General features: G+C 44.0%; 1 protein-coding gene, 1 non-coding gene and 1 pseudogene across 2 annotated transcripts; 1 reads left to right on the plus strand and 2 right to left on the minus strand.

Annotated features, from left to right (window-relative positions):
* Window positions 1–1,568: 1,568 nt before the first annotated feature.
* On the minus strand, window positions 1,569–154,912 carry LOC124553344 (U4/U6 small nuclear ribonucleoprotein Prp31-like). The gene is made up of 5 exons (XM_047127219.1): window positions 154,736–154,912; window positions 114,567–114,924; window positions 94,918–95,150; window positions 30,730–31,101; window positions 1,569–1,784 (listed from the first exon to the last, which is right to left on the minus strand). The coding sequence occupies exons 1-5, from the start codon at window positions 154,910–154,912 to the stop codon at window positions 1,569–1,571; spliced, it is 1,356 nt and encodes a 451-aa protein (XP_046983175.1).
* Window positions 14,468–14,584, minus strand: LOC124554355 (annotated as a pseudogene).
* Window positions 131,719–131,792, plus strand: Trnak-uuu. Its single transcript has one exon. It is a non-coding gene; the product is annotated as a tRNA-Lys (tRNA).
* Window positions 154,913–288,358: the final 133,446 nt, after the last annotated feature.

Consider the following 288,358-nt stretch of genomic DNA (forward strand, 5'->3'; position numbering starts at 1 on the left):
TGTTACCCATGGTTTCTTCGCAGCTACCTTCTTTGTACCTATGTTTTCCTTCCCAACTTCTGTGATGGCCCTTTTTAGAGATGTCCATTCCTCTTCAACTGTACTGCCTACTGCGCTATTCCTTATTGCTGTATCTATAGCGTTAGAGAACTTCAAACGTATCTCGTCATTCTATAGCATAGGTCTAGTAAATTCTTTGGTGAGTTATGTCTGGCTCTGCGATTTTCAGCAGGGGGAGTTATGGCAGGGGGAGAATATGGCGCCATCTATCTGCAAATCATTTGCGCATGCGCCTGCGCATTCTTCGCGCGCGTGTTCTAGAAATGGGGCGTCGACGTGCAGATACCGTCAGTCGCACCTAGCCACCAGCCAAGGTGAACCACCTGACGATGTTGGACAGGTGCTCCGAGGAAATATTGTGGAAATTGCACAACGTGATCCGGCGGCAAGTCCGTGAAGACTATTTACAACATATCTGTCGGGAAAGCTTGAAGAGTCACATGACTATGTAGATGATGGTTCAAGTGGCTCTAAGCACTATGGGACTTACCACCTGAGGTCATCAGTCCCCTAGACTTAGAACTACTTAAACCTGACTTAGCCGGCCAGAGTAGCCAAGCGGTACTAGGCGCTACAGTCTGGAACCACGTGACCGCTACGGTCGCAGGTTCGAATCCTGCCTCGGACATGGATGTGTGTGATGTCCTTAGGTTAGGTTTGAGTAGTTCTAAGTTCTAGGGGACTGATGACCTCAGAAGTTTAGTCCCATAGTGCTCAGAGCCACTTGAACCATTTTTGAAACCTGACTCTGAGCACTATGGGACTCAACTTCTGAGGTAATTAGTCCCCTAGAACTTAGAACTAGTCAAACCTAACTAATCTAAGGACATCACACTCATCCATGGCCGAGGCAGGATTCGGACCTGCGACCGTAGCAGTCTCGCAGTTCCAGAATGCAGCCCCTAGAACCACACGGCCACTTCGGTCAGCCCGAAATGACCCTCGTACAACTGAAACATGTTGGTATTGCTGCTTCTGAAGAGCTTATATCCCTCCAAACCGAAAATTGTGTAGGAGGCTAAAATGACAATATACACCATCAAAATTGGAGGCGGCATTGAAGATCTCAACAAGTGTCGACATGAGGTCGGAGCTGATGGATGTCCTGGAGACCTCAGCAGGTGCCAACAGAAGTCGCTGAGGTTGGATATTGTGTTGTGGGCCTCAGCAGGTACCAATGTCAGTCAAGGTTGGAAGCTGTGCTGGGAACCTCATCTGGCAGCGGCAAGGCCCATCAGATTCTGATATGGTGCTGTAGATCGCAGCAGGATTTGTGAAGTTGTGGACTGTGTTTGTAACATCGACAGTCGTCAATGTTTAAGGCTGTAATGGGCTTCTCAGCAAGCGCCAACAACAGTTTGGGTCGGCAACCTCTGCAGCCAGCGACTCGGTCCATCGAATGTGGGTGTGGTGATGAAAATCTCAGCAGATGCCGACAGAATTCGCTCACGTGGCAGGTGGTACTGGCGACCTCACGAGCGTCGAGGGTGGGGTTCTGTACCGCCACCTCAGCAGGCGCCGACATCAGCGAAGTACCTGCCGCGGCCCCTTGGGAGGGCCTCTGCGGCGGCCGCCGCAGGGTGCACGATCTCGAGCCCCTCGACCGTCGAGAAGGCAACGCTGGACGCAGTGCCTGGCGTGGGTGTGGCCAGCACGTCGCCGGCGCCCAGGCAGCGTTCCCGCTCCACGGCCAGCCGGCGCTGCAGCGCTCTGGAGATGCGAACCTGCGCGCGACAGAATGCATCATTACACTGGGTGGTATACAAAAGATTCGCTGTGTATGCAGGGTTGCCACAAGTTCTGGAAGTCAGGGGATATCAGGGAGTTTCAAAGGTGCCAGGAAAATCAGGGAAATTCGAAAAAAACCTGGAAAATTCTCGTTTTTGTCTGCGTAGACGAAATGGTTTGTTTACTGAGATGTCATACATCGTCACTGGCTAGGTGCAGCTGAGTATGTGCGCCACTTCCCTACTCCTCCATACTACATCTGCATCTACGAGGTGCGGCTAGAAAAAAACCGGACTGGTGCTGGAAAAACATTTATTTACAATTATTTACAATTTCATGTTATCTCCTTCAATGTACTCTCCTCCTCGGTCTCTACACCGTTCCATACTAATTTTCCACTGTTCATAGCAATGCTGCAGATCATTTTCGGTAAGTCCATACATTACTTCCGTCGCTTTTTCTTTTACTGCTTCAACAGTCTCAAATCTAGTTCCTTTCAAAGCTGACTTGACTTTAGGGAAAAGAAAAAAGTCACAGGGGGCCAAATCAGGTGAGTAGGGTGGATGATCTAAGATGGGAATGTTGTGTTTTGCCAAAAACGTCTTCACTGACAACGCACTGTGAGCTGGGGCATTGTCTTGGCGAAGGATCCATGACTTTTTTCTCCACAAATCGTTCCGTTTTCTCCGTACTCGCTCACGTAGGGTAGCCAGGACGCTAATGTAGTAATGCTGATTCACTGTTTGTCCCTCTGGTACCCAATCAATGTGCACAATCCCTTTGATGTCAAAAAAAAAACAATCATCATTGCCTTGAATTTCGATTTTGACATTCGTGCTTTTTTTTGTCGTGGAGAACCAGGAGTTTTCCAATGCATCGATTGGCGTTTAGTTTCGGGATCGTAAGTAAAAAACCACGATTCATCGCAAGTAATAACATTTTGTACGAAGGTGGGATCACTTTCAATGTTTTCCAGGATGTCAGAACAAATCATTCTTCGGCGTTCCTTCCGTTCAATTGTGAGACACTTTGGAACCATTTTTGAACACACTTTGTTCATGTTGAAACTTTCATGAAGAATCTGCCTAACACTTTCCTTGTCAACTCCTGTTAACTCAGACACTGCTCTGATTGTTAAACGGCGAGCTTGTCGAACAAGTTTACCGAATTTTTCAATGTTTGAATCAGTTTTTGCTGACAATGGTCTGCCAGTGCGAGTGTCATCACTGGTGTCTTCGCGGCCATCTTTAAATCGTTTAAACCACTCAAACACTTGTGTTCGCGATAAACAATCATCGCCGTACACTTGTAACATTACAAACGTTTCGCTTTTAGATTTTCCTAGTTTGAAACAAAATTTGATGTTAACACTCTGTTCTTTCTGTACACTCAACATTTTCCGACGCACAGACAAAACGTCAACTACTTAAAACAGACGCCACGGGCAGACTGAGTGCAGGAGGCAGATGAAACTCGAGCAGTAGGCGGAGCGAGAGTCACGTGACAGGCCACGCGACTTTCAGCCTTATTGCATTCGTTTTATTGTTTCACTAGTATTAGTCCGGTTTTTTTCTAGCCACACCTCGTACATGGATACTCTGCAAATCACATTTAAGTGCCTGGCAGAGGGTTCATCGAACCACCTTCATATTTCTCTATTATTCTAATCTTGTACAGTGCGTGGAAAGATTGAACAGCTATATCTTTCCGTATGAGCTCTGATTTCCCTTACTTTATTGTGGTGATCGTTTCTCTCTATGCTTTATTACACTGAGCAATAGCAAACGTTTTACTGTGTTTGCAAGGTTGCCACAAGTTCTGGAAGTCAGGGAATTTCAAAGGTGCCAGGGAACTCAGGGAAACTTGAAAAAAAAACCTGGTAAATATCGTTTTTGTCTGCGTAGATGAAATGGTTTGTTTACTGAGATGTCATGCATCGTCACTGGCTAGGCGCAGCTGAGTATGTGCGCCACTTCCCTACTCGTCCATACTACATCTGCATCTACACGGCTACTGTGCCAGTCACATTTAAGTGGCTGGCAGAGGGTTCATCGAACCACCTTAACAATTCTCTATTACTCTAATCTTGCACAGTACGCGGAAAGATCGAACACCTATATCTTCCCGTATGAGCTCTGATTTCCCTTATTTTATTGTGGTGATCGTTTCTCCCTATGCTTCATTACACTGAGCGATAACAAACGTTTCACTGTGTTTGCAGGTTTGCCACAAGTTCTGGAACTCAGGGAATATCAGGGAATTTCAAAGGTGCCAGGGAAATCAGGGAAATTCGAAAAAAACTGGAAAAATCTCGTTTTTGTCTGCCTAGATAACATGATTTGGTTACTGAGATGTCATGCATCGTCGCTGGCTAGGCGCAGCTGAGTATGGGTGCCACTTCCCTACTCGTCCATACTACATCTACATCTCAAACGTTTTTTATTCCAGCCTCTGATCACAATATCAATTCCTTAGACGATGACCAGTTTCAGTCCGTAATGAACATCCTCAGATCTTTTTTACACCATTTCCTAAAGTGATAAGCCCATAATGGCATCGTCAAAACATATAAATATAATAAGCACAGCATCGTCACATGGATATAAAATATGGTGTAGAATAGGCCACATCATCCACATGTCCATTATGGCCTTATCACTTTAGGACATGGTGTAAAAAAGATCTGAGGATGGGCATTACGGACTGAAACCGGTCATCGTCCAAAGAACTGATATTGTGATCAGAGACTGGAATAAAACACATTTGACAGTACTGGCTCACTGTTTGTGTATGCGATTATGTCGCAGTTGGTGAGACATCTACATCTACATGGATACTCTGGAAACAACATTTAAGTGCCTGGCAGAGGGTTCACCGAACCACCGTCACAGTTCTCTATTATTCCAATCTCGTATAGCGCGCGTAAAGAACGAACACCTATATCTTTCCGTACGAGCTCTAATTTCCCTTATTTTATCGTGGTGATCGTTTCTGCCTATATAGGTCGGTTTCAACAAAATAATTTCACATTCGGAGGAGAAAGCTGGTGATTGGAATTTTGTGAGACGATTCTGTCAAACGAAAAACGCCTTTGTTTTAATGGCCACCGCAAATCCTGTATCATTTCAGTGGCCGTCTCTCCCTTATTTCGCGACAATACAAAACGTGCTGCCCTTCTTTGGACTTTTCCGATGTACTCCGTCAGTCCTATCTGGTAAGGATCCCACACCGCTCAGCAGTATTGTAAAAGAGGACAGACACGTGTAGTGTAGACAGTCTCCTTAGAAGATATGTTACATGTTCTAAGTGTCATACTGTAATGGTACTTGAATTACGTAAGCATTGCAGCACCTCACCTCAACCTCTCGATACCAGCACTATTCTACTGTGTTTCTGTAAAGCAGATTTCATTAATGTAGAAGTACTTTGATACATGGATATGTTTATATTGCAATGATATTATTCTTGTGTGAATTCTTATTAGACTTGGTCGTCATGTAGAAAAGGCGCAAATTGTAGTCAGTTTATAAAATGTGAACTTTAACAGTGAGGAAGATATTTTCAAGTATGTTTTGTGTAGTGACGTTTTGGAATGACTTGCGTGATATTGTAACAAAAGCAATAAAAAAGAAGTGTAACTTAAATTCGGAGTGCTGATTACTTTTTTACATCACCATTGTCCTAACTTTCAAAGGTTTAATCTTCAAGAATGATTTGTGAAACACATCTATAAAACTTCTGAATATCGCAGAATAACACCTAGGCCTCTTTGCATCCAAGCTTGGAATCATCACTACCTAGATTTTCGCCGACTGAGCCATGAGTTCACAACGAGACCAGCGTGGGAAACACGAAAAGATGAGTGCGTAGTTTATCGATTATTTCAGGAAATGACTTTATTAACTGTGCTCTACTGACACCTGCCACATAATATAACTTTGTTGTTGCCCGAAAATTCAATATTTAGCAGCGTGAGCAACACTACAAATCATAATTAATTTTTGACCTTTGTTGTGGTAGGATTGTTAGAATACCAATAAAACGCGGTCTTTGGTTAGCCTTCCCCACAACATTTTCTGTGTGTTCCTTCCAATTTAAGTTGTTTGTAATTCTAGTTCCCAGGTATTTAGTTGAATTTACAACCTTTAGATTTGACTGATTTATCGTGTAACCGAAGTTTAATGGATTCCTTTCAGCACTCATGTCGATAACCTCACAGTTTTCGTTATTTAGGGTCAACTGACAATTTCCGCACCATTCAGATATCTTTTCTATATGGTTTTGCAGTTTGTTTTGATCTTCTGATCACTTTATCAGTCGATAGACGACAGCATCATCTGCAAATAACCGAAGACGGCTGCTCAGATTGTCTCCCAAATCGTTTATATAGATAAGGAACAGCAAAGGTCTCATAACACTACGTTGGGGAACGCAAGAAATCACTTCTGTTTTACTCGCTGACTTTTCGTCAATTACTATGAATTGTAACCTCTCTTGTCAGGAAATCACAAATCCAGTCACATAACTGAGACGATATGCCACAAGCACGCAATTTCACTGCGAGCCGCTTGTGTGGTACAGTGTCAAAAGCCTTCCGGAAATTCAGAAGTACGCAATCGATCTGAAATCCCTTGTCAATAGCACTCAACACTTCATATGAATAAAGAGCTACTTGTGTTTCACAGGACGGATATTTTCTAAACCCATGTTGACTGTGTGTCAATAGACCGTTTTCTTCGAGGTAATTCATGATGTTCGAACACAATATACACTCCTGGAAATTGAAATAAGAACACAGTGAATTCATTGTCCCAGGAAGGGGAAACTATATTGACACATTCCTGGGGTCAGATACATCACATGATCACACTGACAGAACCACAGGCACATAGACACAGGCAACAGAGCATGCACAATGTCGGCACTAGTACAGTGTATATCCACCTTTCGCAGCAATGCAGGCTGCTATTCTCCCATGGAGACGATCGTAGAGATGCTGGATGTAGTCCTGTGGAACGGCTTGCCATGCCATTTCCACCTGGCGCCTCAGTTGGACCAGCGTTCGCGCTGGACGTGCAGACCGCGTGAGACGACGCTTCATCCAGTCCCAAACATGCTCAATGGGGGACAGATCCGGAGATCTTGCTGGCCAGGGTAGTTGACTTACACCTTCTAGAGCACGCTGGGTGGCACGGGATACATGCTGACGTGGATTGTCCAGTTGGAACAGCAAGCTCCCTTGCCGGTCTAGGAATGGTAGAACGATGGGTTCGATGACGGTTTGGATGTACCGTGCACTATTCAGTGTCCCCTCGACGATCACCAGTGGTGTACGGCCAGTGTAGGAGATCGCTCCCCACACCATGATGCCGGGTGTTGGCCCTGTGTGCCTCGGTCGTATGCAGTCCTGATTGTGGCGCTCACCTGCACGGCGCCAAACACGCATACAACCATCATTGGCACCAAGGCAGAAGCGACTCTCATCGCTGAAGACGACACGTCTCCATTCGTCCCTCCATTCACGCCTGTCGCGACACCACTGGAGGCGGGCTGCACGATGTTGGGGCGTGAGCGGAAGACGGCCTAACGGTGTGCGGGACCGTAGCCCAGCTTCATGGAGACGGTTGCGAATGGTCCTCGCCGATACCCCAGGAGCAACAGCGTCCCTAATTTGCTGGAAAGTGGCGGTGCGGTCCCCTACGGCACTGCGTAGGATCCTACGGTCTTGGCCTGCATCCGTGCGTCGCTGCGGTCCGGTCCCAGGTCGACGGGCACGTGCACCTTCCGCCGACCACTGGCGACAACATCGATGTACTGTGGAGACCTCACGCCCCACGTGTTGAGCAATTCGGTGGTACGTCCACCCGGCCTCCCGCATGCCCACTATACGCCCTCGCTCAAAGTCCGTCAACTGCACATACGGTTCACGTCCACGCTGCCGCGGCATGCTACCAGTGTTAAAGACTGCGATGGAGCTCCGTATGCGACGGCAAACTGGCTGACACTGACGGCGGCGGTGCACAAATGCTGCGCAGCTAGCGCCATTCGACGGCCAACACCGCGGTTCCTGGTGTGTCCGCTGTGCCGTGCGTGTGATCATTGCTTGTACAGCCCTCTCGCAGTGTCCGGAGCAAGTATGGTGGGTCTGACACACCGGTGTCAATGTGTTCTTTTTTCCATTTCCAGGAGTGTATGTTCCAAAATCCTGCTGCATATCGACGTTAATGATACAGATCTGCAATTTAGTGGATTACTCCTACTGCCTTTCTTGAATATTGGTGTTAGCTGTGCAACTTTCCAGTCTTTGGGTACGGATCTTTCGTCGAGCGAACGGTTGTATATGATTGTTAAGTATGGAGCTAATGCATCGGCATACTCTGAAAGGAACCTAAGTGGTATACTGTCTGGACCAGAAGACTTGCTTGTATTAAGTGGTTTAAGTTGCTTCACTACTCCGAGGGTATTTACTTCGACGTTACTCATGTTGGCAGCTATTCTTGATTCGAATTCTGGAATATTTACTTCGTCTTCTTTTGTGAAGGCATTTCGGAAGGCTGTGTTTAGTAACTTTGGTTTGGCAGCACTGTCTTCGATAGTATCTCCATTGCTATCGCGCAGAGAAGGCATTACTACTGCTTCTCCCCTTCCTACCATTTCCCTCGGATTGCAGTCACTGCTGCCACCACTTCTTGCCGCTGGCCTAGCAGCTGCCGACGAGAGCCAGGGAGGCAACAGGTGTGATTCGTTTGGATCTGATGCTCAGATATTGTTCAGTCAGTGGCCGAAGATGGCGGTCACGTGTGCTTGAGTTGTGCCTGAGTGACTGTGTGAATGGGTGTATGCTCTTGTTTTGTGACAAAGGCTATGGCCGAAAATTTGGTTGGGAGACTATCAGTTGTAGAATTTTGGAACACGTATTATGTTCGAGTATAATAACTTTTCTGGAGACTAGAAATCTACTCTGTAGGAATCAGCACGGGTTTCGAAAAAGACGATCGTGTGAAACCCAGCTCGCGCTATTCGTCCACGAGACTCAGAGGGCCGTAGACACGGGTCCCCAGGTAGATGCCGTGTTTGTTGACTTCCGCAAGGCGTTCGATACAGTTCCCCACAGTCGTTTAGTGAACAAAGTAAGAGCATATGGACTATCAGACCAATTGTGTGATTGGATTGAAGAGTTCCTAGATAACAGAACGCAGCATGTCATTCTCAATAGAGAGAAGTCTTCCGAAGTGAGAGTGATTTCAGGTGTGCCGCAGGGGAGTGTCATAGGACCATTCCTATTCACAGTATACATAAATGACCTTGTGGATGGCATCGGAAGTTCACTGAGGCTTTTTGCGGATGATACTGTGGTATATCGAGAGGTTGTAACAATGGAAAACTGTACTGAAATGCAGGAGGATCTGCAGCGAATTGACGCATGGTGCAGGGAATGGCAATTGAATCTCAATGTAGACAAGTGTAATGTGCTGCGAATACATAGAAAGGCAGATCCCTTATCATTTAGCTACAAAATAGCAGGTCAGCAACTGGAAGCAGTTAATTCCATAAATTATCTGGAAGTACGCATTAGGAGCCCGCATCTCGTGGTCGTGCGGTAGCGTTCTCGCTTCCCACGCCCGGGTTCCCGGGTTCGATTCCCGGCGGGGTCAGGGATTTTCTCTGCCTCGTGATGGCTGGGTGTTGTGTGCTGTCCTTAGGTTAGTTAGGTTTAAGTAGTTCTAAGTTCTAGGGGACTTATGACCACAGCAGTTGAGTCCCATAGTGCTCAGAGCCAGTCCAGTACGCATTAGGAGTGATTTAAAATTGAATGACCATATAAAGTTGATGGTCGGTAAAGCAGATGCCAGACTAAGGAAATGCAATCCGAAAACAGAGGAACTAGGTTACAGTACGCTTGTTCGCCCGCTGCTTGAATACTGCTCAGCAGTGTGGGATCCGTACCAGGTAGGGTTGATAGAAGAGATAGATAAGATCCAACGGAGAGCAGCGCGCTTCGTTACAGGATCATTTAGTAATCGCGAAAGCGTTACGGAGATGATAGATAAACTCCAGTGGAAAACTCTGCAGGAGAGACGCTCAGTAGCTCGGTACGGGCTTTTGTTAAAGTTTCGAGAACGTACCTACACCGAAGAGTCAAGCAGTATATCGCTCCCTCCTACGTATATCTCGCGAAGAGACCGTGAGGATAAAATCAGAGAGATGAGAGCCCACACAGAAGCATACCGACAATCCTTCTGTCCACGAACAATACGAGACTGGAGTAGAAGGGAGAACCGATAGAGGTACTCAAGGTACCCTCCGCCACACACCGTCAGGTGGCTTGCGGAGTATGCATGTAGATGTTGATGTGCAGGGTGTGATTGTCTTTTCTGCGCGCTTGTCTGCGGCTCAGCGGTCATCTTGACGGTGTGTTGCTACTTATCCTCATTAGTAGTGATTCTCAGAGTATTTGCGCCAGTTATCTGTTGCATGGAATGATGAAAGCGGTCTCATTTCACCAACATGATGTCTGTGACACGTGAATAGCTGGCTACACGACTGGACTTCCCCGATGAGCCAAAACTGCAGGTCTTTTCTGTGGGTGTCGCTAACGGATTGGTTCCGCCGATCTGAAGCCCATCGTTCCCCACTAATGGCCAAGCCCTGCCCATAGGATCTAGTCTCACCGACCTGCCTACAGGACGGGTCTGTCTGTGTCTGGCATAATGCGGCGGATTTTCGTGGTTTTTTCACGGGCCTAGGACTGAGGCGCTCCTCGGCCGACCAGAGGCCCATGGTCGATGGAATTCAGAAATTGCGATTGTCTCACCGCAAGTATATTTTACAGTGCAGCGTTTTACAGGTAATTTAGTTATTCTAGTACATTTTCGCACTTCGAAAATATTTTATACATTAGCAAGCGTGGACGATACGACGAAGAAAATTGTGAGTCGCTGGCGGTTTGTACGCTATGTACTCATATATTTGTAAAAAGAAAAATCACTCAATACTTGTAAAATAATAGGCATAACACATTGACTAATAACCAACAATAACGAACATAGTAGAACCAACATTTTATCGGTGATCACCTATAGTGTTGGTTTACACAACTTTTCCTTGCCTTATACCCTTCTTCCAAGAGGCCTACTTTTTTCTCAGGTTAGTTCTGAAATCAGTGAAGGTATTTTAAATCTGTCTTCCGACTCCAAGGAAATGTGTATTTTTGTCAGAAATGTGTTTAGTTTCATTGACATACACTACTGGCCATTAAAATTACTACACCACGAAGATGACGTGCTACAGACGCGAAATTTTACCGACAGGGAGAAGATGCTGTGATATGCAAATGATTAGCTTTTCAGAGCATTCACACAAGGTTGGCGCCTGTGGCGACCCCTACAACGTGCTGACATGAGGAAAGATTCCAACCGATTTCTCATACACAAACAGCAGTTGACCGGCGTTGCCTGGTGAAACGTTGTTGTGATGCCTCGTGTCAGGAGGAGAAATGCGTACCATCACGTTTCCGACTTTGATAAAGGTCGGATTTTAGCCTATCGCGATTAGGTTTATCTTATCGCTACATTGCTGATCGCGTTGCTCGAGATCCAATGACTGTTAGTAGAATATGGAATCGGTGGGTTCAGGAGGGTAATACGGAACGCCGTGCTGGATTCCAACGGCCTCGTATCACTAGCAGTCGAGATGACAGGCATCTTATCCGCACGGCTGTAACGGATCGTGCAGCCACGTCTCGATCCCTGAGTCAACAGATGGGGACGTTTGCAAGACAACAACCATCTGCACGAACAGTTCGACGACGTTTGCAGCAGAATGGACTATCAGCTCGGAGACTGTGGCTGCGGTTGCCCTTGACGCTGCATCACAGACAGAAGCGCCTGCGATGGTGTACTTGACGACGAACCTTGTTGCACGAAAGGCAAAACGTCATTTTTCGGATGAATTCAGGTTCTGTTTACAGAATCATGATCGTCGCATCCGTGTTTGGCGACATCGCGGTAAACGCGCATTGGAAGCGTGTATTCGTCATCGCCATACTGGCGTATCACCCGGCGTGACGGTATAGGGTGCCATTGGTTACACGTCTCGGTCACCTCTTGTTCGCATTGACGCATGGACGTTACATTTCAGATGTGTTACGACCCGTGGCTCTACCCTTCATTCGATCCCTGCGAAACACTACATTTCAGCAGGATAATGCACGACCGCATGTTGCAGGTCCTGTATGGGTCTTTCTGGATACAGTAAATGTTCGTCTGCTGCCCTGGCTAGCACATTCTCCAGATCTCTCATCAAATGAAAACGTCTGATCAATGGTGGGCGAGCAACTGGCTCGTTACAATACGTCAGTCACTACTCTTGATGAACTGTGGTATCGTGTTGAAGCTGCATGGACAGCTGTACCTGTCACGCCATCCAAGCTCTGTTTGACTCAATGCCCAGGCGTATCAAGGCCGTTTTTACGGCCAGAGGTGGTTGTTCTGGGTACTGATTTCTCAGGAGCTATGCACCGAAATTGCGTGAAAATGTAATCACATGTCAGTTCTAGTATAATATATTTGTCCAATGAATACTCGTTTATCATCTGCATTTCTTCTTGGTGTAGCAATTTTAATGGCCAGTAGTGTGTAAGGTGCGCTCAAAAAGAAACGAGCTTGAGGCATAATTATAGAAACCAGTACCTGTATGTCAGAAGTATTGACCCTGGCTGTTGAGACACTTGTCCCACTGTGACACAAGGCGGTGTATGGTTGTCTCATAAAATTCCCGGGGCTGCGATGTTAACCAGTTCCGCACCTGAAGTGAATCGTTTGTCCTCAGAGCCTTTTTAAGGGGACCGAAAATGGCGTAATCACAGGGAGAGACTGTATGGAGGGTGGCCAAGAACCTCCCATTTGAATTTCTGCTGGAGTGCCGCGACTGTGTCGGCCCTATGACGTTTTGGATTGTCGTGGAGCAGAATAACCGCACAGGTGAGATTACCTGGTTGTTTTGATTTGATAGCTTGGCGAAGGGTGGTCAAGGTTTGCGAGTAACGCCGGGTAGGAAGTGAATCAAAAGGGGGCCATCTTGGTCAAAGAAGAACGTCAGCGTAACCTTTCCTGCACTCGTGTGGATGGTCTTGGCTTCCACTGGAGAGGTTGTCGTTTTGATTCTGGTTCGAAGTGATGACACAATGACTCATCTCCAGCCACCAGTCGTACCAAGAACGCATTCGCTTCGCAAGCATAGCGCTGCAGATGGGCACGACAGTGGGCCATTCGACATGCTTTCTGTTGTGGTTGAAGGCTATGGGGCACCTATTGGGCGCACACTTTCCACATGTGCAGTCGATCTTTCACGATGGTGTGGACACTTGCGACACTCAATCCGACCACGGCGGCTGTGGCTTTCATTGTCACTCGGCGGTCCTGGGTAATGAGTGCATCCACCAGCTGGACGATGTCATTGGTAAAACAGTGTGGTACTCCAGACCGTGCATCATCGGCCAACGACACCCGTCCTTCCCTGAAGCGCTTGTTCCACGCCTTGACCCTTGCAAGGGACATGCAGTGTTCGCCGTACACTTGTGATGGATGTCTGGTCCTCCTACTCCTTCCGCTGTCAGGAAACGAACAACACCCCTTTGCTCTTCTGTTGACGCCTCCGTGCCACTGTTTGTAGTGCACTGGCAGCATTGGACGATTGATGCATGCTGCTGCTGGCTCCGTATAGTAACGTGACTTGCACGTGTGCCCTCTAGCGACGGTCTGTGAACTTCCAACCTCTGGTCGGGACCACACCTCGTTACACACGCCACGATATTACCCTCCTGTCACCAGTTTGCGCATTCCAGACTCCGGGTCGTTTCTTTTTGGACGCCCCTTACAAAATAACAACCGTGGTCTTAATTTAACACATATACCATTTTCCTTGCTTTCTCCATCTAAAAACAGTTCATTACAAAAGATGTTGATGTTAGTCCTAAACATTTTTGCTCGCATGGGTGAGAATTAAGGAACTCCTTAAATTTTTCTCAATTTATATCTGTACTTACCCTCGAGATCTCAAGATTTGTCACGGAAAAATGCTAAAACTTGTCCAGAAATCAACGAAATATCAGGGTACTTTAGTTGGGGAATCTTCTGGCAGCCTTGATTCGGGTATCTTCCAGCTTCAAACAATGCCAGACAAAAAAGTGAAGTGCATGGAAGCAAAGAAGGAAATGAAATGAAACATCACGGGTTGAGAGGGCATGTGATGTTATTTTAGTGGTTACGATTGGGCTCAAATTTTCAAAGAACTTGTCAGTATGCGTCTAGTTATCAGTATGATGCTGCACCCCCTCTGACCTGGATGCACGCACCGATTCGGTTGCGAACGGCCTCTGTTCTGAGGTATGTCGGCTAACAACTGTTGTAATTGGTCCTTAATATTCTGGATATTGGCACTCGGACGAACTGGACATCCAAGACTTGAAAAAAAGAAAGCACTCCGTCTTCAGGCCACGAGTGGCCTACCGGGACCATCCGACCGCCGTGTCATCCTCAGTGGAGGATGAGGATAGGAGGGGCGTGGGGTCAGCACACTGCTCTCCCAGTTGTTATGATGGTATTCTTGACCGAAGCCGCTACTATTCGGTCAAGTAGCTCGTCAATTGGCATTATGAGGCTGAGTGCACCCTGAAAATTGGCAACAGCGCCTGGCAGCTGGATGGTCACCCATCCAAGTGCCGACCAAGCCCGACAGCGCTTAACTTCGGCGATCTCACGGGAACCGGTGTATCCACTGCGGCAAGGCCGTTGCCCAAGACTTGGAAAAAGGGTTTAATATTTTTTTCTGTAATACGTGAAAAACACTGACTTTTATGTGAATTCCATTGAGTGAGAAGGGCAAAGATAATAAGCACGATTTATCATCTGTGTAGATAATGATTAAAGAAGACGACATGTACTCTGTTAATTTGCTTTAGTCTGATAAAAGAGAAGTCATTGTACATTTTTGAGCAGTACCGCTGACCTGGCAAGACGCACTCTTCCTACATTCTGTATTAAATAATTGTTAATTTATCTTAATCAGTTTCAGAATACGAAATGTTATTTGTTACTATTGAAGCCATCTTTTATTTATAAGAGAATTGTGCCCTTTCCTGCAGTTATTTGAAGTCTTATCAGTTACCATCTTACTCTATTGTCGTCTGCTATTACAGTCACTACGGCAACGGCCTTGCAGCAGTGGATACACCGGTTCCTGTGATATCACCGAAGTTAAGCGCTGTCGGGCGTGGTCAGCCCTTCCATGGGTGACCATCCAGGCCGCCATGCGCTGTTGCCATTTTTCGGGGTGCACTCAGCCTCGTGATGACAATTGAGGAGCTACTCGACCGAAAAGTAGCGGCTTCAGTCAAGGATACCATCATAACGACCGGGAGAGCGGTGTGCTGACCCCATGCCCCTCCTATCTGCAGCCTCCTTGAGGATGACACGGCGGTCGGATGGTCCCGGTAGGCCACTCGTGGCCTGAAGGCGGAGTGCTTTTGATTACAGTCAGTACAACCGTTTTTAGTAATTACCGCTCTTATAGCCCGGGTATTACTGGGATAACTGATTGAAATTATGCATTTATGGAAATATTAGGGTGTCTCCGTCATTATTTTCATTTTCTGATGCAAATTTTGCCGTACTGGGCCACAAATATCGAGTACGTTATTTTTCACGTAGCTGCCATTACAGAGAAAGCTATAACTAAATATGCTTCACGCAATTAGAATTAACAAACCAGTTTGCTACTAATAAATATACATCCATACGAACCCTAACTTTTCAATTCCTGGGACCAAAAGAAATCATGTTGAAAAGTTGTTGTGGCTTTTGTGTGCAATAACGTATCTGCATGTTAACGTACCTCCAATAAAAGGAAATCATTATAATCAGTTGTTTAGGCCACCGAAGCGTTGGGTGTAATAACTCTGTGTATTTTTACATTTTAAGAGACTGTCAAAAAATCTGTGTCACAAATAATTAACAATTATCTGTTTAAAAGACAATTTCATGCAACACATTACAATTACACTACACACAGTTCATTCATTCACATTAACACACACCGACAAATACATATACACTCCTGGAAATGGAAAAAAGAACACATTGACACCGGTGTGTCAGACCCACCATACTTGCTCCGGACACTGCGAGAGGGCTGTACAAGCAATGATCACACGCACGGCACAGCGGACACACCAGGAACCGCGGTGTTGGCCGTCGAATAGCGCTAGCTGCGCAGCATTTGTGCACCGCCGCCGTCAGTGTCAGCCAGTTTGCCGTGGCATACGGAGCTCCATCGCAGTCTTTAACACTGGTAGCATGCCGCGACAGCGTGGACGTGAACCGTATGTGCAGTTGACGGACTTTGAGCGAGGGCGTATAGTGGGCATGCGGGAGGCCGGGTGGACGTACCGCCGAATTGCTCAACACGTGGGGCGTGAGGTCTCCACAGTACATCGATGTTGTCGCCAGTGGTCGGCGGAAGGTGCACGTGCCCGTCGACCTGGGACCGGACCGCAGCGACGCACGGATGCACGCCAAGACCGTAGGATCCTACGCAGTGCCGTAGGGGACCGCACCGCCACTTCCCAGCATATTAGGGACACTGTTGCTCCTGGGGTATCGGCGAGGACCATTCGCAACCGTCTCCATGAAGCTGGGCTACGGTCCCGCACACCGTTAGGCCGTCTTCCGCTCACGCCCCAACATCGTGCAGCCCGCCTTCAGTGGTGTCGCGACAGGCGTGAATGGAGGGACGAATGGAGACGTGTCGTCTTCAGCGATGAGAGTCGCTTCTGCCTTGGTGCCAATGATGGTCGTATGCGTGTTTGGCGCCGTGCAGGTGAGCGCCACAATCAGGACTGCATACGACCGAGGCACACAGGGCCAACACCCGGCATCATGGTGTGGGGAGCGATCTCCTACACTGGCCGTACACCACTGGTGATCGTCGAGGGGACACTGAATAGTGCACGGTACATCCAAACCGTCATCGAACCCATCGTTTTACCATTCCTAGAACGGCAAGGGAACTTGCTGTTCCAACAGGACAATGCACGTCCGCATGTATCCCTTGCGACCCAACGTGCTCTAGAAGGTGTAAGTCAACTACCCTGGCCAGCAAGATCTCCGGATCTGTCCCCCATTGAGCATGTTTGGGACTGGATGAAGCGTCGTCTCACGCGGTCTGCACGTCCAGCACGAACGCTGGTCCAACTGAGGCGCCAGGTGGAAATGGCATGGCAAGCCGTTCCACAGGACTACATCCAGCATCTCTACGATCGTCTCCATGGGAGAATAGCAGCCTGCATTGCTGCGAAAGGTGGATATACACTGTACTAGTGCCGACATTGTGCATGCTCTGTTGCCTGTGTCTATGTGCCTGTGGTTCTGTTAGTGTGATCATGTGATGTATCTGACCCCAGGAATGTGTCAATAAAGTTTCCCCTTCCTGGGACAATGAATTCACGGTGTTCTTATTTCAATTTCCAGGAGTGTTTATTTTAAAAAAAGTTTTGCATCCCCCTCAGTTCCGAGAGTTCCGGAACCTGTACAGAAAATTGGGATATAGATCAAGTTAAACATCATTTCCGCCCATTTTATTGCTCATGAAAACCACACATTGCATGTTGTACCACCATAAAGCGAGACCTTCAGAGGTGGTGGTCCAGATTACTGTACTCACTGGTACCTCTAATACCCAGTAGCACGTCCTCTTGTATTGATGCATGCCTGTATTCGTCGTGCCATACTATCCACAATATCAAGGCACTGTTGGTCCATATTGTCCCACTTCTCGACGGCGATTCGGCGTAGATCCCTCAGAGTGGTTAGTGGGCCACGTCGTCCATAAACAGCCCTTTTCAATCTATCACAGCCATGTTCGATAGGCTTCATATCTTGAGAACACACTGGCCACTCTAGTCGAGCGATGTCGTTATCCTGAAGGAAGTCATTCACAAGATACACGATGGGGGCACGAATTGCCGACCGTCAAGACGAATGTCTCACCAATATGCTGTCGATATGGTTGCACTATCGGTTGGAGCATGGCATTCACGTATCGTACAGCCATTACGGCGCCTTCCTTCATCACCAGTGGCTTACCTCAGCCGCACATAATGCCACCCAAAACAGCAGCGAACCTCCACCTAGCTGCACTCGCTGGCCAGTGTGTCTACGGCGTTCAGCTTGACCAGATTGCCTCCGAACACGTCTCCGATGATTGTCTCTAAGACGGGATATGCGACACTCATCGGTGAAGAGAACGTGATGCCAATCCTGAGCAGTCCATTCGGCATGTTGTTGGGCCCATCTGTGTCGCGCTGCAGGGTGTCTTGGTTGCAAAGATGGACATCGCCAAGGACGTCGGGAGTGAAGTTGCGCATCATGTGGCCTATTGCGCACAGTTTGAGTCGTAACACGACGTCCTGTGGCTGCACGAAAAGCATTATTCAGCATGGTGGCGTTGCTGTCAGGGTTCCTCCGAGCCATAATCCGATAAGTAGCGGTCACCCACCGCAGTAGTAGCCCTTGGATGGCCTCAGCGAGGCATGCCATTGACAGTTCCTGTCTCTCTGTATCTCCTCCATGTCCGAACAACAGCGCTTTGGTTCAATCCGAGACGCCTGGACACATACCTTGTTGAGAGCCCTTCCTGGCACAAAATAACTATGCGGACGCGATCTAACTGCAATATTGACCGTCTAGGCACGGTTGAAGTACAGACGAGTCGTGTACCTCCTTCCTGGTGGAAAGACTGGAACTGATCGGCTGTCGGACCCCCTCCGTGTAATAGGCGCTGCTCATGCATGGTTGTTGACCTCTTAGGGCGGGTTTAGTGACATCTCTGAACGGTCAAAGGTCCTGTGTCTGTGATACAATATTAATAGTCGATGTCTATTTTCAGGACTTCTGGGAACTGGGGTGATGCAAAACATTTTTTGAGATGTGTATACAGGGTGGTCCATTGATCGTGACCAGGCAAAATATTTCACGAAAGAAGCGTCAAAGGAAAAAACTACAAGAACGAAACTTGCCTAGCTTGAAGGGGGAAACCAGATGGCGCTATGGTTGGCCCGCTAGATGGCGCTGCCATAGGTCAAACGGATATCAACTGCGTTTTTTTTTTTTAAATAGGAAACCCCATTTTTTATTACATATTCGTGTAGTACGTAAAGAAATATGAGTGTTTTAGTTGGACCATTTTATTCGCTTTGTGATAGATGGCACTGTAATAGTCACAAACATATGGCTTACAATTTTAGACGAACAGTTGGTAACAGGTAGGTTTTTTAAATTAAAATACAGAACGTAGGTACGTTTGAACATTTTATTTCGGTTGTTCCAATGTTATACATATACCTTTGTGTAATTATGATTTCTGAGAACGCTTGCTGTTACAGCGTGATTACCTGTAAATACCACAGTAATATTAATGCAATAAATGCTCAAAATGATGTCCGTCAACCTCAATGCATTTGGCAATACGTGTAACGACATTCCTCTCAACAGCGATTAGTTCGCCTTCCGTAATGTTCGCACATGTATTGACAATGCGCTGACGCATGTTGTCAGGTGTTGTCGGTGGATCACGATGGCAAATATCCTTCAACTTTCCCCACAGAAAGGAATCCGAGGACGTCAGAACCGGTGAACGTGCGGGCCATGGTATGGTGCTTCGACGACTAATCCACCTGTCATGAAATATTCAGTACCGCTTCAACCGCATGCGAGCTATGTGCCGGACATCCATCATGTTGGAAGTACATCGCCATTCTGTCATGCAGTGAAACATCTTGTAGCAACATCAGTAGAGCATTACGTAGGAAATCAGCATACATTGCACCATTTACATGGCATCGATAAAATGCGGGCCAATTATCCTTCCTCCCATAATGCCGCACCATACATTAACCCGTCAAGGTCACTGATGTTCCACTTGTCGCAGCCATCGTGCGTTTTACGTTGCCCAATAGTGCATATTATGCCGGTATACGTTACCGCTGTTGGTGAATGACGCTTCGTTGCTAAATAGAACGCGTGCAAAAAATCTGTCATCGTCCCGTAATTTCTCTTGTGCCCAGTGGCAGAACTGTACACGACGTTCAGAGTCGTCGCCATCCAATTCGTGGTGCACAGAAATATGGTGCGTGTGCCATGGATGTTGATGTAGCATTGTCAACACCGACGTTTTTGAGATTCCCGATTCTCGCGCAATTTGTCTGCTACTGATGTGCGGATTAGTCGCAACAGCATCATCATACGTTACAGGTCGTGGTTGACGTTTCACATGTGGATGAACGCTTCCTGTTTTCTTAAATAACATAACTATCCGGCGAACGGTCCGGACACTTGGATGATGTCGTCCAGGATACCGAGCAGCATACATAGCACACGCCCATTGGGCATTTTGATCACAACAGCCATACATCAACGCGATATCGGCCTTTCCCGCAATTGGTAAACGGTCCATTTTAACACGGGTAATGTATCAGGAAGCAAATACCGTCCGCACTGGCGGAATGTTACGTGATACCAGGTACTAATACGTTTGTGACTATTACAGCGTCATCTATCACAAAGTGAAAAAAGAGGTCAAACTAAAACATTCATATTTCTTTACGTACTACACGAATATGTAATTAAAAAATGGGGGTTCCTATTTTAAAAAACGCAGTTGATATCCGTTTGACATATGGCAGCGCCATCCAGCGGGCCAACCATAGCGCCATCTGGTTTCCCCCTTCAAGTTAGATGAGTTTCGTTCTTTGTAGTTTTTTCGTTTGACGCTTATTTCGTGAGATATTTGGCCCGGTCACGAACAATGGACCACCCTGGAAATTGAAATAAGAACACCGTGAATTCATTGTCCCAGGAAGGGGAAACTTTATTGACACATTCCTGGGGTCAGATACATGATCACACTGACAGAACCACAGGCACATAGACACAGGCAACAGAGCATGCACAATGTCGGCACTAGTACAGTGTATGTCCACCTTTCGCAGCAATGCAGGCTGCTATTCTCCCATGGAGACGATCGTAGAGATGCTGGATGTAGTCCTGTGGAACGGCTTGCCATGCCATTTCCACCTGGCGCCTCAGTTGGACCAGCGTTCGTGCTGGACGTGCAGGCCGCGTGAGACGACGCTTCATCCAGTCCCAAACATGCTCAATGGGGGACAGATCCGGAGATCTTGCTGGCCAGGGTAGTTGACTTACACCTTCTAGAGCACGTTGGGTGGCACGGGATACATGCGGACGTGGATTGTCCAGTTGGAACAGCAAGTTCCCTTGCCGGTCTAGGAATGGTAGAACGATGGGTTTGATGACGGTTTGGATGTACCGTGCACTATTCAGTGCCCCCTCGACGATCACCAGTGGTGTACGGCCAGTGTAGGAGATCGCTCCCCACACCATGATGCCGGGTGTTGGCCCTGTGTGCCTCGGTCGTATGCAGTCCTGATTGTGGCGCTCACCTGCACGGCGCCAAACACGCATACGACCATCATTGGCACCAAGGCAGAAGCGGCTCTCATCGCTGAAGACGACACGTCTCCATTCGTCCCTCCATTCACGCCTGTCGCGACACCACTGGAGGCGGGCTGCACGATGTTGGGGCGTGAGCGGAAGACGGCCTGACGGTGTGCGGGACCGTAGCCCAGCTTCATGGAGACGGTTGCGAATGGTCCTCGCCGATACCCCAGGAGCAACAGTGTCCCTAATTTGCTGGGAAGTGGCGGTGCGGTCCCCTACGGCACTGCGTAGGATCCTACGTTCTTGGCGTGCAGCCGTGCGTTGCTGCGGTCCGGTCCCAGGTCGACGGGCACGTGCACCTTCCGCCGACCACTGGCGACAACATCGATGTACTGTGGAGACCTCACGCCCCACGTGTTGAGCAATTCGGCGGTACGTCCACCCGGCCTCCCGCATGCCCACTATACGCCCTCGCTCAAAGTCCGTGAACTGCACATACGGTTCACGTCCACGCTGTCGCGGCATGCTACCAGTGTTAAAGACTGCGATGGAGCTCCGTATGCCACGGCAAACTGGCTGACACTGACGGCGGCGGTGCACAAATGCTGCGCAGCTAGCGCCATTCGACGGCCAACACCGCGGTTCCTGGTGTGTCCGCTGTGCCGTGCGTGTGATCATTGCTTGTACAGCCCTGTGTGTGTGTATTTTATATATATACATCCGTGTATACATGCATCTAACCATGTACACAAATATGCATAGTCACTGTATTGTATGGACCAATGTGCATATATATATATATATATATATATATATATATATATATATATATATATATATATATAGGTATCCCAAAATAATGTATACACTCTTTGAACCTGAACATCTCTTTAACTAAAGGAGATGTACTATATTTCTGATGTTCGTGGTGTAGCTTAAGGCCCAAATAAAGGTGGTTAATGTTGAAAATGACATCCTTCAGCCGGAATGCACTGTCAATGACAGAGCGACATGCCAACTGTATTGTTCCTAATGGAATAGCATCACAAACTTGTTTAATTTGCTCTTTAAGGTCATGTAGTGTTTGTGGTCTTGCAGTGTAAATGGCCTTCTTGAGAGTAGGGTTGGGGGTTGTGTGGGGTAGGAGACCAGACAGCGAGGTCATCGGTCTCATCGGATTAGGGAAGGATGGGGAAGGAAGTCGGCCGTGCCCTTTTGAAAGGAACCATCCCGGCATTTGCCTGGAGCGATTTGGGGAAATCACGGAAAACCTAAATCAGGATGGCCGGACGCGGGATTGAACCGTCGTCCTTCTTCTTGAGAGTACCCCACAGGTAGTAGAGGAGTTAGATCAGGAGTTCTAGTAGAAAAGTCCACACTCCCCCTTCGTTGTATCCATCTGGCAGGGAATGTGCGATTGAGAAGTGCTCTCACATCAGTGTGAAAGTGAGGTGATGCCCCAACCTGTTGAAAGTTGTTTGTTGTTGTTGTGGTCTTCAGTCCTGAGACTGGTTTGATGCAGCTCTCCATGCTACTCTGTCGTGTGCAAGCTTCTTCATCTCCCAGTACCTACTGCAACCTACATCCTTCTGAATCTGCTTAGTGTATTCATCTCTCGGTCTCCCTCTACGATTTTTACCCTCCACGCTGCCCTCCAATGCTAAATTGGTGATCCCTTGATGCCTCAAAACATGTCCTACCAACCGATCCCTTCTTCTAGTCAAGTTGTGCCACAAACTTCTCTTCTCCCCAATCCTATTCAATACCTTCTCATTAGTTACGTGATCTACCCACCGTATCTTCAGCATTCTTCCGTAGCACCACATTTCGAAAGCTTCTATTCTCTTCTTGTCCATACTAGTTATCGTCCATGTTTCACTTCCATACATGGCTACACTCCATACAAATACTTTCAGAAACGACTTCCTGACACTTAAATCTATACTCGATGTTAACAAATTTCTCTTCTTCAGAAACGATTTCCTTGCCATTGTCAGTCTACATTTAATATCCTCTCTACTTAGTTTACAGAAACGTCGTTAAGACAAGGAGTTGTCATACGCAACATTTCTAAGTAATAGTCACCTGTCACAGTGTTTTGAAACACTTACAGCCCAATTAACCATCTGGAATGTAGGCCACAGTAGACTAATACTCCTGGTAGATTAGCATCGTTTTCCTCGATTATATATGGTTTCTCACTCGCCCAGTACAGGTAATCGTGCTGGTTAATTGTTCCATTAAATGTAAAGGTCGCTTCATGCGACTAAAGAATTAAATCTTGGAAATGTTGCTCTTCTTCACACCTGTTAATAAACCACTCACAGAATTCACCTCACCTGTCAGGATCATCCCCATTAAGAGCATGGACAAATCTTCTTATGTAAGGCTTAAATTTCTGAGTCTGATAAATTCTAGGGACACTGCTTTCGGAGATGCCAACCTCATAAGACCATTGCCTCACAGATTTCTTTGGGTATTGTGTGTACGCCTGGATCACTGGATCAACACTTTCATTGTCTCTTTCTTCTGTTACGTCCCCTTTTCATATCCTGCACTGTTCCTTCGGCATGAAACTTATCTTGGATTCTTGTAATTGTTACGCTTGGTGGCGTTAGTGTTCCAAATTCAAGCCTCCAATGTTGCGATACGTCACTTACGTTCTCCATTTTCCAATAACTCTTTTGCACTCATTTCCATTGATCCATTGATAATGCAATGTTTGTTTACAACGCTGAAACAAGAAAAAGTGTAGTTATGCTTTTCACTGCCTTCTGAATTAGTAGATAGTGTCGGAAGTTCCATGCGGCTTTTCGCGGATGATGCTGTAGTATACAGAGAAGTTGCAGCATTAGAAAATTGTAGCGAAATGCAGGAAGATCTGCAGCGGATAGGCACTTGGTGCAGGGAGTGGCAACTGACCCTTAACATAGACAAATGTAATGTATTGCGAATACATAGAAAGAAGGATCCTTTATTGTATGATTATATGATAGCGGAACAAACACTGGTAGCAGTTACTTCTGTAAAATATCTGGGAGTGTGCGTGCGGAACGATTTGAAGTGGAATGATCATATAAAATTAATTGTTGGTAAGGCGGGTACCAGGTTGAGATTCATTGGGAGAGTGCTTAGAAAATGTAGTCCATCAACAAAGGAGGTGGCTTACAAAACACTCGTTCGACCTATACTTGAGTATGGCTCATCAGTGTGAGATCCGTACCAGATCGGTCTGACGGAGGAGATAGAGAAGATCCAAAGAAGAGCGGCGCGTTTCGTCACAGGGTTATTTGGTAACCGTGATAGCGTTACTGAGATGTTTAATAATCTCAAGTGGCAGACTCTGCAAGAGAGGCGCTCTGCATCGCGGTGTAGCTTGCTCGCCAGGTTTCGAGAGGGGGCGTTTCTGGATGAGGTATCGAATATATTGCTTCCCCCTACTTATACCTCCCGAGGAGATCACGTATGTAAGATTAGAGAGATTAGAGCGCGCACGGAGGCTTTCAGACAGTCGTTCTTCCCGCGAACCATACGCGACTGGAACAGGAAAGGGAGGTAATGACAGTGGCACGTAAAGTGCCCTCCGCCACACACCGTTGGGTGGCTTGCGGAGTATCAATGTAGATGTAGATGTAGAATTATTACCAGCAATAACTGTATTTCTGTCTCCTTTAATTAAAGAGATGTTCAGTTTCAAGAAGTGTATACATTATTTTGGGACACCCTGTATATCCAAGCTTGGTTTTCAAGATACTTCGACGCATCTTTGTAATTAAATTTCTGATAATAGCTTCTTCTTTCATTGCAAATGTCAGAATAAGCACATTTGCAAGACGAATTCGTGAGCCTATATAAAATACAACGGATATCTTCTGTAATCGACATTCTTTGCATCCCATTACTGAATGGAACAGGAAAGGGGAGAAATACCCTTTGCCGCACATCATAAGTGGCTCGCGGACTGAAAATGTACAGGGTGGTTTTATTTAAATGTCTGCTTTTGCGGAATGAAATATTCACTCTACAGCGGAGCGTGCAATGATATGGAACTTCCTGGCAGATTATTTACCATATGGGTATCCAACTTTATTGGAAATATTATGAGATCGTGCGCTGCAGGAATTGCGATATTAGTAGTTTTACTGTCGTGACTTATTGTTCGGCGCCGGTAATGGTACGGCTACATAGGAATGAAACACAAGCATCAGTGTGCATTTACAGTTGCAGACGGTAAACATGGTTTTGGACTAGGTGAGCACAGATTTACTGAGAACGCTGTTTCATCAAGACAACAGTAACGGTGCTGCTGCTGTTCTGGAGTATCGACGCGTTAAGTGATTATGGAGAGGTCCTCTTTCCTCACTGGGATTGACGAACGTGGCTGGGAAGTTCGAATTAACTGGTGACTTGGGAATTGCTGCTGGAAGACGACGGGAAATTTCACCTCAAACTGTTGAAGAAGTTACTCTTGCCATGGTTGTGAACACTGGACCCAATGTGCTATCTCCAAGGAGTGAATGAGCTGTATCATAACAGTTTAACACTTCATGGTCTACCACTCGAAAACTACTGAAAACAGTTGTGAAACGTTGTGGTTCAAGACTGTCATGCCTGCCAGTTGTCGTCAAAATGAGCAACGTTTATAATCTGGAACGCAAATATGGTATGCAATGTTAGCGTCTGATGTGGAAACTGAAATGTATTACTTTCAGTGGTTTATTTTTTATTTCTCTTCTGCATGTCCTTACAAATGTTTTCTTAAAATGTACACTACTGGCAATTAAAATTGCTACACCACGAAGATGACGTGCTAAAGATGCGAAATTTTACCGACAGGGAGAAGATGCTGTCATATGCAAATAACTGGCTTTTCAGAGCATTCACACAAGGTTGGCGCCGGTGGCGACACCTACAACGTGCTGACACGAGGGAAGTTTCCAACCGATTTCTCATACACAAACAGCAGTTGACCGGCGTTGCCTGGTGAAACGTCGTTGTGATGCCTCGTGTAAGGCGGACTAATGCGTACCATCACGTTTCCGACTTTGATAAAGGTCGGAGTGTAGCCTATCACGATTGCGGTTTATCGTGTCGCGGCATTGCTGCTCGCGTTGGTCGAGATCCAATGACTGTTTGCAGAACATGGAATCGGTGGGTTCAGGAGAGTAATACGGAACGCAGTGCTGGATCCCAACGGCCTCGCATGACTAGCAGTCGAGATGACAGGCAGCTTATCCGCGCGGCTGTAACGGATCGTGCAGCCACGTCTCGATCCCTGAGTCAACAGATGGGGACGTTTGCAAGACAAGAACCATCGACACGAACAGTTCGACGACGTTTGCAGCAGCACGGACTATCAGCTCGGAGACCGTGGCTGCGGTTACCCTTGACGCTGCATCACAGACAGGAGCGCCTGCGATGGTGTACTCAGCGACGAGCCTGGGTGCACGAATGGCAAAACGTCATGTTTTCGGACGAATCCAGGTTCTGTTTAGAGCATCACGATGGTCGCATCCGCGTTTGGCGACATCGCGGTGAACGCACATTGGAAGCGTGTATTCCTCATCGCCATACTGGTGTATCACCCGGCGTGATGGTATGGGGTGCCATTGGTTACACGTCTCGGTCACCTCTTGTTCGCATTGACGGCACTTTGAACAGTGGACGTTACATTTCAGATGTGTTACGACCTGTGGCTCTACCCACCATTCGATCCCTGCGAAACCCTACATTTCAGCAGGATAATGCACGAGCGCATGTTGCAGGTCCTGTACGGGCCTTCTTGGATACAGAAAATTTCGACTGCTGCCCTGGTCGGCACATTCTCCAGATGTCTCACCAATTGAAAACGTCTGGTTAATGGTGGCAGAGCAGCTGGCTCGTCACAATACGCCGGTCACTACTGTTGATGAACTGTGGTATCGTGTTGAAGTTGCATGGGCAGCTGTACCTGTACACACCATCCAAGCTCTGTCTGACTCAATGCCCAGGCGTATCAAGGCCATTATTACGGCCAGAGGTGGTTGTTCTGGGTACTGATTTCTCAGGATCTATTTAGCCAAATTACGTGAAAATGTAATCACATGTGAGTTCTAGTATAATATATGTGACCAATGAATACCCGGTTATCATCTGCATTTCTTCTTGGTGTAGCAATTTTAATGGCCAGTAGTGTAGTTGTCCCACGATCACGCGTTTTATCATGAGGGCCCTCTTAAGCAGGGAAAGTTTAATTATAGTCATCCGGTGGGTATAAATGAAATACAATCTAAGTCAAAAACAAGGTAGACGATGAACGAATTATGCGAACGAGAGAGAAATCGGTATATGTGATATGTAAATGTTCAGACAAACAAAGTATAATTTCAAAAAAGTTGGATAATTATTTAATTCAAGAGAAAGAGCTTCACGAATTGAGCAAGTTAATAGTGTATTGTCCCATCTATGGCCCTAATCGTAGTAGTTATTTGGATTGGCATTCATTGATAGCGTTGTTGCATGTCCTCCTGAGGGCTATCGTGCACAGATTTTGTCCACCTGTAGCGTTAGATCGTCAAAATCACGAGCTCCTTGGAAGGCCGTGCCCACAATGCTGCAATGTAAGCCCAGGATGGGTGTATGAAATACCACCAAAATACCACTGTGCTGTAAGGGCGCCGCGGATGACAACCAAAGGGGTCCCGCTACCAAACCAAATGGCACCCCTAACCATCACTCCCGTTTTTAGGGCTCCATGGCACACGACAGACCACGGTCTGGAGCGTCTCCAGAAACGGTTCGGCCTGGAATGCCATTGACTAGAGTAGAACTGCCTCGAGTGATGAATCTCGGCTCGAAGTGTGGCCCGATGAACAGAGAAGACATTTCTGGAGACGCCCTGGACAACAGTGGTATACCAAATTGACTTCCCTGCTACTCGGCCTGAGAACCAGACCGAGCGATGTGGCGCAGTGGTTAGCACACTGGATTCGCATTCGGGAGGACGACGGTTCAGTCCCGCAGCCGGCCATCCTGATTTAGGTTTTCCGTAATTTCCCAAAATCGCTTCAGGCAGATGCCAGGATGGATCATTCGAAAGGGCACGGCCGAATTCGTTCCCCATCCTTCCCCAATCCGATGAGACCGATGACCTCGCAGTTTGGCATCTTTCCCCAAATAACCCATCCCAACCCGCGATGCCATTTCTTTTCATAGCAGCACCTCTGTGATTGTAATGCGTGGCACCGTTACAGGGTAGTGGTACATCGACAGTAATCAGTGCCCTGTTTTGTTGTCATTACTGGTATGTCATCCTGGGCAACATAATGAGACTCTGTTGATTGTCTTCATGCTTCACAAACCCAACCTTGGCCAGCGAGGTCAGTGTATCTCTCTCCAGTTGAGACAGTTTGAAGCATAATAGGCACACGCCGCACGGGGTTAGCCGAGCGGTCTAGGGCGCTCCAGACAATCAGCAGAGTCTCATTGTGTTGACCAGGATGGCATACCAGTAATAGCAACAAAACAGGGCACTGAATACTGTCGACGTACCACTGCCCTGTAACGGTGCCACGCATTACAATCACAGAGGTGCTGCTATGAAAAGAACTGTGCGGCTGGTCCCGGCGGAGGTTCGAGTCCCCCCTCGGGCATGGGTGTGTGTGTTTGTCCTTAGGATAATTTAGGTTAAGTCGTGTGTAAGCTTAGGGACTGATGACGTTAGCAGTTAAGTCCCATAAGATTTCACACATTTGAACATAATAGGCACAGCCATCCAAGCATCAGTATTTTGACGATATAACGCGCCAGTTGGACGGAATTTGGCACAGTCACCTTCAGGGGGACATCCAACAACTCCATCAATCAATGCCAAGCTGAGTAACTGTTTGCATAAAGACCAGAGGTGGGCCAATAATTTACTAACTTGCTCAGTTTGTGAAGCTTTTTCTCTGCAATAAATCATCCGATTTTTCTGAAGTTGTAATTATTTGTTTCCCTGTAAATGTACGAGGGCGGTTCAGAAAGTAACCTCCGATTGGTCACAGTGCAGGTTGTGGGGGGAGTAGCGACGCCATCTGTGCGTTCACGCACTCAACAGGTCAGTCGGCATCAAGCCGTGGTCGAGTGAACGTCGTACCTGCGCTAGTTTAGTTTTTGTGGCAGTTTGAAATGTGTGCTGCAATAGAAAACCCCGCCAAATGTGAAGTGCGTGCTGTCATAAGGTTTTTTACAGCCAAAGGATATTCTGCAGCAGCTATTCATCGTGAGCTTTGTGCCGTGTACGGACCGAGAGTTATGAGTGAAGGAGTTGTCCGTGAATGGGTACCTTTATTTAAAAGTGGACGAGAAAACGTTCATGATGAAGAGAGGAGTGGTAGACCATCATTGGTGACTGACGAACTCGTTCAGACAGTTGATGCAAAAGTTCGTGAAAATCGACGTTTCTCAATGTTGGAGTTATCTACTGGTTTTCCACAGATTTCTAAGACTCTCTTGTACGAGATAGTGACAGCAAGATTGGGTTACCGTAAGTTCTGTGCACGATGGGTGCCCAAAATTCTTGCCGACCACCACAAAACTCAAAGAATGGCCTCTGCATTAGACTTTCTGTCACGTTATGAGGACGAAGGAGAACCATTGTTAGACAGAACCGTTACCGGTGACGAAACCTGGATTAAGTACGTGAACCCTGAGACAAAAGAACAATCAAAGATGTGGGCACATTCAAATTCGCCTACCAAACGAAGAAAAGCCTCGCAAGATTTTTCTGCCAGAAAACTGATGGCAACGGTGTTTTGGGATGCCAAAGGGGTGTTGTTGGTTGAATTCATGGAACGTGGTACGACCATTAATCAAGACGTGTACTGTGAAACAATAAAAAAGTTACGACGGGCTATACAGAACAAACGCCGTGGTATGCTGACTTCCGGTATCGTTTTTTTGCACGATAACGCCCGTCCTCACTCTGCTCGCAGAACAACGGCCCTTCTTGAGTCCTTCAAGTGGGACGTTATCAACCATCCACCTTACAGCCCAGACCTGGCGCCAAGTGATTATCACCTCTTCATGCATTTGAAGAAATGGCTCGGGTCACAGCGGTTTGATGACGACGAAGAGCTCAAAGATGCGGTCACAGGCTGGCTCCAGGCACAAGCGGGTGATTTTTATGCAGAAGGAATTTCAAAGCTTGTGAAGAGATACGATAAGTGCCTCAATCGCTATGGAGACTATGTAGAAAAATAGTGCAAAGATGTAGTTGTAAGATGTATATATTTAAATATTTTTATTTAACTTGGTGTATTTTTTTAAATCAACCGGAGGTTACTTTCTGAACGGCCCTCGTACATAACATGTATCGACCCTGATTCGGACAGTTTCTTCCTTTTTTGTCTGACAGTGTATACTGGTTGACAGAATGTGAAACGGGTGACGCCGGTCGCTGGCTGACCTTGGTCCTGTCGTCGGGGGGCGGCGCCCTGACGCCGCCGGGCCCCGCCGCGCCGCCGCCCACGCCGCCGCCCCCGCCGCCGTCGCCGGCCCAGCCCCAGCAGCCGTCGGCCTCCGGAGGGGCGCCGGTCCACGCGTCGGCCAGCCGCACCCTGTTGCGCAGGCGGGCCAGCGCGGTCAGCTGCCCCCTCTGGCGCCGCTGCCGGCGCGCGCGCCGCCCCCCGCGCCGCCGCCCCGCGCCGCCGCCCACGTACACGCCGGTGCCGCCGCCCACGCTGCCGCCCAGCAGGCCCACGCCCGGCGGCGGCCGCGCCAGCGCGCGCGTCTCCTTGGGCGGCGGCGGAGCCTGCAGCTGCCTCAGCCGGCGCTCCACCTGCCGACGCGATACACTAAAGTGCGCGTCATATATCTTGGCGGCCGAGTTTAGGTTCGTTCTGCGCATCTGACGTCACAAAACACACAAAACACAGTCAGCCAATGAACAGAGAACGGCGCTGCCAGATCTCGACTGCAGTGCAGAGCACGGACGAGTGTCTTCAGTTTTAGAAACGTTCAGTCATAAAGAAAGTAATAGAACAAAAGCAATGTCTTGATAGCAGACTTTCTTTTATAGAAAGTTTGGAAAAAGCATTCTTTATACCAATTGCTTCATATTCTATTAATTAATTAAACCAAACAAGCAATAAGACTCCTAATTCAGGCGATAGCAAGGAAAGGTGTTTGTTTCAATCTCACGAACTGCTTTTTCGCAGTAAAGAACAGCGGTAATTGTTTATTTCCTATCGTACTTCGACGAAGCGTGAGTAATTCATAGTCATACCAACAGTGTTTATAAGTAGTTGCGTGAGCTCTTAGAGTCCTTATGGAAATACAATATTCGATGAGCTGAGGTAGCGGAACGGATAGAGCGTCGTGGCGCAGCGGTAAGCGCTCGGGTTCGTAATTCGAAGGTCGCCGGATCGAATCTCGAGCCGGCACGGTAGCTCAGCGTGTTCGGTCAGAGAGCCGGTTGGCCTCTGTAATAAAAAACTGAGTGGAACGATCAACCACCGAACTTGAACAGGCTGTCTTGCGACGTCCGCAACGACCAAACACAACGATCAAAAAAAAAAAAAAAGGAGTTGGGCTGCCAAGTGAAAGGTTATGAGTTCAAACCTTGTGCGGTGCTTAATATTTTCTTTATTTAAAAACAATATTGGAGTGCCTTACTTCACAAATTTTATTCGTTTGAATGAAATTTCTAGTGCTTTGCCTCTTCATTAACTTTTTCGCTGCTGCAGACACGTGCTCCCCGCATTCCGCGCTGTGCGCGATTTTGTCATCACTGCACTTCTCGCCTGTGCAGACACATGGTGTTCCCACTGCTTTGACACACTTATCATTCGATTTCACAAAAACCGTTTGGCCAAAAAAATTGATTTTTACACGTCTTCTTGACTGATACCTTCCCCCCATAAATGACTTCATTTTGTTTTGATGTGCAGCATTAAATGTAGTAAACCATTGCACGAAATTTTGAAGAGATTGCAGAGGTAAAAGTCCATAGCGTATACTTTCCGTATGGTCGATTTTAGTTGCTACAATGTTGAGAATGAAATGTGGACAAGATACCTATATGTTTCATTTAATTCAAGTACCACACACACATGATGCATGTAGTATCAGTGAGTGTGCTATAATTATGTAGAATGGGGAAGATGCACAATCCATCTGAGTTTGACTGAAGGCAGATTGTGATGGCTCAGAGGCTCGGCATGAGCACGATTTGTTGGGTGTTGAACGATTGGTGTGGTGACTGTCTTCAACACGTGGTGAAACCAAGGTGAAACTATGTCCAGATGTCATGGAGTTGGGCGGCCACACCTCATTACAGATATCAGACGTTACAGACTGGGCACACTGGTAAAATAGCACAGGCAGTGAACTGTGGTAGAGCTAACATTAGACATTGACGATAGGCAGGATACGAGTGTATCTAAACACACAGTGCACAGAACACTACTAACAATGGGCCTGTGCAACTGACAACCTGTGCGTGTGCCAGTGTTAACACCACGACATTGCCAACTACGACTGAAATGGGCATGTGGCCATCAGTGCTGGACATTGGCGCAGTAGCAGAGTCGTGCACAGTCTGATGAATCCCGATACCTTCTTCATCACACTGACAAATATGTTGTCTTCCAGGGGAACAGGTCCTTGACACCTTTACTACAGGACAGAGACAAACCGGTGGCACCTCCATTATGCTCTGGGGAACATTGAAATGGGCATCCTTGGTTATCATGGTGCCTTGCACGAGGCGCTGTGGACCCAGAGATGCCCATGTCAATGTTCCCTTCAGTGCTGGACATTGGCGCAGTAGCAGAGTCGTGCACAGTCTGATGAATCCCAATACCTTCTTCATCACACTGACAAATATGTTGTCTTCCAGGGGAACAATTCCTTGACACCTTTACTACAGGACAGAGACAAACTGGTGGCACCTCCATTATGCTCTGGGGAACATTGACATGGGCATCCTTGGTTATCATGGTGCCTTGCACGAGGCGCTGTGGACCCAGAGATGCCCATGTCAATGTTCCCTTCAGTGCTGGACATTGGCGCAGTAGCAGAGTCGTGCACAGTCTGATGAATCCCGATACCTTCTTCATCACGCCGACAAATATGTTGTCTTCAACCGGAACAGGTCCTTGACACCTTTACTACAGGACAGATTTGGCACCTCCATTATAATCTGGGGAATATTGACATGGGCATCCTTGGTTATCATGGTGCCTTGCACGAGGCGCTGTGGACCCAGAGATGCCCATGTCAATGTTCCCTTCAGTGCTGGACATTGGCGCAGTAGCAGAGTGGTGCACAGTCTGATGAATCCCGATACCTTCTTCATCACACTGACAAATATGTTGTCTTCCAGGGGAACAGGTCCTTGACACCTTTACTACAGGACAGAGACAAACTGGCGGCACCTCCATTATGCTCTGGGAAACATTGACATGGGTGTCTGTGAGTCCAGAGGAGCTCGTGCAAGGCACCATGATAACCAAGGATGCCCATGTCAATATTCCCCAGATTATAATAGAGGTGCCACCGGTTTGTCTCTGTCCTGTAGTAAAGGTGTCAAGGACCTGTTCCCCTGGAAGACAACATATTTGTCAGCGTGATGAAGAAGGTATCGGGATTCATCAGACTGTACACCACTCTGCTACTGCGCCAATGTCCACCACTGAAGGGAACATTGACACGGGCATCTCTGGGTCCACAGCGCCTCGTGCAAGGCACCATGATAACCAAGGATGCCCATGTCAATGTTCCCCAGAGCATAATGGAGGTGCCACCGGTTTGTCTCTGTCCTGTAGTAAAGGTGTCAAGGACCTGTTCCCCTGGAAGACAACATATTTGTCAGTGTGATGAAGAAGGTATCGGGATTCATCAGACTGTGCACGACTCTGCTCCTGCACCAATGTCCAGCACTAAAGGGAACATTGACATGGGCATCTCTGGGTCCACAGCGCCTCGTGCAAGGCACCATGATAACCAAGGATGCCCATGTCAATGTTCCCCAGAGCATAATGGAGGTGCCACCGGTTTGTCTCTGTCCTGTAGTAAAGGTGTCAAGGACCTGTTCCCCTGGAAGACAACATATTTGTCAGTGTGATGAAGAAGGTATCGGGATTCATCAGACTGTGCACGACTCTGCTACTGCGCCAATGTCCAGCACTGAAGGGAACATTGACATGGGCATCTCTGGATCCACAGCGCCTCGTGCAAGGCACCATGATAACCAAGGATGCCCATGTCAATGTTCCCCAGAGCATAATGGAGGTGCCACCGGTTTGTCTCTGTCCTGTAGTAAAGGTGTCAAGGACCTGTTCCCCTGGAAGACAACATATTTGTCAGTGTGATGAAGAAGGTATTGGGATTCATCAGACTGTGCACGACTCTGCTACTGCGCCAATGTCCAGCACTGAAGGGAACATTGACATGGGCATCTCTGGGTCCACAGCGCCTCATGCAAGGCACCATGATAACCAAGGATGCCCATGTCAATGTTCCCCAGAGCATAATGGAGGTGCCACCGGTTTGTCTCTGTCCTGTAGTAAAGGTGTCAAGGACCTGTTCCCCTGGAAGACAACATATTTGTCAGTGTGATGAAGAAGGTATCGGGATTCATCAGACTGTGCATGACTCTGCTACTGCGCCAATGTTCAGCACTGAAGGGAACATTGACATGGGCATCTCTGGGTCGAGAGGGGCTCGTGCAAGGCACCATGATAACCAAGGATGCCCATGTCAATGTTCCCTAGAGCATAATGGAGGTGCCACCGGTTTGTCTCTGTCCTGTAGTAAAGGTGTCAAGGACCTGTTCCCCTGGAAGACAACATATTTGTCAGTGTGATGAAGAAGGTATCGGGATTCATCAGACTGTGCACGACTCTGCTACTGCGCCAATGTCCAGCACTGAAGGGAACATTGACATGGGCATCTCTGGGTCCAGAGGGGCTCGTGCAAGGCACCATGATAAACAAGGATGCCCATCTCAATGTTCCCTAGAGCATAATGGAGGTGCCACCAGTTTGTCTCTGTAATGTAGTAAAGGTGTCAAGCACCTCTTCCCCTGGAAGACAACATATTTGTCAGCGTGATGAAGAAGCTATCGGGATTCATCAAACTGTGCATGACTCTGCTACTGCTCCAATGTCCAGCACTGAAGGGAACATTGACATGGGCATCTCTGGGTCCACAGCGCCTCGTGCAAGGCACCATGATAACCAAGGATGCCCATCTCAATGTTCCCCAGAGCATAATGGAGGTGCAACCGGTTAGTCTCTGTCCTGTAGTAAAGGTGTCAAGAACCTGTCCCCTTTGAAGACAACATATTGGTCAGCGTGATGAAGAAGGTATGAGGATTCATCAGACTGTGCACCACTCTGCTACTGCGCCAATGTCCAGCACTGAAGGGAACATTGACATGGGCATCTCTGGGTCCACAGCGCCTCCTGCAAGGCACCATGATAACCAAGGATGCCCATGTCAATGTTCCCCAGAGCATAATGGAGGTGCCACCGGTTTGTCTCTGTCCTGTAGTAAAGGTGTCAAGGACCTGTTCCCCTGGAAGACAACATATTTGTCAGTGTGATGAAGAAGGTATCGGGATTCATCAGACTGTGCACGACTCTGCTACTGCGCCAATGTCCAGCACTGAAGGGAACATTGACATGGGCATCTCTGGGTCCACAGCGCCTCGTGCAAGGCACCATGATAACCAAGGATGCCCATGTCAATGTTCCCCAGAGCATAATGGAGGTGCCACCGGTTTGTCTCTGTCCTGTAGTAAAGGTGTCAAGGACCTGTTCCCCTGGAAGACAACATATTTGTCAGTGTGATGAAGAAGGTATCGGGATTCATCAGACTGTGCACGACTCTGCAACTGCGCCAATGTCCATCACTGAAGGGAACATTGACATGGGCATCTCTGGGTCCAGAGGGGCTCGTGCAAGGCACCATGATAACCAAGGATGCCCATGTCAATGTTCCCCAGAGCATAATGCAGGTGCCACCGGTTTGTCTCTGTGCTGTACTAAAGGTGTCAAGGACCTGTTCCCCTGGAAGACAACATATTTGTCAGCGTGATGAAGAAGGTATCGGGATTCATCAGACTGTGCACCACTCTGCTACTGCGCCAATGTCCAGCACTGAAGGGAACATTGACATGGGCATCTCTGGGTCGAGAGGGGCTCGTGCAAGGCACCATGATAACCAAGGATGCCCATGTCAATGTTCCCCAGATTATAATGGAGGTGCCACCGGTTTGTCTCTGTCCTGTAGTAAAGGTGTCAAGGACCTGTTCCCTTTGAAGACAACATATTGGTCAGCGTGATGAAGAATGTATGAGGATTCATCAGACTGTGCACGACTCTGTTACTGCGCCGATGTCCAGCACTGAAGGAAACATTGACATAGGCATCTCTGGGTCCAGAGGGGCTCGTGCAAGGCACCATGATAAACAAGGATGCCCATCTCAATGTTCCCTAGAGCATAATGGAGGTGCCACCAGTTTGTCTCTGTAATGTAGTAAAGGTGTCAAGCACCTCTTCCCCTGGAAGACAACATATTTGTCAGTGTGATGAAGAAGCTATCGGGATTCATCAGACTGTGCACCACTCTGCTACTGTGCCAATGTCCAGCACTGATGACCACATGCCCATTTCAGTCGTCGTTGGCAATGTCGTGGTGTGGCTTCCCGGCAGTTGTTCTTCCCGCGAACCGTACGCGACTGGAACAGGAAAGGGAGGTAATGACAGTGGCACGTAAAGTGCCCTCCGCCACACACGGTTCGGTGGCTTGTGGAGTATAAATGTAGATGTAGATTGTAACATTATGTGATTGCCTTATCATTTTAAATCATTCACTAATCGAGCAGTCGCTCGGCAACAGCTACAGCTAGCAAATAATGTTGCGAGAATGTAAAAGGTGAACGACCTGTGACGTAACTTGTTTATTGTCGAAGTGCCGTCAGAGATGCAGTGAGTTATTGACTTTGAAAACCGCGTCGCGAAAAATGGACAGAAGAAGATCACTTTTACACATTTTTTTTGATGTACGAAATATTCTCGATGAACAGTTACTCTTCTTCTCTTGTTTCTTGTAACTTGTGTCGGACGCGGATGTCTTGCCGCCGCATTATTATCGTTAAAAATAATAATATTTTAGTGTAAAGTAAAAGTGCAATACTAAAAGTGCAATACTGCATAGCAGTAGATTTATTGTGCGACGTGTATGTGAAAACGTCAAAGGAATTATTTTTATTACGAGAAGAGAAGTGCCAGTCAAAACGGCATCCATGTTAAATCCTTCATTGCAGTGTAAGTTCGTCTATTAATTGCCATAAATTCAGAGTTAAATGGAACTGGTGTATGGACTATTCATTTACTATAGAATCTATGTCTCACTTCTTCATGAAATTATTTAATTTTCTTTGTGTTTCTGCCACATAGAGAGTTCACAGTCACGAATTCTTTCGTCGAAATCGGACGGAAGTTGTATGCGGCGAAATATTTTCTCCGCGCCATATTCTACTGGTAAATGCATGATAAACTACGGTCCCTTAGAAAATTCATGTTGAGCTATCCAAAAATAATTATATTTTGATTAGGCATTTACTCTCCTCTGCAATGCAACTTCCGACTGATCAGACGATCCAACAAGAAACAGCCGCACACGGTCGGCGTTCGCAAATATATTTCCACCGCTGATTGTAGCTATATGTTACAGCACAAAAGTAAACATATTATTATAATTAGCGACTACGAACGGGGACATTTATAACTGTATGTTTAGGTATACACATTACGTAAACATATCGTTATAAGATGCTTCAGACCACATACACCCCTCCACGACGAACATGTTTCCCGATGGTAGTGACATTTTTCAGCGAGATAATGCGCCATGTCACAAGCCCAGGAATGTGATTGGCTGGTTCGAGGAACACAGTAACGACTTCCAAGTGATGTGCTGCCCCCCCCCTTCCCCTAGTTACCAGATCTGAACCCGATCGAACAAATGTAGGATGTGATCGAACGCGGCGTCTGAGCTCATTGCCCGTCCTCCTCCCCAGAATTTACGAGAATTAGATAACTTGCGTGTGCAGGCGTGGTGCCAACTCCCTCCAATCACCTACCGAGGCCTCATTGCTTCCATTCCACAAAGTGTCGTTGCTGTTATCCATGCCAAAGGTGGACACTCCGACTATTAGGTAGGTGGTCACAATGTTCTCGTTGACCAGTATAAAACATCAGTGGAAATGGTGGAACAAAAGGAGAAGTTTGTACAGGGTGTTTCAAAAATGACCGGTATATTTGAAACGGCAATAAAAACTAAACGAGCAGCGATAGAAATACACCGTTAGTTGCAATATGCTTGGGACAACAGTACATTTTCAGGCAGACAAAGTTTCGAAATTACAGTAGTTACAATTTTCAACAACAGATGGCGCTGCGGTCTGGGAAACTCTATAGTACGATATTTTCCACATATCCACCATGCGTAGCAATAATATGGCGTAGTCTCTGAATGAAATTACCCGAAACCTTTGACAACGTGTCTGGCGGAATGGCTTCACATGCAGATGAGATGTACTGCTTCAGCTGTTCAATTGTTTCTGGATTCTGGCGGTACACCTGGTCTTTCAAGTGTCCCCACAGAAAGAAGTCACAGGGGTTCACGTCTGGCGAATAGGGAGGCCAATCCACGCCGCCTCCTGTATGTTTCGGATAGCCCAAAGCAATCACACGATCATCGAAATATTCATTCAGGAAATTAAAGACGTCGGCCGTGCGATGTGGCCGGGCACCATCTTGCATAAACCACGAGGTGTTCGCGGTGTCGTCTAAGGCAGTTTGTACCGCCACAAATTCACGAAGAATGTCCAGATAGCGTGATGCAGTAATCGTTTTGGATCTGAAAAATGGGCCAATGATTCCTTTGGAAGAAATGGCGGCCCAGACCAGTACTTTTTGAGGATGCAGGGACGATGGGACTGCAACATGGGGCTTTTCGGTTCCCCATATGCGCCAGTTCTGTTTATTGACGAAGCCGTCCAGGTAAAAATAAGCTTCGTCAGTAAACCAAATGCTGCCCACATGCATATCGCCGTCATCAATCCCGTGCACTATATCGTTAGCGAATGTCTCTCGTGCAGCAATGGTAGCGGCGCTGAGGGGTTGCAGCGTTTGAATGTTGTACGGATAGAGGTATAAACTCTGGCGCACGAGACGATACGTGGACGTTGGCGTCATTTGGACCACAGCTGCAACACGGCGAACGGAAACCCGAGGCCGCTGTCGGATCACCTGCTGCACTAGCTGCGCGTTGCCCTCTGTGGTTGCCGTACGCGGTCGCCCTACCTTTCCGGCACGTTCATCCGTCACGTTCCCAGTCCGTTGAAATTTTTCAAACAGATCCTTTATTGTATCGCTTTTCGGTCCTTTGATTACATTAAACCTCCATTGAAAACTTCGTCTTGTTGCAACAACACTGTGTTCTAGGCGGTGGAATTCCAACACCAGAAAAATCCTCTGTTCTAAGGAATAAACCATGTTGTCTACAGCACAATTGCACGTTGTGAACAGCACACGCTTACAGCAGAAAGACGACGTACAGAATGCCGCACCCACAGACTGCGTTGTCTTCTATATCTTTCACATCACTTGCAGCGCCATCTGTTGTTGAAAATTGTAACTACTGTAATTTCGAAAGTTTGTCCACCTGAAAATGTACTGTTGTCCCAAGCATATAGCAACAAACGGTGTATTTCTATCGCTGCTCGTTTAGTTTTTATTGCCGTTTCAAATATACCAGTCATTTTCGAAACACCCTGTATGATCGAATCCGAGTGACACTGAAATGGCTTTGCATATTACCATTATACGCCGTCCGGGGAAACAAAACCGATATGCAGTAAGACTGTTATTGACCAGTTTCGAACACTATATTTGGCTTGCCTCAAAATAGCTGCCTGTGTTAAAAATTTGATGACTGATAAGGATTGTTCAATTGACAAATATACGTTCAGGCGCAAAAGGATGGCTGTACCTCTTTGATGGGCTCTCATGTACAGCCACATTTTCTCAAGCAAATTATGGACTGCCTTCCTGTTCAGTCAGTACCTTCCTACAAAGCTGCTCTTGGGCATTTCAAAAGGGTTCGTCTCGTCTCGTAGATTACGTTGGCAAATACCATGACATAGGATTTCCTTTAGCTTCTTGCCCACCTTTGTTGCATTCACCATAACAGTGCCGTATCCACTTCCGTGATTCTCGGCTGAAATGAATGCATAATAACATTTATGAACTCCCTTTCCTCTTGGAAGCATTCCTGTGATTCTTCAGTAAAACATAATCTCTATACTCAAAACTAAAAAGCCACTTAATATTTATGAAATGACAAATTGTTTTCACAATCAAAGCACACCAAACCGAATGAACTGCCTCACCAATACCTCACCAGCTCTCGGTAAATAGATGACAAATCGTCACGCAGCTCCAACCATAACAGTCCTCAGCAGTGTACAGAATAGCAACTTCGGCCACTGAACCGAAAATTACGTCACTAGCGAGTCTAACCTACCGAACCAAACGGTATGGAAGATATAGAATAGGGCTAGAGGCCGTCACCTTTCACAGTCCCTTCATCTAATTCTTATGCCACTAACGCTCCCACTTTCACCAATTCCTCAAAGAATCAAAATCCCATGTCAAAAAAACACCTACTTTTTCACACATCTTGGTGTTTATGATGTCAGATCTCCTGATAATGTGTCATACAGTGATACAATTTTGCACTGATATTCAGTTGTGGACAATGGCGGCTGTTCTGTATGTGAACACCCTAACTTTTATTTTGTAAATAATGGATTTCAGCTATCAGTCGTCCTTTGGAATATTTATTTATTTATTTTTCTTTATTGATGTTCAATCCCCCCCGAAGGGGGCGGGCTGGCAGCAGCTTAGTACGCTGCTCTACTGCCTACAGACTTTGTTTCTAAAAAACGGAAGAAGAAAAGAAATAAGAAAAACAGGCGATAAAACGGTGACTTAAAGTGTAAAACGGCGGAAAAATGCGTAAAGTTAAAACAGAAGCAAAAGGGATTGGCAATGTTTATAAAAGACACAGGAATCAGATAAGTAACATAGTGCACAAACAATTAAAAAAACATGGCGACAGTCTGGTTTCTGTTCGCAAGAGATAAAAAGTACACCCAGCGACAGTATGATGGCCGTTCGCAACACTTCCCAAAAAACGCAACACAGAGCACTCACTGTAAAAAACTGCACGAAAATGGTGGCACAAAGATGACACTCTCGAGCAAAGGCAGATGGGGGGGGGGGACCTGGAATAGGGGGAAGAACAAGGAGGGAGGAAGGAAACAACAAAAAGGGGGGGGGACCAAGGAGGGAGAGGACTCATAAAGGGGGAGAGGGGCACAGCAGACGCGAGAGGGAATGAGAGGAGGCAGAGGAGGGAAATGCAAATGGGGGAGAGAAGGGGGGCAGAGAGAGGGGAGGTGGGGAAAAAAGAGGATGGAAGGGGGTCAGAGAGAGCCTGGGAAAAGGACAGAGGAAAGGAAGGGGAGTGAGGATCAGAGTTGATAGGAGGGATAAATGGCGGGAGAGAGGGCATCATCCGGGAGGGGGAGTTGATGGAAGCCACCTTGGGAAAGGAGATGAAGGGTGTAGAGATGGAGGGTAGGGGGGACACAACGGTGAAGACGAGGCAGGGTGTGGAATATTTATTGGCAGATCTAGATTTCGGCTAGCTACTAGCCATTCTCAATGCTGAGAATACAACAGGTACATAGTTAGATGATGTTATAAAAAAGTTGTAATTAATGGCTTAAGTCATATGGTTTGTATATTAAATACCACTATCCTTTTTCTGGTCAATGCATGTAATGACTGTTGGTCTGGCTTTGTACACAGTTCATGGAATACTAATTTTTGCGGAAGGTGGTCTGTGTGGAGAACACATCAGTTGGTTATATGGCGCCATCTATGCGAACTACATATAACCCTCAGTGGTAGTAAACCACTTCAAATTTAATTACATGAAATGGAACATAAGTAAAATTCTTACATTGTCGTCCGACGTATTTCATCTTTATCGTCAAGTAATAAAATTTCATGTTCACTCCTTGTGAGTCCGTTATTACTATTAAAACATTTGAATTACCTCAGGTGGGTAAAACTTTTTTAATTTTTTAAAAAACATTTTTAAAAATTATAAAAACACTGGAGGACACGTGCTGTATACATCTATTGGTTGATATGGCTTAGATAAGCCGGCCGGAGTGGCCGTGCGGTTCTAGGCGCTACAGTCTGGAGCCGAGCGACCGCTACGGTCGCAGGTTCGAATCCTGCTTCGGGCATGGATGTGTGTGATGTCCTTAGGTTAGTTAGATTTAATTAGTTCTAAGTTCTAGGCGACTGATGGCCTCAGAGGTTAAGTCGCATAGTGCTCAGAGCCATTTGAACCATTTGAGCCATGGCTTAGATATATTTATTAAAACCTAATAAGTATATTGTTCGTCATATTTACTGAATAGTTCATAGATGGCGTCAAACATCAGTCAAATGCATGGTTATTGCAATTTGGATATTCCGCTATAGACATAGAGGGTGTTAACCTCTTTCTTCCTTAAAGCCAATTTTCGTTGTAAATGTAAAACAACCAATATATGGAATTGCTGTTAATAATACTGTTTATGCATCTGATCTAACATATCATGGAAGAAGTTATATTGGTTCAGAATTAAACTCATCATACTCATATAGTATACTGCAAATGGTTGCTACATATTGGTAAGATGGTAGGTGTTACCTCCCCACCTCTCTGATGTTTTTTCCATCCCAGATGATCCCCACTTTGATTATTCCCTCTTCCCTGATGTCATGAACCGTATGAATACCTCTGTTCCTCCCCTTGCTCCTAGCTTCCAGTACTTGGGCCACACACCACCATCTGAACTTAACACTCCCATCACTACACAGGACATCAGCCTCACACTCCGCACTAAACACAACACTGCTCCCGGCCACGACTGCGTTACCTACCGCCACCTCAAACACTGCCCTCCCTCCTTCCTTTCAATCCTTGCCACCCTCTACAGTGTCATCCTTGCCACTGGCTTCTATCCCGACCTGTGGAAAACCTCCCGTATCCTGATGTTCTCCAAACCCAACAAGCCTCCATCTGATGCCTCTTCCTATCGTCCTATCTGTCTCATATCGGTGTTCAGCAAGCTCTTGGAATCCATCCTTTCCCGGCGCATCCATCACCACCTCCATCAAAACCACCTCCTCCCCAACATCCAATGTGGCTTTCGACCTTCCTTCTCTGCTGATGACCAACTCCTCTGCCTCACTCATCTCCTCTCCATCCAGCTTAACTCCCGTCGCTCCGCCATTTTTGTCTCCCTTGACTTTGAAAAGGCTTACGACCATGTCTGGCATCCCGGTCTCCTGTTTAAACTCCAAACCTACGCCCTTCCTATCAACTACATCCGTCTGGTGGCCTCCTTCCTCTCCCACCGCCCCTCCTATGTTACCATCCATAATGCCAATTCCCACACCTTCTACCCCTCTGCAGGTGTGCCCCAGGGCTCTGTCCTCTCCCCTCTACCTCCTGTACATGGCAGATATGCCCCAACCCCCCCCCCCCTCCAGTACACCTCTTGCAATATGCTGATGACACCGCATTCCTCGCCCTCGCTCCTACCCTCCACCAGTCCCAACGCCTTCTCCAGAATCACCTTGACCTTTTTGCTGCATGGTGTAACCAGTGGCTCCTGAAACTCAACCCTTCCAAGACCCAGGCCATCATCGTAGGTCGTACCACTCGCTCCTTCCGGCTCCTGGATTTCTCCCTTACTGTCTGCGCCCATCCTGTCTGCCTCACCCCCACCCTCACCTACCTTGGCCTCAACATTGACCGTCACCTCACCTGGATCCCTAATCTCCGCTCCATCCAATCCAAAGCCCACAACCGCCTCCGACTCCTCAAACTCCTCTCTGGCCGGACATGGGGGTGGCACCCCTCTACCATCCTCCACACCTACAAATCCTTAATCCGTCCCATCCTCTGTTATGCCAGTCCTGCCTGGATATCTGCCCCCCCGAAATTCTATAAGTCCCTCCAGATCCTTGAGCGTCATGCACTCTGTCTCGCCTTCTGTATACGCTTCCCGTCCCCCACGCGGATCCTCTATGATCTCATTCCTTTCCCCCATCTGCTCCTATTCTTCGAACATATCCGCATCCTCTACACCTCCCACCGTCTTGAACCCCCTCACCCCCTGGTTGCTCCTCTCCTCTCCCATCTCCGCCCCCTGCCACGTCTTCACCGTTGTGTCCCCCCTACTCTCCATCTCTACACCCTACATCTCCTTTCCCAAGGTGGATTCCATCAACTCCCCCTCCCGGATGATGCCCTCTCTCCCTCCATTTATCCTTCCTATCAACTCTGATCCTCACCCCCCTCCTTTCCTCCGTCCTTTCCCTGGGCTCCCTCGTCCTCCCCCCCCCTTCCATCCTGTGTTTTCTCCCCACCTACCCTCTCCCTATCTCCTTTCTCCCCTCCCCCCCCCCCGAGTCCTTTTGTCTTCCCCTCCTCTGCCTTCCCCACTCCCTGGCACGTCTGCTCAGCACCCTCCCTCCTATGTATCCTCATCTTCCATGGGCTCCTTTCCCCCCTCCCCCTTCACTTATCCTCTCCTTCCCCCCCCCCCTTTTTCCTGTCACCTGACCAGTTTTCCCCACCTGCTCTCGGGTGTGGTACGTCATATTTGTGCCAATTTTTTCGTGCAATGTTTAAGTGAGTGTTTAGTGTTGTGCGTCTTTCCACAGTGTTGCGAACAGAAATCATGCTGTCGCTGGGTGTGCTTTTTATATCTCTTGCGGACAGAACCCAGACTGTCGCTGTGTTTTTTAATTGTCTGTCTATTATTTTTCTGCTTCCTGTGTATTGTATTAGCATCATCCACCCTGTGTTTTATGTTTTAAGCTCCAGAATTTTCTGCCATTTTACCTTTCAGTCACCGATTTTATTGCCAACTGTTATTATTTTTTTATTATCTTCATCTTTTTACAACAAATTCTGTAGGCTGAAGAGCGGCGTCATAAGCTGCTGCCAGCCCGCCCCCTTTAGGGGGAATCGAAACTCTATAAAGGAAAAAAAAAGGTGTTACCTCGTTCCCCCTGAGTCAAATCCTACACCAGTTCCCAGCAACAAGTTCTCGAACAACTTCTAGAACCAGGTATTTTTCATAACAACATGATCATTAATAAGGTTGCTGTTGGTATTTTTGTAATGGCAGAAGATTTCGATTTTTTCCAGGGGGTCGAGGAACCTGCCCTTCTCACACTTACGTAGCAACTTCACATTGGATGTCAACGTCGGCACCTTATGTTTTGTCGTAAGCAAATGTGCAGCCATACTCAATTTTTCCATTGTATCTTTTATTCCCAATGCGATGTGTCTCCCAAACTTCACTTGATTTCCAGCCTCCTTTCTGTTTGGCCAACATAACAGGCCTTACAGTCTGGGCAATCAATTTTATAAACTCCAGATGCATGAAATATGTTTTTTACGTTTACAGAGTGTTGAAAAATACATCCTAAGTTATTTTTGGTACCAAAAGACACTGTCATATCGTATTTTCTAAGGATAGTTGCAATCCTAGTGCTCATTTTTCCGTAGTAAGGTAAGCTGACAAACTTAGTATGTTCTTTAGAAGCCGTATTATTATTGTAAATTGTCATGCTATTTTTGTATTTATTAGCTATGTTCTTATATATAGCATCTACAAAGTCCCGTGGATAGTTATTTACTTTTGTACGGTGCCTTATTATTACCATTTCCTTACAGTGTTAGTTTTTTGACAGCGGAATTTTAAACAACCGATTGATAGCAAAATTGAAAAACGCCTTTTTATGTTGCACTGGTTGATTTGAAGTAAAATCCACAATGCCATCGATACAAGTCTCTTTACGAAATATACCAAATGTGTTCCTACCAAAGTTTTACCCACATGACGTAATTTAAATGTTTTAATAACAATAACGGACTCACAATGGGTGAACATGGAAATTTTATTACTTGACGAGAAAGATGAAATACGTTGGACGACAATGTAAGAATTTTACTTATGTTCCATTTCATGTAATTAAATCTGAAGTGGTTTACTTCCACTGAGGTTTATATGCAGTTCACATAGATGGCGCCATATAACCAACCGATGTGTTCTCCACACAGCCCGCCTTCCGCAAAAATTAGTATTGTGTACAAAGCCAGACTAACAGGCATTACATGCATTGACCAAAAATGGATAGTGGTATGTAATATACAAGCCATATGAATTAAGCCATTAATTGCAACTTTTTTATGACATCATCTAACTATGTACCTGTTGTATTCTCAGCATTGAGAATGGCTAGTAGCTAGCCGAAATCTAGATCTGCCAATAAATATTCCAAAGAACGACTGATAGCTGTAATATATTATTTGCAAATCAAAATAACCGTCGCTACGTGCAACAGCCTCAGAATGGAGGGTAACCTGACCCTAACTTTTGACACCTTGCATAGTTTTTGGATGTATTTCTTTGAATGCTGTTAAACGTAACACAGATACAATAATCTGAAATACAGGGTGAACATTAATAAAGTCGAAAAACTGCAGGGAGAGGTTCCTGACTCAAAGTGGAGGAAAACAGGCCCTATGAACATGTGTCTGCAAATGGACACTGTGCGTGCAATGACAACAAACCATCGTGGAACACAGAGCTGCATTACACGCATGTCACAACAGATGTTCAAAGTGGCGTCCAGGGTTTGCAATGCACACATCCACATGGGGAATCATGGATAGCTACACTCTTTCGCTCATTCCAGTTCTTTCCGAATACAGTCACAGGCGTCGTGAACATGTTGGTGAAGGGTCTGCACATCAGGAACTGGTTCAGCATACACAACGCGTTTCAGATGCACGAGACGTAAAAATGCATGGGGTTTAAGTCCAATGATCTAGCAGGCCATGCTACAGGGCACCTGCTTCCTACCCAACATGTGGAGAAGATGTTGTTGAGGCGTCGGCGAAAAGTAATGCAGAAGCAGGGTGGTGCTCCATCATGCAAAAACCACTTAACCTGTCGTATTACCAAACGCACATTCTCAAGCAGCCAAGGCAGAGTATGCCGTAGAAAGTCCAGGTACATTCCTCTGTTGAGGCGTTGCGGAATAATAATTGGTCCAAGTATGTGGTCGCCAAGAATCCCTGCCCACACAGTGATGCTGAACTGATGCTGATAAGACACCTCAACCATTACTCGTGGACTTTGTAGCCTAAAGATAACGATTATACAGACTGATGACACCAACTCTGGTAAGGGTTGCTTCGACGGTAAAGAGGACTGACGACAGAAATCCTATAATTGTGATGATCTGGCGCAAAAACCGTCGACAAAATCCTTCCCATAGAGATAAATCCGCTGCCAATAATCCTTACGCTCGTTACAGATGATAGAGACAGTAGCGTTTGTCATCCAGGATACATGTAATTGTACTTTGGCTTACACCATCTTGGCAGGCCACTTGCCTAGAGCTTGTACTAGGGTTTTTGTTGAACCTGGTCCTCCAAATCTGTTGCACGCACAGTCCCTGCACTTTCCTCTTTCTGAAAGGGCCCACGATGACAAGCGCCCAAATAGGGCTTGACATGTTAAGTGGTATGTAGTTACTGTCTGTGAGGGTACTGTACTTGCTTTGGTATGGCCATGCTGCCTCTCGACCGTTTCCATCTGCTTGGCTATACACAAATACCATCTCGGCTTGTTCCCGACATGAATACCAGACCAATCTGCTGCTAACAATATGATGCGCGTATTACACAGCTCACAATACACAAGGTACACACGGCACTTGGTCAGAGGAACATTCATTTGTCAGTGCCATCTACCGTCACCATGATTCATTTACAGATACACGCTCATAGGGAGTTTTCTTTTCCATTTCCAGTACCCATTTCCGTATCTGCACTTTGTTGGTTTTATTGATGTTCGATCTGTAAAAACTAAAAAACTAAACTCCTCCAGAACAGGCCATGAAGGCCCACCGGTACCGACCGGCCGCCGTATCATCCTGAGCCCACAGGTGTCACACCGCTCTCCCAGCCGTATGTCAGTTTCTGAGACCGGAGCCACTACTTCTCAGCCAAGTAGCTCCTCAGGTTGCCTCAAAAGGGCTGAGTGCACCTCGCTTGCCAACAGCGCTCAGCAGACAACATGGTCACCCATCCTTAACTTCGGTGATCTGACCGGTGTAACTACTGCGGGAAGGCCGCTGGCGTTCGATCTGTATACTGCATTTAAATCTACTCCGTTATGCCATACTGCTACTCCTCCAGACCACGAAACTTGGCGATTGGGCCATGAGCACATTGTCAGTTGTGCACATTAAAAAAGGAGGTTTTGTGCATGTGCAACTGGCGTGACATAATTGCCTTATGGGTCAAATACATACAGATTTGACAAACATCGTGTACGGTTCATGGTGTGCACACCTACCCCTTACCAATGAACTAAATGTTTGTGCCAGTGCCGCTAGATGGTAGAACACTGGAGCAGATTTTTATCACCGTTCGCTTGAGACGAATCCTGCTAGATGGTAATATACTCTTCACATACGCCAATTCAGTCACCATACGGGGTGTTCGGTAATTCCCGTTATAGGCTTTTAGGAGATGTACAGGGGAATGAGTACACAGTATTTTGAAGAGGAACCCATGTCCATGCTATAGCCTTTTGAATGCTACGTACACTATGTGACCAAAAGTATCCGGACACCTGGCTGAAAATAACTTACAAGTTCGTGGCGCCCTCCATCGGCAATACTGGAATTCGATATGGTGTTGGCCCACCCTTAGCCGTGATGACAGCTTCCTCTCGCAGGCATATGTTCAATCGGGTGCTGGAAGGTTACTTGGGGAATGGCAGCCCATTCTTCACCGAGTACTGCACTGAGGAGAGGTATCGATGTCGGTCGGTGAGGCCTGGAAAGAAGTCGGCGGTCCAAAACATGCCAAAGGTGTTCTATAGGATTCAGCTCAGGACTCTGTACAGGCCAGCCCATTTCAGGGATGTTAATGTCGTGTAACCACTCCGCCACACGCCGTGCTCGATCGTGTTGAAAAATGCAATCGCCATCCCCAAATTGCTCTTCAACAGTAGGAAGCAAGAAGGTGCTTAAAACATCGATGTAGGCCTGTGATGCGATACTGCCACGCAAAACAACCAGGGGTGCCAGCCCCCTCCATGAAAAACACGACCACACCATAACACCACCGCCTCCGAATGTTACTGTTGGCACTACGCACGCTGGCAGATGTTCACCGGCCGTTCGCCATACCCACACCCTGCTAGCTGATCGCCACATCATGTACAGTGATTCGTCACTCCACTCAACGTTTTTCCAGCGACACCAAGCGAGGTGTCGTTTGGCAGTTACTGGCGTGATGTGTGGTTTATGAGCAGCCGCTCGAAAATGAAATCCAAGTTTTGTCACCTCCCGCCTAACTGTCATGGTACTTGCAGTGGATCCTGATGCAGTTCGGAACTCCTGTGTTATGGTCTGGATACATGTCTGCCTATTACACATTACGATCCTCTTCAACTGTCGGCCGTCTCTGCCAGTCAACAGACGAGGTCGGCCTGTACGCTTTTGTGCTTCACGTTTCCACTTCATTATCACGTCAGAACACTGTTGTTTATACGACTTGTGTTTAAAAATGTGTATAATGAGAAAGCATATTAAATCTACATCTACGTTATTTCCCTGCTATTCACAAAAAAGTGCCTGTCAGAGGGTTCACTAAACCACGTTCAAGTAGTCTCTCTACCGTTCCACTCTCGAACGGAGCGCGGGAAAACCGAGCGCTTATATTTTTCTGTGCGAGCCCTGATTTATTTTGTTACGATGATCATTTATCCCTATGTAGGTGAGTGCCAACAGGTTGTTTTCGCAATCGGACGACAAAACTGCTGATTGAAATTTCATGAGAAGATGCCGTCGCAACGAAAAACGCCTTTCTTTTAATGACTGCCACTCCAATTCATGTATCATATCTGTGGCACTATCTCTCCTATTTCGCGATAATACTAAACGAGCTGCCCTTCTTTGTACTTTTCCGATGTCATCTGTCAGTCCCACCTGATGCGGATCCCACACTGCACAGCATTACTCCAGAATAGGGCGGACAAGCGTGGTGTAAGCTGTCTCTTTAGTAGACCTGTTGCACCTTCTAAGTGTTCTGCCAATGAATCGCAGTCTTTGGTTTGCTCTGCCCACAACATTATCTATGTGATTGTTCCAATTTGTGTTATTTGTAACTGTAATCCCTAAGTATTTAGTTGAATTTACAGCCTTCATATTTGCGTGACTTGGCACGTAATCGAAATTTGGCGGGTTTCTTTTAGTACTCATGTGAATAACTATACACTTTTCTTTATTCAGGATCAACATTTCGCACCATACAGATATCTTATCTAAATCATTTTGCAATTCGTTTTGGTCATCTGATGAGTTTACAAGACGGTAAATGACAGCATCATCGCCGGCCGCGGTGGCTGAGCGTTTCTAGGCGCTTCAGTCTGGAACCGCGCGGCTGCTACGGTCGCAGGTTCGAATCCTGCCTCGGGCATGGATGTGTGTGACGTCCTTAGGTTAGTTAGGTTTAAGTAGTTCTAAGTTTAGGGGACTGATGACCTTAGCTGTTAAGTCCCATAGTACTTAGAGCCATTTGAACCATTTGACGCCACTTCGGCGACTTGCTCGTCGATGGGGATGAAATGATGATGATTAGGACAACACAACACCCTGATCCTGACCCAGCCGCGAATCGAACCCAGGATTGACATTCTGTCGCGCTGACCACTCAGTTACCGGGGGCGAATATATGCTGAGCCATTTAAGATGTAACACCCCTTTTACTTCGTGATCGGTTACACATATGGATTCAAAACGCGGATTTCTGCAAACGTTAGAGCGTCAAGGGCCCTTATGCTCTTGCTTCGTTAATTTTTCTATCGTTGGTATCAACTGAGATATTGAAATAATTACGTTTTGTTAATGGAACCGTACGCTTTTTGTAACTGCACTCGATAGCTCTTGAGAAAAATTTGGAAATTTGTGGTAGATTCCTATGAGACAAACTGTCTTCAGTCCCTAAGCTTACACACTACTTAATCTAACTTAAACTAACTTACGCTAAGGACAAAAAACACACCCATGCCCGAGGAAGATCTGGAACCTCCGACAGGGGAAGCCTCGCGAACCATGGCAAGGCGTCCTAGACCGCTCGGCTACCCCGCGCGGCGATAGCTCATGAGAAAACCATTACAGTGATATAGCGTTCATTAAAGTTTACGTTGAAACCTGTCATAAAAAATTCGAGAGAATGTGAAAACATGGTGGCCGGAAACGGCATTAGCGGTACAAACACTGCCAAGCAGGCGTCCCGAACCAGGCTGCATAGTTGATCACCGAAAGTCAGGCCTGCGCTGTGAGAATAAAGCTTTGTGTCCCCTTGAACCAACTTATGACCTAGACGTAGTTTCACCCACGAATGTTTCATATGGAAATACGACACAGACTAGAATCTAGCGTGTTACAAAGGGCTTAAGAAAACTATTTCACATTTGTGATTTACGTGAGCTGCAGCAGAGAAATCAGTTGTTCATTCTCCAAAAATAAAGAGGTCTTATACGCTGCAAAAAGCAACTACTGTATTAAATATCTAAATGCTAGAAGGAAGATTTGACCTATCTTTTCCTGTACGTGGCTGTGTGCTTCACTGAGGTAAAACACATGCTGTGGGACAACTGTGTCTGCCTACACTGCTCAAAATTACATCATATGGGACACATTCATTGAACTAAACATTTTATTACAAATACTTTGGTGACAACCTGTAAACCGCAAAGGAACATTCCTTCTTAACGAAACGTCGTTTCGTGCTGAACGTAGATGCATGATGACAGTGTTATTAGCTACGTGCGATACACACTGTCGACTTATTCGATATTTCAATACAATTTCGTACACAGATAAGTGAAATAAACAATTTACTGTCAAATGATTTACAAACCATCCAAATCACATAATTTAAATTTTATATTCCAAAAAAATAACTTTACCCTTTATTTAGTGTATGTGTTCAGACTGTTGACCATGGACTGAAATGCACGTTTTCAATCGCCGTTCGAAACATCGATGAACATATGTATTTACAGTGGATGATACAGGAGGCCTTCAATGGCGATTCGATGACACATATCGTCTGTCGTAGTCGGAGTTCGTTATAGACTGCATCTCTGAGTGCTCTCCAAAGAAAGAAATCGAGAGGAGGTGGTTCAAATGGCTCTGAGCACTATGGCACTTCACTTCTGAGGTCATCAGTCCCCTAGAACGTAGAACTACTTAAACCTAACTAACCTAAGGACATCACACACATCCATGCCCGAGGTAGGATTCGAACCTGAGACCGTAGCGGTCCCGCGGTTCCAGACTGTAGCGCCTAGAACCGCTCGGCCACTCAGGCCGGCAAATCAAGAGGAGGCAAATCAGCGGAACTCGCAGGCCATTTGACAACAGAAGTTCGTTCTACCCAAATTCCAGAGATGCTCTTATTCAGTATTTGCGTTGCAACACGGAGCGCGTGGCAGCCACGTACACTGTTGAATACCCAGTGGTGCCTCTTCTACACTCGTGCTCATAAATTAAGGATAATGCTGATACATGGTGAAGCAACGCTCTACTGGGCGATTTGCGGGTTTAAATCACCTCTCGGTATGACCATGCGGTGCATCTGACCTGCGGTCGTCGCACGGTGGCGCTGGCAGCAGTCGACATACGCAGAGGTGTGTTGGTGCATGTCAGAGTACGGTGCAGCGAGTAAGTGTGCAGACGTTTTCAGACGTGCTAATGGTGACGGTGGGTTGAAAATGGCTCAAAGACCACATATTGATGACGTTATGAGGGGTAGAACACTAGGGCAACTGGAGGCGGTCAAACACAGCAGGTCGTAGCACGGGCCCTCCATATGCCACAAAGTTTGACCTCAAGATTATGGAAACGAATCCAGCAGACAGGAAACGTGTCCAGGCGCTACAGTACTGGACGTCCGCAATGTACAACACCACAAGAAGACCGGTATCTCACCATCAGTGCCCGCAGACGACCACGGAGTACTGCAGGTAGCCTCGCTAGGGACCTTACCTCAGCCACTGGAACAGTTGTCTCCAGACACACAGCCTACAGACGACTGAAGAGACACGGTTTATTCGCCCGGAGACCTGCAAGGTGCAGTCCACTGACCCCTGGTCACAGGAGAGCCTGTAAAGCCTGGTGTCAAGAACACAGTACATGGTCACTGGAACAGTGGTCCCAGGTTATGTTCATGGACGAGTCCAGGTATAGTCTGAACAGTGATTCTCGCCGGGTTTTCATCTGGCGTGAAACAGGAACCAGATACCAACACCTTAATGTCCTTGAAAGGGACCTGTATGGAGGTCGTGGTTTGATGGTGTGGGGTGGGATGATGATTGGTGCACGTGACCCCTGCATGTCTTTGACAGAGGAACTGTAACAGGTCAGGTGTATCGGGACGTCCATTTGCACCAGTATGTCCGCCTTTTCAGGGATGCAGTGGGTCCCACGTTGCTCCTGATGGATGATAACGCACGGCCCTACCTAGCTGCCATCGTGGAGGAGTACCTTCAAACAGAAGATATCAGGCAAATGGAGTGGCCTGTCTGTGCTCCAGACCTAAACCCCATCGAGCACGTCTGGGATGCTCTCGGTCGATGCATCACTGCACGTCTTCAAATCCCTACGACACTTCAGGTTCTCCGACAGGTACTGGCGCAACGTGGCTATACCCCAGCAGCTGCTCGACCACCTGATCCAGAGTATGCCTACCTGTTGTGTGGCCTGTGTAGATGTGCGTGGTGATCATATCCCATATTCATGTCGGGGTACATCCGAAGGAAACAGTGAAGTTTTGTAGCACATGTGTTTCGGGGCAGTTTTCTCAACTTATCACCAATACCGTGGACTTACAGATCTGTGTCGTGTGTGTTCCCTATGTGCCTATGCTATTAGCGCAATAAAATGGCTCTGAGCACTACGGGACTTAACATCTGTGGTCATCAGTCCCCTAGAACTTAGAACTACTTAAACCTAACTAACCTAAGGACATCACACACATCCACGCCCGAGGCAGGATTCGAACCTGCGACCGTAGCGGTCGCGCGGTTCCGGACTGAGCGCCTAGAACCGCTAGACCACCGCGGCCGGCACTATTAGCGCAAGTTTTGTGTAGTGCCACGTTGTGTGGTACCAGATTCTGCAATTATCCTTAATTTATGGGCTTGAGTGTACAAGAACCGGCGTAACGTTCGCCAGAAAGTGTGCGTACGAATGTTCATCCAAAACGCCTGAGACGAAGTAAGGTCCCACAATGTAATTTCCTTTGATGTTGCTGCATACATTTACGCTCTACGACCGTTGATGTTGCCCCTGACGAAGCCATAGTGCATTTTCGTGCTGCCCGGTAGCGCATTTTCTGCAAATTTACATTAGCGTGGTTAGTAAACGTTGCTTCATCGGAAAAGAGCACTCGTTGGAGAGACGTAGGCTCGTCTCTCACTTGCTGAAGGGCAAACCGACAACATTCTGGAAGACGCTCGACATCACGGTCGTCGAGTGCCTGAAGCGGCGACAGGTGATGGGGATGGAAATTCTGTCGATGCAGGATGCGAATGACACTCGTCTCGCTGATTCCACATTCTGTGGCAGTATGTATCGTACCGTTGTGCGGACTCATTAGCGTCGTAGCCAGACCAGCTTCTCCCTGTTCTCTGTCAGTTGCAGTCTTCTTTCTTGTCCTCTTTTTGACGTTCAAGCCACCTGTCCGCACTAGCGTCTCAATAATTCGTGCAATTGCCCGGAGCGTCGAACGTTTGCGATCTGAATAGATCGCCCTATGCCGATGTACTATTTTTACGGCATTACTTTTCCATTTACCATATAAAAAGGAGTATATCCAATTTCTCCTCTTTGGTGTCCGTGTTTGCACGCAACGAATGTTGAAGCAGAAATGAGCGGCCTGCAGTGTAGAAAAGTAAAGAGTTGGTGGGGGTTGGTGGGGGTAAAGGTTGGTGGGGGTTGAAGGGACCAGATTGGAAAGGTCATTGGTCCCTAAGTAAAGAGGCAAATGTGTTGACATTCTGACGCAGCGCAGCAGGACAGCTCTGCTTGGTGCTATTTACACCACTAATGCCGATTGCGGCCACTGTGATCTCAAATTTTACGACATTTCTCGATTTTTTTGTTACGACAAGTTTCAACGTCACATTAACAAGCGGAGAACTGTAATTGTCTTCTCAAGAGCTATCGAATGTAGTCATAACAGATGTACTTTACCATTTAAAATAACGTACTTGCTTCAGAATCTCCGATGATACCAACGCTAAAAACGTTAACCATATATATATATATATATATATATATATATATATATATATATATATAGTTAACGTTTTTAGCGTTATGCAGGGTGATTCTCGAATATATTCAAATATTTTAATATGATATTCTACAAGTGAAACTAAAGAAAAAAGTTCATATAAACATAGGTCCGCAAATGTTTAGTTACGGAGTTATGGCTAGTAAAAGATTTTACCTGAAATTGAACAACTTCGCTAATATGAAGCAATCACAAAACTGCACGAGGTTAAAGTCAAGCGCCGGCCGTTGTGGTCGAGCGGTTCTAGGTGCTTCAGTCCGGGACCGCGCGGCTGCTACGATCGCAGGTTCGAATCCTGCCTCGGGCATGGATGTGTGTGATGTCCTTAGGTTAGTTCGGTTTACGTAGTTCTACGTTCTAGGGGACTGATGACCTCAGATGTTAAGTCCCATAGTGCTGAGAGCCATTTGAACCATTTTTAAAGTCAAGCATGATTTCTATTCATTTTGTTGCTATTGATCTGGTGAATCTAATAAAACACGTCCCAGACGTGTATCTACAGTAGTTTTCGTCGAAAGAAGCAAAGAGGTAATTTTTAGTTCATTAACAACTTGGCCCAATTTGTTTTTTAAATTCCAGACAATTGCACAAAGTTTTCAACAGAAGTTGTAGAGAATTTAATTTTCGAAAAATGATGGTTATAACGTTAACTGAAACTGTATGAATGCGCCGGATAATCTGCTTTTATAAATACCTTAGCAGTTCGTCCCCGGTAGATGAGTGGTCAGCGCGACGGAATGTCGTACCAACGGCCTTGGGTTCGATTCCCGGCTGGGTCGTAGATTTTCTCCGCTCAGGGACTGGGCGTTGTGTATTCCTAATCATCATCATCTCATCCCCATCGACACGCAGGTCGCCGAAGTGGCGTCAAATCGAAAGACCTGCACCACGCGACCGGTCTACCCGACGGGAGGCCCTGGCCACACGGCTTTTACATTTGCAATACCATAGCACACGTGAATTCAAGTCAAACCGGGAAAAAGAAAGCTTAGTGTTAAGAAAGTTGTACAGTGTACATACAGTTTCACAATACATTCACAACAAATGTTCAAAAATGTCTCCATCGAGATCAATGCATTTAGCTGCACGTGTGTGAACAGATTTTGTTGCTCCTTTCAGTTTCACAGGGTTGTTCTTAATTTCGTCTATTGGTTTCATAATGCGAACAAGTAATGCCTGACGTGTATTGACTTTCTCCTCATAAACTACGTCTTTCATCCATCCCCATATACAAAAATCCATTGGTGTTATAAAGGGCGGTCTGCGTGGCCACAGACGTGTAGCACCACGACCAACCCATTTCTGGGGAAAAAGTTCATTTATATGTGTATTAACAGCGTTGGTGAAATGTGGAGGCGCGCCGTCATGTTGAAAATACATTTGCAGTCGCGTAGCAAGTGTAACATCTTAGAGCAAGCGGTGCATTTCTTCTTGAAGGAATTGTAAGTACTTCTCGCCAGCTAGGCGTCTTGGAAAAATGAACGGCCCAATAAAGTGTGTGTTGATTATACCACACCACACATTTACGCTAAATCGCTGCTGGAAATTGCGTTGCACTGTTGCATGTGGGTTTGCATCAGACCATACGTGCTCGTTATATAAATTATTTCTGACCTCGGGGAAGATCAGTTTGGATTCCGTAGAAATACTGGAACACGTGAGGCAATACTGACCTTACGACTTATCTTAGAAGAAAGATTAAGGAAAGGCAAACCTACGTTTCTAGCATTTGTAGACTTAGAGAAAGCTTTTGACAATGTTGACTGGAATACTCTCTTTCAAATTCTAAAGGTGGCAGGGGTAAAATACAGGGAGCGAAAAGCTATTTACAACTTGTACAGAAACCAGATGGCAGTTATAAGAGTCGAGGGACATGAAAGGGAAGCAGTGGTTGGGAAGGGAGTAAGACAGGGTTGTAGCCTCTCCCCGATGTTATTCAATCTCTATATTGAGCAAGCAGTAGAGGAAACAAAAGAAAAATTTGGAGTAGGTATTAAAGTCCATGGAGAAGAAATAAAAACTTTGAGGTTCGCCGATGACATTGTAATTCTGTCAGAGACAGCAAAGGACTTGGAAGAGCAGTTGAACGGAATGGATGGTGTCGTGAAGGGAGGATATAAGATGAACATCAACAAAAGCAAAACGAGGATAATGGAATGTAGTCGAGTTAAGTCGGGTGATGCTGAGGGTATTACATTAGGAAATGAGACACTTACAGTAGTAAAGGAGTTTTGCTATTTGGGGAGCAAAATAACTGATGATGGACGAAGTAGAGAGGATATAAAATGTAGACTGGCAATGGCAAGGAAAGCGTTTCTGAAGAAGAGAAATTTGTTAACATCGAGTATAGATTTAAGTGTCAGGAAGTTATTTCTGAAAGTATTTGTATGGAGTGTAGCCATGTATGGAAGTGAAACATGGACGGTAAATAGTTTGGACAAGAAGAGAATAGAAGCTTTTGAAATGTGGTGCTACAGAAGAATGCTGAAGATTAGGTGGGTAGATCACATAACTAATGAGGAAGTATTGAATAGGATTGGGGAGAAGAGAAGTTTGTGGCACAACTTGACCAGAAGAAGGGATCGGTTGGTAGGACATGTTCTGAGGCATCAAGGGATCACCAATTTAGTATTTGAGGGCAGCGTGGAGGGTAAAAATCATAGGGGGAGACCAAGAGATGAATACACTAAGCAGATTCAGAAGGATGTAGGTTGCAGTAGGTACTGGGAGATGAAGAAGCTTGCACAGGATAGAGTAGCATGGAGAGCTGCATCAAACCAGTCTCAGGACTGAAGACCACAACAACAACAACAACATACCACTTCGAGTAAACTGTGCCTCATCAGTAAATAAAATGTATTTGTGTAACCGCTGATTACTATTTAACCAGATGCACAACTCCAAGCGAAGGGCAGGATCTCCCGGATGTAAATGATGCACTTTTTGTTTATGTAAGGATATAAATTATCGTAGTTTAGTGTACGCCATACCTTAGACTGAAATGCCTAATCGCGGAGAGAGAAGTCGTGTACTGGTACCCAGGCTCCATTGAACAGCATCCGTAATATCCTCATCATCGTTTTCACGTATCGAGCACTCGTACTGATCATGAACGCTAGGTAGAGAACCTGTCTCCCGTAATATTCGAAATACTGCACTAATGCTTCGTGCATTTGGAATCCTCCGAGATGGCTAAAGTACGCGATATTCGTTAACTGCAGCCGTAGCATTATCATCACATTTGCCATAAATTAACACCATATCGGCATATTCCTCTATCGCAAATTTCATAAATAATTTACAAACTACAACAGTTACTTTGTGGTTTCAGTTAAATACACTGTTGCTATTATGTTCTTCCACTGAACAATACAGAAAACCAACTCGTTTCAGGTTAGCAAACGACTGAAACAACTCACTAACGGTTGTCAACAATGACAAACGTTTCTACATTTTTAATGGAAAATAAACAAATTTCCTTGCATAATAATTTTTGTTTTTCTGGATGTTCTGGAAAACTACTGCAGACACACACACACACACACACACACACATATATATATATATATATATATATATATATATATATATATATATATATATATATACACACCGCGATTCGGTGTGCATAACGGTTCACGAAGTGAAAGGGGAGTTACGTCTTACGTGACTCACCCTTTACAAATAAGTATATAAAACACGAGCGTATTAGCATGCAACGTTGTCTCAAAATTGCAAAGCAATCGGTGAAGAATTTTGCGAGATTTAATATTTTGAATAAACGAACATGAGAATACAGCCAAAAGCTTGTCCCGTTTATATACTTCATGGTTATAATTAAACTTTCGATATATAACACGTTATAGCACGGAAACTAACTACCATACGAGGATGAAACTTGGTGGCGTTAATGTCGAGGACACGAGGAAGAGAAATAATGCAGAGTTAATTCAATTGAAACACTTTTAATGTGCAGCTACATGACATTATACCATATACATATCGGTCCCGTTACTGCTACAAAAGGGGCTCAATATGGCGCCCATCAGTATCCAGAAGTGTCTGAATGTTCAGGGTTGCATTCTGCACAGCAGAACGACGCATGCTCGTAGATATGCTGGCTCTCTCCCTTGATATGCTGCGCTTCAGATCAGCACATTTGTGAACGTTCCCCTTGTCAACCCTGTCCTTCAGGTAGCCCCACAAGCAGAAATCACAGGGAGTGAGATCAGGTAAGCATGTCGGTCAAGCATTTGGAAACGATCGGCTAAAAATTCGATAGTTTCCAACTGAATTTCGGAGAAGCAGGTGAACATCACGAGCGATGTGCGGTGGGGCCCCATCTTGCATGAAAATTGTCGAGTTCAATGCGTCTTTCTTCTATAGGGAGGTTATGACATCTACATCTACATCCATACTCCGCAAGCCACCTGACGGTGTGTGGCGGAGGGTTACTTGAGTACCTCTATCGGTTCTCCCTTCTATTCCAGTCTCGTATTGGTCGTGGAAAGAAGGATTGTCGGTATGCCTCTGTGTGGGCTCTAATCTCTCTGATTTTATTCTCGTGGCCTCTTCGCGAGATATACGTAGGAGGGAGCGATATACTGCTTGACTCCTAGGTGAAGGTATGTTCTCGAAACTTCAACAAAAGCCCGTACCGAGCTACTGAGTGTCTCTCCTGCAGAGTCTTCACTGGAGTTTATCTGTCATCTCCGTAAACCTTTCGCGATTACTAAATCATCCTGTAACGAAGCGCGCTGTCCTCCGTTGGGTCTTCTCTATCTCTTCTATCAACCCTATCTGGTACGGATCCCACACTGCTGAGCAGTATTCAAGCAGCGGGCGAACAAGCGTACTGTAACCTAGTTCCTTTGTTTTCGGATTGCATTTCCTTAGGATTCTTCCAATGAATCTCAATCAGGCATCTGCTTTACCGACGATTTATTTTATATGGTCATTCCATTTTAAATCACTCCTAATGCGTACTCCCAGATAATTTATGGAATTAACAGCTTTCAGTTGCTGACCTGCTGTATTGTAGCTAAATGGTATGGTATCTTTCTTTCTATGTATTCGCAGCACATTACACTTGTCTACATTGAGATTCAATTGCCATTCCCTGCATCATGCGTCAATCATTGCAGATCCTCCTGCATTTCCGTACAATTTTCCATTGTTACAACCTCTCAATATACCACAGCATCATCTGTAAAAAGCCTCAGTGAACTTCCGATGTCATCCACAAGGTCATTTATGTATACTGTGAATAGCAACGGCCCTACGACACTACCCTGCGGCACACCTGAAATCACTCTTACTTCGGAAGACTTCTCTCCATTGAGAATGACATGCTGCGTTCTGTTATCTAGGAACGCTTCAATCCAATCACAGAATTGGTCTCATACTGCATATGCTCTTACTTTGTTCATTAAACGACTGTGGGGAACTGTATCGAACGCTTTGCGGAAGTCAAGAAACACGGCATCTACCTGGGAACCCGTGTCTATGGCCCTCTGAGTCTCGTGGACGAACAGCGCGAGCTGGGTTTCACACGACCGTCTTTTTCGAAACCCATGCTGATTCCTACAGAGTAGATTTCTAATCTCCAGAAAAGTCATTATACTCGAACATAATATGTGTTCCAAAATTCTACAACTGATCGACGTTAGAGATATAGGTCTATAGCTCTGCACATCTGTTCGACGTCCCTTCTTGAAAACGGGGATGACCTGTGCCCTCTTCCAATCCTTTGGAACGCTACGCTCTTCTAGAGACCTACGGTACACCGCTGCAAGAAGGGGGGCAAGTTCCTTCGCGTACTCTGTGTAAAATCGAAGCATATCGCAGTAACTCTGGCCAGTCACACTGCATTCTTTGGTCCTTGAGCACCAACCTGTTCAGAAAAGAATGGGCCAATGGTAAACGCAGCCGTGAAACCAAACCGCAAGATATGTTCACCACACTCAGCAATTCTGTGTGTTCAACCCACCCGTCAGAGTAAAATGAGCTTCGTCCCTCCACAGGATGGTCCAGGGTCAGCCGTCGTCAACTTCAATCCTTGCGAGAAGGTGGAGTGGGAAGTCAACACGTCGTTGTGCGCCCTGTAGTGCAAGCTGCTGCAAGATACTGATCTTTCACGATACCATTTGAGAATGGTTCCAACACCTTTTGTATGTGGACCGCGGGATGTTCAACTGTCGTGACGCAGCACGCGCACTGCCTGACGATTGGGAATTGCGCACACCGTTGTCTGCCACAGCAACAGCGATTTCATCAACCACCTGTGGTGCAAACACTCGTCGGCCTCTTCCCGGAGCGATGCCCAGTTCTCCAGTTGATTCAAACTTCTTCATCATGCTCCGCACAGCAGGTGGAGAAAAGAAAACCCTTTCGTAGTCCTTTCAGCCGGCGACATTCTCGACCTGTAGTTGCGGCATTGCTGTTGTTTTGAGCCGGCCGCTGTGGCCGAGCGGCTCTAGCCGCTTCAGTCGGGAAATACGCGACTGCTACGGTCGCAGGTTCGAATCCTGCCTCGAGCATGGATGTGTGTGATGTCCTTAGGTTAGTTATGTTTAAGTAGTTCTAAGTTCTAGGGGACTGATGACCTCAGATGTTAAGTCCCATAGTGATCAGAGCCATTTGAACCATATGTTGTTTTGATAATAGGGCTTCACCAGTAATGTCCTGCTCCTTTTGTCAGAGCTCATGTTGACACGTCAACAAGCGCTCTGCGATTGGTCAGGTATGTGAGGCTATGAATCACGATGACTGATAACAAGCGTCTTCTAAACAAACTGCGTGCCTACGGAGTATCGCCTCATTTGTGCGACTGGATTCGTGATTTCCTGTCAGAAAGGTCACAGTTCGTTGTAATAGACGGAAAGTCATCGAGTAAAACAGAAGTAATATCTGGTGTTCCCCAGGGAAGTGTTATAGGCCCTCTATTGTACCTGATCTATATTAACGACATAGGAGACAATCTGACTATTCGTCTTAGATTGTTTGCAGATGATGCTGTCTTTTACCGTATTGTAAAGTCATCAGATGACCAAACAAATTTCAGAATGATTTATATAAGGTAGCTGTATGCTGCGAAAAGTGGCAATTGACCCTGAATAATGAAAAGTGTGAAGTTATTCACATGAGTATTAAAATAAATCCGCTAAATTTCGATTACGTGATAAGTCACACAAATCTGAAGGTTGTAAATTCAACTAAATACTTAGGGATTACAATTACAAATAACCAAAATTGGAACGATCACATAGATAGTATTGTGGGCAGAACAAACCAAAAACTGCGAATCATCAGCAGAACACTTAGAAGGTGCAACAGGTCTACTAAAGAGACTGCTTACATCACACTTGTCCGCCCTATTCTGGAGTATTGCTGTGCAGTGTGGGATCTGCATCAGGTAGGCTGACGGATGACATCCAAAGAGTACAAAGAAGGGCTGTTCGTTTTGTATTATCGCGAAACAGGGGTAATAGTGCCACAGACATGATACGTGTATTGAAGCGGCAATCATTAAAACAAAGGCGTCTTCCGTTGCGACGGGATCTTCTCATGAAATTTCAATCACCACTCCTACGATTGAGAAAAAATTCTGCTGGCATTCACCTACCAAGGGTATTTCATCGCGATGAAATAAGAGAAATCAGGGCTCGCACAGAAAAATTTAAGTGCTCGTTTTTCCTGCGCCGTTCGAGAGTGAAACGTTAGAGGGACAGCTTGAAGGTGGTACATTCAACCCTCTGACAGGTACTTTATTGTTAATAGCGGAGTAGTCACGTAGATGTAGATGAAAGAGCATGCCTTAGGGGTTGAACGCTTCATCACCATCGTCATCATGTCGACAGTGGCGCTGTGACGCATGGAAATTATGTACTCCATACTCTGAACATTAGTGCTACCAAGTTTGGCACTCGTACAGTAATCAGTTTCGGTGTTATAACGTGTTAAACAGGGGAAGTTTAATTATAACCGCCTAGTATTATACTTGCTGACAAACCCGGGATTCCCCAGGCATTCATTTGGAAAATTGTCTATTAGAAACGAAGAGAAAAATTATCTGTTTTTGAAGAATCGAAAAAATTTCTTTCCATGTTTTCGTGAAAACACCTTTGAAACTACGAAACATTAGTACAAAGAAACATGCACAATGCGCAAACGTGCAAGTACCTGTCCAGTATCCAAAGCAGAAAAATGATTCCAGACGCTGGGCGCGACTGCTCGACTTGTCTGCAATGCCGTCTCTATGGCAACGCCTTCTTATAGCTCCATACACGGCTATTGTTTTCATACACTTGTTTTCAATGCGCATTTGAAAGCAATCAAAAACGCTGCAGGTGTAAGGGATTTCCTTAAGTTCACTCAACTGAAGGAGTGTCCGCAGCAAAGAATAAACGTTGCAAAACCTCATCTCAGTGTTTATGACGTCCTATCTCTGGAACTACATTCCTGGAAATGGAAAAAAGAACACATTGACACACGCCCGGGTTCCCGGGTTCGATTCCCGGCGGGGTCAGAGATTTTCTCTGCCTCGTGATGGCTGGGTGTTGTGTGCCGTCCTTAGGTTAGTTAGGTTTAAGTAGTTCTAAGTTCTAGGGGACTGATGACCATAGCTGTTAAGTCCCATAGTGCTCAGAGCCATTTGAACCATTTTTTTGAACACGTTGACACCGGTGTGTCAGACCCACCATACTTGCTCCGGACACTGCGAGAGGGCTGTACAAGCAATGATCACACGCACGGCACAGCGGACACACCAGGAACCGCGGTGTTGGCCGTCGAATGGCGCTAGCTGCGCAGCATTTGTGCACCGCCGCCGTCAGTGTCAGCCAGTTTGCCGTGGCATACGGAGCTCCACCGCAGTCTTTAACACTGGTAGCATGCTGCGACAGCGTGGACGTGAACCGTATGTGCAGTTGACGGACTTTGAGCGAGGGCGTATAGTGGGCATGCGGGAGGCCGGGTGGACGTACCGCCGAATTGCTCAACACGTGGGGCGTGAGGTTTCCACAGTACATCGATGTTGTCGCCAGTGGTCGGCGGAAAGTGCACGTGCCCGTCGACCTGGGACCGGACCGCAGCGACGCACGGATGCACGCCAAGACCGTAGGATCCTACGCAGTGCCGTAGGGGACCGCACCGCCACTTCCCAGCAAATTAGGGACACTGTTGCTCCTGGGGTATCGGCGAGGACCATTCGCAACCGTCTTCATGAAGCTGGGCTACGGTCCCGCACACCATTAGGCCGTCTTCCGCTCACGCCCCAACATCGTGCAGCCCGCCTCCAGTGGTGTCGCGACAGGCGTGAATGGAGGGACGAATGGAGACGTGTCGTCTTCAGCGATGAGAGTCGCTTCTGCCTTGGTGCCAATGATGGTCGTATGCGTGTTTGGCGCCGTGCAGGTGAGCGCCACAATCAGGACTGCATACGACCGAGGCACACAGGGCCAACACCCGGCATCATGGTGTGGGGAGCGATCTACACTGGCCGTACACCACTGGTGATCGTCGAGGGGACACTGAATATTGCACGGTACATCCAAACCGTCATCGAACCCATCGTTCTACCATTCCTAGACCGGCAAGGTAACTTGCTGTTCCAACAGGACAATGCACGTCCGCATGTATCCCGTGCCACCCAACGTGCTCTAGAAGGTGTAAGTCAACTACCCTGGCCAGCAAGATCTCCGGATCTGTCCCCCATTGAGCATGTTTGGGACTGGATGAAGCGTCGTCTCACGCGGTCTGCACGTCCAGCACGAACGCTGGTCCTACTGAGGCGCCAGGTGGAAATGGCATGGCAAGCCGTTCCACAGGACTACATCCAGCACCTCTACGATCGTCTCCATGGGAGAAAAGCAGCCTGCATTGCTGCGAAAGGTGGATATACACTGTACTAGTGCCCACATTGTGCATGCTCTGTTGCGTGTGTCTATGTGCCTGTGGTTCTGTCAGTGTGATCATGTGATGTATCTGACCCCAGGAATGTGTCAATAAAGTTTCCCCTTCCTGGGACAATGAATTCACGGTGTTCTTATTTCAATTTCCAGGAGTGTATGTGTCTCTTAATGATATACACCACTGGTCATTAAAATTGCTACACCAAGGAGAAATGCAGATGATAAACGGGCATTGATTGGACAAATATATTATACTAGAGCCGACATGTGATTAAATTTTCACGCAATTTCGGTGCATAGATCCCGAGAAATCACTACTGAGAACAACCACCTCTGGCCGAAAAAACGGCCTTGATACGCCTGGGCATTGAGTCAAACAGAGCTCGGATGGTATGTACAGGTACAGCTACCCGTGCAGCTTCAACACGATGCCACAGTTCATCAAGAGTAGTGACTGCCGTATTGTGACGAGCCAGTTGCTCGGCCACCATTGACCAGACGTTTTCAGTTGGTGAGACGTTTGGAGAATGTGCTGGCCAGGGCAGCAGTCGAACATTTTTTGTATCCAGTAAGGCCGGTGCAGGACCTGCAACATGCGGTCGTGCATTATCCTGCTGAAATGTAGGGTTTCGCAGGGATCAAATGAAGGGTAGAGTTACGGGTTATAACACATCTGAAATGTAACGTCCACTGTTCAAAGTGCCGTCAATGCGAACAAGAGGTGACCGAGACGTGTAACCAATGGCACCCCATACCATCACGCCGGGTGATACGCCAGTATGGCGATGACGAATACACGGTTCCAATGTGCGTTCACCGCGATGTCGCCAAACACGGATGCGACCATTATGATGCTGTAAACAGAACCTGGATTCATCCGAAAAAATGACGTTTTGCCCTTTGTGCACCCAGGTTCGTCGTCGAGTACACCATCGCAGGCCCTCCTGTCTGTGATGCAGCGTCAAGGGTAACCTCAGCCACGGTCTCCGAGCTGATAGTCCATGCTGCTGCAAACGTCGTTGAACTGTTCGTGCAGATGGTTGTTGTCTTGCAAACGTCCCCATCTGTTGACTCAGGGATCGAGACGTGGCTGCACGATCCGTTACAGCCGTGCGGATAAGATGCCTGTCATCTCAACTGCTAGTGATACAAGGCCGTTGGGATCCAGCACGGCGTTCTCCTGAATCCACCGATTCCATATTCTACTAACAGTCATTGGATCTCGACCAACGCGAGCAGCAATGTCGCGATACGATAAACCGCAATCGCGACGGGCTACAATCCGACCTTTATCAAAGTCGGAAACGTGATGGTACGCATTTCTCCTCCTTACACCAGGCATCACAACAACGTTTTACGAGGCAACGCCGGTCAATTGCTGTTTGTGTATGAGACATCGGTTGCAAACTTTCCTCATGCCAGCACGTTGTAGGTGTCGCCACCGGCGCCAACCTTGTGTGAATGCTCTGAAAAGCTAATCATTTGCATATCACAGCATCTTCTTCCTGTCGGTTAAATTTCGCGTCTGTAGCAAGTCACCTTCGTGGTGTAGCAATTTTAATGGCCAGTAGTGTATTTATGTATGTATATTCAGCAGCAAATCAGGGTACTGTCAGCGAAATGTATTCCGAATAGAGTCAGTAGCAAAGAAGTAAATGTAAATGTCGTGTGACAAGGGCCTCCGTCGGGGAGACTGTTCGGTGCGAGTCTTTCGACTTGACGCCACTTCGGCGACTCGCGCGTCGATGGGGATGAAATGGTGATGATTAGGACAACACAACACTCAGTCCCTAAGCGGAGAAAATCTCCGACCCAGCCGGGAATCGAACCCGGGCCCTTAGGATTGACATTCTGTCGCGCTGACCACTTTTTTTTTTGTCTCAACTCGTTCTATTTGTTCGGGGCGGATGTCCGATGACACCCGTTTAGGTTCTTTGTTGATACATTCACTCAGTTTTTTTGTTACAGAGGGTAGCTAACCCTCTGACCGAACACGCTGAGCTACCGTGCCGGCGGCCACTCTGCTACCGGGGGCGGACAGCAGAGAAGTAATAACTGTAAAAAAGTCATGCACAATGCGGCAGCATTTCTCGCATCTCCGTGTTTGTGACGTCATATGTCCTGGTGTGGTACCATGATATACTTTTGTGCATGCATTTGGCGCCATACATGGATACTGTCTGCGAAATGTATTGGGAATACTGTTAGTAGCACAGAAGTATAATATATAAACGTCGTGCTTGATGCCGCAGCTTTTCGCGCAACTCATTGTTTAACACATCACATCTCCTGAACTATGATAGTTAGGTAGTTCTTACCCCATAGCGATGGTTGTCCGACAGTTACGTATATGTGTACCAAATATATTTGAAATCGATCCAGTGGTTCAAATCAAATGGCTTTGAGCACTATGGGACTTAACATCTGAGGTCCAGTCACCTAGAACTTAGAACTACTTAAACCTAACTAACCTAAGGACACCACACACATCCATGCCCGAGGCAGGACTCGAACCTGCGACCGTAGCGGTCGCGCTGTTCCAGACCGAAGGGCCGAGAACCGCTCGGCCAACTCGGTCCAGTGGTTTAGCAGGAGGTGTGGAACATACACACATATACCTACTAGAGCGCTATCTGGTGTACATATATATACATATATATATATCACATGGCGCTTTAGTATATATATATATATATATATATATATATATATATATATATATATATGTTGATGATGAAGATGAAACATTACACAGTCATCTCGAGGCAGGTGAAAAATCCTTGACCTCGCCGGGAATCGAACCCAGGACCCCATGCTCGAGAAGTGAGAACGCTACCGCGAGATCACGACGTGCGGACTTATATATATATATATATATATATATATATATATATATATATATATGTGTGTGTGTGTGTGTGTGTGTCTGCACTAGGGCGCATATATATATATATATATATATATATAAGGCCGCACCTACCGCGAGATGACTGGGTGTTGTGTTGTCTTCTCATCATCATCATTCATCCCCATTAGAGGAAGGCAATGGCAAACCGCCTATGCTAGGACCTTGCCTAGTACAGCGATGCGGTGGTCCTGCATCGTCCCCTACGCTCTGTCAAGGAGTATGGGACACCACACTGCGCTCTAGTAGGTATATAAAAATACATGCGTATTCGAATGCAACGTTGTGTCAAAATTTGAAAGCAATCAGTGAACAATTTTCAGAGATTAAAGGATTTGAACAAACGAATATTTTAATTTTTATTTATTAATGTATAATATGTATATTTATATACCGTATCGTGCTACGGTAGGTATATAGAAACATGTGCGTATTCGAATGCAGCGTTGTGTCAAAATTTCAAAGCATTCAGTGAAGAACTTTCAGAGATTTAAGACTTTGTAAAAACGACCATTTAGATTGATATTTATATGGAGAGAACTGTGAACTAAAATACACTCCTGGAAATTGAAATAAGAACACCGTGAATTCATTGTCCCAGGAAGGGGAAACTTTATTGACACATTCCTGGGGTCAGATACATCACATGATCACACTGACAGAACCATAGGCACATAGACACAGGCAACAGAGCATGCACAATGTCGGCACTAGTACAGTGTATATCCACCTTTCGCAGCAATGCAGGCTGCTATTCTCCCATGGAGACGATCGTAGAGATGCTGGATGTAGTCCTGTGGAACGGCTTGCCATGCCATTTCCACCTGGCGCCTCAGTTGGACCAGCGTTCGTGCTGGACGTGCAGACCGCGTGAGACGACGCTTCATCCAGTCCCAAACATGCTCAATGGGGGATAGATCCGGAGATCTTGCTGGCCAGGGTAGTTGACTTACACCTTCTAGAGCACGTTGGGTGGCACGGGATACATGCGGACGTGCATTGTCCTGTTGGAACAGCAAGTTCCCTTGCCGGTCTAGGAATGGTAGAACGATGGGTTCGATGACGGTTTGGATGTACCGTGCACTATTCAGTGTCCCCTCGACGATCACCAGTGGTGTACGGCCAGTGTAGGAGATCGCTCCCCACACCATGATGCCGGGTGTTGGCCCTGTGTGCCTCGGTCGTATGCAGTCCTGATTGTGGCGCTCACCTGCACGGCGCCAAACACGCATACGACCATCATTGGCACCAAGGCAGAAGCGACTCTCATCGCTGAAGACGACACGTCTCCATTCGTCCCTCCATTCACGCCTGTCGCGACACCACTGGAGGCGGGCTGCACGATGTTGGGGCGTGAGCGGAAGACGGCCTAACGGTGTGCGGGACCGTAGCCCAGCTTCATGGAGACGGTTGCGAATTGTCCTCGCCGATACCCCAGGAGCAACAGTGTCCCTAATTTGCTGGGAAGTGGCGGTGCGGTCCCCTACGGCACTGCGTAGGATCCTACGGTCTTGGCGTGCATCCGTGCGTCGCTGCGGTCCGGTCCCAGGTCGACGGGCACGTGCACCTACCGCCGACCACTGGCGACAACATCGATGTACTGTGGAGACCTCACGCCCCACGTGTTGAGCAATTCGGCGGTACGTCCACCCGGCCTCCCGCATGCCCACTGTACGCCCTCGCTCAAAGTCCGTCCACTGCACATACGGTTCACGTCCACGCTGTCGCGGCATGCTACCAGTGTTAAAGACTGCGATGGAGCTCCGTATGCCACGGCAAGCTGGCTGACACTGACGGCGGCGGTGCACAAATGCTGCGCAGCTAGCGCCGTTCGACGGCCAACACCGCGGTTCCTGGTGTGTCCGCTGTGCCGTGCGTGTGATCATTGCTTGTACAGCCCTCTCGCAGTGTCCGGAGCAAGTATGGTGGGTCTGACACACCGGTGTCAATGTGTTCTTTTTTCCATTTCCAGGAGTGTAGTAACAACCTTTATTTCTCGAAGCAATGTTGACTCTTTGATACAGGGCTTTGTTCAGACAGATGCTGCCAACTACTGTGAACATGCAGAAACGAAAACAAGCGGAGCGCTGAAAACACGTGATGCAAAGTGTATGCCAGAACCACTCGCCAGAAGTTGAACTTACTTCCTAGAGGTACCGGGTGATTCAAAAAGAATACCACAACTTTAAAAATGTGTATTTAATGAAAGAAACATAATATAACCTTCTGTTATACATCATTACAAAGAGTATTTAAAAAGGTTTTTTTTCACTCAAAAACAAGTTCAGAGATGTTCAATATGGCCCCCTCCAGACACACGAGCAATATCAACCCGATACTCCAACTCGTTCCACACTCTCTGTAGCATATCAGGCGTAACAGTTTGGATAGCTGCGGTTATTTCTCGTTTCAAATCATGAATGGTGGCTGGGAGAGGTGGCCGAAACACCATATCCTTAACATACCCCAATAAGAAAAAATCGCAGGGGGTAAGATCAGGGCTTCTTGGAGGCCAGTGATGAAGTGCTCTGTCACGGGCTGCCTGGCGGCCGATCCATCGCCTCGGGTAGTTGACGTTCAGGTAATTACGAACAGATAAGTGCCAATGTGGTGGCGCTCCATCCTGCTGAAATATGAATTGTTGTGCTTCTTGTTCGAGCTCAGGGAACAGCCAATTCTCTAACATCTCCAGATACTGTAGTCCAGTTACAGTAGCACCTTCAAAGAAAAAGGGACCAAAAACTTTATTGGCTGAAATGGCACAGAAAACGTTCACCTTAGGCGAGTCACGTTCATACTGAGTTGTTTCCCGCGGATTCTCAGTGCACGCTGAACAACTGTCGTCGATTCACTTCTGCCGTACTCAATAACACAAAAAGCTTTCTGTTGAGCGGTCGCCATCTTAGCATCAACTGACGCTGACGCCTAGTCAACAGCGCCTCAAGCGAACAAATGTACAACTAAATGAAACTTTATAGCTCCCTTAATTCGCCGACAGATAGTGCTTAGCTCTGCCTTTTGTCGTCGCAGAGTTTTAAATTCCTAAAGTTGTGGTATTCTTTTTGAATCACCCTGTAGAAAAGAAAAAAAAAAAAGAAAAAAGAAAAAAAACGTGAGCTGTGTATGCTACATGTGGAATGAGAGGGAAGTATCGTGACGTTTCATTTTTCAAGACGGAAGTGTCCGCAGCAGAATCATCACGAAGACGTGTAAGAGAGATTACTGAGAATGTGCAAATAAACATCCTGATCCATATTCGCTGTAGCCTGCACGATTAGGCCGAGATCAAGGTACGAAAAACGCCTAGAAAACATCATCAATTCACCTCCGGCCTGAACTATACCGTCCACACACGTACAGCACATTAAACACCTTGTTAGCACACTGCACTCGCATTCAGGACGACGACGGTTCAAAGCTGCATCCGGCCATCCTAATTTTGGTTTCCCACGATTTCCCTAAATCGCTCCAGGCAAAAGCTTGGATGGTTCCTTTGAAAGGGCACGGCCGACTTCCTTCCGCATCCTTCCCTAACCCGATGGGACCGAATACCTCGCTGTTTGGTCCACTCCCCCATACCAAACAAACACCTTGCTGAGCCGTCGGTGCTGTTGACGGCTTGCGCCTTACGAAGCGAGACAAAAAGGCGTCTCGTCGGAACACAACACACACCTCCTGTCAGCGAATTAGAAGAGTCTGTACTGACAGATTTGTGTAACAAGTCAGAACCGGGAAAGCTGTACGGCAAGGATGTTCAGTGTCATCACTGATGTCTATTTGCACGTAGAAAAGGGAGTGAGGGATGTAAAGAACTGTTCTTGTTTGTCAAGGACAGGAAAACAACAGTACATACAATATTTGTGGTGGAAAGTGAACAGGAATAGGTATTATAGAAAGTGTAATACAACATGTGCTAGCTGTCTATTAAGGTATGCACGTAAATAAGAAGAAAGCATCACAGGTGGACATGCTGGACGATTAAATGTTACGCCTGGAAGGAAAATCTTGAAGAGATATACACATGCTGATATGCGGGAAGCAAAGTAGATAATCATGATGGTACAAACAATTAGTTACTAATGTCCAAGAAGCCCGCCCGGTTAGTCGTGCAGTCTAACGCACTGCTTTCCGGGTGGGGAGGCGTGTCGATCCCCGGCACGGATCCGGGTGGCACGTCTGGTGTGCTGGCCAGTTTGTGGATGGTTTTTAGGCGGTTTTCCATCTGCCTCAGCGAATGCAGGCTGGTTTCCCTTATTCCACCTCAGTTACACTATGTCAGCGATCGCTGCACAAACTCTTTTTTCATGTACACATGCACCATCATTACCACGCAAACATTTGGATTACACTCATCTGATGTGAGACATTCCCGGGAGGTCCACTGAGGACCAAACTGCACAACAACCCTGGGTTCAGTATGGGGCGGCAGGGGGGTGAGTGGACTGCTGTAGCCTGTTGTGGGGTTGTGTACCACTGAGGCTACAGTGGGGACGAAGCTTCTGCGTCGTTTCTAGGTCCTCAGTTCCATACAATACAATACAATGTCCAATAATGTAAAAATTGTGGCTAGTTTTAAATATGTTGAAATGAGCATGAAATCGGCAACGAAACCCGCGAAACGAACTACTATCGGCACAGAGTATCAGGATGTATGTCGCGAGCATGCAGATATGCTCATGATAAGTTTCTTTTGAACCTGAACATATCGGCTTACAATTCATTTCTCGTCTTATAGCGTTTTCGAAGATACCATTACGACTGAGCTTCTGCAAACGTTACAACTTATATCAAATTTCACCTAGATTTCATGTTATTATTAGCAGGAGGAGGTATATTAGTTTAGTTACAGTTTCATATATGTATTGAAAAAATCACCTCCTGTTTAGTGACTGGGAAAAACGAAAGCAGCCGCCCTAAAAATAAGAGTTTTATTTAAGTTTACATCATCCATGAATTGATAACTGTAAACAACAGATGTGCATTTGACCAATTAGTTGCGAGCATGCAGTGTTAAGTAGTAGACATGTAGCCGTAGTGTGTCGCCACTGTTGTATCACAAATCGCAGTGGAAGATCATCTCTAAATCGATGATGATGATGAGTTTGGGCCGCGCGGAGTGGCCGCACTGTTTGAGGCGCCATGTCACGGGTTGTGGGGCCACTCCCGCCAAAAGTTCGGATCCTCCCTCGGGCATCGGCGTGTGTGTTGCTCTTAGCATAAGTTACTTTAAGTAGTGTCTAAGTCTAGGGACCACTGACCTCGGCAGTTTGATCCCTTAAGAATTCACACACTTTGAACTTCGATGAGTTTGGTTTGCGGGGCGCTCAAGCACGTGGTCATCTCGATTTTTACACAGTCCAATTTTTACACAATCCGATCAAGCCACTATCACGACTGATGATGATGACAATGATGAGGACAACATAAACACACAGTCTTCAGGCAGAGAAAATCCCCAACCCGGCCGGGAATCTAACCTTGGACTCCGTGATTCAATGCATTCTCCAGAATGTTTTGAAGAAGAGAAGTGTACAAAGTTTGTCCCGCACACTTCGACAGCTACACAAAAAAAAAAACAATGAAATGCAGACGCATGCGGCGATTTGATTGGAATGCACAATGTGGACAATTCTTTTCTGGATAAGAATGAACACAGATGATGAGACTTCGTGTTACCTTTATTAACCTCTCAAAAAGACGAAGAAGTGCAGAAAATCATAGAAGAGTCAACACTTTGAACACTTAACCGACATTAGAGCCAATCTGGTGTGTTAGGTTAAACAACATCCCAAAGAACGCATCCAGAATGGTTTTTCACCCTGCAGTGGAGTGTGCCCTGATTTTAAACTCCCTGTCAGATATAAACTATGTGCCAGACTGGGCCTTGAACCTGGACCTTTGCGTTTTTTGGGTAAGATCTCTACGAACTGAGTTTCCAAAGCACAACACACAACCTGTCCTGTCTTCCAGGAGTGGTAGTCCCATAAGTTTGAAAAAGAACTTCTGTCAAGCTTTGCACACGGGAGATGAGAGACTGGTGGAACTGAAGCTGTGAGGGTGGGTCGTCAGTGGTGATTGGCTGGCCGAGTCGGTAAAGCACTTACCTGAGAAAGGCAAAGGCCGCGCGTTCGAGTCACTGTCCAGCACACAGCTTTTGTCTGCCAGGAAATTGCATCCCAAAAAATGACTTTTCTGGCAGTTTCACATGGTTGTTTGAATGTTCTGTCCGTTGGACCCAAGTAGGGTGGAGAAATATGAAGAATACCTGAAGCGTTACGACTACAATCTTAACTTTTCTCTATATTTTATTAGTCCATTCTCGATACGTTTTGGACTGGCAGGGCGTATCATGCCAATATTCTGTTATTACAGGCTAACTGCTTGGAGCACAAGCATGACTACATCTTTTAAAAGGTTGTATTTTTTTGCCCTACAGTGTTTCGCGACTGTTGGTCTTGGACTGTGGATGAAACAAGTAAGTTGCTCACGCAAAAGGGTACTTTACGCTGATACAATAGCTCCCTACTTAGCAATCATGTACAACCGCTCGCACACCGATAGATCTGTACCTACAGATTGGAAAGTTGCGCAGGTCGCACCAGTGTCTAAGAAGGGTAGTAGGAGTAATCCATCGAACTACAGACCTATATCATTGACGTCGGTTTGCAGTAGGGTTTTGGAGCATATACTGTATTCAAACATTATGAATCACCTCGAAGGGAACGATCTATTGCTACCTAATCAGCATGGTTTCAGAAAACGTCGATCTTGTGCAACGCACGAAGTAATGGCCGCTATCGACAGGGGATCTCAAGTTGATTCCGTATTTCTAGATTTCCGGAAAGCTTTTGACACCGTTCCGAACAAACGACTTCTAATCAAGCTGCGGGCCTGTGGGGTATCGTCTCAGTTGTGCGACTGGATTCGTGATTTCCTGTCAGGAAGGTAGCAGTTCGTAATAATACACGGTAAATCATCGAGTAAAACTGAAGTGATATCAGGTGTTCCCCAGCTAAGCGTCCTGGGACCTCTGCTGTTCCTGATCTATATAAATGACCTGATGACAATCTGAGCAGTTCTCTTAGGTTGTTCGCAGATGATGCTGTAATTTACCGTCTAGTAAGGTCATCCGAAGACCAGTATCAGTTGCAAAGCGATTTAGAAAAGATTGCTGTCTGGTGTGGCAGATGGCAGTTGACGCTAAATAACGAAAAGTGTGAGGTGATCCACATGAGTTCCAAAAGAAATCCGTTGGAATTCGATTACTCGGTAAATAGTACAACTCTCAAGGCTGTCAATTCAACTACGTACCTGGGTGTTAAAATTACGAACAACTTCAGTTGGAAAGACCACATAGACAATATTGGGGAAGGCGAGCCAAAGGTTGCGTTTCATTGGCAGGACACTTAGAAGATGCAACAAGTCCACTAAAGAGACAGCTTACACTACACTCGTTCGTCCTCTGTTAGAATATTGCTGCGCGGTGTGGGATCTTTACCAGGTGGGATTGACGGAGGACATCGAAAGGGTGCAAAAAAGGGCATCTCGTTTTGTATTATCACGTAATAGGGGAGAGAGTGTGGCAGATATGATACACGAGTTGAGATTGAAGTCATTAAAGCAAAGACTTTTTCGTCGCGGCGAGATCTGTTTACTATTCAGTCACCAACTTTCTCTTCCGAATGCGAAAATATTTTGTTGAGCCCAACCAACATAGGTAGGAATGATCATGAAAATAAAATAAGAGAAATCAGAGCTCGAACAGAAAGGTTTAGGTGTTCGTTTTTCCCGCGCGCTGTTCGGGAGTGGAATGGTAGAGAGATAGTATGATTGTGGTTCGATGAACCCTCTGCCAAGCACTTATATGTGAATTGCAGAGTAATCATGTAGATGTAGATGTAGATGTAGTCTGCTGGCAGGCCACTTACCTGCTGCCGGAGAGCTGTGCCGGCCTGTCCGGGGATGAACCCGTTCACCTTCGTGCTGTCGCTGGGCGCGCTGTTGTTGTTGTTGCGGTGCTGGGTGTTGTTGTTGTTGAGGTTGTGGATCTTCTTGGAGGCGACCCCGGGTGGCGGTAGCCTGCTCGCGTCCACCCGCGCCGCCAGCACCGCCTTGGCCGCCAGCAGCCTCGCCACCTGGGCACGACATCATCTCAACACCAGGGTGCTGGAGGGTTCAAAAACGGGAACGTTCTCCACAGGATCAGCGAAGGAAGGAATATCCGGCAAACGCTTACCAGGAGGTTCGGGATGGTAGGCCAATGGTTGAGACCGGAGGAAATAGCTTGCACGGTACTAGAGGGAGCTACAGAGGCCGACAATTGTATGGATAAACAGTGATTGGCATTTATGTATGACTTTTTGATGTGTATGGAATATCAAATGTCAACAGCCTCAGGTCCACAGTACAAGTACTTTCGTTAGCCACTTCCTGTCCTGACCCAATAGTATTCCTCAGCAAACTTCCTGCCACAACTTTTCATAAGTGTATTTCCAGGACAAGCTGAAAAATCACTCGTCCTGAACTCAGTGCAGTAGGCCCATACCACAACCTATTCAGAAGAATTAAAGACAGGCCTACGCATCGCCTCCATCCTAGACAAAAGTGACCATCCCCTGACCTTCGCGCACACTACAGCAAATGGGATCAATACACAGCTGTGGTCAAGACCAAAATGTTACAAGTAAGGTACCGTTTCTCATGAAACCTGCCTTCTTATCTGAGCTCGTAACGTATGTCTGGGCAATGGCACTCGACTTGAAAGTAAGCCAATTCGAATCCCAGTGGTGGAAGATAATGTCACCACCAGTGTTTGGCCAGCAAGAGCCAGAGAGGTGATTGTATACAGTTCCTGGTAATCAGAGTTCCCGCCAGTGCCCTGTCACGCGCCAGTGTCTGGTCACGAACCGGCTTTCGGTGTCTCAGGCCAAAAGAATTTGTTTGTTGTATTTCGCGAAATCAATAATGACTATAAAACGAGCACCCGAAGGGAAGCAAGAAAATACGTAGAAGCCATCGGAAGATGGATTTGTAGAACACACATCAAACAAAGTTTTGCATCACCTCTGTTCGTAGAGTTCCATAACCTGTACAGAAAATTGGAATAGAGATCAACATAAACATCATTTACGCCCTTTTTATTGCTCATGAAAACCACACATTACATGTTGTACCACCAAACAGCGAGACCTTCAGAGATGGTGGTCCAGATTTCTGTACACACTGGTACCTCTAATACCTAGTAGCACGACATCTTGCATTGGACATGCTTTTATTCGTCGTGGCACACTGTCCACAAGTTCATCAAGGCACTGTCGGTCCAGATTGTCCCACTCCTCAACGGCGATTCGGCGTAGATCCCTCAGAGTAGTTGGTGGCTCACGTCATCCATAAACAGCCCTTTCCAATACATCCCCGGCATGTTCGATAGCGTCCATGCTGGCCATTCTAGTGGAGCGATGTCGTAATCCTGAAGGAACTAATTCACGAGATGTGCATGATGGGGGCGCGATTTGTCGTCCGTGAAGACGAACACCTCGCCAATACGCTGCCGGTATGGTTGGACTATCGGTCGGAGGATGGCATTCACGTATCATACGGCGCCTTCCATGACCACCAGCGGCGTACGTCGGCCCCACATAATGCCACCCTGAAACAGCAGAGAACCTCCACCTTTCTGCACTCGCTGGACAGTGTGTCTAAGGTGTTCAGCCTGACTGGGTTGCCTCCAAACACGTCTCCGACAATTGTCTGGTTGAAGGCGTATGTGACACTCACAGTGAAGAGAACGTGACGCCAATCCTGAGTGGTCCATTCGGCATGTTGCTGCGCCCATCTGTTCCGCGCTGCATGGTGTTGTGGTTGCAAAGATGGACATCGCCATGGACGCCGGGAGTGAAGGTTAGGTTAGGTTAGTGTTGTTTTAACGTCCCGTCGACAACGAGGTCATTAGAGACGGAGCACAAGCTCGGGTTAGGGAAGGATGGGGAAGGAAATCGGCCGTGCCCTTTCAAAGGAACCATCCCGGCATTTGCCTGAAACGATTTAGGGAAATCACGGAAAACCTAAATCAGGTTGGCTGGAGACGGGATTGAACCGTCGTCCTCCCGAATGCGAGTCCAGTGTGCTAACCACTGCGCCACCTCGCTCGGTGCCGGGAGTGAAGATGCGCATCATGTAGCCTATTGCGCACAGTTTGAGTCGTAACATTACCTCCTGTGGCTGCACGAAAAGCGTTATTCAACTTGGTGACGTTGCTGTCAAGGTTCCTCCGAGCCATAATCCGTATATAACGGTCATCAATTGCAGTAGTAGCCCTTGGACGGCCTGAGCGAGGCATGTCATCGACAGTTCCTGTCTCTCTGTATCTCCTCCATGTCCGAACAACATCGCTTTGGTTCACTCCGAGACGCCTGGACACTTCCTTTGTTGAGAGCTCTTCCTGGCACAAAGTAACAATGCGGACGCGATCGAACCGTGGTATTGACCGTCTAGGCACGGTTGAACTACAGACAACACGAACTGTGTACCCCCTTCCTGGTGGAATGACTGGAACTGATCGGCTGTCGGACCCCCTACGTCTAAAAAGATGTTTGCATCTTTGGGTGGGTTTAGTGACATCTCCGAACAGTCAAAGGGACTGTGTCTGTGATACAATAGCCACAGTCAACGTCTATCTTCAGGAGTTGTGGGAACCAGGGTGATGCAAAACTTCTTTGATGTGTGTATATCACCACTGAAATGTTTTAGGTGTGAACTATGTAATTATGTGACTTAAATAAAGCACAATCAAACTTTTTTGTTGTGAAAGTGATAAAAATGAATTGTCCAAGAAGTCTGCTGAGAATTTAACAGTACTGACATATTGCATGTGCCATAATGTGGGAACTCTGGAATGTAGAACACAATTATATGATGCTTCCGTCACAGAGAAATATACATTTTCGTCACGATTTCTTAACTCTAAAACACTGTCACAAATCTTTCTGCATAGGTAAAAAAGAAAAGAAAAACGTCAAATCTCCCGTAAGTTTACCGAATCACGATCGAAAACGATCCCCCAGCAGGAAAGCAAGAAAATCTGCCACAGCCATCTTAACATGGATTCGTAATAAACCCGAAACCGACGATGTTTTCATTTGAATAAGGTTCTTTAAAGCTTACTTGTAGCTAGTTGCTGCATTAAATTATAAACCTTAGAAATGTATTACTGAATTTCTAGTCCTCTTGTTATGCAAACAAACAATTTTTTATACAAACGCAAGCATGTTTCAGCACCTTTGTGCCATCATCAGTGGGTATTTTTTATTCAATTCTGTCACATGTAAACAATAAGTAATAATTATTGTAACGAAATTAAGCTTAAAAAGAGTTTTTAGCTGTCATTAAATTAATTTTTCTACGTTATTGGATCATGTAAGACACTAATTATATTACTGCATATTGGCAGCTTGTCATTTACAACTGAATGATGTTACTGAGAGTGTTGTTGGCGAGTTAACAAACCAATTTAGCTATAAACGTAATTTTGTTACGCGAAAATATTACACGACTATATTTTGCGGTTACTTAAAGTTTGTTTCGGAATGTCCGTTCTCATAATTACGCATTCTCATCTGTCATTACGCAAACACAATACATGGTTTTGCGAAATTTCTCTAAAGTGAAAAAGTGTAAGTTCCGAGCGAAGTTCCGCAAAAATATGTACCTATTGTATTTGCGCGATGACAGATGAAAATGCAAATGAGAACGGATATTTCGAAACTAACTGCAAATAATTGCGATGTTTACTTGTGATATATTTTCGCACAACAAAATTATGTTTGTAGGTAAAGTGGTTTGCTAACTCGTCAACCATACTCGCAGTAATATCATTCAATTGTAGATGACACGTTACCAATATACAGTAATGTACAGGGGATCCTACATGACCCACGAATGGGGAAAAAAAATTAAGGTAATAGCAATAACACTTCAAAACCGTTTCTAGAGGTAATTATTTTAGAATATTTATTACTTAAAGCATGTCAGTCCAAGTGGTCTAGTGGTAAGGAGTGTGCCTAGAAGCCAAGAGGTCGCGGAATCGAACTCCTGTCGAACTACAGAAACTTTTCAGGCCACTTCTAGCCTAGCTTTCACATGTCAAGACACTTAAGATTGCCGGGGACGACACGTGAGTCAGATTCCACGTTAAACTGTAGGTCCCCTTTCCCTGGTTGGATGACTGGGGTAGGTTAGGGACACACAAGTCGGAGCTGTGTCCAAAAAATGTTCAAATGTGTGTGAAAACTTATGGGACTTAACTGCTAACGTCATCAGTCCCTAAGTTTACACACTACTTAAACTAAATTATCCTAAGGACAAACACACACACCCATGCCCGAGTGAGGACTCGAACCTCCGCCAGGACCAGCCGCACAGTCCATGACTGCAGCGCCTTAGATCGCTTGGCTAATCCCGCGCGGCGAAATTGTGTCCATCTGAACGACGTGCACCAGGCTATTCAGCCACATGAAATTATAATTATCACCGAAAAACTGGGCAACGCTTTGACACTTTAGCCTTTGTATAACATAACCTTATACAATTATGTACAGTAACATTTAATTTCTACACACACTATGTGACTGAAAGTATCCGGACACCTGACTGAAAATGACTTACAAGTTCGTGGCGCCCTCCATCGGTAATGCTGGAATTCAATATGGTGTTGGCCCACCCTTAGCCTTGATGACAGCTTCCACTCTCGCAGGCGATACGTTCAATCAAGTGCTGGAAGGTTTTCTGGGGAATGGCAGCCCATTATTCACGGAGTACTGCACTGAGGAGATGTATCGATGTCAGTCGGTTAGGCCTGGCACGAAGTCGGCGCTCCAAAACATCCCAAAAGTGTTCTATGGGATTCAGGTCAGGACTCTGTGCAGGCCATTACATCACAGGGATGTTATTGTCGTGTAACAACTCCTCCACAGGCCGTGCATTACGAACAGGTGCTCGATTGTGTTGAATGATTCAGTCACCATCCCCGAATTGTTCTTCAACACTGGGATGCAAGAAGGTGCTTAAAACATCAATGTAGACCAGTGCTGTGATAGTGCCACGCAAAACAACAAGGGGAGCAAGCCTCCTCCATGAAAAACACGACCACACCATAACACCACCTCCTCCGAACTTTACTGTTGGCACTACACACGTTGGCAGATGACGTTCACTGGGCATTCTCCATACCCACACCCTGCCATCGGATCGCCACATTGTGTACTGTGATTCGTCACTCCACCCAACGTTTTTCCACTGTTCAATCGTCCAATGTTTATGCTCCTTAAGACAAAGCGAGGCGTCGTTTGGCATTTACCAGTGTGATGTGTGGCTTATGAGCAGCCGCTCGGCCATGAAATCCAAGTTTTCTCACCTCCCGCTCAACTGGCTCAGTACTTGCAGTGGATCCTGATGGAGTTTGGAATTCCTGTGTGATGGTCTGGATAGATGTCTGTCTATTACACATTACGACCCTCTTCAACTGTCAGCGATCTCTGTCAGCTAACAGACGAGGTCGGCCTGTACGCTTTTGTGCTGTATGTGTTCCTTCATGTTTCCACTTCACTATCCCATCGGAAACAGTGGACCTAAAGATGTTTAGGAGTGTGGAAATCTCGCGTACAGACGTACGACACAAGTAACATTCAATCACCTGACCACGTTCGAAGTCCGTGTGTTCCACGGAGCGCCCCATTCTGCTTTCTCAAAAATAACTACTGACGTCGCTGATATGGAGTACCTGGCAGTAGGTGACAGGACGATGCACCTAATATGAAAAACGTATGTTTTTGGGGGTGTCCGCATACTTTTGATCACATAGTGTATATGGAATTTTATAACCTTTGTCTTTTAACTTTGCTAGCTACAAAAATTTTATGTGCAATAAAACGCTGAAAACATGGAATAGAGGGTGACACAGAAAAACGTGAACATTTGCACAATCCAATAAAACTAGAAGTGATGAAGAAATGAAATTGCATTGATAGTAATCGAAATCTTACAACTTTGCAATTTAGGAAACATTGATGACATTTATCATTTTTTTTAAATTACGTCCTGTAGATAACCCACTCCTGTACGAATACATTCGTGAAATCAGCTGTTGAAATTTCTCATTGACCGCTGCAACATCTCAGCTGGGATACTTTGAATTTCATCCCGAATTGTCTGTTTTAACTCATCCAGGGTTCTTGGTCGAATCGTGAAGACTTTGCTCTTGAGGTAACCGACAAGAAAAAATCACAAACGGATAAATCTGGCGATCTAGGGGGCCAGGGAATGTTACCGAATCTTGAGATCTCACGGTTGCCAAGCAATTCTCGCACATATGCCATTGATTGACGGGCAGTGTGTTATGTCGCTCCGTCCTGTTGAAACCAGGCTTCTTGAACGTTTGGAAAGTTGTTCAATGCAGGTGTAACGAAAGTTCGTAACATCTCCACGAACCGATCGGCGTTGACGGTTATTGTGATTTCCTGTTCATTTGCGGAAAACAACGGTCCGATAATCCCATGTCATGTTAACACCACACCATACTGTCACTTTACTAGCGCGTAAAGGGCGCTCATGAACGTCATTAGGATTTGTGTTTGCCCAGTAATGATAGTTCTGTTTATTGACATAACCTGTGAGATGAAAATGTGCCTCATATGTCATCGAGAACGACTTTAGAAATTCATCGTCATTGTTTATTTTTGTTATCGTCTGTTGACAGAATCGTAACCGTAACCAGTAATTGTTGTCCTTCAATTGCTGCACCATCTGTTGTTTGTACGGATGAAATTTTAATCAAGATGAAGAATTCTGCGAACACTCTCCCGGGACATTCCAACCACTGCTGCTTGGTTACGAATTGAACTCCGTAATATAGACTCGCGTACAACATCAATGTTCACTGGAGAACGCACACTTCTTGGTCGTCCTGTTCGTTTCTTCTTGAGGGCAGATACAGTCTCTTCAATCCAACATTTTATCTCGTGTTTTGACGGAACGGCGTCATGACGTCCTACATTATAAAAACGTCGAAACTCCCTCTGCGTCGCTGTCAAACTATCATTGTTTTTATAAAATACACTCCTGGAAAAAGAAATAAGAACACCGTGAAATCATTGTCCCAGGAAGGGGAAACTTTATTGACACATTCCAGGGGTCAGATACATCACATGATCACACTGACAGAACCACAGGCACATAGACACAGGCAACAGAGCATGCACAATGTCGGCACTAGTACAGTGTATATCCACCTTTCGCAGCAATCCAGGCTGCTATTCTCCCATGGAGACGATCGTAGAGATGCTGGATGTAGTCCTGTGGAACGGCTTGCCATGCCATTTCAACCTGGCGCCTCAGTTGGACCAGCGTTCGTGCTGGACGTGCAGACCGCGTGAGACGACGCTTCATCCAGTCCCAAACATGCTCAATGGGGGACAGATCCGGAGATCTTGCTGGCCAGGGTAGTTGACTTACACCTTCTAGAGCACGTTGGGTGGCACGGGATACATGCGGACGTGCATTTTCCTGTTGGAACAGCAAGTTCCCTTGCCAGTCTAGGAATGGTAGAACGATGGGTTCGATGACGGTTTGGATGTACCGTGCACTATTCAGTGTCCCCTCGACGGTCACCAGTGGTGTACGGCCAGTGTAGGAGTTCGCTCCCCACACCATGATGCCGGGTGTTGGCCCTGTGTGCCTCGGTCGTATGCAGTCCTGATTGTGGTGCTCACCTGCACGGCGCCAAACACGCATACGACCATCATTGGCACCAAGGCAGAAGCGACTCTCATCGCTGAAGACGACACGTCTCCATTCGTCCCTCCATTCACGCCTGTCGCGACACCACTGGAGGCGGGCTGCACGATGTTGGGGCGTGAGCGGAAGACGGCCTAACGGTGTGCGGGACCGTAGCCCAGCTTCATGGAGACGGTTGCGAATGGTCCTCGCCGATACCCCAGGAGCAACAGTGTCCCTAATTTGCTGGGAAGTGGCGGTGCGGTCCCCTACGGCACTGCGTAGGATCCTACGGTCTTGGCGTGCATCCGTGCGTCGCTGCGGTCCAGTCCCAGGTCGACGGGCACGTACACCTTCCGCCGACCACTGGCGACAACATCGATGTACTGTGGAGACCTCACGCCCCACGTGTTGAGCAATTCGGCGGTACGTCCACCCGGCCTCCCGCATGCCCACTATACGCCCTCGCTCAAAGTCCGTCAACTGCACATACGGTTCACGTCCACGCTGTCGCGGCATGCTACCAGTGTTAAAGACTGCGATGGAGCTCCGTATGCCACGGCAAACTGGCTGACACTGACGGCGGCGGTGCACAAATGCTGCGCAGCTAGCGCCATTCGACGGCCAACACCGCGGTTCCTGGTGTGTCCGCTGTGCCGTGCGTGTGATCATTGCTTGTACAGCCCTCTCGCAGTGTCCGGAGCAAGTATGGTGGGTCTGACACACCGGTGTCAATGTGTTCTTTTTTCCATTTCCAGGAGTGTATTTTTATGGCTAACGAGCCCGCATCTCGTGGTCGTGCGGTAGCGTTCTCGCTTCCCACGCACGGGTTCCCGGGTTCGATTCCCGGCGGGGTCAGGGATTTTCTCTGCCTGGTGATGGCTGGGTGTTGTGTGCTGTCCTTAGGTTAGTTAGGTTTAAGTAGTTCTAAGTTCTAGGGGACTGATGACCATAGATGTTAAGTCCCATAGTGCTCAGAGCCATTTTTTTTATGGCTAACACACGCTGTTGTCCGTTCCACTGATGCATGATTACTGACACTGGGGATTGTTTACTCGCTAACTGTTGCGAACCCGCAGTTATGCCATCTGCTGATGGCTGCCACTACTCATTTCAAACAATCCCGTTATTGTGTGTCACCCTATATTAAGGCGCGTTTACATTGAGATGAGAACGTGTTTTTGTTCGGAACAATGTGTGCAACTTGTTCCCTCAACATGTTGGCAACATTGTTCGTTGTTCGCATTCCCGTTTGCACTAGCGACCAACATTTCTACTTATTCGCATAGTCTGCTGCGGTGAACTGATAGGTTACTTTGTGTATTCACACCAAGAAGAGGAAGAATTAATGACATTTGGTGTTGCATTAATAATACTTACCGAAATGAACAGACGAAGAAAACGATGTAGTCGTCGTCGGTGGACCAAAATGTACTATAGAAGACGTGGCGGGAATGACATGCTTTGTGAGCTGAATTTGGAAGACGGTTCTGGCTTTCGTAACTTCACTAGGATCTCGCCGTCAGATTTTGAAATGTTGTTGAATATTATAGGACCAGTTGTTTCAAAGAAAGACACAAATTTCAGAAAACCAATCCCTGTGAACCAAAGACTTGCTGTTCGTTTTCTGGCATCAGGAGACTCCTATCAAAGCCAGCCATATCTCAAACAGTTCCATATCATCCAGGAAACGTAGATATTTGCATCCAAACCACTTCGTTTCGTAAAGTGTGTCAGTACCACATCCAGATGTTTTACTTTCCTCTATTTTTAATGTATGTATGTATGTGTGTATGTATTTAAGTATTTGTTCAGTGGAATCGTATGAGGAAGAACAGGGTACAACATTTACATTTAGCACAATATCCTATAAACAAGGTAATAGTTCAACCTGTTAGGCACTTAACAAGTTCAGTGCTATGAGGAAAACGAAGTCGTTACTCATATGATATAATATTCTGACGAACAGTACGTTATATTTAGAAAAAAAGGTATAATAAAAAATAAATATTTGTCTTTTTTTACTGAACCGTTCACAAATATTCCTAATTTCATTAATGGGACTTCTTCTCTACCGTTTCAATTGTTACATTTTTTCTTCAGGTATGTGTGCTGCCACAAAGCTACCCATATAATCTTATTTGCTTTCCAATGAGTGGAGAACTCTTTTTAACAGTTATCTGTTGTACAGAATGGTGTTAGCATATAACTAATTTATATCAACGTACCTTCCGTTACTCAGCTCTTCAAAATTATTGGCAGTAGCACAATGTTTCCCAGAAATCTACAAACACATTTTTCCACAAGTAAACAAAATATCTTTGTGACCAGCTCAAGTGTGAGGCACGTACCCATAGTTTCCGTTACTAATGGCAGCCCTGCAGCAGAGATATACGGAGTGTATATAACTTCAGACAACTAAATGTCTGGACATCATGCATCGTAAGAAAAAAAATGTTCTACGTGAAAAGTTACATCTGTTAAGCGGAAAGGGGAAATTGTCTGTGGCACAACCGGCCACCTAACCACACCTTCTGCGTGGTCGTGGTCAGTTTTGTATTTTCAAATGGGAACCCCCCGTTTTAACTGCATATTTGGATCCTACGCCAAAAAATACGTACAGTTTACTCAAACAATTGCTTTCTATTCCTGGTAGACGGCGCTGAATCGACCAATATCAAGTGTGCCCGCTTTTGGAACTAAAGAGTGACGAATTTCATTCTTAATTTCATTTACAATGAAAATGTAAACTTTAGTGTTCAGATGGTTGGTACTGATGTTCGCAATTTACTTTCGTCTTGCAAATTTGGTAGTAGAGTACAAAATGGTTAGCTATTTCAATATCTGGTTAGAAATTACGGTCAGCATCATGCAGGAAAAACGACGTATATGCAATACTGTTATGTTCCCATTGGGATGCTCGATTTCGGTGAGTCGCCTTGCCTCTCACCATTTGGATGCTTGATTTCGGTGAGTCTCCTTGCGTCTCACCAATGGGCTGCTTGAATTCAGTAGGTCCATTTGCCTCTCACCACTAGGTTCCTTGGTTTCAGTGAGTTCCCTTGTCTCTCAAAAATTGGGGGTGCTTGATTTTGGAGAGTTCCCTTACTTCTCACCATAGGCTTGCTTGATTTTGATGAGTCACATTGCCTCTCAGCATGCTTGGTTTTGGTGAGTCCCCTTGCCTCACATCATTTTGATGCTTGATTTTGGTGAGTTCCCTTGCCTGTGACCACTGGGTTGCTTGGTTTCGGTGAGTCCCCTTTCCTCTCACCATTGGGGTGCTTGATTTTGGTGAGACCCCTTGCTTCTCATGATTGGGGTGCTTTATTTTGGTGCAACCCATTGACTCTCACGATCGCATTCCTTGATTTTGGTGAGTCCCCTTTCCTCTCACCATTAAGGTGCTTGATTTCAATGAGCCCCCTTGCCTCTCGTCATTTGGGCGCTTGATTTTGATGAGTTCCCTTGCCCCTCACCATTGGGGTGCTTGATTTCAGTGAGTCACCTTGCCTCTAGCCATTGGGGTGCTTCATTTTGGTAAGTCCCATTGCCTCTCACCATCGTGTTGCTTCATTTCGGTGAGTTCCCTCGCTTTTCACCATTGGGGTGCTTGATTTCGGTGAGTCCCCTTGCTCTCACCATCAGGTTGCTTGATTTTTGTGAGCCCCTTGCCTCTCGTCATTTGGGTGCTTGATGTTGATGAGTTCCCTTGCCTCTCTCCAATGGGGTGCTTGATTTTATTGCATCCCCTTGCCTCTCACCGTGATGTTGCCTGGTTTCAGTGAGTCCCCTTGCCTCTCACCATTGAGGTGCTCCATTTTGGTGCGCCTTGCTTGCCTCTCACGATCAGGCTGCTTGATTTTGGTGAGTCCCCTTGCCTCTCACCGCTGGAGCACTTGATTCTGGTGAGTGTCCATGGCAGGTGTGCCAGTCACTAACACTTCTTGGACAGTTTATATTATTACAGTGGCTGTGAGTTGTATTCAGCCAGTAGCTGCATAGCAAAAAAGTGGTTAAAATGGCTCTGAGCACTATGGGACTTAACATCTGTGGTCATCAGTCCCCTAGAACTGAGAACTACTTAAACCTAACTAACCTAGGGACATCACACACATCCATGCCCGAGGCAGGATTCGAACCTGCGACCGTACCGGTCACGCGGTTCCAGACTGAAGCGCCTAGAACCGCACGGCCACACCGGCCGGCACTGCATAGCAGCCATCGCAAAAGTTATAACGGTTGGATGGAAACACACACCCAAATCAGTCACCCTAATGGCGGGATAGCAGGGCGCCAACCGAAATCAGGCTTTCCGATGTCTTGAGACTCATCACAATCAGTTCTGAGGGAATAGGAAACTACATTACCGTACAAGTAGCTTATTTGCTACTAAAGTCCATGTCTCGCCATATTATTTGTACTGTACAAGAACATTAGTAATTGTATTGTATGTTAACTGGGGACCTACAAACGATGGAGAGGCTCCGTCCCCGCCGCAGCCGCAGTGGTCCACAACCCTATGACGACTGCCGCAGTACACTTCACCCCTCCGCCCGCCCCACACCAAACCCAGGGTTACTGTGCAGTTCGGCCCCTGGTGGACCCCCTCAGGGAACGTCTCAAATGGTTCAAATGGCCCCGAGCACTATGGGACTCAACTTCTGAGGTCATTAGTCCCCTAGAACTTAGAACTAGTTAAACCTAACTAACCTAAGGACATCACACACATCCATGCCCGAGGCAGGATTCGAACCTTCAACCGTAGCAGTCGCGCGGTTCCGGACTGAGCGCCTAGAACCGCTAGACCACCGCGGCCGGCGAACGTCTCACACCAGACAAGTGTAGCCCCTGTGTTTTCGTGGTATAGTAATGGTGGTGTGCGCGTATGTGGAGAACTTGCTTGCGCAGCAACCGCCGACATAGTGCAGCTGAGGCGGAAAAAGGGAAACCAGCCGGCATTCACCGAGGCGATGGAAAACCGCCTAAAATCCATCTACAGACAAGGCGGGTCACTGGACCTAGTGTGGGTGGATTCATGCCGAGGACCAGGCGCTCCTTCCCACTCCGGAAAGCCGTACGTTAGACCACTCAGCTGACCGACAGGCTAACATTTGTAATACTCAAGAGCATAACATCAGTATCAACTGTTAGAAAACAATGGTTTACATTGACATCATAAATGAAGTGTAGAATCATATGCGTCACTTCTTAATTTCAAAAAGATGCACACCTGGTATTTGTTGGCTACAGTGCCATTCACCACGAATGGTAAACAATGGTTTGAGTACACCATAAGTATTTTTTGGCGAAGAATCTGAACATGCAGTAAAAATTGGAGGGATTCGTGTTGAAAGTACAAAGTTGCCCCCGTCCACGCAGGAGGGGTAAGGAGTTGGCCAGTTGTAATATAGGCAAATGTCCACTTTATTGATATCTACTTTTCTTGAACTTTTTTTTTTTGTAGTGATGCGTCGTCCTCGACATATTTAGTTGTCTCGTTTAAAACAAACACTCTGTATCTTGCATGTCGACCTGAGTTACAATATTTAAGAATAAACTGCTGAAAAGTGTTGTTGTCACGAAGTAATATCTCAGTCACAGAGTTGCCCAGTTTTACGGCATAGTTAAAACATGTTTGCATTTTACGTAACTGAATAAAGACTGTGGCAGAAAGGTGCTGACGCGTGCCTGGGCTTCTATAAAACAGTTGCTCGCGTAACAGGAGAACATGAAAGCCGGTAATTCTGTCTGCAAACATGGGTACATCTACATCTACATACATACTCCGCAATCCACCATACGGTGCGTGGCGGAGGGTACCTCGTACCACAACTAGCATCTTCCCTCCCTGTTCCACTCCCAAACAGAACGAGGGAAAAATGACTGCCTATATGCCTCTGTACGAGCCCTAATCTCTCTTATCTTATCGTTTTGGTCTTTCCGTGAAATACAAGTTGGCAGCAGTAAAATTGTACTGCAGTCAGCCTCAAATGCTGGTTCTCTAAATTTCCTCAGTAGCAATTCACGAAAAGAACGCGTCCTTTCCTCTAAGAGACTCCCACCCGAGTTCCTGAAGCGTTTCCGTAGCACTCACGTGATGATCAAACCTACCAGCAACAAATCTAGCAACCCGCCTCTGAATTGCTTGTATTTCCTCCCTCAATCCGACCTGATAGGGATCCCAAACGCTCGAGCAGTACTCAAGAAGAGGTCGTATTAGTGTTTTATAAGCGGTCTCCTTTACAGATGAACCACATCTTCCCAAAATTCTACCAATTAACCGAAGACGACTATCCGCCTTTCCCACAACTGCCATTACATGTTTGTCCCACTTCATATCGCTCTGCAATGTTACGCCCAAATATTTAAAACGTGACTGTGTCAAGCACTACACTACTAATGGAGTATTCAAACATTACAGGATTCTTTTTCCTATTCATCTGCATTAATTTACATTTATCTATATTTAGAGATAGCTGCCATTCCTTACACCAATCACAGATCCTGTCCAAGTCATCTTGTATCCTCCTACAGTCACTCAACGACAACACCTTCTCGCAAACCACAGCATCATCAGCAAACAGCCGCACATTGCTATCCACCCTATCCAAAAGATCATTTATGTAGATAGAAAACAACAGCGGACCTACCACACTTCCCTGGGGCACTCCAGATGATACCCTCACCTCCGATGAACACTCACCATCGAGGACAACGTACTGGGTTCTATTACTTAAGAAGTCTTCCAGCCACTCATACTTGGGAACCAATCCCATATGCTCGTACCTTAGTTAGGAGTCTGCAGTTCGGCACCGAGTGAAACGCTTTCAGGAAGTCAAGGAATATGGCATCCGTCTGATACCCTTCATCCATGGTTCGCAAAATATCATGTGAAAAAAGGGCGAGTTGCGTTTCGCAGGAGCGATGCTTTCTAAAACCGTGCTGATGCATGGACAACAACTTCTCTGTCTCAAGGAAATTCATTATATTCGAACTCAGAATATGTTCGAGAATCCTGCAACAAACCGATGTTAAGGATATTGTTCTGTAATACTGAGGATTCGTCCTTCAACCCTTCTTATATACAGCCGTTACCTGCGCTTTTTACCAGGTGCTTTACGTTGGGCAAGAGATACGCGATAAATGCAAGTTAAGTAAGGAGCGAATGCAGTAGAGTACTCTCTGTACACCGAATTGGAATCCCATCAGGACCTGGCAATTTATTTATTTTCAACCCATTCAGCTGCTTTACAACCCCAGGGATGTCTATCACTATGTCCTCCATACGGGAAGCTGTACGAGACTCAAACGGCGGTATGTTTGTACGATCCTCTTGCGTGAAAGATTTCTCAAATGCTAAATTTTAAATTTCAGCTTTCGTTTTGCTGTCTTCCGTTGCCAGGCCAGACTGGTCAGTGAGTGACTGGATGGAAGCCTTCGACCCGCTTACCGATTTTACGTAAGACCAGAATTTCCTTGGGTTTTCAGCACGATCTTTTGCTAAGGTACGACGGTGGTAGTGGTTGTATGCTTCGCGCACCGCTCTTTTTACAGCAGCACGAATCTCTACTAACTTTTGCCTGTCCTCATTCTCCCGCTCTTTCTTGTACCGCGAGTGCAACTGTCTTTGCTTCCTGAGCATTCTCCGAATCGCGCCATTAAACCACGGTGGGTCTTTTCCGCCCGTAACCAACTTTTTCTGCACATACTTGTCCAATTTACAATGTGTTTAAAATTTGCCCATAATTCTTCCACGTCCATCGTACCGGAAGTAAATGAAGTCGATTCATTTACTAAGTGGGATGCTAACAACTGCTTATCTGCTCTTACTAGTAAGAATACTCTCCTAGCCTTCTTGACCGACTTTTTAACTTTTGTCACCATAGTCGTAATGACAACATCACGATCACTAATCCCTGTCTCAACACTGACACCGTCGATGAGGTCTGGTCTGTTCGTGGCTACCAGATCTAAAATATTTCCATTAAGCCGTCGGCACACGGACCGTGCTGTCGAAAGTCAACGTCGACCGTGCCGAGTTCAACGTGCTGCTGAACGCTCAGCAACGATGCGACTTGTGCACACGGTACGTGGGCCCCAACGTGGTATACGCGATCGCAACGCACTCCAGCGGCAGTTGAGGGATGTTTCTAGTTGGTAAACCACACTGTTTACTGAACGGGCGCGCGTAAAATTCCCATGTTAGCTCTATTAAAACGCGCATTTCCTCCATCGTCCACGAAAAGGAAAGTACCACGTCCAATCAGTAAGGACAGAGACATATAATAGTTCTATTACAAACAGTGCGGTACAAATTTGGAATACTTCTCTGCACAAGGTAAACATTATTTCATAACTCCCACATTTTAGTAAAACCCCAACGTCAGTTTTACTTGATCACTGTTCCTACCCAGTAGCAGAATCTTTGCAACGCGTGAATTACGAAGCGTAAAAGAAAAAGGAGCAAAATAGCTTTACACAAGTAGCGCAGGGTGTCCTGTAGATCAAGCCAATCGAACAAAGTCACCCCTCAAAAAAGATGAACTTGTATTTACATAACATCAAATATCATAGTCTATACTTACATTAAACTAATAATAACGTATCAGAACCTAATAAAAACGCGAATGTTAGGAAAAAAAAAATTGGTTGTGTCAGGACGCGAACCACCGCCCCAACAAAAAGGACAGTGACGCTATTCATTACGCTAAAGCAACAGCACACCTTTCGTTGCAAATCATAGTTTCTTACCACTTTCTAAAAACCTTAATCGTAACTATGTTACTAACTGAAATTTAATTATAACAAATTGTACCAAGAACAACGCGTTTTGGGTGCATCCTCAGTGCATTGCTGTCTTCAAATAGCATACTCTCATATTACGCAAGTTACAATAAATCTTTTACCACGAATATGATGTTTCTCATTATTTTATTGGAACGACTCGCACAGTTAACAACGGGTTTTCCAGTGATTCTCAATTTTCTGGAGCTCGGAACGGTATATATACAGGGTGATTCAAAAAGAATACCACAACTTTAGGAATTTAAAACTCTGCAACGACAAAAGGCAGAGCTAAGCACTTTCTGTCGGGGAATTAAGGGAGCTATAAAGTTTCATTTAGTTGTACATTTGTTCGCTTGAGACGCTGTTGACCAGGCGTCAGCGTCAGTTGATGCTAAGATGGCGACCGCTCAACAGAAAGCTTTTTGTGTTATTGAGTACGGCGGAAGTGAATCGACGACAGTTGTTCAGCGTGCATTTCGAACGAAGTATGGTGTTAAACCTCCTGATAGGTGGTGTATTAAACGTTGGTATAAACAGTTTACAGAGAATGGGTGTTTGTGCAAAGGGAAAAGTTCTGGACGGCCGAGAACGAGTGATGAAAATGTAGCACGCATCCAGCAAGCATTTGTTCGCAGCCCAGGAAAGTCGACTCGCAGAGCTAGCACAGAGCTGCAAATTCCACAATCAACTGTATGGAGAGTCCACATTGGCACTTATCTGTCCGTAACTACCTGAACGTCAACTACCCGAGGCGATGGATCGTCCGCCAGGCAGCCCGTGACAGAGCACTTCATCACTGGCCTCCAAGAAGCCCTGATCTTACCCCCTGCGATTTTTTCTTATGGGGGTATGTTAAGGATATGGTGTTTCGGCCACCTCTCCCAGCCACCATTGATGATTTGAAACGAGAAATAACAGCAGCTATCCAAACTGTTATGCCTGATATGCTACAGAGAGTGTGGAACAAGTTGGAGTATCGGGTTGATATTGCTCGAGTGTCTGGAGGGGGCTATATTGAACATCTCTGAACTTGTTTTTGAGTGAAAAAAAACCTTTTTAAATACTCTTTGTAATGATGTATAACAGAAGGTTATATTATGTTTCTTTCATTAAATACACATTTTTAAAGTTGGGGTATTCTTTTTGAATCACCCTGTACATATAGGCTTGAAATGAATACCAATATTGCGCCTCACAATTCTGTACTGAAGGGAGACGGCGTGCGTGTGACGTAGGTGGCGTTGTGCCATCTCATTGGTCAACGCTCAGACGCACGCTCAGAAAATCTGACATGCCAGATATTGCTCTGCACGTTCGGAAAGACTCCCGAACGTGCTGTTCAACGCTGTGACGTCAGAAACTCGGCACGCTCAACGTTCGATGCACAGTCCGTGTGCCGACGGCTTTACGCGTTGGCTGTCGACTTAGCTGCTCAAGTTTTCGGATAATGTGTTCAAAAGTAATTCACACGACGGCTTGTCTGTACCACCTGTGGCTACTACAAGAGCTGCAAACTAAATGACGAATACTGACAGTTCTCGCCTGGAGAAGACGGGGTAAGAATTACCTTCCTGCGCAGGTGCAGCGGCGCATCCATGAGCGTGGGGCAGGCGAGCAGGCTGGCGGCGGCGGCGGCGGCGCCCGCCCCCGCGCCCAGCCGCGCCGCCCCCGCCGCCCCCGAGGCGGCGGCGGCGGCCTTGGCGAGCGCGAGCACGTTGCAGGCGGGCGTGCGCGCCAGCTTGTGCAGGCCGCCCGCCGCCGCCACGAGGCGCGCCGCCGCCTCCGCCCCCAGCACGGCCGCCAGCTCGGGGGCGGCGGCCGCCATGCGCGCCTCCACGTACGCCCCCAGCACCGCCCGGGCCGCCGTCATTCCCGCCTCCGCGTCCAGCACCTCCGTCACGCACTCTGCACACACGGCGTCCATTTGTCAAACACACCGTCATAAAATTTTAACTACCACTTCGGACAAGCAATGCGAGCCACGTCCTGAAAGAGAAGACAAAAGGAAAATAAAAAGTCAACAGTCATAGGATAAGCCGTATCAGATTTTCTTATGACAACGTAATTATTGCGGATTCCGAAAAAGAAATCAATAGGATGTTATAAGTCCTATCAGGCACTCTTAAAATGTCCAGTTAAAACTGAAAAAACTAAAATAACTGTGGGAAAACCGGAACAGAAGAGAATCGAAGCATTTGAGATGTGGTGATACAGACGAATGTTGAAAATTAGGTGGACTGATAAGGTAAGGAATGAGGAGGTTCTACGCAGAATCGGAGAGGAAAGGAATATGAGGAAAACACTGATAAGGAGAAGGGACAGGATGATAGGACATCTGCTAAGACATGAGGGAATGACTTCCATGGTACTAGAGGGAGCTGTAGAGGGCAAAAACTGTAGAGGAAGACAGAGATTGCAATATGTCAAGCAAATAATTGAGGACGTAGGTTGCAAGTGCTACTCTGAGATGAAGAGGTTAGCACAGGAAAGGAATTCGTGGCGGGCCGCATCAAACCAGTCAGTAGACTGATGACCAAAAAGAAAAATGGGAAGAATGGAAGAATCTAGCCTTGCTCCCAAGTATGTGTTTGAGACATACATTGCACACACCTCCTCATCGTCTCTCTCTGAGTCTACCTTGTAACACCATAGCTCTAATGCTGTACGGTTTTATTTTGCCTTTTTGCTTTGGTTTAATGTTATAATATTGAGTATCTGTAAATGTGTTTGAATCGATAACATAAAATTGTATACTCCCTTCTTTGTTAAAACTTTGATGTCGTGGTTTGACTCTATGCAATATAGTATATCTGTTATTTAAATTCTTTGTCCCATTTGGAGGGAACAAAACTTACTGTATATACTTGTAATTTCTGTGTGATTAATTTTTTGTAGAAACGTCAATATGTGCAAATGTTCTGTTTTATTTAATGCGTTTGGTTGCTGTTATGTAAACTGCTGATCCTCACTTAGGGTTCTTAGTTAGTTTGTGTGTAAAAGGTGTGGTAGTTCCCCTCGGGAACGGAACTGTGTAGCGCGCGCAAGTTGTGGTTGGCCTAGAAAGAAAACGTGGAACAAGAGTCAGTGGGGGACGAGCTACCAAACTGTGAACTGCCCATGTAAAAGTTGTATATTGTGTTGGTTACGAGAGAGGCTTTTCCTGCCGCTTTACAATGCCTCGGATGAATGGATAAATAGCTGGAACGATTCCGGAAATGGTATCCATCATCGCCACCAAGAAGGGACAGAGTCCAGCAATTCTGCCTGCAAATCCACCTGCCAACATGTAGTTGCCACCACACTGAGCAATCACTGTAACGGAATACTATAATAATGTACAGTGAAGGATCAGCTTATTGGATGCGTTAGTGTGCTCAAATATAAGGTAACTTATAATTGAATTCATGTACCTACCTTGATTTTTTCCCTATCACACCTCTCAGGTTCTTCTCCATTTAAACTATGATTACCGAGTGTCCTAGTTTGTGGAAAAAATGAAAGCCTCAGAACATTAAATAATATTTGTTAGATCTTTGGTAAGAAGGGAGTGTTCAGATTTACTGTGGATATAGTGAAATTGTGGGAGGTAGTAAATGTAGTCTTGTGACAGCCTCCCAGGGATGGGAACAGTCTAATTCAAAATTTTGTGTAGTTTCAAAGTCTCCTATTTAACCATTTACTTGAAAGTAGAAGACTGTGGTAATAAAGACAATTTGCAGTTTCTTTTAAAGATTAAAAGCTCTTAAAACTGAGGCTTATAAAATGTTGCTTAGGTAATGATCATAGTGCTGCCTGTAGTATATTTTAAAAGGTGAGTCAGTTTCTTGCAAATTTGTCAACATTACGTTTCACTGTAGAAAAAGTGGAAAACTGCAATAGTGAACAGTTATATATTCATGTTTGCTAAGTGTTTGTATCTCTTGTGTATTGGAAGTGCATATTAATAGTATAACAGGATCCACAGTTTGCCTATTGTGCTAATGCTAGGTAACAAGTAACGGGAAGACCACTGTTTATGAAAACAATAATTTCTTTATTCAAAAGATAGTGAGAAGCAACCTGTTAGTGGATTCCAATTAACTTTCATTTTAAATAGTAAAGTATTTAACTGAGAGAGACTTGACCTATGTCCAATTTATGATCCTGCAGTGAATATTAATAGTGATGTTATAAAAACCATTTAGTTTGAATATGCCCTGAAAGTAATAGTGTGTTTCGTGATCTGTTATATTTATGCAAATAGTCTGTCCTGTTCTGTCAGCTTCCAGTCTTAACCGTGAACATATGCAGGTGTCAGAGTTCATTGCACTCGCGTGTGGCAAAATATAGGTTGCGTTTGTCCATTAAAGTTACTCATACTTATTTTCTTAAACAAGAATGTCAATAATTCTCTTGCCTAATTAGGCTGGCGACCGTTTTCCTTACTCTTTGAACAGTGTAGAGGGGTAAAATATTGTCTGTTACTGTTTAAATATTTACGTAATTCCGACTTTTAATTCCGATAAGCCACCTCCGTTAGGTACAACACGGTCAACAAAACAAAATTCCTCTTAGAGAGTAACACTGCTCTGTTGCTCTATACCATAATTGCTCTAACAACATAGTTTTATTTCACGACCTGCCTCCAACTTTAAGATTATGGTATAACAGTAGCAGACGGCAGTGTTATAACCTGGTCCCACCTCCCATCTCTCTGTCCACCTCATCTCCCGACCTCTATCTGTCCATCTCCACCTACCACTCTACCTCCCCACCTGCTCCTCCCCCCTCTTTGTTCTTCTTCTCCACACCCTCTCTCCTCCACCACCCCCTGCCCATACACACCCTCTCTCCAACCATATTTTCTTCCACCACCCTCGGTCCATAGCCTCCTCCCCTTGTCACTGCCCATCACCTCCACCCCCTCCTCGTTTTCCACCTACCCTACACCGCCCTTCACTTGCCTTCTGCATGGCTCCTCCTCCTCATCTCTCTGTCCACTTCCTCTGACCCTTCTCTCTGTCTGTCCCCCTCCTCCTCTCTGTCCACCTCTCTCACCCTCTCTCTCTGTCTGTCTTGTCCTCCACAAACCTGCTGTCCATCTCCTCCACCCCTTCCTCTCTATCCATCTGCTCCTCACAACTTCCTCTGTGCATCTCCTCCTCAATCCCTCTCTTACTATCCATCTATTTCCTCCTCTCTCTCCTCAGCCATCACCACCCACACATTTAGCCCCTTCAAGGCATGCCAGTATTACCCACACAACATATTACTACCTCCCTTCTGCCCCCTCCTTCTGTTCATCACCATCTCCCCTCCTCTATGTCTGTCCACCCCCGACTATTATCTGTCCATCACTTCCTCACCCTTCTCTGTATGCCCACCTAACTCCTCCTCACTCTGCTCATGTGCATGCCCATCCACACATGTAGCTCCTGAAACACATGCTGATACTACATGCACAATATTCCTATAATAGAGGGTAGGCTACCTGTCACCAGTAGAAAAATTATTTTTCCCCATACCTCCACTCCTATGGGAGCTATGAGTTTCTAACCTCCACAGTGCTTATTCTCATTTAGCACACAATATGGGCACCAAATTTGGTTCTGTAGATCAGGTGATTTAAGAGAAGATTTAAGAGAAGATACACACATACACGCTATATATATATATATATATATATATATATAGAGTGTATGTGTGTATGCTCAGGTTTGCATGACCCTGGTTCTCAAAACTCCTGAAGAAAAACGTTGACTGTACAGACACAGTCCCTTTGACAGTTCAACCCTCCCAAAGATGTAAAAAACCGTGCATGAGCAGCATCTATTAGACGGACAGGGTCTGACAACCGATCAGTTCCAGTCATTCCACTAGGAAGGAGATACAAGGCTCATGTTGTCTGTAGTTTAACCGTGCCTAGACGGTCAATACTGCGGTTCGATCGCGTCCACATTGTTACTTTGTTCCAAGAAGGACTCTCAACAAGGGAAGTGTCCAGGCGTCTCGGACTGAACCAAACTGACGTTGTTCGGACATGGAGGAAAGCAGAAGACAGGGACCGTCGATGACATGCCTCGCTCAGGCCGCCCGAGGGCTACTACAGCAGTGGATGACCGCTACCTACGGACTATGGTTCGGAGGAACCCTAACAGCAACGCCACCATGTTGAATAATGCTTTTGGTGCAGTCACAGGACGTAATGTTACGACTCAAACTGTGCTCAGTAGGCTGCATGATGCGCAACTTCACTCCCGACGTCCGTGGCGAGGTCCATCTTTTCAACCATGACACTGTGCAGTGCAGTACCAATGGTCCCAACTACATGCCGAATGGACCGCTCAGGATTGGCATCACATTCTCTTCACCGATAAGTGTCGCATATACCTTCAACCAGACAATTGTCGGAGACGTGTTTGGAGGCAACCTAGTCATGCTGAATGCCTGAGACACACTGTCTAGTGAGTGCAGCAAGATGGAGGTTCCCTGCTGTTTTGGGGTTGCATTATGTGGGGCCGACGTACGCTGCTGGTGGTCATGTCATGCCGGCGCCATAACAGCTGTACGATACATGGATGCTATCCTCCGACCGACAGTGCAACCGTATCGGCAGCATATTTTCGAGCCATTCGTCTTCATTGACGACGATTCGCGCCCCCATCGTGCACGTCTTGTGAATGACTTCTTTCAGGATAACGACCAGAGTGGTTAGCATGTTCTCCAGACATGAACCCTATCGAACATGCCTGGGATAGATTGAAAAGGGCTGTTTATGGACTGCGTGACCCACCAACCACTCTGAGGGATCTACGCCGAATCGCAATTGAGAAGTGGTACAATCTGGACCAACAGTGCCTTGATGAACTTGTGGATAGTATGCCACGACGAATACAGGCATGCATCAATGCAAGAAGACATGCTACTGGATGTTAGAGGTACCGGTGTGTACAGCAATCTGGACTACCACCTCTGAAGATCTCGCTGTTTGGTGGTACAAGATGCAATGTGTGGTTTTCATGAGCAATAAAACTGGCGGAAATTATGTTTGTATTGATCTCTATTCCAATTTTCTGTACAGTTTCGGAACTCTCGGAATCGAGGTGATGCAAAACTTTTCTTGATGTGTATATTAATAGAGGACAACAAGTATTTAACAGTAATGAAGAGAATGATTCCACTGGCAAAACAGTCACTTATTATTAAGAAAAATTTTTAACAAGGAAACACATGAATATAGATCTCAATCATTTGCATTTGTGTGGAGTACACTGCTCTAAGGAAGTAAAACTTTATTTTAGTCTTAAATAGATGGGAATGGACTTGAAGCTGTTAGAATGTGAATATGGCGCAAAATGACAAGAAGGAGCTGGAAGAAAAGACAAACCAATCTTGAGGTCTTGAGGGAAGTTGACGACGAGAGAAGATTATTAAAACACGTGGAAATAGGAAATATTAAATTAACTGGACAGGCCATCAGACAGAACACTTTCATCATTAACTTTCTTGAAGGGAAGGAGCTGGGTAAGACAGTGTTAGGACGGTCTGGGAAGGCGTACTTGGAAGATATCGTGAATGGGGTGTGGCGTGATGATTACTTTGAACTCAGACGAACATCTAATGAAAGGCGAGAGTGGTTGCTTCGACACGACATTAGCCTTTAGAATGTCCAGTTTCTAGTCAAAAGGTTCAAATGTGTGCGAATTCCTAAGGGACCAAACTGCTTGGGTCATCATTTCCTAGACTTACACACTACTTAAACTAACTTACGTTATGAACACATCCATACTCGAGGGAGGACTCGAACCTCCGGCGGGAGTGGCCACGCGGTCCGTCACGTGACGCCTCCAACCACGCGGCCACTCCGCGCGGCAGCTTCTAGACTTGACAAAGTTTTGCAGAAGTTCCAAATATAGCGCGTACTTCTATGCGAGATGATTTTAATAATTTCCACAACGAAACTCTGTCTCTTAATCTTGCAGAAAACCCAAAGAGATTCTGGTCATACATAAATCACACTGGTTGCAAGACGCAATCAACACCTTCACTGTGCGATAACAAGGGTGAAGTCGCTGATGACACTGGCACTAAAGCAGAGTTATTAAACACGGTTTTCCGAAACTCCTTCACCAAAGAAGACGAAGTAAATACTCCTGAATTCCAATCAAGAACATCTGCCAAGATGAGAAAATAGAAGTAGATATCCTCGGAGTAACGAAGCAGCTTACATCATTTAATAAAGGCAAGGCCTCCGGTCCAGACTGTACGCCAGTCAGGTTCCTCTCAGAGTATGCTGATACAATAGCTCAATATTTAGCAATTATATGCAACCGCTCGTTCACAGAAAGATCCGTACCTAAAGACTGGAAAATTGCTCAAGTGATACCAATACCCAAAAAGGGAAGTAGGAGTAATTCGCTGAATTACAGGCCCATATCACTAGCGTCGATTTGCAGTAGGGTTTTAGAACATATACTGTATTCGAACATTATGGACTACCTCGAAGAAAACCATTTATTGACACGTAGTCAGCACGGATTCAGAAAATATCGTTCTTGCGAAACACAACTAGCTCTTTATACTCATGAATTAAGGAGTGCTATCGACAGGGCATGTCAAATTGATTCCAAATTTTTAGATTTCCAGAAGGCTTTCGACACCGTTCCTCACAAACGTCTTCTAACCAAACTGCGTGCCTATGGAATATAGCCTCAGTTGTGCGACTGGATTCGTGATTTCCTGCCAGAAAGGTCACAGTTCGTAGTAATAGACGGAAAGTCATCGAGTAAAACAGAAATAATATCCGGCGTTCCACAAGAAAGAGTTATAGGCCCTCTATTGTTCCTGATCTATATTAACGACATAGGAGACAATCTGTGTAGCCGTCTTAGATTGTTTGCAGATGATGCTGTCACTTACCGTTTTGTAAAGTCATCAGATGACCAAAACGAATACACAATGATATAGATGAGATATCTGTATGGTGTGAAACGTGGCAATTGACCCTGAATAATGAAAAGTGTGAAGTTATTCACATGAGTACTAAAAGAAATCTGCTAAATTTCGATTGCGCTGTAAGTCACACAAATCTGAAGGCTGTAAATTCAAGTGAATACTTAGGGATTACAATTAGAAATGCCCTAAATGGAACGATCACATAGATAATGTTGTGGGTAGAGCAAACCAAAGACTGCGATTCACTGGCAGAACACTTAGAAGGTGCAACAGGTCTACTAAAGAGACTGCTTACACCACGCTTGTTCTCCCTATTCTGGAGTACTGCTGTGCGGTGTGGGATCCGCATCAGGTGGGACTGACGGATGACATCGAAAAGGTTCAAAGAAAGGCAGGCCGTTTTGTATTATCGCGAAATAGGGGAGATAGTGCCACAGACATGATACGTGGAGTGGCAATCATTAAGGCGTTTTTCCTAGCGACGGGATCTCCTCATGGAATTTTAATCACCGGTTATCTCCTACGATTGCGAAAACATTCTATTGGCACCAACCTACATAGCGATAAATTATCATCACGATAAAATAAGAGAAATCAGGCCTCGCAAAGAAAAATTTAAGTGCTTGCTTTTCTCTCGTGCCGTTGGAGAGTGGAACAGTAGAGAGACAGCTTGAAGGTGGTTCATTGAGCCTTTTGCCAGGCTTTTTATTGTGAATAGCAGAGTGATCACGTAGATGTAGATACGTACGCCATCTTCTTTCGCTGCATGCAGCACAGTACGGTAGTTTTTGCCAATAGTATGCTGCACTCAGCCATACACTTACTCACCCACCCACCCACCCACACACACACACTCACATACACACACACACACACACACACATGCTAAGTGCCCAGAGTTCACACGTAATGGATGTCGAATGACTTAGGTGGGTGATTCGCAACTGGACAGATATGAAACTAGTCGTCAGTTAATAAACACTAACTTCCGTGCAACTTTGACAGTTCTTTACAACTTTGTTGAGTAATTTCAAGTTGCTGCCTTGTTGCTACACAGCATGGCGGAAGTACAGGGTGACAATTAGAGAACTATATGAAATGAAATAATCAGGACGTCTGAATGGTTTGTGCTAGGATGTTCAAAGCGCACAATTGGCGGCGGGGCATGATGGGCATTAGAACAATACTGGGCATTAAAATTGCTACACCACGAAGATGACGTGCTACAGACGCGAAATTTAACCGACAGGAAGAAGATGCTGTGATATGCAAATGATTAGCTTTTCAGAGCATTCACAGAAGGTTGGCGCCGGTGGAGACACCTGCAACGTGCTCACACGAGGAAAGTTTCCAACCGATTTCTCATTCACAAACAGCAGTTGACCGGCGTTGCCTGGTGAAATGTTGTTCTGATGCCTCGTGTAAGGAGAGAAATGCGTACCATCACGTTTCCGACTTCGATAAAGGTCAGAGTGTAGCCTATCGCGTATGCGGTTTATCGTATCGCGACATTGCTGCTCGCCTTGGTCGAGATCCAATGACTGTTAGCAGAATATGGGATCGGTGGATTCAGGAGGGTAATACGGAACGCCGTGCTGGGTCCCAAAGGCCTCGCATCACTAGCAGTCGAGATGACAGGCAACTTATCCGCACGGCTGTAACGGATCGTGCAGCCACATCTCGATCCCTGAGTCAACAGATGGAGACGTTTGAAAGACAACAACCATCTGCACCAACAGTTCGACGACGTGTGCAGCAGCATGGACTATCAGCACGGAGACCGTGGCTGCGGTTACCCTTGACGCTGCATCACATACAGGAGCGCCTGCGATGGTGTACTCGACGATGAACCTGAGTGCACGAATGGCAAAATTTCATTTTTGCGGATGAATCCAGGTTCTGTTTACAGCATCATGATGGTCGCATCCGTGTTTGGCGACATCGCGGTAAACGCACATTGGAAGCGAGTATTCGTCATCGCCATACTGGCGTATCTACCGGAGTGATGGTATGGGCTACCATTGGTTACACGTCACGGTCACCTCTTGTTCGCATTGACGGCACTTTGAACAGTGGACGTTACATTTCAGATGTGTTACGACCCGTGGCTCTACCCTTCGTTCGATCCCTGCGAAACCCTACATTTCAGCAGGATAATCCACGACTGCTGCCCTGGCCAGCACGTTCTCCAAATCTCTCACCAACTGAAAACGTCTGGTCAATGGTGGCCGAGCAACTGACTCGTCACAACACGCTAGTCACTACTCTTGATGAACTGTGGTATCATGTTGAAGCTGTATGGACAGCTGTACCTGTAAACGCCATCCGAGCTCTGTTTGACTCAATGCCCAGGCATATCAAGGCCGTTATTACGGCAAGGGGTGGTTGTTCTGGGTACTGGTTTCTCAGGATCTATGCACCCAAATTGCGTGAATAGGTAATCACATGTATGCCTCTGATCTCTCTGATTTTATCCTCATGGTCTCTTCGCGATATATACGTAGGAGGGAGCAATACACTGTTTGACTCCTCGGTGAAGGTATGTTCTCGAAACTTCAACAAAAGCCCGTACCGAGCTACTGAGCGTCTCTCCTGCAGAGTCTTCCACTGGAGTTTATCTATCATCTCCGTAACGCTTTCGCGATTACTAAATGACCCTGTAACGAAGCGCGCTTCTCTCCGTTGAACCTTCTCTATCTCCTCTATCAACCCCACCTCGTAAAGATCCCACACTGGTGAGCAATATTCAAGCAATGGGCGAACAAGTGTACTGTAACCTACTTCCTTTGTTTTCGGATTGCATTTCCTTAGGATTCTTCCAATGAATCTCAGTCTGGCATCTGCTTTACCGATGATCAACTTTGTATGATCATTCCATTTTAAATCACTCCTAATGCCTACTCCCAGATAATTTGTGGAATTAACTGCTTCCAGTTGCTGACTTGCTGCATTGTAGCTAAATGATAAGGGATCATACTTTCTGTGTATTCGCAGCACATTACACTTGTCTACATTGAGATTCAATTGCCATTCCCTGCACCATGCGTCAATACGCTGCAGATCCTCCTGCGTTTCAGTACAGTTTTCCATTGTTACAACCTCTCGATATACCACAGCATCATCCGCAAAAAGCCTCAGTGAACTTCCGATGTTCCGCAAGGTCATTTATGTATATTGTGACGATGCTGATTTCGCCGACACTCTCTTTGTGGGCAAATGTTTGGTCACAATGCAATTTCTATGATATGTAATTAATAGATTTCAGCTATCAGTCGTCCTTTGGAATATTTGTTGGCAGATCTAGACTTCGGCCAGCAACTAGCCATTCTCAGTGCACTGTCCTGTCTTGGTCAATGCATGTAATGCCTGTTGGTCTGGCTTTGTACACAGTTCAAGGCAAAAATTAGTATTTCATGAACTGTGTACAAATCCAGACCAACAGGCATTACATGCATTGACCAAGACAGGACAGCGCACTGAGAATGGCTAGTTGCTGGCCGAAGTCTAGATCTGCCAACAAATATTCCAAAGTACGACTGATAGCTGAAATCTACGTGTGCCGTTCAGACAGTAACCTCCGGTTGAATTAAAAAAATACACCAAGTTAAATAAAAATATTTTAATATATACATCTTACAACTACATCTTTGCACTATTTTTCTACATAGTCTCCACAGCGATTGAGGCACTTATCGTATCTCTTCACAAGCTTTGAAATTCCTTCTGCATAAAAATCACCCGCTTGTGCCTGGAGCCAGCCTGTGACCGCATCTTTGAGCTCTTCGTCGTCATCAAACCGCTGTGACCCGAGCCATTTCTTCAAATGCATGAAGAGGTGATAATCACTTGGCGCCAGGTCTGGGCTGTAAGGTGGATGGTTGATAACGTCCCACTTGAATTACTCAAGAAGGGCCGTTGTTCTGCGAGCAGAGTGAGGACGGGCGTTATGGTGCAAAAAAACGATAGCGGAAGTCAGCATACCACGGCGTTTGTTCTGTATAGCCCGTCATAACTTTTTTATTGTTTCACAGCACACGTCTTGATTAATGGTCGTACCACGTTCCATGAATTCAACCAACAACACCCCTTTGTCATCCCAAAACACCGTTGCCATCAGTTTTCTGGCAGAAAAATCTTGCGAGGCTTTTCTTGGTTTGGTAGGCGAACTTGAATGTGCCCACATCTTTGATTGTTCTTTTGTCTCAGGGTTCACGTACTTAATCCAGGTTTCGTCACCGGTCACGATTCTGTTTAACAATGGTTCTCCTTCGTCCTCATAACGTGACAGAAAGTCTAATGCAGAGGCCATTCTTTGAGTTTTGTGGTGGTCGGTAAGAATTTTGGGCACCCATCGTGCACAGAACTTACGGTAACCCAATCTTGCTGTCACTATCTCGTACAAGAGAGTCTTAGAAATCTGTGGAAAACCAGTAGATAACTCCGACATTGAGAAACGTCGATTTTCACGAACTTTTGCATCAACTGTCTGAACGAGTTCGTCAGTCACCAATGATGGTCTACCACTCCTCTCTTCATCATGAACGTTTTCTCGTCCACTTTTAAATAAACGTACCCATTCACGGACAACTCCTTCACTCATAACTCTTGGTCTGTACATGGCACAAAGCTCACGATGAATAGCTGCTGCAGAATATCCTTTGGCTGTAAAAAACCTTATGACAGCACGCACTTCACATTTGGCGGGGTTTTCTATTGCAGCACACATTTCAAACTGCCACAAAAACTAAACTAGCGCAGGTACGACGTTCACTAGACCACGGCTTGATGCCGACTGACCTGTTGAGTGCGTGAACGCACAGATGGCGTCGCTACTCCCCCCACAACCCACACTGTGACCAATCGGAGGTTACTTTCTGAACCGCCCTCGTATTAATTAAAAATCAAAGTAACGGTTGCTGCGTGCAACAGCCTCTGAATGGAGGGTAACCTGATTTCTATGATAGTCACACGATGGTCCCAATCACCACAGCTTTCAACGATCTAGTTATTTCCGCATGTTGATGGCCGATCGGAGTGTGGCTCACAGTCCACCCACCGGGTCCGGGGTTCGATTCCTGGCCAGGTTAGGGATTTTCTCTGCCCGGTGGCCGAGTGTTTGTGTTGTCCTCATCATTGCGTCATCATCATCATTTGTGAGAGTGGCTAGACTGGACTGTGAAAAAATTGGACTATGTAAAAATTGGGATTTTGTATGGGCGCTAATGACTGCACAGTTGAGCGCCCCACAAACCAAACATCATCATCATCATCATCACTCTTCACCGACGTGTAGCGTCTTTAAATCGGTTGTACCACTCCTTAACCGTAGAATACTGTACCGATTTCAAACCCTTCCATACCTATACCTTCGTTGACTCGACTACCGCACCTACGGTTGGCCAGTAAAGTCGTTAAAAGCGACGCAACGGTATTACGAGGGCGGTTCAGAAAGTAACCTCCGATTGGTCACAGTGCGGGTTGTGGGGGGAGTAGCGACGCCATCTGTGCGTTCACGCGCTCAACAGGTCAGTCGGCATCAAGCCGTGGTCGAGTGAACGTCGTACCTGCGCTAGTTTAGTTTTTGTGGCAGTTTGAAATGTGTGCTGCAATAGAAAACCCCGCCAAATGTGAAGTGCGTGCTGTCATAAGGTTTTTTACAGCCAAAGGATATTCTGCAGCAGCTATTCATCGTGAGCTTTGTGCCGTGTGCGGACCAAGAGTTATGAGTGAAGGAGTTGTCCATGAATGGGTACGTTTATTTAAAAGTGGACGAGAAAACGTTCATGATGAAGAGAGGAGTGGTAGACCATCATTGGTGACTGACGAACTCGTTCAGACAGTTGATGCAAAAGTTCGTGAAAATCGACGTTTCTCAATGTCGGAGTTATCTACTGGTTTTCCACAGATTTCTAAGACTCTCTTGTACGAGATAGTGACAGCAAGATTGGGTTACCGTAAGTTCTGTGCACGATGGGTGCCCAAAATTCTTACCGACCACCACAAAACTCAAAGAATGGCCTCTGCATTAGACTTTCTGTCACGTTATGAGGACGAAGGAGAACCATTGTTAAACAGAATCGTGACCGGTGACGAAACCTGGATTAAGTACGTGAACCCTGAGACAAAAGAACAATCAAAGATGTGGGCACATTCAAATTCGCCTACCAAACCAAGAAAAGCCTCGCAAGATTCTTCTGCCAGAAAACTGATGGCAACGGTGTTTTGGGATGCCAAAGGGGTGTTGTTGGTTGAATTCATGGAACGTGGTACGACCATTAATCAAGACGTGTACTGTGAAACAATAAAAAAGTTACGACGGGCTATACAGAACAAACGCCGTGGTATGCTGACTTCCGGTATCGTTTTTTTGCACCATAACGCCCGCCCTCACTCTGCTCGCAGAACAACGGCCCTTCTTGAGTCCTTCAAGTGGGACGTTATCAACCATCCACCTTACAGCCCAGACCTGGCGCCAAGTGATTATCACCTCTTCATGCATTTGAAGAAATGGCTCGGGTCACAGCGGTTTGATGACGACGAAGAGCTCAAAGATGCGGTCACAGGCTGGCTCCAGGCACAAGCGGGTGATTTTTATGCAGAAGGAATTTCAAAGCTTGTGAAGAGATACGATAAGTACCTCAATCGCTATGGAGACTATGTAGAAAAATAGTGCAAAGATGTAGTTGTAAGATGTATATATTAAAATATTTTTATTTAACTTGGTGTATTTTTTTAAATCAACCGGAGTTTACTTTCTGAACGGCCCTCGTATTATAAAGCCTGTAAGAGAAACACATTTCAAGGTTTACACGGTTCTTCGATTGCAATGAATCACAAAACTCACACCGCACAGGTTTGCAGACGAAAGGGCGTTGGTACATTTTTTTCACCCACTGTGGAATAATATCCAAAAGAAAATGGGGTCAACTCAATTGCATGATAATCTGAATGATGGGTTGCCAAGAGTATTGAATACAGACAATAGTTAAACAAAGAACAGAAGAAGTATCTTGGTAAAAAAAATGTGGAAACACAGAAAGCATGTATATGGAGTGAAATGATCAGAATGGCCGACATAAAAACGAATACAACATCCAAAAGAGAGATAAAAAAAAAATCAAACCAGCCCTTGACTAAAGAATATGGCTACATATCGAAAAATGGCTCTGAGCACTATGGGACTTAACTTCTGAGGTCATCAGTTCCCTAGAACTTAGAACTACTGAAACCTAACTAACCTAAGGAGAGCACGCACACCCATGCCCGAGGCAGGATTCGAACCTGCGACCGTAGCGGTCGCGCGGTTCCAGACTGTAGCGCCTAGAACCGCTCGGCCACCCTGGCCGGCGGCTACATATCGAAAATGGCCTCTTGACTACAAATGTTACTGAGGAACTGTACAAAATCGACCTCAAAGGAAAAACACTCTGGGAGACAAGTAACTCATCCTGACAATGTGGATTTCTTCAGGCTTCATGAGTATTGCTGATGGCACGTATTGCACACAGTGTTGTGATGTTCCCCATACACAGGTGCATCACACGTTACACAATTGATTTTCGTCATTCTTCTCATCTTATAGCTGCAATCTCGGCGAATGCGGCGTTTTTTAGGCCGAGAGGGCTGGTTTGGGATGCAGTTCTTTGACCTACGTTGGGAATTGCTGCAGGAGGGATGGGATTCCTCTTACCTTTGTTTCGGGCATCTTTCAAAGATGTTTGTAACCTCAACACGTTTTCTGTTCTCTGGTTCACGTACCGATGTTGCCCTAAAATATCTTTTCTTTCAATGAGCCATTCCCACGACAGGGCATATGCAAGGGAGACCATGAAATTCAGCCGAGACAGGCCTTTGCTGTCTTAGACATTAGCTCCCATCTGGGTGGCACCAAGATGTTTCGGAAGTCGTCTCCAGAGGACGAAACTGTGGCTAATGACAGGGAAGCTGCTGAGGAATCCTTCTACAGTGAACCATTCTCGTTACATGTGTCCTGCACATTTTTCAGGCTAGTATGTTTAGGACTAACAGTTAACTGTTTTGCCTTCTTCTTGTGTTTCCCAACAGAGGCTTCCTTGTCAGTTTGGGTCACCGTTGTGTTGAGTATTTCATCGTCAAAATCTGATGCAGAGTGGATGGTGCGATCGGAAACAATATATTCCTTTTGATGCTGTAGTCTTTGTCAGAATCATCAGATGATAGTATGTAAAGTTCTGATTACATTGCATCTATAATTCTCAGTTTGGGTACTTCGTCAGGACCCAAAAAAAAAAAAAATGAAACTTATGGAATAGGTGCCATAGCCCACTTCAAACCAAAACGTTCGTTGGAACGAACATTCATCCAGATACCTACTGCAAATCGGCCCCTCATTACTAAACGTTCGTCGAATCGACGAGTCCATTTTGTTCCTGAACACTACACATTAGGCGTTTCGACGAATCAACATTTACGTGCATACCTATACCTTCGTCGATTTGATGCTTTAACTTCGGGACGAAATATGGTTTACCTGAGCGAAGAGCGGCGTAGGTCCCTTTCACCCGCGGAATCAGAGAGCCAACTGGACACACCCGCCTTCAAGCCACCCTTCCTCCTCCCCCCCCCCCCCCCCCAGGCACTACTGTGAAAACGTCGAGCCCTCCCGACCGCAACAAGAGGGAGGCTTACTGAAGGGGAACGTGTTCATCGAATAGATTACCAACAGTATTCTATGGTTAATCCGTGTAATGCCCAAAGCATCGTCACCGAAGGCTGTCTGAATTTTTCTAATTGTTTCCATCTGATTGTCGCCCAGTTCAGTGTATGAATTTTTTCCCGCCTGTCGCTAGGGTCAGTTGCTCAGTTGCTGGCAAGCAGGAGTTGAGATAGGTAGTATGTAATGCTCGTGTCTGTTTATCATTGCTAGGGAAATGACGGAACGACTAGAGAATCGCCATTGCATCAAATTTTGCGACAACTAGATGGAAACAATTCGGAAGATTCAGACGGCGTTCGGTGACGATGCTACGCGCATTTATATATATGCGAATGATGGATTTTTACCCATCTGTTGATAGTGTCGGTTGTTGGCAAGCAGCAGTATACATATATATATATATATTGATAGTGACCGGGTCAAGAGAGAAAACGACTAGTTGTGGTTAATTCATTGTTTACCTAAAAAGAATTACAAGTTGTTGACAACTCCGTGATTGAACAGAGTGGTCCATTGATAGTGACCAGCCCAAATATCTCACAATAGGAGCATCAAACGAGAAAACTACAAAGGACGAAACTCGTCTAGCTTGAATGAGGAAACCAGATGGCGCTATGGTTGGCCTTCTAGATGCCGCTGCCATAGGTCAAACGGATATCAACTGCGTTTTTTTTTAAGTAGGAACCCCCATTTTTATTACATATTCGTGTAGTACGTAAAGAAATCTGAATGCTTTAGTTGGACCACTTTTTTCGCTTTGTGATAGATGGCGCTATAATAGTCACAAACATATGGCTCACAATTTTAGACGAACAGTTGATAGCAGGTAGGTTTTTTTTTTTTTTTTTTTTAAATTAAAATACAGAATGTAGTTCCGTTTGAACATTTTATTTCGGTTGTTCCAATGTGATACATGTACCTTTGTGAACTTATCATTTCTGAGAACGCATGCTGTTACAGCGTGATTACCTGTAAATACCACATTACTGCAATAAATTCTCAAAATGATGTCCGTCAACCTCAATGCATTTGGCAATACGTGTAACGACATTCCTCTCAACAGCAAGTAGTTCGCCTCCCGTAATGTTCGAACGTGTATTGACAATGCGCTGACGCATGTTGTCAGGCGTTGTCAGTGGATCAGGATAGCAAATATCCTTCAACTTCGCCCATAGAAAGAAATCCGATGTTGATGTAGCATTCTCAACACCGACGTTTTTGAGATTCCCGATTCTCGCGCAATTTGTCTGCTACTGATGTGCGGATTATCCGCGACAGCAGCTAAAACACCTACTTGGGCATCATCATTTGTTGCAGGTCGTGGTTGACGTTTCACACGTGGCTGAACACTTTCTGTTTCCTTAAATAACGTAACTATCCGGCGAACGGTCCGGACACTTGAATGATGTCGTCCAGGATACCGAGCAGCATACATAGCACACGCCCGTTGGGCATTTTGATCACAATAGCCATACATCAACACGATATCGACCTTTTGCACAGTTGGTAAACGGTCCATTATTAATCCGGGTAATGTATATACGTTTGTGACTATTACAGCGCCATCCATCACAAAGCGAAAAAAGTGGTCCAACTAAAACATTCATATTTCTTTACGTACTACACGAATATGTAATACAGATTGGGGGTTACTATTTAAAAAAAAAAACGCTGTTGATATCCGTCTGACCTATGGCAGCGCCATCTAGTGGGCTAACCATAGCGCCATCTGGGTTCCCCCTTCAAGCTAGACGAGTTTCGTTCGTTGTAGTTTCTTCGTTTGACGCTTATTTTGTGAGATATTTGGCCCAGTAACTAACACTCCCCCTCCGTTCCTCTGTCCTTTTCCTGGGGTCCCTCTTCCCCCTTCCATCCTTTTTTTTTCCCCACCTACCCTCTCTCTGCTTCCCTTCTCTCCGCCGACTCCTTTTGCATTTCCCTCCTCTTCCTTTTCTCATTCCCTCTCGCGTCTGCCCTGCCCGTCTCCCCCCTTATGAGTCCTCTCCTTTTTGGTCCCCCCCCCCTTTCGTTTATTCCACTCCTCCCTCCTTGTTTTCCCCCTCATCCAGGTCTCCCCCCCCCCCCCCCCCCCCCCCCCCGCCCCACCTGCCCTAGCCTGTCATCTTTGTGCTGACATTTTCGTGCACTGTTTTAGAGTGAGTGTTCAGTGTTGTGTGTGTCTTTAGGGAAGTGTTGCGAACGGACATCATACTGTCGCTGGGTGTGATTTTTTATCTGTTGCGAACAGAAACCAGACTGTCGCCATGTTTTTTTAAATTGTGTGTTTACCGTGTTAATTGTCTGATACCTGTGTATTTTTTTAGCATTGCCAACCCCTTTGCTTTACGTTTTACCTTTCCACGATTTTCCGCCGTTTTACGATTTAAGTCACCATTTTATCGCCTGCTTTTATTGTTTTCTTTCTTCTTGATGATGATGATGATGATGATGATGTCCCATATTCCGTGACGGAGCGTAGGGGAACGACGCGGGAGACCCGCACCGCCGTACTAGGCAAGGTCCTAGTAGAGGTGGTTTGCCATTGTCTTCCTCCGACCGTAATGGGTCCACCTGTACCACCTCGTACAATAGCGACTGTCAGCCAGCCGTTGCCATGGGAAAATGTATCATTCAGATCAATACTGAAGTTCAGTGTACATCCACAGAAGACAGCGGGTCCATCTAGTAGTGAATGTGCGGCGACAGATTTTATAGTATTCTTCTTCTTGTCAGCAGCAGATGTTGTCATTTCAACGTCTTCAATTGTTTTATATATTGTCTGTCTTGCACGACGACGGTATCTTCTGTATGGCATCATTCGCGCTGCTGCTGCTGCACAGGCAACTGCATTGAACGCTGCCAAGATGGCATACAGAAGATACCGTCGTCGTGCAAGACAGACAATATATAAAACAATTGAAGACGTTGAAATGACAACATCTGCTGCTGACAAGAAGAAGAATACTATAAAATCTGTCGCCGCACATTCACTACTAGATGGACCCGCTGTCTTCTGTGGATGTACACTGAACTTCAGTATTGATCTGAATGATACATTTTCGCATGGCAACGGCTGGTTGACAGTCGCTATTGTACGAGGTGGTACAGGTGTACCTAATGTATCAGGACTAGAAAGTTTCGTGGACCGTGACGTCATAGCCTACCGCACATTCCACGTTTGTGAAAATGCAAATAAAGACTTCGGCAAATCATCATATATGTCACCCTCAGGTGTACCTAATGTATCAGGACTAGAAAGTTTCGTGGACCGTGACGTCATAGCCTACCGCACATTCCACGTTTGTGAAAATGCAAATAAAGACTTCGGCAAATCATCATATATGTCACCCTCACCCTTTTCCTTGTATACACGTAATGGACGTAAGATATCTGTAAATGAGACTGTATTTATTTGGATGACGACACAACAACACTCAGTCACGTCGAGGCAGGTGAAAATCCCTGACCCCGCCGGGAATCGAACCCGGGACCCCGTGCTCGGGAAGCGAGAACGCTACCGCGAGACCACGTTTTTAAAAAGTCTGTAGGTTGTAGAGCAGCGTAGTAAGCTGCTGCTAGTCCGCCGCCTTCAGGCGGAATCGAAATTCAATAACGGAAAAAAAACTCAATTTTGTGAAAAAACGGACATGTGAGGTGTTTGTGGATATTGCCGTGCAGTGTAGGCGGCGTACCTTGCTCGTGCTCGGTGAGGCTGCGTCCCCTGGTGGTGGCGGCGGCCAGCGAGACCACCATGACGGAGGCCGGCGGCAGCAGCGGCGCCAGCGCGGCCGCGACGGCGCCGCCCCCGAGCCCGCCCCCGAACGCCACGCCCCCGTAGCCGGCGCCGCCCCCGCCGGCGCTGCCGCAGCCGAGGCGCCTGGCGACGGCGGCGTAGGCGGCGCCGGCCCGGACGAGCGCCTCCAGCTCGGGGAAGCGCCGGCCGTAGAGGGCGCGCAGCAGCGCGTGCGCCGCGCCCAGGTCGCCGTCCAGGTCGCTGCACGCCGCGCTCGCCTCCCACACCGTGGACGGCTGCTCGCACCCGCTCGCCACCTGCGGGGCAGTCGGCCGGAGGCGTGCACGCGTGAGCTTCCACCGCAGTCAGCCAAAAAAGGGGAATACCCGCACAAGTGCGAGTAGCACTCGCTCTACAGGACTTCCACGCAAACTTACTCACAGGTAGAGATTATTTATTTTTTTACTAGCCGTTGCCAACTGCTTCCTCTACATCTTCATCTGCATGGATACTCTGCAAATAACGCTTAAGTGGAGTTGGAACGGAAAAGTAATATTTTTCACGTTTTCGGATTTTTATCTCATAAAATTCGCAATTATATACAGGGTGAGTCACCTAACGTTACCGCTGGATATATTTCCTAATCCACATCAAATACTGACGAACCGATTCCACAGACCGAACGTGAGGAGAGGAGCTAGTGTAATTGTTTAATAGAAACCATAAAAAAATGCACGGAAGTATGTTTTTTAACACAAACCTACGTTTTTTTAAAATGGAAACCCGTTAGTTTTGTTAGCACATCTGAACATATAAACAAATATGTAATCAGTGCCGTTTGTTGCATTGTAAAATGTTAATTACATCCGGAGATATTGTAACCTAAAGTTGACGCTTGAGTACCACTCCTCCGCTGTTCGATAGTGTGTATCGGAGAGCACCGAATTACGTAGGGATCCAAAGGGAACGGTGATGGACCTTAGGTACAGAAGAGACTGGAACAGCACATTACGTCCATATGCTAACACCTTTTTATTGGTCTTTTTCACTGACGCACATGTACATTACCATGAGGGGTAAGGTACACGTTCGACGGGCGTTTCATAGGACGTGGAGGACGCATAAATTGGCCAGCCCGTTCTCCTGATCTTACACCTCTGGATTTCTTTCTGTGGGGTACGTTAAAGGACAATATGTACCGTGATGTGCCTACAACCCCAGAGGATATGAAACAACGTATTGCGGCAGCCTGCGGCGACATTACACCAGATGTACTGCGGCGTGTACGACATTCATTACGCCAGAGATTGCAATTGTGTGCAGCAAATGATGGCCACCACATTGAACATCTATTGGCCTGACATGTCGGGATATACTGTATTCCACTCCGTAATTGAAAACGGAAACCACGTGTGTACGTGCACCTCACCCCTCATGGTAATGTACATGTGCGTCAGTGAAAAAGACGAATAAAAAGGTGTTAGCATGTGGACGTAATGTGCTGTTTCAGTCTCTTCTGTACCTAAGGTCCATCACCGTTCCCTTTGGATCCCTACGTAATTCGGTGCTCAAAAATGGCTCTGTGCACTATGGGACTTAACATCTATGGTCATCAGTCCCCTAGAACTTAGAACTACTTAAACCTAACTAACCTAAGGACAGCACACAACACCCAGCCATCACGAGGCAGAGAAAATCTCAGACTCCGCCGGGAATCGAACCCGGGAACACGGGCGTGGGAAGCGAGAACGCTACCGCACGAGCACGAGATGCGGGCAATTCGGTGCTCTCCATACACACGATCGAACAGCGGAGGAGTGGTACTCAAGCGTCAACTTTAGGTTACAATATCTCCGGATGTAATTAACATTTTACAATGCAACAAACGGCACTGATTACGTATTTGTTTATATGTTCAGATGTGCTAACAAAACTAACGGGGTTCCATTTAAAAGAACGTAGGTTTGTGTTAAAAAACATACTTCCGTGCATTTTTGTATTGTTTGTATTAAACAATTACACTAGCCCCTCTCCTCGCGTTTGGTCTGTGAAATCGGTTCGTCAGTATTTGATGTGGTTTACGAAATATATCCAGCGGTAACGTTAGGTGACTCACCATATATCATGGGAACTATTTCATTCTATACTTTTAAATACAGATGGCGCACGAAATGTCTTACCATTTGCTTCTTTCACAATTTACGACGCATATTAGATATCCCGATGAGATCTCTACAGCAGTACCAGCAGAGCTTGAAAAACAAATGAGTTACGAAATGACGTGTAATTCACGATACTGCCGCTAGGAGACTAGTAAGCAGCAATGGCTGACAATGGAAGACTGACGACACAGCAACGACCGGCAATTGTGTTACTTTTTCGTGAAACGAAAAGCCTTGTTGTGACCCAGAGGCGTTTTCGACAACAGTTTAACACACGATGGGTCCCTTCCAAGAAGACCGTCCAAGGTTGTTCGATAAATTTGTACAGGAAGGAACAGTATTGGAAGCGAAGCGACCTCGGCCTAAGCCTGTTTGTTCGCCGGAGAATACTGAAGCGGTACGAGTTGCTGTACAGAGAAGTCTCGGGAAATCTTGTAGAAAGGCAGCAGTGCAACTGGGAATATCCAGATCCTCCGTTCAACGCATTCTTAAAAGTGACCTCCGTATGTACCCATACAAGATGACCTGTGCACAGAAACTCACTGAAGAACACAAGCAGCAGAGACTACTGTTTGCTTAGTCGGCGGAGGATAGGGAAGAAACTCTCAACAACGTTTAGTTTTCAGACGAGGCGCATTTTCATTTTGACGGTGTGGTCAACAAACAAAATGTACGCTTTTGGGCCGCTGAAAACCCACAAGTGCTTCACGAACGACAACATTATGCTCCGAGGATTACAGCGTGGGCAGCAGTTCCCAGTCACGGAACCCTTTTTCTTTGAAGAAACTGTGAACAGCGAGCGTTATTTGAGCATGCTTCGCAATAGCTTCATTCCACAGATTCTTGCTACTGCCTTGTCCTTCAACACGCAGTCGTTCGTGCAAGATGGAGCAAGGCCACATACTGCAAACACTGTGTTGGAGTTTTTACACGAGCATTTCGACATGCGGATCATATCACTCAGGTTTCCAGGTCACTTCAATGACGGACAAAATTGGCTCCCCAATAGTCCAGACCTCAATCCGTGTGACTTTTTTCTTTGGGGGTACCTAAAGGAAAAAATTTTCCCGAAACGTCCACGTGATTTAATGGGGCTCAGAACACTTGTTCTTCAAGCTTGCAGTGAAATTACAGAAGACATGTGCCGTAGGGTAATAATAACTTCAATGTTCGTTTGAAGGAAGTTAGGAAATGAAATGGTGGACATATTGAGCATGTGCTGAGTTAGAACACATCTCCATGGACGGCTCTTCACTGTAGTATATGTTCCTTTCAGATTGTATCGACAATAAAGTTTATATTTAAAAACAAAATGGTAACACATTTCGTGTGCCACCCTGTATAATCTACACCGGTTCAAAATGTTATTCTTTTACGCGCATGACTTCAAGCTCTAATAAAATCGGTAATTTTTTATATACAGGCGTGAGGAGTGCTGTGTTATAAAGGTCATGTCCACGAGAGGATGACCACCAGGTTGAGGAAGTTGAAGCAAAGTTTGAGAGACAAGAAACTTTCTGATGGTAAAACCACAAGAAGCAGGTTGACGGAAAAAATGATTGATGAACTGCAGCAATATTATGGGATGGCCATTGGAAATAATGCTGAGGATTTGTTAAAAAGACAGTATGGGCTACCTTCTTCCACAGACTGTCAACTGATGAAAAACCAGAACGCCACCTTTGCCCTGCTGGACCTGATTCATGGTGCAATTACCGCAATGCCCAGTACTCAAACAGGTCATACAGCCGTAAACTAAATGCTCTAATGTGTGTGAAATCTCATGGGACTTAACTGCTAAGGCCATCAGTCCCTAAGCCTATACACTACTTAACCTAAATTATCTCAAGGACAAACACACACACCCATGCCCGAGGGAGGACTCGAACCTCCGCCGGGACCAGCCACACACTCCATGACTGCAGCGTCCCAGACCGCTCGGCGGATCCCGCGCGGCAGCCGTAAACATTCCATCCCAGCAGCAGTCATGGATATCATAAAACCTATTTACAGAGACCTGGCAAATCCTGAATTACTGAAGTGTCTGCATGGTCAGACTCAGTATCCCAATGAGTCGTTCAAAAATCTTATACGGACGCGTTTACCAAAAAATGTTTTTGTTGGAACGAAGACACTACAGTGGGGGGATCAGTGATGCTGTTATTGCTTTTCATGATGGCGACATCGGTAGGGCGAAAGTGCAACAGCATATGGAATTAATCCTGGAGCAAACTGCATCAGAGAACTTGAACGGATGGACAAGCTCTGCATTGATAAAGCAGAATATGCGGCACAGTTGGCCACTAAGGAGCACAGAAAGAAGAAAAAAATTGGAGAAATATCAAGAGGATGAAATACAGTATGGAGCAGAGTGCTTCTGAATGCCTGAAAATAAAAAAAAAATTAAGCAAATATTAAGTAAGTTACAGTTTTATGAGGCCGTCCATAGTGGCCGAGCGGGTCTAGGCACTACAGTCTGGAAACGCGCGACCGCTACGGTCGCAGGTTCGAATCCTGCCTCGGGCATGGATGTGTATGATGTCCTTAGGTTAGTTAGGTTTAAGTAGTTCTAAGTTCTGGGGGACTGATGACCTCAGAAGTTAAGTCCCATAGTGCTCAGAGCCATTTGAACCATTTGAACAGTTTTTTGAAATCCGTTCCTGAACATTTACTTTTTCTGTTGCATTTTTCCTTAAATTTCAGAAACCACAACTTTCAGGGAGTAATAACATACATATTCTGAATCTACTGAGTTACAAGGAAAACGTAATGTTATGTATAATTAAAATCATTTAGGAGAACGTACAAAAAAGTACACAAAATTTTAACCATGTAATCAAAAAATTGTATTTCCGAAAGCAGTGGCTGAAATGCAATTATTCTAGTTCAGCAGACTCAGAAACAGTTTAATGTCCTGTAAAAGTTTCGTAATAGATTCAATATGATCGGGATAGGGCGTTCCAACTCCCCTTAAGTGCCTTCACAATTCTCGATTATTCCAATCTGGAACAGCGCGCGGAACAAAAGAAACACCTATATCATCTTTCCGTGCGAGCTCTGATTCTTTTATCATGATGATCGTTTCTCCCTAGGTAGGTCTGCGTCAAAAAAATATTTTCGCATTCGTAGGAGAAAGTTGCTCATTGAAATCGCGTGAAAAATTGGAAATTAGTGGTGAGTTCCTTTCGAGGCGTGGCGCCCTATATCGCTCCTGTCTGAAGCCCGTGTATCGGGAGAATGACTCATGCGTGCACAGTGACAGGTGGTGTGAAACGAGTTTAGTCGAGTAAGTACTTCTAATTTTCATCTGCCAGACACATTCAAGAAACAGGTCAAGAGAATGTTTTTGTGAATTGTTCTGTTTATTTCTTGAAGGCTTTTTTCATTTATTAATGTTTGTACAATTTTGCATATACTTTTAGTAGTGTGAATGATGCGTGAATGTGGTCTAAAGTAAATATTTAGATCATTGTTCTACTGATGAACGCTGTACGAACTAGTGTGAGATAGTTTTAAGAATGCAGACGACGGGGAATTTTGTATCATAATATGTTAAGTAAGTGTATGGTAAAAGGAAAGCTAATTCGACTGCAGACGGAAATAGTTAATAAAGTAAAGCATAAACCAAATATCAGAATGTTAAATATTTATTTCGGGAAAAAGTACAGCTCGAAAGTGTGTTATTTGTCGATTGGTTAGTCATGAAATCCGCGGACGAACGCGGAAGAATGATTTTTTTCTATCGGCCTTACAGAAAACTGACCGATCAGAACGGAGTATTCTTCGCGAGTCTTTTCTCTTGGAGAAAGAGAATGCGTACAGCAGGCTAAGGGAGTCTAAGCCCATCCTTTCCATGGTCCGGTCGTCTGTAGTATAAGCTCCGAAGGAAGTTATACAATTTGTCGGGTTTAGTTGTGCTACATCTTTCAAAAGAATTTTAAAGTGAAGGAATATTTATTCCGGTGTGGTTTTTTTTCAGTGTACGGATTTCTTCAGTAAATTTGTGTATGAGAAAAGAGAGTATTTCCGACTGGCATATTGAGCAGATAGGTGACTAAAAACTTGAGTGCATTACACACCGGTAAACTTAATACCCACATGCTCATAAATTAAGGATAATGCTGATCCATGGTGAAACAACGCTCTGGTGGGCGGTTTGCGGGTTTAAATCACCTCGGGGTATGACCATGCGGTGCATTTGACCTGCGGTCGTCGCACGGTGGCGCTGGCAGCAGTCCACATACGCAGAGGTGTGTTGGTGCATGTCAGAGTACGGTGCAGCGAGTAAGTGTCCAAGGAATAGGAAAGCAACTGAAATCACTCAACAGAAGGAAGTCCACTGGACCTGACGGGATACCAATTCGATTCTACACATAGTACGCGAAAGAACTTGCCTCCCTTCTAACAGCCGTGTACCGCAAGTCTCTAGAGGAACGGAAGGTTCCAAATGATTGGAAAAGAGCACAGGTAGTTCCAGTTTTCAAGAATGGTCGTCGAGCAGATGCGCAAAACTATAGGCCTATATCTCTGACATCGATGTGTTGTAGAATTTTAGAACATGTTTTTTGCTGGCGTATCATGTCATTTCTGGAAACCCAGAATCTACTCTGTAGGAATCAACATGGATTCCGGAAACAGCGATCAGGTGAGACCCAACTAGCTTTATTTGTTCATGAGACCCAGAAAATATTAGATACAGGCTCCCAGGTAGATGCCATTTTCCTTGACTTCCGGAAGGCCTTCGATACAGTTCCGCACTGTCGCCTGATAAACAAAGTAAGAGCCTACGGAATATCAGACCAGCTGTGTGGCTGTATTGAAGAGTTTTTAGCAAACAGAACACAGCATGTTGTTCTCAGTGGAGAGACGTCTTCAGACGTTAAAGTAACCTCTGGCGTGCCACAGGGGAGTGTTATGGGACCATTGCTTTTCACAGGATATATAAATAACCTAGTAGATAGTGTCGGAAGTTCCATGCGGCTTTTCACGGATGATGCTGTAGTGTACACAGAAGTTGCAGAATTAGAAAATTGCAGCGAAATGCAGGAAGGTCTGCAGCGGATAGTCCCTTGGTGCAGGGAGTGGCAACTGACCCTTAACACAGACAAATGTAAAGTATTGCGAATATATAGGAAGAAGATCCTTTATTGTATGATTATATGACAGCGGAACAAACACTGGTAGCAGTTACTTCTGTAAAATATCTGGGAGTATGCGTACGGAACGATTTGAAGTGGAATGATCATATAAGATTAATTGTTGGTAAGGCGGGTGCCAGGTTGAGATTCATTGGGAGAGTCCTTAGAAAATGTAGTCCATCAACAAAGGAGGTGGCTTACAAAACACTCGTTCGACCTATACTTGAGTATTGCTCATCAGTGTGGGATCCGTACCAGGTCGGGTTGAAAGAGGAAATAGAGAAGATCCAAAGAAGAGCGGCGCGTTTCGTCACAGGGTTATTTGGTAACTGTGATAGCGTTACGGAGATGTTTAGCAAACTCGAGTGGCAGACTCTGCAAGAGAGGCGCTCTGCATCGCGGTATAGCTTGCTGTCCAGGTTTCGAGAGGGTGCGTTTCTAGATGAGGTATCGAATATATTGCTTCCCCCTACTTATACCTCCCGAGGAGATCACGAATGTAAAATTAGAGAGATTCGAGCGCGCACGGAGGCTTTCCGGCAGACGTTCTTCCCGTGAACCAAACGCGACTGGAACAGGAAAGGTAGGTAACGACAGTGGCACGTAAAGTGCCCTCCGCCACACACCGTTGGGTGGCTTGCGGAGTATAAATGTAGATGCAGATGTAGAAGTGTGCAGACGTTTTCAGTCGTGCTAATGGTGACTGTGTGTTGAAAATAGCTCAGAGAACACATATTGATGAGGCTATGAGGGGTAGAATACTAGGGCGACTGGAGGCTGGTCAAACACAGCAGGTCGCAGCACGGGCCCTCTGTGTGCCACAAAGTGTGATCTCGAGATTGTGGCAACAATTCCAGCAGACAGGAAACGTGTCCAGGCGCTACAGTACGGGACGTCCACAGTGTGCAACACCACAAGAAGACCGATATCTCACCACCAGTGCCCGCAGACGGACACGGAGTACTGCAGGTAGCCTCGCTCGGGACCTTACCGCAGCCGCTGGAACACTTGTCTCCAGACACACAGTCTGCAGACGACTGAACAGACACGGTTTATTCGCCCGGAGACCTGCAAGGTGCATTCCACTGACCTCTGGTCACAGGAGAGCTCGTAACGCCTGGTGTCAAGAACACAGTACATGGTCATTGGAATGGTGGTCCCAGGTTATATTCACAGACGAGTCCAGGTATAGTTTGAACAGTGATTCTCGCCGGGCTTTCATCTGGCGTGAACCAGGGACCAGATAGCAACCCCTTAATCTCCTTGCCGGTCGGAGTGGCCGAGCGGTTCTAGGCGCTTCAGTCTGGAACCGCGCGACCGCTACGTTCGCAGGTTCGAATCCTGCCTCGGGCATGGATGTGTGTGATGTCTTTAGGTTAGTTAGGTTTAAGTAGTTCTAAGTTCTGGGGGACTGATGACCTCAGATGTTGTCCCATAGTGCTCAGAGCCATTTGAGCCTTAATCTCCTTGAAAGGGACCTGTATGGAGGTCGTGGTTTGATGGTGTGGGGTGGGATTATGATTGGTGTGTGTACCCCACTGCATGTCTTTGACAGAGGAACTGTAACAGGTCAGGTGCATCTGGATGTCATTTTGCACCAGTATGTCCACCTTTTCAAGGGTGCAGTGGGTCCCACCTTCCTTCTGATGGATGATAGCGCACGGCCCCACCGATCTGCCGTCATGGAGGAGTACCTTGAAACAGAAGATATCAGGCGAATGGAGTGGCCCGCCTGTTCTCCAGACCTAAACCCCATCGAGCACGTCTGGGATGCTCTCAGTCGACGTATCGCTGCACGTCTTCAAACCCCTACGACACTTCAGGAGCTCAGACAGGCACTGGTGCAAGAATGGGATGCTATACCCCAGCAGCTGCTCGACCACCTGATCCAGAGTATGCCAATCCGTTGTGCGGCCTGTGTACGTGTGCATGGTGATCCCATATTGATGTCGGGGTACATGCGCAGGAAACAGTGGCTTTCGTACCACATGTGTTTCGGGACGCTTTTCTCAACTTATCACCAATACCGTGGGCTTACAGATCTGTGTCGTGTGTGTTCCCTATGTGCCTAAGCTATTAGCGCCAGTTTTGTGTAGTGCCACGTTGTGTGGCACCACATTCTGCAATTATCGTTAATTTATGAGCATGAGTGTAGTATGGCGAATATTTTATTTTAAAAATAATCCGTGCTTAGGAGCTGCTCAGATTTCCGGAAATACGTTACCATAAATTTGGGGTTTGTGCATTACTGTGTTAGGATTAGCACGGGCTTGGCAGTGAACGTGTACATCTCAAGGTTCAGAATATACCGAAGTTTTGCCAGTATTTCCACCTTTCATTCAAAATTAAAACTTTTTCCCAATGATTAGAATAGTTACATTGTATGCAGCCTGGTGCGAGTTTCAGTACGGTAGGTTTCTGCTCGGCTTTCCTACCGGCGATCTGCTGCAACGAGTTCACAGGTAGGCACAGGTGAAGGACGAAGGTAACCGCGCCGTCGCACTGTGGGACCAAACTGCTGAGGTCATCGATCGCTGGGCTTACACGCTACTTAATCTAACTTGAACTAACTTACGCTAAGGACAACACACACACACACACACACACACACACACACACACACACACACCCATGCCCGAGGGAGGACTAGAATCTCCGACAGGGAGAGCCGCGCGAACCGTGGCAAGGCGCCCCAGACCGCGCGGCTACCTCCCGCGGCTTCTTGAGGAGATTCCGCCGCAACGAGAAAGTCTTTCCGGTAATGACGTCCACTCCAAATCCTTTATCGTATCCGTGACACTCTTTCCTATATTGCACGATAACACAAAACGTGCTGCTGTTTTTTGAACTTTCTCGACGCACTCCGTAAAGCCGTCGGCACACGGACCGTCCATCCGAACGTTGAGCATTGAGCGTGCCGAGTTTCTGACGTCATGGCGTCGAATAACACGTTCGGGAGTCTTTCCGAACGTGCATAGCGATATGTAGCATGTCAGATATTTTGAGCGTGCGTCTGAGCGTTGACCAATGGGATGGCAGAACGCCATCTACGTCACGTCCGCGCCATCCCCCTTCAGCACAAAGCTGTGAGGCGCCATATTGACATTCAGTTCAATCCTATACGTATATATGCCGTTTCTGAGCACCAGCAAATTGAGAATCACTGGAAAACCCGTTGTTAACTGTGTGATTCGCTGCAATAAAATAATTCGAAACATAATATTCGTGGCAAAAGAATTATTGTAACTTGGTTATTATGAGAGTATGCCATTTAAAGTCTACAACACACTGAAATCCACCAAAAACGCACTGTTCTTGGTTCAATTTGTTATAATTAAATTTGAATTAGTAACATACCTACGATTAATATTTTTAGAAAGTGCGAACATGCTAGGACACCCTGGATACGTTGTCAATGTAACTTGGTGGGAAGCGTGAACGATGCTCAATATGATGCTTGCAGTGGTCGTGTTTCGCGCCTCGACGCGTCAAAATTTTTTTCCTAACGTTCGCGTTTTTAATAGGTTCTAATGCTTTATTATTAGTTTAATATAAGTGTATACTGTAATATTTGATGTTATGTAAATATAATTTCACCCGTTTTTTGAGGAGTCAGTTTGTTATACTACAGGGCAGCTTGCGCTACTTGTATAAAGCTACACTACTGGCCATTAAAATTGCTACACCAAGAAGAAATGCAGATGGTAAACGGATATTCGTTGGACAAATATATTATACTAGAACTGATATGTGATTACATTTTCACGCAATTTGGGTGCATAGATCCTGAGAAATCAGTACCCAGAACAACCACCTCTGGCCGCAATAACGGCCTTGATATGCTTGCGCATTGAGTCAGAGCTCGGATGGCGTGTACAGGTACAGCTGCTCATGCAGCGTCAACACGATACCACACTTCATCAAGAGTAGTGGCTGGCCAGTTGCTCGGCCACCATTGACCACACGTTTTCAATTGGTGAGAGATCTGGAGAATGTGCTGGCCAGGGCAGCAGTCAAACATTTTCTGTATCCAGAAAGGCCCGTACAGGACCTGCAACAAGCGCGGTCGTGCATTATCCTGCTGAAATGTAGGGTTTCACAGGGATCGAATGAAGGGTAGAGCCACCGGTCGTAACACATCTGAAATGTAACGTCCACTTTTCAAAGTGCCGTCAATGCGAACAAGAGGTGACCGAGACGTGTAACCAATGGCACCCCATACCGTCACGCCGGCTGATACGCCAGTATGACGAATACACGCTTCCAATGCGCGTTTACCGCGATGTCGCCAGACACGGATGCGACGATCATGATGCTGTAAACAGAACCTGGATTCATCCGAAAAATGACGTTTTGCCTTTCGTGCAACCAGGTTCGTCGTCAAGTACACCATCGCATGCGCTCCTGTCTGTGATGCAGCGCCAAGGGCAACCGCAGCCACAGTCTCCGAGCTGATAGTCCATGCTGCTGCAAATGTCGTCGAACTGTTCCTGCAGATGGTTGTTGTCTTGCAAACGTCCCCATCTGTTGACTCAGGGATCGAGACGTGGCTGCACGATCCGTTACAGCCGTGCGGATAAGATGCCTGTCATCTCGACTGCTAGTGATACGAGGCCGTTGGGATCCAGTACGGCATTCCGTATTACCCTCCTGAACCCACAGATTCCATATTCTGCTAACAGTCATTGGATCTCGAGCAACGCGATCAGCAATGTCGCGATACGATAAACCGCAATCGCGATAGGCTACAATCCGACCCTTATCAAAGTCAGAAACGTGATGGTACGCATTTCTCCTCCTTACACGACGCATCACAACATCGCCCACCAGGCAACGCCGGTCAACTGCTGTTTGTGTATGAGAAATCGTGCTGTCAGCACGTTGTAGGTGTCGCTACCGGCGCCAGCCTTGTGCGAATGGCCTGAAAAGCTAATCATTTGCATATCACAGCACCTTCTTCCTGTCGGTTAAATTTCGCGTCTGTAGGACGTCATCTTCGTGGTGTAGCAATTTTAATGGCCAGTAGTGTATTTGATGCTATGAAAATATAAGTTCACCTGTTTTTTGAGGAGTGAGTTTGTTCGATTGGCTTTATCTACAGGATAGTTTGCGCTTCTTGTACAAATCTATTTTGCTCCCTTTTACGTTTACGTTTCGTAATTCATGTATTTTAAAGATTCTGCTAGTGGGTAGGAACAATGATCAAGTAAGAATGACCTTAGGGTTTTACTGAAATGTGGAAATGATGAAATAATATTTATCTTATGTGGAGAACTATTGCAAATTTGTATCGCACTGTTTGTAATGGAACTTTTATAAGACTGTATCCTTTTTGATTGGAATTGGTACTTTCCTTTTCGTGGACATTGGAGGAAATGTGCGTTTTAATAGAGCTAACGTGCAAATTTTTATGCGTGTCCGTTTAGTAAACAGTGTGATTTACGAACTAGAAACGTCCGTCAACTGCCGCTGGAGTGTGTTGCGGTCGCGTATACCACGTTGGGGCCCACGTACCGTGTGTACGAGTCGCATCGTCCCTGAGCGTTCGACAGCACATCGAACTTGGCACGCTCCACGTTGACGTTCGACAGCACGGTCGTGGGTCGACGGCTTTAATCCTATCTGGGAAGGATCCCAGACCGTACAACAATACTCTAAAAGAGGACGGACAAGCGTAGTGTAGGCAGTCTATTTGATACATCTGCTACAATTTCTAAGTGTTCTGCCAATAAAACGCAGGCTTTGGTTAGCGTTTCCCACAATATTTTCTACGTCTTCCTTCCATTTTAAGTGTAAGTAGGCTGTTTAGGTTTTTTATTGGTAACGCCACCTCTGTATGAAAATCACTGGCTGTGCTGTGTGCAGTCTGTGGCTGCTTTGCATTGTTGTAATACTCGCCATTGTAGTATTAGGCAGCTGGCTGTCAACAGCGCGTAGCGTTGCGCAGGTGGAGGTGAGCCGCCAGCAGTGGTGGATGTGGGGAGAGAGATGGCGGAGTTTTGTAATTTGTCATGAACTGCTATATATATTATGACTATTAAGGTAAATACATTGTTTGTTCTCTATTAATATCTTTCATTTGCTAACTATGCCTATCAGTAGTTAGTGCCTTCCGTAGTTTGAATCTTTTATTTAGCTGGCAGTAGTGGCGCTCGCTGTATTGCAGTAGCTTGAGTAGCGTTTTGTGAGGTAAGTGATTTATGAAAGGTACAGGTTAATGTTAGTAAGGGCCATTCTTTTGTAGGGATTTTTGAAAGTCAGATTGCGTTGCGCTAATAAAAATATTGTGTGTCAGTTTAAGCACAGTCTTGTATAATTTTTCTAAGGGGACGTTTCATATGTCGTCGGTTGAACACGAGGCCACTTCCAGAGACGCGAAGAATCCCATACATCCCTCCAGGACAGGCCGTGACGCCCGCCCGATGCACAGGAAGGCACCGCGGACGCCTTGGAGCTCACAAGATGACCGAAACTGTGGGTGTTTTCACATAAGTTGTTCGTAATTCTAATTCTTAGGCATTTAGTTATTTACGGCCTTTAGATTTGACTGATTTATCGCGTAACCGAAGTTTAACACATTAGTTTTAGCACTCATGTGGATGACTTCACACTTTTCATTATTTAGGATCAATAGCCTATTTTTGCACCAGACAGATATCTTTTCTAAATCGTTTTGCAATTTGTTGTTATCTTTAGATACTTTACTAGCCGGTAAATGACAACGTCATCTGCAAACAACCTAAGACGGCTGCTCAGATTGTCTCCCAAGTCATTTATATAGATAAGGAACAGTAAAGGGCCTATATCACAACCCTGGGGTACGCCAGAAATCACTTCTGTTTTACTCGATAACTTTCCGTAAATTACTACGAACTGTGACCTCTCTGACAGGAAATCACAAATCCAGTCACATAACTGACGATATTCCATAAGAACGCAATTTCACTACAAGCCGCTTGTGTGGGACAGTGTCAAAAGCGTTCTGGAAATCTAGAAATACGGAATCAATTTAAAATCCCTTGTCAATAGCACTCAACACTTCAATCAACATTGAATTTGGGGTAAAGATCGTTTCACAATAATTCCCGCAAACGTGACGTCATTTTGATGTCACGCGGAATATCGACGACCGCAAGATCGGCTGTCGACTTTGTGACAAGGAACAATACGAATGTTATTGCTTCTCGATTCAATCGCAGCAATTTAAGCTGTCCTCTTAGGTTACTGCCTAACTACACACTCGGAATTCGCCAAAAATACGGAAATAAAGAAATGTTTGTGAGAAGAAAAAAAAACAAGAATTTTACTTTAGTTCGTTTTAGTCGTGGCATTTAAAGCTGTACTCTTAGGTTGCTGGCTAACCACACACTCGGAAATCGACAAATATTTATTTCCTCTTTCGTTCTCAAATCAATGGTATGTAAATAACATCGAATATCGCATTCATTATTACATTCATAGGATAGTCCCGGACCGTGTTAAGAACTCTAATAACACGAAAAAAAATGCATCTGGCAGGATACGAACCCACATTTTTCGACTCCATGAACTACAACTTTATCCAATATACTTACACTTCATTGTGCCATTTATGTCTCCTGTCTTTGTTATCTTATTCTCTCTTGAACGGTTATATCGTTGATACGTTATTAACTGAGATTTAATGACAGTGGTGACATGTTTGTGATAAATTTTGAGTGCCCTGTTATCTTGAAGCGACAAACTGCAGATAACAAAACAAGCGTGTTTCATTCTTAATTTCTAAATTACTCACGACAACAACTACTCCTAAGAGAGCACTCTTATATGAAGGCATTAACCGTCGACAAATGGCTCAAATGGCTCTGAGCACTATGGGACTTAACATCTGAGGTCATCAGTCGCCTAGAACTTAGAACTACTTAAACCTAACTAACCTAAGGACATCACACACATCCATGCCCGAGGCAGGATTCGAACCTGCGACCGTAGCGGTCGCTCGGCTCCAGACTGTAGCGCCTAGAACCGCACGGCAACTCCGGCCAGCCGTCGATAAATGATTACATGACATTTTACTATAAAAATAATTCAAAAAATGGTTCAAATGACTCTAATAAAACGAAAACAACATCTGAGGTCATCAGTCCCCTAGAACTTAGAACTACTTAAACCTAACTAACCTAAGGAGAGCACACACATACATGCCCGAGGCAGGATTCGAACCTGCGACCGTAGCAGCCGCTTCGTTCCGGACTGAAGCGCCTGGAACCGTTCGCTCACAACGGCCGGCTAATAGCAATAATTATAGTAAATCATTCCAAGAATGACGTGTTTTTGTAAATCTCAGGTGCGCCCGCATGGAATCTTGTGTGAGACTTGTATCGAATGCTAATGAAAGTCAACAGCCGTTCATGCTGTCGTTGATATTGGGCGTCACGTCAGAATGGCGTCACGTTTGCGGGAATTATCGTGAAACGGACAAACCCTTAGATTTGCACAGCCATGGAAAAATCTATAGACACTAACGGTCGGAGACCATCATAGCAACGTCACCTGCATGCCACTGACGTAAACCATATTTAAAAATGTTTACAATACTAAAAAAAATACAACTTTTTAAAGTAGCCTCTAGTCTTCCTTAGAGTTCAAGCAATCTCCATATCAAACCTATCAAAAGCGGTTCAGCGGTATAGTCGTGAAAGCGGTACAGACAAGAGTTGCTTTCCCATCTATGATATTAGTAGGGCTTCATTGCCCGCCCGGTTGGCCGTGCCGTCTAACGCACGGTTTTCCGGGCGGGAAGGAGCGCCTGGTCCCCGGCACGAATCCGCCCGGCGGATCTGTGTCAGGGTCCGGTGAGTCGGCCAGTCTGTGGATGGTTGTTAGGCGGTTTTCCATCTGCCTTGACGAATGCTGGCTGGTTCCCCTTATTCCGCCTCAGCTACACTGTGTCGGCGATTGCTGCGCAAACACTGTCTCCACGTACACGTACACCAGAATTACTCTACCACGCAAACATTTGGTGTTACACTCGTCTGGTGTGAGACGTTCCCTGGGGGGTCCACCGGGGGCCGAATCGTACAATAACCCTGGGTTCGGTGTGGGGCGGCGGAGGGGTGAAGTGGACTGGGGTAGTCGTCGTGGGGTTCTGGACCACTGCGGCTGCGGCGGGGACAGAGCATCTCCGTCGTTTCTAGGTCCCCGGTTAACATACCATAACATGGCTTTATTTATTTTGGAAGTAAAGACTCTCTGCCTCTTATTATATAGCAAGTCATACATTTGGTGATTTTACATGTCACATCGCACAAATTCAGTTTTACTGTTTCATTACTAGTACATTTTTTGAGAATTTTACAAAACGATAGCATAAAAGAATAGAAGTCTAAAAAAGTGCGAATGTATGTATGCAGCATTGTTTAAATTTGTTGCTAGCTTATATAATGATAATAAATAAGAGATGTAATAGGTTGTGGATGTATTTTAAACTAAAATTGTGCTGAATCAAAGAAATAAGAGATGAGAATAATAAGAAAGGAAAGAATAAGCTCGAGCAGCATCTAACACATGGCACTACACTGAATGAAAGGGAAGCTCTACAGCCTATGACAGGTATTTTACTTGCCTCAGAGGTTTTCTTAATACGTAGGCTGAACACTGTTTTGTATGCATTTTGTAATAAAATGTCGTGCTTGGCGATGTCATTGGTTTATGAGCCTCGCTACAGTGTGCATGCACGTGATCCACGTGAAGAGGCGTAAGCAGATGCTACCATTCTGAGAAGGTATACGAGTTGCATTGATAAACAGAGCAGAAGGTAGTGGAAACGACGGCTTCCGTGGCGCAATGGTCTAGCGCGTTCGGCTTTTAACCGAAAGGTTGGTGGTTCGAGCCCACCCGGGGGCGAAATCGTCACCGATGTGAGGACAAACGCCGTCTTTGTTAGAGATACACAGCTACTGTGATGATATATGTGTGTTTGCACGATGCCACACAGCCTTATACACATTCAGCCAAGTGACAATCGTAGGTAAAAACATGGCCCTACACAGACGTTCTACTGTTTTCCTAATTATTCGTCATGTGTGACACTGCAGTAGGGCGACGCCCACTAAAGAAGCCGTATTTTTTACATTTAATTTCAGCGTATACACCGCGAGTGTCATATGACAGGGCCACTCTCTCGATGTCGATTTGTATTTGGTGTGCCTTAACTGTCGGTCTGCAGGAGGCCGCTGTTAAACATTCTGTGTGTTTGGTATAAACCTGTTACAAATGTGAAATTGCAATGAAATCCAGACCATTAGCTACTTACAGGCGTTGATAAATATCAACGGGGACAGTAGAAAATATGTGCCCCGTCCAGGACCCAAACCCGGGATCTCCCGCTTACGTCACAGACACTCTATCCGACTGAGCCATCGAGGACACAGAGGGCAGTGCAACTGCAAGGACTTATTTCTGGCACGCTCCTCGTGAGACCCACACTTCCAACTAACTGTCCACACACTACATTTTTAGTGACCCTGCCCACCACACTCATTACTCGCAGCAGTCTACCGATTTCTGTAAGAGTTTGAGCAATGTTAGTGCATCCGCACTGTAGAAGATCATTGGCCGGTAAGCCTTATCTGTATGAAGGTGGTATCTGTTCTTCCGGACGTGTCCAAAAGAACAGATACCAGGTTCATATTCATGTTACAAATGTGGTCTTGGCTCTGCTAATACTTGATTAATAATATATTGATTAAGTATGTTTCAATGTGTTTTCCAACTAACGGTAACAGCGGAGATTGCGAGTTGCTTTAAAACGTCATAGACTGCTGCATCAGGTGCGATGGCTCGGTAAAAGTTCGAACCAATCATATCTGATGCAGCAAAAGAAGAAAAAATGTCACATATTATGTAATGGTATAAGAACCAAGTGCATAGAGAGATAGACTGATTCCATTTAGTGCTGGAAAATCTTAGCTTACTTTTACTATGTTTGTATGTGTATCTTGCTTCATTTCCCGTGGGTTGGCAGGAGAGTCAACACCGTATTATTAGAGGAAGCCAAAAGGCACGCGTTTTAGCTCACGCAGGCTGGCGTGAGGTCTGGAACAGGACAAGGAAACTAGACTTTAGAAAAACGGACGTAGCTGGTGGAATACTTAACTTTAATCCATTAATGATGAGCGTCGCTCTTGACGGTACATGATTCACAATATCAATAGTAACTGAATATGGCGCCTTGCTAGGTCGTAGCAAATGACGTAGCTGAAGGCTATGCTAACTATCGTCTCGGCAAATGAGAGCGTATTTGTCAGTGAACCATCGCTAGCAAAGTCGGCTGTACAACTGGGGCGAGTGCTAGGGAGTCTCTCTAGACCTGCCGTGTGGCGGCGCTCGGTCTGCAATCACTGGTAGTGGCGACACGCGGGTCCGACGTATACTAACGGACCGCGGCCGATTTAAAGGCTACCACCTAGCAAGTGTGGTGTCTGGCGGTGACACCACATGTGATATAGCATCCGGGTCAGTGTCTGTGTTTGTTTCTGTATCGTTTACTACGTATTGCTGATCTGGAGCCTGTCTTATTCTAGGGTATGGTCTCTCCTGTTTGAAAGCCGCATGTAGTGTCCTTGACATAACAGAAGCGTATTTAAAAATCGACATTTCGCGCCATTGTTCTGTAAGTTGGCAGTACTGTTATAATTGAGGTTAGGAATGCCTTACAGGCGGTAGCATACTACAGACAAGCGAAACGCGGCCACAATACCATTTCCAAGTCTGCCCCACTTGCACCAACGAAGAACAACACTCTGCCACAGTTTTCTGAAAAGTGAACATACCAAACCTACTTAAATCCGTCGGCGATGAACGTCCAGTATGGTGATACATATCAATCACCGCAACAAGTGCAGGCTGGCGCCGATAAAAGTAGTCCATATAAGTTCAAAGGAAATGCAGTGAAATTACACAAACGAAGAGCTGAAGTGGACTTGCCATTTACTCACCATGGAAACTACGGTGAGAAATACATGTATGGGATATGCTGAATGTGATCCCCTGCAAAATTAATACACAGTTGTGAACGTCTAAGGCCGGTATCACACTATCATATTTCTTTGTCAAAGCTGATATGTCAAATATTTATGTCAAAGAAATTTCCAGAATGAGATTTTCACTCTGCAGTGGAGTGTGCACTGATATGAAACTTCCTGGCAGATTAAAACTGCGTGCCCGACCGAAACTCGAACTCGAGACCTTTGCCTTTCGCGGGCAAGTGCTCTACCAACTGAGCTACCGAAGCACGACTCACGCACGGTACTCACAGCTTTACTTCTGCCAGTACCTCGTCTCCTACCTTCCAAACTTTACAGAAGCTCTCCTGCGAACCTTGCAGAACTAGCACTCATGAAAGAAAGGATATTGCGGAGACATGGCTTAGCCACAGCCTGGGGGATGTTTCCAGAATGAGATTTTCATTCTGCAGCGGAGTGTGCGCTGATATGAAACTTCCTGGCTGATTAGAACTGTGTGCCCGACCGAGACTCGAACTCGGGACCTTTGCCTTTTGCAAGCAAGTGCTCTACCGACTGAGCTACCCAAGCATGACTCACAACCCTTCCTCACACCTTCAATTCTGCCTGTACCTCGTCTCCTACCTGCCAAACTTCACAGAAGCTCTTCCGCAAATCTTACAATACTATCGCTTCTGAAAGAAAGGATATTGCGGAGAAATGGCTTAGCCCCAGCCTGGGGGATGTTTCCAGAATGATATTTTCACTCTGCAGCGGAGTGTGTGCTGATATGAAACTTCCTGGCAGATTAAAACCGTGTGCCGGACCGAGACTCGAACTCGGGACCTTTGCCTTTCGCGGGCAAGTGCTCTACCGACTGAGCTACCCAAGCACGACTCACGACAAGTTCTCACACTTCACGAATCTGTTAGCGTTTAAAAGGGGATTCAAAATAGTTCATGTTTACACTGCGTATGAAAGCCGATTCCCGCACAGTAAACAAGCAACACAATGTGCCGTTTGTGGAAATGGTTCAACTGAAGTAGTAATATCTACCAACATGGTCACTTGACTAGAATACAAATGAGGCAAAGATAGCCCCTAGGGTAGGGTGACCAAACGTCCCAGGAAACCGGGATTGTCCCGGTTTTCATCCCTGTGTTCCGGTGTCCCGAAAATTTGTTTCGGGACGCTCAAAAGTCCCGGAATTCAGTTTTTAAATACATTTCGTGAAACTTTCTCAAATGTTTTGGGATTTCGCTATATTAGAGGAAATACAACACAAGAAATTAATATATTTTAGCTTATTTGTCTAAAACCTCCATTGTCCCATACTAGTAATCACAGTATCAGTATTGATACACTCAGGCAATAGTTTACTATGAGCGGTACTTTGGCGAACAAGTAGTAAGTTGTATTATTGTAACAGAGCTATGAAACCGTCCGATTGTCGCGCCGCTTACTCACACTCTCATTGTCAGAACAGTGTAGCAGTTGATGTTTTCTCAGACGAACTGCAATAGTTTTTTCTCACATTAGTGGTATTATTGCTGCAGTACTGTGAAACGCAATGCCGAAACGTGCCTGCAAGTTCAGTGACTGTTATTCCAGGGAATGGAATTTCATTAAGAAAGGTCGTTTTGATTACGAAGCAGAGTGTTCCGTATGTAACTGTTTTATTAGTATAAGTCATGGTGGACGTTCCGACATAGTTGATCACATCAGGTCAAAGAAACACATTAACAGATACAGTGCACCGAGCTGCAGTAAAACTCTACAAAATTATTTTGTGAAACATCAGTCAAGTGAAGAGACGAAAGTTGGAGCAGCCGAGCTTACACTAGCCTACCACACGGTAAAACATCACCAAACTTATAGATCTAGTTATTGTACTAGTAAGCTTAACAGCGTTATGTTTGATGGTTCTTCCACTGCAAAAAAAGTTTAGTTCAGCAAGAACTATAGTGTCAGCCTTAGTGAAAAGAGTTATTGCTCCACAGAGTGTAAAGGAAAGCCTTGAATACATGAAAAAGTCTTCTTTCTACGGGATATCCACTGATGCCAGCAATCATAAGGCCACTAAAATATTTCCGTTTGTTGTTCAGTTTTTCGATATTAATCAGGGAATTCAGACCAAACTTTTGAAGGTGAGTTCCCTACCTAATGAAACATCTGACGAAATTTCAAGATTTTGTATGAATACTATCGAAATGTTTGATCTTGAGAAAAATAAATGTGTGGCATTTTGTGGAGACAACACCAACACAAACTTTGGTGGTTTAAAAAGACAAGGCAAATGCAACGTATTTACCAAATTAAAGGCAACATTGCATGAAAACATTGAAGGCATAGGGTGCCCTGCACATGTTTTACACAATAGCGTGCAGACATCTGCTGACAGTTCAAGCTGTGATGCTGAAACTATCGTCATGCAGGTATACCCACACTTTGACATACATACTGTTAGAACAGAGAGGCTTAAGGAGTTCTGTGATTATGTGGGAACTGGATATATGAATGTAATGTGTCACTCGAAAACTCGCTGGTTATCACTGTTTCCAGCAGTTGAAAGAGTAATCCGCCTGTTAGAACAGTTAAAAGATTTTTTCCTAAATGAAGACAAAGCCCCCAAAATATTGGTTCAGTTTTTCAGTAACCCTTTAAGTGAAGCCTACTTATGGTTCATTCACAGTCAGCTTAGCACTTTGCAGCATGGGATAAAGGAAATTGTGGGAAGCACGAAAAGTGTAATAGAGGTAAATGATGTTTTGAAAAATACTCTGGAAACTTTTATTAAGAGGAGAGAACAGCAGTTCATTTCTTTTAATGTTAAATCTGTCCTTAAAAGAGCAGAAGTATCAGAAGCAGCGGAAAGGAGTTTTAGGGAAGAAGTTAACAAATTTTATGACACTTGTGTAGAATATCTCAGCAAGTGGAGCGCCTCATATTTACCCTCATCGCCGGTGTTTGATTGTATGTTACTGAAGAGAGTGCCAAAATGGGAAAGTGTAGAAGAGACAGTTTCTTATTTGAAGAGTAAAGAGACTGAAATCGATGATTCCATCAGTTCGGCATACTGACAAATTTTGTTGAAGAAAGTCTTCACAAGTGGAATGATGAAAAAAAAACACCATTGGAATGTCATGAGAAGTGGGTGAGTTTTTTTTTAAAGCTGTGACTGTCTTAAGCATTACTCTGAGTTGGTAATAATTGCAAGGTATTAATTTTGCAATCCCAGCCCATAATGCCAATGTGGAAATAATATTTTCGTTCATGAATCTCCAGTGGACTGATGAAAGAAACAGAACGGAGGTGGACTCTCTTGAAGCAATCCTGCAGATCCTGTACAACTACAAAATGGATTGTGCCGAGTTTTATCACTGTGTCTCAAAGAACAAAGACATGATCAAGAAGGCTGGAGGCAGTGAAAAATACCCTTTTCTCCAAGGACAGTCAATTCCATCTACAAGTGCTCAGTAATATTAAAGCTCACGTTAATATTAATTGATTAAAAGTTGAATGGCTGTAAAATTTTGTAAAATCGTAATACGTTTCTTTATTACTGTATACGTCTATTAAATTTCATTAATTATACAGATAATCTAGATTATATCAATCTTCTGCATCCTCTTATTAGTTATAATAATCGGGTTAACAAAATGTATCAACAAAACATTAATATTTATAATTAAGAAACCTGGGTACATGTGTAATGAGGTGTCCATTGGCACCCGGGGGAATGTGTCCCGGTTTTCACAGAAAATAATTTGGTCACCCTACTCTACGATAAAATGCATAACTTAGTATACTTTAGCTCATTCAGAAACTGACAAATAGGTTTACTGTCAATACAGCTTTAACATATACAGTAGAGTCCCGTTAATCCGAACTATTTGGGACTGGATCTTGTTAGGATTACCGATTTGTTCGGATTACCCGGAATTACGGTGAAGAGTTTCTAGAATGAAGTATACCAAGCATATTAAGTAGGTACCCCATGGTAACAAAGGGAAAGAAGCGTGGGAACAATGGCTCACTCACACTCCCTGCCCTTGCTATTGTGCGTTGTTGAGACCTTTGTAGTGACTGAGGTCAGTGAACTGCCAGTTGGCTCACAAAGCGATTGGTTATGTTAGTTATCGATCGCTGGCACTCGTAAACAGTTGTACTGTATTCGTTCAGGTGTAGTGGTGTCCGTATTTTCGTCATGAGTAAACGGAAACATACAACGTTAACTCTCAAAGAAAAACTGAATGCTTTGAAGCGGATAGAGAATGGCGAGAATGTATCTAACCTGGCAACGGAACTGGGTGTTGGTAAAACAACCATTTGTGATTGGAAGAAGAACCGAGTGAAGCTTGAACAGTCCTGTGCAACGCCTTCGGGAAAAACATTCGAAATTCGGCACACTTGGAAACAGTCCCAGTACGAAAAAGTGGATGAAGCTCTTTTCCTTTGGTTTACGCAGGAAAGAGAAAGGGGAACTCCAAAGTGGAGCACTGGTTTCGAAGAAGGCTGTTTACCTGAACGAGTTAACGAATGGCGATGAGTCTTTTAGTGCGAGTACAGGTTGGTTGGACAGATTCAAAAAAATGTCATGGAATCCGTCAGCTAACAATTACTGGAGAGAAGCTTACTTCTGACTGTGATGCAGAGAAGGAATACTTGGGTGAGTTTGAAAAAATGGCTAGAGGGAAAGTATTCTCCCCAACAAATTTATAACGCTGACGAGACTGGCCTTAATTTTATGGCGTTGGTAAACAAAAAGCCTGGCATCAAAAGCAGAAGACCATGCTCCTGGTTTTAAAATGTACAAAGATAGTGTGACTTTATTAACGTGCTGCGACGCTGCTGGTAATCACAAGCTGCCTTTAACGCTGATCGGCAAATCTGCTGGCCCAGAGCTTTTAAAAACTGCAACATGAAGTCCCTGATCGTATATTATCGCAACCAGAGAAAAGCACGGATGAATGGTAAGCTGTTCAAAGAATGGTTTCACAGCCAGTTTGTTCCCTATGTTTGACGGTTTTCTAAGGAAGATCATTTGTCTCCCCGTGCAATCCTTTTGATTGATAACGCGCCATCTCACCCCATTGTTGTTGTTGTTGTGGTCTTCAGTCCTGAGACTGGTTTGATGCAGCTCTCCATGCTACTCTATCCTGTGCAAGCTTCTTCATCTCCCAGTACCTACTGCAACCTACATCCTTCTGAATCTGCTTAGTGTATTCATCTCTTGGTCTCCCCCTATGATTTTTACCCTCCATGCTGCCCTCCAATACTAAATTGGTGATCCCTTGATGCCTCAGAACATGTCCTACCAACCGATCCCTTCTTCTGGTCAAGTTGTGCCACAAACTTCTCTTCTCCCCAATCCTATTCAATACTTCATCATTAGTAATGTGATCTACCCATCTAATCTTCAGCATTCTTCTGTAGCACCACATTTCAAAAGCTTCTATTCTCTTCTTGTCCAAACTATTTACCGTCCATGTTTCACTTCCATACATAGCAACACTCCATACAAATACTTTCAGAAATAACTTCCTGACACTTAAATCTATACTCGATGTTAACAAATTTCTCTTCTTCAGAAACGCTTTCCTTGCCATTGCTAGTCTACATTTTATATCCTCTCTACTTCGACCATCTTCAGTTATTTTGCTCCCCAAATAGCAAAACTCCTTTACTACTTTAAGTGTCTCATTTCCTAATCTAATACCTCAGCATCACCCGACTTAACTCGACTACATTCCATTATCCTCGTCTTGCTTTTGTTGATGTTCATCTTATATCCTCCCTTCAAGACACCATCCATTCCGTTCAACTGCTCTTCCAAGTCCTTTGCTGTCTCTGACAGAATTACAATGTCATTGGCGAACCTCAAAGTTTTTATTTCTTCTCCATGGATTTTAATACCTACTCCAAATTTTTCTTTTGTTTCCTTTACTGCTTGCTCAATATAGAGATTGAATAACATCGGGGAGAGGCTACAACCCTGTCTTACTCCCTTCCCAACCACTGCTCCCCTTTCATGTCCCTCAACTCTTATAACTGCCATCTGGTTTCTGTACAAGTTGTAAATAGCCTTTCGCTCCCTGTATTTTACCCCTGCCACCTTTACAATTTGAAAGAGAGTATTCCAGTCAACATGAAGTCCCTGCCCGTATATTATCGCAACCAGACCCCAGCAGTGAGGAATTATGTGATGGAGAAATTGTGGCGTAGTTTTTGCCGCCTAATGTTACACCACTTCTACAGCCGAAGGACCTGGGCGTGTTGCAAACATTAAAACTGATTTACATAAAACAATTTTTAAGAATGCTGATCCAAGATGATAGCATTCCTTTAGTGGACGAAATAAAAAAAGGCCTATGTGAAGGATGTTGTTTATTGGGCCACTGAGGCATGGCAGAATATTTCAGAAAATACTCTGAGAAAATCTTCGAGAGAACTGTGGACATCTCTTGAATTTGAGGACAACTTAGTTGAAGATGAAGAGGAAAATCTACTATAGATGATACAATCCCTGGATGTGAAGAAGCTTGTGAAGGAGACGTAGATGAGTGGATGGCAGCGGATGGGGCATGTATGGAGAACTTTACAAGTGCTGATTCAGTTCCTGCTGTGATTCGAGACCAGGAAGAAGTGGACTGCTGTGACGGAAGTGCCAGTGAGCCTGAAAGCGACAAAGGAGAGCTGGTGGCAAACAGTGACGCAGCAGAAGCCCTTGACCTCGAGCTACATTATTTGGAGCAACAGCCCACTGCTAAACCAACTGATTTGATGTTTATGAGACAATGGCGCAAGTATGCGTCATCTAACAGACTGTCTTCATTACGCCAAAAACCAATGACTGATATTTTGTCATCTGAACAGTAGGGATAAAATTTCCGCTGTATTTTAGTAAGTTTGACAACTTTTCTTTCATTGTCGTGTATTGTTTAAACTTAATGTTTTCTTGCCAATTTTTCTAATACATGTTTAGTGTACTGTCTAAATTAAAATAGTGTTTGTGTACAGCAGTTTACCGCACAGTTTTCTGTATTTAGACTAACATTTTTCATGAACGGATTAACCGAACGTTCGGATTAGCGGGACTCTGCTGTACTTTAATACAATATACCGGGTGATCAAAAAGTCAGTATAAATTTGAAATTTGAAAACTGAATAAATCACGGAATAATGTAGATAGAGAGGTACAAATTGACACACATGCTTGGAATGACATGGGGTTTAATTAGAACCAAAAAATACAAAAGTTCAAAACATGTCCGACATATGGCGCATCATCTGATCAGAATAGCAATAATTATCATAACAAAGTAAGACATAGCAAACATGATGTTCTTTACAGAAAATGCTGAATATGTCCACCAACATTCCTCAATAATAGCTGTAGTCGATGAATAATGTTGTGAACAGCACTGTAAAGCATGTCCGGAGTTATGGTGAGCCATTGCCGTCGGATGTTGCCTTTCAGCATCCCTAGAGATGTCGGTCGATCACGATACACTTGCGACTTCAGGTAACCCCAAAGCCAATAATCGCACGGACTGAGGTCTGGGGACCAGGGAGGCCGAGCATGACGAAAGTGGCGGCTGAGCCCACGATCATCACCAAACGACGTGCGCAAGAGATCTTTCATGCGTCTAGCAATATGGGGTGGAGCGCCATCCTGCATAAACATCGTACGTTCTGGCAGGTGTTTATCAGGCAGGCTGGGGATGATGCGATTCTGTAACATATCGGCGTACCTCTCACCCGTCACGGTAGCAGTTACAAAACCAGAATCACGCGCCATCTGTCGGACACTTTGTGAACTTTTTTTGTTCTAATAAAACCCCATGTCATTCCAAGCATGTGAGTCAGTTTTTACCTCTCTATCTACATTATTACGTGGTCTATTAAGTTTTCAAATTTATACTGACTTTTTGATCATCCGGTATAGTGAGTGAATCAGCATACCTGAGGAGTGTGCTGTCATCTAGCAGGATATATGCCGAGTGAATGGGGATAAAAGTCTGCCGCAGTGTGCTACCATCTGGTGGCACTGACGTGAACTTCTAGTTGAGTGGCAAGTGTACATCGCGAACCGTGCACGTTGTTTATCAAATCCGTATGTATTGGACCCGTAAGACAATTACATCACGCAGGTTGCGCATGCGCAAAAGCACCTTAAAACATGCACAACTGAAGGTGCGCCCGCCAAGTTTCGCGGATTATCTTTCAGATTGCAGCATTTATGTTACCAATGAATCTGCAAGGTGTCGAAAGCTAGGGTGTTCACGTGCTCTTGTGGTCTTACACATTAGCCGCCACTGTCTAGTTGGTGTGGCGAATGGCTGCTTGCTTTAAATTTAGGAAAACTAAGTTAAAGAAGATGAGTAGGAGAAACAATCTTCAAACGTTCGAATATTTTGTATGCTGTCTGAGACAGTCACGATGAAAAAATTTCTAAGCGTAACAGTGCAAAGCAATATGAAGTTGAAGAAAGACGTAAGGACTGTAGGGAAGCTGAATAGTTGACTTCAGTTTCTCAGGGGAATTTAAGGGACGTGTAGTTCATCTATATGAACTACATTCACACGATTGAGCATGTGTAGAACAATAAGTGTGACCAATTCCTAAGTACTGCTTGAGTGTTTGGGATCTTCACTGATTAAAAGGAAAACATCGAAGAAATTCAGAGGAGTGCTGATCGATTTGAGGCCTGAAGGTCTGGTTCAACTGCCTCTAAGCACTATGGGACTTAACTTCTGAGGTCATCAGTCCACTAGACTTAGAACTACTTAAACCTAACTAACCTAAGGACATCACACACATCCATGCCCGAGGTAGGATTCGAACCTGCAACTGTAGCAGCAGTGCGGTTCCGGACTGAAGTGCCTAGAACCGCTCGGCCACAGCGGCCGGCGTCTGAAGGTCTCTTTTATTATGGAGATGCCTTGTGAACTCAAATGGGAATCCCTGGAGACAAAACACCGTTCTCTTCATGACACACTATTGAGAATATTTACTGAATAGGCATTTCAGGCTGCGCGGGATTAGCCAAGTGGTCTGGGGTGCAGCAGTCATGGACTGTGCGGCTGGTCCCGGCAGAGGTTTGTGTCCTCCCTCGGGCATGGGTGTGTGTGTTTGTCCTTAGGATAATTTAGGTTACGTAGTGTGTAAGCTTAGGGACTGATGACCTTAGCAGTTAAGTCCCATAAGATTTCACACACATTTGAACATTCTTTTTAGGCGTTTGAATCTGACTGCAGAACGATTCTATTGCCGCCAACGAATATTTCGCGTAAGGATGCCGCATATAAAAGAAAGTAGAGCCTGTACGGAGACATATACATTGCTCATTTTGCGAGTGGAACAGGTAAGGAAATAACTCGTAGTGGCACAAGTTGCCCTCCATCATGCACTATATGGTGCTTGATGGAGATGTACACTCGACAGCAAAAAAAGTGGGTCACCCCTGAATTCCAACGCGTAGGCTGCACCTGAATGTATGCAACCAACATAGCATATCTGTGTTGCACATAGTCGCAACCCTCCACAGTACAGTCGTTGTAAGATACACAATGGGTACTGCTAGAGACTACTAGAGAACACCGGTCTTTATGACAGTCCGTCCAGATGTAAAGTACAACCACGATAGTACAGAAGAGATCAGACAGTCCTTAACGTTTGTAAACTAAACTTAATTACAATAAGTGACATTTCAAATGTTATGGGACAACTAGTTTTGTCACATAAATCGTTCAGTAATCCTTAGGCACAATTAAATATTTGAGACAGTATATGGATTTATAAAGTTGTATGGCAATTGGAAACAAGTTCTTTGCTGTCTAAAAGGTTTACGCAACACATGCTGTACGTCGTTCAACGTTCAACAGGGAGAGGTTTTGCATCAACTTTATGTAATACTAAGCAGTTAAAAGAAAACGTGATTAACGGCGGCAAGCACTCTACGGAAATCCCAACATTAACAGCGCATCACAAGTAATATCATTGTTCACATTACTCATCAACAGTTACTTGTACACGAAGTTGTACTTTAAAAGACATGACCAACGTCTTCGTTCTGGATCCGGATGCAAACCGAGAACGTAAAGCCATTTTTAACCAAGCAAAGCTTTGTGCCTTATCGAGACTCGATCACTAGGCAGAAAGAGACGTCAAATATTGACGTTTGCACCAGTATCAGTTATCAATTCTCAACTTGAATGTAAATGACGATAATGTTTCTACGAAAGCAGGAACCCTGATATGACAATTACCTTCTTGGTAATTAACCTCGAAAGACGTTGTATAGTGTTGCATTGTAAAGGAATAATGGATGCACATGTTTAAAATTGAAATGTCATCATGTAATGCTGGGGACAAAGATGCGAACCCAGCACCTAATCGGATTGTTGAATAAGTACATAAAATCAGAATGTAGATATCACAGTTTGTCACCAGTAGTGGGGTTGGAACCTTAAATGATGACTGAAGTTGTATTAGCTGACCGGGATTCGAACCCGGCCCCTACCGCCGTCGTTGTCTAACCAGGAACAGACGAGAAATGTCCAATGTTGGTCCATCATCAGCGAGATGTGCACACGTTTAACTAGAAATAAGGTGACGAAAACGTCTATGCTGACTGAGAGTCGGACGCCAAACACATAGTTATGAAGACACGTTAATAATCAACTTCATATTCAGTAGCAGCTAGGAGTAGCATGTTAAGTTGCAAACCTTAAGGCCTTACTCATCCCTAGTAACGTGTTGCCTAGTATCTGCGATATCATGATGTTAATTTACAAGTGGATTGACTGCTGTGAAGAGCAATGTTCTCTAGTAGTCGTTATCATTGAGATGTAAATGAAGTGCCTCAGCAGAAAGTAATATCCGTCGTGCAGCACGTATTGTTTCAGAGACACTGAGTACATGTTATAACTGCACAAAACGTGTATTATACAGGGTGAGTCACCTAAAATTACCGCTGGATATATTTCGTAAACCACATCAAATACTGACGAATCGATTCCACAGACCGAACGTGAGGAGAGGGGCTAGTGTAATTGGTTAATACAAACCATAAAAAAATGCACGGAAGTATGTTTTTAACACAAACCTAGGTTTTTTTAAATGGAACTCCGTTAGTTTTGTTAGCACATCTGAACATATAAACAAATATGTAATCAGTGCCGTTTGTTGCATTGTAAAATGTTAATTACATCCGGAGATATTGTAATCTAAAGTTGACGCTTGAGTACCACTCCTCCGCTGTTCGATCATGTGTATCGGAGAGCACCGAATTACGTAGGGATCCAAAGGGAACGGTGATGGACCTTAGGTACAGAAGAGACTGAAACAGCACATTACGTCCACATGCTAACACCTTTTTATTGGTTTTTTTCACTGACGCACATGTGCATTACCATGAGGGGTGAGGTACACGTTCGACGGGCGTTTCATAGGACGTGGAGGACGCATAAATTGGCCAGCCCGTTCTTCTGATCTTACACCTCTGGACTTCTTTCTGTGAGGTACGTTAAAGGAGAATGTGTACCGTGATGTGCCTACAACACCACAGGATATGAAACAATGTATTGTGGCAGCCTGCGGCGACATTACACCAGATGTACTGCGGCGTGTACGGCGTTCATTACGCCAGAGATTGCAATTGTGTGCAGCAAATGGTGGCCACCACATTGAACATCTATTGGCCTGACATGTCGGGACACACTCTATTCCACTCCGTAATTGAAAACGGAAACCACGTGTGTACGTGTACCTCACCCCTCATGGTAATGTACATGTGCGTCAGTGAAAAAGACAAATAAAAAGGTGTTAGCATGTGGACGTAATGTGCTGTTCCAGTCTCTTTTGTACCTAAGGTCTATCACCGTTCCCTTTGGATCCCTACGCAATTCGGTGCTCTCCGATACACACGATCGAACAGCGGAGGAGTGGTACTCAAGCGTCAACTTTAGGTTACAATATCTCCGGATGTAATTAACGTTTTAGAATGCAACAAACGGCACTGATTACGTTTTTGTTTATATGTTCAGATTCAAATGGTTCAAATGGCTCTGAGCACTATGGGACTTAACATCTTAGGTCATCAGTCCCCTAGAACTTAGAACTACTTAAACCTAACTAACCTAAGGACATCACACAACACCCAGCCATCACGAGGCAGAGAAAATCCCTGACCCCGCCGGGAATCGAACCCGGGAACCCGGGCGTGGGAAGCGAGAACGCTACCGCACGACCACGAGATGCGGGCTATATGTTCAGATGTGCTAACAACACTAACGGGGTTCCATTTAAAAAAACGTAGGTTTGTGTTGAAAAACATACTTCCGTGCATTTTTTTTCATGGTTTGTATTGACCAATTACACTAGCCCCTCTCCTCACGTTCGGTCTGTGGAATCGGTTCGTCAGTATTTGATGTGGTTTACGAAATATATCCAGCGGTAACGATAGGTGACTCACCCTGTATACTAAGTATATACTATTATTTGGAGAAGCTGCCGCCAAACTTTACTTTTACATTCCACTTAGTTGTCGTGGTTGAATACAGGTTTTCTTAAGGCTACATCTAATGCACAGCGGTTACAAGAAAGTATAGTTTCCTGCGTCATGCTATGGCTAGCTAGGTGAAATATTTTGTGGTAGCTATGTTTAAGATGAATGTATTTTTGAAAGTATTGTTCGCCAAATATTTGAATAAATCGTCAGCTGTAGGTGTGCCTGCACATGTTATAGCATAATAGCTGTAGCTGCGCTAGTTTGCACTACAGACTTGGGTAGGTTAGGTGTAACTTTTGATCCTTCAAGGGGTGCTCGTGGCCATGCGGCCCGGGTCTGTAGTAGCCGCGGCTCGCGAGCTACGGGCCAGCCTGGCTGGCCGAGGCGAGACGCGAGTGAGCGAGCTGGCGGTGGCGTTGGTGGGCCAACAGCCCGGGACGAGCCAGCACGGCTGCGCCGCGTGCCTCTGCCTCTGCCGCTCCGTTTCACGTAAATATGTTTACCTCCTCTCCTGGAATCAGTAGCAGAGCTGCAAGCAGCAATACACATCAGGCTCTCTGCCGTAATGGCTCACTGGGAGAGGTCCATTCGAGGTAGAGTCAAAAAATGGTTCAAATGGCTCTGAGCACTATGGGACTTAACATCTGAGGTCATCAGTCCCCTAGAAAACGTATTTCTTCTGTTACCCATGGTTTCTTCGCAGCTACCTTCTTTGTACCTATGTTTTCCTTCCCAACTTCTGTGATGGCCCTTTTTAGAGATGTCCATTCCTCTTCAACTGTACTGCCTACTGCGATATTCCTTATTGCTGTATCTATAGCGTTAGAGAACTTCAAACGTATCTCGTCATTCCTTAGTACTTCCGTATCCCACTTCTTTGCGTATTGATTCTTCCTGACTAATGTGTTGAACTTCAGCCTACTCTTCATCACTACTATATTGTGATCTGAGTCTATATCTGCTCCTGGGTACGCCTTACAATCCAGTATCTGATTTCGGAATCTCTGTCTGACCATGATGTAATCTAATTGAAATCTTCCCATATCTCCCGGCCTTTTCCAAGTATACCTCCTCCACTTGTGATTCTTGAACAGGGTAGTCGCTATTACCAGCTGAAACTTGTTACAGAACTCAATTAGTCTTTCTCCTCTTTCATTCCTTGTCCAAGCCCATATTCTCCTGTAACCTTTTCTTCTACTCCTTCCCCTAAAACTGCATTTCAGTCGCCCATGACTATTAGATTTTCGTCCCCCTTTACATACTGCATTACCCTTTCAATATCCTCATACACTTTCTCTATCTGTTCATCTTCAGCTTGCGACGTCGGCATGTATACCTGAACTATCGTTGTCGGTGTTGGTCTGCTGTCGATTCTTACGAAAGCAATGAATACGCTGGTTAGTATACATTATTTGTATAGATTTGAAGATGAAAAAGCGCAGATCTGCACAGTGCCCGCATCTGCACTTTAGTTTCTGTCTTAATGGGCATAATTTTTAGTTTCTTCTCTTCTGAATTATCAAATGAACTGATTATTACGTGGTACAGAATAATTAGGTAACTGTGTTTCTTACAGCTTCCATTCACACCAACATATTTCTACATTCTCGTGCAATTCATGAATTTCTACTTCTATGATCACAAGACTGCACATAGATGCAATCGATTTCGAGGTGCAAAGTGTTTGTTATCTTACTTTTCGTGACAGGTTGGCAAAGTTGATTTCCAAAGACTTTTTATTGTACTGAAATAATCTTTTGTAACAAAGTAACAAGGTAAGTGTTTTATTCGTATATATTTTGTGGGAAACTGTAATAGTTATGGAAGATTGCACACCGGAATGTTTGACACAACTGGTAGGAGAAAACGCTGCATATTAACCAAACCCCGCGCCTCCTCTCCGTATCCTCCTATGACACGAGCACGGGATTCTCCTCCTATAACGCTACAGAGCTGTTCCTAGCACAGCTGAGAATTGGCAACATCGTCACAAACATTTGGCAACACTGTGACAGTGCAATCACGTCCGCGTATGGTACTGAACTGACTCGCTAAATTCACTTGATATTCCCTTTCCATTTGAATGACTCGTGGTGTATAATCCTCACGTAAACTAAGACACTGAGACAGAAATTTCAATTTTTTGGCTAAAGGAATGCTATTCTTCACATAAGTGACAACTTTTAATATCTTTCACGAAGCATTATGAGGCTGATCGACCAATACCATGACGAGAGTGGGGTGCTGGCAGCAGTATGTCCGTAGCTCCGTGGTACCGCCCGTGTCTCGTGTTCCAACGGTTAAGAAAATCGAACCGTGGTAGGGGCAGCGCGTGCGAGTTTCTTTTATGTATTATTTCATGGAGCTGCGAATTCCCAGAAAAAATTAAGTAACAAAATCAGAAGAAAACCTTTACACATCAAATCCTCTTGGCAGCTCGACTCAGTAAGTTGTGTTAATGGTCGTAGATTTCGGCATTCTGACTGCCAAGCTGCTATACAATACAAGCATCTCTGAAGAAATTCGAATCGACCGTCAACGATACGAAATTCAATAATGTTGTTCACTTACGACTCCCATGCCAGGGTGATAAGTATCAAGGAAATAAATTGATTAGCAAATCACAAGAAAATACTTTCCGCTCAAAGTGCAATGGTGAAAACCTTACAATGCTGCACAACAGGTAACGCCTCTTTCCGCTGCTGACAACCAAATTTTGGGTTTCTACGAATAAGTAACTTTATTTATGAAATGCCACATTTGCATACCTGTTGAGTATGACACAGCATACCATTTAAACACAGACCCAAACGAAATCTAGGTGAGTAGTATTTTACTAATTCGTACAGATAGAGGCACGCTTGTGTACAGATACTCAGTTTTGTTAAAACAGACTTACTTCTGACGTAAGGTTATTGTGGGTAGTTTTATTTCATTTCTTACAATACAGTGCACAGTTTTCGTAAGGTTTCTTTTAGTGTTGTTAAAACAACACTAAACATGAGAGAGAAATTAATCATCAACGATATATGCGAATTCTCTGATGTTATCTATAACAGTCTGACAATGCACATGCAGTTTATTAATTACATGCATGTAGAAAACTTGTTCTGAGTTAAAGCTGTCAAACAAGGTTTGAAGAAAAATAAAATGCCACTACCAGACGACAGCTAATGTAGAAAATACTTTTCTGACTATTTTGGCATGATGCACTCTCCCCATACATAATACTAAAGCTTCGAGCGCATCTGCTGCCTGGCCGTCTATTAAACCTGAAAAGAACAAAACGACGCAGAAGTTAGCCTTTTTTTCCACATGCGACTATTTTGGGTTGAGAAGTGAAGAGAATTATGTTCAAAGCTCTATTAAATTGTTAACTTCAGCAGACAGCAGAATTGCGTTTAAAAAAAAATGTAGTAGCGAATGTTATAGAACAGGCAATGTCTTATCAACAGTGCGCGACGCTTACCGTTACGCTACTAGCTGCGACGTAGCTGCAACACCTCTGGAAGTGAACAACAGTTCCTCCAGAACTTCGGCATTCCACAGTGCTGTGAGATAATGCATATGGCCGGATCTAGACTTCTGAGAGACAGACAGTTACAGCATTTCTTTTGCACTGCACGATTGTTTCAACAAACAGATAGTGCAATAGAGTAGCTCAAATGGAAAGGAATACTTCCTATTTAAATTTCTGCATCCTACGCTGTTGGCAGTTCTGTGTAGGTGGCAGTTATGTTATTTTATTTCGGTGATTACAAAATAGAGTCGAATGTATGCACTGGGTAGCTAAGGAAGCTAGTTCATGGCGATTCGGTCAACCAAGTAAATAAATGTGCTGAACATCCTGCAAACCACTACAGGGAGCCTGTGTTCCAGAATTCTCATCTTGTGTGCCTCAACGGTGTTATGATATAGAAATGAGTCGTAGAGATGAGGGTTTGGTGGTCTGTTGGACGGATGATAGTTTCATATGATCATGGTCTCGGTTCGATTCCAACTTCTGGCGATATTTTTTTTTATAGGGAGAGGCAGATTCTATTCTCTTCTGGCTACGCCAAGTGTAGGAGGTATAATGGCATTGTGGTCTGAAAATCACATTAAACATGATATTCCTTCTCTACCAAGTAGACGTTAGGTGGAACCACAATAAAGTAAGGAGTGGCGACATGTAGAAACTCTATCACCAGTAACCTTTCTTATACCAGTTATTTATTTCTAGTGACGATACAAACCCTGTGTATGGTCACAGGACACTTATTCCGTCTTTTATTTGAGCTTCTGTATGTCGATAAAATTGGTTCTGAACTGGGAATGCAACTCAGACCGCCCTTAACGCGGAATTTGATCCCTTCGTGACAATACAGCTCGACTACAACTTGTTGTTTGTTCAAAACTGCAGATTCCTCAACATCTCCACATATTGCGCATGAATGGGTTGGAATCCTGGCCCAGCGCTAAACTTTTCACTATGTATTATCAAGCTCTAGCATGAGAACACCTATCTGCTGGTGGATAATAATTATTATTTTTAATGCATTTTCATTTGTTGTCAACACTAACGATATCCGACGTTTTTGACTCCCAGTGAGACACAGAACTATTTGCGAGGTCACTGTAAGTTCAAGGATGTTATTCCGAGTTGCTGGTGGAGAAAAATTCGGTAAGTGTCGTCTCTTTGTGTGTAGTCAACAAAGATATGTGTGGGGTTCGATTCCTAGTCAGCACTGAACTTTTTGTCATATTATTTCTAGTTCAAACATGCTCACATGTCGCTGCTGGTGTAACAAACCCTTACTTAACGTTCCTTTTCTCTAGAATATAACAGCGATATGCGCCGGGTTGGAGTCCTGAGAAGGAAAAAATTAATGTTTCGTCTCGTCATTTCAGTTAATACATCTAGCTACTACCGAGAAAATCCGATATGTCAAAGTTGATTGTGCTTCGATAACAATCCGATTAGGTTCTGGGGTCGAATCCAGGTCCAACACAAAGCTTTACCTCACTGCATTTCAAGTAAGTTACTTGTGAAGAAGCAGTATTTAACATCTCTCGTAGTTCGTTAACAGGGAGAATAGATGCTGGGTAGGAATTCGCGCCCGTTAAAAATGTTACGTTATATAATTTAAAGTTGATATTTGCTAACTGATACTGTCCAAAAATGAGGTATATCACTCTCTTTACGCCTAGTCAGGAATGACTGTTAATTTCCGTCAGTGACGAAATCTTAGTCTGCATGCCCTGGGTTTGAATCCATATGCAGAACGAGTCGATTCATCGTGTCATTTGAAGTTCATACATATTCTCAACTAGCTGCTCGTGAATATCGTAAATTTTTAATGACATTTTGTGTTAAATAACAAGTATGGTATGTTACTTTGAAGAGGAAATTATGAATACGACGAACTTACTACGTGCAATACCTATCTGACGTAATAATGAGAGTGCTAAAATTTCAGGTATGTAATTTATTGCAATAAATGCGGGCTTACAAGCCTTAAGGACAGTCTTACCTGTGATGAGGTGTTCCCTGATATTTTTAGTGTCGTGGTATTACTTTACATCTTGAGTTATTGCGATACAGAGCATTGTTTTCTAGTGGTGACTTGTTGGAACCATTTTCAATAGTCAAACGACTGTACCAAGGAGCGATTAGAGGACCTGCTAGACAGCTGCGTTATGTGGGTTGCCTGGGAATCAGGCGAAATGCAATCCAGGTCGTTCGGATACTTTTGAGCATGACTGTACTTCGTTAACAATCCGATTAGGTGCTGGGTTCGCATCCCTGTCACAAGCTTTATATGATGGCGTTTCAATTTTAAACATGAGCATACCTTGTTCCTTGTGAATGACACCATATTAAACGTCGTTGGGGGTAGTTCCCAGGACGGTAACTGTTATGACAGGATTCCCAGTTCAGTACACACATTTTCGTCATTTATTTTCAGGATCTGAATTGATAACTGATACTGGTGCAAACGTCTATACTTCACGCCTCTTTATGCCTAGTGATCCGGTCTCAATAAGGCACAAACAAAGCTTAGATTAGTTAGTAATGGCTATAGGTGCTGGGTTTGAATCTAGGTCCAGAACGACGACGTTGGTCATGTCATTTAAAGTTCAAATATGTGTACACGTAGCTGTTGATGTGTTACGAGAACAATGATATTACTGGTGATTCGCTGTTAATGTTGAGGTTTCCTTAGAGTGCTTGTTGCCGTTAATCGCGTTTTTCTACTGGTTCGTCCAATATCCAGTTTCCAGAGCCACTCGCCGTTGAGCGACCTTCAGCACGTGGATGGAAAACCTTTTAGAGAGCGAAAAACTTTTTCCAATTGGCATACAGCTTTGTAACTCCATATATTGTGCCAAGTATTTAATTTTGACTAAGTATTTCTGTACAATATATGTAAAATAAACCGTTTTCTCAGAACTTTTGGAATGTCACTTGTTGTAATTAAGGTTAGTTTATGAGTGTTATGGGGTGTCTCATCGCTGAGAACGTGTTTTCTAATATGTTTTGTACGACGATATTAGTTGACGCTTAGACTGACTGCCATAAAGACCTTTGGTCTCTTAGTAGTCTCTTGCGGTACCCATTGTGTGTAGTCAAACGACTGTACCCCATGGGGTTTTGGTGTTTAGAGGACTTGCAACACAGCTACATTATGTTGGTTGTATTCGGCAGTGGCCCACTTTTTTTGCTGTCAAGTGTACATGTAGGTGTTCTAAACCAACAATGCCCAGGAGAGCAGTGTGTTGACACCACGCCCCTCCGTATGGGATCCAAATGACACTATTAGTTGATGGTTGACATGGCTGTCGGCCGTTCCCAGTTGACCCGTCTGTGACCACAACAGCAGTCCTAACAATGGAGGACTGAGACAATTGCAATCAGCTAGGTTACAACATAATTACAAATAAAACATGCTGATTTCCCTTCCACAGATCTATGTGAAAAGTGGTTCTGGATGTACGATAACTCAAAAAGTCTTACAAATAATTTCATTAAAGAGGTAATAACAAACTTGTCACTAAACATGTAAATATACAGTACATTGAGATGTATACTGTGAATCTTAGGATATGCTGCTCGGTCTAGGGCACCTTGCTACGGTTCGCTCCCCCGGTAAGATGTTTGAGTCCTCCGTTGGGCATGGGTGTGTGTGTTGTCCTTAGCGTAAGTTAGTTTCAGTTAGATTAAGTAGTATGTAAGCCTAGGAACAGATGACCTCAGCAGTTTGGGCCGGAGGAACTCACCACAAAAAATCTTGGGATATGAACAGTCTAATGAGGACATACTGTGCTTTGATAAGAAACCAAATAAAGATTAAAGTAATGTGCAGTAGCAAGAATGAGATCAATAATAAAAATATTATCAAAAAATGGTTCAAGTGGCTCTGAGCACTATGGGACGTAACATCTGATATCATCAGTCCGCTAGACTTAAAATTACTTAAACGTAACTAACCTAAGGACATCACACACATTCATGCCCGAAGCAGGATTCGAACCTACGACCATAGCAGCAGCTCGGCTCCAGACTGAAGCCCCTAGAGCCGCTCGGCCACAATGGCCGACATTAATATCAAAATTGGAGACAACGTAGTAAAAGCTTTAGAGGAATTCTGCTGCTTTGCAAGCAAAATAATGTGTGATGGATGAAGCAAGGAAGACATAAAGAGCCGATTGTCATAGGCTAACAGGGGATTCTGTCGATTATTATTAAAGTCTATTATTGTCAAACATATACCTTAATCTGAGGAAGAAATTTCTGAGAAAGTACGTTTGGAACACAGCATTGTAGGTAGTGAAACATAGGTTGTGGAAAAAAACGGAAAAGAAGAGAATCGAAGCATTTGAGATCTGGTGCTACAGAAGAATCTTGAAAATTGTGTGGATCGATTAAGATACGGAATGGGGAGGTTCTCCAGAGAATTGACGAGAAAGAAGGAACACGAGAACAGGAGATCTGTTAAGACATCAGGTAGTAACTTTCATGGTACTACAGGGAGCTGTAGAGGGTAAAAAGTGTAGAGGAAGACAGAGATTGGAATACATCCAACTAATAATTGGGGGCGCAGGTTCCAAGTACTACTCTGAGATGAAGGGGTTGGTGGAAGAGAGGAATTAGTTGTGAGCCACCTAAAACCAGTCATATGACAGATCATACAAAGAAAGGGTTTTGTAGCAACACGTCATCAAACGATAAATGAGTTTGCAAATTTTTTTTCTATACATACTTATTTTCATGAGCCTATGCAGGAGGATCTGCGGCCAGCCTGTTTGACATGTTTACGCAGTGTGGCAGCAGTGCAGAACGCACTCACCTTAGCAAGCAGGTCTCCCAACCTCTCGGAGCCCCATATCCTCACGACATCGGCCACCCTCCCGGGGGGGTTGGCGGAGGGCAGGGAGGCGCCGCTGTTGTCGTCCTCTGCAGAGAACACGAGGCGCGCCTCCAGACGCAGGTCTGGGTCCGCCGCCAGCTCCTCTGCCAGAGACATGGCGCGCAGACGTTATCTCTGACCAGAGAGAGTACTAATGCTGCAAGCTCCCTGTTGAGAAAAACGATACCATCACATTTACACATGCCGATATGTACTGGGTGATCAAAAAGTCAGCACAAATTTGAAAACTGAATAAATCACGGAATAATGTACACAGAGAGGTACAAATTGACATACATGCTTGGAATGACATGGGGATTTATTAGAACCAAAAAAATACAAACGATCAAAGAATGTCCGACAGATGGCGCTTCATCCGATCAGAATAGCAATGATTACCATAACAAAGTAAGACAAAGCAAACATGATGTTCTTTACAGAAAATGCTCAATATGTCCACCATCATTCCTCAACAATAGCTGTAGTCGAGGAATAATGTTGTGAACAGCACTCTAAAGCATGTCCGGAGTTATGGTGAGGCATTGGCGTCGGATGTTGTCTTTCAGCATCCCTAGAGATGTCGGTCGATCACGATACACTTGCGACTTCAGGTAACCAATAATCGCACGGACTGAGGCCTGGGGACCTGGGAGGCCAAGCATGACGAAAGTGGCGGCTGAGCACACGATCATCACCAAACGACGAGCGCAAGAGATCTTTCACGCGTCTAGCAATACGGGGTGGAGCGCCATCCTGCATAAACATCGTACGTTCCAGCAGGTGTTTATCAGCCAGGCTGGGGATGATGCGATTCTGTAACATATCGGTGTACCTCTTACCCGTCACGGTAGCAGTTACAAAACCAGAATCACGCATTTCCTCGAAGAAAAAAGGCCCGATAACGGTAGATGTGGTAAATCCAACCTATACCGTGACATTCTGGTCGTGCAATGGAGTTTCCACGACAGTTCTAGGATTTTCGGTAGCCCAAATTCTGCAGTTGTGGGTGTTGATAGACCCTCGGAGCGTGAAATGAGCTTCGTGGGTCCACAACACGTTACTCAACCAATCGTCATCTTCCGCCATCTTTTGAAACGCCCACACCACAAATGCCCTCCGCTTCACTAAATCGCCAGGTAACAGTTCACGATGCCGATGGATTCTGTACGGATAGCATCAGAGGGTACGCCTCAGTGCCAACCAAACAGTAGTGTATGGAATGCCGGTGCGACGTGCGACTGCACGAGCGCTGACTTCCCGTGCATAGACGAACCCGCTACACATCGTCTATCGCCTAAACAACCCGTGGCTTCGATCTTCGAAATCATTCTCGCCACTGTTGCATTTGTCAACGGACCTTTACCCGTTCGAATCCCCTACCTATGGCGATAGGATCGTATCGCTGAAGTAGCACATTTCCCATTCTGATAATACAGCTTCACTAAAAGCGCCTTTTCAGGTAACGTCAGCATGCTGCGACTACTGGCGCATCTGATTCTCTCTCTCATTACAGCTCCTTTTATGCACGATTGTCATGCGCAGTCACTGACGTTTTGCTATCCCGCTCCATCTGTCGGATATTTTGTTTTGGTTCTAATAAAACCCCATGTTATTCCAAGCATGTGTCAATTTTTACCTCTCTATCTACAGTATTCCGTGGTTTAATAAGTTTTCAAATTTATACTGACTTCTTGATCACCCGGTACTGAGGGGTGGACAAAAATGTGGAAACACCACAAACACAACACATTACTATTATTATGAATAGCCAGCTACACTGCTATGTAAATTGTTTATATTTTATCCAACTCACGATGAGCCCATTTCGGCAAATTGCCATCGTCAGCGGCTGTGTAAATACATAATTAAGCGATGACCTCAATACAAAGGTCTTATAACTATGATTTGAAAACCTATAATATATCATTGGGTGTTTTGTCTTACATGTGAAAGGTGGCTACACTGAGCCACAGCGCCAGAGATTGCGCCAAAGAGTATTATTCAGCCGCCTCCACTGGCAGTGCTTGGGGAGAACTCGTAGTAGTCAGTGCTTGTTGAGATGTGCTAGTGAAGAGTGCTTGTCGAGAGGTCGTGGTGGAGAGTTCTTGTTGAGATGTGCTAGTGAAAAGTGCTTGTTGAGATGTGCTAGTGAAGAGTGCTTGTCGAGAGGTCGTGGTGGAGAGTTCTTGTTGAGATGTGGTAGTAGAGAGTCGGTGTGGAGATATATTGTAATGACTAGAGTGATTTTCGTCAATATATGAAGGTAAAAGAAAAAAATTTTTCCTTTTCTTTTTATTATCTCAATGTCTTAAATAATGCGTCATTACAGGTTCAGTCAACAAAGCATCTGGCGTGTGTTCTTGTATTAGAGTGTAATTCTGGGTTTCTTGCGCAATTATAGTATTTCTAATTTTTTTTATCACGTCAGTATAAATGATATTTAAAATTTCTTGCCTTATTGAAGAAGAACCGTGCCAGATGTGTACGTTTAGTCATACTTCCACACACAGAACAGCTACACTTGTGCTTTGTTGGATTCGTAGGTTTTATAGTTGCTGGGGGCTTAATTAATTAATTGTATTAACGAAAATTTTCATTTCATTCTTTGTTGTTGTTCTATGCAGTCAGATTGCGTAATAATACTAGTCAGGGCCAACCGTTTACGAGACTGCGTAATCGGACATACAGCCACCAAAATAAAAAAATTATTCTCATTATTTAATTAAGCCCCCATGCACGTGGCGACCGCTGCTTCGGATCGTCCCTTGGAATTCTTCTGATTGTAAAAATAGTAGACAGTAGTATGTTGTAGTAATTTGTAGTTTAGTAATTGTAGTCTATTTTGCATGTGTAGATTTGGTAATTGTCATTCTTCTAATGGTATTTTTTTTCAGAGTTTAATTTTGTTGTCTTGTATACGCGTTTGACAATTTAGTGCAATTATTTCAATTGTTCGTTAGTCGTGTTTGAGGGAAATATTTCGTGTGAGTGGTATTGTTGAGATAAGGAGTCATTGTGTGTAATTTTCGTACAGTGACGAAATTTTTATGTTTTGTAAATGATTACGCGATCGATGAAAAAGGCAAAAATGATGGATAGTCAGAATAACGAAATTATTGACATGGCGAACTCGCCAACACAGGATAACAGTATGATAAATAATGGTGTTGAAAACAATTTAATAAGCAGGGAAAATAGTCCGGAAATAGTTCAAAATTTTTCTCAATCAGAAAATTCACAGATTACGTGGTTAACGACAGAAGAAATGGAGCAGTTAATGAGTGCAATATTAAATTTGGGATCACAGATGGGAACAATGGAAACGCGGTTAGACTCACTGCGATCTGAATTAAAAACAGAGATAGGGACAATTAAAACTGAGATAGGATCTGAATTAAAAACACAAATAGGAACAATTAGAACTGAGATGAAAGCAATGACAACACGGTTATGCTCAAAAATAGGAACAATTGAAACAGAAATAGGAACAATTAAAACCGAGATGAAAGCAGTGGGATCACAGTTACGATCTGGATTAGAAACTGATATGGGAACAATGGAAACACAGTTAGGCTCACGAACAGGGACATGTTTCAAATACATGAAAGACGAATTAAAGAAAGAAATCAGAGAAGAAGGACAACCGATTTTGAATGCTCACAATAATACATTAGTTGCAACAGAAATCAGACAAGAGGAACAGGGCAGGGAACAGGAAGAAAAAGATCGCGTGATAGTACAGAAATTTTCAGAGTTAAATTTACAATGTGCACACGATAAGGAAGAAATACTTGAGAGAATCGAGGAGTCCGTATCAAATGACAGATTAAATAACATAACACAACAATATGAACAGTTAACTACCAAATGTGTCAATACTGAAACCCGAGTCGCGACACTTACGGAAGACGTAAATAAACAGAAAGGACAATTAAGTGACTCATCGGAAAGAGTTGAGGAGATCTCAGATAAATTGACAAGTGTTCGTTTAGCAGAAGGGTTTGAAGAAAGTAATTTATTTCATTTACGGGATGCAATAAGAGAGCGCGAGGTGCGTGAACTTAACAATAATCGACATTCGGACTTGAACAGTCGCGGTAGGTCTTTGTCGCCACGAGGAGAAAACTTTGACTACAAACACTTCTTAACTGTTCGGAAATTTAAGATCTTTCGCAATTCTAAGAATGACATACATCCATGTTCATGGTTAGATCAATTTATGTACGCACTTCCACCAAATTTGCCACTAAGTCACAAACTTGAAATTATGTGCGGCTATTAAGGTCCTCAGGGGATTCACTACTCTAAGTGAATATGTGCCGTAGCGAGCATAGGGCCCCGAGCTGTAGTGGTGCTATTTCCCTTTTAGTTTTCTGCACCGCTGCCTACTCTTTTACTATTCTTTGCATCTGTCAAAACAACTCTTCGACTATCAATCTATCTAGACAGTAGATAAACAATATGACTATTTTACCCAAAAGTGATTTCGGAAATTACCGTTTGGACTTACTGTATCATCATCAGCATTCATTCGTAGCTTAAACGAAATTTTACCTGTTTATCTTCGTGACAATATTACTTCATATGTTGACGACACTCTTATTGCTAAACGTTCTTGGAGTGAGCACAACAAAATTTTGGATTCATTATTACGTATTTTTGCAAGAATTGGCATTACAGTGAACTTAAAAAAATCTGAATTTGGTCGTTCTCAGGTGAAATTTCTCGGTCACATTATTTCTACAGAAGGTATTCTTCCTGATCCAGAGAAATTAGACGCTATTCGTAATATGCTGTTCCTACCACAAAACGTGATGTTCGTAGTTTCCTTGGTGTCTGTAATTTTCTTAGACGCTTTGTTAGATTGGACGATTTGGCCACACCTCGTTTTTGCGAACTGTCTGAAAAATTCTTTTTAAACGAAAATCGGTCGACAACTCTGTTTGGTTAGTTTGTATTCCTGATGAGTGGGTCAATAAATTGATTTGGTATACGCATTTCAGTTATGCACACTTTGGTCCCAGAAAATGCTTTCATAAATTACGGGAAAATTGCTACTTTAGTAATATGGAAAAACGTATTCGATCTGTTCTGGCCAAATGCAAATTATGTCAAGAGGCTAAGCCGCCAACAATTTCTCACGGAGCACCGTTGTTTCCCATCATTCCAGCGAAATTAAAGGAGATGGCTGCAGTTGATTTTTTCGGTCCAGTGGTTCGTTCTACTAATGGTTTTGCGTACATTTTCGTAGCAGTGGAGTTGACATCAAAATATGTGTGTTTTACACCGTTACGCAAAGCAACAGCTCGTTCAGTATCTAACGCTTTCATTAACCATTTTCTTAAAGAAGTTGGTCATGTTGATAAGGTTATATCAGATAATGGATCACAGTTTTGTTCTAAAATTTGGCTTCGTACTCTACGGCATCGTAAAATTAAACCAATTTTCATTTCACTTTTTCACCCTCAATCTAATGCTTCAGAGAGATGGATGTAGGAAATCAATAAATTGTGTCGTTTTTATTGTCATCAGAATCACAGAACGTGGGATCAGTATCTTCATATTTTTCAAAACATTCTGAATGAACTTCCTAATGACTCAACTTCTTTACCGCCTATACTGATATTAAAAAACAAAGCACCGACAAATCGCATTTCTGAAATCGTTCCTTTTCCGCCTTCACGGAAACTGAGGCATTCTGAAGTTGTCAACCTGGCTCTACAAAATATTGCATCTGCGGCTGCTAGAAGAGAGAAATCAGCTAAGCGTCCTGGTCGTTTAAAAATCTTGTCAGTTGGTCAGAAGGTCTTAATTAAGTCTCATCGTTTGTCTCATAAAGGAAAAGGCTTGTGTCGCAAATTTTTTCTGCTTTATAACGGTCCATATAGAATTCGCAAAATTATTCATGATAACACTGTCGAAGTAGAAACTCTTAAATCTCGGCGCTCTAAGGGAATACATCATATATCTAACGTTAAAATTTTTGTGGAATGATATTCTTTTGAAAAATTTTTGTGGAATGACATACTTGTGAGAAACTAACAGCTACATGTAAACACGCAGAGAATACAAGGATACCGCGCTGTGTTTTGGCGGCGGCATATACTCAAAGCAACAGTCAAGTCTGCGCGCCGCCCAAGGCAGTCGTTGACCGCAAACAATTGCTTCCTACGCCACGCGCCTACAGCTGATCGAGCGCTCAGTGCGAATGCACTGACAGCCGTAAACAAATACACAATCTAATTTCTCCGACTAAATTCAGTATAAAGCTATAGTGACTTGATGAATTATGTTATTAACGTTCAGTATTTTTCAGGATACGGTTGTATAAAATATTTAAGAACTTCAGGTAAATTCTGTGTGTCTCCGACGTTAAGACGACTTGCTATCGAGAAATTTTCAGGAAGAATGTAATTTCGAAGAAGAAACTAATAAACTAAAAAAAGGTAACTATTAATTGAGTTCATTTTTCAGGTAACATATTTCCACTTAGGTACGTACTTTAGACGTAATTTGCTGCTCGCGATTACGTGATTCATACTTTGTGCTAAATTTCATGTTCTATGAAATTACTTGTGAAGCGACGTGCTTGCGTACGTTAACTGATTTTGACAATGATTATTAATGAACTGGGTTGTAACTTGCGTATATTATGCATCGCTTGGCTGCACTGCTTTTTCACTGATGTCATATTTTTTATTATGTGCCTGCTGTGCTTATTTGTTTAAATTATAATTGTCACTTGATTAATTGTGCTGATGTGGTTAGGTATGTAAGTTATACTTTGTGATTTATCTGCTTGCGCCTTCATGTTTACTTATTAAGATTACATATGAACATTTATTTGCTTATGCTGATATGATGCTAATGACCTGTTTATTATGTTAGATAACATATTTGCTGCCTTGCTTATGGATTGCATATTTACACATTTCTGTTTCGTTGTCATAACTACTGTTTAATTTGGTATATAGAAATGCTGAGATACTGTGTACAAACATAGAGTTTAGGTCACACTATTGTATTAATTATAGATTGTTCGCTTGGCAGAGCCTCGTTGTAAGAATTGTGCTGCATCCACTTGTTGACATTCCTTTTTCTACTGGTATATTTACTCGCTATTGCATGTTTTGCTTACGCTCAGTACCTTATATTTTTAAGATAAGAAAATGAACTGCTATAATTCGACGAACAACATTAGTACAAGAAACTTCATAGAAGTCACATGAGCTGAGGTTTTATGGAATCTGTATAAATGTATGCTAATAGGAAGGAAGCTAACGACATGACATACCAAAACTAGGTTTAGAGGAGGAGGAGGAGATTAGTGTTTAACGTCCCATCGACAACGGGGTCATTAGAGACGGAGCGCAAGCTCGGGTGAGGGAAGGATGGGGAAGGAAATCGGCCGTGCCCTTTCAAAGGAACCATCCCGGCATTTGCCTGAAACGAGTTAGGGAAATCACGGAAAACCTAAATCAGGATGGCCGGAGACGGGATTGAACCGTCGTCCTCCCGAATGCGAATCCAGTGTGCTAACCACTGCGCCACCTCGCTCGGTACTAGGTTTAGACCTTTGACAGTTATTACACTGCATTTTTCGTGAGCAATTGAAATAGGAAGTGACACTTGACACAAGAAATACTCCACATGTTTGCTTCTGTTTGCCATAATTCTTGAAGTGGTGTACACACTGTGAAATATTATGATCATTCACACTCCGTAATCGTACTTAATTACTGAGAGTTATTGGAACTAAGTCTGTTAGAGGTCATGTATGCATTTCTTTTGTTTATAATTCATAATGAGTAGAAGATTTGGGTCAGATGGATTACACAGAGGTTGTGTGTTGACAGTGTGTCTTCGGATTGTATGGGATGATGAGGTTTGCATTAGGATTTTATCTGTACTTGTTCGAGGAGACTGACTAGAGGAAAGAGTTGTTATGGAAGTGAAATGATATTGGTAATAAGGTTTATATGTATCGACGTGTTGAAGAGGTATTATTGAGGTATTATTGAGATTATGTGAAGTTGATGATTATTGGAGTTTTTGTGGACAAGAGGTAAGGTAAATGATATTGATGATAAGATTTATATGTATCGACGTAAGAGGTATTATTGAAGTATTGAGATTATGTGATGCTGATGATTATTGGAGTTTTGGTGGATAAGAGGTAAAGTAAGTGAGGTGCATATATTTTTTGATGGTCTATATGGAACAAGGAGGATGAAGATAGCAGACTAGAACACTAAAGTAGAAGGAAGATAGTCTACGCACACACTTTGTTAAATCACTAAGCAGTATATACTTTTTTTTGGAGAGAGGAAGTAATAGCATATCTTGGCTCACTGACAGTTGTTCAGCAACAGTACATTTTGATCTGGCTTGGCAAACATTGGTCTTGACATGATGACTATGACGTTGACTTAACTATTATTGACTGTTATACATTGCTGCCACTACTACTTGATACACAAGATGAACATCAAATTTTGACAAAATTGCATTTACACAGTTAACACTATTCAATTACACAGTAGTACTTAATGTGGATGAAAGATGAGTGAGTGTGTTTTGTGTGTTTTCCTTTCGTAATCCTACCCACCTATCTCCTAAATATTATTTTATTTGTATGTAGTGGCTTGCACTGACACCCATAAATATTATAGGTTTACTGATATTTGTGTATTTGTAATAGTTAATATGACAATTATCTGACATCATTTGTGTGTTTGTTATGATTTGTATGTTTAGTGTAAAAGCATTTGTATGTGCATTTAAACTATTGTTCATGCCTGAACTGTCTGATTAGTGATGGTGAATATTATGGACTGTTACCTGCACTTTTTCAACATAATGGGTGCCACTTAGAAATGATTAATTTCTGCTGATGAACTGTGTGATTAGGATAGTGAATATTATGGACTGTTACTTGTACTTTTTCTACATGATTGGTGCCACTAGGACATGTTTAATTTCTGCTTATAAACTCTGTTGAGCAGTGTGATCAGTGATAGTGAATATTATGGACTGTTACTTGTACTTTTTCTACATGATTGGTGCCACTAGGACATGTTTAATTTCTACTTATAAACTCTGATGAACAGTGTGATCAGTGATAGTGAATATTATGGATTGCTCTCAGGACCTGCTCAACATTGCTGGGTGCCACTGATGGACTGCTTGTACTTAAATAATGTCACTTGTTGGTGTCTGCACCTACTCAACATTGCTGGGTGCCACAGATGGAACTGCTTCTACTGAATAATGTCACTTGTTGGTGTCTGCACCTGTTCAGCATTGCTGGGTGCCACTGATGGAACTGCTTCTACTGAACTAATGTCACTTGTTGGTGTCTGCACCTGCTCAACACTACTGGGTGCCACTGATGGACTGCTTCTACTGACATAATGTCACTTGTTGCTGTCTGCACCTGTCAACATTACTGGGTGCCACTGATGGATTGCTTCTACTCACATAATGTCACTTGTTGGTGTCTGTACCTGTTCAACATTGCTGGGTTCCACTGATGGAACTGTTTCTACTGACATAATGTCACTTGTTGGTGTCTGCACTTGTTCAACACTACTGGGTGCCACTGTTAGAACTGTTTCTACTGAAATGATGTTACTTCTTGCTGTCTGCACCTACTCAACATTGCTGGGTGCCACTAATGGATCTGTTTCTGCTGAATGATGTCACTTGTTGGTGTCTGCACCTGTTCAACATTACTGGGTGCCACAGATGGAACTGCTTCTACTGAAATGTTGTCACTTGTTGCTGTCTGCACCTGTTCAACATTGCTGGGTGCCACTGATGGATTGCTTCTACTGAAAAGATGTCATCTGTTGGTGTCTGCACTTGCTCGACATTGCTGGGTGCCACTGATGAACTGCTTTTACTGAAATGATGTTACTTCTTGCTGTCTGCACCTACTCAACATTGCTGGGTGCCACTGATGGATTGCTTCTACTGAAATAATGTCACTTGTTGGTGTCTGCACCTGTTCAACATTGCTGGGTGCCACTGATGGACTGCTTCTACTGACATAATGTCACTTGTTGCTGTGTGTACCTGTTCAACATTGCTGGGTGCCACTGATGGACTGCTTCTACTGAAATGATGTCACTTGTTGGTGTCTGCACCTGTTCAACATTGCTGGGTGCCACTGATGGACTGCTTCTACTAAAATGATGTCACTTGTTGATATTTGCACCTGTTGACTATTGCTGGGTGCTACTGCTGGAACTATCAACTACTTGTTTTTTTTTAATCATTGAAAGCATTTTATGTGAACATTTGTATAAACTGATTTTTTGTGTATTGTGTAAACTATTATGTAAAGTCACATGTATGAAAAGAAGTTGTATTGCTTACTGTATTTTATATATTAGGTTATTGAAAGGTCAGTGCAAAGCCAAAATTTTAACTAATTATGTGATATTTAGGTATTAATATTATCTTTTATTTTTGTCTGTATTTTTGTGGACGAATTTGGTGGTATTTTCACCACCAATGCTGGCAAAAATACCATCAAATTCTGGCCCGTGGAGGAGGGGCATATGAAAGGTGGCTACACTGAGCCACAGCGCCAGAGATTGCGCCAAAGAGTATTATTCAGCCGCCTCCACTGGCAGTGCTTGGGGAGAACTCGTAGTAGTCAGTGCTTGTTGAGATGTGCTAGTGAAGAGTGCTTGTCGAGAGGTCGTGGTGGAGAGTTCTTGTTGAGATGTGCTAGTGAAAAGTGCTTGTTGAGATGTGCTAGTGAAGAGTGCTTGTCGAGAGGTCGTGGTGGAGAGTTCTTGTTGAGATGTGGTAGTAGAGAGTCGGTGTGGAGATATATTGTAATGATTAGAGTGATTTTCGTCAATATATGAAGGTAAAAGAAAAAAATTTTTCCTTTTCTTTTTATTATCTCAATGTCTTAAATAATGTGTCATTACAGTTTCAGTCAACAAAGCATCTGGCGTGTGTTCTTGTATTAGAGTGTAATTCTGGGTTTCTTGCGCAATTGTAGTATTTCTAATTTTTTTTATCACGTCAGTATAAATGATATTTAAAATTTTTTTATATAGTTGCTGGGGACTTAATTAATTAATTGTGTTAACGAAAATTTTCATTTCATTCTTTGTTGTTGTTCTATGCAGTCAGATTGCGTAATAATACTAGTCAGGGCCAACCGTTTACGAGACACAGCGTAATCGGACATACGGCTTAACTAAAAATATTTGCATTATATTTAATTAAGCCCCCATGCACATGTAACAACGTTGCTGTCATGTCCTGTCTGTTTTAGAATTATTACTTTCTCCCAGTTGTACACTGGAGTTGTATGTCGGATATTACTTGTTTCCTATATATGCTATTTTTCTGGCCACTTGAATGACAGTGGGTCAGGGATATTACATGTTTACATAGTTACCATTATAAATAAGTGAAGTGTGAAATTCGGTTGTTTATTATTATTTTTATATAGTATATATCTTATCTAAGAAACATCTTGAACAAAATTAACAAACTATTCAACAAAACTGACATCGCATTTGTATTTCAAAACACACACAGCATCAAACACAAAATTCACAAAGGCAGCTCGAAAATCCCCATACACAACAATCCCGGCGTTTACAAAATTTCGTGTAAGACACTGCACTAATTCCACACAGGGAAAACTGGTAGAAACTTCAAACTTAGATATAAAGAGCTCATCAGAGAAAGTGAAAACAACCCATCCACATTTTTTCAACATTTACAAACAGAGAAACATGATGCAAAACCCATAAACGAAGCACTAGAAGGGAACATTCATGAACATCCTTGAGGAAACATATATTCTCATATGCATACAGCAACCCAACAAAATTATTGAAAGAACAAACTGACCAAAAGCACAAAAAGAAAACTTTATTCACTTTATACATCGGGAAAACGAGTAAAACAATAAAATCAGAGAGTCTAAACAACACATACCTATAGTAACAGCGATAAAAACACGAGCAGTGTAAAACAGAGACAGAACACCAACGTAAATCATAGACAACAACAATTATTACGAAAAAATTAAAAAACGTAAAATAAAAATCTCAAAGAAAACTAAAACAAACTTGAGGCAAAAACATAATCAGAAACAAACCTATATAAAATTAAACAACCGAGTTTCACACTTCAGTTATTCACACCCATGCTCATAAATTAAGGATAATGCTGATACATGCTGATACAGAGTACGGTGCATCGAGTAAGAGTGCAGACGTTTTCAGACGTGCTAATGGTGACTGTGTGTTGAAAATGGCTCAAAGAACACACATTGATGACGTTTTGAGGGGTAGAATACTAGGGCGACTGGAGGCTGGTCAAATACAGCACGTCGTAGCACAGGCCCTCCGTGTGCAACAAAGTTTGCTCTCAAGATTATGACAACCATTCCAGCAGACAGGAAACGTGTCCAGGCGCTACAGTACGGGACGTCCACAGAGTACACCACCACAAGAAGACCGATATCTCACCATCAGTGCCCGCAGACGTCCACAGAGTACTGAAGATAGCCTTGCGTGAGACCTTACCGCAGCCACTGGAACAGTTGTCTCCAGACACACAGTCTACAGACGACTGAACAGACATTCGCCCGGAGACCTGCAAGGTGTATTTCACTGACCCCTGGTCACAGGAGAGCCCGCAAAGCCTGGTGTCAAGAACACAGTACATGGTCATTGGAACAGCGGTCCCAGGTTATGTTCACGGACGAGTCCAGGTATAGTCTGAACAGTGATTCTCGCCGGGTTTTCATCTGGAGTGAACCAGGAACCAGGTACCAATCCCTTAATGTCCTTACAAGGGACCTGTATGGAGGTCGTAGTTTGATGGTGTGGGGTAGGATTATGACTGGTGCATGTACACCCCTGCATGTCTTTGACAGAGGAACTGTGACAGGTCAGGTGTATTCGGACGTCATTTTGCACCAGTATGTCCGCCTTTTCAGGGGTGCAGTGCGTCCCACGTTGCTCCTGATGGATGATAACGCACGGCCCCACCGAGCTGCCATCGTGGAGGAGTACCTTGAAACAGAAGATATCAGGCGAATGGAGTGGCCTGCCTGTTCTCCAGACCTAAACCCCATCGAGCACCTCTGGGATGCTCTCGGTCGACTTATCGCTGCACGTCTTCAAACCCCTAGGACACTTCAGGAGCTCCGACAGGCACTGGTGCAAGAATGGGAGGCTATACCCCAGCAGCTGCTCGACCACCTGATCCAGAGTATGCCCACCCATTGTGTGGCCTGTGTACGTGTGCACGGTGATCATATCCCATATTGATGTCGGGATACATCCACAAGAAACAGTGAAATTTGTAGTACATGTGTTTCAGGACGGTTTTCTCTACTTATCACCTATACCGTGGACTTACAGATATGTCTCGTGTGTAGTGCCACGTTGTGTGGCACCACAGTCTGCAATTATCCTTAATTTATGAACATGAGTGTAATTGCATATACCTTACAACGTTCCCATTTCAGTACTAGTTGCCGATATCGTGGTGTCGTCGCTTGCGGAGGCCCGTCGTTAGGAGTGTTCGTTACACTGTGTGTCCAGACGCACTTATACTCTGCCCAGTGTCAAAGGCTGATGTTAGTTCCACCACAGTTCGCCTGTCCTGTTTTTACAGTCTGCCCAGGCCACTACGTGCGGCATATGTAATGAGAAGTTGTCGCCCAACCCCACGACGCCTGGATGTGGTTTCGCCACGTGTTGAAGACACTCACCACAGCACTCCTCGAACACCCGACAAGTCACACAGTTTCCGAAATGCTCGTGCGGAGCCACCGGTCAACCCCAGATAGATCGCGCTCGTTCCCCACTCTACTTTACTTACGGACAGAAGGCTCACTGATACTACATGCGCCGCGCCTGTGTCTGACTAGCAGGTGGCGCTGCTATCGCCTGGACGGTTTTATATCGATAGTAGGTCAGGGTCATAATGTTCTGGCTGATCAGTGTAAATCGTGATTTGTAATTGGACTACCGCGCGGGATTAGCCGAACGGTCTGAGGCGCTGCTGTCATGGACTGTCCGGCTGGTCCCAGCAGAGGTTCGAGTCCTCCCTCGGGCTTTGGTGTGTGTGTTTGTCCTTAGGATAATTTAGGTTAAGGAGTGTGTAAGCTTAGGCAATGATGACCTTAGCAGTTAAGTCCCATAAGATTTCACACACATTTGAACTTTTTTTTTTTTTGTTTGACTTGGAATGTTTGTAATTTACTGGTTGAGCCGTGGTGCCCCTTCTCTGGCACACCAGCTCTTTGGCAGGACTATCGATTACCTGGCTGTACGAGGTGCATTCAAGTTCTAAGGCCTCCGATTTCTTTTCTAATTAACTACTCACCCGAAATCGATGAAACTGGCGTTACTTCTAGACGTAACCGCCCTGCAGACGTACACATTATTAACAACGCTGACGCCATGATTCCATGGCAGCGGCGAAGGCTTCTTTAGGAGTCTGTTTTGACCAGTGGAAAATCGCTGAGGCAATAGCAGCACGGATGGCGAATGTGCGGACACGGAGAGTGTCTTTCATTGTTGGAAAAAGCCAAAAGTCACTAGGAGCCAGGTCAGGTGAGTAGGGAGCATGAGGAATCACTTCAAAGTTGTTATCACGAAGAAACTGTTGCGTAACGTTAGCTCGATGTGCGGGTGCGTTGTCTCGGTGAAACAGCACACGCGCAGCCCCCCAAGGACGTTTTTGTTGCAGTGCAGGAAGGAATTTGTTCTTCAAAACATTTTCGTAGGATGCACTTGTTACCGTAGCGCCCTTTGGAACGCAATGGGTAAGGATTACGCCCTCGCTGTCCCAGAACATGGACACCATCATTTTTTCAGCACTGGCGGTTACCCGAAATTTTTTTGGTGGCGGTGAATCTGTGTGCTTCCATTTAACTGACTGGCGCTTTGTTTCTGGATTGAAAAATGGCATCCACGTCTCATCCATTGTCACAACCGACGAAAAGAAAGTCCCATTCGTGCTGTCGTTGCGCGTCAACATTGCTCGGCAACATGCCACATGGGCAGCCGTGTGGTCATCCGTCAGCATTCGTGACACCCACCTGGATGACACTTTTCGCATTTTCAGGTCGTCGTGCAGGATTGTGTGCACAGAACCCACAGAAATGCCAACTCTGGAGGCGATCTGTTCAACACTCATTCGGCGATCCACCAAAACAATTCTCTTCACTTTCTCGATTATGTCGTCAGACCGGCTTGTGCGAGCCCGAGGTTGTTTCGGTTTGTTGTCACACGATGTTCTGCCTTCATTAAACTGTCGCACCCACGAACGCACTTTCAACACATCCATAACTCCATCACCACATGTCTCCTTCAACTGTTGATGAATTTCAATTGGTCTCACACCACGCAAATTCAGAAAACGAATGATTGCACGCTGTTAAAGTAAGGAAAACGTCGCCATTTTAAGTATTTAAAACAGTTCTCGTTCTCGCCGCTGGCGGTAAAATTCCATCTGCCGTACGGTGCTACCATCTCTGGGACGTGTTGACAATGAACGCAGCCTCATTTTAAAACAATGCGCATGTTTCTATCTCTTTCCAGTCCGGAGAAAAAAAATCGGCGGCCTTAGAACTTGAATGCACCTTGTACTACGATATCTGCCCCTGTCGTGATCTGGCGTCGGGTATTTGCGATAGCAGAGTTGGTCGTCGGACTGGCTACGAGGCGTTAGGGCGTGCTTGAGGCGACGACGGAGCAAAACACGCGGACTCGGCCAGCTGCGGCGCCGCCGGTCTACTTCGCAGCACCGTCGCGTCTTTGGGGCGGACCTGTCTGATGTCAACCTCGGGCGCTGCTCGTCGCATTGCTTTGTGGTCTGTTTTCTCGGAGAGACCCATCCCTCGAGACCATCTCGAACAACGCTCTCCATCGTACGTGTGAGTGGTTTGGTGCCTTCGTTTCGTCAAACGATTTTCGTTGCAGCGAGTGTACTAGTCGATCGGTTGGTTCTAAAGTACGTGTTGTCGGAGTAAGAGCAGACGGCAGACTGTGTGTGACTGTATGGAGACCAGCAATTACTATTTCCTTTAAAATCTGCTGGTTGGATTACTATTAAAAGGCAGAATAACACGAAGGCGTTCGTGTAATTTTCGGTTATTGCTATCAAACGACGTTCCTGGTATATTGCTGCAAAAGAAAAAAAATTTGACCCACATCTATTGCAAGCAGTTATTCTGTTATTAGTAAAACATGTATTTTGTAAAGCTAGTGATTTATATGTACTTCTTTATATACGTGCACTTATTGAATGCACTCAGTCAACAGTAATGGGTTGGTGTATTTTATTGTTTATCGATTTCTTAACGTGTATTGATTGATGTTGGGCTGGTGTTTGCCGTGTCTTCTGCGGTCTGTTTGTGTTCCAGTTTCTGCGAGTTGGGGTGCGTGGATGCGGCGCTACGTCCCGCTTCGGAGCACAGAAGCTGTGACGTGCCGTCTAGTGGGAAGTGACTCCCGGTTGGGCACCGGCGTTTAAGTGTTGTTTGGACGGCTGGTCTGCTGCTTCCGGCATTTAAGTTAAGTCACCTTTGCCCAGGCCAGCCTGGGGTCACGGCCCGTTTGAAGGCATTTCACCTATTTCGTGTATTGCTTTTTTAAAAAGAAAGTTTTTAAATTTGTTGAGAATGAACTGTAATTATAGTCACGTGTTGTGCTGATTGAGTTTTTGGGGGTTCTAAACGAACTGATGCTTTTCGTAAATCACCTTCATATTGTTAATTTTTTTTAAAATGTGCCATTTCTTTAAATCAGCTTCAGACTGTATTTTATTTTAAATCTCTGTGGGTCATCTCTTTAAGTCTCTTGGTTATTGTTATCTGCTGTCTAGCTTGAGAAGCAAGATATCTGTAATACACTACTGGCTATTCAAATTGCTGCACCACGCAGATGACGTCCGACAGACGCGAAATTCAACCGACAGGAAGAAGATACTGTGATATGAAAATGATTAGCTTTTCAGAGCATTCACACAAGGTTGGCACCGGTGGCGACACCTACAACGTGCTGACATGAGGAAAGTTTCCAACCGATTTCTCATACACAAACAGCAGTTGACCGGCGTTGCCTGGTGAAACGTTGTTGTGATGCCTCGTGTAAGGAGGAGAAATGCGTACCATCACGTTTCAGACATTAATAAAGGTCGGATTGTAGCCAATAGCGATTGCGGTTTATCGTATCGCGACATTGCTGCTCGCGTTGGTCGAGATCCAATGACTCTTAGCAGAATATGGAATCGGTGGGTTTAGGAGGGTAATACGGAACGCAGTGCTGGATCCCAACGGCCTCGTATCACTAACAGTCGTGATGACAGGCATATTATCCGCACGGCTGTAACTGATCGTGCAGCCACATCTCGATCCCTCAGTCGACAGATGGGGAGGTTTGCTAGACAACAGCCACCTGCACGAACAGTTCGACGACGTCTGCAGCACCATGGACTATCAGCTCGGAGACCGTGGCTGCGGTTACCCTTGAAGCTGCATCACAGACAGGAGCGCCTGCGATGGTGTACTCGACGACGAACCTGGGTGCACGAATGGCAAAACGACATTTTCGCGGATGAATCCAGGTTCTGTTTACAGCATCACGACGGTCGCATCCGTGTTTGGCGACATCGCGGTGAACGCACATTGGAAGCGCGTATTCGTCATCGCCATACTGGCGTATCACCCGGCGTGATGGCATGGGGTGCAACTGGTTACACGTCTTGGTCACCTCTTGTTCGCATTGACGGCACTTTCAACAGTGGGCGTTACATTTCAGTTGTATTACGACCCTTGGCTCTACCCTTCATTCGATCCCTGCGAAACCCTATATTTCAGCAGGATAATGCACGACCGCACGTTGCAGGTCTTGTACGGGCCTTTCTGGATACAGAAAATGTTCGTCTGCTGCCCTGGCCAGCACATTCTCCAGATCTCTCACCAACTGAAAACGTCTGGTCAATGGTGGCCGGGCAACTGCCTTGTCACAATACGCAACCCACTACTCTTGATGTACTGTGGTATCGTGTTGAAGCTGCATGATCAGCTGTACCTGTACACGCTATCCGAGCTCTGTTTGACTCAATGCCCATGCGTATCAAGGCCGTTATTACGGCCAGAGGTGGTTGTTCTGGGAACTGATTTCTTAGGATCTATGCACACAAATTGCGTGAAAATGTTATCACATGTCAGTCCTAGTATAATATATTTGTCCAATGAATACACGTTTATCATCTGCATTCCTTCTTGGTGTAGCAATTTTGCCAGTAGTGCACTTCTTGTCTTTGTGCTTGCGCAACCCTACCTTGGACAGCAAAATCGCCGGTTCTCTCCCAATAGAGATGTCTGCAGCATTATGGGCAGCGCCCTCCAACCATCTCGGGATTTTCACGATCTAACGTGCCAGTTGGACAGAATTTGGCATGATACCCCGCAGGAAGACATCAAACAACTCTATCGATCAGCGCCAAGCCGAATTACTGCTTGCATAAGGGCTGGAGATGGACAAACGCATTATACAGTCGCTCAATTTGTGAAGCTCTTTCTCTTGGATAAATCATTCAGTTTTTCAGAAATTGCAATCCTTTGTTTGGGTGCAGATGTACTTGGCCTGTTATAAGACTTCCGGAACTTCGTCCACAAAATTTTTCTACACTTGTTGTTGTTGTGGTCTTCAGTCCTGAGACTGGTTTGATGCAGCTCTCCATGCTACTCTATCCTGTACAAGCTGCTTCATCTCCCAATACGTACTGCAGCCTACATCAAACTCAATCTGCTTAGTGTATTCATCTCTTGGTCTCCCTCTATGGTTTTTACCCTCCACGCTGCCGCCCAAATATAAATTGGTGATCCCTGGATGCCTCAGAACATGTCCTACCAACCAATCCCTCCATCTAGTCAAGTTGTGCCACAAATTTCTCTTCTCTCCAATCCTATTCAATACCTCCTCATTAGTTATGTGATCTACACATCTAATCTTCAGCATTCTTCTGTAGCACCACATTTCGAATGCTTCTATTCCCTTCTTGTCCAAACTATTTATCGTCCATGTTTCACTCCATAGAAATACTTTCAGAAACAACTTCCTGGCATTTAAATCTAGACTCGATGTTAACAAATTTCTCTTCTTCAGAAACGCTTTCCTTGCCATTGCCAGTCTACATTTTATATCCTCTCTACTGCGACCATCATCACTTATTTTGCTCCCCAAATAGCAAAACTCCTTTACTACTTTAACTGTCTCATTTTCTAATCTAATTCCCCCAGCATCGCTCGATTTAATTCGACTACATTCCATTATCCTCGTTTTGCTTTCGTTGACGTTCATCTTATATCCTCCTTTCAAGACACTGTCCATTCCGTTCAACTGCTTTTCCAAGTACTTTGCTGTCTCTGACAGAATTACAATGTCATCGCCGAACCTTTCTACACTTACATTTTACTTATTGTGCGTCGTCCGCTTCCAAATACTCTCCTCCACAATTGATACACCTCTCCCAGCGCCGTTTCTACTTGAGGAAGCAGCCTCGGTACAACTCTTGCTGTATTGCGCAAAGCGCCGTCTGCGAATTTTCTTTTGTCTCGCCTATCGTTGCAGATCTTCGTCCTTTCAAAGGGATGTTTAACTTTGGAAACAAGAAAAAAAGTCCGCAGTGGCCAGATCAGGAGAGCACGGAGGACGAGGCAGTGCAGAGGTTTCGTTTTTTTGTGCGGTAGTCACGCACGAAACTGGATGGTTGTGTGGGTGCGTTATCGTGATGCAAGAGCCATGAATTGTCTGTACATCTACATGGATACTCTGCAAATCACATTCAAGTGCCTGGCAGAGGCTTCATCGAACCACTTCCACAATTCTCTATTATTCCAATGTCGTATAGCGCGCGGAAACAATGAACACCTACATCTTTCAGTACGATCTCTGATTTCCCTTATTTTATCGCGGTTATCGTTCCTCCCTATGTAGGTCGGTGTGAACAAAATATTTTCGCATTCGGAGGAGAAAGTTGGTGATTGGAATTTCGTGAGAAGATTAGGTCGCAACGAAAAACGTCCAAACCCTGTATCATTTCTGTGACACTCTCTCCCATATTTCGCGATAATACAAAAAGTGGTGCCTTTCTTTGAACTTTTTCGATGTACTCTTTCAGTCCTACCTGGTAAGGATCCCGCACAGCGCAGCAGTATTCTAAAAGAGGACGGACAAGCGTATTGTTGGCAGTCACCTTAGTAGGCCTGTTACATTTTCTAAGTGTACTACCAATAAAACGCAGTCTTTGGTTACCGCGCAGCAGTATTCTAAAAGAGGACGGACAAGCGTATTGTTGGCAGTCACCTTAGTAGGCCTGTTACATTTTCTAAGTGTACTACCAATAAAACGCAGTCTTTGGTTACCCTTCGTCACAACATTTTCTATGTGATCCTTCCAGTTTATTTTGTTCGTAAATATAATACCTAGGTATTTAATTGAATTTATGGCTTTTAGATTAGACTGATTTATCGTGTAACCGAAGTTTAACGAATTCCTTTTAGCACTCATGTGGATGACCTCACACCTTTCGTTACTTAGGGTCAACTGCCACTTTTAGCACCATTCAAATATCTTTTATAAATCGTTTTGCAGTTTGTTTCGATGTTCTCATGACTTTATTAGTCGATAAACGACAGCGTCATCTGCAAACAACTTAAGACAGCTGCTCAGATTGTCTCCCAAATCGTTTATATAGATAAGGAACAGCAAAGGGCCTATAACACTACCTTGGGGAACGCCAGAAATCACTTCTGTTTTACTCGATGACTTTCGGCATGTTTAATCGGATTTGGCGAGGTTATTTTAAGGGGTGGCCGGATGCCCTTACTGCCGACACCCCGTACCCCCCCGGGATGGAATTAGTATACTCCAACTGTCTGTGTCTAGTGTAATCCATGGAATAGTGAGAATGAGTTCAAATGTCTGTGGGCCGTGGAACTGAGGCGTGACGTGGGGACCAGACCGGTATTCACCAAGTGGGATGTGGAAAACCGCCTAAAAACCGCATCCAGGCTGGCCGGCACAGTGGCTTTTGTCGTTAAGCCATCGGGCGGATTCGATCCGGAGCTGGCGCGGCTACCCGAGTCCAGGAAGCAGTGGATTAGCGTTCTCGGCTAACCTGGCGAGTTTGTGTTATGCAGCAAATAACATACACTCCTGGAAATGGAAAAAAGAACACATTGACACCGGTGTGTCAGACCCACCATACTTGTTCCGGACACTGCGAGAGGGCTGTACAAGCAATGATCACACGCACGGCACAGCGGACACACCAGGAACCGCGGTGTTGGCCGTCGAATGGCGCTAGCTGCGCAGCATTTGTGCACCGCCGCCGTCAGTGTCAGCCAGTTTGCCGTGGCATACGGAGCTCCATCGCAGTCTTTAACACTGGTAGCATGCCGCGACAGCGTGGACGTGAACCGTATGTGCAGTTGACGGACTTTGAGCGAGGGCGTATAGTGGGCATGCGGGAGGCCGGGTGGACGTACCGCCGAATTGCTCAACACGTGGGGCGTGGGGTCTCCACAGTACATCGATGTTGTCGCCAGTGGTCGGCGGAAGGTGCACGTGCCCGTCGACCTGGGACCGGACCCCAGCGACGCACGGATGCACGCCAAGACCGTAGGATCCTACGCAGTGCCGTAGGGGACCGCACCGCCACTTCCCAGCAAATTAGGGACACTGTTGCTCCTGGGGTATCGGCGAGGACCATTCGCAACCGTCTCCATGAAGCTGGGCTACGGTCCCGCACACCGTTAGGCCGTCTTCCGCTCACGCCCCAACATCGTGCAGCCCGCCTCCAGTGGTGTCGCGACAGGCGTGAATGGAGGGACGAATGGAGACGTGACGTCTTCAGCGATGAGAGTCGCTTCTGCCTTGGTGCCAATGATGGTCGTATGCGTGTTTGGCGCCGTGCAGGTGAGCGCCACAATCAGGACTGCATACGACCGAGGCACACAGGGCCAACACCCGGCATCATGGTGTGGGGAGCGATCTCCTACACTGGCCGTACACCACTGGTGATCGTCGAGGGGACACTGAATAGTGCACAGTACATCCAAACCGTCATCGAACCCATCGTTCTACCATTCCTAGACCGGCAAGGGAACTTGCTGTTCCAACAGGACAATGCACGTCCGCATGTATCCCGTGCCACCCAACGTGCTCTAGAAGGTGTAAGTCAACTACCCTGGCCAGCAAGATCTCCGGATCTGTCCCCCATTGAGCATGTTTGGGACTGGATGAAGCGTCGTCTCACGCGGTCTGCACGTCCAGCACGAACGCTGGTCCAACTGAGGCGCCAGGTGGAAATGGCATGGCAAGCCGTTCCACAGGACTACATCCAGCATCTCTACGATCGTCTCCATGGGAGAATAGCAGCCTGCATTGCTGCGAAAGGTGGATATACACTGTACTAGTGCCGACATTGTGCATGCTCTGTTGCCTGTGTCTATGTGCCTGTGGTTCTGTCAGTGTGATCATGTGATGTATCTGACCCCAGGAATGTGTCAATAAAGTTTCCCCTTCCTGGGACAATGAATTCACGGTGTTCTTATTTCAATTTCCAGGAGTGTATAAAACACCATAGTCTGATTTTATAGAATTACCAAACGAAAGTACAAGTATACAAGGCTTGTCTAAAAAGTATCCGACCTTTGAATTTTCCGCGCAAAACAGAGACGATAGCGGCACCACTGTACACAGTAAAGGAAGAGACCTTTATGCGCATGCGTGAATTTTGTCCCTGCCTCCCAGCCCATCAGTCGCTGCCTGTCGGTCGCTGAGCGAGGTGCTACACAATGTGTTCGTAGGATTACCGATTCTCTCAAGATGACTGAACGTGTTTGCAAAGATACTGCATCACATTTTGTCTGAAGCTTGGTGATTCTCAAAGCTAAAAACATTCGTAAGATTCAGCAGGTGTTTGGAGGAGATGCGATGGTCTAACAAAAATTAAGTAGTGGTTCAACCGATTCGAAAATGGCCGCACATCAGCGGAGACTGACCAGCGTTCTGGCAGGCCCCAAACTGCTCGGAGTGCAGCTGTTGTTGAGAGGGTGCAAAATTTGGTTTGGCCGTGTGGGAGATTGCCCAAGAGGTCGGAGAGAGTGAAGATTCTGCACATGCAGTTTTACGTGATGATTTGAACTTGCACCAAGTGGCTGCGAAATTCGTGCCCAAGTTGTTGTCGCTGAAACAAAAAGACCTCCGTTTTGACTTTGCACAGGTCGTTCTGGACACCACCAACACTGATCCTAGGTTTCTGAACACCGTGAACATGGGTGTACAGGTACGACTCCGAAACAAAAAGACAATTGTCGTAATGGAAGCGTCCCGAGTCTCCAAGGCTGAAGAAAGTGCGGCAGGTGTGAAGCAAAATTAGGTAATGCTGCCTTCTTTCATGTTGCATGGAGGCTTAATTAAAAAGAAAGGACTAATATTAATGAAAAATGGTTCAAATGGCTCTGAGCACTATGGGACTTAACAGCTGTGGTCATCAGTCCCCTAGAACGTAGAACTACTTAAACCTAGCTAACCTAAGGGCATCACACACATCCATGCCCGAGGCAGGATTCGAACCTGCGACCGTAACAGTCGCGCGGTTCCGGACTGCGCGCCTAGAACCGCGAGACCACCGCGGCCGGCAATATTAATGAATATATGCAATAATTTTAGTAGCTGTGTGACCAGTTACGAAGTCTCGTAACCGGTTGGCTCTGACTAGTATTAGCACGCAATTTGACTGCATAAAATAAAAATAAAGAATGACAAGGAGTTTCCATTAACACAATTGATTAATTAAGTCCCCTGCAACTATAAAAGCTACGAAACAATAAAGCACAAATGTAACTGTTTTGTGTGTGGTAGTGTGACTCAACGTACATGTATCTGCGCTCGGTTCTTCCTCAATACGACAAAATACAGGGTGATTCAAAAAGAATACCACAACTTTAGGAATTTAAAACTCTGGCAGGGCTAAGCACTTTCTGTCGGCGAATTAAGGGAGCTATAAAGTTTCATTTAGTTATACATTTGTTCGCTTGAGGCGCTGTTGACTAGGCGTCAGCGTCAGTTGATGCTAAGATGGCGACCGCTCAACAGAAAGCTTTTTGTGTTATTGAGTACGGCAGAAGTGAATCGGCGACAGTTGTTCAGCGTGCATTTCGAACGAAGTATGGTGTTAAACCTCCTGATAGGTGGTGTATTAAACGTTGGTATAAACAGTTTACAGAGAATGGGTGTTTGTGCAAAGGGAAAAGTTCTGGACAGCCGAGAACGAGTGATGAAAATGTAGCACGCATCCAGCAAGCATTTGTTCGCAGCCCAGGAAAATCGACTCGCAGAGCTAGCAGAGAGCTGCAAATTCCACAATCAACTGTATGGAGAGACCTACGAAAAAGGTTAGTTATGAAACCTGAACGTCAACTGCCCGTGGCGATGGATCGGCCGCCAGGCAGCCCGTGACAGAGCACTTCATCACTGGCCTCCAAGAAGCCCTGATCTTACCCCCTGCGATTTTTTCTTATGGGGGTATGATAAGGATATGGTGTTTCGGCCATCTCTCCCAGCCACCATTGATGATTTGAAACGAGAAATAACAGCAGCTATCCAAACTGTTACGCCTGATATGCTACAGAGAGTGTGGAACGAGTTGGAGTATCGGGTTGATATTGCTCGAGTGTCTGGAGGGGGCCATATTGAACATCTTTGAACTTGTTTTTGAGTGAAAAAAAACCTTTTTAAATACTCTTTGTAATGATGTATAACAGAAGGTTATATTATGTTTCTTTCATTAAATACACATTTTTAAAGTTATGGTATTCTTTTTGAATCACCCTGTATTTTAAACACCATTTACAATGAACTAATTGAAAAACCAGAATTACGATAATTGCACATAGAAACCAGAATTACAAGTCTAATAAATGAACATGAGCCAGATGCTTTGTTGACTGTACCTGTGAGCAAGAGGGATTGTCATTAAAGAAAACTGGAATACCTTTTTACCTCATTATATATTGACGAAAATATTCCATTACACCAGCATCATAAATCAAAAGCCCATCTCCTTTCTCAAATATATTCTGACAACTGCAACTTCTTCCATCTGTACATTACACCAACCGAACAGCGTCTACTCTCTCGCTCAACAGAACAACAACTGCCCTCGACATCCTCTGAACTACTACTGCACCAGTGCAGGCGGCGGAATAACAAACTTTGGCGCAATCTCTGGCGCTACGACTCCGTGTAGCCACCTTTCAATGTCCGTGGAATTGTGCATCACGAACACACACCGGAAGGACAAACAATGACACAGAAGTACTATCACGACGTTCTCCGCCGACTCCGTGACGCAGTTCGGCGCAAAAGACCAGACATGTGGACAGCAGAAAACTGGCAACTTCATCACGACAACGCCCCTGCACATTCATCCCAGCTGATCCAAAATTTCTTCACCAAACATGGAATTACAGCCGTTCGCCAACCTCCCTACTCTCCAGACATGGCTCCTTGCGACTTCCGGTTGTTTCCAAAATTGAAACCGCCACTGAAAGGATCCCGTTTTGAGAGTAGAGAAAATGCGGAACACGACGATGGAGCTGAACACCATTCCAAAAGAAGACTTCCGGAGGTGTTTCCAGCAGTGGAAGGATCGGTGGGCTAAGTGTGTGCAAGCACAATGGGCCTACTTTGAAGGGGATTAGGGTCCCAATCCCGTCAGGTATTCGAAATATTTTTTTCTGGCCAAAGGTCGGATACTTTTTAGACAGGCCTCGTATAAGGGAGTTATCCCGTACGCGTGCTGTAGCCGTACGCCTTGGTGCGCCGAGCCAAGTCGGGCGGGTTGCGTCATCGACTCGCTAGGCGCTCAGCGGCCAGTCCGGCACTACGCTTTCGATTTTTTTTCAAACTGTTGCATCCTTGAGCCCCCGGTTCGCGATGTCCGCTCCCCGGTTGCTAAAGTCAGCGATCACACTTTATTAGTAATTATTGTACAATCTCCAGTTACAGTTACATTTTCAGCAAGTCCTTTCATTATTACTAACTTTTCTACAGGAGCGTGTATACAATGTAAATGGCATATTACTATATACATAACTAGGTCTGTTTTGGGTCTTGGGATCTATTCCACAATGCCAGGTCTTGTAGGGTGTGTGTGAAATCTTATGGGACTTAACTGCTAAGGTCATCAGTCCCTAAGCTTACACACTACTTAACCTAAATTATCTTAAGGACAAACACACACACCTATGCCCGAGGGAGGACTCGAACCTCCGCCGGGGCCAGCCGCACAGTCCCTGACTGCAGCGCCCTAGACCGCTCGGCTAATCCCGCGCGGCAGGTCTTGTAGGCGATAACATCTCGATCGGCGAAGGATTCCAGTCCAGGTAGAGAGGCGTTTTTACAATGAACAATGGCCAGTGTAAACCAACCACTACCAGAATTTCCCATGGCGACGTCTAGGGTAAAATTCACCTTACAGCCACGGAAGAAAATAGGTCTATTTAATATAACTGATTGGGCTGTTCCATTTCCTCCAAGCTTTTTCTCGAGGCTAATAATATGTTTGTAGACAGGGATGCGGTGGCTTGGTCAACATGCTACCAAATGCGCCATACAAACATTGGGACACCTCATTCCCTAAACGTATACCGGTGTTGTCGGGACAGCTGAGACAACCGGATACGCACCGTCAGTGAATGTCCGCAAAGTGTTGGCGAAGGAAAGTGCTGAAGAAAGCTCCCAGGAAGTGGCATCAGGATGAAGTTGTCCATTTAACTAGTTTTTACGAGGAACGGCCAGCATTAGGGAATGTACAGTTACTGAAATACAGGAACTAAGGCAAGATGCAATGTTTGTTACCTGAAACAGCTACAGTTTTTAACACCTCTACAGAAGAAATTTATCAGAATATCCAAAATTCAAAAAATCAGGCAAAGCAATTTTATAACATAGATTAATTAACATAAAAGACAAGTGAAGTTATATTTGAAAGTAATCGGTTTAGAACTCGGAAAATTTCCATTTAACTTCAAGTAATACAGCTGCATCCATAATTTTATATGACGTGGTGTTTATTGATTATATTACTATATTGCATGTTGAAGAATAGATGTTCAAAAATCTACGAGTTGTTCCTTAATTCAGTACAAGTAAAAACGATAAAATAAAGGTATTAGGTTAGTGCATAAGTTCGTAGCGTTTTAGCTTTGGATGTTGATATTCCGGTTCCTATGGGTTTATTTATCGATTGTAATTTTTTTTATTTATTGTTTACTGTTGCTGTCTGAGTTTACATACTGTCATTTCGTCATCTGGAGATAGTGATTGGAGCTGTGGACGCTAGAAAATGGAGTGCCAAGTGTAGAAATCGGAACATTTCCGACATACTCTTCTATCTGAGTTCAATAGAGGGGTGACGGCACCGGAGGAGGGACCGAGAAACATTTGCGTCGTGTACGGGAATAACGCCATTGGACAGAGCATGGAACGAAAATGATTTTCTCGTTTTAAGGAGGATCCTTTTGACATTAGTTACTCTCCAGGTGCAGGAAGACATCGGGGCTCTATGCAGATCATTTAAATTCATTAATCCCCTATGATTCATGCCAGCATACTCGAGAACTGGCAAATGTGATTATTCAATCAGCGTGACAAATTTTCATGCAGTGAGGAAGGTCCAAAAACCGGGTCTTTGGTACCGCATGTTCTAATCTAAAATCACAAAAATCAGCGGGAGGCCATATGTGTATCTGTACTAGCTCGTCATCAAATGGCTCGTGAGAAAAACCGACTATTCCTATGATGTATCGTTGCTGGTGACGAGAAATGCTGTCTTCGTGATAACATAAGGAAAAGACAGGAATAGTCGAGCCAAAACGAAACAGGAGCTTCTACATATACATCTACATCCATACTCCGCAAGCCACCTGACGGTGTGTGGCGGAGGGTACCTAGAGTACCTCTATCGGTTCTCCCTTCTATTCCAGTCCCGCCGGCCGCGGTGGTCTAGCGGTTCTAGGCGCTCAGTCCGGCTCTGCGCGACTGCTACGGTCGCAGGTTCGAATCCTGCCTCGGGCATGGATGTGTGTGATGTCCTTAGGTTAGTTAGGTTTAAGTAGTTCTAAGTTCTAGGGGACTGATGACCATAGATGTTAAGTCCCATAGTGCTCAGAGCCATTTGAACCATTCCAGTCTCGTATTGTTCGTGGAAAGAAGGATTGTCGGTATGCATCTGTGTGGGCTCTAATCTCTCTGATTTTATTCCCATCGTCTCTTCGCGAGATATACGTAGGAGGGAGCAATATACTGCTTGACTCCTCGGTGAAGGTATGTTCTCGAAACTTCAACAAAAGCCTGTACCGAGCTACTGAGCGTCTCTCCTGCAGAGTCTTCCACGGGAGATTATCTATCATCTCCGTAACACTTTCGCGATTACTAAATGATCCTGTAACAAAGCGCGCTGCTCTCCGTTGGATCTTCTCTGTCTCTTCTATCAACCCTACCTGGTACGGATCCCACACTGCTGAGCAGTATTCAAGCAGTGGGCGAACAAGTGTACTGTAACCTACTTCCTTTGTTTTCGGATTGCATTTCGTTAGGATTCTTCCAATGAATCTCAGTCTGGCATCTGCTTTACCGACGGTCAACTTTATATGATCATTCCATTTTAAATCACTACTAATGCCTACTCCCAGATAATTTATGGAATTAACTGCTTCCAGTTGCTGAGCTGCTATATTGTACCTAAATGATAAAGGATCTATCTTTCTGTGTATTCGCAGCACATTACACTTGTCTACATTGAGATTCAATTGCCATTCCCTGCACCATGCGTCAATTCGCTGCAGATCCTCCTGCATTTCAGTACAATTTTCCTTTGTTACAACCACTCGATATACCACAGCATCATCCGCTAAAAGCCTCAGTAAACTTCTGATGTTATCCACAAGGTCATTTATGCATATTTTGAATAGCAACGGTCCTACGACACTCCCCTGCGGCACACCTGAAATCACTCTTACTTCGGAAGACTTCTCTCCATTGAGAATGACATGCTGCGTTCTGTTATCTAGGAACTCTTCAATCCAATCACACAATTGGTCTGATAGTCCATATGCTCTTACTTTGTTCATTAAACGACTGTGGGGAACTGTATCGAACGCCTTGCGGAAGTCAAGAAACACGTCATCTACCTGGGAACCCGTGTCTATGGCCCTCTGAGTCTCGTGGACGAATAGCGCGAGCTGGGTTTCACACGATCGTATTTTTGGAAACCCATGCTGATTCCCAGAGAGTAGATTTCTAGTCTGCAGAAAAGTCATTATACTCGAACATAATACGTGTTCCAAAATTCTACAACTGATCGACGTTGGAGATATAGGTCTATAGTTCTGCACATCTGTTCGACGTCCGTTCTTGAAAACGGGAATGACCTGTGCCCTTTTCCAATCCTTTGGGACGCTACGCTCTTCTAGGGACCCACGGCACACCGCTGCAAGAAGGGGGGCAAGTTCCTTCGCGTACTCTGTGTAAAATAGAACTGGTATCCAAATGGTTCAAATGGCTCTGAGCACTATGGGACTTAACATCTATGGTCATCAGTCCCCTAGAACTTAGAACTACTTACACCTAACTAACCTAAGGACAGCACACAACACCCAGCCATCACGAGGCAGAGAAAATCCCTGACCCCACCGGGAATCGAACCCGGGAACCCGGGCGTGGGAAGCGAGAACGCTACCGCACGACCACGAGATGCGGGCAGAACTGGTATCCCATCAGGTCCACCGGCCTTTCCTCTTTTGAGCGATTTTAATTGTTTCTCTATCCCTCTGTCATCTGTTTCGATATCTACCATTTTGTCATCCGTGCGAAAATCTAGAGAGGGAACTACAGTGCAGTCTTCCTCTGTGAAACAGCTTTGGAAAAAGACATTTAATATTTCGGCCTTTCTGTTTCAGTACCATTTCGGTCACAGAGTGTCTGGACATTTTGTTTTGATCCACCTAACGCTTTGACACAAGACCAAAATTTCTTAGGATTTTCTGCTAAGTCAGCACATAGAACTTTACTTTCGAATTCATTGAACGTCTCTCGCATAGCCCTCCTCACACTACATTTCGCTTCGCGTAATTTTTGTTTGTCTGCAAGACTTTGGCTATGTTTTTGTTTGCTGTGAAGTTCCCTTTGCTTCCGCAGCAGTTTCCTAACTCGGTTGTTGTACCACGGTGGCTCTTTTCCATCTCTTACGATCTTGCTTGGCACATACTCATCTAACTCATCTAACGATGGTTTTGAACTTTGTCCACTGTTCCTCAACACTATATAGGTGTCAACATCACTGCTGACATTTGTTGTCAACAGCTGAGACGTCTTGCAGGCGCAGTCCGAGAACAACAACCAGGAAGACTACGTGAAGTGATGCTATTCCACGGTAACGTCCGCCCGCATTCTGCTAAAGTGACAAAGAACACTACACAGCAGTTGGCTTGAGAAATCATTCCACGCCCACTTTATCGACCTGATCTTTGGCCCTCAGATTTCCACCTTTCACGCTCTCGACTGAATAACCTTCAAGGAACTTCCGACCCGGATGAAAATGCGCCTCGAATATGACTTGTCGAGTTCTTCGCCTCAAAACCACATTATTTCCACAGTCGCGGAATCGATAAGTTACCCCAGCATTGGCACACTGTTGTAAATAACGCTACGGACTTATGCACCCGGTTACGGGTATGCTTCAGTTACCAGATTTCCGACCTACCTGGAATTTGAACGTCTATAGATATCAAGACGAAACTGGTGTAATGTTATTTCATTGTAATTGTTACATTAGCAAATATTAAAGAGAATAAACGTAGCTGATGCTGGAAACATTAGTGTCATAAGCAATCTGTCTTTAACAGTAATGGATTTAATTTTATCCATATTTTGCAGCTTAAAACGTGACTGAATTCAAAACATTGGAGGTATGAATTAAACAACGCCTTCAGTCACAACTTTTTCGTGTTTTATTAACTACACGATTCATTTCGGACCCTGTAGGTCCATCGTCAGGTGTAATTTGTCTTAATACGTGTTTTATTTCTTCTCCTCAATGAGGTGAAATGCACATTCCCGTCACGAAAAGGTTTAATGTTAGGTTATGAATTTCGTAAGTCGAACGCGGAAAATGAACAGTGTAAACGTACCATATCATCCAAGGAAACCATTTTTAACGTTTTAGTACCGGCAAACATTCTTTTCTCTGTCGTTTTAGTACATGTCACTTCATTCAAGATGTACATTTGCACACACATGCTTATAAACACTTCACAGATGTTTTTGTACATGGTATTGTCAAAGATGAATTTATTCGTAGTGCTAAAGATATGACTACTAAACAATTCACATATACAAGAAACAACTTTGGAATAGGTCTTTAAAGTTACTGAAATAACTATGGCTTGCGAAATCTGTTTGTTCATGTAACATAGATTCTGGTCTTTTGATTTAGTGGGGGTATATCTCCAGTTGTTCTTACAGACTTAGGGTCTTACCATTGGCTTCGTTATCTAGTATTACCAACTTGTTTTCTAGACTGTTGATGACATGTTTCGTTTCCAACATATGTTGTGTAATGACTGATTTTTCGAAATTCTTGAGCCTGGTGAAGTGTTTATAAACATGTGTGTGTCAAATGTACATTTTGAATGAAGTGACATGTACTAAAACGATGGAGAAAAGAATGTTTTGCCGGTACTAAAACATTAAAAATGGTTTCCTTGGATGATGTGGTAAGTTTACACTGTTCATTTTCCACTATTTTCCACATATTTTCCGCGTTCGACTTACGAAATTCATAACCTAACATCAAACCATTTCGTGACAGGAGTATACATTTCACCTCATTCAGGAGAAGAAATAAAACATGTATTAAGACAAATTACACCTGACGATGGACCCACAGGGTCCGAAATGCATCGTGTAGTTAATAAAACACTAAAAGTTGTGACTGAAGGCGTTGTTTAATTCATACCTCCAAAGTGATGGATTTACACAGAAGAGTATCTATAATGGCAATTTTAGGTCCAGTTATAAAGAGTATTTCTTCCATCTCCATCGCTGTCATTCTTATAAAATTTCGATATTGTTGAGGAATTTCCATCACAAGCTGCGCAGCCTTTTAGCGTACAAACTGTAAACGGCGCAAATCTGGGACGCAATATGGCAGTTCAGCACTATGGGATTCTTTCGTGCTTCAAAATAATCGCGCCACCTGATCCGCTCTCTTATTCAACACGAACAGAGTCTTCACTTAAAACTTCCGGGCTGATAGGCCGTGGTCGAAGTATAAAACTGTCTCCTGACGTTTCGTCTCCGACTGCGGGAGACATCCTCGGAGGTAAAGCGGCGAACTGCAAAGAGAACTCGAGGAAGCGCTGATTATATAGGCAGTACAGAGGGCGCCACTGTCGATCACCTGGCGTCGGCTATAAGATTGTCTCTGGTAATGCCAACATTCACGATTGAAAGTAATCGATCGTCACGCTTGCGGTGCAACGCTGACATCCAAATTTTATCCAGTTTAACACCTTCGTCTTTCCCGTTAAAATTATTACGATGTTTATCAATCTCGATAGCGTCTCTATACAAGCGTGCATAATAATGCGAGGTTTTTGATATGACGCTCGTCTCGCTGAATTTTATTTCATGATCACCTTCCCGGTAAACATGTTCCGCTATGGCCGGTTTGTCCGTGTGACCCAGGCAGCAATTCCTGTCATGTTCAACAAGACGGGTGTTCACACTTCTCTTTGTGGTACCGATATAAACCTGTCCACAACTGCAAGGAATTTTACATACCCCAGATGTAACCAAAGGATGTCGTGCATCTTTTGCCGATCTTACATATTTTTTTTTTATTTTCCTGGTAGGTCTGAAAATAGTTTCCACCCAATACTTGCTTAAAACTTTCGCAATGCGATCTGGGACCTTACTAATGAACGGAAGAAAAACTTTACCCTTGGGCGACTGTTGTTCGTCGTTACTCCTGATTATCTGCCTAGAGCGAAGTGCTCGATCTATATTCTTGCTAGAATAGCCATTCTTCACGAAAGTTGACCGTAGATGTTCAATCTCATCTTTTAAATAAACAGGTTCACAAAGTTTGTACGCCCTGTCTACCAAAGTTTTCATTACACCTCTTTATTGTCTAGGGTGGTGGTTTGAATCTTTGTGTAGATAACGATCAGTATGTGTGGGCTTTCTACGCACCTTATGGCCCAACAGTCAACTTTCGTGAAGAATGGCTATTCTAGCAAGGATATAGATCGAGCACTTCGCTCTAGGCAGAGAATCAAGAGTAACGACGAACAACAGTCGCCCAAGGGTAAAGTTTTTGGGCTCTGAGCACTATGGGACTCAACTGCTGAGGTCATTAGTCCCCTAGAACTTAGAACTAGGTAAACCTAACTAACCTAAGGACATCACAAACATCCATGCCCGAGGCAGGATTCGAACCTGCGACCGCAGCGGTCTTGCGGTTCCAGACTGCAGCGCCTTTAACCGCACGGCCACTTCGGCCGGCCAGGTAAAGTTTTTCTTCCCTTCATTAGTAAGGTCACAGATCGCATTGAGAAAGTTTTAGGCAAGTATGGGGTGGAAACTATTTTCAGACCCACTAGGAAAATAAAAGAATTTATAAGGTCGGCAAAAGATGCAAGGCACCCTTTCGCTACACCGGGGGTATATAAAATTCCTTGTAGTTGTGGACAGGTATACATCGGTACCACAAAGCGAAGTGTGAACACCCGTCTTGTCGAACATGAGAAGAATTGCCGCCTGGGTCACACGGATAAATCGGCCGTAGCGGAACATGTTTACCAGGAAGGTGATCATGAAATAAAATTCAGCGAGACGAGCGTCATATCAGAAACCTCGCATTATTATGCACGCTTGTATAGAGACGCTATCGAGATTGATAAACATCGTAATAATTTCAACGGGAAAGACGAAGGTGTTAAACTGGATAAAATTTGGAGTCAGCGTTGCACCGCAAGCGTGGCGATCGATTACTTTCAATCGTGAATGTCGGCATTACCAGAGAAAATCTTATAGCCGACGCCAGGTGATCGACAGTGGCGCCCTCTGTACTGTCTATATAATCAGCGCTTCCTCGAGTTCTCTTCACAGTTCGCCGCTTTACCTCCGAGGATGTCTCCCGCAGTCGGAGACGAAACGTCAGGAGACAGTTTTATATTTCGACCACGGCCTATCAGCCCGGAAGTTTTACGTGAAGACAATACCGGCCGTGAAAGTTTACATTGTATGAACGAACAGAGTCCTTTACATAAATTTTTCTTTGCTACTAAAAGTATTACAAGTACAGCTGCAGCCCGACACTCTTCCACCGCAATCTCTTCTTCCGCGCACACAACTACGAGAGAAACAAAGCTGGCAGTGATCTGTCACCTCTCACGGACGGACACACCCTGTTGAGTGTAAACGCTTCGCACATCTGCTCTCGCAAAACTCTCGGACACTCGCAAGGAACTACCAGACAATAACTATCGGCGAAAAGTCGCCCCTAGTGTAAACAGTCCAGCGTGTACTACGAGGGCGGTATGAAAAGTTCTCGGAACGGAACAGAAAAGAAATACTTACAACATTGAAACTCTTTTTATTTTTCAATGTAGTCTCCTTGTAGATTAATACACTTGGTCCAACAATGTTCCAGTACCTTGATCCCATCTCGAAAATTGAGTTTCCTCCAGGCTTGCAAAATAGTTGTCAACTCTGGCTATCAATTCTCCGTCTGAAGTGAATGTTCGTCCACCAAAAGAAAAAATTCAGTTTTGGGAAGAGATCGAAGTCTGACGGAGCTATATCGGGTGAATAAGGCGGGTGTGCCAACAATTCATACCTTATTTCGTGTAATTTTGCCAGGGCGATGGCACGTGTGTGCGGTCGCGTGTTGTCTTCATGGAAGATGACTTTCTTCCTTGCTAAACCTGGCCTTTTTTCCCGTATCTTTTGTTAGCATAGTATTCTCCAGTGGGGAGATAATCTACAAACAGAATCCCCTTCGAATCCCAGAACAATGATGCCATGACCTTTCCCACTGAAGGAATTGTTCAAAAATGGAAATGAGCACTATGGGACTAAACTGCTGAGGTCATCAGTCCCCTAGAACTTACAACTACCGTGTGATCAAAAAGTCAGTATCAATTTGAATACTGAATAAATCATGGAATAATGTAGATAGAGAGGTAAAAATTGACACAAATGCTTGGAATGACATGGGGTTCCTTAGAACAAAAAAAAATACAAAAGTTCAAAAAATGTTCGACAGGTGGCGCTTCATCTGATCAGAATAGCAATAATTAGCATAACAAAGTAAGACAAAGCAAAGATGGTGTTCTTTACAGGAAATGCTCAATATGTCCACCATCATTCCTCAACAATAGCTGTAGTCGAGGAATAATGTTGTGAACAGCACTGTAAAGCATGTCCAAAGTTATGGTGAGGCATTGGCGTCGGATGTTGTCTTTCAGCATCCCTAGAGATGTCGGTCGATCACGATACACTTGCGACTTCAGGTAACCCCAAAGCCAATAATCGCACGGACTGAGGTCTGGGGACCTGGGAGGCCAAGCATGACGAAAGTGGTGGCTGAGCACACGATCGTCACCAAACGACGTGCGCAAGAGATCTGATGGACATTTTGTGAACTTTGTTTCTTTTTTTTTTTTTGTTCTAATAAAACCCCATGTCATTCCAAGCATGTGTGTCAATTTTTACCCCTCTATCTACATTATTCCATGGTTTATTAAGTTTTCAAATTTATACTGACTTTTTGATCACCCAGTACTTAAACGTAACTAACCTAAGGACATCACACACATCAATGCCAGAACCTGCGGCCGTAGCGGTCGCGCGGTTCCAGACTGTAGCGCCTAGAACCGCTCGGCCACTCCGGCTTTCTTTGGTGGCAGAGAATCAGCATGTTTCCACTGCTTTGGCTGTTGTTTTGTCTCTGCGGCATCCTACTGCACCCAAGTTTCAGCTGTGGTCACAAACCGGCGGAAAAATTTGTTTGTTTCTCCTTAAACGGGCCAAAGATTGTTCCGTTAAGTCCATTCTCGTACGCTTTTGATTCAGCGTCAAGAGTCGCTGCACCCATCTAGCAGATAAGTTTTTCATTTGTAGTTCTTCAGTTAAAATGTGATATACCCTTTCAGATGACATTTGCAAGCGTGAGCAATTTCACGAACTTTCAATCGGTGATACTCCACGACCATTTTGTGCACTTTTGCAGTTATTTCTGGAGTAGTGACACATACTGGCCGACTACTGCGCGGATCATCAACTAACCTTTCCCGACGAAATTTAAATTCGTTTGACCATTTGGCAACAGATGAATATCAAGGAGCACAGGCCACCAGCGTATTCTGGAAATTGGCATGAATGTCCTTCGCTTTCATACCTTTCGTTACAAAGTACTTAATCACTGCCCGAATCTCGATTTTTTCCATCTTCGCAAATCACTGCGCGGAATCATGGAGCCAAGTCACCGCCACAGCTCTCTTCCAAGAGCACTGACGTGGCACGTGTTTACAGGTAACACTCCAATGAATATCACGTGAACAACCCGTTGCGCTAGCGCTGACCTCGCGTAGTGATTCCGAGAACTTTTCAAACCACTCTCGATTTTGACAGCCTGAGAGCAAAAATCTCTCACGTTTACCCCAGCCATAAGATCTAGGCGGCTGTCACATACAGCAAAGCTGCGAAACACTGGCAGAATCTGCATTTCTAGGAATGCACGTACATGCCGTGTTTCTTGACTTCCGCAAGGCGTTCGATACAGTTCCCCACAGTCGTTTAATGAACAGAGTAAGAGCATATGAACTGTCGGACCAATTGTGTGATTGGATTGAAGAGTTCCCAGATAACAGAACGTAGCATGTCATTCTCAATAGAGAGGTCTTCCGAAGTAAGTGATTTCGGGTGTGCCGCTGGAGAGTGTCGTGGGACCGTTGCTCTTCACAATATACATAGATGACCTTGCGGATGACATCGGAACTTCACTGAGGCTTTTTGCGGATAATGCTGTGGTATATCGAGAGGTTATAACAATGGAAAATTGTACTGAAATGGAGGATGATCTGCAGCGAATTGCAGGGAATGGCAACTAAATCTCAATGTAGACAAGTGTAATGTGCTGCGAATACATAGAAAGAAAGATCCTTTATCATTTAGCTACAATATAGCAGGTCAGCAACTGGAGGCAGTTAATTCCATAAATTATCTGGGAGTAGGTTCAAATGGCTCTGAGCACTATGGGACTTAACAGCTAAGGCCAACAGTCCCCTAGAAGTTAGAACTAGTTAAACCTAACTAACCTAAGGACATCACATACATCCATGCCCGAGGCAGGATTCGAACCTGCGATCGTAGCGGTCGCGCTGTTCCAGACTCAAGAGCCTAGAACCGCTCGGCCACCACGGCCGCCTGGGAGTAGGCATTAGGAGTGATTTAAAATGGAATGACCAAATAAAATTAATCGTCGGTAAAGCAGATGCCAGACTGAGATTCATTGGTAGAATCCTAAAGAAATGCAATCCGAAAACAAAGGAAGTAGGTCACAGTACACTTGTTAGCCCACTACTTGAATACTGCTCACCGGTGTGGGATCCGTACCAGATAGGGTTGATAGAAGAGATAGATAAGATCCAACGGAGAGCAGCGCGCTTCGTTACAGGATCATTCAGTAATCGCGAAAGCGTTACGGAGATGATAGATAAACTCCAGTGGAAGACTCTGCAGGAGAGACGCTCAGTAGCTCGGTACGGGCTTTTGTTAAAGTTTCGAGAACATACCTTCACCGAGGAGTCAAGCAGTATGTTGGTCCCTCCTACGTATATCTCGCGAAGAGACCGTGAGAATAAAATCAGAGAGATTAGAGGCCATACCGACAATAATTTCTTTCCACGAACAATACGAGACTGGAATAGAAGGGAGAACCGATAGAGGTACTCAAGGTACCCTCTGCCACACACCGTCAGGTGGTTTGCGGAGTATGGATGTAGATGTAAAAATATCAGTGCGGGCATTGAAAAACAAAATAGCATGAGATGAGGCCGTAGTGGGTGTTGGGAATCGAGCTCGGAAACAACGGCGCGAGATCGACAGTAGCTCACGGTCAGGCAGAGAGTATACGTAACAGAAAAAAGTCGTAACACTTGAATAAGACAGCTGACAGGGTCGTTCACATATTGTGCATAAAATGGAAACAACAGCACGGAAGTACACCAATAAAAAGAAGGATTGTACTCACCTTGAAGGGCGGCTAACGGCGAGGAAGCCAGCAGCACTGGAATGAATGGTATTTGAAGTGTGGAGGCACTTTGGCAGGCACAAATGTTTTCATCGGAAAGGGGGAGGAGAACAGTCTGATGGGTCCACGCGACGCCGAGACAGGTGCATCTAGCGGGAGCGCGTGGCGCTCGCCAGCAGTCAGGCGTGGGACTGGTCCAACACGGAGGCAGCCCACACTCCACATCGATCAGCATCAGCGAGGGAGACACGGGCTGGTCCCGTGGACGGGGTGGGGCGGCGCTGCCCCATTATACCACGCTATCCTGATCCCCCCCACCGCTCCGACAGTCCTTCTGTTTACGGCTCAAGGCGAGCACGTGCACCCCTCACTCACCCACTCACCCCCTCCCCTTACCACTCTCTCTCTTACTCTCTCACTCTCTCTCTCTCTCCCTCCCTCACACACACACACACACACACACACACACACACACTCTCTCTCTCTCTCTCTCTCTCACACACGCACACACACACACACACACAGATAGGCATACTAATGCACAGGCAAACAATCGCGTAGGGCCGAAGAGAGGGGTGCAATTTGAGCTCCGAAGCGCCGGCGTATCACGTGTTCATAGAATGCCCTCGGGAATGCGGTGGGGCAGTCCCGTAAAGACAGTTTACTCACGGTTTCATAAGTGCGCCAGGGGTTACCAACCGTCACATATTTAAGGTGGAAAAAATATCCTGTTGGACCATGTACGGGACGCTACAGCTCCGTCCTAAACATATTCCTGCTAATTTGTGTTATTCTTGTAACTCATTCCTTGAAATTACATCACTGTATTCCTGCATGTCACTGACCAATATGCTAAAATATCAGTACTTCTTATAACACATTTGCCAGAATAACGGTAAGGTACATCACATCACTTATTTATTGTTAGACAGTTTATTTAAATTTGCATTTCCTTTATAGGAGCTACAGCCTACGTCAGTTGTCAAAGTAACTTAAGTAATGCAGTCTATTTACATTACTAAACGATGAACTCGGTGCACAGTTATAGTAGCAGACTGCCTATGTAACAGAGGTCGATATCGTGTTGATGTATGGCTATTGTGATCAAAATGCCCAATGGGCGTGTGCTGTGTATGCTGCTCGGTATCCTGGACGACATCATCCAAGTGTCCGGACCGCTGGCCGGATAGTTACGTTATTTAAGGAAACAGGAAGTGTTCAGCCACATGTGAAACGTCAGCCACGACCTGCAACACATATTGATCCCCAACTAGGTGTTTTAGCTGCTGTCGCGGCTAATCCGCACATCAGTAGCAGACAAATTGCGCGAGAATCGGGAATCACAAAAAAATCGGTGTTGAGAAAGATACATCAACATCGATTGCACCCGTACCACATTTCTTTCCACAAGGAATTGCATGGAGGACGACTTTGAACGTCTTGTACAGTTCTGCCACTGGGCACAAGAGAAATTATGAGACGATGACAGATTTTTTGCACGCGTTCTATTTAGCGACGAAGCGTCATTCAGCAACAGCGGTAACATATAACGGCATAAAATGCACTACTGGGGAACGAAAAATCCACGATGGCTGCGACAAGTGGAACATCAGCGACCTTGGCGGGTTAATGTATGGTGCGGCATTATGGGAGGAAGGATAATTGGCTCCCATTTATCGACGGCAATCTAAATGGTGCAATGTATGCTGATTTCCTACGTAATGTTCTACCGATGTTACTACAATATCTTTCACTGCATGACAGAATGGCGATGTACTTCCAACATGATGGATGTCTGGCACATAGCTCGCGTGCGGTTGCAGCGGTATTGAATAGCATATTTCATGACAGGTGGATTGGTCGTCGAAGCACCATACCATGGCCCGCACGTTCACCGGATCTGACGTCGCCGGGTTTCTTTCTGGGGGGGAAAGTTGAAGGATATTTGCTATCGTGATCCACCGACAACGTCTGACAACATGCGTCAACGCATTGTCAATGCAAGTGCGAACATTACGGAAGGCGAACTACTCGCTGTTGAGAGGAATATCGTTACACGTATTGCCAAATGCGTTTCGGTTGACGGACATCATTTTGAGCATTTATTCCATTAATGTGGTATTTTACAGTTAATCACGCTGTAACAGCATGCGTTCTCAGAAATTATAAGTTCACAAAGGTACATATATCACATTGGAACAACCGAAATTAAATGTTCAAACGTACCTACGTTCTGTATTTTAATTTAAAAAACCTACCTGTTACCAACTGTTCGTCTAAAATTGTGAGCCATATGTTTGTGACTATATCAGAGCCATCTATTACAAAGCGAAAGAAGTGGTGCAACTAAAACATTCATATTTCTTTACATACTACACGAATATGTAATAAAAAATTGGGGTTCCTATTTAAAACAAAAGGCAGTTGATATCCGTTCGACCTATGGCAGAGCCATCTAGCGGGCCAACCATAGCGCCATCTGGTTTCCCCTTCAAGCTATTCTATTCTGGAGTACTGCTGTGCGGTGTGGGATCCGCATCAGGTGGGACTGACGGATGACATCGAAAAAGTACAAAGGACAGTCGTTTTGTATTATCGTGAAATAGGGGAGATAGTGCCACAGGCATGATACGTGAATTGGAGTGGTAATCATTAAAACAAAGGCGTTTTTCGTTGAGACGGGATCTTCTCATGAAATTTAAATCACCAGTTTTGTCCTCTGACTGCGGAAACATTATGTTGGCACCCACCAACATAGGGAGAAATGATCATCACGATAAAATAACAGAAATCAGGGCTCGCACAGAAAAATTTAAGTGCTCGTTTTTCCCGCGTGCCGTTCGAAAGTGGAACGGTAGAGAGACAGCTTGTAGGTGGTTCACTGAATCCTCTGCCAGGCACTTAATTGTGAGTGAATGGCAGAGTAATCACGTAGACGTATATGTAGGTGAACTGTTGCCTGTGGTCCAAAAAATCGGTAGACGTGAAGTTCTGTCACTGGATGCGTGAAATGTGCCAGCAATATACCGGCCTTTCGTTCGACTGCAGACTGCAAGGGCAAGCGTGCATGCATGTCAAACAGTATTCAATAAGAACTGCTGTCACACTCTGCATCGATCACATCCTTCGCAAAATTAACTTCCATATCGGTGCAGTCCCTTTAGGCGAAATGGTGTAAGTGATGCTCCTTTGTACCTCCTTTGGTTTTGGTTTTATTTACCTCGAGGGCCATAAAGTGGAAGGCTGGCACTTTAGGGGCAGAAGTAGGTAATATCTGCTTTTCTTTCAAACATATTTCTACTCCTTCTCTAGGCATAAAAAGAGTTAAACCAAATGCGCTTTATGTAGTGAAAATACACTCCTGGAAATTGAAATAAGAACACCGTGAATTCATTGTCCCAGGAAGGGGAAACTTTATTGACACATTCCTGGGGTCAGATACATCACATGATCACACTGACAGAACCACAGGCACATAGACACAGGCAACAGAGCATGCACAATGTCGGCACTAGTACAGTGTATATCCACCTTTCGCAGCAATGCAGGCTGCTATTCTCCCATGGAGACGATCGTAGAGATGCTGGATGTAGTCCTGTGGAACGGCTTGCCATGCCATTTCCACCTGGCGCCTCAGTTGGACCAGCGTTCGTGCTGGACGTGCAGACCGCGTGAGACGACGCTTCATCCAGTCCCAAACATGCTCAATGGGGGACAGATCCGGCGATCTTGCTGGCCAGGGTAGTTGACTTACACCTTCTAGAGCACGTTGGGTGGCACGGGATACATGCGGACGTGCATTGTCCTGTTGGAACAGCAAGTTCCCTTGCCAGTCTAGGAATGGTAGAACGATAGGTTCGATGACGGTTTGGATGTACCGTGCACTATTCAGTGTCCCCTCGACGATCACCAGTGGTGTACGGCCAGTGTAGGAGATCGCTCCCCACACCATGATGCCGGGTGTTGGCCCTGTGTGCCTCGGTCGTATGCAGTCCTGATTGTGGCGCTCACCTGCACGGCGCCAAACACGCATACGACCATCATTGGTACCAAGGCAGAAGCGACTTTCATCGCTGAAGACGACACGTCTCCATTCGTCCCTCCATTCACGCCTGTCGCGACACCACTGGAGGCGGGCTGCACGATGTTGGGGCGTGAGCGGAAGACGGCCTAACGGTGTGCGGGACCGTAGCCCAGCTTCATGGAGACGGTTGCGAATGGTCCTCGCCGATACCCCAGGAGCAACAGTGTCCCTAATTTGCTGGGAAGTGGCGGTGCGGTCCCCTATGGCACTGCGTAGGATCCTACGGTCTTGGCGTGCATCCGTGCGTCGCTGCGGTCCGGTCCCAGGTCGACGGGCACGTGCACCTTCCGCCGACCACTGGCGACAACATCGATGTACTGTGGAGACCTCACGCCCCACATGTTGAGCAATTCGGCGGTACGTCCCCCCTGCCTCCCGCATGCCCACTATACGCCCTCGCTCAAAGTCCGTCAACTGCACATACGGTTCACGTCCACGCTGTCGCGGCATGCTACCAGTGTTAAAGACTGCGATGGAGCTCCGTATGCCACGGCAAACTGGCTGACACTGACGGCGGCGGTGCACAAATGCTGCGCAGCTAGCGCCATTCGACGGCCAACACCGCGGTTCCTGGTGTGTCCGCTGTGCCGTGCGTGTGATCATTGCTTGTACAGCCCTCTCGCAGTGTCCGGAGCAAGTATGGTGGGTCTGACACACCGGTGTCAATGTGTTCTTTTTTCCATTTCCAGGAGTGTATTACTGAAAAATACTTTTGACTCTGAAAAGTTACGACAACAGTAAGCAATGCCTTATGTAATCGAAGCAATGCTAACTGCTACTCCGGACCATGGAAGCTTACATTATTTGTTTGTGGTACGAATATGATTGACACTGAAATAATAATGTATAATTCACCTTCTAAGCGAGTTACACGGCTATGTGTGTATCTTCCGGGCTCAAGTGTGGTTTACGGAGTATCCATGTCGATATACATTCAGAAAGATGAGAAAATAATTATCTGTGGCTAACATATGTCACTAATAATTACTTCAGGATGAAATGATTCAGTTGCAACTTACAGCTACAGTTGTGAGGACTGTTTGTAAATTGTTAAGAATGACAATAAACTGTTGACTAAATCAAAAGAAAGAAGTGAATACCGTTTTGTCAGAGATTAGCCTTACGATAAAATGATATTATATGTTCGACATTTAACATTTTGAATGTTTTCTAAATGTAATATTTACATTTAAGATTGATACACTGTTTTATGCTGAACTGATCAACATTGCTACCAGGCGGATTGTAGAGGAATGTGCATGTGGTGTGGATGATAAAATAAAATACAAGCTCTCTCATCAACTCGCCGAAAATCAAAGTTCTAAACTGTTCACAAGTTCTGCATCAGCTCGAAGGCCCCAAACGCTACTGCATGAAAAGATTTATTCACATATTACGCAGTGCAAACACTTTAATGGGTTCCCATAAATGTGGCTGGACTTACAAGTCTGGCTACGTTTCATATGTGGGGCGCCAACTCACATTCGTAGCAATGTACCCAACATTCCACAAAAGTATTTAATACGAAAGCAGGCAGGATTTGCTATGCAAAAATCACATATGCACTCGGGTATTTTTTTAAAGTTTCCAAAATTCGAGTTTATTTTCAATAAAAACAGAGAAAAATCTGAAGTTATGGTTCACAATAAATTAATTTCAGAGCCTGACCAAGTTTCTTAAGGACTTGGAGTCAGTAGAATAAACCACGATTAACTGCGTGAGTTATCTTTAGGAAACCGTTCAAGTTCCACAGTATATAAACTATAAATTCCACAATGGCTGCACACTAAAACCTTACAAGTGCGGCTTGTATCACATGCAAACCGAAAAATAAAAAGTTTATCAGATGTCGAAAAATATCTATCTTCGAAAGTAGGAACTCTGAATAATTCACACACGCAAACTAGCGGTTATTTCACCTCTTATCAGATAAAACGTTTTCCTATCACAGACTAACACAGCCTAACCACCACCAACGGAATCCGAACCCAGACTCTCCTCCAAATTGCCACTGTTCACTCAGGATACCTTGCTCAAGCACCACTGAAGTCAGTTACACTACCGAAACTGAAAATTGCTGGAATTCTTAAGTTTAACCTTTTATATGCATATGATACTGTAAACCACAGGGAAGTTTTCTGAGAAATATTGTACTGATATCATTTTTCTTTTATCTACCATCGCTTATATCTAAACAGTAATTTATATGGTTTTCCTCCGTTTTCGGGTCTATAAGTATATTACAAAAAATTTAAATTTTGCATTAAATAATTTACTTCATACCTCAAGTTTACAGTACTGCCGCTACTTTTAATGTTTCTCTGTTTATTAAGTAAGATAAGCTGTTTTTAACTGAGCGAAATCCACTTTTCGGCGTCCTATTTAAATATGTGAATAATTTCAGTAAATCTACTACCACAGTCCGATGCAGTTTTACATGATATAGCCTTAGACACTTCGTTTGTTGCAATTGGATATTGCGTTTCTGCGATATTCACTTTTACAATCCAGGAATTATTTATAACATTTAACTTACAATAACGTATAAACTAATGCGGAAAAATGAAACATCATCACTAACTGCGTAGATAACATAAAATTTTTGTGATGTAGAAACTGCTGGTTCGAATCTCACTAAAAACAACATTTTTTATTTTTTAAATTCCATATGTATTAACAAACAGACACTGATTCATGATATTTTAATAAAAACAACATATTTTTATTTTAATTGCTGATTCCATAGAAAGTATCAGTGGTCATGTTAAATTAATATCTGTTGCAAAAATGCCAAACATCATATATATACATATATATTCTAGAGGTTAAGCAGGATTATTGATTGTATAATGTTTCTCATTTATCAATAAGGCATTTCACATATTTCTATCAAATTTAGATTTATTTTCATATGTTCATTAATTTAAAATAGAAAGACATATTTTTTATTATAAACTTATGATAGGATATTTGTTAATTAACACTTATATTTGTTAATAAATATATAATTTAAATAAAATTAAAAAACTATTACTAGTAAGACTTGAAGCAGAGACTTTTACAATTACAGTACATACGTGCAGTGCAGTCATTTACGAGCAACGAAATCAGTAGAGTGCATACGAGATGCGATCAAATGTAGTGGGAATTTTTTAACTTTGCGGGCTTCATAGTCTGATTTTCAAGATATTTATTATCTTGGTGATACACATGTTCCTGGCATATGTTTGCATTATCAGCTGTTTTGAATATTTATTTTATTGTTGACAGTCGGAAAGGTTGTATCTGATTTCGAGTGCTCGGCGAATTTTTTCTTACGAAAACGATAGATCAAAGAATTTGTATTATATTTTACTTGAAAATGAAATAAAGTTCAGCATTGTATTCGAAATGTCGACTGTCGTTTTTGGCGAATCTACTATAAGATAAGAGTTTACGAGTTGTGTAAATGTTTCAAAGAGGGTCGGAAGACGTTGAAGACGACGACCGCTTGGGCGCCCTAACACATTAATTACTGACGACACTGTGGAAGACGTGAAGACAGGGGTTCTGTAAAATCGCCGAATCACCATCAGAGAGGTTGCTGATATGTTGGCATGTCCCTTGGCTCATGCGAAGCGATTTTTTTATGTGTTTTGGGCATGAAAGGTATAGCAGCGATGATTGTTCCGAAATTGTTCCATTTCGACCAAAAATGAGATCGTGTATACATTTAAACTGAACTTAGCTAAACTCCGTCCGAACAGGCCTCGGAAGGTCCAACGGTGCTGACCGACCATCGTGTCATCCTCTCCCGACAGGCGTCACTGGATGCAGATATGGAGCGACGTGTGGTCTACACACCGCTCTCCCGGCCGTTGTCAGTTTTCATGACCGGAGCCTCTACATCTACATTTATACGCCGCAAGCCACCCAACGGTGTGTGGCGGAGGGCACTTTACGTGCCACTGTCATTACCTCCCTTTCCTGTTCCAGTCGCGTATGGTTCGCGGGAAGAACGACTGTCTGAAAGCCTCCGTGCGCGATCGAATCTCTCTAATTTTACACTCGTGATCTGCTCGGGACGTATAATTAGGGGGAAGCAGTATATTCGATACCTCATCCAGAAACGCACCCTCTCGAAACCTGGACAGCAAGCTACACCGCGATGCAGAGCGCCTCTTTTGCAGAGTCTGCCACTTGAGTTTGCTAAACATCTCCGTAACGCTATCAAGCTTACCAAATAACCCTGTGACGAAACGCGCCGCTCTTCTTTGAATCTTCTCTAACTCCTCCGTCAACCCGATCTGGTACGGATCCCACAGTGATGAGCAATACTCAAGTGCAGGTCATACGAGTGTTTTGTAAGCCACCTCCTTTGTTGATGGACTACATTTTCTAAGGATTCTCCCAATGAATCTCAACCTGGTACCCGCCTTACCAACAATTAATTTTATATGATCATTCTACTTGAAATCGTTCCGCACGCATACTCCCAAATATTTTACTGAAGTAACTGCTACCAGTGTTTGTTCCGCTACCATATAATCATACAATAAAGGATTTGTCTATGTTAAGGGTCAGTTGCCACTCCCTGCACCAAGTGCCTATCCGCTGCAGATCTTCCTGCATTTCGCTACAATTTTCTAATGCTGCAACTTCTCTGTATACTACAGCATCATCCGCGAAAAGCCGCATGGAACTTCTGACACTATCTACTAGGTCATTTATATATATTGTGAAAAGCAATGGTCCCATAACACTCCCCTGTGGCACGCCAGAGGTTACTTTAACGTCTGTAGACGTCTCTCCATTGATAACAACATGCTGTGTTCTGTTTGCTAAAAACTCTTCAATCCAGCCACACAGCTGGTCTGATATTCCGTAGGCTCTTACTTTGTTTAGCAGGCGACAGTGCGGAACTGTATCGAACGCCTTCCGAAAGTCAAGGAAAATAGCATCTACCTGGGAGCCTGTATCTAATATTTTCTGGGTCTCATGAACAAATAAAGCGAGTTGGGTCTCACACGATCGCTGTTTCCGGAATCCGTGTTGCTTCCTACAGAGTAGAGTCTGGGTTTCCAAAAACGGCATGATACGCGAGCAAAAACCATGTTCTAAAATTCTACAACAGATCGACGTCAGAGATATAGGTCTATAGTTTTGCGCATCTGCTCGACGACCCTTCTTGAAGACTGTGACTACCTGTGCTGTTCTCTATCAAGTGGCTCCTCAGTTTGCCTCACAAGGGCTGAGTGCGCCCCGCTTGCCAACAGTGCTCAGAAGACTGGACGGTTACCCACCCAAGTTCTAGCCGAGCCTGACAGCGCTTAATGCCCAGGCGTATCATGCCCGTTATTACGGCCAGAGGTGGTTGTTCTGGGTAGTGATTTCTCAGGATCTATGCACCCAAATTGCGTGAAAATGTCATCACATGTCAGTTCTAGTATAATATATTTGTCCAATGAATACCCGTTTATCATCTGCATTTTTTCTTGGTGTAGCAATTTTAATGGCCAGTAGCGTATTATTGATGTATGAATCATATGAAAGTTTTAACTACGCAGCGTCTTGCAAGTTTCAAATTTTGAAGACAAGGCACTTTAAATATTTGCCACCAAAGCTGTTATTTCTTTACTGGCTGCGTAGTTTCTGGTTTTGCCCATTTTCACAAGCCAACTTTTATAGAGAACAAAATTTGTTATGATGCATATAGTAACTGCTTACACATTTTGTATTTATGATATGTTGGATGTGAATAGTTCTATTTATATCATCACACTTACATACGAGGGTGAGTCAAATGAAAACCTTAAATATTTTTTGAATATTATTTATTATGCAGAAGTGGTACAAAGCTGTTATCACTTTTCAACATAATCTCCACCAAGCTCAATGCAAGTCCTCCAGCGGTTACAAAGTGCATAAATTTCTTTAGTAAAAAATTCTTTTGGTACTCCATGCAACGACGCATACACCGCGTGGCGTACCTCTTCATCAGAACGGAACTTCTTTCCTGCCATTGCGTCTTTGAGTGGTCCAAACGTATGGAAATCACTTGGGGCAAGGTTTAGTGAGTATGATGGATGAGGAAGGCACTCAAAATGCAGGTCTGTGATTGTTGCAACTGTTGTACGGGCAGTGTGGGCCCTTGCATTGTCCTGTAGCAAAAGGACACCTGCTGACAGCAATCCAGTTTATGGCGGCTCATGGTCCATCGAACACTGGTGTGAGGTGGAGGTTTCACCATTAAGTTAAGTAGTGGTGTAGACTTTGTATATATGTATTGTTTGTGTTTGCCTTTTTTCGCTTATAAATGTATAGCTATGGTGGTCTTTTAATCATTGACAAAGGTCTTCTTAGGCACTTGTCGGTTTTATTGTTCTGAAGAAGGTGTAGTTATCTACGCCGAAACCTAGGTTAACACTAGGTGCTTTTTTCGCAATCGAGGAGGGTTTCTAGTTTTTTAATATATTAACCAACGATTGCTGACGCACTGCGATGTTGAAGGTTCTTAAACATTCATAAATGTGTTTTCTAGAATGTTTGAATCTGCTTCTTCTTGTTTTCGTTTTGGCCATCTGAGGACCATTTTAATTTGGGTCAGCTTCATTTCCTCCAGTCTTTATCCTCGACCATTATTTTATCGTTGTTATACCTTGCAAACTTTTTCGCTCTTCTGTCGAAGATGATTTCGGCCTGCCCCTAATTCTGTCCTGGAAACCTGTGATAACTTTAATTTATAATTTGATAATCTCCTTTTCGTGAATATCTGGTTCCTGTATTCCCATTTCTCCCAGTTCTCTGCGTACCTATTCTATCCATCGTGCTTTGGTTTTGTTACTCTCAAGAAACTGTTTTATTTGAAGTGTCAACCCTCCTGGTCCATTCTATGGATGTGTACGAAGAATTTACTCCTTCTTCCCTCATGATGTTCAGAATTCTCGCTATCTCAGTACGAGGTTTGTTCAAAAAATTCCGGAACATTCGTAATTTCACGCCAGTGGTGTACTGGAGCGAAATGTGGATGGCATCCCTGCACACGACTGTGTTTAAGGTGTAACTGCCAGAAGTTTCGCTGATGTACCTCTGTTAGTTGTTCAGTGCTGTATGAGTGGAACGTTGTGTTGCTCAGTTTGCGAATTTCGAGATGGCAGGGTTAGAGGAGCAACGCATCTGCATTATATTTTGCGTGAAACCCAAAACTTCCTGGCAGATTATAACTGTGTGCCGGACCGAGACTCGAACTCGGGACCTTTGCCTTTCGCAGGCAAGTGCTCTACCGACTGAGCTATCCAAGCACGACTCACGCGCCGTCCTCACAACTTTATTTTTGCCAGTACCTCGTCTCCTACCTTCCAAACTTTACAGAAGCTCTCGTGCGAAACTTGCAGAACTACCACTCCTGAAAGAAAGGATATTGCTGAGACATGGCTTAGCCACAGCCTGGGGGATGTTTCCAGAATGAGATTTTCACTCTGCAGCGGAGTGTGCGCTGATAGGAAACTTCCTGGCAGATTAAAACTGTGTGCCGGACTGAGACTCGAACTCAGGACCTTTGCCTTTCACGGGCAAGTGCTCTACCAAGGTTCACAGGAGTGCTTCTGTAAAGTTTGGAAGGTAGGAGACGAGGTACTGGCAGAAGTAAAGCTGTGAGGACGAGGCGTGAGTCGTGCTTGTGTAGCTCAGTTGTTAGAGCACTTGCCCGTGAAAGGCAAAGGTCCCGAGTTCGAGTCTCGGTCCGGCACACAGTTTTAATCTGCGAGGAAGTTTCATACCAGCGCACACTCCGCTGAAGATTGAAAATCTCATTCTGGCAGACAAAATGTGTTCAATCTTCACAATGGGTCGGGAAGGGCTCTCCAAGACGAAAAAAAGCTCGTCAGGTCAGATTCTTTGAATCTGAAGGATTAGTTCTTTATGAACTTGTGCCACAGGGACACACTATTAATCGATGGTACTGTCGGGACGTGTTGCGACGCCTGCGAGAAAATGTGAGAAGGAAACGGCCTGAAATGTGGCGAGGCAATTCGTGGCTCTCGCATCACGGTAACGCACCAGTCACATTCATCCCTGTCGGTGTGTGACTATTGTACAAGAAACGAAATCACTGAGCTGCCTCATCCTCCGTACTCTCCACACCTGGCCCCTGCGGACTTACTTTATTTACAAAGTTGAAGATTCCGTTGAAGAGAAGAAGATTTACAGTGACAGACGAGATAAAACAAAATTCGCAGACGGCGTTTCGCGCGATCTAGCAGGAGGCGTATCGGGACTGCATCCGGAAGAGCGAACTGCGTTGGGAGTGGTGTATCAATTGTGGAGGAGAGTATTTCAAAGGAGACCATGCACAATAAGTGAAAGGTAAGCGTAGAAAAAATTTGTGGATAAACTTCCGGAATTTTTTGAACAGATCTCGTGTGTAGTTACTGGTTCGCTCGCCTTCTACAAGGGTCACTCCAAAAGAAATCCATCTTTTATTCTACATGTTAGAAAGTTTTACAGTGTGTAGATACATCCTTTAGGAACAATATTTTCATTTCTCCACGTAATTTCCATCCCTCTCAACTGCCTTACGCCATCTTGGAACCAGCGCCTGTATACCCTCACGGTAAAATTCTGGACCTGTTGGAGCCACTGTTTGGCAGCGTGCACAGGGGAGTCATCATCTTCAAACCTTGTTCCACGAAGAGAGTCTTTCAGTTTCTCAAAGAGATGATAGTCACATGGAGCCAGGTCAGGACTGTAAGGCGGCTGTTTCAGTGTTGTCCATCCGAGTTCACTTCCATGGTTTTTTGACTGATATGTGGCCGTGCATTGTCGTGCAACAGCTACATCCTGCTTTTGCCGATGTGGTCAAACACGACTCAGTCGAGCTTGAAGTTTCTTCAGTGTCGCAACATATGCATCAGAATTTATGGTGGCTCCACTCGGCACGATGTCCACAAGCAAGAGTCCTTTGGAATCGAAAAACACCGTAGGCATAACTTTCCCAGCAGAAGGTGTGTTTCTGAATTTTTTTCTTTCTTGGGTGAATTTGCATGATGCCACTCCACTGATTGCCTCTTCGTCTCTGGTGAAAAATGATGGAGCCACGTTTCATTGCCTGTCACAATTCTTCCAAGAAATTCATTTCCACCATTCTTGTACTGTTCCAAAAGTTCGCTGCATACCGTTTTTCTTGTTTGTTTGTGAGCCACTGTCAACATCCTGGGAACCCACCTGGCACAAACCTTTTTTAACGCCAACACTTTCAGTATTCTGCAAACACTTCCTTCCTCTATCCCGACGTAGCGCGACAATTCGTTCACTGGGACGCGTCTGTCAGCAGTCACCAATTCGTTAACTCTCTGCACATTGTCTGGAGTGTGTGCAGTACGAGGCCTGCCGCTGCGGGGACAATCCTCAATATAGCCGTGCCCGCTTTCCTCGCGTAACCTGCTCGCCCACCGACTAACTGTACTGCGATCGACAGCAGCATCTCCGTACACATTTTTCAACCTCTTGTGGATGTTTCCCACTGTCTCGCTTTCACAGCACAGGAATTCTGTGACAGCACGTTGCTTCTGAAGAACGTCAAGTGTAGCAGCCATCTTGAAGACATGCTGTGACGGCGCCACTCACAGGAACAGGTTGAACTAAGTCTGAAAACAAGCGGGAAGGATGTATCTACACACTGTAAAACTTTCACACATGCAGAATGAAAACTGTATTTTTACAAAAATAGTGTGCATTTCGTTCGGAGTGCCCCTCGTATACAGACAGTCTGCTATTCTTTGTGATCCCAACATCCTACTGAGAATCCTCCATTCAGTACGTTCCGGTCTCTTAAGTACTTCCGTTCTTACTAGGTTCACACTTTCTGCTGTGTAAAAGGCATCAGGGCGGATCATTGTCTGGCGATGTCTCAGTTCTGTGTTGATTGAAATATTCTTCTTATTGTAAATATTCATGGAAGCTTGTACGCTAAATTATTCGTGGTGCAGTTGATTCTTTTTCTGTCAGACCAGAGTTTGTCCATTCTCTTAGATATTTAAATATCTCCAACTTCTGAGTTATCTATATGTGGTGTCTGTTCCTTCGGACATGTCTCTTACGGGAATCGTAAAAAGGAAAATGGGCAAGGGGCACTACATTAGTAGTGTGTGGATAAGTTGAGAATTTGTATGCGACGGGAGCCATGCTAGCGTAGTGCGTGCAGTTACGCTGTCCGCTGTGTCTGGATGGCTTAGTGGTCAAAGCGGAGTTACTAAATACAGTTTTCCGTAATTCCTTCACGAAAGAAGATGAAGTAAGTATCCAAAATTCGAAACCAAAACAGCTGTTAGCTTGAGTGACATAAAAGTAGATATCTCAGGTGTGACGAAACAACTCAAATCACTTAAGAAAGGCAAGTCTTCCGGTCCAGATGGTATACCAATCAGGTTCCTTTCAGAGTATGCAGACACAATAGCGCCTTTCTTAGCAACCACATACAACCGTTCACTTGACGAAAGGTCTGTTCCTAAAGACTGGAAAGCAGCACAGGTCACACCAATATTCAAGAAAGGAAATAGCAGTAACCCATTGAATTACAGACCAATTTAATTGACCTCAATTTGCAGTATGATTTTGGAGCATATACTGCACTCGAACATTATGAATCACCTTGAAGAAAAGAACTTATTGATACATAACCAACACGGATTCAGAAAATATCGTTCTTGTGCAACGCAGCTAGCTCTTTATTCCCATAAAGTAATGAGTGCTGTCGACATGGGATCTCAGATCGATTCCGTATTCCTAGATTTCCAGAAGGCTTTTGATACCGTTCCTCACAAGCGCCTATTAATCAAATTGCGTGCATATGGAGTATCGTCTCAGTTGTGTCGCTAGATTCGTGATTTCCTCTTAGAGGTCACAGTTCGTAGTGACAGACGGTAAATCATCGAATAGAACAGAAGTGATATGTGGAGTTCCGCAAGGTAGTGTAATAGGCCCTATGCTGTTCCTGATTTATATAATTTATCTAGGCTATAATCTGAGCAGCCCCCTTAGATAGTTTTTGCAGATGACGCTGTAATTTACCGTCTAGTAAAATCATCAGACGATCAATTCCAATTACAAAATGATCTAGAGAGAATTTCTGTATGGTGCGAAAAGTGACAATTGGCACTAAACAACGAAAAGTGCGAGGTCATGCACATGGGTACTAAAAGAAATCCGATAAGTTTTGGGTATAAGATGAATCGCACAAATCTAAGGGCTGTCAGTTCGGCTAAATACCTAGGAATTACAATTACAAGCAACTTAAATTGGAAAGACCACATAGATGCGGCTTTTCGCGGTTGATGCTGTAGTATACAGAGAAGTTGCAGCATTAGAAAATTGTAGCGAAATGCAGGAAGATCTGCAGCGGATAGGCACTTGGTGCAGGGAGTGGCAACTGACCCTTAACATAGACAAATGTAATGTATTGCGAATACATAGAAAGAAGGATCCTTTATTGTATGATTATATGATAGCGGAACAAACACTGGTAGCAGTTACTTCTCTAAAATATCTGGGAGTATGCGTGCGGAACGATTTGAAGTGGAATGATCATATAAAATTAATTGTTGGTAAGGCGGGTACCAGGTTGAGGTTCATTGGGAGAGTCCTTAGAAAATGTACTCCATTACAAAACACTCGTTCGACCTATACTTGAGTATTGCTCATCAGTGTGGGATCCGTACCAGATCGGTTTGACGGAGGAGATAGAGAAGATCCAAAGAAGAGCGGCGCGTTTCGTCACAGGGTTATTTGGTAAGCGTGATAGCGTTACGGAGATGTTTAATAAACTCAAGTGGCAGACTCTGCAAGAGAGGCGCTCTGCATCGCGGTGTAGCTTGCTCGCCAGGTTTCGAGAGGGTGCGTTTCTGGATGAGGTATCGAATATATTGCTTCCCCCTACTTATACCTCCCGAGGAGATCACGAATGTAAAATTAGAGAGATTAGAGCGCGCACGGAGGCTTTCAGACAGTCGTTCTTCCCGCGAACCATACGCGACTGGAACAGGAAACGGAGGTAATGACAGTGGCACGTAAAGTGCCCTCCGCCACACACCGTTGGGTGGCTTGCGGAGTATAAATGTAGATGTAGATGTAGATAATATTGTGGGGAACGCGAAACAAAGACTGCGCTTTGTTGGCAGGACACTTAGAAGATGCGACAAAGGCACTAAAGAGATAGCCTACATTACAGTTGTCCGTCCTCTGCTGGAATATTGCTGCGCGATGTGGGATCCTTACCACATAGGATTGACAGAGGACATCGAAAACGTGCAAATTAGGGCAGCTCGTTTCGTGTTATCGCGCAATAGGCGTGAGAGCGTCACTGATATGAGACGCGAGTTAGGGTGGCGGTCACTGAAACAAAGGCGGTTTTCTCTGCGGCGAGATCTATTCACGAAAGTTCAATCACCTACTTTCTCTTCCGAATGCAAAAATATTTTGTTGACACCCACCTACGTAGGGAGAAATGATCATCATAATAAAATAAGAGAAATCAGAGCTCGAACGGAAAGATTTAGGTGTTCCTTTTCCCCACGCGCCATTCGAGAGTGAAACGGTAGAGAAGTAAAATGAAAATGGTTTGATGAACCCTCTGCCAGGCACTTAAGGCGGGTAGGACGTGAAACGGGCCGACTTGGAGCAGGAAAGGCATCACAGGACATTTAAATTTCCACTGTCTATACTTTTACAAATAAAGTCATAAAACCTTGTTGGCATGACCAGGAAGGATTCAGGATTCACACTCATAGCAGTGGAAGTTCAAGAACATAACAATTTTTTGTTCATGTGAAATTTATCAATTTTTCACTTACTCTTGGCTGCATTTGTTGCGATAGGTACACTTTTCTTCGTAAGTAAGAGAGATTCTTCGATAAATTTTGCCCAGTATAGAAACAATACTTACAGGTGACTCTAGAATTCATTTAATTTATGAGAAAAATGAACGAGCTGTTACATTTTAGATTTCATGTTTAAAAAAACTTGAATTTTATAGTTAATTGTCTCAATTTTTACCACAGTTTTTAACAGATTTGGGAAATTCTAGAGTTTCATACACCTGTAAGTGTGGAAAATTCATCGAAGAATCTCTGTTACTTATGAAGAAAAGTGTACCTATAGCAACAAATGCAGCCAATAGTAAGTGAGAAAATGATGAAATCGCAGATGTAAAAAAAATAATTTTGTTATGTTTTTGAATTTCCACTGCTATAAATGTGAATACTGAATCCTTCCTGGTCACGCTGACAAAGTTTTATGAATTTATTTGTAAAAGTATAGACAGTGGAAATTAAAATGTTCTGTGGTGCCTCTCCTGCTCCAAGTCGGCGCGTTTGACGTCCTACCCCCCTTAAGTGTGAATTGCAGAGTAACCATGTAGATGTAGATGTAGATGTAGAAAGCATCTGCCTAGTGAGCAGGAGACCCGTGTTCGGATCCCGATTCTGCACAAATTTTCCACTTTCCCCATTGATTTAAAACAGCGCATACTCCCAACCAATATACTGTATGTAACTCCTCTGTGTCATCTGAGTTATCCTTCTTGTGTCTTGATGTTCGTCACATACTGTGTCTTCTCGATAGAGAACTGTAGGCCTGCTGAATCATTAGGTTTAATTTTTTGAAATTCCTCTCCTGTAAAATTAACATATTTTTACATTACGACAGATTTTGGAGAAACATAGGGAAAAATAAAAAAAATATAGGATTAATTTTCATAGATCTAGAAAAAGCGTATGATACTGTTCCAAGAAAATTACTTTGGAGAGCACTACATATGGCAAACATAAACCTTCCTTGATTAAAATAATACAACAGATGTATAAAGATAACATTTGCCAAGTGAAAGTTGGTAATAAACTTTCACAGAAATTTAGAACAAGCAAAGGCCTTTTACAGGGCTGTCCCATGTCACCATCATTATTTAAAATCTTTATAGATATTAGCCTTAGAACATGGTCTCGCAAAAGTAGTAGTATGGGATTAGAAATAAGAGATGGAGTTTACCTACATCATTTATCATTTGCTGATGATCAAGTAGTCGTAGCACAAGATGGGGAGGATGCTAACTATATGTGCAATCAACTAGCAGTAGCATACAAAACTTGGGGTTTGAAGATTAATTACCAAAAAACAGAATACTTGACTAATGATTCAGATGAGCTATAAAATGAAGGAAAGAAAATGAAAAAGATAAACACTTTCTGTTATTTGGGATCCATTTTAGAAATCGAGGGAAAATCAGAGTCAGAAATCAATAAAAGAATTAGTAGCGGACGGAGGGTCATTGGGATGCTTAACTCAGTCTTATGGAGCAGGAATGTAATGAGCAGAACTAAAAAATTAATATACAAATCCATATTAGAAAGTGTGGTTCTGTATGGAACGGAGACCTGGACAATTAACATGAAGCACATTAAAAAATTACAAGCTCTAGGGATGGACTTTTGGAGAAGATCGGCAAGAATCTCCAGGAAAGAAAAGATAAGGAACACCGAAGTAATAAGGAGAATGGAAATAGAAGAAAGAATATATGACGTAATGGATAGGAAGAAATTACAGTGGTACGGGCATGTACGACGAATGGAGAAAACCAGAATACCAAAATTGATACTGGAGTGGGAACCTGAGGGAGGAAGAAGAAGACGACCTATGACCACCTGGCTCCAAAATGTACAGCACACAATGAGGAGAACGGGCGCAGAGGAAGAAGACACGCAAGATCGAAACATCTGGAGAAATATTTTGAGAATATAGTTTAAGAACGTTTATTGTTTGTATTGTAATTTCCAAGTAAATTATTATGTTGGAGATAAGCCTCTGTAATGAGGAAAAGCTCAAAATAATAATAATAAAATTAACTCGTGTTTAATTTTTTGAAAGTCCTCTCCTGTAAAATTCTCTCGTATTGTTTACCCGCCCCGCCCACTTTTCCCTCCCGTTCCCTTCAGCTACCATTGGCCCTTCGCTGCTCGCCTGTGGGATGACCACTGCGTTTGGAAGCCAGTGTACGTTCCGAGTCCACTGACCCCTTATCGATTTGCGGAGCTGTGGAATTCTTTCGCGCCGGCTCCCCCAACTAGGGAGGTCCCCTACGCTCCCCTAGGAATTAGTTAGACTCGGCCTTCCCTCCGCTTGGAAGTGCCGGGTTCGACTCTCTCCCCTGCATGTTTCTGCGGCGCTACAATCTTTCGAATCTATTTCATTCGCTATTAAAAGGGTGAGGTCATTTGTTGATCTGCCAGGACGAAACTTGCTTATTCTTGAGCTTGCTCTCTCTTGTAATCATATTCTAAGACACATTTAATAATTTTTTCATGAAGTTCAGTAAAAGAACTGGCACCCGTTGTTGTTGTTGTTGTTCATGTTGTTGTAGCCCTCGACCCGAAGGAAAAATGCCACACTCCAAGCTAGTCTTTGCTCCACAAGTCTTCTTCGTCTCTGCTAACCTCTGCCTCCTACGTCTGTTTGAATCTGATGGTTGTTGTCAACCCTGGTCTCCTTTTTACTATTGTTACTCCGCTCTCCATCTCCACACATTCCTCTATTACCAAATGATGATTCCTTGATTCCTCGGAACGTGTCCTGTTGCTGTTGTGGTCTACAGTCTGAAGACTAGTCTGACGTGGCTCTCCATTCTACTTCATCCTGTGCAAGCCTCTCCATCTTCGAATAACTACTGCAGCCTATACCCTTCTGAATCTGCTTACTTCCCTCTGCGATTTTTACCCCCCCCCCCCCCCCAACACTAAACGTGTCCTATCAGCCTGTAATGTTAAGCGTGCCTCACTGCTTTTTTTCCTTTAACTAATTTGTGCCTGATTTTATTCTGAGAAGCTCAGTAATGTGTGTAAATACCGTAAATGTAAATTTGATTCAAAAAGTACTTGAAGTATGTGTAAGAGTTGCCAAACATCTATGCATACAAATTTTCTGGAAGTGAAGAATAGAAATATCTTGTTTTTGGAAAAGGAGGTGAACTTCATTGTCGTTGCCGTCTATCAAAAATGGCTCTGAGCACTATGGGACTTAACTTCTGAGGTCATCAGTCCCCTAGAACTCTGAACTACTCAAACCTAAGCAGCTGGATAACAAGAAACTCTTTAGCGCGCAATCCCCGCAACGATAGTAGTTGTCAATCTTTGAGCAAGGACTCTAAAAAAAAAAAAAAAAAAAACAATTGATTTATTAATAAAAAAAGAGAACTGTTAATCTGTATCTTGTGGAAAGAGGACGTGTTGCTAGGCCGTCGCTCAGAACGTATTGTTACATTAAATGAAAACTGATATTTTAGTGATAAAACCGAGTGAAGTATGTGTAAGAGTTGCCGTGGTCTTCAGCCCTGAGACTGGTTTGATGCAGCTCTCCATGCTACTCTATGCTGTGCAAGCCTCTTCATCTCCCAGTTCCTACTGCAACCTACATCCTTCTGAATCTGCTTAGTGTATTCATCTCTTGGTCTCCCTTACGATTTTTACCCTCCACGCTGCCCTCCAATACTAAATTGGTGATCCCTTGATGCCTCAGAACATGTCCTACCAACCGATCCCTTCTTCTAGCCAAGTTGTGCCACAAACTTCTCTTCTCCCCAATCCTATTCAGTACTTCCTCATTAGTTATGTGATCTACCCATCTAATCTTCAGCATTCTTCTGTAGCACCACATTTCGAAAGCTTCTATTCTCTTCTTGTCCGAACTATTTATCGTCCATGTTTCACTTCCATACATGGCTACACTCTATTCAAATACTTTCAGAAACGACTTCCTGACACTTAAATCTATACTCGACGTTAACAAATTCCTCTTATTCAGAAACGCTTTCCTTGCCATTGCCAGTCTACATTTTATATCCTCTCTACTTCGACAATCATCGGTTATTTTGCTCCCCAAATAGTAAAACTCCTTTACTACTTTAAGTGTCTCGTTTCCTAATCTAATTCCCTCAGCATCACCCGACTTAATTCGACTACATTCCACTTTTCTCGTTCTGCTTTTGTTGATGTTCATCTTATACCCTCCTTTCAAGACACTGTCCATTCCGTTCAGCTGGTCTTCCAAGTCCTTTGCTGTCTCTGACAGAATTAGAATGTCATCGTCGAACCTCAAAGTTTTTATTTCTTCTCCATGGATTTTAATACCTACTCCGAACTTTTCTTTTGTTTCCTTCACTGCTTGCTCAATATACAGATTGAATAACATAGGGGGTAGGCTACAGCCCTGTCTCACTCCCTTCCCAACCACTGCTTCCCTTTCATGCCCCTCGATTCTTATAACTGCCATCTGGTTCCTGTACAAATTGTAAATAGCCTTTCGCTCCCTGTATTTTACCCCTGCCACCTTCAGAATTTCAAAGAGAGTATTCCAGTCAACATTGTCAAAAGCTTTCTCTAAGTCTACAAATGCTTAGAGAAAGCTTTTGACAGTGTTGACTGGAATACTCTCTTTCAAATTCTGAATGTGTAAGAGTTGCCAAACATTTATGTATACAAACTTTCTGGAAGTGAAGAATGGAAATATCTTGTTTTTAGAAAAGGAGGTGAACTTCATTGTCGTTGCCGTCTATCAATCGACAGAACTGTAAGTGTGCAAAGTTCCCTAAAATACAGGAAAAGAAATGCATTCTCTATAATTTTCATTCAACCTCTCATAATTTCTTAATTACAGTGATTGGATTATGTTCTTGTACAATAGTATGGCGCTGAACTCCACTGACGAACTTTGATGTAGCACGACGTGTAGTTTGAAAGAATTTTGTGTGTCAAGCAATCTTCTTTTCTCACGAAAAGCATATTGCTGTTTGATCTTACTTACTTACAACATTGGTCCCTTAGCTATGAAAAGCTCCGAAAACTTGGGCTAAAGCTATCCGCAATACGACCAAGTAACTAACATAGTCGTATTTTGAACCTTAAAGAACAATAACTTCCTCGTAATTGCAATACGTCAACAACTGGTGCGGAAGCTGATCATTCAAGGAGGCAGCAACCAAAATTCAGGTACCAGTTACGACTCAAAGTAAAAATCTCAATCAAAAATCAATCTCTCTCTCTCCAAACACATACATAAATATTCATATTATAAAAAAGTCTTTTTATAAACCGATCCCTTCTTCTTGTCAAGTTCTGCCAGAAACTCCTCTTCTCCCCAATTCTCTTCATTCCCTCCTCATTAGTTACGTGATGTACCCATCTAATCTTCAACATTCTTCTGTCGCATCACATTTCGAAAGCTATTCTCTTCTTGTCTAAACTGTTTGTCATCCATCTTTCACTTCCACACTTGGTCACGTTCCATGGAAATACTTTCAGAAAAGACTTCATAAGACTTAAGTCTATATTCGATGTTAACAAATTTCTGTTCTTCAGAAACGCTTTTCTGGTCATAGCCAATCTACATTTTATATCCTCTCTACTTTGGTCATCGTCAGTTATTTTGCTGCCCAAATAGCAAAACTCATCTACTACTTTATGTGTCTCATTTCCTAATCTAATTCCCTCAGCATCGCCTAACTTCATTTGACTCCATTCCATTATCCTTGTTTTGATTTTGTTGATATTCATCCTACATCCTCCTTTCAGGAGGCTGTACATTGCGTTCAGCTGTTCTCTCAAGTCCTTTGCTGCCTCTGACGAAATTATAACGGCGTTGGCTACCTTCTCTCTGAACTCTAATTCCGTCACCAAACATTTCTTTGGTTTCAGCTGCTGGGAATTTTTCCGGGTTGTATGGCCGTGGTCCATGGAACTCTTCAATCTCTGACGTTTCGTCCAAGGACACGTTGGACATCTTCAGAGGTGCTTCTGGTTGTGTTGAGTCTTGCCGACTGACGAGTCGGACGTCCAAGAGCGGCCTAAATACCGTGGAAGGTTTATCTCTGCTACCACGTGAAATCCAAACCACGCCCACTTTCCACGGTATTTAGGCCGCTATTCGACGTCCGACTCGTCAGTTATTTTGTCTAATGTAATATCTTGTATAGACACCTTTTATTAACCTGACACGTTCCACATGATTACGAAGTGTCGTATTCATGATCTATGGAACAAGTACTAATCTAATCTAAACTCAAGACTCAGCACAACCAAAGCACCTCCGAAGATATCCAACGTAGCCTTGGACGAAACGTCAGGAATTGAAGAGTTCCATGGACGGCGGCCACATAACCCGGAAAAATTCTCTGCAGCAGAAACATCCGGCCGTGAAAGCCTTCGTTGTATGATATCTTTGGTTTCCTTTACTGCTTACTCAGCGTGCAGATTGAATAACATCAGGGATAAGCTACAACCCTGTCGCAGTCCCTTCTCAACTTCTGCTACCCTTTGAATCCTCTCCATCATTATAACTGCCCTCTGATTTCTGTACAAGTTGTAAATAGCTTTTCGCTCTCTGTATTTTACCCCTTCTACCTTCAGAATTTCAAAGAGAATGTTCCAGTCAATTTTGTCTAAAGTTTTCTCTAAGCATACAAAGTCTTTAAAAGTCGGTTTGTCTCTCCTTAACCTATCTTCTAAGAGAATTCGTAGGGTCAGTATTGTCTCGTGTGTTCGGACATTTCTCCGGAATCCGAACCGATCTCCCCCTAAGTGGGTTTATATCAGTTTTTCCATTCTTCTCTAAGGAATTTGTGTAAGTATTTTGCAACCATGACTTACTGAACTGATAGTTTGGCACTATTCACAACTGTCAGCGTTTTCCTTCTTTGGAAGTGGCATTACTACAATCTTGCTTGAGTCTAATGGTATTTTGCTTGTGTCATACATCTTGCACACGTGTCCTACCAACTAGTATTTTATTTCAGTCAAGTTGTGCCATAAATTTGTTCTCCTTCCAATTTGATTCAGTACTACTTCATTAGTTATCCGATCTACTTTAGTAATCTTCAGCACTAGTATACTCTCAAGCCCTCTTTCTTTAAACAGATTCAAACGTCTCTTTCGTTTTAAATGCACCGATGTATTAAATATTTGTCGTTAAGCACGTAAGCGAGAAAAAGTTTACAAAAGGTTTAAAATTATGCTTTAAGTTTGTTCGATGTCACCAAGTGCTTTCATTATCAAACACTGGATACTTGGTACTCCGCTTTAATAAAAAAAAATAGTTATTCACGCATCTCAATGTTTGTGATGTCACACCTCCAGATTCAAAAATGGTTCAAATGGCTCTGAGCACTATGGGACTTAACATTTGAGGTAATCGGTCCCCTAGAACTTAGAACTACTTAAACATAACTAACGTAAGGACATCACACATATCCATGCCCGAGGCAGGATTCGAACCTGCGACCGTAGCAGTCGCGCGGTTCCGGACTGAAGCCCCTAGAACCGCACGGCCACCGCGGCCGGCACACGTCCTGAACTAAGATGTAATTTTGCTGGTACATTTGGTGGTGTAACTCGATATTGTCTGCAAAATGCGTTCTAAATAGAATTCGTAGTAAAGAATTAATAAATTAAACGTCATGCACAGTGTCGAAGTTTTACAGCATGAACAGTGAAACTGTAGTCAGCCAGAATCATTTTTTATGTCATCATTAGGTGACAAACCTGCCATAGCCCAGGTATTCATTTTGCCAGTTTTTTATATGAAACGGAAACAAAAAATGAATAGTGTTCGTAGCGTAATATCGAAAAAAATTAATTTCCATGGATTCGTGAAAATACCCTTGAAATTGTGATGCAGTCGTATAAAGAAATATGCATAATGTACAAATGTATAAGTACAGCTGAGAGCTGCTTCGCATGTCTACAGTGCGATGTTGTAAATGTCTCTATGGCAACGCCACTTCATAGCTCCATAGACGGCTATTATTTTCGCCTAGGGCCGTTTACACTTCGCAGCTGAAAGCTGTCAAAACCGCTGCCAGGTGTCAGGGATTTCCTTGAGTTGACTCGACTGTAGGACTGTTTTAGTAGTAAACAATAATGTGTTAAAACTTTATACATGATGCGACATGTCTTCACGCATCTCAGTGTTAAATAAGTCACGTGCCCTGAACCATGTGTCACTTAATAGGCACATTCAGCGCCATATGTGGACATGTCTACAGGTGTGTTGCGAATAGAATCAGTAGCAAAGAAGTAATAAACTTAAACGTCATGAGCAATGCGGCAGTATTTCACGCATCTCATTGTTTACGACGTCATATCTACTGAAATACGTGCGGTACCATGATATACACTCCTGGAAATTGAAATAAGAACACCGTGAATTCATTGTCCCAGAAATGGGAAACTTTATTGACACATTCCTGGGGTCAGATACATCACATGATCACACTGACAGAACCACAGGCACATAGACACAGGCAACAGAGCATGCACAATGTCGGCACTAGTACAGTGTATATCCACCTTTCGCAGCAATGCAGGCTGCTATTCTCCCATGGAGACGATCGTAGAGATGCTGGATGTAGTCCTGTGGAACGGCTTGCCATGCCATTTCCACCTGGCGCCTCAGTTGGACCAGCGTTCGTGCTGGACGTGCAGACCGCGTGAGACGACGCTTCATCCAGTCCCAAACATGCTCAATGGGGGACAGATCCGGAGATCTTGCTGGCCAGGGTAGTTGACTTACACCTTCTAGAGCACGTTGGGTGGCACGGGATACATGCGGACGTGCATTGTCCTGTTGGAACAGCAAGTTCCCTTGCCGGTCTAGGAATGGTAGAACGATGGGTTCGATGACGGTTTGGATGTACCGTGCACTATTCAGTGTCCCCTCGACGATCACCAGTGGTGTACGGCCAGTGTAGGAGATCGCTCCCCACACCATGATGCCGGGTGTTGGCCCTGTGTGCCTCGGTCGTATGCAGTCCTGATTGTGGCGCTCACCTGCACGGCGCCAAACACGCATACGACCATCATTGGCACCAAGGCAGAAGCGACTCTCATCGCTGAAGACGACACGTCTCCATTCGTCCCTCCATTCACGCCTGTCGCGACACCACTGGAGGCGGGCTGCACGATGTTGGGGCGTGAGCGGAAGACGGCCTAACGGTGTGCGGGACCGTAGCCCAGCTTCATGGAGACGGTTGCGAATGGTCCTCGCCGATACCCCAGGAGCAACAGTGTCCCTAATTTGCTGGGAAGTGGCGGTGCGGTCCCCTACGGCACTGCGTAGGATCCTACGGTCTTGGCGTGCATCCGTGCGTCGCTGCGGTCCGGTCCCAGGTCGACGGGCACGTGCACCTTCCGCCGACCACTGGCGACAACATCGATGTACTGTGGAGACCTCACGCCCCACGTGTTGAGCAATTCGGCGGTACGTCCACCCGGCCACCCGCATGCCCACTATACGCCCTCGTTCAAAGTCCGTCAACTGCACATACGGTTCACGTCCATGCTGTCGCGGCATGCTACCAGTGTTAAAGACTGCGATGGAGCTCCGTATGCCACGGCAAACTGGCTGACACTGACGGCGGCGGTGCACAAATGCTGCGCAGCTAGCGCCATTCGACGGCCAACACCGCGGTTCCCGGTGTGTCCGCTGTGCCGTGCGTGTGATCATTGCTTGTACAGCCCTCTCGCAGTGTCCGGAGCAAGTATGGTGGGTCTGACACACCGGTGTCAATGTGTTCTTTTTTCCATTTCCAGGAGTGTAAGTTTGTAGGCGCATTGGCGGCACACATGGATACTGTGCGAAATTTATTGGGAATAGAATCAGTAGCAAAGAAGTCATAAATTTAAACGTCATGCATGATGTCAGTTTTTTACGCATTTCATTGTTTATGACGTCAAATCTCTTAAACTACTCTGGGTAGGTAGTTCTTACCGCAACAGCGATCTCTGCGTGACAGTAAGGAACATGTGTACTCTTAAGTATGGTTGAAATCGGTCCAGTGGTTTATAAGGAGATGTGGAACACACGCACGCACGCTCGCACACCCACCCACCCGCCCACACACACACACACACACACACACACACAAACTTTAAGTGATCAAAAGTACACGGACACCAACAAAAACATAAATTTTCCATATTAGGTGCATTGTGCTGCCACCTACTACCAGGTACTCCATATCAGAGACCTCAGTAGTCATCAGACATCGTGAGAGAGCAGAATGGGGCGCTCTGCAAAACTCGGACTTCGAACGTGGTCAGGTGATTGGGTGTCACTTGTGTCATACGTCTGTACGCGAGATTTCCACACATTTAAACAACCCTAGGTCCACTGTTTCCGATGTGATAGTGAAGTGGAAACGTGTAGGGGCACGTACAGCACAAAAGCGTACGGGGCGACCTAGTCTGTTGACTGACGGAGACCATCTACAGTTGAAGAGGTCGTAATGTGCAATAGGCAGACATCTATTCAGACCATCACACAGGAATTCCAAACTGCATAAGGATCCACTGCAAGTACTAGGACAGTTAGGCGGAATCCGAGAAAAGTTGGATTTCATGGTCGAGCGGCTGCTCATAAGCCACACATCACGCCAGGAAATGTCAAACGACGCCGCGCTTGGTGTAAGGAGCGTAAACATTGGACGATTGAACAGTGGAAAAACGTTTGTGTGGAGTGACGAAACACGATACACAATGTGGCGATGCGATGGCAGGGTGTGGGTATGGCGAATGCCCCGTGAACGTCATCTGCCAGCGTGTCTAGTGACAACAGTAAAATTCGGAGGCGGTGGTGTTATGGTGTGGCCGTGTTTTGCATGGGGGGTTGCGTGGCACTATCACAGTACAGGTCTACATTGATGTTTTAAGCACCTTCTTGCTTCTCACCATTGAAAAGAAATTTCCGGGATGGGGATGGCATCTTTCAACACGATCGAGCACCTGTTCATAATGCACGGCCTGTGGCGGAGTGGTTACACGACAAAAACATCCCTGTAATGGACTGGCCTGCACAGATTCCTGACCTGAACCCTATAGAACACCTTTGGGATGTTTTGGAACGCCGACTTCGTGCCAGGCCTCACCGACCGACATCGATACCTCTCCTCAGTGCTGCACTCCGTGAAGAATGGGCTGCCATTCCCCGAGAAACCTTTCAGCACCTGATTGAAAGTATGCCTACGAGTGTGGAAGCTGTCATCAAGGCTAGGGTGGGCCAACACCATACTGAATTCCAGCATAACCGACAGAGGGCACCACGAACTTGTAAGTCATTTTCAGCAAGGTATGCGGATACTTTTGATCACATAGTGTACATACATATTTGTGATGCCATAATGTGTATGGATTTTGTGGTTGATTTAGCGAGAAGGTGTGTAAAGCTAAGTGATGTCATTCTCAAATACTGGATGAATGTAGTCTGGGTTATTTTCGCGCCATGAGTTATGTTGTTTCGAGAAACGTACGCCGTCTCTAAGTGTAATACTTGTCTTAATCTGTTAAACTTTTAATGTAAGATTACACATCTTAATGAGTAGATTATAACAGAACTTGAAAGTTTTTAAATTCGATCAATAATTCCATGAAATATTGGCAATTATATTTTTGTTGCCCCTGGAAGCCATTGGACAGGCAACCTACTTCTGGGACGACGAACCATGCTCCGGGTTAGCCGATAGCTTCTTGTATAGCAAAAAAAAGCACTCCGTCTTCAGGCCATAAGTGGCCCTCCGGGACCATCCGACCGCCGTGTCATCCTCACTGAGGATGCGAATAGGAGGGGCGAGTGGTCAGCACACTGCTCTCGCGGTCGCTATGATGATTTTCTTTGACCGGAGCCGCTACTATTCGGTCGAGTCTATTGGCATCACGAAGCTGAGTGCACCCCGAAAAATGGCAACAGCGCATGGCAGCCGGATGGTCACCCATCCAAGTGCCGGCCACGTCCGACAGCGCTTAACACCGGTGATCTCACGGGAACCGGTGGATCCACTGCGCCAAGACCATTACCTCCTGTATAGCATCACATTTCGAAAGTTTTCGTTCTGTACCATCTTCTCGTCTCAACTATTTTCGTCCACATTTCACTTCCGTACAAGGCTACTGCATTTAGAAAAGACTTCCCAATACTTAAATTTTTATTAAATGTGAACAAATACCTCTTCTTCAGATGCATTTTTCTTGCCATTGTCTTTCTACATTTTATAGCCTTTTCTACTTCGGCCATAGTCCGTTACTTTGCTACCCAAATACCATAACTGGTCAATCGTAACTTAATTTTCTCAGCATTACCTAATTTAGTTCTTCCGTGCGTTCACAAATTCTCTCCGCAACTCATTCAAGTCTCGCCTGGACATGTTCTGTGGACCTGCAGTGTTATAGGAATGCACAAGTAGTGTCTCGTGCGTCTTGCACCTCTCAGTTATGTTACTGTCTATAGTCTGTTCATCGTTAGAATGAACCTAATACAAGCAAACACAAATGCGATGATAGGTCGGAAGCCGTAGCACGCATGGAAGTAGGTCCTGCTTATGTATTAGATATCTTATTACTGAGTTAACTTACACTATTGGTCATTAAAATTGTTACACCATGAAGAAATGCAGATGCCGAACGGGTATTCATTGGACAAATATATTATACTAGAACTGACATGTGATTACATTTTCACGCAATTTGGGTGCATAGATCCTGAGAAATCAGTACCCAGAACAACCACCTCTGGCCGCAGTAACGGCATTGGCACTCCTGGGCACTGAGTCAAACAGAGCTTTAATGGCGGGTACAGGTACAGCTGGCCATACAGCTTCAACACGATACCACAGTTCATCAAGCGTAGTGACTGGCGTATTGTGACGAGCCAGTTGCTCGGCCATCACTGACCAGACGTTTTCAATTGGTGAGAGATCTGGAGAATAAGCTGGCCAGAGCAGCAGTCGAACATTTTCTGTATCCAGAAAGGAGCGTACAGGACCTGCAACATGCGGCCGTGCATTATCCTGCTGAAATGTAGGGTTTCGCAGAGTCGAATGAAGGGTAGAGCCACGGGTCGTAGCATATCTGAAATGTAACGTCCACTGTTCAAAGTGCCGTCAAAGTGACCAAGACGTGTAACCAATGGCACCCCACACCAAGACGCCGGGTGATACGTCAGTATGGCGATGACGAATACACGCTTCCAAACACGGATGCGACCATCATGGTGCTGTAAACAGAACCTGAATTCATCCGAATAAATGACGTTTTGCCATTCGCGCACCCAGGTTCGTCGTCGAGCACACCATCGCAGGCGCTCCTGTCTGTGATGCAGCGTCAAGGGAAACCGCAGCCATGGTCTACGAGCTGATAGTCCGTGCTGCTGCAAAAGTCGTCGAACTGTTCGTGCAGATGGTTGTTGTCTTGCAAACGTCCCCATCTGTTGACTCAGGGATCGAGACGTGGTTGCACGATACGTTACAGCCGTGCAGGTAAGATGCCTGTCATCTCGACTGCTAGTGATACGAGGCCGTTGGGATCCATCACGGCGTTTCGTATTACCCTTCTGAACCGACCGATTCCATATTCTGCTAACAGTCATTGGATCTCGACCAACGGCAGCAGCAATATCGCGGTACGATAAACCGCAATCGCGACAGGCTACAATCCGACCTTTATCAAAGTCGGAAACGTGATGGTACGCATTTCTCCTCCTTAGACGAGGCGTCACAACAAGTTTCACCAGGCAACGCAGATCAACTGCTGTTTGTGTATGTGAAATCGGGTGGAAACTTTCAGCACATTGTAGGTGTCGCCACCGGCGCCAACCTTGTGTGAATGCTCTGAAAAGCTAATCATTTGCAAATCACAGCATCTTCTTCCTGTCGGTTAAATGTCGCGTCTATAGCACGTTATCTTCGTCGTGTAGCAATTTTAATGGCCAGTAGTGTACCTCTTCTTCAAATGCGCTTTTCTTGCCATTGTCTTTCTACATTTTATAGCCTTTTCTACTTCGGCCATAGTCCGTTACTTTACTACCCACATGACCAAAACTGGTCTTAAATCCTAACTTAATTTTCTCAGCATTCCCTAATTTAGTTCTTCCGTGCGTCCGGAAATTCTCTCCGCAACTCATTCAAGCCTCGCCTGCACGTGTTCCGTGGACCTGCAGTGATATAGGATGGCAGTAGTGGTGTCGCGTGTGTGTTGCACCTGTTAGTTGTGTTGCCTGATACAAGCAAACACAAACGCGATGATAGGTCGGAAGCCGTAGCACGCACGGAAATAGGTCCTACTTATGTATTACACTCCTGGAAATGGAAAAAAGAACACATTGACACCGGTGTGTCAGACCCACCATACTTGCTCCGGACACTGCGAGAGGGCTGTACAAGCAATGATCACACGCACGGCACAGCGGACACACCAGGAACCGCGGTGTTGGCCGTCGAATGGCGCTAGCTGCGCAGCATTTGTGCACCGCCGCCGTCAGTGTCAGCCAGTTTGCCGTGGCAGTCGGAGCTCCATCGCAGTCTTTAACACTGGTAGCATGCCGCGACAGCGTGGACGTGAACCGTATGTGCAGTTGACGGACTTTGAGCGAGGGCGTATAGTGGGCATGCGGGAGGCCGGGTGGACGTACCGCCGAATTGCTCAACACGTGGGGCGTGAGGTCTCCACAGTACATCGATGTTGTCGCCAGTGGTCGGCGGAAGGTGCACGTGCCCGTCGACCTGGGACCGGACCGCAGCGACGCACGGATGCACGCCAAGACCGTAGGATCCTACGCAGTGCCGTAGGGGACCGCACCGCCACTTCCCAGCAAATTAGGGACACTGTTGCTCCTGGGGTATCGGCGAGGACCATTCGCAACCGTCTCCATGAAGCTGGGCTACGGTCCCGCACACCGTTAGGCCGTCTTACGCTCACGCCCCAACATCGTGCAGCCCGCCTCCAGTGGTGTCGCGACAGGCGTGAATGGAGGGACGAATGGAGACGTGTCGTCTTCAGCGATGAAAGTCGCTTCTGCCTTGGTGCCAATGATGGTCGTATGCGTGTTTGGCGCCGTGCAGGTGAGCGCCACAATCAGGACTGCATACGACCGAGGCACACAGGGCCAACACCCGGCATCATGGTGTGGGGAGCGATCTCCTACACTGGCCGTACACCACTGGTGATCGTCGAGGGGACACTGAATAGTGCACGGTACATCCAAACCGTCATCGAACCCATCGTTCTACCATTCCTAGACCGGCAAGGGAACTTGCTGTTCCAACAGGACAATGCACGTCCGCATGTATCCCGTGCCACCCAACGTGCTCTAGAAGGTGTAAGTCAACTACCCTGGCCAGCAAGATCTCCGGATCTGTCCCCCATTGAGCATGTTTGGGACTGGATGAAGCGTCGTCTCACGCGGTCTGCACGTCCAGCACGAACGCTGGTCCAACTGAGGCGCCAGGTGGAAATGGCATGGCAAGCCGTTCCACAGGACTACATCCAGCACTTCTACGATCGTCTCCATGGGAGAATAGCAGCCTGCATTGCTGCGAAAGGTGGATATACACTGTACTAGTGCCGACATTGTGCATGCTCTGTTGCCTGTGTCTATGTGCCTGTGGTTCTGTCAGTGTGATCATGTGATGTATCTGACCCCAGGAATGTGTCAATAAAGTTTCCCCTTCCTGGGACAATGAATTCACGGTGTTCTTATTTCAATTTCCAGGAGTGTAGATATCTTATTACTGAATTAAGTTAAATGAAACTTTAAGATTTTCTAATATACTAAACAGCCATCTACGTTTTTCTTAGTCACGCTTTTGCTATGTAGTTTTTATTTCAGAAATAATGTACAGCCACAACCTCGGTACTGCTGTGCTCTGATTGGTTTATATGGTTCAAAGGGCTCTGAGCACTATGGGACTTAACTTCTGAGGTCATCAGTCGCCTAGAACTTAGAACTAATTAAACCTAACTAACCTAAGGACATCACACACATCCATGCCCGAGGCAGGATTCGAACCTGCGACCGTAGCGGTCGCTCGGCTCCATACTGTAGCGCCTAGAACCGCACGGCCACTCCGGCCGGCTGCAGGACATGGATTTCTGGTTCAACTCTCACGATGGTCGTCCTTTTTTTCGTTCAATTTGAAATACCTACATCTCGTAATTGTAAAATTCACCACCATGTTTGATTAATAATGCGTACCTTCTTGTTTCTAATCACATATTGCACGCCAAATTCCTATTTTCATTTCAAATATAAATTCTTAATTATAGATATTCAAAGAAGGATTGTTAATAAAGATTGCTTAAATTAAGAATACAAAACAATTTCTTTTTAGGACAAAAATGTAAAACCAAATACACTTTATTTGGATATGTCCATTGTTTTATGCCACACATGTAGTCTCACGCGGACCGGAATGGTAAGCGCCGAAAAAACATAAAAAACAATCATTTTCACATCAACGAGCACAAATGCTGCATTCTTACATTTGCCACTGCACGATTACAGGAAGAACCCATCAGAACTGATCTGCAGCCAAGTTGGATTCGTCGCGAGAAACAACCAGAGTGTTAAGCTGCCACAGACGTGCTGGAACTAAGCCACGCAGCTTTTTCACATGTCACTGCCGAACACTGGCGGAATGTACACTCATGCTCATAAATTAAGGATAATGCTGATACATGGTGAAACAACGCTCTGGTGGGCGGTTTGCGGGTTTAAATCACCTCGGGGTATGACCGTGCGGTGCATTTGACCTGCGGTCGTCGCACGGTGGCGCTGGCAGCAGTCCACATACGCAGAGGTGTGTTGGTGCATGTCAGAGTACGGCGCAGCGAGTAAGTGTGCAGACGTTTTCAGACGTGCTAATGGTGACTGTGTGTTGAAAATGGCTCAGAGAACACATATTGATGACGTTATGACGGGTAGAATACTAGGGCGACTGGAGGCTGGTCAAACACAGCAGGTCGTAGCACGGGCCCTCCGTGTGCAGCAAAGTGTGATCTCGAGTTTATGGCAACGATTCCAGCAGACAGGAAACGTGTCCAGGCGCTACAGTACGGGACGTCCACAGACTACAACACCACAAGAAGACCGATATCTCACCATCAGTGCCCGCAGACGGCCACAGAGTACTGGAGGTAGCCTCGCTCGGGACCTTACCGCAGCCACTGGAACAGCTGTCTCCAGACACACAGTCTGCAGACGACCGAACAGACATGGTTTATTCGCCCGGAGACTCGCAAGGTGTATTCCACTGACCCCTGGTCACAGGAGAGCCCGTACAGCCTGGTGTCAAGAACACAGTACATGGTCACTGGAACAATGGTCCCAGGTTATGTTCACGGACAAGTCCAGGTACAGTCTGAACAGTGATTCTCGCCGGGTTTTCATATGGTGTGAACCAGGAACCAGATACCAACCCCTTAATGTCCTTGAAAGGGACCTGTATGAAGGTCGTGGTTTGATGGTGTGGGGTGGGATTATGACTGGTGCATGTACACCCCTGCATGTCTTTGACAGAGGAACTGTGACAGGTCAGGTGTATTCGGACGTCATTTTGAACCAGTATGTCCGCCTTTTCAGGCGTGCAGTGGGTCCCACCTTCCTCCTGATGGATGATAACGCACGACCCCACCGAGCTGCCATCGTGGAGGAGTACCTTGAAACAGAAGATTTTAGGCGAATGTAGTGGCCTGCCTGTTCTCCAGACCTAAACCCCATCGAGCACGTCTGGGATGCTCTCGGTTGACATATCGCTGCTCGTCGTCCAACCCCTACGACACTTCAGGAGCGCCGACAGGCACTGGTGCAAGAGTGGGAGGCTATACCCCAGCAGCTGCTCGACCACCTGATCCAGAGTATGTGAACCCGTTGTGTGGCCTGTGTACGTGTGAATGGTGATCGTATCCCATACTGATGTCGGGGTACATGCGCAGGAAACAGTGGCGTTTTGCAGCACATGTGTTTCGGGACGGTTTTCTCAACTTATCAACAATACTGTGGACTTACAGATCTGTGACGTGTGTGTTCCCTATGTGCCTATGCTATTAGCGCCAGTTTTGTGTAGTGCCACGTTGTGTGGCACCACATTCTGCAATTATCCCTAAGTGACAAACATGACTGTAGAAAAAAAATGGTTCAAATGGCTCTGAGCACTATGGGACTTAACCTCTGAGGTCATCAGTCCCCTAGAACTTAGAACTACTTAAACCTAACTAACCTAAGGACATCACAAACATCCATGCCCGAGGCAGGATTCGAACCTGCGACCTTAGGTGTCGCGCGGTTCCAGACTGGAGCACCTAGAACAGCTCAGCCACCGCGGTCGGCAAACATGAGAGTATAGCGGCACGTTATAAAAAAGTAGAGGAGAAAATGCGGCTCCTGGGTAACTTCATGGATTCTGTTGTTGATCGACTCGTTATCAACGTAGCAGATGACAGTTCCAGAACTGAAATGTATTTCTCGATTCGGAGAACGAGAGAGCTAGGAGATTACCAGACGACTGTCTGTGATTAATACCTTTGGGGGCTTCAGTATTCAACAATACGATGAAATACCTGCAGTATGCTTTTGCATCGCACACAGCTCGCTCAGAAAAATTACCTTGTGTTTACGTTGGGAGTTTTCGTCACTCTTTTTTGTAATTAGCATACTATGTTAGGCGAGAACGAGAGCATTTCATGCTCTCCGGCTGGTCGCCTGAGAAGCGTGCGGTAGAGCTGGAGTTTTGCCGAATATTATTTCATTCCCTTCCAATAATTAAATGACATTCGAAGCTGTATTGTTTCTTTGCTGAACTGCTGTAAGGAGCGTGTCGAAATTCTCCAGTACATTGATTAAATACACTCCTGGAAATTGAAATAAGAACACCGTGAATTCATTGTCCCAGGAAGGGGAAACTTTATTGACACATTCCTGGGGCCAGATACATCACATGATCACACTGACAGAACCACAGGCACATAGACACAGGCAACAGAGCACGCACAATGTCGGCACTAGTACAGTGTACATCCACCTTTCGCAGCAATGCAGGCTGCTATTCTCCCATGGAGACGATCGTAGAGATGCTGGATGTAGTCCTGTGGAACGGCTTGCCATGCCATTTCCACCTGGCGCCTCAATTGGACCAGCGTTCGTGCTGGGCGTGCAGACCGCGTGAGGCGACGCTTCATCCAGTCCCAAACATGCTCAATGGGGGACAGATCCGGAGATCTTGCTGGCCAGGGTAGTTGACTTACACCTTCTAGAGCACGTTGGGTGGCACGGGATACATGCGGAAGTGCATTGTCCTGTTGGAACAGCAAGTTCCCTTGCCAGTCTAGGAATGGTAGAACGATAGGTTCTATGACGGTTTGGATGTACCGTGCACTATTCAGTGTCCCCTCGACGATCACCAGTGGTGTACGGCCAGTGTAGGAGATCGCTCCCCACACCATGATGCCGGGTGTTGGCCCTGTGTGCCTCGGTCGTATGCAGTCCTGATTGTGGCGCTCACCTGCACGGCGCCAAACACGCATACGACCATCATTGGCACCAAGGCAGAAGCGACTCTCATCGCTGAAGACGACACGTCTCCATTCGTCCCTCCATTCACGCCTGTCGCGACACCACTGGAGGCGGGCTGCACGATGTTGGGGCGTGAGCGGAAGACGGCCTAACGGTGTGCGGGACCGTAGCCCAGCTTCATGGAGACGGTTGCGAATGGTCCTCGCCGATACCCCAGGAGCAACAGAGTCCCTGATTTGCTGGGCAGTGGCGGTGGGGTCCCCTACGGCACTGCGTAGGATCCTACGGTCTTGGCGTGCATCCGTGCGTCGCTGCGGTCCGGTCCCAGGTCGACGGGCACGTGCACCTTCCGCCGACCACTGGCGACAACATCGATGTACTGTGGAGACCTCACGCCCCACGTGTTGAGCAATTCGGCGGTACGTCCACCCGGCCTCCCGCATGCCCACTATACGCCCTCGCTCAAAGTCCGTCAACTGCACATACGGTTCACGTCCACGCTGTCGCGGCGTGCTACCAGTGTTAAAGACTGCGATGGAGCTCCGTATGCCACGGCAAACTGGCTGACACTGACGGCGGCGGTGCGCAAATGCTGCGCAGCTAGCGCCATTCGACGGCCAACACCGCGGTTCCTGGTGTGTCCGCTGTGCCGTGCGTGTGATCATTGCTTGTACAGCCCTCTCGCAGTGTCCGGAGCAAGTATGGTGGGTCTGACACACCGGTGTCAATGTGTTCTTTTTTCCATTTCCAGGAGTGTGTTAGCCAACATAAGGCTATTCTTTGCACTGAGTAAGATCGGAAGTAAATAAGCACTCAGATGTCGATAGTAACAATCTCAGGGCGAAACATGGGAGCGCGATTCTAAGCATTGTTGTAAGACGAGTCAGTAGTAGAGATGGGCAAACTGAAACACGTAACTGTTTCGAAACAAATGAAACAGCACAATGTAATGTTTCGATACGCTGTTTCGAAACAGTGAAACAGTTTGTGTTTTGCAATCTAATAAGCCTACACATCTTATCATCTTGAATGTCTACTCTATAAGTATGTCCATATAAACACAAATTAGGTGCGAGAGCGCTAATCATATCGCAGAAAGCATGAAACTATCACTTAGGCGTCTTGGCAGTTTCGTATTTCCTGCAGCAAATGCGCTGCTTTCGTGTCGTGTGACTTTCATACGACAGAAGAACCACCACGAACGAAACTGGAGGTGGGAGCAAACTGCAGAAACAACGGATATGCTACTGGGATTCCCATATTCTGTTAGTATGGGTAATATACCCATCCTGCTAATTCCCATTCACACAAAGGGAATCATTGTGGATAATAGGCACAGTGACTATAGACTCACAAATAACGCCAAATAATTCGAATAAATAACAAAATATAACAGAAAAAAATTTTGTCTTTCAAGGTGTTTCGAACCGTTACTATAAATACACCATGCTTCCCAGCCCTTCTCGTTCACCATTACACTATCTTTTTTTTTTAATCTCATTTTGTTCGCTTTAGTTCGTTGCATCTGCTCGGGGCGGATGTCGTAAGACATCCGTTTTAGTTCGTTGTTCATCGATTAACTCAGTTTTTTTATTACAGAGGGCACCTAACCCTCTGACCGAACACGCTGAGCTACCGTGCCGGCTGTGTTTCGAATCGTTAATATAAAGACACCATGCTTCCCAGCCCTTCCCGTTCACCATTACACTATCAGTGATACGTCAAACAGATTGCTTGCAATTATACCTACATCAAATTTATGTATATGTCTAATAACTGTCACTCTATGCCTTTTTTTTCAAAATGTTGTCGGCTTACTTGCGTTTCTTAATGTGCCGAGCCCGAATCTCGTCCGACACAGAGCGGAATGAAACATCACTGTTTCGATACAATTAGTCCGTTCCAAGCACAAGTGGACTGAAACAGCCTTATTTTGAAACAACGATACAGTTTCTGTGTCTGGCTCGAGATCGAATCTGGTCCGGTTGTCCGAGACAGGGGCGAAATGAAACACCACTGTTTCGAAACAGTGAACCACAGCCGTTCCGAAACACTGACACAGTTCCACGTATCGATACACTGTATCGAAACATACAGGGTGTTTCAAAAATGACCGGTATATTTGAAACGGCAATAAAAACTAAACGAGCAGCGATAGAAATACACCGTTTGTTGCAATATGCTTGGGACAACAGTACATTTTCAGGCGGACAAACTTTCGAAATTACAGTAGTTACAATTTTCAACAACAGATGGCGCTGCGGTCTGGGAAACTCTATAGTACGATATTTTCCACATACCCACCATGCGTAGCAATAATATGGCGTAGTCTCTGAATGAAATTACCCGAAACCTTTGACAACGTGTCTGGCGGAATGGCTTCACATGCAGATGAGATGTACTGCTTCAGCTGTTCAATTGTTACTGGATTCTGGCGGTACACCTGGTCTTTCAAGTGTCCCCACAGAAAGAAGTCACAGGGGTTCATGTCTGGCGAATAGGGAGGCCAATCCACGCCGCCTCCTGTATGTTTCGGATAGCCCAAAGCAATCACACGATCATCGAAATATTCATTCAGGAAATTAAAGACGTCGGCCGTGCGATGTGGCCGGGCACCATCTTGCATAAACCACGAGGTGTTCGCAGTGTCGTCTAAGGCAGTTTGTACCGCCACAAATTCACGAAGAATGTCCAGATAGCGTGATGCAGTAATCGTTTCGGATCTGAAAAATGGGCCAATGATTCCTTTGGAAGAAATGGCGGCCCAGACCAGTACTTTTTGAGGATGCAGGGACGATGGGACTGCAACATGGGGCTTTTCGGTTCCCTATATGCGCCAGTTCTGTTTATTGACGAAGCCGTCCAGGTAAAAATAAGCTTCGTCAGTAAACCAAATGCTGCCCACATGCATATCGCCGTCATCAATCCTGTGCACTGTATCGTTAGTGAATGTCTCTCGTGCAGCAATGGTAGCGGCGCCGAGGGGTTGCCGCGTTTGAATTTTGTACGGATAGAGGTGTAAACTCTGGCGCATGAGACGATACGTGGACGTTGGCGTCATTTGGATCGCAGCTGCAACACGGCGAACGGAAACCCGAGGCCGCTAAGGCTGTCCCAAACACATCATTCAAATCCTGGCATCCTTCCTTAGGAACAGAACTTTTTATGTAAAACTATCAGGTGCCCAAAGTAACATCAGACAAATAGCTGGAGTGCCCCAAGGTTCAGTATTGGGCCCAGCTCTCTACTCTCACTATACAAATGACGTACCAAAGCAACCAGGGGGCCACCTGTCACTGTTTGCTGACGACACTGCGGTGTACAGGAGCAGTAAAAACTTACTGTTCATCGCCAGGAAACTCCAGGATCACCTACAATTAATCCAGAACTGGGCAAACCTGTGGAAGATAACCATAAATAGTGCCAAAACACAGGCTATTATGTTCACCCACAGGAGAATGAGCCCAAACATAGCCATTAGATTTAACAACGTAAACTTAGAATGGAATGATCATGTAAAATACTTAGGCATAACATTTGACAAAAGACTGACATTCAGCGAACATGTCACCCAAATCTGTAACAGTGGGTCACAGCACATATGTACATTATACCCCCTCCTCAAAGGAGAAGGACTATCAGTAAATACCAAGTTAAAACTATACAAGTCAGTAGTGCTACCATCCATACTATACGGTTCAGAACTCTGGTCACTGGCTTCAAACAAGAACATCAAAAAAGTTCAAGCAGTGCAAAATAGATTCTTGCGCTTGGCACTAAATGCGTCCCGCTATTTGCCAAACAGACACCTGTACCTCTTGGCAAACATCGAGCCCATCTCCCAACTCATCAAAACAAAATCAGAAAAATTCTTTGCCTCAGCCTCCATTTCTAATCATCCAACCATCAGAAGCTTAGGAATCATTCCCGACAACCCCACAGCAGAATACCCGAAAATGACGCTCACGCGCCAATTTCACGTCTAAAAAACAAACAATCCGACTAACATTCAATCATGAAACACTACTCATTTCATTATTAAACACATCCCTTATCATCCTACCACTTTATCATGCAACACCACTCATGACGCACTCCAAACCCATCATTCCAATCCCCACATCTCAGACAGAAGGTATGGGCTTCAATCAGTCCCGGTCCTTCAAAACAAATAAGGGGTCCAGAACCCATCCGACATCCCACAAGCAAATGCTACACAAGCTGCGCGTTGCCCTCTGTGGTTGCCGTACGCGGTCGCCCTACCTTTCCAGCACGTTCATCCGTCACGTTCCCAGTCCGTTGAAATTTTTCAAACAGATCCTTTATTGTATCGCTTTTCGGTCCTTTGGTTACATTAAACCTCCGTCGAAAACTTCGTCTTGTTGCAACAACACTGTGTTCTAGGCGGTGGAATTCCAACACCAGAAAAATCCTCTGTTCTAAGGAATAAACCATGTTGTCTACAGCACACTTGCACGTTGTGAACAGCACACGCTTACAGCAGAAAGACGACGTACAGAATGGCGCACCCACAGACTGCGTTGTCTTCTATATCTTTCACATCACTTGCAGCGCCATCTGTTGTTGAAAATTGTAACTACTGTAATTTCGAAAGTTTGTCCGCCTGAAAATGTACTGTTGTCCCAAGCATATTGCAACAAACGGTGTATTTCAATTGCTGCTCGTTTAGTTTTTATTGCCGTTTCAAATATACCGGTCATTTTTGAAACACCCTGTAGAAACAATGGCCAAGTCTAGTCAGCAGTGTAGGTCGAGAGCGCGTTGGCAGAAGACGTGTCACGCTGCCCTCACGGCTGTGACGGCAGATCTCACCACACTCGAGGCCTGATGTCATTTATACAGCCAGGAGAGATTTAGATGGCTTAACTACGCTTGAAGATGGAATTCAAGGTAAAATTCGCAAGCACAGCGTAAAGCGCAACGACAAAGTTAGGCTCGTGATTGTTAGTCCGAGTTTGCAGTAATTCCATGTTTTGCTTTTCGCTTAAAGAAGCCTCCATACCCTCCAAGTAATAATAATTATTCTGCACATCTAATTCACTAAAAATGCTGTAGTTATTAAATGAACGTAACTTTGGCAATGAAATAATTTGTTAACCTGGCACTCAACCATTATTGACACTTACGTCATTGTCAGGCATTTCGCCATTATTAATACTTGTCAAACTATTAATGGCCATGATGATTTCTGAAGTTTTTAAATAGACTTAATTAATGAAATCCCTTCTTACAAATTATTTAGTAGTTAACATGATCGAAGCAAACTCCTTTTTGTTAAAGCCAGTCTTAGTAACAATAAGCTTTAGCCGCTGCTGCGATTTGCTGTAAATCACTTGGGAAAAGGCAGTCATGTAAAGAGGTGAGTGCAAAACTTACGGCCAAAACAGAGACATTGACGCACCACAACTTTTCATCTACTCTAATTCAGTAAATTACGTTGCAATAGTCAAATTCTGTATCACTTGTAAATTCTTATTCAAATACGCAGTCAGATAGCTTAGGTATTCATTGTAACAGGTTCCAAAGAGATTATAGTCGTATGTGAAGTATGTTAGCGGCAAGAAACAATCAATGACTTCTCTGCGCGATCGAAGACAGTGCTGCTAAAGCATATTTACTAAACAAAGCCTCCCGAAATGCCTTCAAAAAAGAAGACGAAATAAATATTCCAGAATTCGAATCGGGAACAGCTGCCAACATGAGTAACGTAGAAGTAAATATCCTCGGAGTAGTGAAGCAACTCAGATCACTTAATAAAAGCAAGTCTTCTGTTCCAGACTGTATACCAATTAGGCTCCTTTCGGAGTATGCTCATGCATTAGCTCCATACTTACACTATTGGCCATTAAAATTGCTACACCACGAAGATGACGTGCTACAGACGCGAAATTTAACCGACAGGAAGAAGATGCTGTGATATGTAAATGATTACCTTTTCAGAGCATTCACACAAGGTTGGTGCCGGTGGCGAAACCTACAACGTGCTGACATGAGGAAAGTTTCCAACCGATTTCTCATACACAAACACCAATTGACCGGCGTTGCCCGGTGAAACGTTGCTGTGCTGCCTCGTGTAAGGAGGAGAAATGCGTACCATCACGTTTCCGACTTTGATAAAGGTCGGATTGTAGCCTATCGCAATTGCGGTTTATCGTATCGCGACATTGCTGCTCGCGTTGGTCGAGATCCAATGACTCTTAGCAGAATATGGAATCGGTGGGTTCAGGAGGGTAATTCGGAACGCCGTGCTGGATCCCAACGGCCTTGCATCACTAGCAGTCGACATGAAAGGCATCTTATTCGCTTGGCTGTAACGGATCGTGCTGCCACGTCTTGATCCCTCAGTCGTTAGATGGGGACGTTTGCAAGACAACAACCACACCGCGCAGCAGTATTCTCAAAGAGGACGGACAAGCGTAGTGTAGGCACACTCCTTAGTAGGTCTGTTACAATTTCCAAGTGTCCTGCCAGTAAAATGCAGCCTTTGGTTAGCCTTCCCCACAACATTTTCTATGTGTTATTTCCAATTTAAGTTGTACGTAATTGTAGTACCTAGGTATTTAGTTGTATTTACGGCTTTTAGATTAGACTGATTTATCGTGTAACCGAAGTATAACGAGTTCGTTTTAGTACTCACGTGGATGACCTAACACTTTTGGTTATTTAGGGTCAACTGCCACTTTTCGCACCATTCAGATATTTTTTTCTAAATAGTTTTGCAGTTTGTTTTGATCTTCTATGACTTTATTAGTCGATAAACGACAGCGTCATCTACAAACAACCGAAGACGGCTGCTCAGATTGTCACCCAAATAGATAAGTAGCAGCAAACGGCCTATAACACTACCTTGGGGAACGCCTGAAATCACTTTTGTTTTACTCCATGGCTTTCCGTCAATCACTACGAACTGTGACCTCTTTGACAGGAAATCGCAAATCCAGTCTCATAACAGACGATATTCCATAACCACACAATTTTACTACGAGACGCTTGCGTGGTACAGTCTCAAAAGCCTTGCGGAAATCCAGGAATACGGAATCGATCTGGAATCCCTAGTTAATAGCACACAGCACTTCATGTGAATGAAGAGCTAGTTGTGTTTCACAGGAACGATCTTTTCTAAACCCATGTTGACTGTGTGTCAATAGACCGTTTCCTTCGAGGTAATTCATAATGTTCGAACACAATATATGTTCTAAAATCCTGCTGGATACCGACGTTAACGATATGGGCCTGTAATTTAGTGGATTACTCCTACTACCTTTCTTGAATATTGGTGTGACCTGTGCAACTTTCCAATCTTTGGGTACGGATCATTCCTCGAGCGAACGGTTGTATATGATTGTTACACTACTGACCATTAAATTTGCTACACCAAGAAGAAATGCATATGATAAACGGGTATTCATTGGACAAATATGTCTTACTAGAACTGACATGTGATTACATTTTCCCGCAATGTGGGTGCATAGATCCCGAGAAATCAGTACCCAGAACAAACACCTCTGGTCGTAATAACGGCATTGATACGCCTGGGCATTGAGTCAAACAGAGCTTGGATGGCGTGTACAGGTACAGCTGCCCATGCAGCTTCAACACGATACCACAGTTCATCAAGAGTCGTGACTGGCGTATTGTGACGAGCCAGTTGCTCGGCCACCATTGACCAGACATTTTCAACTGGTGAGAGATCTGGAGAATGTGCTGGCCAGGGCAGCAGTCGAACATCTTCTGTATCTAGAAAGGCCCATACAGGAACTGCAATATGCGGCCGTGCATTATCCTGCTGAAATGTAGGGTTTCGCAGGGATCGAATGAAGGGTTGATGGATCAAATGGCTCTGAGCACTATGGGACTTAGCATCTATGGTCATCAGTCCCCTAGAACTTAGAACTAGTTAAACCTAACTAACCTAAGGACAGCACACACCACCCAGTCATCACGAGGCAGAGAAAATCTTTGACCCCGCCGGGAATCGAACCCGGGAACCCGGGCATGGGAAGCGAGAACGCTTAACGCACGACCACGGGCTGCGGACTGAAGGGTTGAGCCACGGGTCGTAACACATCTGAAACGTAACGTCCACTGTTCAATGTGCCGTCAATGCGAACAAGAGGTGACCGAGACGTGTAACCAATGGCACCCCATACCATCACGCCGGGTGATACGCCAGTATGGCGATGCCGAATACACGCTTCCAATGTGCGTTCACCGCGATGTCGCCAAACACGGACGCGACCATCATGATGCTGTAAACAGAATATGGATTCATCTGAAAAAATGTCGTTTTGCCATTCGTGCACCCAGGTTCGTCGTTGAGTACACAATCGCAGGTGCTCCTGTCTGTGATGCAGCGTCAGGGGTAACCGCAGCCATGGTCTCCGAGCTGATAGTCCATGCTGCTGCAAACGTCGTCGAAGTGATTTCTCAGGATCTATGCACCCAAATTGCGTGAAAATGTACTCACATGTCAGTTCTAGTATAATATATTTGTGCAATGAATACCCGTTTATCATTTGCATTTTTTCTTGTTGTGGCAATTTTAATGGCCAGTAGTGTACTTAAAACTAACTAACCTAACGACGTCACACACATCCATGCCCGAGGCAGGATTCGAACCTGCGACCGTAGCGGTCACGCGGTTCCAGACTGTAGCGCCTAGAACCGCTCGGTCACCCTGGCCGACCAGATAGCTGGAGTCCAAAATGTTACGTTAAGGAGAGGTTTACTATTTTTGGCCCGAAAAAAGCATCTTCTTCGAGATTTTTTATCGGGGTGTGTTATAGGTATCAATGTCAAATTTCGTCAAAATGTTTACTGATATTTCCTCTACAAACTGGAATTTTTTCGACCGGAAATGTCGAAGAGCATAGGCGGAAGTGCCGTCGGAACGAAACAAAATTTCGATGTAGACCTCCACGGGCGGTATGCCACAGGTCAGCCGGCTCATCTGGAATCAAAATTGAGTTGACGTTAGCGAAGTATATAAGATTCTTTAGGAGTTGTACCTCGCTTAAGTTCTTGAACCATAGGAAACAAAATGGCGGCCATTTGAAAAAAAATAGTGTTTTTTTCATCGATTTTTCGATTTCGTCGGCCAAGTAAAAATATTTATAGTTGATGAATCGGAATAAAAGTGGTACAACTCCTAGACAATTTAGTTGGCTTCGTCGGAAACAACGAATCATGCCAATCGGTTCAGTAGATTTGAAGTTACAATACCGGGCGATAAAAATTATGTCATTTCGAGATAAACGCTGTAAGAGGTCCTTGACTAAGGAATTTATTGCTAGCGCACTAGAGCAGATGTAATTTCGATGGATTGCTCACGCGCTGTCTGCGATATGTAAACTATAATAGAATGGCAGAGCAGTAGGAGCCGTGTCGGCTGCAGTAGGGGCCGTGTCGGCAGTAGTAGTGGTAGCTGGCAGTCGGGCGGTTGGGCCGGTCGTGCCTGAGCGATGTAGCAGGCTATAATGTAAATGCAGCCGCGCGAATATCTGTTACAACTTAATTTGTACTATTGTCATATCAAGTCCCATGTAAATGTTTTTAAAAAATCTTTTAATAATAATCTTTCTTATAAAAATTAACTTTTGACAATCATTCATCTGAATTGAAAGAATTTACTAATTTCTACTATCCATGGTCATCCCTATTATTGTAAAGAAAAATCAGTTGTTTCTTTTTATACATGACAAATCTAGCGACCAGCATTGCACTGGGCTATGTCAGAAAAAATTCTTATAGGAGCAGATATTATCCGGCGACTTCACTGAGGTAAGAATTTTCAATTTATTCAGAATGATCTTTCAGGGCCATGACGCAGCACTGCTGACGTCCAAATTTACCAGTTTAGATTGACAGTCAGTTAATTATTGAAAGGTTATATATGAGTCACATTTTTTTTAATATTGGAAGGTTAGTCATGTTATTATTGCGAGGTTACACTAAATGTGAATGTTATAAGTATTTATTATACAGGGTGATTCAAAAAGAATACCACAACTTTAAAAATGTGTATTTAATGAAAGAAACATAATATAACCTTCTGTTATACATCATTACAAAGAGTATTTAAAAAGGTTTTTTTTTCACTCAAAAACAAGTTCAGAGATGTTCAATATGGCCCCCTCCAGACACTCGAGCAATATCAACCCGATACTCCAACTCGTTCCACACTCTCTGTAGCATATCAGGCGTAACAGTTTGGATAGCTGCTGTTATTTCTCGTTTCAAATCATCAATGGTGGCTGGGAGAGGTGGCCGAAACACCATATCCTTAACATACCCCCATAAGAAAAAATCGCTGGGGGTAAGATCAGGGCTTCTTGGAGGCCAGTGATGAAGTGTTCTGTCACGGGCTGCCTGGCGGCCGATCCATCGCCTCGGATAGTTGACGTTCAGGTTTCATAACTAACCTTTTTCGTAGGACTCTCCATACAGTTGATTGTGGAATTTGCAGCTCTCTGCTAGCTCTGCGAGTCGATTTTCCTGGGCTGCAAACAAATGCTTGCTGGATGCGTGCTACATTTTCATCACTCGTTCTCGGCCGTCCAGAATTTTTCCCTTTGCACAAACACCCATTCTCTGTTTATACCAACGTTTAATACACCACCTATCAGGAGGTTTAACATCATACTTCGTTCGAAATGCACGCTGAACAACTGTCGTCGATTCACTTCTGCTGTACTCAATAACACAAAAAGCTTTCTGTTGAGCGGTCGCCATCTTAGCATCAACTGACGCTGACGCCTAGTCAACAGCGCCTCAAGCGAACAAATGTACAACTAAATGAAACTTTATAGCTCCCTTAATTCGCCGACAGATAGTGCTTAGCTCTGCCTTTTGTCGTTGCAGAGTTTTAAATTCCTAAAGTTGTGGTATTCTTTTTGAATCACCCTTTATACATTTTTTCTGTTGGGACGTTACACTTACCGCCAACCGGCAAGGATCGTATTTTTTTTGTGACTTTCTGAGAAGTAGTCAGTTATATATCTGCCCTTATTTACCTACCGTTAAATGTAGTTTGCATCTGGCACAACGCATTTACTGATTTGTCATTCCCTCTTTCGCAGATCATCGGCAGTTTATTGCTCTTTGTTGTTATTGTATTTGTTCCATTTTTCTTTGTCTTTGTTTGATTTTGTGCTTACCTTTGACTTGTGAAAATGCCGCGAAAAGTTTTTAACAGTACATCGCGATGCACAATGAGTGAAAAGGGCGACTTGACTCATAATACTAGCACACTCAGTATCATAATTATAATCATCCAAATACAGATAATCAGTGCGTACCGACCACCAGTAATGATTTTAATCCAAACGATGAACAAATTCAATTATGTCCAAATTAAATTTAACGACAGTGAACGCTGCCCAGTTTGACACAACTGATTGCAAAATTTACACAGTGAACAGTTAAATGTTTCTAATGAAGATGAACAATGTACTCAAAATAAGTCAGATTTATTTGATTCAGATGTAGTGACCAACAGTGGACATCCAATTGGCAAACCTTTTCAAGAATCAGACAATCACCAAATGGTTACACAAAACGTGACAAATGCAGATACACCATCACACAGTACAGAGAATAGAGTCGCTAATTTTGGCATGGATTAAGTTATGGCAGTCTTGCTACAACTTAATGAATATCTCAAACAGTCGAATGAAAAACAAGACAACAATTTCAAGCAACTTAATGGCAATCAAGACAACAGTTACAAACAACTTAGTGAACAGATTACAGCTGTTGCTGTGCAATGTCATGATACCAAAGAACAGTTACGTGAGGTAATTAAGGTTTGTGCTAGGAATAGTGGTGAAGAAATTAGATCCGTTGCACAAGAGTTACGTAATACACTTGCAGCCACAACAAAATTACTTAGAGATGAAATTAGTGCAGTTGCTAAACAATGTTCAGAGAACGTAACACAGTTACGCGACGAGTTTAATGTCAGCAGAACATTCACGCACACTAGATGCGAAAGTAGACAAGAAATTTGAACAACCGAACAGCCAAATTGACGAACGTTTTAATCGCCACTTACAAAACAGTGAGACGCGATACCGTAAATTCATACAGGAACAGAACAAAGTAAAGAAACAAGTCATGGAAACAATTATTACTGCACAGAGACAAGAAGACAAGCGAAAGTTGTTTATGAAAGCAAAAACATACGTAGACACAACTTTGCTACAGTATCAGACGAAATCAATACTATCAAACAGTTGAACACTGAATTGCATGGTGAAATCTCCGATCTAAAAATAAAAACAGACACTGATATTCAGGCTTTGGAAAATAAATACACAGTAGACTTTCAGACAGTGACCAACAAACTTTAACAATTGGAATTAATACAGGATCCCGATGCCATTAAAGCAGGTGTTAAGAAATTGAACAAAACCACATGCAAAATGCAGAAACAAATGAATGGTTGTGACACTAAAAATGACGATCAGGTAAAAGCACTCACTGAAAAATATGATGAATTGGCTAGTCGTATTGACGTTGTCGAAAATAACAATGACACCAAATCAGACGATACGTCACAAATTTCGTTCAATCAAACATCCGAATTCCAAAATTTACAGCAGACAATCAGTGAGATAGGTTCATCCAACAATACATTGCATAGAAAATTGTCATCTTTACAGCAAGAAGTGACAGAAATGAAAAATGTTTCAGCCTCTAACACGTCACAGCGTATGCCACATTCTGAACATTTGTCACACTCACACAGCCAGTATAACTTAAGTAATTTACAGAGAGTACGTGAGTTAGATTCCGAACAGACACAGACAAACAGATTATCATACAATCCTGAACCTGCTCAGACATTCAAAGACGATCATTTCGATTACAAGCACTTTCTATTCGTTAGGAAATTTAAAATGATAGAACACAGATTCACCCCTTGGATTGGATACAACAATTTGCTTTTGCATTTCCACCGGCTTGTCCTGTAATGCAGAAACTAAAATTTATTTTCAGCTTTTGACCTCAGGGGATTCATTACACTTCGATGAATATGTGCTGTAGCATGCACAGGGCCCCGAGCCGTAGTGGTGCTATTTCTTATTTAGTTTTCTGCACTACTGCCTACTCTTTTACTATCATTTATATCTATCAAAACAACTCTTCAACTATCGATCAATATAGGATTAGGAATGAGTAAAGAAAACCTGATATGACAAGTTTTACCTGAAAGTGACAGTTTTCATTAGACGCTCCAGGAATGACAACCACCAGAACTTTAATAGCAGACAAAATTTTAATTATCAGTATCATCAAAATTATCAGCAACAGCGAACACATTTTGGCAACAATAGATGGATTTCCCCACAACAACAAAACCATCCAATTAGCATACCTAACCAACAAATAATGTGCAAGGTCAACCAAGCTTTAATGCTCCGCTGCCTACAAGTTTAGCGTCAGCTCCAATAAATAGTAACGCACAGCAACAAGGAAATCGCTACGTACAGAAGACACATCATTTCAATTCCTATCACAACGCTCCGTATAGTAATGACTATAATGACAGACGTAAAAGTAATGAGCACACTTTTCAGCGTACATTTAATAACAGTAGGTTTTATGAGCAACAGAATCATCCACAACAACAGATTATCATGAATGAACCAGACAGTCGATATCATCCCCAACGTAATACGTCAGGACGAAGTAACAGAACAGTACAAATAGTCGAAATGCCACAGCATCCTCCTGCAAATAACAGCACGTCAGAAAGAATTTGACTAGATACGGTACAGGTTGCATCTTCCAGCAACGTAAGCGATACTTTTGATACACAGAATATTGTTCACGAAAATGATATTACTTTTGACGACATTTGAGACACACTTTTACATGAAAAACCAGTTATACAAAAAACCATTTTCCACCCTGTTATTGAAGTAATGATTGGATCATCCACATTTTCAGCAGTAATCGATTCAGGATCACCTATGTCAGGTATAAATGAAGAAACTTTCAACGAATGTAACAATGAGAACACCTATCCTACGTTACCATTGGGAAAAACTAAAGTAAAAGGAGCAGTATCTGGCAAAGGAGTAGATGTGAAATTACAGACACACTTATCATTTTGTATTGCAGGTCATACGTTCCACACAAATTTTTGGATTGTTCCGTTATTGACAACAGACATTATTTTAGGTACGAATTTCTTGATCTAACCCGATGCAATTATTGACTTTCAAAATTCCTATTTAATGTTAAAGGATGAAAAGGTACAATTGGCATTAGAATTTCAGCACGCTTTATCTGCAGAAGAACAGGCAATTGATCGAACAGAGGTCATTTCTACATCGCATTACATAAACTGTGATTCCATATTGTTCACAGATAACGTATGTACACAACTACAATACACCAGACGGAGCCTACTATGACGTTATGAAAATGATTTCAGAGAAAGTAAAACAGAGCAGTGCAAATACAGACGACGAATGTACAGAGCTACGCAAATTTCTTTTACAGCAAGCTCCAGTTTTTGACAACATCCCTGGTACTATGTCCGGTTCTATGTATGAATTTCAAGTTAAACAGCACGACACATTTAAAGCCAAACATTATCCTATTCCATATATTAACAGAGAACAAGTTAAGAAAGAATTACAAGCTATGCTGGACCAAGGTATTATTGAACCAGCAGTTAGTTCAAAATGGTTCAAATGGCTCCGAGCACTATGGGACTTAATTTCTGAGGTCATCAGTCCCCTAGAGCTTAGAACTACTTAAACCTAACTAACCTAAGGACATCGCTCACATCCATGCGCGAGGCGGGATTCGAACCTGCGACCGTAGCGGTCGCGCGGTTCCAGACTGAAGCGCCTAGAACCACTCGGCCACACTGGCCGGCCCGGCAGTTGGTCCGTACATAAACCCGCTCCATATTGTTACGAAAAAGGTTGGCTCACTTCGCCTCGTACTTGATTCGCGTCATGTCAACGACATTATTATTAATGAAACAGATCGCTCACAGAAACCAGAAGAACTTCTTCAGAAATTTCATGGTACTGCTATTTATTCCACATTGGATTTGAAATCGGGATTTTGGCAAATTCAGCAAATATTGTCATGCCCCAGCAATTGACTATCGATCCCAATGCAATGCATTGCTTGCACAAAAACATTTTATTATTACCAGTCCCAACTATTACATGTATACAACTAAACAATGTTACTAGTTTAAGATTCACTACTGGCCATTAAAGTTGCTACACCACGAAGATGACGTGCTACAGACGCGAAATTTAACCGACAGGAAGAAGATGCTGTGATATGCAAATGATTAGCCTTTCAGAGCATTCACACAAGGTTGGCGCCGGTGGCGACACCTGACGTGAGGAATGTTTCCAGCCGATTTCTCATACACAAACAACAGTTGACAGGGCGTTGCTTCCCACGCTCGGGTTCCCGGGTTCGATTCCCGGCGGGGTCAGGGATTTTCTCTGCCTCGTGATGACTGGGTGTGTGTGATGTCCTTAGGTTAGTTAGGTTTAAGTAGTTCTAAGTTCTAGGGGACTGATTACCATAGGTGTTAAGTCCCATAGTGCTCAGAGCCATTTGAACCATTTGAACAGGGCGTTGCCTGGTGAAACGTTGTTGTGACGCCTCGTGTAAGGAGGAGAAATGCGTAGCATCACGTTTCCAACTTTGATAAAGGTCGGATTGTAGCCTATCGCGATTGCGAGTGTATTTCCGACAGCATCACGGTGACACCATCTGCCATTTGCGGTAAACCCTTATTGTGAACACTGTGGCTTCACTGACACAGTGCTGCACCGAGCAGTTGGCTGTTCACTCATGCTAGGCTTACGGAAGTGGATTAAATTTAAATGTGCAGTGTTATTAACGACAACGACGGCTGAAAATAACACCAAGAGGATACTGCACACGGATTTCAAAACGTTCCCTGTTTCAAAGACGAGACTAATCACGAGGCTTACATGTTGTTGTTGTTGTGGTCTTCAGTCCTGAGACTGGTTTGATGCAGCTCTCCATGCTACTCTATCCTGTGCAAGCTTCTTCATCTCCCAGTACCTACTGCAACCTACATCCTTGTGAATCTGCTTAGTGTATTCATCTCTTCGTCTCCCTCTACGATTTTTACCCTCCACGCTGCCCTCCAGTACCACATCGGTGATCCCTTGATGTCTCAGAACATGTTGTACCAACCGATCCCTTCTTCTAGTCAAGTTGTGCCACAAACTTCTCTTCTCCCCAATCCTATTCAATACTTCCTCATTAGTTATGTGATCTACCCATCTAATCTTCAGCATTCTCCTGTAGCACCACATTTCGAAAGCTTCTATTCTCTTCTTGTCCAAACTATTTATCGTCCATGTTTCACTTCCATACATGGCTACACTCCATACGAATACATTCAGAAATGACTTCCTGACACTTTAATCTATACTGGATGTTAACAAATTTCTCTTCTTCAGAAACGCTTTCCTTGCCATTGCCAGTCTACATTTTATATCCTCTCTACTTCGACCATCATCAGTTATTTTGCTCCCCAAATAACAAAACTCCTTTACTACTTTAAGTGCCTCATTTCCTAATCTAATTCCTTCAGCATCACCCGACTTAATTCGACTACATTCCATTATCCTTGTTTTGCTTTTGTTGATGTTCATCTTATATCCTCCTTTCAAGACACTGTCCATTCCATTCAACTGCTCTTCCAAGTCCTTTGCTGTCTCTGACAGAATTACAATGTCTTGTAGCTTACATATTGCTACATAAACTGTGTCATCAACGATGGAGGTGAATCTGTAACACAATTCAAACTATCTTTGCACCAAGAAAGGTCAGAAACAACCATAAAAAGGAAAATTCGGCCCATTCATACACTTTTTATAAAAACAATGATATTTGAAAAGGAAAACACCAAACAAATTCTTTCAGAGGAAAATGACTCTGAGCACTATGGGACTTAACTCCTGAGCTCATCAGTCCCCTAAATCTAACTAACTTAAGGACATCACACACATCCATGCCTGGGGCAGGATTCGAACCTGCGACCGTAGCGGTCCCGCGGTTCCAAACTGAAGAGCCTACAACTGCTCTTTCAGAGGAAGTCTGAAGTTTATGTAGAAGTATATGTCAGTTCCCTCACTTCAGTGAGAACAAAATTTTGATTCTAAAATGCCACGAATTGAATTATAACATACCCTCAAAAAGAAGAAGTTGGTTTTGGTTTCATGTGTCCATTAAAGTTTATACTTAAATTTAGAGGCGAAAAATTTAGCCATTTAGAAAAAAAAATTGGCAAAGTGCCACTCTACAAATACAAAGGTCATGGGTCCGATCCAGAGCAAATCCTAGGATTTGATGCGAAAAATGCAGAGTTCCGTCGTGGTTCGGAATCCACATTAACTCTTAAATAATTAAAATTTATTTTGTACATGTTTGAAAAATAAAAATGTCAAAATCTGTCTTTCTGTGCAATAAATAATACACTTTCACAAGCAAAAATATCTTAAGCTGACCGATTTTGAAAATCGGCGAAGCGGGACACATTTGGCCCACGAACCTAACTTGAGTGATGTTTTCATGTCAACCTAGGATGTTGAGAGCTAAATTTTTAATTTTAGATAATTTTATCTAGAGGACGATTAAGGAAAAAAGTATAACAAATCAGTATCAAAACACATTTATTCTTCTGTCTATGGAAAAGATGAAACATCGCATACGAGTTTCCAACATAATATTTAAAGATGGCTTTGACATACCACACGCCATTTCTTTTTTTTTTTTTTTAACATTCTGTAAGGTTTTCTGGGTCATATACGTCCCACTACATACAAATTTTGTACAAGTAAGCAGAACAATGTCTATGATGTGTAAGAAAACACAAATACGTACTTTAGACATTCTTGGAATGGAGAAGTTGGTGCTTTGATTTGATAACGAGCAACAGACACGCTGTGTTGCCTATAGACATACGCCGTCCCATTTGATTGCTCACAGCCTTCTATACAGGTTGAACTCCAATAAAACCGCCAAACTGCAGGGACAAATTCCTAACTGGAAACAGAGGAAAAAATGTCCTATGAACATTTGTCCGTAACTGCGTCGTTGCCACGGCAGATGCAGCTGACAAATGACAGTTCCTCTGACCATGTGCCGTGTGTTCGTTGTGTGTTGCAGGCTGTGTAATTGATGCAGCACACTGTAAGCAGCAAAATGGTCCCATATTCATGTCGGGAACAAGCCGAGATGGTTAGGGTGACCAGATGCAGTTGTTTAAAAGGGAGGACAAACAGCTTCAAAGGACGAAAAAAGAGGACACATCAAATGGTCAACTGCAGATGAGGATACCACCCGTCAGCTTTGGACAAGTCACGTGAGTGCCGGGAATTACCGGTAAAACTAGTAGTTAATTGTTACTGATGGTCAGGTGGTGGTTAACTGAGCAATATAATAAAAATTAAAAACATTGATTGTGGTGACAGTGTGGCGTCAATTGTTTTGTTATGTCAACAACACGGAATTATTTACAAAGCGAAAAACGTAAGAGCATTCACCTCCCTTCATTCGACGCACCAGCTACCAACATCTACAATTCAAGCAGCAGCTGACGACATGTAAGCTGCACTTTAACCTTCCGAATACAAATAAATTGATTGACTATGCAGAAAATGTACACTTTCGTTTAGGCATAGCCAAGTATTTTTACGTAACTCACTCGGTTAAAAATCACACTCACAAATCATACGTGCACTGCACGGAGCCAAGCCAATACAAAGCGAAGGTACGAAACGAAAATTTTAAATAATCGATATAATGCTTTCGCTTATAGGTCGATCAACGATAACATCGACGATCCTGGTGCCACCTACTAACACCGCCTTCGTGCGTTGTTTATCACGAAGGCTGTTCCAATAGTTAAAGTATTAAGAAAAGAGCTATAGAACGGGACGAATTGTAAATTTGACTGTATTACGCTCAACTTTGCAAAAAAGCCGGACACTGTAAAGATCCGCCCGGACCCCGGACAAAGAGCTACAAAGGAGGACATGTTCGGATTGATCCGGACGTCTGGTCACCCTAGAGATGGTGTATGTGTACGGACAAGCAGATGGCTCTGAGCACTATGGGACTCAACTGCTGTGGTCATAAGTCCCCTAGAACTTAGAACTAGTTAAACCTAACTAACTTAAGGACATGACACACATCCATGCCCGAGGCAGGATTCGAACCTGCGACCGTAGCGGTCGTGCGGTTCCAGACTGTAGCGCCTTTAACCGCTCGGCCACTCCGGCCGGCGACAAGCAGATGGAAACGGTCGAGAGGCAGCACGGCTATACCAAAACAACGACCCTCACAGACACCAACCACATTACACCAACATTTCAAGGCATTATTGGACGTTCGTTTGATCGTGGGTCCATTAAAATAGGCGAACGAGCAGGGAGGGGGCGAACTGTGCGCATAGCACATTTGAAGGACCCGATTTTACAGGATATTGACAGAAACTCCACACAAGTGCCCCTCAACATGGTATAACCCTGACTGAGAAACTAAACACAGTGAAACCTCGCTTAGCGAGCTCAATTTGTTCCAGAAGCTCACTTGTTGTGTTTGTTAAGCGAAACAGTTTATTCATTACAAATTAATGTAAAATACGATAGTGCGTTCCGTGCAGAAAAAGTACTAAAAGTTTTGTCTTATTCATACCATTTATTGAAAGAAAATTATACGTACAGTATAATGCACTTTGTTATTAACGATACATCAATAACTCTTTTTTACTAGGAAGCTATCTACAGTCATTTGTTTCTGCCGACGCTTCAACACTTGCCGAAAATGCGACACAGTAATGTCGTCAAATAAATTTGTAGTGCGTGTAGCCACTACCTTGTTGTTGTTGTTGTGGTCTTCAGTCCTGAGACTGGTTTGATGCAGCTCTCCATGCTACTCTATCCTGTGCAAGCTTTTTCATCTCCCAGTACCTACTGCAACCTACATCCTTCTGAATCTGCTTAGTGTATTCATCTCTTCGTCTCCCTCTACGATTTTTACCCTCCACGCTGCCCTCCAGTACCACATCGGTGATCCCTTGATGTCTCAGAACATGTTGTACCAACCGATCCCTTCTTCTAGTCAAGTTGTGCCACAAACTTCTCTTCTCCCCAATCCTATTCAATACTTCCTCATTAGTTACGTGATCTACCCATCTAATCTTCAGCATTCTTCTGTGGCACCACATTTCGAAAGCTTCTATTCTCTTCTTGTCCAAACTATTTATCGTCCATGTTTCACTTCCATACATGGCTACACTCCATACGAATACATTCAGAAATGACTTCCTGACACTTAAATCTATACTGGATGTTAACAAATTTCTCTTCTTCAGAAACGCTTTCCTTGCCATTGCCAGTCTACATTTTATATCCTCTCTACTTCGACCATCATCAGTTATTTTGCTCCCCAAATAGCAAAACTCCTTTACTACTTTAAGTGCCTCATTTCCTAATCTAATTCCCTCAGCATCACCCGACTTAATTCGACTACATTCCATTATCCTTGTTTTGCTTTTGTTGATGTTCATCTTATATCCTCCTTTCAAGACACTGTCCATTCCATTCAACTGCTCTTCCAAGTCCTTTGCTGTCTCTGACAGAATTACAATTTCATCGGTGAACCTCAAAGTTTTTATTTCTTCTCCACTACCTTATTGGGGTGATAATTTACAATGTTCGATCCAACCCAGTCCCGTGCTTTCATCATTTCTCTTATTGCGCCAGAAGGTTGGTGTTTTGCTGTTACCGCCTCCTCCTCCACCTCCGAAAAACTCTTCTTCACAACTCGTGCTGTGAAACGTATTGCAACTCCATAAGATCTTCGGTGGTCATTTCTTGGCTGTGATCGTTGTTATCTGCTTCCAGTCCCACGCTCTTGGCCAAAGAACAACCTCGTCGACTACTGGCTCCACAAGTACTGACTCAAATGCCTCAGAGTCACATTCGGCAAAGCACTCTGGCCAAAGATTCTTCCAAGCGGAAGTGGGAGCTCTTTTGGTAACCCCTTCTCACCCCTTTCGATCGTCTAGACGCAGGCAACGATGTTGAAATGATATTTCCAAAACTCTCTGAAAGTGAGATTGGTGGCTTCAGTCAACTCAAAACAATGCTCGAAGAGTGCTTTGGTGTAGAGCTTCTTAAAGTTAGAAATAATCTGCTGGCCCATAGGCTGGAGTAACGGAGTGGTGTTGAGAAGCAGAAATTGGATCTTCATGAATTGAAATTCTTCAAGCATGTGGTTTTATAGGCATGGAGAACGGGCAAGGGCGTTGTCCATAACAAACAAGATATGAGGTGGCAGATTTATCCCAAGCAAATACACTACTGGCCATTAAAATTGCTACACCACGAAGATGACGTGCTACAGACGCGAAATTTAACCGACAGGAAGAAGATGCTGTGATATGCAAATGATTAGCTTTTCAGAGCATTCACACAAGGTTGGCGCCGGTGGCGACATCTACAACGTGCTAACATGAGGAAAGTTTCCAACCGATTTCGCATACACAAACAGCATTTGACCGGCGTTGTTGTCTTGCCTCGTGTAAGGAGGAGAAATGCGTACCATCACGTTTCCGACTTTGATAAAGGTCGGATTGCAGCCTATCGCGATTGCGGTTTATCGTATCGCGACATTGCTGCTCGCTTTGGCCGAGATCCAATGACTGTTAGCAGAATATGGAATCTGTGAGTTCAGGAGGGAAATACGGAACGCCGTGCTGGATCCAAACAGCCTCGTATCACTAGCAGTCGAGATGACAGGCATCTTATCCGCACGGCTGTAACTGATCGTGCAGCCACGTCAACAGATGGGGACGTTTGCAAGACAACAACCATCTGCACGAACAGTCTGACGACGTTTGCAGCAGCATGGACTATCAGCTCGGAGACCGTGGCTGTCGTTACCCTTGATGCTGCATCACAGACAGGAGCGCCTGCGACGACGAACCTGGGTGCACGAATGGCAAAACGTCATTTTTTCGGATGAATCTAGTTTCTGTTTACAGCATCATGATGGTCGCATCCGTGTTTGGCGACATCGCGGTGAACGCACATTGGAAGCGTGTATTCCTCAAATGGTTCAAATGGCTCTGAGCACTGTGGGACTTAAAATCTGAGGTCATCAGTCCCCTAGAACTTAGAACTACTTAAACCCAACTAACCTAAGGACATCACACACACTCATGCCCGAGGCAGGATTCGAACCTGCGACCGTAGCAATCGCGCGGTTCCAGACTGAAGCGCCTAGAACCGATCGGCCACATCGGCCGGCGTGTATTCGTCATCGCCACACTGGCGTATCACCTGGCGTGATGGTGTGGGGTGCTAATGGTTACACGTCTCGGTCACCCCTTGTTCACATTGACGGCACTTTGAACAGTGGACGTTACATTTCAGATGTGTTACGACCCGTGGCTCTACCCTTCATTCGATCTCTGCGAAACTCTGCATTTCAGCAGGATAATGCACGAACGCATGTTGGAGGTCCAGTACAGACTTTTCTGGATACAGAAAATGTTCGACTGCTGCCCTGGCCAGCACATTCTCCAGATCTGTCACCAATTGAAAACGTCTGGTCAATGGTGGCCAAGCAACTGGCTCGTCACAATACGCCAGTCACTATTCTCGATGAACTGTGGTATCGTGTTGAAGCTGTATGGGCAGCTGTACCTGTACACGCCATCCGAGCTCTGTTTGACTCAGTGCCCAGATGTATCAAGGCCTTTATTACGGCCAGAGGTGGTTGTTCTGGGTACTGAATTCTCAGGATCTATGCATCCAAATTGCGTGAAAATGTAATCACATGTCAGTTGTAGTATAATATATTTGTCCAATGAATACCCGTTATCATCTGCATTTCTTCTTGGTGTAGTAATTTTAATGGCCAGTATTGTATATTCTCACCAAAGGACGAAACACTTCATTACATTTAACTGTCGTGTGGCGAGGGCCTTTTGTCAGGTAGACCGGTCGCCTGGTGCAAGTCTTGGTTTGACGCCACCTCGGCGGCTTGCGCGTCGATGGGGATGAGATGATGATGAGGAAGACAACACAAGACCCAGTCCCTGAGCGGAGGAAATCTCCGAACCAGCCACGAATCGAACCTGGGCCCCTTAGCATAGCATTCCGTCGAGCTGATCACTCAGATATTGGGGCAGACACACTTCATTGATCCAGTCACAAAAATGATTATGTGTCATCCAAGCCTTTTGATGGACCTCCATATCACATTTAATCTGCTCTTCTGGACTTGCGATTCTCAGAATCTACGCTCACCTTAAAGTTGTTGTGAAGTTCTTTGCCAGCTTTATGTCGGAGCTGGCTGGTTTGCCGTGCCTCAGAACGCTGTTGATGCCGGTTCTTCTCTTAAGCTTCTCAAACCACATATAGCTTGGCTTAAACACTTCTTTGGCCGCTGACGATCCTGGCGTCTTCTTGTCAGCGAAAATCATTTTCGCCTTCTCACAATGATGTTGTCATTAATAGTGTCGCCTTGCAATTGCTTTTCATTTACCCCTAATAAGAGCAAACTTTCGACATCCTCCAGAATACGAAACCGTTGTTTAGACTCTCTTCTCACTCCCTTTGAAGGATCTCTTTGTTCTTGAGGGTACCGCAAATATTTGATGTAGACCAACTGTTTATGCATACTAAATCAGCAAAGCGTTTATCAGTAATTTTACGTCTCATTTCTAAGGTCATTTTCTTTTTCTTATGGTCCTGTTATTGCGGTTTTTTCTTTAGGGACATTTCTACGGAGGTTATTAAAATTTTCACACACAAAAAACACTGTGTGAACACAAGTTTAGAAAAATGTGTGATGACAAGCTGCACCAACATTCTAGCAGAATGAGCGCTAAACCCAGACTGCTGTACATACTACAGACATTGTTCATATGCCGCTGCCAACAATGAAAGATGTTCATATTGTTGAATGTTTCCCCGCCGCGCGCCAACGGCTAGTGACGTCACGCTAAATCGTTGTGACTGGTTTTGCGAAACATAGCTCGTTAAGCAAGTATTTTTTTTTTTTTTTTTTTACAATTTGTTTTGCTCGTTGAGCGAATTGTGCGTTAAGGGTGGTGTTCGCTAAGCGAGGTACCACTGTACCAATTTTCGGAGTTCTAGCGTCAGAACTGTGTTAATAGCGATATATTTTCAAAAAACCCTTCATCCTCTAATTCACCCCCTGACGTGTGGAATTTCGAACAATTCCTTCTCTAACGTTCCCTACAGTACAAGATCAACACACTCTTGAAACTCCAACTTCATATCGTTAGAGATTTGGGCTGGGCAATGATGAGTCAGTGAATCAGCCTGCTTCTGTTTCGCCCCCTTAGGGGTTGAACTTCCAAAAACAGTCGAATACATATTTATTCATTTCCAACCGAGAGCCAAATACCAATTTTCATAGATTTAGCTTTAAAAATGTTTTCACAATGAAATATTTCTATGCAAATGTCACTCCCTGTTTCACCTCCTTGGGGGCTGAATTTCTAATGGCAGTGGAATGTGTATTTCTTTTATTTCTAACAGAGAAGCCAAATTTAAATTTTCATAGATTTAGATAAAAAAAATGATTGCATAATGAAATATTGCCACTAAAACTTTCATCCCCTATTTCAGCCAGTAAAGGACTGAATTTCAAAAAACACTGAAACACATATTCTTTAATTTCTAATTAAGAAATCAAATAGCAATTTTCATATATGTTGGTTTAAAAATACTTAAGTATTGTAGTTCTTTAATAATGGTTATTCTCCAGAATACTTTCACCCACAATTTCACTCCATAGGAGTTAACTTTTCCAGAAATGCTGAAACTTATATTTCTTCGTTCCTGACCGGGAAACGAAATGCAAATTTTCGTAGCTCTAGCTTCAAAATTGCCTTAATAGTGACATATTTTCAAAAAACCTCATCGCCTATTTCATGCCCTTAAGGGTGGAATTTCGTAAAACCCCTCCTTAAACGACACCTACAGTATAAGGTCAATAGCCTCTCCATATTTCAAGTTGCTATTCTTAGCGGATTGTGGTGCGCAATGACGAGTCAAATGGCTTTGAGCACTATGGGACTCAATCTGAGGTCATTAGTCCCCTAGAACTTAGAACTACTTAAACCTAACTTACCTAAGGACATCACACACATCCATGCCCGAGGCAGGATTCGAACCTGCGACCGTAGCGATCTGCGGTTCCAGACTGCAGCGCCTAGAACCACACGGCCACTTCGGCCGGCAATGACGAGTCAGTGTGGGAATCAGTCAGTTGGGACAATGACTTTTTCATATATATGGAAATATTAGGATGAATACTTGTGTAGGGGCGTGTTAATAGCAATAAATAATACAAGTTAGTAAGCAATGCGAAAGCGAAATAATTCGGATGGAGACTTGTGTTAAAGTTGATCCAACATGACGCTCAGAAATTTTTAGAGATACCCTGCCCTACGAGCAGTAGTGGAGGAGCATTTCAGGAATAAGTTGGAGAAGACGCTCGTAAAGCATTAGGGGGAGATTTTAACATATCGTTTGTAGACTAAGAGACTCAAATGATTAAGGGGGGTAGTATCGGTGGGGAATCGTGTGCAGCTGTTCTAAATGAATAATCCGAAAATTACCTTCAGCACCTAATCAGAGAGAGAGGACAACATTTTGGATCTACTGGTTACAAACAACGCCGAACTTTTCGACCCAGTTAAGGTAGAGTATGGAATTAATTATCATAAGGAGGCCACAATATCACTGAATGCGTGTGATAACAGCAATGTAAACGAAGCTATGGTGATATTTATGTTTAATAAGTACAACAAGAAACAGAATTCTCATTACCTCAACAGTCGACATCAAGCATTCAGTTCTGAAAGTGAAATTGCCAGATAAACGCCAATGAACATATTTAGCGTAAATGGATAAATTTATTGTTCAAAAAAAAAAAACAAGTTCAAATGTGTGTGAAATCTTACGGAAATTAACTGCTAAGGTCATCAGTCCCTAAGCTTACAGCCGGCCGCGGTGGTCTAGCGGTTCAGGCGCTCAGTCCGGAACCGCGGGACTGCTACGGTCGCAGGTTCGAATCCTGCCTCGGGCATGGATGTGTGTGATGTCCTTAGGTTAGTTAGGTTTAAGTAGTTCCAAGTTCTAGGGGACTGATGACCACAGATGTTAAGTCCCATAGCGCTCAGAGCCATTTGAACCATTTTGAAACTAAGCTTACACACTATTTGACCTAAATTATCCTAAGGACAAACACACATACCCATGCCCGAGGGAGGAGTCGAACCTCCGCCGGGACCAGCCACACAGTTTATTGTACAATATGCTTTAAAAAGCTATGTGCCAGGCAAAGTTCTGAGGGCTGGAAAAGCTCCACCGTTGTTCGACAGGGGTGTTAGGAAGCTGCCCCAGCAGTGAAGAGAGCTTCACCGCAGATTTGAACCTAGTCAAAACCGCGTAGACGAACAAAAATTAAACGAAGCTAAAATTAGCGTAAGTAGAGCAAAGCATGTACCCTAGGCAAACTAGGAAAAATGGTGAAAATAATTTATAAAGATTTGAAACTTTGGGAAAACCCGCATTGGGGCTATAGTACCAGTAGTAAGAAACTCGCAGGTGAGCATCCCCTTACAAGATTGTTACAAATAAACTTTTCTCGATTTAATTTCGGAAAATTTAGAAATAAGTTAGATCAACGTCTCTGGGCAAATCGTATTCAATGTTCATTATACTGAGGTCATTTAGACGTTGTCCGCCCCCAGTAGCTGAGTGGTCAGCGCGATAGAATGTCAATCCTAAGGGCCCGGGTTCGATTCCCGGCTGGGCCGGAGAATTTCTCCGGTCAGGGACTGGGTGTTGTGTTGTCCTAATCATTTCATCCCCATCGAAGCGCAAGTCGCCGAAGTGGCGTCAAATCGAAAGACTTGCACCTGGCGAACGGTCTACCTGACAGGAGGCCCTAGTTACTCCACTCCGTCTTTAGGCCACGAGTGGCCTACCGCGACCATCCGACCGCCGTGTCATCCTCAGTGGAGGATGCGGATAGGAGGGGCGTGTGGTCAGCACACCGCTCTCCCATTCTTGACCGAAGCCGCTACTATTCGGTCGAGTAGCTCCTCAATTGGCATGACCAGGCTGAGTGCACCCCGAAAAATGGCAACATCGCATGGTGGCCTGGATGGTCACCCATCCAAGTGCCGACCACGCCCAACAGCGCTTAACTTCGATGATCCCACTGGAACCGGTGTATCCACTGCGGCAAAACCGTACTGGTAGGTGGCGAGAGCTGCAAATCTGATGGGTCAGCGTGCGGAGTGGCATTCAGCTGGGAGCACGTGTTGCATGTCCACAGTGATTTCCGTAGTACTCTGTGTTTGCTATTTGGCGATTTTACGATGGATCCGCGAACAAAATTCTGTGCGAATCTCGGGAAGAGTGCTGCGGAGACCCTTGCAATGATTCAACCAGTGTGTGGGGGACCCAGAGACAAAGCAACAGTCGCCCCAGTGGAGGAGCCCGGGCTCTCCAAGACCCAGAAAAGCGAGACAGGTGAAGAGCAATGTGATGAGCATGATCATCGTTTTCTTTGATACCAAGGGAACTGTGCACAAAGAATTCGTACCACCCAACCAATGGCCCCAACTCTGGCGCCAAGGGAACTGGCTGCTGCATTACAACTCGCCCTGTGCAACGTCCTTGCTCACCAGGATTTTTTGGTAAAAAACAACATGGCGGTTGTACCCCACCCAGCGTACTCGCCAGATTTGGAACCTTGTGACTTCGCGTTATTCCCAAACCTGAAACTCAAGGTGAAAGACCGCCGGTTCGACACTCTAGAGAGGATTCAGGAAGTATCGCTGGCGGTGATAAACACCCTCAAAGAACAGGACTTCCAGAAAACGATTGACCAGTGTCAGAAGCGCTGGGACCGGTGTGTACGCGCGCATGGGAACTACTTCGAGGGTGATGGTGGCCGTTAGTCCAAAGGTAAGATTCTCAACAGACGGCAGCACCAGTCCCGAAAACTTTGGATAGCACCTCGTATTTCTTAATTCATTTTTAATGCTGATATCACCATTTTTAATGCTGAAAAAGAACGTTGTCTACTGCAGTTGGTGATCATTAAAGATACTTTAAGTAAATGTGGAGGGGCTAGTTCTACAATTGGAAAACACAATCCTAACGAATTTTCCATTAAAAATTTGTAAATTTGTAGTTCCAAAGCTTCGTTCTTTTTTCTGCCAATGGCAGCAGCGATATCTGTGTTCAGCAGCTCAGCAAACTGTACCAGATCGTCACCTAGCGACTCTTCTAAATCATCTGGATAAGCATTCACAGCAAGTGTTTAGGATTCTGTTCATGCGACATACATTATTCCAGTTCCAACTTACTCATTTCAAATTCAGTCCGTAATCCAGATTGCGACACTCTACCTTCTGATGCATATTAGTAGATACGCCATCCAAAACTTGTTTGATTGCATGAAAACCACACAAAAGTGCCTTCGTAGCATCAGCTCTGGCTGACTGCCTAGAGCCGGCCGGAGTGGCCGAGCAGTTCTAGGCGCTACAATCTGGAAGCGCGCGACCGCCTCGGGCATGGACGTGTGTGATGTCCTTAGGTTAGTTAGGTTTAAGTAGTTCTAAGTTCTAGGGGACTGATGACCTCAGAAGTTAAGTCCCACAGTGCTCAGACACATTTGAACCATTTTTTGAGCACCTAGAGTCCGATAACCTTTTCAAAATCGGCATTTTAGTACTATCATTTTTCAGTGCTTTCAAAAGAAGGCTCCATCGACAGGTAAAAGAGGAAAAAAAATGTATAGAGGCTTTCAGGGAAATCAAAGAGAATGGATGTTTCTGTACAACATTCTGCAGCACACTTGGCGACCAAATTTAGCGAATGTGAAATACAAGGAATATATTCAGCGTACTTATTTATATCTTTATTTCGTGCTTCCAAGCCAGTGTACCTGCCACTCATGTTACTGGAATTGTCATAGCTTTGCCCACTACAATCTCTGATATTAATGCCATTCTCTGTTAAAAAAGATGATAAGCTTTGGGAGAGTTGTTCTGCAGTATGACCTTCCACATCTAACAACTTCACAAATCTTTCCGCTGGTCCGGATGGTAGGACGTAGAGCACTATCAGAGTAAGTTGGTCTACGTTAGACATATCAGGAATAGAGTCCAGTGAGAGTGAATAGTATTTGAAGCTCTTAATTTCGCAAATAATATGATCCAGTATGGCTGATGCAATTACACGGATAAATTCGTCGCACATTGTTTCTGACCAATATGACATATGTCCCTTTCCTTTATTTGCATGAATACGTATAATTTGGGCCAGAAACACATCAAATTTGGCTAGTAATTCCAATAACCCTAAATAATTTCCATTGTGGGATGAACCAACAATTTCATCACTGCCACGAAATGCTAGCCGTCACTCAGCTAAAAAACTTATAACTGCAACAATTCGTTATAAGAGTGTTCGCCAATAGTTTTGTTCGCTCTCAAATTGGCTTACAAGTTGAGAATCGACACGTGCATTCTTGTTTTTTAGAACCAACAGGGAAATTGTCACTTTTCTATGCGAACTGCTTTCTTCAAGTCTGTTCAGCAAAATATTTACATTGTTCCAGTCATCTAATCTGTCTTTCGTAAATAGTGCCGTGCCGTCAGAATCTGCCACTGTTCAAACAAAACAGAACAGTCGCCCTTTGCCTTCTGAATGGCGTAACCAATCTCTCATGTAAGTTTTATTCGATCGTTTATGTTTGTATATGAAAAACGACCTTCTACAGAATATTGGTATATTTTCCTTCTCATGTATTTTCATTGAAGACAAAACACTACTGCTCATATGCTGAGTCCGCAGCTCGTGGTCGTGCGGTAGCGTTCTCGCTTCCCGCGCCCGGGTTCGATTCCAGGCAGGGTCAGGGATTTTCTCTGCTTCGTGATGACTGGGTGTTGTGTGATGTCCTTAGGTTAGTTAGGTTTAAGTAGTTCTAAGTTCTACGGGACTGATGACCATAGATGTTACGTCCCATAGTGCTCAGAGCCATTTGAATCATATGCTGAACTTCGCTACTTCCTTTCATAATCCAATAATCTCTATCATAGTTGTTTGGCCTCTCACCAGCATCGTTAGAATACGTTTTGCTTTCACTTTGTGTTCCACTTTTACCAGATGTAGTAATGTCAGAAGGCTGTAACATTTTTTCGTCTTCTCCTTGCCTTGAAGACGAGGTCTCTGGGCCGATAGGACTTCCTGTGCTTTTCAATTCAGTTGGGCTTGGAGACGATATGGCTGAACTGGGGAGGCTTGCCGTCTGTTCAGTTGCTATATCACTTGTGGAAAACGTAACTACATCGGAAAAAGTTGCATATTCTGATGAATCTTCTGTAGTATAACTATCATCTTCACAGTAAACGACCAGCCAAACAGTTGCAGAATAAAGATTTATCGAAATCCTTGACCACGGTTTCGGTATATCTAAATATACCTTCATCGGAAGCAAAAATACACCTTCATTAGCAAAACTCTTAGCAACATAGCTGAGATCCAGCTGGGTTCCCACACGGCGTGAGCACGAATGTGTGCCACGCTTTCGTGCTTGATTTCGTGCCATGACAGGAGTGAAACCATCAGTCGTGGGGCGTGGACAGTTCACGCCGAGTGGAGTGTCAACGAAAGCGTGATTCAGTTGATCGCGCGAAGCCGGCCATGAACGAGCTCCTTATCGAGAGTTTTGGTTTGGTGAGTTCGGTTTTTGCCACAGAGAATGAATCGGTTGGTGGAACCTCAAGAAAAACGGAAGAAAAGACGATGGTGGGTCAGGAACTGGATACTTCCAAGAACATCGAGGGCACATAATTTGGTTGACATTGAACTAAGAAACCATTACCCTGAAGATTTCAAAAACTTATTACGAATGTCTCAGGCGCAGTTTGACTACCTTTTGGAACGCGTTTCACCTCTGATTTCAAAATCAGATACTAATATGAGACAAGCAGTAAAAGCAAAATTTAAACTTCAAGTAACTTTACGCTGTTTAGCCACAGGGGACTCTTTTAAAAGTCTGGAATATTTATTTCGTGTTCCAAAGAACACAATTAGTAAATTTATACCTGAAACCTGCGAAGCGGTCCACAAGGCATTTATGGAATATATACAGGTAATTACAATAACATATAGTATACAACTTTTTCGTTTATTATTTTATTTGAATTTTCAACATAGTAATGTACGAGTATTCTAGGTCTAAGTATTTAAGGAATAGAAAGAAACAATAATACGAAAATGGTTGATCAGATAATAATATAGATCATTAAAAATGTTACCACCATAGAAAGAAAGTAATCGTTTGAGTACTAAAATAAGATCGATCTATAAATTTGTAAATAAATAGTAATCTGAGAAATCAGCACTCATATATTTGATTCTCTCTCACTTGGTAGTGTTGATTGGTTGGAGGGAGTTGGTGGTGGGCACATCGCATTTGTTATTTGTGACGTAATTGACTCTTGAAGCCTCATGGCAATTTGGTGGCCCAATACTGCGTAGCATTGACGCAACATACTTTCCGAAATAGTCGTAGGAGTCCTCTTGGTTCATTACTGCAGCACGATTTCAAATAGCTTCTAATTTCTCAATGCGCACGGAAGAAAAAAAAAATAAAAATAAAAAATAAAATAAAATAAAAGACTTGGGAGTCGTGCAGAACTTTTTCGCCGATTTTTTGATGATGAAGGCTGCGATGGACTTGAAGGCACTTTTCGTTTTAGTACTGCCCTGGGTGTCTCAGTTTATGCTGGAATCTGTAATGTGCTTGGCGTGGTCTCGTTGAGATCGTCAACAGCAGTTAAATCTACAGATAGGGATTGTGGCTTTTCCAGTTGTGATTGTTCATTTGTGTTTATTGGTGACACCTGCAATCAAAACATTAATTTTGTTTCAGGCGCCGGCAACTTCAGATGAATGGAAAAATATAGAATATGGGTTTAGAGAACGATGGAACTTTCCAGGCAGTGCAGGAGCTTTGGACGGAAAACACATTATCATTCGTGCCTCTCCCGCTACTGGATCTGATTGTTACAATTACAAAAGTGGTTTCAGTATTGTATTGCTACCTTTAGCTGATTCCGATTATTGTTTCCTGTATGCTGATGTAGGAGCTAAAGGAAGAAATTCTGATGGTGGTATATTTCAAAATAGCTCATTGTACAAAGCTTTGGAGACAAATTCCGTTGCAATGCCAAGTGATTTTATTATTGTAGGGGATGATGCGTTTCCGCTAAAGACTTATCTGATGAAACCTTACAGTCGGCGTAACATGTCTCGACAGGAAAGAATCTACAACTATCGAGTTTGAAGGGCTCGAAGAGTTGTAGAAAATACTTTCGGTATACTTGTGAGTAAATTTGGAGTATTTGAAAAACCAATATCTTTAAAAATACAGTCGGTGGACAAAGTAGTACCAGCCTGCTGCTCGTTGTACAACTGGCTGCGGAAAACGAATCCCGCCTACATCTCACGAGGTTTAATTGACTTCGCCGGCCGGTGTGACCGAGCGGTTGTAGGCGCTACAGTCTGGAACCGCGCGACCGCAACGGTCGCAGGTTCGAATCCTGCCTCGGGCATGGATGTGTGTGATGACCTTAGGTTAGTTAGGTTTAAGTAGTTCTAAGTTCTAGGGGACTGATGACCTCAGAAGTTAAGTCCCATAGTGGTCAGAGCAAACTGCTAACAGACATCCACATCGACAGGCACAACAAATTCGGGATAAGTACCGTGATTACTTTAATAATGAAGGTGCTGTGCCCTGGCAAAATGTACTACTCGGCGACGCTCCAAATACAGAACCGTAGAGTACATCAGTGTCAATATTGTGCTCAGTTATTTTGTACATGATTGTCTTCAATTACTATGTGTCACAACGTAAATGCATTGCTAGATATATGTTATCATAATAATGTATTGTTACAGTGCTAGATATTGTTGTATTAAAAGGAGCTGGTACAGTTCCTATGATATACCTACTATTCTGTATAATCATTATAAAAACTGTTGTAATAATGTAAATGTAAGGAACAATTTTGAAAATGTATAAAATTTCAAATATGGAAACAAACTTATTTCACTTACCAGATTTGATAGTGTGGGTCGTTGCTGAACGAATGGGTGAATGAAAGAATTCATCTTGTCAAACCAGAAGATTTTCGGTTTATAAACTTCGTCAGTGCCAGCTCCAGACCGTTCGCTTTCGATTATTTTCTTCAGTTCCTGACAATACGAACTACTCAAGTTTTTAAATTTCACAATTACTTCTTTCGGTCCGAATCCTGGAATTTGGAGCGCATGACTAATTCTTTTGGCAGCAGCCATTCTTGCATCTCTGTCTCTATATTCTTCTCTGCTTACATCATACAAGACCTGCTCAGTAACGTAAAGTTCCAGAAATTCTAAAGTTTCACTGTCTTGCAACTTGATCACACGACCTTTAATGGCACTAGTTGCCATCTTGTTGTTCGTAGCACTAGATGTTGTAATCCGACACAGCCACAGACGAGGCAAACTCTCGACTGAAAATCAAACACGTCTGATATGAAGCGTGAGCCCTCACACCTGCCCGTGACGTCACAGTCAAATTCAAGATTGCACTTCTCAGCCGTTGTCGAGAAAATCGACAGTTAAAAGAAACCGTTGCGGTGAAATACTCTCTACGATTACTAGTTTTGTATACCGTCGTGGTGCAGCGGTAAGCGGTCGGATTCGTAATCCGAAGGTCGTCGGATCGATTCTCGCGCCATGCTACTTTTTTTAGTATTTGTTTTTTGTAATTCATATATATATATATATATATATATATATATATATATATATATAAAATTCCCGGCAATCAGTTGCAACAATTATGCATATAATAAGTTGTTGAAAGTCGTTTGTCGTGGAAAAACTGGCGACTTCGAACATCATTATGTTTTCCGCAAACAAAGTTGTATTTCACAAATGTTATTAATTATCTTCATAATGTTAACCACGTATAGTTAACGGAAGACGTAGAAACAATATTCCGAAACGAATACGTGTAGCGTAAGTCAAAAGTTCGAATTAGAATAGAGACCCCACGAACACAAACTTGCTGTGGCAGGTATGAAATATAAACTCCGTTACTCGCTCGTTACACTTGAAGGACAGATGTTGAATGGGCCGAAACGAGCCGCCGCATAACAGCGTAGTTGCCTGCTAACTTCGAAAGAATGTAGATGCGGTCCCTAGCGCAACTTATAACATCGTCGAAAATCAGTGCGGACGGGAGAGCTTTGGTACACCCTGTTAAACAAACGGAAAAATAGAGGCGGTACAATTGGAGAGCGATCCGCCTTCACCAACATGCATAAGTAGTTCATTAATAGTTTATATATATATATATATATATATATATATATATATATATATATATAATTTGAATTACAAAAAACTAATAATAAAAAAAAACTTCATGGCGCGAGATTCGAACCGGCGACCTTCGAATTACGAACCCGAGCGCTTACCGCGGCGCCACGACGCTGTGGAAAATTATTAATCGTAGAGAGTATTTCACCGCAACGGTTTCTTTTAACTGTCGATTTTCTCGACAACTGTTGAGAAGTGCATCTTCGTGCTTTGCCACATTACACCTCTGGCCATGAGCTTTTATTATGCGCAGTATGAATCGAATCTGAATTTCACAATTGGCGGCCTCCCCTTGTTAGACAGTTCCACCGAGAGGGGGTACTTGTAGTATGCGCGAGACACTGGCGTGCATTAAATCCCGGGATACATACTCATGCGCGTCAAAATTTTAAAGGTTATGCTACTTCAAATCCTCTATCTTAATGAATAAAACATATCAGAATCATTTAAAACACCTGCATACAATAGAAAATAGGAACACCAATTTGCCTGTACCCTTGTGTCAAGCAGACGAAGCTTGCGCTAAGGAACATATCCAACGAGAGAGGGCACTAGTGTTATGTGAGAGAATCTCGCGCAAATTAAAGGCTAGGATACATGCCAGCGAAAACGTACAAAATGTTGTAGTAAATCGAAACCATCTGTCATCATGAATAAAGAACATAAACGAAACATTTAAACCACACATACACACCAAAAGCCGCGAACAACAATCATCAAAATCACGTAAAATCCGAACAAGACAGGAAAGGAACATCTCACTAGCATCAACAGACAAGAAAACTAGCTTCTAGTCAGACGATATTACGTTAGAGCAAGAAGGGGTTTGAAACTACCCAAAATTTTTTTCTCTAAGCTGCACCTGTTCGTTAAGAATAAATCCAATTTTTTGAGCTATATGTTTGAAAATGTCTAATTCCTCGAACAGGTCCAGTTTGTAACCCTTACTCACTTCGTGTAGCAATTCTACGTCATCCAGTTTACATGGCGTATGTTGGAAGAACAATAGATGTTCAGCAAACGTGGAATTGTACACGTTTACCCCATTTTTACCTAGCACGTGTTCTTTGATACCTTACTTTAATGGTTCTACCAGTCTGTCCAACGTAATAGTTGGGGCAGTCATTACAAGTAATTTTGTAAACTCCGGATCTAATGCAAAGCTCCTCCCGTGCCCCAATAGTATGAATCACTCTTTATTTTAAGCTATTGTCTACGGGAAGGCAACTCTGTAACCGTATTGTTTCTGTTTTTTTTTTTGTTTCTTTATTGAGTTTCGATTCTCCCCGAAGGGGGCGGGCTGGCAGCAGCTTGGTATGCCGCTCTTCAGCCTACAGAATTTGTTTTAAAAAGAAGAAGATAATAAATAATAAAAAGTGGCGATAAAATCGGAGACTTAAATGGTAATATGGCGGAAAAAATCGTGGAACTTAAAACATTGAAACAAAGAGATGATGATACTAGTAAAATACGTATGAAGCAGACAGGTAAAAGAATAGACAGACAATTAAAAAACACGGCGACAGTCTGGTTTCTGTTCGCAAGAGACATAAAATTCACACCCAGCGACAGCATGATTTCTGTTCGCAACACTTTGGATAGACGAACAACACTGAACATTCACTTGAACATTGCACTAGAAAGTTGGCAAATATGACATACCACAGTCGAGGGCAGGTGGGGGAATTGTTTCTGTAGAATTCTCCTTATCTTATATGACACGTTCCCCAAAAATGGAATAGAAATAAAGTTATTACCCTCACTCCTTATCGCCCTGTTATCTCCTTAGGTGGAACATTTTACAGCTGTTTTTCTTTTCAAACAATTTGCTCAATTAACATAGGGTCGTATCCATTGTTAATAGGTATGGATTTTACTGAATGCGCGCGAGTGCCTTTTGTATACCACAAGTGCCCTCTCTCGCTGATGCAGGTCCACTGTAGGATGTGATTTTTGTAAGTGACAAAAAGTTTCTGGTAATTTTTCATGGCACTTAAGGCTATAAGTGTTTTCCGTTATCTCAGTTACGTTGCTAAGATTTTTGCTGATGAAGGTATCTCCCTGTTCAGGTGTATTTTTGCTTTTGATGAAGGTATATTTAGCTATACCGAAATCGTAATCAAGGATTTCAATAAATCTTTGTCCTGCAACTGTTTGGTTGTTATCATTTACCGTCAAGATTTTCGACAGTTGCTGCTTCAGCCATGTTTAAAATTTTGAAATAACTATCATCCTTACCATCAACTACAGCTTTTGCATTTTGTACTTCATTTTCTGTATATTCGACAAAATCACTCTGAACATTAAAAAACTCAGACAGTTTACGTGTTTTAGATTTAACAGCGTATGTCTTTCCTTTTCATCTCTTGCTTTACGCTTTGCACTTCCAAAAGCGTAGTGGCGTGCAGTATCTCTCTGTCTCCTGCTCATGGTGGTTAGCTCGATCCGTATAGAAGGGAAAATAAATTACAAAATAAAATGGAACACTACTATTTAATCGTATTGCGTAACGCGTAAGTATCATAAATAATATACGCCCATTTTCTATTGAAGCTAGTGCCAGCTGACTGCGCAAATGCTAAGCTATACATATGAGAGCTTTTCACCCACAGAGCTTTTGCGAATACTACGTGCCGTGTAAGCAGAAGCGAGAGTCTGTTCACTAGCACTATACGAGAGTGGGGCGAAACTGACTGTCGTCTTCCAAAAGTTTAGACTACCACAGCTCCCCGCATATCAAGATCTATTGAATCTCTGCCCTTAAAAATTATGCAGGAAGAAAAAGAAAACGAGTTGAGAGTGTGCTCTCAGGTGTTATCTACCCATCAATACAAACTCAGGCACATCTTTAAGTTATTCGTAATTAGAGCTCTCAACAAAACATCATCCACTTGGCTTCATGTTTTATATTTAATAAGGGAAACACTCTGGCACAATGTCGGCTCCCACAAATGACCTAGCTTGAGAGTGTGGACCATATAATGAAAGTATGCAGTTAAGACCTGACTATACTCTTGCGCACTGGTTGTTCGTCACACGCTATGCCACACAGCAGCCATTTTAAGCCTAGGCCCGAAGAACATACGTAACCTCGACTTACCGACTACCCACGAGCTACAGATTTGAATGGAAAGACGGTCAAATTAAAACTATTGACTGTAAAATAGCGAGAGCTAGTAAAGACATGACTGACTAAAACCATTATTATCCAGCTATTTCAAATGCAAATGGAAGTGTACGGGCTTTTCTTTGCGCTCTTATTTATACGTTTCAGTCTCGTTGCTTACATAATAGACAACTTTCCAATTGAAGATACGGATAATGGACTCACGTTCGATGCTTCTTTACAACCTCCAATGGTGGTAAGGACAATGGACGCTAAAATGAGGACATAAGTAATAATGAAGACTGTTCTGAAGATTTAAAATCCTCTATAATAGCTCCAGATGATAGCGAAGGAGTGAATTTAGAGCTACTATACACGTAAGATACACATTATTTATTTGTTTATTATTAGTTTCTAAATGTTCGTATTTGTGACGAAACAATTTTATGCAATGTTAAATGTCGCTTTTCTTGTTTCAAAAATATGGTCACCTTATACTGAGACAATAATTATTTATTGTTTTTTACTACCTATTAGCAGTGGTCCTTCTGTGTTTTGGGAGCAGAGTAGAAAGTGTCGGCCAGGCTTGTCATTTGTAGCCCAAAAATATTTGTTGAATGTAGGAATTTCTGTGGCTTTTTAAGGATTGGTATCCACTTTGAAGAATATTGTTTCTGATGAAGGGAGTCGATTTACAGGTTAACACATTACAGAATGACTATTTGTGAACAAATTGCACAATAAATATTGGCCAATGGATTAATTCTTTACTAGATTTTTAACTACTGCCACATAATTGTTCCTGGTAAATATTTTATTTTGTGTACTATCTAAATTGTTCATTTGAATTTTTTGAAAGGGCGTTTAAGTTTCGTCGCCAAATAAGCAATCGTGTACAAATTACCATTAAAAAGTAAATAAATATATTTGATGATAAAATGGGGGTTTCTTTCAAAATAATTAAAGAGTGTGTCACAAATTTTACACAAAAGCTTATTATTTGTCTGCCATGTCTATGAAATAATCAAAGAGAAAGGAAATTAAGGCAACAGTAATAAATTAAAAATTTAACACTTCATTGTTTGTAATAATATAGGTAGTAGCTAATCTGCTGCCATTGTCTACATAGTATGACTGCATCTGTCTGTAGTCCTTGGCAACGGGCTATATAACACGAAAAATGAAAATGAATACGAACTGTCATAATCACAATAAACTTTTTTAAAATAGAAGATTACAGGTTTCGGTCTGTTTTAGATCATCTTGGTACCTACACCGTAATGTTAGATGGTGACTGTGAATGGAGCAGACGCTACACATTCATGAACGCTAAATGTCCTCAAAAATTACGAAAAGTTCTACAACCTCAGTGTTAGTCGTTTAGCACTGACTATTCGTAATGCCCGAATAGTTCTATTATTATCGATTACAATTACAGTTTTGAAACTACTATAGAGTATCCTAAGCAAATGTAAAATACGGTAGTTTTCCTTGTAGCTTTGGTCAGTTAAGGTCATACCCGGGTTACGTGTATGTCATGTGTGTTGCATACTTATTGGGCGTTACCTCATAACGATCGCTATGTTTAGATATGCAATGAGCGTCTTACTACAGCCCCCTAAAAACCGGAAGTGGCGAACTGTCTAGAAGCTGGGGATATACTAAAGTCTAGGTAACCTATGGAACATTTTTGTCCTACATAGTCATTCTCCTGCCTGTTACAGATTTATCATATAGCATTGCAAAAAGCAATTTCCTAAAAAAACTGAAATTAAAAAGACTGCGAAACAAAAATATATCAAACATCGATTCAATACTTCGTCGATCATGTATAACACATGTTTCTGCTATTTATAAACAACTTTCGCATTTATCAATGAACCTTGAACCTTCTGTTGAGTAAAAAATAACAACAATAATTAAATACGTTTTTATGTTTGTATATGTACATTTTTTGCATCAAAAGTAATTGCTTCGATTTCATAAAGGTGCAGAAGTTACATGATCAACTAACTTTTATTATGGTACTTATAAAATGCAATTATATTGTGTAAGACTATAAAATACACAAGGAACTAACATCTAACGCTGTGCGGTTCTAATTACGTGCAAAACAAAAAGAAGTCGTCGGTCCCCAGTTTCTTTATTATACTTTTGTTTATATTTCTTTCCCTACCAGTTATCATTTACTACGTGTTTATGTAATCGACCAAAACTACCGAATCGCAGTTTTGGTAAGCGCAACTCTAATTACAACATAATTTTTAGCAGTTTCAAAACATTAGAATCAGTAGGAGAATATTGGTGATTTTTTGTAGTGTTCAACCTGTCGTTACTTTTCGAGAAAAGCAGCGAACGGAATATGGACGTAGTTTTCTTTTATGTATCTATTTTATTTGACACTTTTATTCTAGGTGTACTGAAAGCTATAATGCAGAAGTCTGAGGCAGTCTAAGAATTTTTCAATCTTTGTTTGATATCTACATTTATAACTGAAAAAATAGCAATAAAAAACTAAACTCGGTCATTTCAGCAATCGACTATTTTAAGCAATTTTAACAGTCAGGTTAAGCGTGTGCTGGAAAAGAAAAAAAACATATAGCCGAAAACCAGTTGTTTCAGCGATAACCGTCATCCCTGCTATAGCGACCGAAACAAAACAGATTATTTCACATACATTATTTGACCAAAAGTATCCGGACACCTGACTGAAAATGGTTTACAAGTTCGTGGCGACCTCCATCGGTAATACTGGAATTGAACATGGTGTTGGCCCACCCTTAGCCTTGATGACAGCTTCGACCCTCGCAGACATACATTCAGTCAGGTGCTGGAAGGTTCCTTGGGGACTGACAATCCCGTTCTTCACGGAGTGCTGCACTGAGGAGAGGTATCGATGTCGGTCGTTGAGGTCTGGCACGAAGTCGGCGTTCCAAAACGTGCCAAAGGTGTTCTGTAGGATTCAGGTCAGGACTCGGTGTAGGCCAGTACATTACGAGAACGTTATTATCGTGTAACTACTCCGCCACAGGCCGCACATTATGAACAGATGCTCGATCGTGTTGAAAGATGTAATCGCCATCCCCGAATTGCTCTTCAACAGTGGGAAGCAAGAACGTGCTTAAAACATCAATGTAGGCCTGTGCTGTGATGGCGTCCCGCAAAACACCAAGGGGTGCAAGCCCCCTCCACGAAAAACACGACCACACCTAACACCACCGCCTCCGAATTTTACTGTTTGCACTACACACGCTGGCAGATGACATTCACCGCGCATTTGCCATACCCACACCCTGCCATCGGGTCGCCACATTGTGTACCGTCATTCGTCACTCCACACAATGTTCTTCCACTGATCAATCGCCCAATGTTTACTCACCTTACACCAAACGAGGCGTCGTTTGGCATTTGCCAGCGTGATGTGTGGCTTGTGAGCAGCCGCCGACCATAAAATGCAAGTTTTCTCACCTCCCACCTAATTGCCATGGAGCTTGCAGTGGATCCTGATGCAGTTTGGAATTCCGTTGTGGTGGTCTGGATAGATGTCTGCCTATTACACATTACGACCCTCTTCAACTGTCTGCAGTCTCAGCCAGTCATCAGACGAGGTCGGCCTGTACGCTTTTGTGCTGTACGTGTCCCTTCACGTTTCCACCACTGTCACATCGAAAACAGCGGACCTAGAGATGTTTAGGAGTGTGGAAATCTCGCGTACGGACGTATGACCACCTGACCACGTTCGAAGTCCGTGAGTTCCGCAGAGCGTTGTATCATTCCCTCCCAATTCGTGTCTCCACGTAACATTCATCGTGAGCCACAACCCATCCATGAATCTGCCACCTTACCTCTTGCATTCCTATCCAGCTAACTTGTTTCCTCCCTCTGAGTTATCCCCCCCCCCCCCCTCCACCCATCCCACCCAACACAACACCCATCACGAGTCCACCCACTGAACTGCAATCCCTGTATTGTGCATCCAGGTGGTACCGTGTAAGGGCACAGGAATCATTCTGAAAGCTAAAACTTTTCCTTCTCTTTTATTTGTGCCTGTCAACACCTCAATGCTTCCATTATTTGGTGAATGGTCTTCTTTACTACTAACTTATTTAAATTCTATATACGTCATCACTGTACATGGACTCGATCAAAGTATTTGTTGTTGGCAATATTGACTCACTCAGAAAAACTGCAACATCCCTTCAATCAGATATGAACTCTGTTGACTTTTTTAATCAATGTACAGAAAGGAGTGCATTATTAAGCAGTTTAATTTCGATAGGCTTGGGTGATAAACCCTATGCTGATATTTATTAACATGCTCTGGCTCACAAGTGCACTGTGCTATAAATATACAAAATAAGCTTCTGTCACAAAATACGGTGTGGCTTGTTTGTTTCATGGTCACAAGGAAGCAGACACATGAGCAACAGAATTCCCAATACAGGTGCTGCAGGGCAAGAAGCTGGACGTCATTGTCACTAAACCAACAGACAAATACTGGCAGAAGAAGCAGTAATTGTGGCCTTTTCCTGCGCCTGTTATTAAAATACGAAATTACATTGCTGTTATTGAAATGAAAAATGTTTATGTGAAATGAAGTCAGTCATGTTAGTATTCAGCCACGAGCACTACATGTTAGTGTGACAATATTATGAGACGGAAAATTGCTACACACCATATAGCGGTGATGCTGAGTCGCAGATAGACGCAACAAAAAGACTGGCACAAATAAAGCTGTGTGTGTGTGTCGTCTGCTTTTGACCAAGACCTTACTGGCCGAAAGCTTCATTTGTGACAGTCTTTTTGTTGTGCCTGTCTCCGACTGAACATAAGACTCATTATTGAATGATTACGCGATTGTAGAACAATCACTGGGAGCAATTAATTCCATAAGAGACCTAGGAGTATCGTAGGGTTCAATCCGAAGTGGGGCGATCACATAAAATGAATCGCGCGTAAGACAGATGCCAGACAGATTCACTGGAAGAATCCGAAGGGAACGCAGTCCACCCACAAAGGAGAGAGTTACAGGCTCATTTCGCAGACACTCAGTCGTTCGATATCACGGTGTGGATTACTATTAAAAGTTCCGAGATCGTACGTTTCTGGAGGAATCAACAAATATATTGCTTCCTCCAATGTGTATCTCGGAAAAACACCATGAAGAAAAAATCAGAGTTATTCGAGCCCACACAGAGGTTACTGAGTGACTATGGTACACAAAGTACCCTCCGCCACACACCGTATGGTGCCTACGGAGGGTAGAGATATAGATGTTTACGTCCCATTGAGCGACATTTACGCGCCAATGAGCCGTAAATATGCAGTGCCGGCAGTCTTCGGCTGATTTTATTTTTTTTTCCCTATAGAAATTGCACTTCAGTTAGTGTCATAGAACACCGATCCAACATGCAGAGAAAAACTGTGGCCACAACAGGACCTGCCGGAAAAACCGTCTCGGACACTGAGATTTACGTCTCTAAAAGGCGTAGCATGTTGGTTGAAAAACTGTACACAACATATTGTGGAAAAGTAATTTTGAACTAACCCAATCATACGGTATAATATAATTAAAGAAAAAATAATAAATGGCACGACGTACTCTGAAATAGTCTAAAACATGTCTCAGGCAAAAAGAAAAAAAAAAAATTTTACTCATATTGGGAATCCCAAAGTGATTTAGATGAATTATATTTGTGGCAAGAAATTTATCGTGATAGTTCCCTTTATTCAGTTATGTGGCGCTGCTTAAACGTAATTTACGATCTAGCCACAAAGAAAAGCTATATTGCACTACTTCAAAATCTTTAGATGAATTTATTTAGTAAGATAATAATTCTATCTTAAGCTAACGTGCAGAACTCAGTAGATTTCAGATTCAAGAATTAGAAGAGTGCGCCTATCTTGATAAAACAATTTTTCCATGTTGCACAATTTTGTTACTTTGTGATAAAAAAATGTTATAAGGGTATAAGTAATCAGATTTCTTTCTTGTTTTTGGCGATGAGTTAAATTTTCCACACACTTGTACTCAGATGTAGAACCACTTGTGTGATTCTTTTAATCACGCCTAGATTATTTCATCTCAAAGCATTTTTTCTAACCGAATATTTAAGCTTTTAAAAGTCACTATACAAATCTACACTGAAAAAAAAATTACATATATCAACACACTCAGGTGGCTGTCAATGTTTAAGAAATATTCACTGGGAAAGCATTTTAAAGGGGAATAACGTGCAGAATTCCGAATTTAATAGGTTTTCCTATTCGCAACCTACCAGTACGTCTATTAGAGCAGCATTAAAAGTTCAGCATTACCAGATATAAAACTCGTCCAGAACAAATTATACGCATTTTTATCATATTGACTGCTCGTGAACTTGAACCAAAACGAGAAGATCGAAATTTCTAAACAGCAAGCTGACCTAGCATATCTTAAGAACTCCGTATGGACATAAGAGATACAATCACGTTGAGACCCATCATGTTCTAGTAAAAGGAGAAGATTGAGATGTTTTTATTCTAAATCTACATATTAGTTCTTGAAAACTCGGCTATCTTACATGATACGTTTCGCTTTGTCTGTATCAGTCACCGTCAAATCGACTATAAGAAGCGAGCGACAGGGAAAAAGTCACAATAAATTTCACAATGTTCTCCACTTGACAGGTACACGTTCGAAAAATGCGCTCTGAAAATTTAAACGCTTTTAAAGTGCAGCCAACTGCGCGGAAAAATATTAGCCGCTTACTCAAATAGTCCATATCTAAGCCAGTTGTTATTTACCGTTAAGCTAAATGATTTCACGTGCACAGGAATCGAAAAACGTCGCGATTGTATAAAATAAAGCGTTCCTAAAAAGTATGAGGTACTCACAGTTCGCACCGATCTACCAGCAATGTCTTTACCCTGCTGCAGCAGTGACGCAATGGCGGGATGACTCACCGACATGCGAAAGGGGAGAGACTAGCAGAAAAATCCAGCGTGCCGTATAGATCTGCCGCTACACCTCTCCTTAAGGGCTCCCACAACTCCCTTGCCAACACATTGTACCGTTAGGTCAACATAAACTTCAAGACTGCGTCGCATATTTGAAAAAAAACATCCGCATTTTTATTTTAGAGCCACGCGTTGTTAAATTTCCCGGATTTTGTGTGGATGACGTCATGCGTCATGTAGCTTACATAAAGCCACGCCCCTTGGCCGTCACGTGACCACGGTCGGATCGATTCTGCCAGGCAGAAGGCAGCGGGGGCGATAAGATCGGGTACACTGCGTTAATTTTTAGTCCCTGGGGACAAGAAAGTGTATTGCGACATCGATATGAACTCCTACTTCGCATGCTTAGTACTGAAATATATGACACAATATAAATAAAGAAAGTCTAAACAAAAGACGTACTTTTCCGTAAGCAAATATGGTCGTTACTCTTTGGCCAATGCGTTTTTAATCTTTGCCGCGCCATCTGAAACAAAATATGAAATAGTCGTAAATTTAAATTTACAACACGGTGTGCACTAACTGTACCCCGGCTATCATTGCCTGTGTAAGTCTTATAAGAGGCTTTCACTTCAGCAAAAAAAAATTTTTTTTTTTGAAATGGTAATATTTTACATGAAATATAAAGATACTAAAGTTGCAAAGAACAAGTAAAACTCTGTTCATGTAACATAAGAATGTATTTGATTACACATAAAACAATGAAGAAAAATAAATTCATGAAAAAAGCATTTGGTCTGTGTAATTATTCTTGAAGTCCTGGTATGTCACATCGGGTCTCGCGTTTAATATTAAATTTTATGTCTGATATAGTGTTTGATACCGATTATTATACATAGCTATTTATAAGATTGTGCAAGAAAACTTTATATCAAAAATTCTAATCAGTTGTTTCGTTACAAAAACACATACCCAATGGAACATAATTAGAGCAGTTACTAACCTTCCGCCTGGAAATAAACCAGTTGTTTCGCTAGAGTCGTAAATTAGGAAATCGAAGGATATTCTATTTCTGGCACGTGAAAACTGTTTGGATAGTACTCTGCGAATGTAGACACTTGTTACTATTATAGCTGCTGCTTCACATTTTTGCAATCATTTTAATTGACCTAATCTGTAGTTGCTGACTAACAAGTATTATTTTTGCCTTGCAAATTACGACTTTCTGTGGAAAACTGAAATACGAATGGCTATTTCTTCCACACAACTTCTAATTCCATGTGCATTCTTTCATTCGCGTGCTGATGGGTTTTTAATGTTGGTATCGCTCATGTTTTGGTGCTATTGTGTACTTTGGCTACTAAAAACTTGTTGAGCTTTAAAGGGTGGAATAAGAAAGTTTGTGAGAAATATGGTTTTGTTGGGTAATACGATTATAAAAAAGAGAATGTAAGCAAACAAACAGGAAAAGAAGGACATTATTTCGAAGTCGTCTTATAACTTACTTCCTTTTTTCTTGGGGGCTAGTGAAGACGTTGCAGCCTTATAAATTATGAGTGATGAAAATTTTTTCACTTAGATTGTAATTGTTTCAGTGACTTATGATGATAACTATAGGTTTTTACGTTTTGTGTTTTCTATTTTAGAAGAAAATGCAGAATACTATTTCATTCCTCTAAATGACTTCGGAATGAGAAAAACGGGTACGTTAACTCTTCGACTCGCGTTTACAAAAGAATTTTGTTCTCCATAATTATTCTCCCAGTGTTGTTGGAGAACGATGCAGAAAACCATAATTACTATTGGTGTAAGAAGAGTGAGTTTACGTGTTGATAATTTAATACAGTTTCAATATATATAAGTAAAACGGTCGGGGTTTGCTCCGTGCCTTATACTTGACCCAAAAACCTGTTACAAATTATCTAAACCGTTTCAGGTTGTGTAAAAGTAGATTTTTGGAAATGCATTTTATCATGAAAATTGAACGTACTGGTACTGACACACCGTGTTTCAAGTTGAATAGCATAGCCAGTTTTCAGTTTTATAGTAAACAAAAGTACATTTTATTATTTGATTAAGCACTTTTGGCTAGCCAGAATACATACTTTTGCCGCATTGTCACCATTTATTCTAACCTACAAAAAAGAGCCGTAAGGATAATAACAAACAGCAACAACAGGGCCCACTGTCTAGAATTATTTAGAAAGCTAGGCAGTCTAACTGTTTCTTGTGAGTATATCTTTCAGAACATAATGTTCATTAAGAAAAATCTCAACATGTATAACACAAACAGCCTAATACATGACCATGAAACAAGATCCTGTCACCACCTCCATCTAGATAGAAAGAACAAGGCAAAGACGCGAAAAAGTATATTTTGTAATGGGATAAAACTGAATAACAAATTACCACAGGAAATTAAAGAAATAAATGAGCCCCTCACTTTCAGACAAAAGCTTAAAACCTTCTTAGTAAGTAAAAGTAGTTATACTGTAAAAGAATATTTAACATAGATGTAGATTATTAGCAACATATGACATTATCACCAAAATATGATGTAATTATAAATGTGTGTATGACTAGCTATAAAAACTACACAAAATATGATAAATATGTTTCATTGTAAATGTAAATGTGTGCTCATGTATTATAAACTGACGACATCCATACAATATTTATTGTTCCATGGATGAATAAATAAATAAATAAAACCTAAACCTCGACCTGTTTTTCAGATCCATGTGTCACCACAACCAAGATTTCAGTAATTAGGCCTATCCGGATATACAGTTCTTTAAATGTACTCACAGTATATTAACAGAGTCTCCAAAAAGGCAGAAGTATTTAATAGTTTTTATTCATTATTACTGATACTGTCTTCACTACCTTGTAGTACATCAGAACGTGTTATTCAGGGTTATTTGTACATTGTGAACATTCTTGATCAGGTACAAACAAGCTAGGCAGTCACTTTCCATGCTGGTAATGCCGCTCATAATCGTCATGTGCTATTCCAGTCTGAGCTGTTATATACTTACTACTAAATTGCATATAGTCAGTCAAATTAGAGAGAGAAAAACTGACAAAATTCAGTTTACAAGTTACAATCATTAACGGGTCATTCCATGTCAAGTCACCCAGGCCTTGACACCAACCATGTCAGATTTTGATGAAACTTGGTACAATTACTTCTTTTATCATCCTGAAAGCACTTGTAAAATTTTTTTGCTCTATCTCTTATAGTTTTTTTTAAATAAATTTTTAAAGTTTTTAGATTTGGCTTTGTTTCAGCAGTCGGAAATTGTAACTTAACCGTGTCCTCACAACTAAAAGAATTTGTATATTAAAGAATACTCAAGATATCAGTATGAAATTTTGGAATAAGTTTTGTGTATTATATCTAAATGTTGAAAAAAATTACCATAAAGATATATATAATTCTTCCAAATGAAAAAAAATTTATAAGTTTTTTATTTATTTTTTTAGCTAACGGATGTTTAGTTTTACAAAAACTGCAATATCTAGAGTCTCAGACCTGATAGAAAGCTCAAATTTGTTTTAAAATACTCTTAATTGTATAGGCTATTAGATAAAAGAAAAATTATGTTGGCTTTTTAACCTATTTAATAGTTATCTAATTTTTAAAATAATATTAATTATATTTTAAAAATAAAAAATGCCAAGTGACTTAGACACCGAAAATAAGTTTTTGTCTTCTTCGAGTAACAATGTACACTTGGATTTTGTATTGTTACTCCTGTGTTTTGAAGTAAAAAATTATTACAGTGTTAAATAGTGCTTGGATAGTATTTTATTAAGTCTATTCGAACTCTCAGTAAGTACTGTTGCTTAGTTTACAGAGATTCTTTTCCAATATCCTATAAAAGTAACCAGAACAGTAATCAGACCAAAAGTGAAATCAGTATGTCAGATATTCAAATCTGTAGTGTAGGGTTATTTAAAAAATCTGACTGTTTCCAAACAACCTACACACCTTCAAAAAAGTTACAACCGGTATCAGAATTGAGTGAGGAAGAAAAAGATTTGATCCACTTACGATCTGGAATTAATCTGTGTGAATTTAAGAATATATGTTCACACCACAGCTACTACTTTTTAAATGTTTTTGAAAAGTATCAAACAACATGTGTAGACCCACTAAAAAAACACAAAGAGCCCATCAAAAAATCGTTGAGAACTGTAGGCTTGGATCTTTCTAAACAATTACTGACAAAAAATATTAGCATAAAACCTGGACAAAAGCTTTGCTCAACATGCCGTAACTTTTGTGAGGAAAAATTAAGAGTTGAAGTCAATGAAAGTGAAACAGATGATGAAGTCATGGTTGAATTAGAATCATTGGAATCCAGAAATGAATCCCTCGTACAAACAAACATTGCTCTTGATTATTTAGGTTTAACACCGATAAAGCTTCATGGCTTGTCAGAACAAAGTAAAGGGTCTTATTTTAAAAGGAAGGTTAGCAGTATTGAAAAGACTGCAAAAAAGGCGGTTTCAAAAGCATTAAAATATGATGCACCAAGTTCTGATGATGACGAAGAAGATAAAAGTGTGGTTGAGAAAGCAAAGGATTTTGATGTAATGATTTCTCTTATGAAAGAGAAGATTTCATCTGTTGGGAGGTCTAGAAAAATCCAGATTCTGACCTTGGCTCCAGATTCTTGGACTCGAAATAAAGTGATGAAAGAATTTAATGTAAGTGAGTACATGGTGCGACAAGCTAGAAAGCTAAAATCTGAAAAGGGTTTTTCGGAAACTCCTGGTCCAAAAAAAGGTAAAACTCTTTCTGAAAATACAGTAAGACTTGTAACAGATTTTTATGAAAAGGATGAAAGTTCCAGTGTGCTACTTGGAACAAAAGACAAAGTAAGTGTTCAAAAAAATGTGTACATGCAAAAAAGACTCATTTTGTGTAACTTGAGAGAACTGTATTATTCTTTCAAATGGGAGAATCCCGAGGTAGAAGTAGGATTTTCAAAATTTTATTTCTTGAGACCTAAATGGTGTATCCTTGCTGGTGCTGCAGGCACACACACTGTATGTGTATACAGTATCCACCAGAATGTTAAACTGTTACTGGATGCTGTGAAAATTGAAGGACCTTATAAAGACCTAATTAAGATGCTTGTGTGCAACACAGAAAACCAAAACTGCATGCTACATCATTGCAACAGCTGTCCTGCAAATACTGCACTAACAGAGTGCTTAACTGAAAAACTAAGTGAAGATTATGATTTAGAAGAAGAAATTGTAATCAGTCAGTGGGTTAACACAGACAGGGCAGAAGTGATCAAACAGTCTATCAGTGTTGAAGACTACATTTCTTTATTGGTTAGGTCATTGGAAAAGCTCACCCCACACTCGTTTATAGCAAAATCCCAATCAGCAGCCTTTAAAAGTTGAAAGAAGACCCACCACCCAAAACAGAAATTATTGTGATGGATTTCAGTGAAAATTATTCCTTTGTTATACAAAATGAGATCAAAAGTTACCACTGGAATAGAGGTGGTTGTACTCTACACCCAGTTGGAGCTTTTCTAAGAAATGAGGAAAACAATGTTTTTGTTTCCAACCACTGTTTTATTAGTGATGACCAAGAACATGACACTGGTTTTGTTAACTTTGTACAAAAAGAAATTACAAAGTGGCTGTCATTACATCATACTGACATTGACTCAGTTCACTACTTTACAGATGGTTGTGCTGGGCAGTACAAAAATAGAAACAGTTTTAAAAATTTGACTGAACACTTGAGAGACTTTAATTTGAAGGCCCAACACTCTTTTTTTGCAACAAGTCATGGGAAGTCAATTTGTGATGGCCTAGGAGGAACTATTAAAAGAATTTTAAGGAAAGCCAGTCTACAGCTTTCAGACAAAGAACAAATAATGACAGCAATCGATGTGTATAAGTTTTGTGAAAAAAATATTGAAAACATTCATTTTCACTTTATTGACAAAAAAGAAGCTGATTTGCTACGGTTAAAACTAGAAAAACGTTTTTCAGCAACCCAAACCATTCCTGGAACTAGAAGTTTTCATAACTTCAAACCACTTCCAACAAACAACCTTGAAATTAGAAGGACTACAGATAGTGTAAAACCCTCCTTAGTCTTTTCTTTCCATTCTTCTTCTGATTGGGTTCGTGTTGAACCATTCATAAATTGCTATGTGGCTGCAAATTATAATGGTAACTGGTACTTTGGACTGGTAAAAACAATATTCAATGATGAAGAAGATGCAGAAATTCTATTTCTACATCCTTCAGGACCCGCTGCATTATTTTATTGGCCTGAAAGAGAAGATTCCTGCATAGTGCCTTTGGAGCACATAGTCTGTGTAGTAGACGCACCTCAATCAAGCGGCACTGGGAGAATGTATTACTTCAAAAAAGACTGTATCAAAAGAACTGAAAGCTCTTGGATGAAGTGGAAAAACAGTTTGAATCAGCATTAATGTTTATTAAAAAGACAAAATTACTCAAAAAATTCAATGTTTCAAGCAATCAGTTGGGTTATACATAAGTGTCGTAAGTAAACTATCTTTGTACATAATTCTTATGTAATCTACTATAATTAATAAACATGTTAAAAAGCCATCATTATTTTTGTTTTATCAAGTAGCCTATATGTTTAAGAGTAAATTAAAACAAATTTGAGCATTCTATCAGGTCTGAGACTCGAGATATTGCAATTCTTATAAAACAAAACATCTGTTAAAAAAAAAAGAAAAAAAATACATATATATATTTTTTTTCATAGAAAATATTAATATATTTTAATAGCATCATTTTTATCTTCAAATATGTATAATAAATAAACTTGCTGCAAAAATTCATGATGTTATCTAAAAGAGTTTTTAAGATAAGCAAATTTAAAGTTTTGAATACAAATTAAACTGACCATTTCCGAAGGTTCGGAAAACGCAAAACATAAAAACTTTAATCATCATCATCATCATCATCATCATCATTTAAGACTGATTATGCCTTTCAGCGTTCAGTCTGGAGCATAGCCCCCCTTATAAAATTCCTCCATGATCCCCTATTCCGTGCTAACATTGGTGCCTCTTCTGATGTTAAACCTATTACTTCAAAATCATTCTTAACCGAATCCAGGTACCTTCTCCTTGGTCTGCCCCGACTCCTCCTACCCTCTACTGCTGAACCCATGAGTCTCTTGGGTAACCTTGCTTCTCCCATGCGTGAAACATGACCCCACCATCTAAGCCTGTTCGCCCTGACTGCTACATCTATAGAGTTCATTCCCAGTTTTTCTTTGATTTCCTCATTGTGGACACCCTCCTGCCATTGTTCCCATCTACTAGTACCTGCAATCATCCTAGTTACTTTCATATCCGTAACCTCAACCTTATTGATAAGGTAACCTGAATCCACCCAGCTTTCGCTCCCATACAACAAAGTTGGTCGAAAGATTGCACGGTGCACAGATAACTTAATCTTGGTACTGACTTCCTTCTTGCAGAAGAGAGTAGATCGTAGCTGAGCGCTCACTGCATTAGCCTTGCTACACCTCGCTTCCAGTTCTTTCACTATGTTGCCATCCTGTGAGAATATGCATCCTAAGTACTTGAAACCGTCCACCTGTTCTAACTTTGTTCCTCCTATTTGGCACTCAATCCGTTTATATTTCTTTCCCACTGACATTACTTTCGTTTTGGAGATGCTAATCTTCATACCATAGTCCTTACATTTCTGATCTAGCTCTGAAATATTACTTTGCAAACTTTCAATCGAATCTGCCATCACAACTAAGTCATCCGCATATGCAAGACTGCTTATTTTGTGTTCACATATCTTAATCTCACCCAGCCAGTCTATTGTTTTCAACATATGATCCATAAATAATATGAACAACAGTGGAGACAGGTTGCAGCCTTGTCTTACCCCTGAAACTACTCTGAACCATGAACTCAGTTTACCGTCAACTCTAACTGCTGCCTGACTATCCATGTAAAGACCTTTAATTGCTTGCAAAAGTTTGCCTCCTATTCCATAATCTCGTAGAACAGACAATATCTTCCTCCTAGGAACCCGGTCATATGCCTTTTCTAGATCTATAAAGCATAGATACAATTCCCTGTTCCACTCATAACACTTCTCCATTATTTGTCGTAAGCTAAAGATCTGGTCCTGACAACCTCGAAGAGGCCTAAACCCACACTGATTTTCATCCAATTTGTCCTCAACTAATACTTGCACTTTCCTTTCAACAATACCTGAGAAGATTTTACCCACAACGCTGACTAAAGAGATACCTCTGTAGTTGTTACAATCTTTTCTGTTTCCATGTTTAAAGATTGGTGTGATTACTGCTTTTGTCCAGTCTGATGGAACCTGTCCCGACTCCCAGGCCATTTCAATTATCCTGTGTAGCCATTTAAGACCTGACATTCCACTGTACTTGATGAGTTCCAACTTAATTTCATCCACCCCAGCTGCTTTATTGCACTGCAATCTATTGACCATTTTCTCCACTTCCTCAAACGTGATCCTATTTCCATCATCATTCCTATCCCATTCTACCTCGAAATCTGAAACATTACTGATCGCATTTTCACCTACATTGAGCAACTCTTCAAAATATTCCCTCCATCTGCCCAAGGCATCCACAGGATTCACCAGCAGTTTTCCTGACCTGTCCAAAATTCTTGTCATTTCCTTCTTACCTCCCTTTCGAAGACTGCTAATTACACTCCAGAATGGTTTTCCAGCAGCTTGACCCAATGTCTCCAACCTGTTTCCAAAGTCTTCCCAAGATTTCTTCTTGGATGCTGCAATTATCTGTTTGGCTTTGTTTCTTTCTTCAACATAACTTTCTCTGTCTACCTGAGTTCTAGTATGTAGCCATTTTTTATACGCCTTCTTTTTCCTTTTACAGGCTGCCTTGACTGTGTCATTCCACCAAGCTGTTTGCTTCCTTCTACTTTTACACACTACTGTTCCAAGACATTCTTTAGCCACTTCTAGTACTGTGTCCCTGTACCTTGTCCATTCCTTTTCCAATGACTGTAATTGACTACATTCAACTAACTGGTACCTTTCTGAGATCGCTGTTATGTACTTGTGCCTGATTTCCTTATCCTGAAGTTTCTCCACTCTTATCCTCCTACATATGGACCTGACCTCCTGCACTTTCGGCCTCGCAATCCCAATTTCACTGCAGATTAAATAATGATCAGTGTCATCAAAGAATGCCCTGAATACACGTGTGTCCCTCACAGCCTTCCTGAATTCCTGATCTGTTATTATATAGTCAATGACAGATCTGGTTCCCCTGCTTTCCCAAGTATATCGGTGAAAGTTCTTATGTTTAAAAAAGGAGTTTGTGATTACTAAGCCCATACTGGCACAGAAATCCAAGAGTTGCTGCCCGTTCCTGTTGGCCACCATATCCTCTCCAAATTTACCCATAACCTTTTCGTACCCTTCTGTTCGATTTCCAATCCTGGCGTTAAAATCACCCGTGAGCAGAACACTGTCCTTGTCCTTTACTCTAACAACTACGTCACTGAGTGCCTCATAAAAACTATCCATCTTATCTTGATCAGTCCCTTCACCATGCGAATATACTGACACAATCCTAATTTTCTTGCTAGACACTGTCAAATCTATCCACATCAGTCGTTCGTTTACATACCTTATTGCAACTATGCTGGGTTCCATTTCTTTCCTGATGTAAAGCCCTACACCCCATTGTGCTATTCCTGCTTTGACTCCTGGCAAGTAGACCTTGTATTCTCCCACTTCTTCTTTTTTCTCACCCCTTACCCAAATGTCACTAACAGCTAAAACGTCCAGCCCCATCTTACTTGCAGCCTCTGCCAGCTCTACCTTCTTCCAAGAGTAGCCCCCATTGATATTAATAGCTCCCCATCTCATTACCATTTGTTTGCCAAGTCGTATCTTAGGAGTCCCTGGTTTGTCAGTTAGAGGTGGGACTCCGTCACCTCCAAAGGTCCGACGCATTTAGCTCTGATTGTTGCCAGCATCATATTTAAAGTACCAGGGAAGCAGGTTGCTAGCCTTACTTGCCCCGAGTCCCATTGGGTTTTACCCCTAACGGCTGAGGGACTAACCGGTGGATTTGGTAGTCTTTGCCGTATGAGCACAAAGGTGACCACGACTCAGAATATGTCTGAGATGCCCAGCCTTATTCCAAAGTAACTGGTATCCCGACTGTCGGGACCACTTACTTGGCCACTCATACGTTGCCCGTGGTTCATGAACTAGGACATGACTACAAGAACCCACACCATGAACCACTAAAACTTTAAAAATTTATAAAAAAAACTGTAAGAGATACGGCAAACAAAAAAATTGCAGGTGTTGTCAGGATGGTATTAGAACCATTTGAGCCAAATTTCATGAAAATCTAAGGAGGTGGGTGTAAAATTTATTTTTTATTGGGCGATTTGATATGGAATGACCCTCACAGAAATTATAAATAATGAACAACACAATTTAATTGTTGTGTGTTATCCATTATGAATTTAAATTCACAAAATCTGTTTTGTGATCAAAGAATTCTGAACAGAACCACTGTCTCATCAGAAATGACATAGTTATTTTTAAGTGAATTGTCATCAATTTCCTGTTACGAATGAAATTATTCTTTGTTAAAATATTGCTCTAGAGTCAGACATGAGAATGTTGGTGGAGCTTCTTGAGCACTGTTTCCCAGTTCTGGGTAGAGTATGACAATGACCAAAAACCACCACACTGCTGTGGTAATTGATTGATCTGTAGTGTAGCCTGTTTACGGTAGTGTCATATTTAATGCAATTGTTGTATTTTACTGCTTTTTATAATAAAAGCAAAAACTGCAAGGTGAGTTCCGTACACTTAGGTTATATAATGGACAGATACTTTGATGCATATTAGTCACATACGCCGTACATACCTGATGAAAAAAGCAAAGTGTTCCACTGTGTACCTTTTACCTAGTTCTGTTTAAATATAGGCTACACACATGAGAACATGGCAGCTTTATTTATGTAAAGACTTGCCAGGTTCATTATTTTACCCATGTGAAGTGTGATGGGAGTTTTTTAACTTGCAAATAGCCCTGCCATTCCAGTGTGCAGTCATCTGTTCACTATGTTTGTTCTTTCTGTCTTCAGACCATTTTGAACCAGTGTTTTTAGCTACCCTGGCTTGGAATCCTTCCATTTTCATCACTTTTTCCTGAAAGGCTTCTCTGTTGTTTATATCTGCTGTTTTTGTATTGTTTCTTTCTAAATCCTTTTTTACTTCATTGACTGAGCTTTTTGTGGATATTTTACCACACAAAACGTTTGAGAATCTTATTAGTTAATCTACTGTCTTGCATTCGAAACAAATGCCTAAAAGACAGGAGTCTTCTTTTTCCCATTATGTTTCAAATATTTTATATAGTTTTGTATATTTAATCATTACTTCGTAATTTCCACCATGCTGCTGCATTTTGTGGTCCTAATTTTTCCTTATAATTTACCTTCCTAGTAGATTAATGCCAGGCATTTTTTATGATGCTTTATTTTTGGATAGGCACTTTTTATTGTAGAGGACATTGGTGATCCATATTCTGTGCCCATTTTATACAACCTTTCCTCAATTGCAGATTTTTTTTTCAAAGCATTTTCTTGGATTATCTCCCTTAGATATTTGAATTTTTTTCCTCTCTATTTGGCTAATATTGGTTTCCAGAAATTTTTGAGCATCCTAACGTTTGTTAAAAAATTTGTTTTTTCCTGCAGAAATTCTGAATTCAGTTCTGCTGGATGTTTCTTCCAGGAGATTTATTTGTGTTATAGCAGATGCCACATTTTTGGAATCATAACCACGATGTCCTTTGAATTAAGTAATCTGTGTCAAATTACTGACTTGAGATTAAATATTTATTCTGAGCATGGCCGTCCCTTCCTAATACCACCTTGATATTCACCTAAATGACTGTCTAGTTTTGTTTCTGTTCGGTTCAATAAAATCTTGGAAAATACTTTATATGCTACTGAGAGTAAAGATATTCCTCTGTAGCTGTTCACAGACTGTTAATTATCATTTTTTGTGGGGTGGTTGCATCAAGGCAGCTTTCCATTCCTCTGGGATTTTTTTCTGTTTTCCAAATTTCTTCGAAGAGTGGATTTAGTCCATTTTCTATAAGGGCCACTTCAAAAGTTGAACTGTAACAGAACCTTCTTTACTAGCTTTGTTGTTTTTGAGGGTTTTAATTACTACTCCAATTTCTTCTATAATTGGTTGTAAATCTTCTTCAACATTTTCATCAATATCTGAGAATTCCAATTTAAAATTTGGTCCAGGACAGTTTCAGAAGCTGATGAATATATCTTGCTAGTATTTCACAATTTTCAGTATTGCTTAACCCAATTCTGCTGTTTTCATTTTTGAAGCAGACGTTTGAAGTTATGTACCCCTTTAATTTGTTGTTAAAAGTTTGATAAAGGTCATGGGTATTATTTTTTATGACGTTTGTGTCTACTTTCAAAAGTTTCTCTTCTTCAGAGGCTCACTTGGTGTTTCAGATTAAGCTGGCTGTTTGCTTTCTTTGTTGTTTGAATTGATCATAATCTTCAATTTTCTTCCATTTTCCATTTTTAGCCCTCTCTGATATGTCTTCTTTGCATATTTCATATCACCTTATTTTCCTTTTATTTTTTATTAACCCAAATGTTTTCTTTGCAGCATTATTAATTGCTTTGTATATTCCTTGCCAGTTGCAATGTTTAGCCACTTTAATTTCATCTTGATAGATTTTAAATGATGCTTTTGTTATAGTAAGTCTGTCCGTATTAACATTTTTATTAGCCCTTGTGACTTCCTTTGTTCTTTATTAGATAGGAGTTTCACTTTAATTTTGGAGAGCTAATGATCAGAATCTGCTTTACCATTCCTTACCACTTTTACATTCATAATTTCAATTTTACTTTTTTGCAAAATAGCCACATCATCTAACTGAAATTCTCCTAACATTGCGTTGGGAGATAATCATGTTTTAGTTTTTCTTGGGAATTTCCCAAAGAAGGTTGATATTAGTTTCAGGTGAGAGCTTTTCCACAAACTGATTACAATTTACGTTGGTTCTGCTGTGTGCTGGGTATTGTCCTACTGCTTCTGTAAATTTCTTTTCTCTGCCGGTTTGTGCACTGAAGTCGCCTAATAGTAATACAGTGTTCATCTTTGGAATTTTGGATATTTCAGTTTCTAAAAGATCCCAGAATTCCTCTTTTTTGTGGATTTTTCTGTTGTCCTCATTGTTTGGTGCATGGCAATTAACAAATGTGTATATCTTGCTTTTGCATTTAATGGATGGGAATTATATTCTCCCTGAGGTGGATTTAAATTCTGTTACATTTCCTATTATACCTTTATGAACATAGAAAGCTGTACCCAATAATGGCATCTGATTCATAATTTTTATTGCTGGTTTACCTTTGAAGATTCTGTAGTTACAAGTATCTACTACATTTTCTTCCACCTTCGAGAGCATTGGCTGGGTTTCACTTGTAACCCTTGGCAGGGGCCCTCAAAGGGCCAGATGGTCACAGGTTTTTTTAATGAGGTCGCATTCCCCCTCCTCTTTCCCTGTCACTTGCTAGATGGGGCCCCGGGCTTGAGACTGATAATAGCAGGATTATTTGTTTCTTTTTAATTGTTAGATTTTTAAACCAACTTTTATTCAGAGATATTGCTGATACTATTACAAAATTATTTACTGTTCTTGTGGATGAATGGATGTTGTTGAAGTTGCTGCAGTAATGTTTTTCCTTGATGCTGCATTTATCATGCATGTGGTCCAGATTTAGGTGTGATGTTATCCGTCATACCAGCTAAATCATTCACTCTCATTTAAATGCCATAATTCAGTTGTATAGTGTCCTATTGCCATCAAAGTTTAACAGCAGCTGCAAATTGAAGGCCGCCTCATGATACAGTGTGATTTAGTCTCATGTGGCTGTTCAGATGGTACTAAGTATCTTAAATTTCATTCTGTACAATTCTATGTACTTATTGGTTTAACCTGGCAAGATTAGAGCCATCATGCCGTCTCTTATGTATTGCAAGATTTTCTATGTATTTGACATTACATTCATAGTGGCAAG

This window comes from Schistocerca americana, chromosome 11 (genome assembly GCF_021461395.2).
Source record: "Schistocerca americana isolate TAMUIC-IGC-003095 chromosome 11, iqSchAmer2.1, whole genome shotgun sequence".
NCBI classification, from domain to species: domain Eukaryota; kingdom Metazoa; phylum Arthropoda; class Insecta; order Orthoptera; family Acrididae; genus Schistocerca; species Schistocerca americana.

Excerpts from the sequence above, each read along its gene's own strand:
- LOC124553344 (XM_047127219.1), bottom strand. The coding sequence starts at position 154,912 with ATGTCTCTGGCAGAGGAGCTGGCGGCGGACCCAGACCTGCGTCTGGAG. Across the intron at positions 114,925-154,735 it reads TGGGAGACCTGCTTGCTAAG|GTGGCGAGCGGGTGCGAGCA; the intron begins GTGAGTGCGTTC and ends ACTGCCCCGCAG. Across the intron at positions 1,785-30,729 it reads CCCCCGACGACAGGACCAAG|GTTCGCATCTCCAGAGCGCT; the intron begins GTCAGCCAGCGA and ends TGTCGCGCGCAG.